The sequence below is a fragment of the Pseudopodoces humilis genome, chromosome 2 (genome assembly GCF_049639895.1).
Source record: "Pseudopodoces humilis isolate 2021_Gansu_Grassland_sample_001 chromosome 2, ASM4963989v1, whole genome shotgun sequence".
NCBI lineage: Eukaryota > Metazoa > Chordata > Aves > Passeriformes > Paridae > Pseudopodoces > Pseudopodoces humilis.
The window spans coordinates 85,085,110-85,371,988 of record NC_142201.1 but is presented as its reverse complement, the minus strand read 5'-3'; the positions used below and the strand labels follow the sequence as shown (position 1 = coordinate 85,371,988).

General features: G+C 44.5%; 5 protein-coding genes across 10 annotated transcripts; 4 read left to right on the top strand and 1 right to left on the bottom strand.

Moving 5' to 3' along the window:
- The first annotated feature begins 16,176 nt into the window (after nt 1-16,176).
- Nucleotides 16,177-69,668, top strand: ACER3 (alkaline ceramidase 3). The gene is made up of 11 exons (XM_005531005.3): nt 16,177-16,363; nt 35,338-35,448; nt 42,342-42,394; nt 46,515-46,567; nt 48,693-48,774; nt 49,904-49,939; nt 55,997-56,055; nt 59,392-59,493; nt 61,871-61,975; nt 63,480-63,525; nt 64,030-69,668. The coding sequence occupies exons 1-11, from the start codon at nt 16,261-16,263 to the stop codon at nt 64,081-64,083; spliced, it is 804 nt and encodes a 267-aa protein (XP_005531062.2). The 5' UTR covers nt 16,177-16,260; the 3' UTR covers nt 64,084-69,668.
- Nucleotides 69,669-84,758: 15,090 nt separating this feature from the next.
- CAPN5 (calpain 5) lies at nt 84,759-136,453 on the top strand. Its single transcript, XM_005531004.3, has 13 exons — nt 84,759-84,866; nt 100,283-100,459; nt 116,496-116,627; nt 124,531-124,739; nt 125,166-125,358; nt 125,917-126,110; nt 126,680-126,757; nt 127,309-127,504; nt 128,594-128,716; nt 129,398-129,594; nt 130,033-130,154; nt 132,711-132,847; nt 133,168-136,453. The coding sequence occupies exons 2-13, from the start codon at nt 100,298-100,300 to the stop codon at nt 133,348-133,350; spliced, it is 1,926 nt and encodes a 641-aa protein (XP_005531061.1). The 5' UTR covers nt 84,759-84,866; nt 100,283-100,297; the 3' UTR covers nt 133,351-136,453.
- On the top strand, nt 119,295-119,812 carry OMP (olfactory marker protein). The gene has a single exon (XM_005531003.3). It carries the CDS (start codon nt 119,333-119,335, stop codon nt 119,810-119,812), a length of 480 nt encoding a protein of 159 aa, XP_005531060.3. The 5' UTR covers nt 119,295-119,332.
- A 3,515-nt stretch (nt 136,454-139,968) lies between the features above and the next one.
- Nucleotides 139,969-241,394, top strand: MYO7A (myosin VIIA). 6 transcript variants are annotated; one of them, XM_088051943.1, is made up of 51 exons: nt 139,969-140,043; nt 158,039-158,096; nt 179,402-179,515; nt 180,536-180,688; nt 183,622-183,639; nt 186,431-186,615; nt 188,028-188,149; nt 189,932-190,074; nt 190,176-190,289; nt 191,089-191,242; nt 191,910-191,986; nt 193,232-193,351; nt 194,562-194,704; nt 195,076-195,286; nt 195,777-195,912; nt 196,321-196,427; nt 199,820-199,876; nt 204,951-205,088; nt 207,164-207,322; nt 207,671-207,763; nt 209,115-209,209; nt 210,335-210,419; nt 211,287-211,505; nt 211,655-211,762; nt 212,313-212,522; nt 213,071-213,274; nt 214,077-214,253; nt 215,890-216,147; nt 217,197-217,324; nt 217,830-217,956; nt 221,324-221,443; nt 222,153-222,326; nt 223,496-223,723; nt 224,143-224,313; nt 225,307-225,424; nt 225,705-225,831; nt 225,946-226,115; nt 226,211-226,401; nt 226,954-227,078; nt 227,807-227,964; nt 228,455-228,608; nt 228,723-228,878; nt 229,243-229,348; nt 232,376-232,489; nt 233,552-233,639; nt 234,417-234,523; nt 234,723-234,908; nt 237,029-237,145; nt 237,619-237,702; nt 238,232-238,351; nt 239,066-241,394. In XM_088051943.1, exons 2-51 carry the CDS (start codon nt 158,079-158,081, stop codon nt 239,153-239,155), a joined length of 6,777 nt encoding a protein of 2,258 aa, XP_087908069.1. In that variant the 5' UTR covers nt 139,969-140,043; nt 158,039-158,078; the 3' UTR covers nt 239,156-241,394. The 6 variants fall into 6 exon arrangements, with proteins under 6 accessions (XP_087908069.1, XP_087908070.1, XP_087908067.1 ...); XM_088051944.1 differs by lacking the exons at nt 139,969-140,043; nt 158,039-158,096 and adding an exon at nt 175,777-176,332 and having other exon boundaries at nt 215,890-215,979; XM_088051941.1 differs by lacking the exons at nt 139,969-140,043; nt 158,039-158,096 and adding an exon at nt 175,777-176,332.
- A 1,118-nt stretch (nt 241,395-242,512) lies between these two features.
- Nucleotides 242,513-279,371, bottom strand: GDPD4 (glycerophosphodiester phosphodiesterase domain containing 4). Its single transcript, XM_005531001.2, has 16 exons — nt 279,281-279,371; nt 264,131-264,339; nt 263,401-263,504; nt 262,547-262,640; nt 257,569-257,628; nt 255,733-255,831; nt 254,161-254,254; nt 252,477-252,622; nt 251,905-251,987; nt 250,878-251,028; nt 249,970-250,194; nt 248,990-249,147; nt 246,702-246,849; nt 245,518-245,600; nt 243,987-244,072; nt 242,513-243,517 (listed from the first exon to the last, which is right to left on the bottom strand). Exons 2-16 carry the CDS (start codon nt 264,311-264,313, stop codon nt 243,486-243,488), a joined length of 1,746 nt encoding a protein of 581 aa, XP_005531058.1. The 5' UTR covers nt 264,314-264,339; nt 279,281-279,371; the 3' UTR covers nt 242,513-243,485.
- Nucleotides 279,372-286,879: the final 7,508 nt, after the last annotated feature.

Here is a 286,879-nt window from a genome sequence, read left to right as displayed (position 1 = left end):
CCACTGCTGTGAGGTTATCCACAGGGAGTGTTGACAACTATCTCATTACTAGTGTATTTCTCCCTTTTCAATCAAATTGCTTGTTTCTTACCCTAGCCTCTTCCCAAAAGCAAAGGTGCAGGATTGCCACAATCGCAGGGCTTCCTAAACACCATTTTCAGCATCTTATTCCTCACACAATGGACAGCACAGCTGTCGTGGGAGCTGTCATCTCCAGGATGGGACTCAGGAATGAGACTCATATTAACCTGAAATTGTTCACAGCAATTTTCTGGAGTGAAAGGATGTCAGGTCTAGGTCTAGTCACAAAGCCAAACTCCAGCTTGGGCAATTACATCCTGCTAACTTAAAGTCCCTCTTACAGTTTCAGCAGGACATGAGTCTTCTTTGAAATACTCTGCTGTGGTTTATCTCAGAGAGAGATGCATTTTGGTGGGGAAGGTGATTTCTGTAGATCTGGCCATCAAAACCAGTTTTGAGTTTTGGAGCAAATACTATAATGTCTGTTTTTTCTCAGGTGAGCAACAACAGCCTAGTTTCCAGCAAGGAAGGGTTTTTACTGAAATGGGAGCTTGGAGCAACAAATAATTCAGGTATTCATAGTAACTACTGAAGAGGAAGCTCAAAGTGGGTAGATTTGGATTGGATACAAAGAAGAAATTATTTACTGTGAGGGTGGTGAGGCAGTGGCACAGGTTGCCCAGAGAAGTTTGTGGATGCTCCATCCCTGGGAGTGCACAAGGTCAGGTTGGATGGGACTCTGTGGTCTAGTTGGCAGGATGGTGTCCCTGCCAATGGCAGAAGGGTTGAAATTAGATGATATTTAAGTTCCCTTCCAGACCAAACCACTCTATGAATCTATGATTCTAAGCTTCAAGGTCACAATATTTACTGTATGACCCAAGCAGCCATGCCTCAGGCACTGCAGGCAAACCTTCACCTCTTGCTGTCACTTCCCCACAAACCATCACCATGAAGCAGCACAGATTTAAAGGTTCTACATAGCTTTTGTGCCAAGTCATCAAGTACTTGCATGCTCTGGTTTCTACCACCTTTATATTTACTCCATAATTAAACAAGCAAGGGACATAAATAGCTGACAGCTTAAAAGCACCATCTTATACTCTTTTCCTTGCTTTGTAAACACCGGCCCTCTCACATAAACTACAGAGCACAGCTCTAACTCGCTCTCCCCAGCACTGCTGTTTTTTGCCTGAGTCCAGGGTATATTGTAATCAGCTGAAATGCTTTTATTTTTTGCCTTGAAATTTGTCTTTTTAAGTCAAAAAAAGTGGCTTTTCCCATCCTGAGGATTGCTGGTACATCTTTGAGCTGGAACAGAGTCTCATCAGAGCACTGTGCTCAGGTCAAGGCAGTACAAGAACTCTTATTCTAATATGATGTGAGCCACAAATTTTTATGAGGAAGTTTGAGGAAAGAGCTAGTTGACCTTCTCCAGAACAGATCAGCTCTGATGAAAGAAGTTAGTATGTTTCTCTTAGCTTGGACATCCCCCTGCCAAGGAAAATTTCTGCTGATACAAAAGGCCCTGGGGGATGGAGGGATGGATGGATGGATGGAGCTGAAAGATATCAAAATGAACATCTAACTTTGAAACTTTGTCTTGAGCATGTGGCTCTACAGAAGATTCAAGGTGCAGCGCCTAGAGTGGGAAAGCCCTGACTAACTAGGTGCTCATGCCAAGGTGCCCCCGCCCAGTGATATAGGGCAGAAAAGCTAAATTTGGGGTCTTTGAGCACCATCTGCTGGCAGTTTCCCCAAGAAGGAGCTGGGGCGGGATCCGAGATTTCACCATGGCCAGGTCTGGGAGCAGCAACAGACTGCTGAAAGAGTCCCAAGGTCTCCTTTGAGCCTCCATGGGAGAATGGAACAAGGGATTTCAGGATTTAGATATCTAAATTAGGTGTCTACACGTGCTGTGTTGGCCTTTAGGTGCTTCATAGCAGCTCATTCTCCACAGGGCATTCTCAGCCATTACCTCAACCATCTTTTCACTCCTTTGTTACCTTTCCATGCATGTTTCACCTGTATCTTATTTTTAAAATCGCAACCCCACAGGCCATAGTGACCTTGAACAGCAGTTTGGCTCTTAAGTCCTGAAATAGTCTCCTTTGGGGCAGATCAGATAGGAGAGATCTGTATAGGGCATTGTTGGCTGCTGGACCCCATCTTGTCCCCAGTTGTGCATCTCACCTGTTCCACCATACCTCCAGGACAAGGTACTGCAACACTTTACAGCTGAGATGTATGGTCAAAATTTGGCTCTCTGTAAAGTCATAGAATCATAGAATCATGGAATATCCTGAGTTGAAAGGAAACCACGAGGATCATCAAGTCCAACTCTTGGCCATATACAGGACAACCCCAAGATCACAGCATGTGCCTGAGAGCATTAAGCAAATGCTTCTTGAACTCTGTCAGGCTTGGAGCCATGACCACTTTCCTGGGGAGCCTGTTCAGTGCCCAACCACCCTCTGGGTAAAGAACCTTTTCCCGATATCCAACCTAAACCTCCCCTAACATAACTTGATGCCATTCCCTTTGGTCCCATCACTGGTCACAAGAGAGGTCTGTGGAACTAGAAAGGATATCTTTGTCCATGGGGACTAGTACCATCCTTTCTTTCATAAATCCTTTCCTTGAGCCTATAATTTAGACGGGGACACAACATTGGAGCATTTCTCATATTCATGCAGAAAACAGTGTATTGCTGGAAGGAGGTAAACAATCTGCATATACTAGCAGAGCAGAAGTGACTGAGATGACAGTCAGAGATATGTAAATGGAATATTGATTTTTATGTGCTGCAAATAGCAAAAGGCAGTTGTCTCTTGATACACCTGGATTAATGAAGCGCAGCATTTGGCACTGCAAGTGTTGCTGCCACAAAGCAGAAGATTGGGACCATAGTCTCTCGGACTTAGAGACAAAGCAGGCTGAAGGAGTTAAATGCCTGCAGTCCCATAGAAAGCTGTCTGTGAGGCATTCATCAAATATGAGTCACCAAGTCAACCTCTATTGAGCCTTTCACTGTTTTCAGTTGTCTTTGTGCTACCATCAGTCTAACACTGTGGGAAGGTGAGGAAGCAGTGCTGGAATTGGGGTGAGTCCCAACTGTTGGGATTGTTCAATACAGGGGATTCTTAGCCTGAAGCTTTAAGCACATTTCTAACTAGCTTAGCTTGGGAAAAAAAAAAAAAATCCATTTCAGGGAAAAGAAAAAGGAAGAAAAGCTGCAAGTAGTTTATTGACCTGAAACCAGAAAGGGATAATGAAGAGCAGGAGGAATGCAGGCTGGAAACCACGACCTCATAAGGGAATCACAAAATCACAAAAAATGACTGGGGTTGGAAGGGACGTTTGGAGTCCAATTTTGCTGCTGAAGCACCCAAGAAAAGAAAGCTCTAGAGATGCAGAAGACATCTCAGGATGTGGAAGATGCCCTGAGATGCAGAAGATGCCAGGATTCAAAGCCTGATGTCTGAGATGAACCAGCCCTACTCTAACCTATTCATGCTGCAGGATCCTCCTGCAATATGGATAAGATACTTGGAGTTCTGGCATTGAAACAAAAACCCCATACAATAGGAACTTATTTTCCCAGGTGCCAAGCAACAGGATATGAGTAAATGGTCTCAAGTTGTGCCAGGAGAAGTTTAGATTCAATATCAAGAACAATTTCTTAAGGGAAGGGGTTGTCAAACATTAGAACAGGCTGCCCTGGGATGTGGTGGAGTTGGTATCCCTGAAGGGATTTAAAAGACGTGTGGATGTGGCACTTAGACACATTGTTTAGTGCTGGGTAAACAGTTGGACTAGATGATCTTAGAGGTATTTTCCAATGTTAAAGATCCTATAGAAATAAAGATCTCCTGTAGCAGCTCCTTGTAAGCAACAGCACATGCAGCAAAAGCAGGAAATTGCAGGGCATTGTTCTTAGACAGCCACATGGCACAGAAGAGAAGCTAGTCCTAACTACATTTTTAAGAACTTTATGCAGGAACTAGTGCCCCTACAAAGAAGGACAAAGATACAGGTGAGCAGATGGAATTTGCAGCACTGGATTAGCAGTTGGAATTGATGACCTTAAGGGTCTTTCACAACCGTAAGCTTTCTATGATTATATGATTTGAGACCTCTTTTCAGGCAGCAAGCACAGCTTAGAAACTGCTTCAGGCTTGGAGCCAGACCTGCTGAGCATTGCTAAAAATTAATGCAATCATAGGACAGGTATGAAATAGAGGGTAGGGGTGTGATGCACAATTGCACCTCTTCAGTTGTTGCAGTGCTGTCCCACCTTTGAAAAAGGTCTGTTCATTTGGAGCTATGAGAAACCTAGTCTAATGGAAGGTGCTCCTGTCCATGGCTGGAGGGTTGGAATAAGATGATCTTTAAGGTCAATTTGAACTCAAACCATTCTGCATTCTATGATTTAGGAGCACATTATCTTTTTGAAGGGGCCATTGCAAACTGCAAGATAATCTATTTTTTTATCTTCTCTGAACCTCTAGAGAATAAATCTTGCATCCCAGATTGCTGAAACAGGAGGTTTCCTGCCTGCTGGCAGCAATCTCTTCCCCCTCTCTCTCAATCTCATGACCAGTCTCTCTGGGATAAGTCAGTCCCGCTAAGAAAATCCCCAGACTCTGCTTCCTTGAGTCCTGCTTGGTCATATAGATGAACTCTAAGTTCCAACCTCCTCCTGCTCAGTTGAGGGCAAACCCAACTGTCCATGAGCTGAGGCAAAAATTAAAACCAGGTTTTACACCACAGTTTTGCCTTACCCTGCCTCCCTGTAACCAAGGTTCCTCTCTGCACTTTCGAATTAGGAGGTATGTCAGGCTTGTGGAACCAAGCCCAAACTTTCCTGAGAAAACACACCAGAGTCAAAGGCATGTTTTTAAAATAAATAGCAAAGCTGACAAGCAAGGGCGATGGAAGACGGAACCGGCATTGCTAGAAGCTGGTAGGAGTAAACCAAGAGGGGTTCTGCATGGCAGTTTCACACAGGACTCAGCCTCCTGCCAACAATATCTGGGGAATATTGCTCAACAACCGAAAGAATGAGCATTGAGCCTTGGGAAGGGAAGAAATTAGATGTGTCTGTCCTGGCCAGTCCAATAACATGAGGACTAATAATAGAGTGGGAGAAACAAGTGTAGAGTGAGGGTTAAAAAAAAAATACAAGGAGAAACAGGGCAAGAGAAAAGCAAATCAGAGTTATAAAAAGAGACAGAGAAGGGAATTTTATTCATGAGCTTTCCAAACACATTTGCCATTATCGCAGGCATGAGAATATTATTCTGCTGCTGTCAGGGGACATGTGATGGGGCTCCAGCCATCAGAAAATCACTGCCAGCTGTCAGAGGGCCAAGCCATTAAGGGCCATGGGCCAACACCAATCACGCTGTCAAGAAATACACTTGCTTGTCAAGGGATTAGCAGTCTGGCCTCCAAAGCCTTCAGAGAGCAATGGCTTCAAAACTGGAGACAATCATGTGAATAGTGCAGTCCCTGACAATGGAAGCAGTGGGTAGAAGTGCTCCTTTTAAATACAGGAGTAAGGAGTAAAGGAGAAAGGTGTTCAGCTGTTTCTGGTTCGCACTGGTACATAAGGAGCTCTGGGTAGCAGAGAGCATCTTTGATTTGACAGCATTAAGAAAAAACAATTCAATTCATCCAGAAGCACTGTTTAGCCTTTGATCAAATGGGCTGATGCACAACAATGACCTCTGAGTGCACTGCAGCTTTCTTTGGGAAGACTGGCATGAGAGACCAGAAAATCTTTGCTGGAATCTCGCTGAATTTTATTCTTCTTTCATTCAAGCGTCAGCACTACTCTAACTTATAACAGTTGCACCTCTTTGTGAACAAGGCACCTGGTTTGGGTAGCAAAACTGATGCAGACAATTCAGCCTCCACCCTTGTTCAGCAACAGTCCCAGAGAAAGGCCAGTCTTAGACCAGCAGGGCTTATTCTGTGGGTGCTTTTCTTATTTTACAGGTGATGAGACTAGACTTGGCTTTTGAAGTCTAGCCTGCAAAGAAGTCACTGTATCCATTTCCCTGAGACAGTCACACTCATGGTTCTACCAGGAAGCTACAAAGCTATATTCATATAGATCACAGAAATCACACAGTGTTCATGGAGGGTGTGCTATGGTTTGTATTAAGCACATTGGGTCAAGTTTAAACCATACATAAACATTGCCTAACTTTTAAGTCACACCTACTGTGGTATTTTAACTCAACCACTGAGTGATTCAGACTGTCCAGAGCTGCCATGCTCAGCAGTCAGTGCAAGAAGTTGCCTGAGACAGGAATTCAGTATTACATCATATCGACTTACCATTGTGGTCATAATGTTTTAACACAGGCAGAATTCAGTATATGATTCATGCCCATGATGTAACTTCATATGTTATAATCAGGTAATTCCTATAGCAATTAAATTATGTCACACTTCTGGATGAAACTTTTCAGAAAAGTGTCCCATGATGGACTCACTCTCTCCTGAAGTTTTGATGTGATACGCCTATGAATTTTGGTGTGTCATAGAATCAAAAAATCGTTTACATTGGAAAAGACCTCAAAGATCATTGAGTCCAACCTTTGACCAAACATCAACATATCCACTAAACCATAGATCTATGTGCCATATCCTGTGGTCTCTTGAACACTCAAGAAACTCAGCCATGTACCCTGGGCAGCCCATTCCAATGCTTTACAGCCCTTTCAGTGAATAAATTCTTCCTGATGTCCAAAATTAACCTCCCCTAGCACAGCTTAAGGCTATGCCCTCTTGTCCTGTCATAGCTGCCTGGGAGAAAGGACTGACCCCCACCTGGCTACAACCTCTTTCAGGTAGTTGTAGGGAGCATAAGGTCTTCCCTGAATCTCCTTTTCTCCAGCCTGGACACTCCCAGCTCCCTCGCCACTCCTCACATAACTCACTCTCTAGATCAAAGGTTCATTGCCCTTCTCTGGACACATTCCAGCACCTCAGTGTCTTGTCCTGAGAGGTTCAGGATTGAATGCAGGATCTGAGGTACTTTTACAAGTAAAAGGGGACAATCACTGCCCTGCTCCTGCTGGCCACACTATTTCTGATACAGTCCAAGATGCCATTGGTCTTCTTGGCCATGCGGGCACGTGGTGGGTCATGCTCGGTCAGCTGGTTGTCAAACAGCACCTGCAAGTCCTTTCTCACTGGGCAGTTTTTCAGCCACTCTGCCCCCAGCATTGCTGGGGGTTTTTGTAATCCAGGGGTTGGACTTAGCACTTGGCCTGGATCCGTGGATCCAGCCTGTCCAGATCCCTCTGCAGAGCCCTCCTGCCCTCCAGCAGATCTACACTCCCACCCAACTTGTTGTCATCTGTGATCTTAACTGAGGTTGTCCTTGATCCCCTCATCCAGAACATCAATAAAGGCATTAAAGAGGACTCTCCCCAAACCTTTCCCTTAAGTCATTTGGAGTCTCTTCTGCTCCCTGTCCCTATCTACCAGGTCAGGGGGCCAGCTGTCCCAGAGATAATTTGCCTTACGGTTAAAGACTGAGGTGAAGAAGGTACTCGGTACCTCAGCCTTACCCTCATTCTTGGTGACAATGTCCCTCCCTGCATCCAATAAAGAATGGACATTTTCATTGGCCCTCCTTTTGTTGTCAATGTGTTTATAAAAGCACTTTTTATTATCTTTCACAGCAGTGGCCAGATTGAATTCCAGCTGAGCTTTCGCTTTTCTAATTTTCTTTCTACATGACCTAATGGCATTCTTGTACTCTGCCTGAGTAGCCTGCCCCTTCTTCCAAAGGTCATAAACTCTCTTTTTTTCCCAGAGTTCCAGTGAAAGCTTCCTGTTCAGTCAGGCTAGTCTTCTTCCTCAGATTAGACTGGATATTAGGAAAAATTTCTTCACCAAAATGATTGTCAAGCTTTGGAACAGGCTTGGCAATCACAGGGAAGTGATGGAGCCACCATCCCCAGAAGGATTTAAAAGACATATAGATGTGGCACTTAGGGACACAGCTTATTGGTGGGCTAGGCAGTACTGAGTTAGTGGTTGGGTTTGGTGATCTTAACAGGTCTTTTCTTCCCTAAATCATTCTGTGATTCTATGATTCACTTCTGTGACATCAGCTCCACTTCTTGGTAGCTGATGCCACAATAATGTAGGGTCCTTGGTAGAAAAGCCCCATAAAATTTCTTTTTTCCCTGTCTAGTAATGAGCTGTCCTACTGAAGCAGCTCATCAACAATTTACTGTGGAAATGGAAGGACACAAGTCACCCCAGAAGAAAGTGAGAAGTGGAAATGTATTATTGTATTTCTTTGTGTTTCATTTTATCCCCTTTTAGTTCATAGGTCTGGAAAATCCAAGCTATGCTAATAAAGTAAATTTGAATTGTCTGAGCAGCCTCTTTTTTCAACAACTTGTTAAAGAAAAGAGTTTGGTGGAGGTGTAAGTTGATTAGCTCACTGGTAATTAACTGATATCCAGAAAAGTAACAAAGGATTTTGTCAAATAAATAATAACTTGATTTTTCCTTTCCTCCTCCTCCTTCCTGCACTAAATGAAAGAAATATAACACTACATGAGCAGAATGCACTTCATTTCCAGGCTAAATAGAAAAATTTGCATATGCTTGGGGTAAATATGCCATTTTCCTAGAGATCAAGGAAAAGAATAGCAGCTGCCTTCCCCACTGTTGGTGCAATACAACTGAAGATATTTCAAATTTTTAATTTTTTTTAACATTTGACATTTTAATATATGTGCATCTGATTACCACTGAGACTCTGCTTGTTCCTAGTGGTTTTCTCCTTTTGTACCTGAGATTTTTTCAAGTAGCAACATGAGGAAATTGCTTTTGCTGTCCATGAGACCAAGTGACAAGCAGCACACAATTGGATGGACAGGGTTTATAGAGTATGATAAATCACCTTCTATGTTCAGACACTAACTGATTCATTACACAAAATACAGGTGATGAATGGTTTACGGGTGCTTTCTTACTTATACTGAAAGTTTTAAGAAAAGGGGAGATACTGGCAACATCTAGTTATTCCAAATCCATTCCTACTGCTGGTTTAGGATTAAAAAATTCCAGCCCTTCTCCCTCACAGACCAGATTAGCCTGTCTTCCAGCCATTTTCTTGCTTTCTGACAACATCTAGTTATTCCAAATCCATTCCTACTGCTGGTTTAGGATTAAAAAATTCCAGCCCTTCTCCCTCACAGACCAGATTAGCCTGTCTTCCAGCCATTTTCTTGCTTTCTGACAACATTTTTCCTTCTAAGTAACATTTTTCCTTTTAAGTAACCCTTATATCATTGGGACTTCCATTCCTGCAGTAGGTGGTTATTGAACTGTCCTTGACCAATCTCCAGCTGATCACAAGAAAGCTGGGCTTTTTATAGGGGCATGCAGTGATAGGATAAGGGGAGATGGTTTTAAACTGGAAAAGAGTAGGCTTAAATTAATAGTAAGAAGAAATTCTTTAATATGTGGGTGCTGAGGCACTGGAACAGGTTCCCCAGAGAAGCTGTGGATGTCCTATCCCTGGAAGTGTTCAAGGCCAGTATAGAGGGGCTTTGAGAAACTTAATCTAGTGGAAGGTGACCCTGTCTCCTAAGGCAGGGGTGCTGGAAAAATATGATCTTTAAGGTCCTTCCAACCATTCTATGATCATACAGTCAAATTGGTATGACTGGGAAGGACAGATACACACCAGGAGTTCACACTTGAAATCAATGGTACCAGAAACTTTAGCAGGATGAATGTAGATGGGAGAAGGCCTCAGCTTGAAGAACCTTGGCAGGACAGGTTAGCAAACTGAAGCTGACACCCCAAAGCTTGCTACTGATGGCTGCTGGCCTGCACAAGGTAGCCGCTATCAGCAGGAAATTCCTGCCTAATCCACCCAATGGCTTTGAACACTGTCAAATCACATAAAACATGAACATCCTAACATCTTTCCTGCAAGGCTGAAAACATGTTTGTTGGAAAACAACTCTCTTACCTCTGCACCACAGCAATATGATACTATCTATGTACAGATTCTTAACTGCAAGCTGCCCGTGCCTTCCCTTCTCTTCCCCAAAAGGAGCTGCAAGCTGCAAGACAGAATTAGTGATGTGTTCTCCTCCACACTCCTTCTTGCCTCCATTCATGTGAAGGGAGCTAGGATAGGAACAAAAAGAGAGGAGCACTGCTCCTGTTCTCACCACCCAAAAAGTGCTACTGTCATTTTGTATCCCAAATGGACTCAGTGCTGCCTGTTCAAGCACCGTAGAGAGCCATGTTTCATGGCTCTTGTCCTCCAGGATATCTCTCCTCCCAGATTTCAAACAGGGAATTTATAATTTGTCCTAAGGACAGGCCACTCCAATGAATGGTATAATACACAAAAGTAACAGGCTGTCCAGGGAAGTGGTGTAATAACCATCTCTGGAAAGTGTTCAAAAAAACCTGTGGATGTGGTGCTGGGGGACATGGTTTAGTGGTGAGCATGGTGGTGGTAGATTAACAGTTGGACTCAGCAATCTTAGAAGTTTTTTCCAGTCTTAATGATTCCATAATTCTATGATTCAAAGTGAGATTACTTTCTTTAAATGCCTCAATTCCAGATAGCTGAGGTCAAATCAAGACCAAGAGCCAATTAGGTATGCACCTTCCATGGATGATGTGAGTACAGAAAACCTAACAGGAGCTTCATTGACCTCAAACCAAAGCAGAGTTATTTTTCAGAAGAGAGTAAGGACCTGGGATTCATGACCTTACCTAACGTCATCTAGCCAAAAAAGCCAGACATCGAAGCTTAATTCCATTCATAAAATCATTGACATTTAATGCCCTTGGAGACAAAGCACCTGAGCACCATATGGGATAGAACACTCTATGTAGAGAAATTCCAGTGATCTCAGGGCATCCTGCCTGGTCTTCAGCTGTTGCTCTGCAAGAACCTCCAACGACACAAGATGCCAGCATGTAAGAAAGTGAACTAAGCCTGTAAAGCAGGATTCAAACCGAAATTAACACACTTAAATATTGTTAAAACTTTGTGTGAGTCTGTTCATTTGAGATCTGTGTATGTAAACTAGCAGGCAGGAAAAGACAGCTTGCTATGTTTTTTCCTAAAGAGAAAGCTGTTTACAAGTGTAAACAATGAACTGTTATGGCATTTGCTTTTGCTGTTTTAAAGCACTAGAAGAATTCTAAAGCACAAAGGCAAACCAATTCCCAGACTCTTTTGAGAATCAATGAAATTGAGGCACATGCCATTTATGCTCTTGAAAAGTCTCCTTCCCTTGAGATTTCCATTTGATATTTCAGCTTAAACCAGTGTACCTTTACCACAGACATTTTGCAGCTGGTAAGGGCTCTGATTCACAAATAAGGGTGATTTAAGCTCTGATAACTGGAAAAGAGCTCTCCTTCCACAATTCTCCCTGTGTCAAGTGCTTCTCCCTTGGGAATGGATGAACAGCAGGTTTATCTCTTCCCTTACCAATTTCAATACTGAAAATTAGTGCAAAGAGACATGAATTTTACTTCATACTAGTACAATGGGTTGAAAGCTGCAGGTGCTTGGAGACACCTACGCAGGCTGTGGGCTTGCAGAGCAGTAACCACCAGGTGCAGAAAAGCTTCAGCTTAATCCACTGCTACAAGAAAGCAAACATCGTCCTTTTGGTAAAATAGGACCTGCTTTGGATCAGCTTTTGATTTTAAAGGGTTTGGGATACATCTTGCTAGACCTGAGCAGACAGGCTTTGCTGAAAAAGGGTGGAGAAGAGAAAATACCTCCCTAATATCTGCTTTGAGGATCGGTTGTAGGACTGAACCATCCTCTGCATGAGGGTATGTTCTGTCCCTGGCAAGTCACACCTCCTTCCCTAAATATCTGCACTCAGGAGCCCCTGTTTCCATCAATCCTTTACAACACTATTCAGGTGGTTGTATTCTTATCTGAGCCCATCAGTGCTGAGTCCTCACAGCATCCACAGAGCTGCAATCCGTGATGCTATCATTCACCACTGCAATCAGTTGCCAAAATGCAACAATAGCCTTGAGAATATGACTAAGAACAGCCATATCACACTGGGGAAATTATGAATATTTATATGGCTCTAGGACATGAGTTCCCTTGATGATAATTTACAAATGCCTGACTCCATTTACCTCCAGCACAGGCATTTCTGTTTTACCTAGCAACGAGCAGGCAATCAGATCTGTTCAAGTCCCTTAAAGTTTCTTGGATCAGATCCTTCCTCATGTCAGGAAACAACTTCTCATTTTCACTCATTCAGGTGCCAATAATTTTCCATTATATTACTCCAGGTGTAATTACCATCATCTCAGCACCAGTGCCCATAAAGAGCCCTCAAACTGCAGGGCACATTACAAAGAGTCTGATTCAACCTCTTATAATCCTACTTTTAGCATCTTACTTATGCTCTTTGCATATAAATCAATGGGATGAATTACATGTTGCACATGATTGGGCTTGCATAATCTAGAGGTGTTGATGCCCTTTTCCTGTAACCAGTATAGACTAGGCAATTCAGAAAGCTGCCAATAATGACATTTGGAGCTGCAGTATTTAGAAACCACCCTTATCATGTAAGACTTTAGAGCTGAGAGTCACAACTTAGGATTCCATACCTAAGATGGTGCAAATGCTGTGCCCCAATACAAAAGGGCCTTAGAACAGGGACAAGTTCATAAGATGCTTAGAGGGCTGGAGAGAGTTGGGATTGTTCAGGCTGGAGAAGGCTCCAGGAAGATTATTGCTCCTTCCAGTACCTAAAGGGGCTCCAAGAGAGCTGAAGAGGGACTTTCGACAGGGCAAGGAGTCTTAGGACAAAGCAAAATGGTTTTGAACTGGAAGAAGGCAGACTCACATTAGATACTAGGAAGAAATTCTTTCATGTTTGGGTGGTGAGACACTGGAACTGGTTAAACTGTGGATGTCCATCCCTGAAACTGTTCTAGACTTTGAGCAACTTGGTGAGGGTGCTATGGTGATGGTGGGGTGTTGGAACTAGAGGATCCTTAAGATCCCTTCCTACCCAAACCATACAGGGATAGTTACCTGTAAAATTTGAACAGGCAATATGTAGGACAAAATTCAGTTTTATTTTTGTGACTGATATCCTTATTTTCACATTAGGAGAACCAAGCAGTGAAAACATCTTCAAGATTTTATATCAATTTTATCTTCCCCTTTGCACACATACACTGATGAGAGGGAATAAGTATAATCTTCCCCAACATAAGTCTCCATAACGAGTTCTAAACAATCTGCTTATTAGGTCTCATTTTATGCAGAAATAAAACAACCAGCAGTACAAGCCATGATAAAGTGTTTGCACAGAGCAGAGATAAAAGTCTTCCTCGGGTGTCATTCCCTGAATTTACTTGATCACAAGGAGCTGAACACACGCCATTTTTGAACAACAGTCCTTTCCCATAGCCCAGCAAAATTCTGCTGGATCCATACACTAAAGTGACAGGACATATCCCTCTAGTGGTGTAAACCGACATGATTCAATTACCCACTGATCAGTTAAGCCATAAGGTTTCAAGCCAACATTAAATTGTATGGAAATAGGATCCTTTGGCACAGGCAACCTGAGGCAACAGGAAACCACTCCATCAGCATGACAAGCACACTTTTAGTAATATTGAAAATAAGTATTTCAGTAGCTTTGTTTGGTTTTTGCTGTTTCAGAAGCAAGATGTTCCCTCCATAGGTTGTACAGATCAGACAAAGAAAACCCAACACCTGGACAAAGGTAGGTTTGATCCTTTAATCAGATAGACCACATTTAGATGCAAAGATGCAGAGAACTTCAGGCTATCACATTATATCCAGTGTAGTAATGGACAGAACTAGGCATAGCTCAAGGTTACAGAGGAAAAGTACTGATTTTAATACTCATTCTTGTAACACCTGAAGCAGTCAAAGTTGGTTTTGTGGAGTAAAATTTACCTCTACAAAACATTTTCAGGGGAAAAAAACACATTTATTATAATAGTTTGTGGCTGCCTCTTCAATACTTTCCTTCTGACTGAAGGATTTGTCAGAGTTCAAAAGCAGAGAACTAAGCCACAGAACAGGTCGGAAGTAAATGCATATTGTGATGGAGGATACCCCAGAAACGTGCCAAATAAAAATTCCCTAAAGACTGAAATTAAGGCCTAGCCATGAACTTTTCTTGTATTTCTGCAGAAATCAGAATGGATGACAACCTACCTTATTGGTATCTACCACAAAAAACACTTTGTTACCAGTTTTAAACCTAGTTTCATGTCTGACTTCTTTTTCTAGCTTGGTGGCAAATCTTCTCATGGCCAGCATGCACATGATGAGAAAAGAGCACCAATATTTTTAATTATTTATTTAAAGCCAACTTGCCTACATTTTTCCACATTTTTCCATTTTTGCTCCTGGTGAGTAAATATTTTTTCTTTACTTTTTAACTATTAGTTAATATTTAAAATAGTTCATAGTTCTCTCCTTAGTTTCTGAACTGCAATTTCAAATGTTTTAATTATTTTTCTGTCAAGAACCTCTAATCTTAAAATGGTTTATCATGAGAACAAAAATCAGAGCCCTACAAACTTCCTTATTATATAAACTAAACCTGCAAAAGTCTGAAAAGCTAAAGTGCATCAAGCAGGCCAGAATCCTCCTGATTGTTTACAGCCAGTTTTATGTATCTTTATCAGTCTGGTACTCTTCCAAACCCCAATCCTGAAAGTCTAAATCTGTGGGAGTAATCTAGGTCTGAAAAATATAGGAAGACAGGTCTGCATATAAAAATCTACAGGGATTTTGATGATGTTTTGACAATTTAGTTGTATTGTCATTGCCATCACTAAAATAAATTTTATTTTAGTGCTTTACACCATGATAAAGAGTAGCAATATATGTTAGATACATTTCTACCTGATGCTGAAAGCAATTATATACAAACTGAACTTCAGAAGGCAAGATAGTCTTCATGATAGATGTATACATTCTGAAACAGCAGTATTTACAGTAGGAAAGGTCTTTGTTTAAACTGGCATTTCTTAGCCTACAGAAGGAAAGTTGAGAAGAAATAAGATGTGGAAAAAGAAGTCTGTGTGTTTATATGCAGGTATAATAAATTCTGCCAGCCAGCAAGGTATAAGCACTGTGTGCAGCCCCCAAGGTCTGCCCAAAGCTTCTCCTCAAGTCTTTGGATTCCCTTTTGAAACACAAAACACACACAGTATTATCAGACCTTTACTGGTACACTTTATTCTTTTCCCTTGTGTCTCAAGGCTTTCCATTTTTAGATCATACTTGCCTCTGGATACCAACTCTGCTTGAGAAGCACTTTGCATATTATGGGTGTAAGTATAGTACGCATAGTAAGCATTGAGGAAACTAAATAAGGCATCAGAGGAGAGGAAAACCCCCATTTAGCAGGAAGTGCTATAAAAAAACCTCCTTCCTTCTCCCAGCCCACGAGTATGAGGAACACTTGCCTCTTCATTGCCTTCAGGAAGAAATTCTTCAATGCGAAGGTGGTGAGACACTGGCACAGGCTGCCCAGAGAAGCTGTGGACGCCCCATCCCTGGCGGTGTTCGAGGCCAGGCTGGATGGGGCTTTGAGCAACCTGGTCTAGTGGAAGGTGTCCCTGCCCATGGCAGGGGGTTGGAACTGGATGGTCCTTAAGTCCCTTACAACCCAAATCATTCTACGATGCTGTGAAGCTGTTTTTCAACAACACGAAGGCAGCACGCTGTCTCGCTCGCCTGACAAACCCTCCACGACGTCTCTAGGGAAAACCGGAGTGGAAAGCTGAGGGAAGGAGAAACCTCCTCACTGCCCGCAGACCGGCTTGTAAAGCGGGTGAGGAGAGCGCCGTGATGTTCACGTCCCGCCTCACCCTCATAGGAGCGCCGCGCGGGTTCCCTGATAGCCAAGCACGCCCCGCGCTGGTGTTGCCCCACAGACGTTCCCCATATCCACATATTTTCACCACAAGATTTTTCACCACAAGACGTTTCGCCACCCCCCTTCGCTCCGTCCGACAGGCCGCAGCCCGTCCCCATGGCGACGGCGGCTCCGCCCCGCCGGGCGGGCCCAGCGCCGGCCCCGCCCGCTCTCCCGCCGCTGCCGCTGCGCTCCGGGCCCGGCGCCCTTCTCCCTCCGCTGCCCCCGTGCCCTGGCTCCGCTCTAGCCTGGAGCGGCCGCCGCGATGGCTCCGGCCGCCGACCGGGAGGGTTACTGGGGTCCGCCGACCTCCACCCTGGAGTGGTGCGAGGAGAACTACGCTGTCTCCTACTACGTCGCCGAGTTCTGTGAGTGGCCTCTCCGGCCCCGGTCCCTGCCCCGGCCCCGGGGGCCGCGTCCCACCGCCGCCTCCTTCTCCCTTTCCGCAGCCCTTCGTGCTCTCTCCCCGCGGCGGGGGAATCCCTCCTTCTCCTTGTCCCCTCTTTCCGGAGGAGTGACTGTGCCGTTGCCCCTCAGCCAACCCTGGTGGGTGGAAATGGGTGTCTTCTACCTCGTTCCCCCAAAAATCCGAGTCGGGAGCACGGGGAGGTGTAGCCCCTCTCTCCCCAGCGCGTTGTTTGGGCCCCCGTCCCAAGCGTGTCCCTTCGGCCTGTGTCCATAGGGATGGCAGGGCTGGAGCGGGGGTGCCGCGGGCCTGCGGGGGTGGCTGGCATGGGGTGGCCCGTGAGGTGGGTCCTGGGGGTTATCACGGGAGCTGGAGTGGTTGTGTGGTACCACAGGCATGGGTGAGGAGAGGGGTTTTCGCTGGAGTCGTGCTTGGGGCGCCACGCCGTGAAGCCGCACGGGTCTGCTGCTTCGCTCCCCTTGAGGTGGAACCATCTGCCCAGCCTGGGCTGTCAAACCAAATGAAACCGATCAGGGAGAGAAAAGGTCTCTTCCTATGCAAGATACGTCTTCACACAGGGAGGACACCTTCCCCCAGGTGGTCTTTGGGGCCTCATGATGACCATCATCAATCGGGTGGCTCTGCTGCAGGTGGTGGGAGTTCAGCGAGGCTTGAAGAGTCGCTCTGTTGCACGTGGCTATCTTTTGGGATAGCTCAGAGCCCTGCAAGAAAGCAGACCAGTGGTTTGACCTCGAAACTCTGTTATGCAGAAACAGTCAGGATTTAACATGTTTTAGGGAAAGAAAGAAGGAGTTTCAACTACGGCATCATTCATCAGATGCTTGAGAAAGGAGTGTCTTGCAAGTGATAAAAGATCAAGCCCTATATGTCACTGAGGTTTTCTGGAAAAACTAAATATTTTGTATCCTGAGCAGTGACTTTAAAGGGTGTAGTAGTTATAATTATGTGCTGCTGCCTGGCAGACGCCTTGTACTACAAGAAACTTTCACACGTATAAGGTAGGTAGCTGCCTTTGGAGTGTTAGAGCCCTGGGTGCTAAAGTGACCAGGCTCACCTACCCTGAAGTGATTGAAGTGGGCTATCTGTAGAGGCCTTTCACATAGCTGGGATGCTTCAGCAGCAGTTTGGAAGAGCTTGGCATGCAGGAGACGGAGGGTTCTGGGTATACATGCCAGGCTGTGACTTCTGGTTGCAAACACTGACATGGGTGAGGATCCAAAATGAATAATTGTGAAAGAGGCATCAGAGTGTAGGAATAGGAAGGAGAACAGGATCTGAAATGAACAATGGCAGCATAAGCAGCTTAGGAGCTCAGAGGAAAAAGGAAGTTGGTGTGTAGATTTATGGCTGAGAAGAGGCAGGTTGGCTGAAAAGGAAACAAAATTAAATACTCTTTAAAGGGGACAGAGTTAAAAGTTTAAATAGAATGAGACTTTTGCAGAGTGTGTATTTTTGTGCTTTCCTTGTGAGATAATTCTCATAGGGAAGAGGAAGTTCTATTGCTTCACTAATGTAAAAATAAATTTGGCTAGCATGTAAATTTTTAAAATAATCCCTGCATTGTTGGCCTTGTTAAGTGATACTTTTTGTCTACTTTTGGATTATTCAGGAGAAGGAAGATGAGGATAAGAGTAATGGGAGGCAGAAAGACTTGTGTTCTGAAGAAAAAGGGAGTAATTATACAAGGTCTGGTCCCTCCTTATGATTTTGGTGTTTGGGACCACGGTTTGTTGGTCTGTCAATTGCACTGAAAAAAACTGTATATAGGGGCTGTGCTGTAAGATAAAGCATTTAAATGGTCTAAGTGTAAAATGCAAAACAGTAAGTAAGCCTGCTGTGGTGTATGGATAGCTTAACAGCAGCTAATTTCAGTCCAGATGCCAAGATGGGTTAGATTTTCTTCAGCAGTGGTTCTGTAACAGTGTTTTCAGGGTCTGAGGCAGTAAGTGTTGTGGGGATATTATTTGAAGTTTTACCTTACAGAAGAGTGAAAATCAGTTTATCACTTGGTATCACTCAGGTAAAGCTGATTGTATGTAAATTTTTTGCATTAAGTGTTTGTTATTAATAATTTATAAGAAACTTTGGAGGCCCAAAAATCGAAGAATACTGGCAGGTCAAAAGCCAGTAGGTTGCAGGCTGAGGAACCAAACAGAAAGCTTGTTGTGCAAATTTCTTTTTTGTGCAGTTTAGCATTTGGTTTTAACATGCTACTTTTAGTACAAAATTGCTACATTGTGTTCTAAAAGCCCACATGCAGTTCCTTGCCATTTGCTCCTTAAAGAACTAGTGTAAATTACGACATTTTATCAATTGTATGTAGTGAGAGATGTTGAAGGGAAGATGGTGGTGTAGCTCTTCATACTTGCATTCCCTTGATGTATCCCAAACACAATGTCATGTATTCAAAAGTTCACTTTTTTTTATAATGAAAATATTTTTTCTTGCCTTTCTGAGTCTGCATCTAGTCAGTTTTTCTCCCCTGTGGAGGTGGATGACTAACTGCTCTACATCCGTCTGTAGAATATTAAACCAATTGAAATGGTAAACCAGTTGAAAAGAATTGTTTTGTGAGCTTAACTCTATTAAGCCTTAAAATGAGTCTTACATCCCTCACTGATCAAACCTATTGTATGGTGTAGTAATTCCTTTTTCAGGATTTCTCACTGATTGACTCCTATGTGCTGAAGGGCAAGTAGTAGACATGTTGGGGTTTTTTTTCCTCCTTTTAAGCTAAACCTTTCTAGGTCCCAGTGCTTGAAAGCTGAATTACCCAAGCTTTGTACACTTGATTGAGAAAAATAGTAAAAGATAAACCCACCATCTTCCCACATAAGCAAATAGAAAAAGAGCAAATATAAATTCTGGTTTTTAGCACTTACCATTCAAATGTTACAGCTTACTCTAATTTTAGCAGGGTTGGTGTTTTGGGCCAGTTTAGGCCACATAACATTGAGTTTTAGAGGTCTGTTTTGACATGAATGTGTATGACAGGAGCCTTACCCTTCTTGCATTCAGTCATCCCTGTAAGAAGAGTTTCTCTTTTAGAATATAAATGAATATAACTAATCTTCACATATCCACTTTGTTGAAAGCATGTAGAGTATACCAATTCAAACAAATACTTTAGATTCAAAGGAGCCCTGTGTGGTACATGAGGGTTTATCATTCAGTCAGGAAAATTGTGGGGGAGAATTTGTTGTTTTTATCAACAGAATGTTGTGTTCCAGTTTGGATCAAACTTGAGTCATGTTTCCAGTTATGCTGCTTTGAGCTAACATTGTCCACAAGTAATACGCATCATCTACAGCATGACTGTTTTAGAGATAGTATATCCTTATGCTGGCATTTACAGCAGCAGGCATCTAGAATATTGCTTCAGGCTTTTCAAGGAATTGGTGAAATTGTTTCTTTCTCGGCTTCTGGTCTTGTCTTAGCATGTTCTGATATCTTTGTATAAGAAAATATTTATCATTATTATTATTATTATTATTATTATTATTATTTTTATTATTTTTATTATTTTTATTATCATTACCAGAGTTAAATCCATTAGTTTTTGTTTTCATTAGAGATCTGGTAAGTGACTTCTTGTAACTGGGAATTCCTTATGGGACTCTTGTTTAGGTAAAAATCCCACCCATGTAATGAGAATCTGCCCATGTATCTGGCTATTTTTGTTCCATTTCCTTAAAGCCCTCTGATTTTTGCCTCAGACAAGAGATTGAGATAAGATTATTGTTACTTGTCTTGTTCAGTGTAAAATATCTCATTATCTCTCATCTTGGATGGTAGAGAGTGCTGTCCAAGCATTCTCTACATTGTGAACTGTGACACAGAAATACTGTTGTTTCTTTTTAGGCATTGCTTGAAAGGACAGCTGCCAAAGATGCACAGATCCCTATTTTCTGTGGGGATCATTACTTTAAAGCATAAAAACTTGCAAAATTTACTTAAACTTAGAATAATATCATTAATGTTGAATTTGTACTGCCACGTATGGATTGTCACTTGTTCCTCGTGGGTGTCCTGTTGCATTTTGCCTTTTTTTGCCAGAGGCTTTGGAAAGCAGCCAGAGACTGTTGGGCTAGGTACTCTCTATGTGAGAGTAAGAAAACTAAAATAAAGCCAACTGTCTGCCTCCAAGAACTCTGCAGTTCTTTCAGTGATAAAGTGGCAGATGAAGGAAACATCAAGTTTAATTGGGTGTGATCAGCCCAACTGCCTGCCTGGCTGAGATGGAGCGATTTAAAGATGACATGACACAGATGAGTTCTAAAGAGTGGTTTAACAGAAAAAAAGTCACAGACCTGTAGACTTGAAGACTGAAAGGGATTTGAGTGAGTAAATTTAATGACCTCATTGGAGAAAACCACATCACAACTTTCCTCTGGAAATTTATCTGGCTTCTTGAGGGAGCGCCCTCAACTTAGGGGACACTGCAAGCAAAAAGGTAAAGGAAGCATTAAACTAATTGATGGTGAGTGTAAAGTCAAGTGGAGTGTGCAGAACAGTGCTCAGCTGTGTGGTGCATTTTAGGATGAGCACTTCTAGCTTGCTTTTTGTGCTGCAGACAAAAAGAAGTTGAAAGAGGGGTTCCCTTCTCCAAAGAGTAATATAGCAGAAGCAAAATCATAAGCCAGATGGTCTCTTCTGTCATGTTTTTTTTTATTTCTTTCTGTTTGATTTTGAATGAGTGGCAAATACTGTTGCATTAATTTATTTCTTTTCCTAGGCTGTAAAAGTACTTCTTGGCTTAAGTCTAAAGATAGTCTTGTAACACTGTTTTGATGCATTTTGCGTCACTAATGATTTATATATTATTTTTAATTCTTCCTTGCTTTTTATCTTCCATTCATGATGCAACTATACCTTTTATCTCTTGACAGTTCAATTTTCAGTTTCCCCACCAACCTTCATTGAAAGATGGGGTCGAAGGCCCTGGGAAAGTTGATTTCTCCAATCATCAGTTCTTATTTATCCATTATGTTATGGATATGCTTAAAACCTGGCAGATGCTGTGCTAATGGACCACGTGTTTTTATCTACTGATATGTGTGTAGTTATTAAGAGACAATAAAATTCTTAAATATGGATTAACAAAGCATATGATTACTCTATAATTAGTGCTTCATATTCAGTACTTGTACAGCTGGCAGTTGGACATCTGCCACTCCAAATGAGCAGTGACATTTGTACAATTTAATTTTTCTTATGTGCAAACTGAGGCAGACAGGTCTATGAACTGCATGATATGAACTTATATATATTTTTATATAATAGAATATATAGAATATATATTTGTAGCTAGAAATCGGAAGATTAATGTAAAATAAATTATTATAGAGGAACACTGCTGACTTTTAAGTTACTTCTAATGAGCTTTTAGTCAAAGATTAAAAGCTGTCATAATTGAAAGACAAAAAGTCTTCAGTCAGGGTTTGTTGTGTCTTGTGTGTGTGAAACTGCTATTTATATAATGCATTTTCTATATTTGCTGGTGCCTTTCACAGATAAGTGGCAATGATTTTTTTTTTTTAAAGAAAGAAGAAAGATTTAATTATCGATGCAGAGATGCTCAAAGGAAGTCTGGGAATTGTCTCCAGTCCCAACAGCTCAGCAGCGTATTGTTGTTTTATCTCACAATACGTGTGAGTGTTCACACCCTTGGCTGTTTCTTTGACAACCTCAAGAGGATCATGGAAAAGTTAGTGGCTCATGAAAGGTTAATAAAATGCAAAGAGTTCTTTTAATTCAAAATGTGTATCAAAACATGATATTATAATGCTAGAAGAGAGCCCACTTGCAAGTGGTTATCAGGGCAAAGCTGATACCTTAGATTGCCTTCTAGCTGGGGGGCTCTTTGCACTTGCCTCTTTAACTACACTCATTCTTCTGTCCATTAGCAGAGAAGCTGAGCTGCTGCATGAATTAAAGGTGCTTCGTTATTCTGTCTTTGAGAAAGTACTGTGAAGAGCAAAAGAATGTGTCTGGAAGAAAGAAATTCTAGAGAAGGCTGCAATAGAAAAAAACCCAGAGCGACACTGCTTCAGTGTCAATCATTTACCATTAATTGATCTCAATATGCCCGTATAGAGAAGCTCAGGGTAGAGGCTTAGTGATTTTGCTGGGTACTGTTTAGACATAAGGTTTCAGGTACAGACCCTTTGTACTTTAAAATGCAATTAAAAATTTTCAGAGTTTTTGTGCTAGCTCAAAAAAATAGAGTGTCTAACCATGATATTTTTTTTCTGTTTCTAAAAATTAATTTCCTTGAAGAAATATGTTGCATGTGCACTGTGACCAGTGACTGTAAAACTGATATTTCTAAATGATTACTGCAGTCAGCATCTCCAGGATCATTATCTCCTTTACAGTCAGGTCCATCATCCTCTGGCAGAGTACGTACTTCAATTTGTCTGGAGTTCGGAAGGCAGAAGTTGTTTGCTCTGACAATCTCAGTGGAGAGATTGCACCCTTTGTGTCACTTCCTCGGCCAAACAAGATTTCTCTTCAGTTCTTTGCCTCTCCACCAACTGGTGACTCAACCTGCCCTGCACATTGCAGCACTTTCCTGAAGGAAATTCCAAACTTTATTTCAAAATTGAGATTAATGTCCAGCAGCGTGTCTATTTCCCAGCTGTGCCCTGGGGCTTCAGTTTCTTATTTTGGTTTTGCATTGTTCCTTTGGACATGTTTTCTGAATGCAGTGTCCTTGGAGTGACCCTGAAATGGTGCGTGCAGAGTGTGTGTCTCTTAAAGGATCTCTGGCTGGTTTTGGGAACAGGGAGGTATTTTCCCTTAGCCAAGTCCAGGTAATATTGCAGTTCTTCTCTCTAATCAGAGAAACTGGAGAAGGGGACAAGAGTGTGGGCTGATTAAGCTGGGCAAGGTTCAGGATGTTAGTTTGAGGCTTGACTTTTATATTTGAAAAAAAGATTTAGACTTCCTCAGGCAGGAAAGGAGACAAGCAGAATTAGGAAAGACATGGTGTTAGGGGTGACCTGAATATCTGTATGAATTTTGTATGAATTTTGTAGGTATTCCAGCTAGTAGGGTTTCAGGGTATCAACTCAATGGTCATGACATTACCCTAGAAGCTCTTGATTTATACAGTACTTTAATTAGCTCATTATTTGCAGTAAGATAATGATGCCACTACTCTAGGCTGGATTTTTAGTGATTGCCAATTCCAGTTGGATAAGGATTTGCATTTGAACAAGAACCAGCATCTGGGAAACAGGTGCAGTATTAGCTCAAGGAAGTACCTTAGAGCACTGAGCATTAAAATTAGTCTGGACACTTTCAATCTTCGGACAGAGATATTTCTGTATTAACCTGATGAACAAATGACATCTCTTTCTTCATTTTACCTGGTCAACACCATTTGTTTGTTCAGGCAAAGACCTGCTTCCTGACTGAAAAGCATTCTATTGTGGTCCCTTCAAATGGGTATTTTAAGCTTCATTGAGGAAACCCAAGGACAACTGAAAAATTACTTGTATGTCTTTGAGAAAGAGGGTCTGTAAATCTGGCTTGCCTTGAAGTCAAATGTGTCTTCTGCAACAGGAAGCTAAAATGACTGATGAACTGATTTTGTAGTCACAAGAGAGGAGTTTAAATTTCTTCTAGGTAAAATGAGTGTTTCTTCTACAAGTACTTATCCTTTCTTGCACAGCAAACGTTTGCATGTTTGTGTGAGTCTCATTACAGATTTGATTGTTCTTGGAGGGAGTTTGTAGTGTTGCTCTCCTGCCAGAGACTTCCAGGTCTGGTGCTGACCCCAGACTGCAGCAGCCAAGCTACTCTGGGGATTATTGCATGCAACTGCAGCATGTATTTCTACTGATATCTCTGCATTCCTTCCACAGGATACAGATGTTATTTATTTTTTTAGATTTTAAATCTTATAGACTTAAAAAAAACCCCACAAATGTATAAATTCAGAGTTGCTCCAGGTAATATTTTGTTCGTGAATGGAAACTGATGTCTTTTTTTTTTTTTTTCCTTTCTTTTTTGCCAAGTATTTTTCACAGTTGTGAAAATGATCTGTATAAGCAGAAAGAATAAACTATACACAGTGTGCTGACCACAGTGTTTGAGTAAACTGCCTGGAAAACCAGAGAAAACTTTTTGCTTTATTTTTTTCAATTTAGTAGCAAAAATGTAGAAAAAAGGTTGGCAACACACTTCTGTTCATACCAGCTTAATGCTATCTCCATAAGCTGCTGCTAGCAGCAGCAGTGTGGAAGTTCAGGGCTTTCTTTAGATGTAGCAGAGTAAAAACCAGAGGATCATTGATGGTTTGTGCTACTGGAGAACGCAGTGTCTCTCTAAGAATCGGTTCAATTGAATTGTGTCAATGCCTTGTAAAGCAGCAGAGAAATGCACTGTGGTAGTGAAATCATACAGCAGATGTTGTTTTCATTCACTTAAACAAACTGCTATGCCTTTGTGATCTGTGATACCACAGTTGCTTTTCACTCAGAGTTTTGGTAGCTGTTAAATCTTTCAAGACCCAAGTTTTATAATCCTGAAAGGCTCCTCAGAATACATTCTTCTGCACAATGCATAACATCACTGCAGTACTGAAATTCTGAAACTCTTGAATCTATCAGAATTTCATTTTTCATGTCCTTTTTTTCCCCCTCTATTCTGGCCTGCAGAGAAATACTGTAAAGCAATTTCCATTTCTTAAACACATTTCCTTCCAAGCTCTTCCATGCTGATTTCCACTTGACTTTTGGTTTTTTTTTTTTCCTACTATTGTCTCAAGCATTTCCTCTGAAAGATCTCCTCTGCCAACCTTTGGGCCACCCCTTGTGTTGGGAACATGGTTAATTTGTATATGGTTTTCAACTATTTTGTATCTTACTAAGCAAGACAGATTTATGCCCAAATTCCTGCCACCTACCTTATGAACTATTATTGTGCAGGTACTATATTCATTTACATTTATAACAAAAGGATAGTGTTTAGAGCTTGAACCTTCAATATATTTTGTATCTCTTCCTTTAGTTGATTAGACTGTGAGATACTTTACATATTGAGTTTGATATTACTTTCTCTGTGGAAAAGCTCCGTTTTCCCTCCAGATAAATAGCTTTTGCCAAGGTTAATATATGGTTGCCAGTCTTTTCATTTTTCAAGCACAAACAAGAGCATTATCTTGAAATGACAATTGGACAGTGACCAAAGAATACAATTGGAGTTAGTTATAGACTAGGAGTGACAACCTTTGAGTCTTGCATTATTGAATTAATTGGGTGCTGTTGAAAGTTCTTGCTGGAGGTTATTATATTAACTGGAAAAGGTTATGAAGACTTTGGAGAAATGAAGTACCTATGTAAAACAGATAAAGTTAGATACTTAGGAGTGAAGATGATGACTCTGGGTCATTTTTGTGATCAGTTGCCTGTCATCACATGTTCCAGGTAGCCTTAAGGTTTTTCATTTAAAACAGCCCTGGAAAAAAAAAAAAAAAAAAAAAAAAAGAGATGGTTATTTGCAGAGGGTGAATGTCACCAATCAGTATTTGAGTGTCTGCTGTGTGTCTGAATCAGGCTGTGATTACTGACCAGTTTCATTATCCTCATGTGTTCTACAGTTGTCACGTAGTATCTCACCTTTAATTTCCTGCCATCCAAGACAGGCAAAGTAGGAGAGGCTTTAATTGTTTTGGATACCCAGGGGAAATCCATATTGATAGTAAGAAAGGAATGAAAGTGAGAGGATTTGGATTTTGAAGATGGGCTACTCAAGCTAAAGCTACAAATACCCGGACATTATTCTGTGCTGCTCACCATTCAGTGAGCATGTTGAGCTCCTCCCCTAAGGCTCAGCTCTCCTGTGTCACTGGGTAGTGCCTGGTCTTACCAGAGCCTCTGGGCTGATACCCACAGCTTCCATGGGTATCAAGTTGTTTTTTTCATTATAGTGAGGACTGACAGATGCTGGGTTGGATGTACTTGGTAGCTCAAAGTTATCAGCTGCTAAAAGCTGTGCTTTTGGATTTGGACAGACCCTTAGACTGAGAGGAGTTGGTGCAGACACTGAACAGGAAGCCAGGATGCTGACACCAGCATAGGAGAAGAATGGCTGGAAGGAGTTAAGAATGATGAAAATTAAACGGATGATCAGTGCAATATATTGGCTGCTGCTTAGTTTTAGCCTGGGATGAACATTAATCTCCATGTCTGTTATTTCCTTCCAGTCCTATATCATCAACCTGCCTTAAAATAACATTCAAAATAAGTTTTATTTTGTTTTCCAGTAAAGGATATAAAATAAGCAAATCTGCCCTTCAGCAGCAAGCTTATTGCATGTAATATTCTAACTTTACATCATCTCAGCCTAATCTCTTTAGACTTTGATTGTATTTTCCAGATGTAAGCACTTGTTTTTAGTGAGCTTTCTAGATTGGTATTTCAAATGATCTGCCTATGTCAACTGTTTTTACTTTAAATTTGCTTTCAAAATCCTTTCAGGTGTACTTCAAAGTAATTGGTGTGCTCGCTATCATCTTAGATTCATGTTTATTAGGGAAATTATGCTTTCTTTTCCATGTGGTTTCCCATACCCTAGGAAAGCAATATTAAAATATGACAGGATGGCATAGCAGCTGGCTGTAATGCAAGTTTATTCCTTGCAGTCTGGTTGATTGTGAATTTCTTGGATTGAGAATAAAATGTCCTGTAAAGAAGGTGTGCACTATCATATTTCTCTAAATTGCTTCCTGCAGTCTCAAAAAAATGGCCACAAATAGATTCTAACATCTTTATTATTACATTTCTAAATACTGTTATTTTTCATGTAATGGTACGTTCAAAATGCAAAAGCCATTTATTACTGTTCCACGATGCCCTACACTTGTGACAGGTATTGGTGTGATAAACATACAATTACAGTAAGATAATAGGCTTCAAAAGAGACACAGTACTTGGCTTTTTAATTGAGGTGTTGTAGCGATCTTTATTCTGGCCAATCACCTCAGAATATTTTCATTGGAATTGCTTTCATAATTATCTATTAAACTTCACAGCTGGTCCTCCACAGTTTTAATCTGCCCTTTTAATGCTTTCTAGGGAAGAGCAGTTCATGCTGATCTCAGTCTTCACTCATGAAAGGTTTTGAGACAGATTCCTCTAAAAAAATAAAAATTAAAAAAAAATATCAGTGCAAGTTCTGGGCTTTTAGGCACTTTTTCTTCACTTGTGATAACCTTTAAGAATTCCAGGAGGAGAAGTTCATTATGCTAAACATGAGAATTAGTAACAGAAACATTGTTTCTGGAAAAGTACCCAGCTCCTACTGTGGCTGTACTTTCTGCTTTGAAGCTTTACTTATGAGAAGTGGTGTGGTGAACTCATTAATTTTTATTGTGGCAGCTAAGGATGGTCAAGTGGCTAGAGGAGCACTTTGGTGTCCTGAATTCAGTCGTATGCAGGTTTCTTTGTGACTCAGGCAGCTTTATCCAGCCTGTCTTGCAGGGATATTGAGCCAGAAGACTGGGGTTGCTTAGATCCTCCAGTAAAGGAGACTAAATAGGTGACCAGTGTGTTTTAGATTTGAGGGGAAAGACCAAAAAATTCTTTGGCCCCTCAATAAATGTTTTAAATTTAAATTTGCACTATAAGCATAAATGTATTTCTGGGATTGCAAGGGTACTGTCAAGTGGAGCTTTAATTTGTCTAATTTGTTAAGTATTAGCTTTGTCTCATTTCTCTCATTTATTTTTAGTATAATTTACATAAGAAGCAAGGTCAGTGTTAGTATAGTATTCTGTTAGGTTGTAGTTTTTGAAACGCCTTCACTATACAGTAGCAAAGCAGTTTGTAGAGATGGGGGTAAGGAAAAGGATAGCTTAATTGTGACCTAGGGCAATTCAGAAGCAGTTTATAATAAGGGCTTTTGTAGGACGTGCATACCAAAGAGGCTTGTGCATAAGAAAATACACCCACACTTTACAGGTTTGAACTGAGCTTACTTGTGTGTGTTTTGTTAGTCAGCAGTGTCGAGCGCTTTCTCTTCTAAATAGCTTTTGATTGTTTTGAAGAACACTAGTGTAACATAAAATAGTGTAATCAGACTGAAACCATCTAAAAGTATTAGCTGGACTAGTATGATGAATGCCAAGGGAAGGAATTCTGCAGCTGGAATATAAAGTGTAAAACCATAAATCAGAATGTATCACTTCACACAGCATGTTGGAACCACTTATAAATGTGCACTGGAATAAAAATCAAATTGTGTTGTTAATAATTAATTTTTTTTTTCTAAAATTGTCTCTTTAACCCTCCCCAATCCAATATATCACTGAAATGGTTTATTTCTTCAGAAGGATATCCTGGAGAAATGGAGGCCTGACAAGGGAGAAGCAGCCTAGGTCTAGAAGCCCTGTCCTGCATGCTGACTTTAAACACTTAAACCTTCCAGCTGGCCAGCTCTGCAGCAGCAATGTTGCCTTCAGTTTTTTTGGCCTTGTCCCAGCACTTGGACTTACTGGAAGCAGCTCTGCTGCTGCTGGGTCTGAAACATGTGCAACTGGAACGTGGTGTGCTCACACCACTGGTATGCATCTGAGTTGGTGCTGGCCTTGGGAAGGAGCCTGTGTTCCCACCTCATTTGCCACCTTTCTTCACCCTCAGTGCATTGCTTTCTTTATGTATCTTGCAGTGTGTTGTCCATTCTGTTTGAAACTCTTCCAGGATTCATGTTTCTTTTGGGAGATGTTGCTTCTGCCAAATCCTAGATTTCTAGGTGTTTTACTGAAACTTCCCTTTTCCTTGGTTCAGCCTGTTATTGCTCATCAGAATGCTCTTCTTTAGTAATGCAAATAATATTTCTTTTCAATCCTTCCCCCGTGTAAATCCTTTGGATTCCACATTACTTTCTTGTAGCTTCTGCCTGGCTGAGATTTAGGTAGCTGTTCTTTTCCTTTGTAGGTCTTCCTTTTCCTTTGTAGTATGCTTAGTTGTGTCTACTTCCTCCCTCTCATTTGTGCCTTACAGTATTTCTCATAATAGTATGAAAACTTATACACAGAGCTAGATTAATGCAGCATTCCTTTGTAATGTACTTCATTACATTTTTCTGCGCTGTTTTATCTGTCTTTTAATTTTATAATTCCTGTGATCTATGCGAACTTTCTATACAGATTTCTGATATTATTTTAAATACCTAGGAAGATCTAGAAGTCTCAGTAAAGATCTATTGATTTGAGTTGTTATTTATGTGTACTCATTTTTATAGTTCCTCAAGAGGCTTTTATACACAGCTTTTACAGTTAAGTAATTCCTTTGGTATTTGTGTCCTTCAGTATTTTTCCTATTTTGTTATTAGAAGTGTGGTGGCCACTACAAGTTGCAGCTGAATTGCAGAAGTTATAACTTCAATTAATGTCCCAGTAAACAAAATCAAGATTAGCTTAGTATTTGGAAAGGAGAATTACACAATGTAAGACATGGATCTTTTAACTTAAAAATAAACACCCCACACTCACATTTTTTTATTTTTCTTTTATAATTTTATTTTTTAAGTCAGCATTGGTCCTGTGTTCCAGCCTGCAGTAACACTGTGTTGTATTTCACTGAGTGACAGGAAGTTTTTATTGATCCTTCATGCACATTAGCAGCTAGGGATTCCAATAATTACATACTGGCAAAATTCCTTTTGGGATGACTTGGTTTTCTCCCCTTGAGGTCCTTCTGAAATATCAAATGGAAACAGGAGTTTTCATTTCCTAACACTCTGAAGTGCAGTTATTGTAGACTTTGAAGTGGAATATATGAAAACTGGCTGGTGGAAGTGAAAATCTAATTGCTGCTCTGCCCTCCTGGTGATAAGCCGTAAGCAAAAACAGCGCGAGGTTGAAGGTAGTGGCTAAACCAGATGATTCTGTGTAGTTGGCTGTTCTCAACAAGAGAGCATATGTAATGGTAGTTGGTTGTGCTCTCAAATGTGCCTGAATTGCACTGCTTTGCAATTTCTTGCAACTCAGTAAACTCTCTAATAATGAGCTGTAGTTTGCACCAGAACTGTGTGAGATGATTCCAGAAACAAAAGCCATGAAATAGAGCTCCTTATATCTGAAAGCAGATAGAAAGATGAATCAAGTTCTACATGATGCCATCTGACAGGCTTTGTTTTTTATAATTATTTTTAATTTCTTCCTGCAGTGATGGAAAAAGAAAGCTGCATGATCCAGGAATTGACTGTGCAGAGCACCATAATATGCAGACAATGAAATGGATGTTTTTAGCCTCAAAACTTTTTTTGTTTACTTGTGTGTTTTACTTAAAGGGATACTTTGACTCTATTACAACTTAGGAAAGTGGCTTCTATTTTCTAAAATATGTATGTTTCTCCTGTTTCACATTGGGATGCAAAAATCTTACTATAATGAAAAATCTGACAGCTGAAAAATCTCACTGTGGTGAATGTTGTGTTTGCTAGTCCTGATATTAAATGAGCTCTTTATATATAGTAAATTTTTTAAACAGCAAGTGTTTTCTTCTTTCCTCTCTGAGGGTAACATTTATTTCTATTGGTTTTGAGTCTTGTAAAAGCCATAAGACCGTGAAAAGTCTTCATTTGTTTGACGGAGAAAGCAAGAACATTTTAAAATTTGGAAAGATCCTTGTGCTTGTTAGATCTTGCTGTCATTCTGTGTACAAACATAGGAGAAAGCCTCTCTTAACACAGGATAAATAACACTGTTCACTTTGTCAGGAGCTGAACATGATAATTTTAGCTTCTTTTTATGATAGCACTTTTCCTTCCTCACTGAAAACAATATCTTAATTCTAACTTCGTGTTTTTCCTTATCTTTTTGCATCCTGTTTATTATTCCTTTATGACCATGTTATTTTATAACTCATTTACAAGTTTACTTTTTTGTCTCTTTTGACTCTTTATCCAAATTTATTGTAACAATTTATTTCTAGTGTGGAATATTTGGAAAAATGGAAATTTTATGGAAGGTACTTCCGATTTTTGTCCTTCCCAACTGTGTGTACAATGCCTGTGCAACAGTAAGCTGTACATTGTACCTGTGTTTGCCTGTAGAAACTGTTTCCCTTTTAAGTTATTTTTCTTCATATTTGTGATCAGCCTTTGTGTACAGGTCTTTGTGTGTTAATGATAGTACGCATTTTTTAGGATCTGAAGATGACTGTGAATGTACGTGCATTAGAAAAACACTTGTCCGATTCTGCTGCTGTGTTTGTAGAACGGGAAGCAGATGTGGTTTAACACTCATACAGTTCTTCTTCCTACAGACAGAAGCTTGTTAAAAAGATGTTTTGCATAAATTTGATTTTGGTCTGGTACCTTATGGTGTTCTCTCAATGAATAAAACATTACTTTGAAACAATGGTTTGCATTAAAACAGTCTTGAAAGACTTGTGCAGTCAGTCACATTGTCACAATTAGACATTAATTTATCCCTGTACCTAGTACCATGTATAATCTTTGTGGATGTGGTCTGGTTTAGCACTCCAATACGCTACTACATCGTGTAATCTGATTGTGGAGCTTCCTGAGCTCCACCCAGAAAGCAGGTTCATCGTGCTGCTCATTTCTGTTGGGAAGCAGTTGTAAATATTTCCTCTCTAATGGGAAGCTTTCCTCTTTATTCTAGCCTGCATTTATTTAGGGTTAGTTTATATCTATTTAGTCATTGTCAGTATTATCCTTCAGTTCAAACAGCTCCCTTTTGTCTTTGGCATTGACCCACAAAGTCTTTACAGAGCACAGTTTTGTTCTATCCAGCCATTGTTTTGATCAGTGAGCTGAGCAATTTTTGTCCCTTCTGAAACTGTAGGCTCCCATTCATTACTCCTATCTGAGTGGAGCTTCTCTGCACCTGATGAGTTTTCTCTTTTGTTCTATCAATAACTAGAGAACAGTGTATTCTACTGTTGACTTGCATGAAGACATAACTATTTTCACTGTCTCTACTGGAAATAAATTTAAGCAGTTTGGTGCATACAGTGATGGTTTGTGGTCAGTTACCATGCAGTCTAAATTCACTTTTCTGCCTCTTCAATTAGATGAATTCTATATATGGAATAAGGATTCATATTCACATTGAAAGGTGTGTTTGTGGCCATCATATTTAATCCTATTCTTGTCATTTCAATCTGAAAGTTCATTAATTTCTCCCTCAGATAATGTGGCTTGCCTTTCTGTTGATGGACATGTTGAAGATAAAATGTTGAGAAGCAGTCTCTGGACACTAAAGAAAAATTAAGTCACTCCCTGGTCCAGTATTCAAGGAATCCAGTAGTGAAATATAAGAATGCAGTACAGAGTTAAGCCCAGGTCTATCCATGTGCATTCATCAGATTGCTGATGTACCCTATTTCTTATAGGCGTAAGCAATAATTTCTTCTTTAATTATTTTACGTATCTTCTGCCCCTTGCCTTAGTTGCAATTTCTCCATTCTCTGGTTTTCCCATGGTGTTCTGATGCATTATGTTCCCCCAATTTTAAAAAAAGGAAATTTAGTGAAAAAAGATGAGTTTTTTTTTTTTTTGTTGACAGTTTGTTTTCCCATTTTCAACTTCCATATTTATTTCCTTCAAAACTTGTTTCACATCCTTGTTTGTTAAATGACTTTAGAGTTATGGGTCCACATTGTGCCTCCTTTTTCTTCTTTCTTGATATTCTTTGTTAATCTCTGTGCATATCCAACTGCCATTTTTTGATGGAATTAGTAAAAATCCCTTTTAATGAATTTATAAGCTATTCTGTGTGAGGGTAATCCTGTAAAGACTAGCTAGACTTCTATGAAATATGTATTCCTGGGGACCTTGGGTTTGGAAGAGGCCTTGGAGTTTTTGTTCTTGAAAAAAGTAATTTTGCTAGCAGCATGCCAGAGGACTTTATTGTTCCCTTGCCCCCATTTCCCCTTTTAGAAAAATGTACACAACTTTCAATAAGTATGTTTGCAGATAGGCTTGCCTAATCCATGCTGCAAATGTTCTGAAAAATACGGGCCAAAAAGTGCAGAAAAGGAGTGGCAGGAATGTACAGCTAGATTAGGTCTATGGTATTTCCTCTCTCAGCAAGATGGTCCCAGATTAAATGCTCGTAAATTTTCAATAATTTAACGTAATTATAGCTTTACAGGAAGTGTTGAAACCTTCCCTTTCCTACAGGAGAATCTGTTTTCTGCATTCTTACAACCATCTGAAGTTTGTTATCCTACTGCAACTCTCTTCCACAGTCCTGTGCCTTCCCAATTGTGGATAAACATCATGGTATTTCTTTTGTTTGGCAGTTTCATATTTGAATTTTTGCCAGGCTTTTGACAGTTTCATAGCTAAGTGACCTTGAACAGTGACATTTATATAATGTCTACTGACTTCTCTTGAAAATGGTTGAGCACTGCTTTAGAAAGCAGAAGTTTCACTATCCAGACTATGTAACCTTTATTCTACTTCTCAAGGTTCAGTGACGTGTTTGCATGATTTACAGGAGGACATGGCAATGGTCAGCGTGTCACACAACAGCATTTGAGTGAATTTCTTCCAAATGTGGTCTCTGTTGAAAGGGAATCGCTACCCATTGCAACACTGTAGGAATGTGGTAAAAGGATAATGATTACATGAAGAATTTAAACATGAAAAAGGCCTTTATATTTGTATAAACTTGTATATCCTTGCAGAAGGTTTTTTTGTTTTCAGCTGGGCTTCTTTTACATGGAGAAACTTCAGAGCTGACTAGAAGAGTGAGGTCTCTGGCACATCTGATTTGACTGTTATTACTTGGTGAAATTCATGCTTGGGCACGATATGATGTTAAATCAGTAAGGAAGTGATTTAAAGAAGTTCTGATAAAAATCAGATGAGATCTTTAACTGGTTGAGAAGACTTTCTCAAAGTGACATTTGTATCTACTTTGTGAGAATATGAAAGAGCTACCTTGTTCAAGGGAGCTAGGTACACTTCTGCTACATGCGTTCTGAAATAACCTTTTTCCCATTTGAGTATGAATTTTCTTTAAAACTGTGAGGTATGGATTTTTGTTTTTAGAGGTGCTGCAATGCCTTACGGTTATATGAACATAGTTAGGTATGTTTTGCTTTTCTTTTGGATGGATCTTGGCAAGTAGGATTCCTGAAAAATATCTGCTAGAATTAGGGGTCTGATCCAGAAAGGACCTGCTCACTCTTGTTCTTTGTTCTATAATGTGAAATGCTGGGATTTGTTGCTGAATAAAAAATGCAGAAATGGGCAGGGGGTTTGGTGTCTTCATAGCCTCATAAATTGTATATTTCATTTGGATATTTGCAAATTAGATTTCAGTTTTATATATATTTAACTGATGGTGTGTGAAAATGTGCAGTTTACTCTATATAAGCCTTTTTTAACAGATTTGCTCATTTTCCCAAATTGTATGGCATTTAATTCCCATAACATAACCTCTGTTCTCAAAATAATGATTTGTGGTTCTAAAAAGCTGAATCTGCATCCCTTCTGTTGAGAGATGCACCATTTCCTTTTGTTTCACTTAAACTTTGCAGGATTTCATTGCACTTTTGCTTAGGTCAGCACAGTTTGGAAAAGAAAAACAAACCAAATCAAAATCACTGTGTGAGAGCTGGGCTCTTGGCTTTTATTGCTTTCTCTGGTCTCTGCAACACATGTCATTTCTTTGCATTGGGTAGAATGTAGGATAGAGTCCCAGAAGGTTTTGTGCTGGAAGGGACCATCTAGTTCCAAGCCCCTTGCTGGGGGCAGGGACACCTTCCATTAGACCAGGGATGGAGAGCAGTGGTGTCTTGCTGAGTCACTTTCTGAACCAAAACTGTTGAACCTGTCTCTAATGAGTGAATGTAATTTTGTTAGATTTAGTTAAAGTGCATAATACCCAATTCTAAATCTCTGCTTTATGTTTCTGTCCTACAGGGAACACAGTGAGTAACCTGATTTTCATTCTACCTCCAATCTATGGTGCGATTCAGACCTATAAAGATGGCCTTGAAAAACGGTATTTAGCTGCATATTTGTGTCTTACAGGTATGTGTAAAACTTAATTTGCTCTTTCATTATAAAGAGGGCTCAGATATGCAATGGAAAATATATCTAAATATTAATAAACCCAGTAGTTAAATCCAAATACTATGTGTGTGGCAAGTAGACCTCAATTTGCTACACTTGTTAATGTTTACAGAAAATTTAATCTGTTGCAGGAACATGAAAATAGAATTCACTAAATAATTTTATCAGATTTTAAAGTGATCCTTTTCTGGCTTTGGGTCCTGCTAAGTGTATCTTAGTTTGCTCTGTACTTTTCTGATGATTTACTGAAGGTGTCTTGTGTATTCTACTTATAAACAGTTTCACACTATATTAATATTTTTCTGACATTTGTGTGGGAAAGTAATATAAGAAGTGGCCAAGGTGTAGAGGGAAGTGGAAAGGCATTCTTTAATGACTTTGAATTTGTTTCCAGTTCCTCTTTGGCATATATCACCCAGCCATCATGTCTGGGAAGTTTTGCAAGAATGGAAGAGCAGTATAATATTCATGTCTAGATCAACTCAAGGGAAGTCTGTCCACTCTAAAATAACATTCAGAAAAGAACCAACTTCCTTTTAAATGTTAATTGTGTGACTAGAAGTTTTGTTCCTTATAAGAAAAGATGTTTGAAGATGGTTCAGATTTGGCACTTGGGTCTCAAAACTAGATTTCATAGAATTTCTGAGTTTCACAGGATTTCTGGGTTTGTTATAGCTCCTGTCTCTATGGAGATTTTTCCCAGTCTTTGGAGTGGTAAGGGATTGATAAATGTTACTTTTAAGAATGGCATGTTATGTATTTAGGTGGATGTTGTTGAAAAACACATGCCCATATGTTAAATGTATCCTTGATACCAGTTAGACTGTAACATAGACAAGCTGCAAATTCACAAGTTTTCAGTTATATCAGCTTTGCTGATATATGCACTGCTTTGCATATTGTCTGAGCACTTTCTAATTAGCCATCTGTAAATTTTCTATGGTTTCAAATAATTACTAATTTCTGTCTCAGTATGAGACAGAATTCTTAAAGGTCAGGGTTTACTTTTAAAAATATATAGTAAGAAATGCTGTGTAAATGTTTGGTGAAGTTAGGTGTTCTTGAATCAGTGTCCCATACTGCCATTCTTTTTAAACTATGGAAAGGAACCCCTTAAAACTCAGTTTGAAACTGTCTTCACCATGATTTGTAACTACCTCTGTCAGAGACAGTTTATGATGGACAGTGTGCTGCTATCTGTCCAGAATGTCAGGCTGTCACACCAGATGAGCATTTCTCATATCCCATTAAATGTTTAAAATAGTAAAAAAAACCCCAAAAAAACTAAAAAACCCTGTCTTTGATCACAGTAAATATCTTGGACTTCAGTTTTTCCTCTCTCCACTGTTGCTTGAAGGGGAGCTCAGCCTGCATTTAGACAGCAGTGCTGGAAGGCAGTGCTGAGTTCCATCTAGGCCCTGCTCATCTGTGACTGAGTTGGCTTTGATTCATGTCTGAAGTGATAAATGGCTTGATTTTTATCACGTGTTGGAACCTAACATTAAAGGTCTCGTCCAAAAGCATTTCCCTTCTGCTTTGTATCTGCTTCAGTATCTGTAACCCTGTTTTACAGCAGGTGAAAGATGTAAAGAAGTGTGGAAGACTTTATAGTTTTTCAGTGAAAAATAGGAACAAGATGATTTGGAATCACAAACCGCTTAACATTTGCTCTACTACAGAATAAAAGCAGTGAATGAGAACATAAAAAGAATTTTAAATATGGTTGATATGTGTCAGGAATATTGGCATTCTCTCTGTGCGTGTGACTGAAGAAGAAGCATACTGGAGATAGATTAAGTGTATAGAAAATTCTTTCTGTAAGAAAGTACGAGATAGAATTCTTTCCATCATATGAATTTTATTTATTAACAGGTTTCACTCTATTTATGTAATTTGTAACAAATAAATGCAGACTTAATCTTTGAAAAGATAGTGACTTTAACACAAACTTGTGATTTCACTTGAGGCAGTATGCTTCATTAAAGCAGAGCTTCTAACTGAGAGTTGTTTTGTCAAAGTAGAAATTCTTTAACAATTCTGCTGTGAAGATGGGGGTGGAAGGGAGGGCACTTCAGTTAGGTTTGAACAATTTTGAATAGTTACTGAGATTTTACAAGATACTGAAAGACAGCTGTCAAAGCCAACATTAAATTAAATCTGCTAGCATTTGAGAACATAAGAGGTGTTGTTTCTAGACATTATTTTGATCCAAATCAGCTGTTTCTTTTACGTGCTTCCAGACATTTAACTGATTGTCAGTTCCTTTGTGTTTTACAATTCTGTGTTCGGTGCTTGACTTTTATACCCACAATTTCTTTGGTTGACATTTATTTCATTTTTGAAGTAAATGCATTTTGAATTATGGAAGCTCTGTTTGTTTCACATACATGGTAAGATCTTGCCAGCGCAAGGGGTATTTCTAAATAATTGTTCAAATAAATTTCTTGCTCATTCTGGTGCCAAGACTGAGTTACACTTTTCAGCAAGGCCTTTGAGATACAGCTCACTGTTCTCAGCCCTTTTTTCTGCTGCCTTTCAACATAAAGTGCATGTTCTCAATTAACTCAGTAGGAACTAGATATGATTTTTAAGCTGTAGAGAACCATTTAATCTACATATAAATTATGAAGAATAATCTTAAGCCGTTATTTCAGTATGTTGCATCACTTGAAGTAGGTCGAACAAATCATTGGACCATTACTACCTCAAAGAATAAGCAGCTGGTTTTGAGTAATTCCTTATGATTCTGGGGTATTGTATCAGGTTCTATACATGCCAGGTCCTCATCTCCTGCATCCTGGGGAACTGTGATTCCAAAATGGTTCATATTCTAGAAGGATCATGAGTTTTAAAAAATTGTGTCTGTGTATATATATATATATATATGTAACTTCTGGACCTAAGGAAATAAGAAAGCATGCAATGCAGTAATGTTTGTTAGATACTTCAGTTGAAATTTGGAAGGATTGTTCTGATTGTATTTCTTTGGCCTGTTTAATACAGCTCAGTCATTCAAGCAGTACCAAAATGGAGGAAAGAAAAAAGGTGCAAATTTTTTTCTATATTAAGCATAGCCATAAGAACTCTTAATTACTAAATTTAATTTCCAGTGAAACTCTGTGTCATGTATTAGAATATTTTCAGTGAGAGTTAATTCCTCTTACCTAACACCTGTAGAGAAGCTCCCAGGGCCGTGTCAGTGCTGGTAAATCAGCTGTGGTTGGGAACATTCCTGTGTGCTGAAGCCAAGCAGCGTGGATCAGCCCGTGTCTGTTCATCTTAGCCTCCCAAACACGGTGACCGCATACAGACACCCTGCTGGGCTGTTCCTGGAAGCTGCTTGGGAAATGCTCTTTGGAACAGGCCTGATTCATACCACAGACTGTTCCAACAACTCACTAGTGCAGACACTTGTACTGCAATGTCTGGGAATAGTACCAGCCAAGCAGGTGTTTAATTGTAGAGCTGTACCTCTGGAGTAACCAGAGTTTCTCCTGTCTCATGCTGTGGAGGGGAGCCATTACAACACAAAATAAATTAAAAATAGTTAATTTAATTCTACTTTTTCATCTTGTTTCATTCTCTAACTTTTAATGATGCAGTGTGTTGTTGTTTATCTTTAATTAAGTTCAATCATTGTAAAAAAATAAAATGGAATTCAGCTCCAGATTTAAATACCTAAACATATGTGTCTACCTGTGCAAAGGGTTCTGTCTGCCAGTGCAGTCAGTAAAGCCAGGAGAACCATTTGACTTGTTCCAAAATACCTGTTTAGCCAGCTGCATTACTCTTTATAATGACATTATCTGAGTGGAAGCTTCGAAACCTAGTTCATGTGTAGATACCTAAATAAAGATATCTGAAATCCTAATAAACTACTTTTTAAGTGAAGGACTTGGGCTCATAATGAGAATTTTGAGTGCTGATGGATAGCTACATCAAATTGAATTATCACTGATTATGTGATACTTCTGATGCTTCCTAAAACTGTTGAAAAAAATCACTCTAGGTTTCAAATCCTGAAGGTTTATAGGGTTCATATATAGAGCTGGATCTTTTGTATAATATTAGATTATTTCTAGCCATAGGTATTTCCCTTAAGTTTTTTGACAGTACATGTATGAAGTAAAGTTTGTAGATGCATTGTTTTTATATCATAGTAACATCACTGTTTTATCTACTGGCAGTAACCACATAGGGTGTTTGCTGCAGTACAGAAAGAGACCCTGTTATTCTATACAGAATAGCAACCCTGACTTTGCATTTCTAGTCTTCTGAAGTGCCATTTTGATCTCATAATATTGTGACTTAATGTGCATTCCGTACTTAGTGCATAATTTATATATATATATATATCCCCTGTAACTTGGCAGGTTCATTGATGTAAAAATGCCAAGTGACTTGCAGTATTTATGAAAAGTGAGTTACAGTAGTTAGAGAGGAAGTGGTACTTACCGCTTCTGATGGTGTTAAAGTTTCCTAACCAATGTGCGGCTTTTACTGAGTTAAGCTCCTTTGCTAAAGGAAACACCTAAAATATGAAAACTGTAACCCCCACTTACAAGGTAAGGAGCAAATTTATTGTTCTGTGTGTTAGTGGCTGTATGGGAGAGTTTCTTCTCCTGAAATCTTGTGTCATTGCAGTGATCATGATCGCTCATATTTTGAAAAGTTCAAAGCTGGCAGAATGTCTCGTTGCAGATGGTTTTTATGAAGTAAATATTTCTTAGAAATGTCTCGAGCCTGGAACCATATGATGTGTCCCTGTAAGCTGTTCTTCCAGAAACCTATTTTATATAGATAAATATTATAGATAAAATATTGTTCTAGAATGCATAGTAAAATTTCATAATCAGAGAAACTCTAGATATGATTATTACACAAAAGCGAGAGGCGTTATTTTAACTGTAGAAATTAACTATAGTCATGGGATTAATGCTTGAAACACTAATATCTGCAGCATTCTTGATTTTTTCAGACTGAAGAAGAAAAATTAATCTAAAAATAATTGCTTCTTATCATACAGGAGGACGGGAATGAATTTGGTTGCTGATTGTTGAGATCTATTAACCCAAACAACATTAACAAAAACAAACAAGAAAACTCCAACAACATATTTTGTTAATTTAAAATTTGTTGAAATTTCTTATGCAATGATTTTGCCATACTTGGAAATGACATTTGTTACAAATTGTAAGTTTGTATTCTGTGACAGCCAGGATAATGGATGGCACTGTTTTAATGATGATCTTAATGCATTTTTTCCTCCAGAATGAACAGTTTTCGTCATGTGGTCTGTATACATAGAAAAATAGCTATGAGAGTTCCTCATTAGGAAGGTGAAAGCAGTTTTTGCTTATTGCTTGGAAAGATTTTTCAGAAGCAAACCAACGTAATCAGAGTTTACAAAAGTGCATGTGGTTGTTTATTTTCTGGTATGAGTTGTGCTTAATTTTCCCAGAGAAATAATGACATTGAACTGTTTGATAATATATTTTGAAATGTTGCTGTATTACATTTTTTTTTTTCAGTAAAGCTACATGCTTAGGTATTTAATTTCATTGAGTAAGTGTAATAATCACAGTTCTAGTTATTAACTAAGGAAGCATCTCTAGACATGTCTCTTGACTGTCTTGGCAATCCTTTACAGAGTGCACAGAGATAGAATTCTTGTTTATGCATCAGTGAAACTTGACTGGTGTGTGTAAGCAAGGTGATACTCTAGCCACAAAATATGGCAGCACTGCTCAGTGATCAAGGCTTGAGTGCAAATTACTTGGCTTTCTCTGAAACAACAGTCAGAGGTAAAACAATTTCTTAAAGAAAGACAAGACATCACATTACTGTACTTGTTCTTGCAAAATAAAACTGAGCTGGTGCTTAATGAGAGTGTTTTACTGATAATATTTCAAAGTAATGAATGATGCATTAAATACTGTACCAGCTTTGCTCTAAACAGAGAAATCTAACTTCCAAGAAGCATTATTCATGCCTGACTGAAAAAACTGTATAGGCAAAGCATGTCTTATAAAGTAACTTCAGAAGTAAATTCAAAATGTGTAAAGAAAGTATTTCAAATAAATACAATTAATTTCTTAGGAACTCATCTTTCTATTGATAAGGCCCAGAAATGGTAATCTCATTTCACAAAATGAGTCCTATGTGGGATTGGTTTGTTTACCTTGAGTTTCTAATTCTGAGTTCTAGCAGCAATTCACTTCTGCTTTTGAATCACATAATTGTCTTGAGTTGGAAGGGAGCCACAAGAATCATCAAGTCTAGCTCTTAAATGAACAGCCCCTGTGGGTATCAAACCTCAGACCTTAGTGTTATTAGCTCTATATTTTATGGAGACAAGAGAAAGCTTTTAGTAAAACACATGTTTTAAAACTGGACAGTAAGCAGAAATATTGAGAGTCTTCCAGAAGTACTAGTTATTGAATGATGCTTTGCCTTATAGAAGAGTTGGAACACAGAAATCTTAATTTACTTAAAATTAAAAAAAATAAATAAATAAAAGGAAAAAGACAAATAGATACATAACACTCCATTCTTTCTGGTTCCCTCTGCTCCTTTACTCTTCGAGATTACACCCAGTTAATAGGACACAGTATTGTGAGGGAGTAAAGAGGGCACTCACACCTCAAGCCCTGTAAATTCAGGGATTTAATTGGTGACTAATATATAAAGTAGAAGGCTGTGAAAAACTAGGGGTTTGTCCCTGCAGTGAAATGCTGATGTTATAATTGCTTTTTCACTGTTGAAGCATGCATTTCGTGCATTTAAGTTAATGTACCTGAAAATTTTACATGCATACTATTATGCTGATAATAGTTCTGGTTTGTTTTCAGCTGTGGGATTGGGATCTTGGTGCTTCCACATGACCCTGAAGTATGAAATGCAGGTGAGTACTGATAAGTAGCTGTGAATCATTTTCTCACTGTGTGTATCTCACTGTGTACAGTCAATTTGCCATTTCTTGGCTAGATGAAATTTGTATAAAATGAGTTAATCTACCTTAAGTACCATTGTACATGGCTCCTGCTCACAACAAGGCAGTAATGCAGGTCTTGTTTCAATAGGTATTTTTGACTGATTATATACAGAAATATATATTTACATCTACAATAAGAACTGTCATCAATTGCTTATGTTGGTAGAGGACACTTTATCCTTTGGGAAATCATGTTACTTTTTTACACAAGATGTTATTTTAAAATACCTACAGCTTTGGCATAATAGCTAGCAGTATAAACTAGAGTTATTGCTACCTATTGTAACTTTCCTTATCTTTGTTTCTATTTATCTAGATGCACCTGTAGCATTAATACTGAAATCAGTATCTTCTGAGTAGCAGTAATTGAGTCATCGTCTCTCTTATTTTTGAGTAGACAGCATTCTAGAACAAGTCACAGGATATAAGGATTGTCCTGGTATTTCTTGTTTTCTAAAGTGACACAAGAATTCTTGTCCTGCTGTCCTCTGCAAAGATTAAGGAAATGCATCTTTGAATTAAAATCAGGATGAAGTGGGATTTTGTTCAAAATGAAGAAACCTATATTTAAAAGTCTGTGTTCCCACCACAGCCAATGGAAATACAGTTAAATCAGTGAAGTGGACAGAGGTAGTTGGCTGGGCTGAATCATTCTCCAGACTCCACTGGCAAGCTTTGCTCAAAAGAGATTTGTTTGTCTAAACAGAGATGTTTAGTATTATTTTGGACCTTGTGAGTGTTCTCTCAAGCCTTCAGCTCCCATCTCACAAAGGTTGGGTTTTCTTAGACTCCCATCACATCTGCCAGTCTTGGATGGGTGTATTGGTGGTGACAGAGCATCTCAGGTGGCATTAAGCAGCTATGCTCTGGCAGCTGAATTGAGTCCTGCATTTTTGCTGATCACAGTGGGACCTACATATTGCTGATTGCTTGATGTTTGCCTCCATAGTGCTCTGATTTGTGTCTCTGGCATATGGTGGAGACTGGCAGCTTCCACAAAGCATACCACTGTCACCATGCAAGAATATTTGGTGCTTTTCTTGGCATGAAAAAAGTGGTTTGTAGAGCCATTTCACCACTCCCTCCCAAGTTAGGGTGCTATTTCCCTGTATTTGGTAGTGAAACTGCCTTGATTTTCCACCTTTTTCATATTACTTCCCTCAGCTCCTTGTTCCTATCATGGCCAATATTTCAAATCCTCTTTCTCACACTGATGCAGAGGTGAGAAAGGGCACCCTGAAATCACAATCATTTAGATGATCCATATGTTAAACCTTTTATGAAGGGGGAGATTGTCGTTGTTTGTTTTGTTTTGGGTAGAGGTTTGGTTTTTTTTGGGTGTTTGTTTTGGTTGGGGTTATTTTGCAGTTGTTACTGGAAGTTGTATGTGTGTGTGTAGAGGCTTTATTTTAATCTAAGTCACTTTGCTGCTGCTTGCCCAATAGTTCTTGTGTTGCATCAGAACAACTAAGGGGCCTATGAACTGTGGTAAGTAAAGTGGTGCAGAAGCAGATGAGAGGGAAGCAGGAATGTCTTACATCATCTTGTCAACTGATGTAAAAGGCTTTGTGTGCGGCAGAGAAAGTACATTTATTTTGGCAGCCAATCCACAAGTGGTCCATAATTATTCCAATTGTTTGTTTACTGATCACCATGGAGGAAACAGTTCAACCAGTAAATAAACTTTTCTCATTCACTTTCTCTTGTTATGTTTCCAAATCAGCATAGCTGTTCAAGGAGACTTTCTTTTTTTATGTTTGTTTTGCAATCTTAATACTGTAAATGATAGATTCAATTTGCTTAATTAAGAAAAATGTGAAAGCTTCTGTTCTTGAAAGCAGTTGTTAGAATACTTCTGCAGAGATCACTCCTTTTCTGTTATTTTTATGGGAATCTGCTTGATTGGATTCTTGAGGACTGCACAAAATGCTTATTTAGCCAGTGAAATCAGCTCCCTAAGTTTCATTCTTTCCATGGTTCTTCATTGTCCAGGCATGCCTTTGACAGTACTCCTAGAAGCATTAATTCCTTTAGATACAGAAGTCATTGTCTTCTGCATGCAAATTCTAGTTAAGATCTTTTGAGAGGCTCTTTGTTGCTACTGTAATGTCCCTGAGATGCTGCCAGCATATGAACTTAAGAGTGTAATCACCTGTCCAAATCTGGAAAATTTTCATGTATTGTATTTCTTGTTCCCCCTGCCTTATTCTTTTATGAGGTGTTAAATGACTCACACTCTTTAACAGCCACATGAATTAATCCTGTGGCTAATTCCTACCAGACTTGGAAAAGCACATCTCTGAATTTTTAGAATACTATTACTGTAAAGCTGAATTCAGCTATTGTTTCTGTTTTGTCCCCTCTAAGGCATCACAGCAAAGATTAACTACTGTGATAGCAAGGTGCCACCAAACATTCATGATACCTTCAGCTGCTACCAATGCTCCTGATACTGTCTTAGTGCTGCCTGTTTTGGTCCCTGACCCTGTAATGCACAGGTCTGGCATTTGAACCTTGCTCTGCAAGATTGGTTGTGTGCTGGCTCAGCACCTGGACCTGGCTTCCCATAAGCCAGAGCAGTCTGATCTCCTCACTGAAGAGAGGCAGTGGCAGCGTGGGGGCAGAAGCAACATCTGCCCTATCAGTGGAAGCTGGGCAGCAGAACTGTTCAGCGCTCTTGTGAAACAGTTCCTGAGCTTTGTATAACCAAAATCACCATGAGCTAGTACTTCACACTCAAGATAATACATCTCTCTTCTTTCATAAAGAATTCGATCCACTTTTTTTTCTTTTTTTCACAATAGGAAATTTTAAAGCTAAAATGGAGGTTTTGACAGTGCAGTTAGAAAACTATCCCAAACTGAGCAGAATCAGGCTGTCTTTATAAAAGGGTTTGAGTGAGCTGCTTACTGCTCTTAACAATCTCATTGTTTAGAATAACATTGTTATGAGCTTAAGTACCCTGTAGCAGTAGTAGGAAAGCAATTTCTTTACAGGCACAGCCATCAAGAACTTTGAGTGATGATTGAAAAAGGTCATAATCTTTTTTGCATCTAGTTCTTGTTTTTCTTAGAAGTCAAGCTCTAAAAGTTCTAAAAGCCCTTACTATTAATGTTTGCCTAACGTATTAGAAATCAGGAGCTGTGGATCTTCATTGATCCATTTGTATCCTTTTTCACTTCCATGATTTTCAGTCCTTCCTTAATAGGAAGGTAAGTTTAAGTGTATATTTATAAGCAGAAATTCATGAAAGTTCTTTGATGAGAAGTTCTACAAGAAAATGATGCTATGATTCTTTTTCCTGCTAATGTTAAATGACAATTTTGAGTGTACCTGCTATTGAGAAATCAACTCTCTTGTGATTACAACTTTAATTCCATTCTATTAAGGTGGCAAGTTCCTGGAGAAGTAACTGTTTTAGCTGAAACACACCATTCTTCTCCCAAAGTATAAAAGTTATTTGAGATAATAAAACCTTATGTGCAGCCATAATTTCTGGGAGAAAACGCCAACAAAACAGCCCACAAGAACCCCACATCAAATAAACAAAAAACCGTGTCTCTGAATTAAAACAATGTAAGAAATTTCTAAAATTAGGAAGTAAACGTGCAAGCGTATTGCTCATCCGAATGGGCTAAAATTGTAATTTATGCTATGGAAAAATTACATCTCAATTTCTCTGTCAAGTAAGAACATGCTACTGACTGTAAGGCCATAGATGGGATGGTCTTCTTCAGCCTGGCTTTACAGAACTAATTCCTACAAATATCTTAAGAGGCATGAGCAGCAAAAAAGTCAAGATTCTTTGAAGGTGTGGGTGTTTATGAAAGATAATATTCAAAAGATTCAGAGTAATATGATTTTTAATGCAGCTGAACAGGGTTTGACAGTGTTAGAGTACAGTCAAGAAGATGGATATCCAAATGACTTAAAAACTCTGTTTACTTAAGACTTACTTCTCCTTAATTAACTTAGACAAGCTTGTGAGTTAAAAGTAGCTTTTATGTTATGATGTCTTTGCTTTTTACAGCTGTTGGATGAACTGCCAATGATATACAGTTGTTGTGTGTTTGTCTACTGCCTGTAAGTACTTGTTAATTTTTTTCCTTGAATATTTATGAAATGTTAACTTTTGAAATGTAGAGTCTCTGAAGCAAAATTTAGCATATATGGAGAGAACACTTCTACTCCTTTCAGTGAGATCTGTTTTTGTAGAGCATTATGATATTAGAGTACCAGGCTGGCTTTAATCCTAGTTTTTCTACTTTAGATATATTTTACCAATGGGTTTTTTTTTCAGTAGGGGAAAAAACTCATTAAAGCCTTAGTGTAGTATACAATCAGAGCTCAGTGCTACTTCTGTAAAAACAGCAGACATAATAAAATCAGCTTCAGTAAAGCCTACAAAATTAGCAACATTATAATTTATTGGAGCTGGATTTCTATGATGTATTCTGGCTCAAAATGCAAATTTCATATTTATGGCTAAACCTGCTTTTCACTCATCTGGAAAATTAAGGGGACAAGATTTTACGAGGATTTGAATACATATTTTGGGGAGAGTGTCTTAGAACATGCATGACAGCTTAATGTGATGCCAGAATATGTTCTCCCATTTAATTTTGGGAGCAATGTAGCATTTGATAATGTAAAGATGTAAATAATGTAAAGATACCCTAAGTTGGCTTTTTCTTGCCTGTTGCTGCAAGGTCTGGATTGAATATGGTTTGTTCTGTCACTTGGCAAATGCAAATGATAAATCAACTTGTTGCAGACAAAAAGAGAAAAAAATATATTTTTGCTTTTGAGCATATCAAATATTCAGCTGTTGAAAATTGTGATGTCTTGGTGAAGATTACTGGTAGCTTGCAATGGAGATGGGATGCTTTAGGACTAAACCCTTGTCTATGGAAATTGCCCTCAGTTTGTGATTCATATGTTAGTGTGATTTGTACAAACTCAGGACCAGAATCATAATGCCTCTTTTAGCAGAAATATTTCCATTGTAGCTCCCTATCTCCTTGAAATTGCCTTTGCATTTGTCTGATTTGAATGCGATTGGAAAAAAGGATGAGAAATGGCTATAAAAAAATCTGATTTTTTTTTTTTTTAGTGTAGTCATTACTTTATTATCTTCAAAAGCACTGAAGTCTGTTACTGCATTTATAGCTCCAGTAAGATTCTGTGTATGTATGTCTGGTAGCAATTAAAATGCTCAAAAAAATGAGCTAATGTCATATAGGAGGCCTTTAATAATTGTTTTGGTTTGCTTGAAGGTAGGTTGCAGGTGGTTGTGCACAGGACATTCCCTTATACATCATTCAGTCCTGGTGATTCTCAAGCTGTGTAATTACTTCAGCAAGCCATTTTGCAAAGTAGCACATTAGTGCTGCCTTTAGACTTTTTGTTTCCCAAATGTATTTTTATTTTATTTCCTTTTATCAATTCATGATGGTGTCTGTTTCTCCAAGTTTATAAACAAAGGAACTAGACAGATGTAACTTGGAATTATATAGACAGCTTCCTTCAGCACTGACGATAATGGGCTTCTCAAAATTCATTTTGCTGGGTTTTTTTGACCTTTTTTCTGATGAAGATATAGTCTGGGATGTGTGTGTATTTCCATCACAACTGAGACTGAGACATTGTGAAGGTAATTTTAATTGGTTGTTTTACATACTGGGAGCAGTCAGGTGGTTTTACCTTCCACTTCTACTGGTACCCAATCTAGCAAATTTACTGCACTGCAACTGTAGTGAAGCTGTTAACAACCTACATTTTAACATATCTGAGTTAACCGTTTTGTAAGGCAAAAAATTACTGTTTGCTCAGTAATGTTTTTGACAGCTGTGTCGCATTTTAAACTAATTTCTAATTTGCCATCCATTATCACCCTGTAAGCACCTTCTACAAACACTTTTACTTCAGAAACTCTTTTCTTAGAGTGGGTTACTTCTTGGCATATGCTTGAGCTTATTAGTGTTAGGGTTTTTTTGCCTTTGATTTTTAAAAAAGCATTTATTGGTAAGAGCATGATTTTTTTTTCTTAAAATAATACATCTTTTTGGAAGGAGTTAGAATTTCTGGAGGGGCCTAAGACTAGTTTGGATCAATTTTCTCACACATTTTTTAATATTATACCTTGGAAATTGCATCCATTATATAGTAAGTGATGAATGTTATCTCTCTCCTTTATCCTCTCTTCCAGGTATGAATGTTTCAAGTACAAGAATACAGTCAATTATGCACTGCTTTTCTTGTTAATAACATACAGCATCGTAGTCAGCATAGTAAGTAACTTTTTCTAATATGGCATTTTCACCCTTAGTTTGGCAGTTTTTCTGAAAGTTGGAGGAATGTTATAGAGGCAATACTAAATCTCTGTCACTTCCAGTCAAGAAAGACAAATTATTCTTTTGTTGGGAAAATTATGTTGCTGGCCAGAGAAACCTAAAACCTTTCTATCTAAACCACTGTACAGAATAAATAAGGAGGAAAAGCAATAATCCAGTTGCTAGAATAGGAATGTGAGAAAAACAGTTGCCATTAACTTGAGACCTTGGATAAGCTGTGTTTCTCACCTTCTTTCACTTTAATTCATCTGTAGAAATAAGAATCATTCTGTTTGACTGCAAAAAAGTGAACTGTGATACCCAGTCCAGGATCCAGACTGGTGTTTTAAAACAGGCAGAATAAGAGAAGAACTTAGCTGTTAGTTCAAATGCTTCTAATTTTTTTGTGTCATGGCTAACTTGTCTCCCTTTGTCAGTGGAGTGCTCATTCTTTATTAATAAATTCAGTTTCATTCTGGCTGTCAACCACAGATGGAATTTCCTATGTAATTTTTATTGATAACCATTTCTTTAAAAATTAAAGTATTATTATAAGTCATCTTCAGCTGCCAAAATACTTGCCTCTTCTCTTCTGCTTCTCCTAAAATTTTTTATGTTTGTGGCACATTATGTCTAAGGTCTAGTGCCCTTCCCTTTTCAAGAACATAAATTAGCTGTATTACTAATAGGAAGAGCTACTAGCTTTTTGTAAAATTAATTGAAACATTACACTGTTGTCAAAAACAATAATAGCAAATCAAAATTAAGTATGTTTTCTTCTTGCAGTGCGTATCAAGAACATCTGGTAACTTCAGTATCTTAATTGTTTTTGTATGTGTTCAACTCTACTAAACTAGAAGCCTTATGTTAGATGTTAATGTTTCTATTTGTGCTTCTTAGTTTAAAATAATTCCACAGTTAAAACCTCAGGTTTTGCCAGAGGAAACTTGAAATATATGATCAACTTTAATGGTGCATGGATAGGCACTCATGGCTTGATTCTAGCAGGAGAAGGCTTGGCAATATTTAGATGAATAATATTATGATGGTTCTGTTGCAAATTATTTCTCTTTTTTAATCGTTCCAGGTTTACCTAGATTTGAAAGAGCCTGTATTCCATCAGGTAAATCTTGCTCTGTTGGAAGAGCTAGTTTTGGTTTTTAACTATGCTATTTCAGTGGTATGTGTTACAGTATTTTACTGCTAGAAGAAAGATGGAAGAGAAGCACAATTTGCCATTTGTTTTTTCTTTAAGCAGTATTGCTGCCTGTCATGTCACCATCCTCTTACTTAGTGACCTGAAAAACTAGATTGCTTAATGTGTGTTGTGTTTTAGCTTTTGACCTAATATTTCCTATGGTTTTCATCTGTGGCAAGGGTAATGAGGTGACCCTGAGGTGTGAGAGAGGAACAGCTAAATAAGTCTTTTTCTGCTGCTTTCCATTAGCAGCTGCTTTGAAACTATGACCTTACATCATAAGATGTCTTGATTGACTTAGCACCACATTCTTCTCTCTGCTTTAACATATTAGTTTGAGTTTTTTAACTACTCAGCTTTACTTTGTGGAAATTCAAGGTGAGTTTAAGCACAGAATGCCTTCTAGGGTTTTGTACCAGACTGCTTTGTCCAGACTTAATGGCATATTTGGTACAGGCTCCTTTTGTAGCAGTATTAATATGCATCCCCTGCCTGTGGGGATAGGACCTGTATCACTTACCTCTTCACAGGAGGTTAGGAAACGATGCTCATTTCTGTATGGGTAGTTTTCCCTCATTTGTGTTTTTTTTATTAGGGATAACAGCTGAAAAATTGCCAAGCAAAAAGCACTGAGCTCTTTGCAAGATGGAGCTTTAAAGCTTTGCTTTTTGAAATTGGTAGTGCCACTGCTTGTCAAAATATGCCTGCTGCATCAGCAGTTGTAAAAATGATACGTGGCTCTTGTTGGTGGATTAGTGAAGTGCTGATCAAGAGAATAAATTTTCAGCTGCTCCAAATAATCTCCCCTAGAAACATGAATTGTTACCCTACCTGTAGATAGAAGAGAAAATTGCAGTATGGGATCTTTTGGTGATATTAATTAAATCCTTTATTTTTTTTCCCTCTACTTACATTTCCAGCAGAAAGGTACTGACTGGGACGAAAGTGACAATTTCTGGTGCTTTTACTGAGCTGGTCTTAATGGGTTTTGGATGAAGTGACTTAGAGTAGTTTTATTAACAACAGTGGCAAAATCTACTATTTATAATGAACTTTTATCTCTTTAATCAATTATTTTCCCAAGCTGCATTTATTGGAATAAATACATTGCAGCTTCACTATAGTCCATTTTGATGCATTGGCATAGGTATTGCCCCATATCACAAAAACTAACACAATAGATATTATAACTTTTTGGGAAAGAGGGAAACCTTAAACTGTTGTCCCATGCCTTTAATTTTCTGCATCTGTTTTCTCTTAGGTTCAGAATATGAATTCCCTGTTATAATTTATACATGAGGAATCGATGTAGAAAATATTTGGATCCCATAAAAGTATTGGACTTTTTACAATTCTTTCCAAATTGATTTTTATGGAGAACATACAGTTATGGCCGAATTCCAAATGCTCAAGTACTGTAGTCATTTATTCACAGTCTTTGCCAAATATGTTGTAAATCCTGAGGAAATATTTCCCTGGTTGCACAGCTAAGTAAGGTTATTTTCTTAATACTTGTACATTATTTTAGAGTGCATAAAAAATTAAATAATTTCTGTAAGCATTTTCAAACTGAGTGGTTCACTTAGACTTGAAGTAAAATTAAATATGTTCATGCAATCATAGTTTAAATCACAGTCTTTCTAACTGGGTTAGAAAGCAGCATCAGGAGATAAAGCAGCATTTGGTACCTCCAGGTGTTTGTCTGTGATCATTTTGTCAGCCTTGCAAAAAGAGGAAGAACTAAAAGGATAACTTTGTTGTTCATTGTTTTGGTCTGGATTGTGGGGTTTTTTTTTTTCATCTGGAAGGAGGCCAGTAAGAATGAAAAAAGGATCCTATTACATTTAGCAACCAGGATCCCAGGCATCATTTTTACCTAAGTTACTTTCTACTTGTCTTTCCAATTTAGGCTCATAAATTGCCAGCTGCCAGCAGGGCACAGAGGTGATTTCAGTTTGTTGTCCATAGCACAGTGGCAGCAGAGACCAACTTTTTTTTTCTGCATCCATATATTAAGGGAGATTTTTAAGGTTTTTATTGCTTTAACTGTTGGAAGCATGATATGCATGTTTTGGTAAGTTGGAGGCAGCACATCATTTGAAGGAAAAAAACAATTCCTGCTTGACAGCTGACCTAGTATTTTTTGCCACCTCATCAATTAAATGAAATATATTAATAGTCTTTACAGCCATATATTTTCTTGTTTATATTTAAATCTCTTAAACTAGAGCACTATTAATCCTAGTTTTCAAGGTGCTAAACAACCCTATGTCCCAGCTGCCTGGTTGTTTTTAAGCCAGTATCATTGTGACAGAAAACAGCTGTGCCTCTCCTCTCTTTTCCATCTGGCACACAAACTTATTTTCTGATGTGAATCTGATTGGGGAAGTCAACAGGTTGAAACTCTACTTGGAATTAATTTTAAATCAGATTAGTTGTTCATCCCTGTTTACTACATGTATACAGAGAAAGGGGCAGGGGAAGAATGGCTGCTAGTGTGAAGTGATCCACAGAAATACAGAGACAGCCCTGGAAGTAGAGGCAGTTACTCTGGAAGTTAAACTTTCAACTCAAGTCTTACCAGTAGCCTTCTTCCTAATATGATGAGGCCTAGAAAGCTGTCACTACACAGCAACGTGTTCCTTCCTGATGTCTGCTTGCGGCATACCACATCTGATCACTTGTCATGATCAAAAACCTTGTTCAGCTAGTGAGCCAAATTATGTGAATAGTGAAATAGTTCTAAAACCCTGTTTTATTTGTGTAGTCATCTGCTATGACAGTTTGAGGCAAATTTTAGCAAACAAATAATTAAAAGGTTAATGGAAAAATATACTAAATAGCTGTTTCTTCTATGTTAAGAAATTTTATGTAAAAAATAGGCATTCTAGAGTATTCTTGTGGTGTCCCATGAGAAACCAAGCCAGCTGATGAAGCACATCAGTAGGAGAGTTGCAAATAGGGTAAGGTAGTGACTAGTGAAAAATGACTAAAGGAGATTATGAAAAAGCCTGAATTTTCTTGGAATCAGTAGGCGGACTGTTTTGTTTGGTTGGTTTCCTTTTTAACAACCTGTAGCAGGAAAAAGAAGAGTGTACTGCTGGTATTTGTGATGATACAAAGTTCGGGAGGAGATGAACAGATAACTGGGAGACCCTGAGGATGAGGAGTGATTTGAAATGGAAGAGATGTACTGATGGACAAATACAAACTATTCTTGTTCTAAACTGTTCACAGATCACCAAAGGAGTGCAGGGAGTGCCTGCATGTGATACCTAACAAAGTTTTACCTTGATAAAAATAGTAAAGCCATGGATGGTAAAGGGCATAAAGTAAGCACTGCTGCCTGACATCTGAACTAAGTTGTGCAGCTTGGTGTGTAGCCCTCTAGTAAGAAACAGCTGAGGGAGGTGTGCAGCTACAGTCTCTGTATATCACAGCAGCACCTCCTGGGTGCTCACCTTCAGTGAGGAGGATTGGAGCATACAGAGCAGAACAGTTTGTTGTTCCAGTCTTTTACAGGCTTTTAAACACAAATGTGTTTTACTGCTAGCAACCTGTTTGGGTGGGGAAGCGGAAAAGGCAAGAAATTGAAGTGTCAGCTATGGGCATATTTTTCTTCAGTCACTGCAAGGTTCTTTTTTTTTTTTTTTTTTCCTTCCTCCATTAGTACTGTCCTCTTCTGCAAGCCATTAACTCACTAGGAAATACCAAGCCGAAAACTCTGCAAAGGAAGCTTTTCCTAGCTTTTGCTCTTTCCTGCTTTTAGCAACTGCTGAAAAAGGTAGCATTTTACCTGGGCTTTAGGCTGCCTGTAACATCTGTTTCTCTAGGCATAGTCTGACACTATTGAACTCCTTGTTCAAACAATCCAAAAGCAATATGAGTACAAGCATAAGGGTGGTCATAACCCCTAATGTGTATGACAGAAATTGTTCTTAATGGATAGTTTTTTCCCATATCTCTACTGCAAAGGAGTATTTTAGCAATGGAAATTTTAAGAAGGAGCAAAGAAAGAGAGATCGGCAAATCAAACTGTAATTTGCATTCTGGAGGAGCCTTTCTATGAGTATCTTCCTCTGTACCATCTCTCTCTTAGAATAAATTGCTGTATTTGATTAGAAAAAAATGAAAAGGACTATTTCAAATGAGGCAAATAATGTATTTATGTGGTTAGATCTTTTTAGGCAAAATGTCAGCAATGAAGGATTGTACCAGCAGGCAGCAGCTAGCACACCTGAGCACTCCCCTTCCTACCCTTAGCTTGGGACTGATAAGCACGTAAGCTGTGTCTAGCGGGTTTTATTGGTTTTCTTTTTTTTCCTGGTTTACTTGCTGCACCCCAAAAAGGGGACTGGAATTAACTAACAGCTTTGTATAAATTACAAGCCAGAACCAATTAGCCTTTCAAATAGTTTTGCTTTGTTTAGCTCTACAGAGCAGAACACACAGTAGTAGTAATTTATTTACTGAAGTTCTTTAATCTTGTTCTGAATGCAAATGAAGAGCTGCTGTGCTGACTGACTTTGAATAGTCAGTATTGGAGCTTACTTTTACCTGTTGTCAAACATAAAGGCTCTGTTATCTGTCTTGTTCTGTATACGTGCACTGATAATACAGTGTGTGGTACTAACCTCATCCTTAAAGCTAAAAGGAGTTTGCAAATTTGCCTTTATGGATTTTTGGAAGGTGTGTTTTACTTTGCATTATTACAGTAACCTATTTTATGTGAGATGACTAGACATACTTACAGGTTAGTAGGATCTGAACGCCCCAGTTACAGCAGAGTGAGAGGCAGTCCCTGTCTCAAAGAAAGTCAGAAAGAAGGAGAGGGGTATAAGAAGGAAAATAGAACATGGTAAGGACACAGATTTGTCTGTGAGGTGTAGCACCTTTTAAAAATAGACAGCAAAGGTTTATAATTTTTCTGTTTCGTGTAAAACAAAGGCAGAATTAGGTAGTAGAATTAGATAGTAGCTAAGTAGAAGCAAAATAGGAGAGTTAAGTCAATGAACAAGGAAGAAAAAGATACTAGAAGGCTTGTGAGCCACTGGAAAGAGGCAAAAAAAGCAAGGCACAGCTGCTTGGAACAAACTGCCTTTTGACAGGAGGAAACCAGTGTTCTGAATAAAAAAAATACAGAAAGTAATTGAACGTCACCAGTGTCTAAAAATCCTTCCTGCTGCAGTGACTTCTGCATCACTCTTGGGCATAACTGGCCACATTTTTTCCTCTTCTTTAAGATCTGTACATCTTGGAGGTGGTGTTACATGGATTTTAAGTTTGTGAATAAAAGAAGGAGAGTGATTTGAAGATCACGAGGCAAAAAATAAATTATTACTTTGACTTTTTTAAGTCAGGTGATTGCATTCAAATTCATCAAGCCTACAGTGAGTCAGATTTTGCTCATGGATCTTTTCAGCGTGTGCAGCCTTCCCACTATATAATTAGATTGAATCCAAACAATCTGTAATAGTTGTTTGAAATGCTTCCTGGAAAGTTTATCCCCTTAGTGATGCTCAGTGTGGGAATAGTGCACAGTCTATTCAGGTGTTTGCTTTCAGGAAAACATTAATCAAATAGAAGTACTGCTTTCAAAAACAGCTTTAGCTGATGCTTGTACAATCCTGGGCTAAAATGCACAGAAAGAGAAGAGATAATAGGAGTTAGTTACTGGTTTTGATTTCAGGATGCTTTCTGAGTGCCATCTAGTGTTTGCTTTCCGATTTAGAATGGTGGAACGTTGGTTTTACAAAACTGGCTTTTTCCTGTAATTGTATAAAGGACATGCTTTATAATCATACTTTTATTTGAAACTTGAACAGACAGCTTTCTGGAGATGAAGTTAGAAGGAATGCTATTTTCCTTAGACTTAAAAATAAAAACAAAAAAAAAGAGAGGCTGCAAAAAATTTTTACTCCTGTAGTATTTTACAAGGTCTCTTGAACCCAACTGCTGAATTTTCTCTCTTTTTATTTTCAGATCATGTATGGAACACTAGTTTCCATCATAGTCCTAAGATCTGTTTATATAGTATTATGGTAAGTAGCCATTTAATTAATTAATTTAATTCATTAATAAAGCATTGTAAGTTACAACATAGCATTTGCAGCTGTTTTATTTTGGTGGGCTTAACATGAGAAATTGGCAATGGGAGAATTTCTTAAACTAGGTACATAATGTTAGCTCCTGGGCTCCCCTGGGTTGAAAGAGAATGACTCATCATCATGCATTTTTTTGAAGCCACTGAGATAACATTAAACTAAACTGAGATTTCTACACTTATGATCATTGTTTACTGTCAGGTGTTCTGCTGGTGGCTTCAGCTGTTAGCCTGGGATTTAAACAGAAATTGAGTTTGTCTTCATATTGCTGGGTAGTGTGAAATCTGTTGCTAATATCCAAACTCTAATGATAATTTTGGGAGAGTGGTAAGACTGCAAAGTGAAACCATCACTTAATAATTTCCTTTTCTCTTCCCTGCTCAAGTATTTAAAACATATTAACACACAATAGTTTTTCTTAGAGTTTTAATTGGATAAAGTTAGGCATAATGTTATGGAAATTGAAATTAAAATTGTAACAAACAAAAGGTATTAAACATGCTAGGAGACACTGAGAGAAGCATTAGAATCATCAGAGCACAGACTTGGTAGGTAAAAGGGAGGAAAATGGAATTTAATCAGTATTGGAGTAAACATGTATCTTTAGCTCTCAGGGGCTCAGTTGGTTGCCCATTTTTGTCTATCCACTGTGAATATTTGGTGTTCCAATGCATTTGGGGATTGCTTCTGAAAATTACTTATTTCTTTCTTCTGTCATCATTTTAAATGTGCTTTTTGTTAAACTTTGTTTCAAGTTCCACGTGTGTCTGTTCAGGAACACAAGGAAGAATTTAACAAAATGTGAATTCAGAGTATTATAGAATCCTCAAATATTCTGAGTTGGAAGAGACCCACAAGGATCAAGTACATTCATTGAATCGACTTCCAATTGCCATTTCAGTTCACCCGGTTTGGCTTTCCCCAAGAAATTCTCACAGGCCAAATGCAAGCATTCACAGACTTTTTTATTAAGCAAGAAGAACTTAAAACTGATAGTGTGTTGCAGCTTTAGAAACAATCATCAATTTAAAGGCACTTTTCAAACCTGTGGACTGGAAATTTTAATCCTCGCCTAGAGATCTTAAGTGATACTACATTAATTGACCTCCAAGGGGAACTAAATTGAATCAAATTGAAGTAATTTTAATTTTGTTCTTATTCAAAGATTTAGAACAGTTCTAGTCTTTTACATTAAATTTATTTTTTTCTGTGTAGACAAACTCTTGGGCCTGCTATTTTTCTACTACTGCAAATTCCACAAAGTTATGCATTCTCATTATTTCTGAAGCATTTCATGGTCTTCTGTCTTTATCAATAGCATTACCACCTTCCATCCCATAGTATCATTCATTGTTTTGCTCCACCAAAGTCTGTCTCTGAAGTTCCACCTACTTTTTGCTTCGGTTTTGGAGGCTTGAAATGTATATTCTTAATTAGCTTGATCACTTCATTGCAACAGTACCCTACAAAGACTTATTTCCCCCGTTGGTGTTATTATGCAAACTGGGTAGAAATTTGGGATGGGGAGAGAAGTAGGTTTAAAGTGCTTCTAAATATTAACTAAACTACTACTAATTTTAAATTAGTTCTGCTAGAGAAGCTCTGCCAACCTGAAGGTACCCTCTCTTTTCTCTAAAATTCATCCCCAAGCACACTTAGGTTTACCTTCTCTGCACTGCTAGAACATATTCCTGTGTTTCCATGAGTAGTGCTAGCACTTGGCCAAGCCACTTCCAGCTTACACACTGACCTTGATTTCTGCTTGTTTTTTTCTTACTTCACTTCCTATCACTCATATTTCTTAGTGTGGCCTTGAAGTCACTCTGAGATTAGAGTGAAAATCCCAAAGAACAGCATGTTATTCTTTCCAGGCTACTACTTCATCCTGTCCTCTCACCAGTTGTTCCTCCTTCCTGTTCCCACCCCACTCTTCATCTCTTTCTTAGAAATGCTTTCTTCCCAAGATTACAACTGGGCAAATGTTATTCTCTGTTCACAAAGCATGTTCCCTGTAAATAAGTGATGCCAGTTGTTTCCTTCACAAAACGCCACTGTTTATTCCTCAACAATTCCAGCTATAATTACCTAATTACCAGCATGTTTAATATACCATTTAGTGCTCTGTGATATCATGGTCTTGCTTATGTCTCTGGAGCACTGAGGGGGTAATATTACAGTGCAGTCTTTGCCATGTACTGCATGGTGCTCCAAGCATTTACTAGACTAAACAAATAATAATTTTGCTAGTTTATATCGGCAGTGGATTTGTGAATATGTACAGCTTTTATCTGGTTAGAGCTTCCTCCACAGGGCAAGCTACCTGTTGTGTTTTGCACATTTTGGTTCCCAGTGCTCACAGCTCTGAAATGTGCTATAACACACACAGTGGAGGAAAAAGGAGCTCAGGAATGTGTTTTAATGCAGAATCTCAACTGTGGGTTCATAATACTTAAAAACAGCTTGAACAGTATTTCATGGTAGCCTTTCACAGCTGGATTTGGGTTTCCTTTTGCACTTGCCTTATTAATGGAAAAGGAGCCTTCCATGTAGGAAGTTTAGATTTTCAAGGTCCAACTTGAATGTAGATAGGGAAAGTAAATTTATTAGTGATGCACTTTCTTGCATTTGATTCTTCAGTGTTTTCCATATCTTAAATAAGACTTCTTTTCTCCCCAAATTAAATAGATATTTTTCTATTCGCAATAGTATTCAATTCAAAGATGATCATAAAAGTGCTGGAGTTTAATACCATTCATTTGGTTAGTGGTCATGGTGGTCTATATTCACAAAAGAATAATTTTGAAAGACCATATTTATACAAATTCCCTAGTATAGGGATATCATCTCTTGCCAAAGACCCTCTTCTTTTGGTAAAGAGTCCTAGTTGGTAGCAGGGCTTTTTTTTTTTTTTTTAATGAAAGAATATACATGGGACTGAGGAATTAGTACCTTTTAACCAAAGTTAGTTTTCCCACTTTTTAGTTTTGTTCTAGGAGTGTGAAATTAGGAAAACAATTATTATTATTATAGAAGTAAAAGAACAGTCCTGGAGAACATGAGATCAGGAGAGGGGGGCAGTAAAATACAATATTTAAACAGATGTAATTTGAAGTTGGTATTTTTTTATTTTGGGGCAAAAACCAAATTGATAAAGAATTCTATTTACGTATAACAGCATTTCTGTATGTTACACATATTTAGTGTAGTATATACTAGTATGTTATTGTATCTTAAAGCATTCTGAACTAAACTTTGCATTATTTCTCTCTCTAGGGTATACCCATGGCTTAGAGGTCTAGGCTATACATCTTTAACTGTATTTTTAATGGGATTTTTTCTCTGGAATGTGGACAACATTTTCTGTGATAAATTGAGGTGAGCTTTTTCACTTGTCTGGATAGCTCTTAATAGCCTTTAAGTATAAAGACTGGATTGTTTCTGAGGTGCATATTCAAGTCCATCTCAATGTCTGTATGGTTTGTTGCCTAAAAAACATCCATGAGATTTTATGCAGATTGCTCATGACTAGAGTCAGCACTCAACCTGGGGCTTTTAAACTCTCTTTAACCTCAAATTAAATTGTGAGGAAATAATGTCACTGAAGTAAATTTAAGGATCTGTGACTACTACTCACACTTGATTTCATCTGAATGTGTTTTTATCCTGCTTGTTTGGGTTTTTTTGGGTTTCTGCAATTGCCATTTCCCAAGGAAATATCAAAGACAGTAATTATGCATGTTAAAGAAGACATGCAGAACTACTGCTACCACTGTTCAAGAAATATCTATTACAATAACCATGTTATCAATAAACAGCAGTTAGCTGCAATTCCCGTGTTGCTCAGCAAGCTGGAGGAGGTGGAAAGGTTAATTCCAGCACCCAGAAAGATACATTTTTGACAATCTGAAACACAGTTATGCCACAGAGTCTGTGTTGTACAGATTGTCCTAGTAGGCTGGTTTGTCAGAGCCAAATAACAGTGTGCTGTAAAGAAGTCTAAAGTTTTCCATCCCTTCTGGCTCTGCAGTCCCTGTCCTAGGTTGAGCCAACTGAAAGTTATTTCCAACAGAGTATTCTTGAAACTTTTTTTAAATTAATATAATACATGATCTTCATCCCAAGGAGTGCTTGATACAAATGAGATAGATGGGATAGAGTAGTTATTGGCAGCACAAATGGCTGGGTTTACAGTTACTTTGCAAATGTTGGCATCAGGGTTGATTTTTACAGCTGCCTCACATCACTGGTGAGATCAAAACCCCCAGTTCACCAAACCTGCTGAGCTGCTGTGTGTCCATGGGGCTTTTGAACTGGTTCCTAGACCCAAAAATGACACCAGCTGCTGAGGCATTTTTTTCCATCCTCATTTCATAAGGACAAAAAAAGGTTAGTGTCTTTCCTGTAATACTTGTTTGGTCATGGTGCTGGAAAAAAAAAAAAAAGTGCTTGTTTACTAGCTTTAATCAGACATCTGCAGAGTCTTGGATTTCTCCAGGAGGTATTATAATTTGAACCTTTGGAGAAAATACATTTCAATTCCTTGAAATTTTTATTCTCTGAAGGTCTAACTTGTGAATCATCCACCTACCTTCTCTGTTTAAAGTTCAAAACTGAGTTTTGATTCAGGGGGTTTTGTTCCATTTTTCATTAAATCTGCAGCTTATTTAAAAAAAAAAAAAAAAAAATCTGTAGCACTCAGTTTCTCTGGTTTTAACCACACAATTGAATTTCAGCTTTCAAATTTCCTACCATCCAAAGGCTTGGAAGTTGTGCTGGGCTGCCAGTCTGCATGTTCCACTGTGTCATTGCTGGGCTGACTCAATTGAAGCTCTGTGCTAATATTTGTGACTCAGGAGCTTTGGACCAAGCACTGTAATATCAAGCAGTAAGGACATATTCCAGGAGCTGCAGATTTTCCTTCCTTAACACATGCAATCATTGTTTTCCATTTTTTGTTTTGACAAGTGAAATTAAAGTGCAAATGAAAAGAACAGCAGATGCAAACAGTTCCTCCACCATCCACCAAGATAGGCATTATCTGCAGAAGCCTAGTGAACAGGAGAAATGTAGTAGGAGCAATGTAGTTTCTTCTCTTTATTTCTTTATCTCCATCCCTTAGCCCCTTCCCAAGTTGCTCACACCCCATAACTACAAATTACAAAGCGTGTTGGTGGAGTATTTCAGATCCTCTGCTTTAATTACGTCCTCACTAAACACCCATTTTGTCCCTGTTTTAGAGTCTAACAGAGAGGCAAGTTGAACTTCCATGGACCTGCAGAATGGGTGGTGTGATTGCCAGATTTAAAGTGATGATGTCTGATAAATTTCATTTTTTCTCTTGGACTTAAACTCAGCATTTCATCCTATGGACAGTAGTTCACAGCGTTTTGGGGAGGAGAATAGTAGAATTCATTTGGGACTGTGGGATGCCATAAATATATTCCCTGAAGTTTGAGTCCAGAAGTAATAGATCACTCATCATATGAAGAAATGTCTGTTTTCCTTAAATGTGTAAGAAAGTCAGTTTGTAAGAAAGTCAGTATCTCTCTGTACTGGCAGTGTGAAGTATAACTGCTGCTCCTCACCTGCTGTGAAAGGTGAGGAGGTGTCACCTGACTCCTGGAACCCTCACCTGTCAAGCACATGCCTGAGATATGGAAACAATAACATGTGATCTGACAATCCAACTTGGTGCTTTAAGACTGCTTAGCTGGGCAAAGATATTCCATTGCATGGTATTTCTTTCTTTCAGAGCATTACGAGAGAAGATGCCTCCCGTGGTGGGAGCTGTGACACAATTTCATGCATGGTGGCATATTCTCACAGGCCTTGGTTCTTACCTTCATATCCTGCTAAGGTAAGAAATGTTTCCTAAACTGGATGTTCACAGATCTCTTACGAGTTTTCTGAGGTTCAGATGTACTTCAGAATGTTGTACCATCCTGAAGAGCAGGAAAATGATTTATTAAACTGCTGCGCAGTTTTCTTTTCTCTTTGTAACTATTCTAAAAACTCTAATCTATATTCTTCAAAATGTAGTCACTAGTCTTTAAATAGCCGTAGTTCTTCAAAATAATTAATTCAGAAATGTGGACCCAGTGGCAGTTAAACCAAAACTATTTGACAGTATATTAATTTCAGAATGTAAGCCATTAATACCTGTCTGTTCTTGAGAAGCAGTCCTGAAGTACTTAAACATGTTTAAATTTAGGAACTTAACAAATCCTTTGATAGGCACTGTCACTCCTGAAAACCAGCAGGCATCCTGCTGTAGTGCAGAAGGGTGATGGCTGAAGTAATTGTAGTGGATCTGTTCCCAAAAGGGCAGGGTATTAGTTTGAGGAAGAGACTTAAACAAGAATGTAATTTAGCAAGTCTGGAGCCAGCAGATTTTTGTCTCATTTTTGCTCTGTACCACCATCTAGTGGAACCAGAGGCAAGAATAGAATATAACCTGAAATCTGTGAAGGATTTCTGCAGTTTGTTTGTCATCTAATGAAATAATATTTTATCACTCAGCCCATAACAAAGAGAATGCCTTTTTTACATATACATCCTATGTAGTCGAGAAAACTTGGTTACATACATAATTTTTCTACATCTAACATGGTATTCACCTTTTTTTCAGATGTTAAAATACCTAATAAAAGGAACATGCAAGGAAAATAAGTACATTTCCATTAGGTGATCTAATAGCTTATAGTTACATTTATGTATATATATATATGCAAACATATTTACCTACACATATGTAAATGTGTATATATACATACATACATTATTGAATGTTTCAAGATATATGGAAAACAGTTGCTTCATTTTGGTTTACAGGTTATCTTCCCCCCTAAAGAGCTTGCAGGAATCAAGCATAGGCAAGGTTTTTTCCACATACCACAAAGTGGTGTTACCACTTAAAAAAAACTGAGGTCATTCACAGGAAAAGATCTACTGAGAGGAGAAAGTGTCTAAGAACAAAAATAACATATAGAATCAAGCTATGCTGTTTTTTCCCCCCATTTAACATCTGCTATATTTTGTGGTACCCTGATTTAATTTCATCCTTCTAAAATTACAGGCTCCAGCCCCTATTTAATTTATTAATTTTTTTTCCCCTCTCAGGGTTTCCTTTTTTCTCCTCACATAGGTGATAGGGTAAATTATTTTGCTGATCAGTCTACTACAGGGGGACTTACTGTAAGTTAACATCTCCTATATTGACTGAATTTAGGCAGAATGGGTAGCTCTGTAATCACAGAAGCAATTATTTTCTAGCTGGAAGATAAAACTGGGATCAGGACATCCTTATTTTATATGCTGTCTTATACTTGAAATTTTAAGCATGCTTTTTTCCTTCTCCTCAGTTTATATACAAGGACACTTTTCCTGAAACACAGGCCAAAGGTGAAGGTAAGCAAGCAGTATTTTGTGTTTATTAATGCACATTTGGTATGTCTTCTGCTTTCAACTTTTGGTGGGGCTCAATAATTATGCCTGTTAGGATACTGTCTGACTTCTGCTTACATCCCAAGAAATTCAGTTGAAATTTTTGTAGAATCACAGAATGGTTTGGGTTGGAAGAGACCTCAATGATTATCTAGTTTCAGCCCCCCCCGCCACATGAAGGGACACCTTCCACTAGACCAGGTTACTCAGAGCCCCCAGGTTATTCCAACCTGGCCTTGAACATTTCCAGGGGTGGAACATCTTCTCTGGGCAACCTGTGCCAGTGCCTCACCACCATCAAAATAATGAATTTCTTCTTAATATCCAATCTGAACTTACTCTCTTTTGTTTTAAAGCCATTCCTCTTTCATCCTATCATTAGATTATGTTTAATAGTGTTTGGTTTCTGTTCCAAGAAATATAATATTCCAAGGAATCCTTCCCCTATTCCTATTTTTCTTTTGACAGTTTGTTTTTGGAATATGGCCTGTTCTTCTTGTGGAGCCACCCAAGAACCTTTGACTGAGCCCCGGCAGCCACACACGATCACCTGGCCTGGCTGAATAAAGCATTTCAACAGTTACTCTGGCTGAAGTGTCAAAATTATGGATCAATCCAAGAACCATTGCTATTAAAGGACTTCTCTGTGCTACGAGTCCAGGAACAGAGCAAAGAGCTGGCACACTAGGGAAATAGCACTTAGTACAGCTTTATTCTAAGTTGTTAAAACAAAGATTAAGACACAAAGGTTTTATGTATATATTGTATAGCGGATGATATTGATGTAATATTTCGTGCTGGTCACAGAAAACTAACCATTTTTGAAGTGGATTGCATATGTTTTTTCATTCAGGTTTTGCTCTTTCTGTGGTATAAACTAATACTAGTAACTGAATGACAAAACCAGGCCATTGATGGCCAGGCTAAGCATTTGTGTGGCCTATAGTGAACTGAATGCTTAACCCAAACTACTATAACCTTGCACTTTTATACAATTAATGAAGTATGTAATGGTTGATTTAGGCCTTTATTCTACCTTGCTTTTCCAGAGCCTCCTTTGCAATTTATATTTTAAGCAAAATGGTTGGGATACCTGTGCCATTTGGTTAATTTTGTACCAAGCTTCCGTTTTCTCTTTAGTCCAACTGAGAGATTCATCATGGAGGATGTTCCAAAGTGTGACCAGCAGAAGACACTGAAATGGTGAAGCCTTATAGGTGTTCCTTCTTGTGTCTGGAAACCCAATTCCTAATTTGTTTCACCAGTGTTTCATCACAAAACTGTACAGTGGCTGTAGAAACATAAGAAACACTCTTTTTCATTTTTTTGTAATTGTTATTTACATACCTTCCTTTTCTATCCCTTTCTTTAACTTCCCATTTCCCATTCACACAATGGAATCAAATGATTGACAGACACCTTAGATGTGCTCCAGTTCAGCTTTGAATTAATCTTTCTCTTATTTTACAAGTCTTAAATATGGGTCTGACTTTCAGAAGCATCTTCTTATTCAGAAACTTTGAAGTAGGAGTAAAGAACAAGACTGAGGTTGAGGATATCCCCAAATACAGTGGCAGTGCTTTGCTTGCTTTTAATCTATCACGTGCTTGGTCTGTGAGAAAGCTGACCACCTTTTAAAACCAAATTTAGGGGATTAATGGGGGAGACAAACCCTGTTTTCTGCAATTTTTATAATACCCAGCTGATGAAAGTTAATAAGTAAATGTAAAGAAAACATTAAACTAACACAGTTTCTCAAAATATACCTCATATGAAGGCTGTGGTTTTGACGCTCTTGATTTTGGGGCAACTAACAGAGGCTATCTCTGTGCCTACTTGCTGCCATTCTATGCAATTTTTGTCTGCTTTTGATGCTCTGAGGGATTTATCCTTCTTGCCATGAAGAAAAAAAGGGCAACGTTCAGACTGATCCAAAATCCCATTCTGTGTTGATTTACAAAGTGCTCACAGCAGCAAAGCATGGTAATGTAGCTGTAAACCTGTCTCCCAGGTTTCAGAATCCTGACTATTGAACAATCAGTGCTGACTAAAATAGTCTCCTCCCTTTAAGGTATTTTTCTCTGTTGCAGTTTCTCTGCATCTTTCACATCCATCAGTAACTCTCCTACTGATGTGAACCTCCAAATAAAAATGTGGCTTCTGTTATGTGGTGAACCTGGACCTTGAGATCAAATAATCCAAACTCTGGGCTGGAAAAAGATATTTAACCTTGAAGTGAGTTCAATGAGTTTTAAGCATGTGCTGATAGCAATGCATTTCAACCTGTACACCCCTATAAAGACACCTGAAGGGTAATTTTAGAACAGCTTTGGTATCAGTAGGCTCCAGTTCCATAGACAAGGTCAGCATCCGTATTGGGAAATTTGAGTGTTCTTCAGACTGAAAGAAATTAGCAGAACTAACAGAGAGCTAGTAAAAAGCTGTTATGGATCAGGTCTCTTTAATTATCCAGAAGGCATATTTTTTGTAAAGAGATTTGAGAACTGTTTCAAAAATGTAGCTTGAAAATAAGTGCCTGCCTGTTCACCTCCAGGCTTTCTCAAGCATTTTTCTGCACACTGTATCCCATTTTCTTATTTAGTATGTTTTCATGTGTTCATAAGTTTTAAGAGAAGCAGTGCAGCAGCAAGACATATCAACAGTCACTTGTTACATCTGCTAGGTATGATATTATTTTTGTGGCTATGAAAAAAACTTTTATTTTAGTGACCTTAGTTTTGTTACTGAAGGATCTGGGGGCTCTGTTTATTTTAGCAATTGCAAGAACCAGAGTGTCTTGAAAAGCCACTTTCTTATTGATCAGGCATCTCTACAATGGTAGATTTTAAAGAAATTGGTTGATTCATCTACACATTTGGAACTAGGAAGTATATGATGGGGGGATTTCAGAACTTGTTGAATTGTCAGGATTTAAAAAAAAAAAGTTGGAAAAGCTTATATATTAATTTTATACTGCTGTTTTTCATTCATGTATTGTTTGTCATTGATGTTTTTTTCTTTTAAAAAAAAAATGCAAATTGGCTTCTTCCTACATTCCAAATGACCAAAAACATGCACACCTCTACCACCTTGCCAGCAGCCTTTCTTTCATCAGGTTATATTAGACCCTGAAGAATGTAATTTACCTGTGTATCCTTCTCCGCATAAATAATCTAAAATCATGGGTGCTTTGGTTTGACTGCCTTACTGATCTTGTGAGTGATATTGAAAATGACAAGCCAGTTTTAACTGGGTATCACTGAAATTCAGACTGCCTTTTCTAGTGCCTGGAAAGAAGTACATTCCTGTAATGTGTTAAATGTCTATTAATTGCTTTTAATTTATATCACTTGTGTGACAATGTTGCTTAGAGCAGTATATCCCACATTTTTCTTGCCCTACATCTTAGCAAGTCATGTGGGATCCTATTTTTTGAGTAGGATTCAGACAGCAGCTACTTTAAAGAGAATTATGGAAGTAGCAGGTGTCGTTTGATATGAATTCTACAGGATATGTTTGACAGACTTGATAGCAATGAACTCTTCTATTCCTTATATCTATGAAGAACCAGGAAATCTGCCACCATACAACCATCAATTTGACACAGGTGAGCAGCAAGAGTAGCTCTGCAGTCTGTGAGCTGAAAAATTCTTTCTTGGAAATAAGAGGAAAAACTTCAAAATTATTCTCACAGTACAGATCAAACTCATATCTTATTCTGGGAATTTAGATTTTTTTGGATACAGCTCAAGGCATGCATTCTCCAGAACTGAAAATGTGAGGAGGAATCTCATCCATGTTTTGAAGGCCATGTTGTTGGCTAGCAGTATTAGTTATCTTCAGACTTCATCATAATGGTTTTTCTGTTAACACAGGGCTGATGTGCTGCCTGTGAGTGTTTAAAAACTCCCCCCTAGTCAGAGTTGGAATATGCAGTGTTACCATTTGCCAGTCTACCTCTGTCATGTATTGTACCATACCTGTGCCCTTAATTACATTTGCCTGAATGTGTGCACATCAGAGCAGCTTTAGACCCTGCAGCCCCTGGGATTGGCAAGTGTTGTATTGATTCGTGGCTGACTCTGTTCTCTCCTTGTAAACATCCTCACTTGTTTGGTGTCTGTCACTTACAGCTTGTGCTCAGTCTGCCGCTCATCTTTGTGTAAGTCTGGCTGCTTTAGAGAGATTCGAGTAGGAGGACTTCAGACAGGTGGAGTGAAATCTTTTGGGAGCGATGTAGTGGAAAATACTGCTCTGTGATTAGTTTTCATTCTCTTTTAATCCTGTCCTGTGCTGTCTTGCTTGGATAAAGCTGAATTGTATGATTTGAAATACAGCCGATTCTTTTGGCCATCATGGATTTGCTTCTAACACCTCATTTCAAGCAGCTGAATGTCTTTTTCAGCAAGCACCTCCACATGAATCTCAGCAACAGAAAACCCTCCCAATACCATCAGTGTTTCTCACAGTCACTATCACCTTGTTTAATCTGCATTCAAGAATGTCAGTAATACCATTTTTAAAACCTGTTTCTCTCTGTGGATATATTACACATTTTAATAGCAGGTAGTGAAACAATTCAGTACAGCACTGCTCAGTCAGAGGAGCTGTAATGGAGCAGCACTGCTGTTTTCTTTAGTAGACATCAGAATTTGGGAACACATCCATTTTGGGGGAATGTGTGCCCCCTAATTTAGATTAATGTATTCAGGTAAAACTTTCAGTTTACTTTAAACCCCATCTGCACTTTATAAGTAGGCAGTCAGAGGCTTTAACTGCAAAGTGCTCTTTGGTTGTGAGACTTTATCATGAAGAGGGATAAATGATGGAGTCTTTATTACACATGAGCAGAGCAAAGCCAGAAGGAGATTAAGAAATCTTACGCAAAAAGAGAATAACAAAAGATTAAGCACAGAATCCTGTAGTATTACGTCAACCACCCTCCTGGTATCTGCACTTTAGATACTTGAATGTTTTGCTATTTATACATTTAACTTTCCATGTTGACTCTGCTCTCTTCATCACAGAAGTTATGTAGTTTCTGTTACATTCAGTTCATTGTAGATGACTTAGGGGCTGTTTTATGAGGATGGAGCATGACACAGATTGTTTTGTACATGAATGAATATATTTCTGACCTTTCTGGAATGTCCTCTGCCAACTTTGAGAGTCTGTAACCTAAAGACAAAGAACATCCTGTGTAACTATTAAAATTGGTTTTGGGTTTCTTTGTTCAGTTTCTCACGCACAACTGCCTGCAGCTGCCAAGTGCCTGATCTCGTTGTTGCAAGGCTTTTCTGAGAGCTGGGGCTGTGGTTTCTTCTGAGTTTTGTAAGACAAAGTCTTTGGTAGGTGAATGGCAACTTTTGTTTAAAATTCTCCTTCTGCAGAAATCATAGCGCCATTTTTAGTGGCTTTCCAGTTAGTTATCCAATACATGTCTGCCTCTGACTGAAACTTGAGCCTGACTACCTACCTTCCTGATGCTGTTGCATCTTTCCAGGCTTTGAAAGCTGGGTGAGGGATTTAGCAGTACAGGAGGTGTTAATTTTGTGTTGTGTAGTTCAGTGGCGGGCAGTGTGAGGGCGCAGCAGTCAAGCAAGCACTTTATGTGGAGCGCCCTTATTGGAGCTCCCAGCCAGATACTTTAAACAGGGCTGGGGACAGAGGGATTTGTATGTACAGTTTGAGAAACAGGTTTGATGTCTGAACCTCTTACTTTACTGCAGAACTCTCACATTTTACTTGTTGAAATTGTTTTGGTTAGACTAAGTATGTAATTGTAGATTTAAGAACCCAGTTCAGAGTTCATGTGAGACCCTAAACCAGTGCCTACAATTATTTTTTTTTACATATATGACACAAATTTAATCTGCCTGATGTTTAAGAGCAGATTGTTAAGATTTTTAAAAATGCAAAGATAAAGGGTCTTTTGCTTATTTGTCCACAGGAATAGCTATAAGCACAATTTTAGATTCCTCCTTCTGTCCCCTAAGCTCTAGAACATATATATGTTTCTCCAAAGACAGTGCTGAATAAAATGGCTCATAACATGTTATGTACCAAAATGTTTTCTACATTAAAGCTGTGGAAGAACTTTGTTTGTATATACTGTTGCTCCGTGGATTTTGGAAGAGAGGGTTTCAGGCAGCATAAGCAGTTGTTACTCCTTCGACTGAAGAGAAACAAATTTTTCTCTTGGTTTTCCAAATTGATGTTGACTGTTTCATGTTTATTGTTGATCTCAGCTTAATTCACCAATGATGTTACAGTCTGATCAAACACCATCTGTCCACCTGGAGTGGACATGAAATCTCCTGTTCATGAGGTGACCAAACTTTCTAACATGGACACTATGAGTTCCAATATGTGGGTTTCTCTTCCTGAAGTTCAACGCATTGTTGCAGATAGGTAACACTGTGACAGATGAGTAGCAGTTGACTTGTAGAACACAGCTACATTAAGAAAAATGTTTATTGACAATTTTGATACACTGAGCTGACTACTCCTACCAAACCAGCTGGTAACTAACATTAGGCTTATATGTATCAGCATATCTTGTTTTCCAAAGCATAGTAGCTTTGAAATATTTAATATGTTTCATTTGTTATTCATGCTGCAGTCAAGCACTAATTTGTGTCTTTATAGTACAAACTATTAAAGAATTTTGTTTTAAATACAACCTTTTCCAGGTGGTTCTTGGCTTATTATGTGTTGCACAAGGCTGGCTGGTTCATCTGGATGCTGTTCAGTAGATGAACATCTTGGGTTGTACATCTTGGCTGGTGGTGTGCAAGTGGAACAGCAGGATTTGTGTGTCCTGCATGGACGGGGAAGCTGCCTGCAGCCAAGAGCCTCCGTGACAGCTCCCCAGTCATTCTGCCTTGTGCTGTGGGGCCCTCTGAGCACTGGGCCTTGCTTGGAGGTGTAGTGTTGACTGTAAATACTGCAGGATCATCTTCCATCCAAAGGCCTTTCCCAGCACACACCAGTTAGGAGGGACTGCAGGTGGGTGACGTGGGTGGGAGAGGAAAAGGCAGGAGTTAGGTGAATGTGCAGGGAGCCCCAGAACATGCAATTTGCACACCCTTTGCTTCAGCCTTTTCCTGTTCCTTTCAGTGAGAGACGAGGATAGTCACTGCAGGGCAGAACCTTTCCAGGCACGAATTGTGGACAAACAGGGACTAATCCAGCAAGCCTCATCACACACCAGCAGACAGTCTGGTAATGACCATAAGGTGTTTTCCTCACTTCCAGCTGCTCTTCCAGGTGCTCAGAGATCCCATTTTCTCCTGCTTATCTCTCTCAAAGCTGTGTCTCTGCAGGGAGAACCTGGAGTCAACTACTCAGGGGCCAAGCCACAGGGCAGCAAACCTCAGAGCCAGTGGTGTAAATGGCTGGGACAAGCTGTGCCACCTCCCCTCAGTGGTACTGCATACAGAGGCACATCCAGACTCCACAGACAAGCGTTGCCAGAACTCTGGGACTGGGTGAAATCCAGCTTTGCATATTGAGCTTGTGGCTCGTCTAGAACTGAGTAATACTTTAAAATTTCCCTGGGGATAAAAACATTGTGGTTCTGCCAAAGCCCTCCTCCCAAACAAAAAATTGAATTTTGAGCTTGATGATTCCCTTTCAAGACTGCAAATTGCAGCTTTATTAATTTCTCTCTTTCCCCTACTTCAACTCCCCCCTTGTTTGGTTGGTTTGTTTGTTTTTTTATTTTTTTTATTCAGCCCGTTGAAAGGCTAAAAGTGAAGGTCTATACTTGCACCACTTAAATTCCAGTGGCCCTAAACATAGATTTGGCTGTTCATGGTGCTGTATGGAGAGAGTTGCAGCCAGTTAGCAGAGGAGCTGACTATCCAGCCTGGATATTTGTTGCTAAGTTCATGGAGATGGACAAGACAACAGAGTCACTAATGAAGCTGTGGGTCACTTTTGAGGGCTCTGTTGGGTCTCCATGGGGACATGGACAATGGTTGTGCTGGCACGGGAGAGAATCAACAGAAGGACAAGGACAAATGTCTGCATTCAAACTCAGTCACCCAAGAGGAGATAATGTGATGAACTCAAGAAGAGGTCCCTTCCACCCTCAGCAAGAACAGAGCTGGGATGATGTCCTCATTCACCTTTTGTATGTGAGGTACATAAATATACTCTGTACTTGCCAAGACAGAACTAAGGTGTGAAGCACTGTGTGCGATGGATAAAACATCCCAACCTACAAGCAGGAACCTTGTGGATTTACTTTAGACCTATTTTACAATCACTATAGTAAATTTAGCATCCTGGCTCCTAAACTCCTTTCCAAAGTTACCCCCAAGCTGGATATCTCACCTTGCTCACATGCAACACCCAAGGCTCTCAGTGCATAACACTTTCCAGCTGCTACAGCAATACAAATAGCCACTAAGAACATCCAACCTCATTAATCACCTTCCCTCAGACTAACTTTACAATTAGCATGCAAGAGGCACACACCAACTTAATGAAATTAGCAGTAATTAGTGGCCCTGACACACACATAGAGCCAGCACAGGGACCAGCTGGAGTGTGGGGTGTGCAGGTCCTGTGGACCTCGTGCCCACGGCACAGCACCCAGCAACACCTTGGGGCATCGAGGGTGCTGACTCTGATCTCTCATCCTGGAGATCAGGTAGGTGAATGCTAATCAACAGCAGCTTGCATGATCCCACAGAAATGGAATTAAGCAAGTTACTCTGCTGATGTAAACTGATGTCAAACCCCTAATATTTATAGGCTGGCCAAGGATCAGAGCTGCAGTGATTTATGTGGATGTCTAACTTAGCTCTGCTTTTTCCTCATAGCTGGTGTGTTGACTCAGTGCCGAACAGCGGAACGAAGTACATTTGTTAAAATATTGCAGTATTGTAGAAGCCTGGGGACAAATCCAACTTCTCAGGTAGAAGTGATGAACAGAACAACCAGATCCCCTCTGCAGCCAGGCAAACGTGTCCAGGCACTTGTGAGTCATTGCTTCACAGGGTTTTATTGCTTAACAGGGTTTTGTTCATTTAGAGTCCTCTGAGGGTTGATTTGTTTGGATTTTTTTTTATTTGTTTGGGATATTTTCTTTAATCATCTCATTTTTAACATCCCACCTCATCTGAAATGAAAGCAAGATTAAGTGCTAGTTACAAAATGAAAAACAACAACAAACCTGCAAGCCACAGCATGAAAACAGAGCTGCTACAGAAAGGATATTTTTATACAGGTTATCTGAAAAGCAAACAAACTCCAGCTGTTTTCTTTCTGCTGACATTAATTAAAGCAGGAGGGCTGATTAACGCTGTGGACTTGTTTCTGCTGAAAATCTCTCTGCCACATCCCCCTGGATTTGACAGTTCACTATCAATTTGCTTTGCAACCGAGGCACTCATGCACATCCCTCCAGAGTGGTTGTGGCTCTTCAGTAACGCCCAGGACATCTGATACTAAGTGGCTTTGTCCATATGCTCACATCATGTGGTGTTCATGTTCAGGATGGAGTAAAAAGCCTTTTTCTCATGCCATGAGCTGTGTTACATCCCAGCAGATCCCTTCCTCTCCAGTAAGCATCACAGGGCACATCAGCAGCCCCTTGTCAGGTTTCTACAACCATGAGAGCAACAACCCCAGGTCAAACTCATGATGATCAGGCTTTAGGGGAAATCAATGTTTAAACATATTAAGGGCAGAACCCTAAATCAAAATAAAAACCTGGCCATTCTTGCCTTAATTAGATTCAACACTGCTGAACACAGTGCTGGAGGCAATTACCTCCAGCAAGGGTGGTGATTTTTATCTGGAGTGGAAACATTCCCATGTAGGGAGGCTGGAGGTAAAGAACATCTCTTTACAACCTCTGATTTCAAATGAAACCCTGGTGTTATTCTGCCTGAATCCATGCCCAGCTTGGCTGTCTCTGCTTAGAGAGCCATATTTTAATTGTATATATATATATTGTCTGATAATACCAATATATGAGAAGGCAGCTTGAAGCTTCAAGCTCCCTAAGCTTGAAGTTGGAAGTCAGCAAATTAGAGAGAGCAGGAAGAGTCTTGTTTTATTCATTAAGGTGTGACAGTAGTTTAAAGTCTCATACATGGATCCTGGAAAGGAACATACATTGTATGAGCTGTGAAGGAATGGTTCATGTCCATGTGAAGACTAAAACTCTACTGCTCTTGCAGTAAATACGTTTTTCCTTGGCTTGGCGAATGAGAAGTGACTGATGTCATTCCTGCAATCACTTACACTCACCCAGATATGAGGCTGTGGGACGTCTCCTGATAGAGACCTCAGGCTGACAACACTAATCTGCGGGTGTGACTGGAGCAATGCCTCTTCAATTAAGGTGCCCAGAGGAAGGGACAAGGGCTGAAGTATCTCACTGGCCAACTCACCCAGAGTGGCAGTCCCAGATCACCAAGGTCAAAACTGGCACACAGACACACTGTGGCAGTGGGAGCTGTACCAAAAGCACAGGGGTGTTTGTGCCTGAGACTTACCCTGTTTCCCTCTGGGGAGTGAGATGAGCCAGTGAGGGCTGGCATGATGCTCCATCCCTACAGCTGCCTTGCCCTAGCACAGCTCAACTCCTTTGAAATCTCTGGTGACAGGGATCCTACAGCCTCCCCTGCCTGCCCACTCCAAAGCTAGGCTTGGAAAGTATTCCCCAATAGCTCAATTAGATACAAGCCTTGTCCATCCTTTGGGTTTTTTACCTTGTAAGAAGCTGAATGTGAAGAGGAATTTCTTCTTCCTTTTTTTCTCTAAATTACTGATGTCACTAAACTGGATTTTTTTTTTTTTTCTCAGTCTTCAGAGTTGAAACAGAAACTTTTGAAACACTTTTTCCTCTATCTCTTTTTTGCTTTAATGTCTTTTTGGCAAAGGCATCTAACAGTGAAAAGGCATTCAATGGCTGTGTGTATCATCAGCCATTAAAACACCATATGCAAAGATGAAGTAATCTGGATGCTTTGAGATGGATATATATCCTTGGGCAGTAAGATTTCCCAGCCTCATACATGGTGATTGGTCTTCCTGTGCTATATGACTACTGCTGGGTCTGTTTTTTCTCTCTTTTTCCCTTTTAAAATACAGAGATGTGCGTGTGAGACAGTGTCGTCCCCCAAGGAAACCTTTGAGCAAGATCAGGGGCTCTCAAAAGATGCAACACCTGGGTCACGCATCCCAAACCCTTCCCACCGACCCCATGCAGCAGAAATTATCTCCTTCCACAGCCCAGACTCCCTGAGGTCCACTATAAGCATTGTGGCAAGTCCTGGGCATTTAGGTTGCAAACACTTGCCTAGGTGAAACAAGAGCCTCCATTGAGAATTAAAGGTAAAGCTAATAATTTTGTCTTTGCTCTTCCTCACCAAACACTTCACAGAATTGTTTGCTAATTAACACAACTGGAAAGTAAGAAAAATGAGCTGAGTTACTGAAAAATAAGGAGGATTTCAGATTGTAAGGAGGACTGCTGGCTGTTGTCTCCAATTGCTAGCCTGTATATTAATTATTTTTCTGCTGATTCAGAGGGAAGATAGCCAAGCTGTGAATCAGCCCTACCTCTTCTTGGAACACCTATCATTTCCCTAGATCTCCTCTCCAAATCCCAGCCAGGTCTGGCAGTGCTTTGTAAATGAGATCAGTAATTGCAGCACAAAACATAGAGTTGCAGACTCAGGAGAGAATTGAGTAACTCTGCTTTCTTCCACATTGCAAGGAAAATGCTAACTGTGAGCTGGATATTATTTTCTCCAGAAGATGGATTGATATTTACTTTTTTGCAGGATCAGAGGGCTCCTGATTTCTTTGCCATTGCATTCGACAGACTGTGCAACACCGACTCCTTTAAAAAAAAAACACTGAGAATCCAAAACATAAAAAAAGACCAAATTCCCAGCTCCTGACCACTGTCCAGCAGCCAAGACATGCACCCTTGTGTGAGTGAAAGTAGATATGACACAGATTTAATGAGGCAACCACTTCTTGGCAGCACCATAGCTCTCCTCAAAAACTGTACTGTTATTCGTTTACTTGACTGATGCAGTGGTGTTGTGAAAAAAAAAATGGGAGAAAGCTATTTGGTAGCCAAGTAAATAAGGTTTGAAAAAAAACAGAAACAAAACCCATAGCTAAATCAACAGGGTTTGCTGAAGTTTAGGCAGGCCTTGGACATATCATAGTTTTGGGGGTTGTGGAGAAGCATTTCTGGGAACTCTCTGAAAACTTAGGGTGCCTTGTCACCATGTCTGCAATGCCTGAGGCTCCACTGGTGATACAGAGCACCTAAAATTAGAATCACAGAATGGTTTGGCTGTAAGGGACCTTCAAGATCATCTAGTTCCAACCTTGCTGCCATGGGCAGGGACACCTCCCATTACAGCAGGCTGCTCAGAGGCCCGTCCAACCTGGCCTTGAACACTTCCAGGGATGGGATATCCACTGCTTCTCTGGGCAAATATTATTATCACATTCTCCTCAAGACTGAAACATTCTCATTCTATAAAACTTTGTAAAAGAGGGAAATCAATGTATATAAGATGCCATTGGTTTAATTAGCATCCAGATTACTTGTGTGTGAGGGGACTGTCTGCTGGTAAGCACCAGTCTCATCAGCTGTGCTGGATAATTGCTGCTTTTCCCAGTGCATTTTAAAAAAGCATATCCGGAGCTTTTAAAATTATGCTTGAGTTCGTTTCTCAGACTGGCAGCAATGAAAAACTACTGGTGTCAAAGACCTCTGAAAAAAGTACATTTGGGAACATCTCCTTCTCCTACACAGTCTTTTTGGCTACAGTACAGTATTTTTCCCCTAAAACATAAAGCTTGGAGGAGAGGAAGCGGCAGAAGTCAATCACCAGACACTGCAAGAAGTGAGGATGATTTCTGAGCAAACGTTGAGTACCCAAATCAAGGCTCTTGTGAACTCCCAAACACAGCATCTCAGTTACAGTTCAGGGCTTAGATGAGGATGTTAAGAAGTGCCTTGCTTCTGGGGTATTCACAAAGAATTACACCACCATTGTTTTTCCCCCCACAGCCTATCTTTCCAGCCTGTCTGTACTGCAGCAAATAAATCTTGACTTGCTGGTGGTTTTATGACCGCCTTGTGTTTGAGGCTCAGCCCAGATGAAACTGAGGTGTGGAGGTGACCTCTCCAATTAATACCCAAGCAATTTCCCCTGAGCTCTGTAATCAGAGACACCTGGGAGCAGATTTTGGAGTTGGTTTCCTCCCCAGCTGCAGGAGTCAGCACAAGTGCTAGAGTTGACTGCACACTGATGTTAGGTCAAGGTTAGGCTGATAAACAATACAGAGAAGGAAGTAGCATACAAGCCTCCAGGACATGTCCTAGAGATGTTCCTTGCTGAACAAGAAAAGGTGGTGGAATGGAAGTATCTGCCTTGGAAGTGGTGGGTGCCAAGGTGTCACAGGTGTCAAGTTCCCATGGGGTGATAGTGATGAAAACATGAGGGCATGGTTCCTGGTGCAGGGGAAAAAGGGGCTGTTGGAGAACATGGCCACTGTGGCAAAGTATCCTCAGCCCCTCCAAAATATCCATTTCCTTGAGGAGCAGTGGGTGTGAGTGGCCAATCCGTGGGTCCTGGAGTATGTTGGAGGCAGCTTGATGCCTTAAGTTTCAGCTTTCATATTTTTCAGATTCTGTGCTGCCTAGGTGTGTAGTTTTGAGCTTCATACTAAGTGCCAGTGAGCTCTCTTCACAGAGTAGGCAGACAAAACAATTCCTTTTCCAGCTTGGTACCAAGGACAATCATTACAAGTTTCAGGTGCCAATGCATAAACAATGGTGGATTTCAGAGAGAAAACAAGAAAGATGGGATTTCATAACCTGAAGCTGTGATTGGACAATTAACCCAAATATGCAGATGGACCAAAACTTATAAAAATGTGAGACCTCATGACCAGCCTTCCATTTTGTGACCATTTTAGGTCCATCCTGGGTGTAGCCCTGGCCAGGCTTTTGTACTGCCCAAGGGGCAGATAATATAATAATATAATCTAATATAATCTAATCTAATTAATATCATATATATTTGTATTTATGCTTATGCTTTAAGGCCTTTCAATAAATACTTACTTTATTCTTAACTCTCTCTAGCCTCTGTTCTAGGTCAGCCTTCTCAAGGCATCAAGCTCAGTAAGAAATATATTGCACAAAATTAATAAATTCCTGGGAAAATTTGCCCTTTCAGATCCACTGGCTACTCATCTTACTGTCTTGTCTTGTCTTGCAAGGAATCATCTGAGTCATATTTGTCTTCTTCTGGGAGCTTTGCTCTACATTAGTGGTAGCAAGGACTTGGTCAAGGTGTTCCCATGAGGTCCAACATTTGCCTGCCCCTCCTCCCCAGGTGTGGCCACTCCAAAAGCCAAGGAGGGCAGTTCAAAAGTAACATCTGAGGATCACCGCCTGGAAGGACAAAGTCTTCTGCCACAGGAACCAGGCAGTGCTTTGATGTATCTACACCTTATAAATGGGCAATATTGTTAGGCAACTGGGAAACAAGGAGAAACTCAAAACACAGCAGGGTTTTCCAAAATTTCCTTAGGAAAAGCAAATTCTGCCTTTCTGTGAGTCCTTCAGAAACAAGCCACTGGTTTTGCACAGAAAACATGTCTGGTAGGACAGGGAAGTTTTATCAAGCAAAACTAGGTCTCGGTTGTATCAGTGTAAATCTGAAGTAATTCAAGTGATCCCAGGGATGATTAAGGCTTGTGAAGCCAAGATCTTATTTGATCTTATATCACAGCAAGGTACTTTTTTACAAAAAGAGTTTTGTGGAAGAGCCTTGATATGCAGCTCTTCCTTGCCCAACTCAGGAGCTGCTGGAATATGGAGTTTCCATGTCTCTCTGCTGGGAGCTGAAGGCAGAGATGGGAGCAGGAGAAAAAAGACTTCCTTTTCTTTTTTCTTTCTTTTTTTTTTTTTTTTTAAGAATAAGATCAGCAGGCAAATTGCCTGAAAAATGCTTGTCAGGACTGTTTGGTGTCAGCATTTGTTAGGGTGGCTTCTGACCTGTCATAAACAAAGAGAAGTTGAGAGGACAGCAGTGCCATTTGCTCCTTTCATTCCTCTCCACTCTAGGGAATGTAGAATTGCTGGCAACCTGCTTGTTTTCCAAACAGTCTTGCTTCTCATTGTGGAAAAGCCTGTGTAAAAACCAAGGTCATTGACTGAACTCCTGTAATGCTGTCTGCTCTCAGGCAGAGCTGCACTCCTGCCAAAGCAGCTGAGCCCTGGTCCCCTCCAGCAGGGTGGTCATAGCTGAACGATGACCAAAGCCCTGGAGGATTTGTGGCCAGGAATTGTAAAATGGTTTGTGTTGGCAGGGAACTAAATGGCCATTTAGTTCCAAACCCCCTGCCATGGACAGAACACTTGCCACTAGACCAGGCTGCTCCAGACCCTCAACCAGCCTGGCTTTGAACACTTCCAGGGATAGGGCAGCCTCAGCTTCTCTGGGCAACCTGTGCCAGTGCCTCAACATCCTCACAGGAATGAATTTCTTGCTAATATCTAAACCTTCCCTGTCACTATGAAGCCATTTCCCCTTGCCCTATCACTCCATGCCCTTGTCAAATTTCCCTCTCCAGCTGTCTTGTAGCTGCTTTAGGCACTGGAAGGTGCTCTAAGGTCCCCCTGGAGCCTTTTCTTCTCCAGGCTGAACAACCCTTACTCTCTCAGCCTGTCTCTGTAACAGAGGTCCTACCCATCCCTGGGTACATTCAAGGGCAGGTTGGATGGGGCTTGGAGCAACCTGGTCTAGCAAAAGATGTTCCTGTCAATGGCAGGAGGGCTGTTATTAGGTGATCTTTAAGGTCCCTTCCAACCCAAACCATTCTGTGGTTCTGTGAGAACTCACGTAGGAGACCAGAGTAAGAAAGTTGTTAGATTAAGTCCAGCTCTCTTCTGATTATGCAGTGCTGAGCAAAAGGCTGCTTACATGGCCATGGGACTGGGGACCTCAGCCCCATTTCCCATGCTTGTGTCACCTGGTGTCACCCCTACGGAGAAGGATTCAAGGAGGATTCAGGATAGAGAAGACTAAATGCTTAAGCAGCCAGGTGCTGCCAGAGCTTGGTTTGTGATACCTGAGTTATCTTCTACAGATACAATCCCAGATAACCTTTCCTCTGCTGATTTACCTTGCTAGATTTTCAGGGAAAGGCCAATCTCAGCATCTCTCAGGGCCACAGCTCCCACCCTGATCTCAGGCGCAGCATCAACCCTCTCCTCCAGTACAAACCCCACTGCCATGATTTCATCCCTCTAATCAAGGAGCTTCTTGCTGTTTGCCTTCCGTGTTGCTTTACTAGCAGACAGCCCATTAGAGAGCTGCTTGATTTGTCACTGTGCAGAAGTGAGAGCTGATAAAGACAATTAATTAATGGTATGGATTTCCCAGCAGAGCTCTCAATTAGCTTGAGCTGTTTGCCAACCGGCCGGGGTGCAGATCACAGTGCATGTGCACCCCGAACCATGCCGGGTGTATTCAGGGAGGCAGAGGGTGGGTTCCATCAGGCCTTATGGTTTCCACCTTGCATTGTATGCAGAAACTGGGGGAAAAGGGGTCTCTTCACGATGAACAGTTACAATACAGATCTTTGGGTAGAGATGTCATTGCTGCTTGTCATTGCTCATAAAGACTAGGCTGCCGTGTCCATGCTGCTCTCCTGGGGATGGTCATGTAACAAACTGCAAAGTGAGGATCTTCTGGCTGCCAGAGACCTCAGGTTATTCCTACCCAGTAGGAATACCCAGCTGAATTTCCTACTTAAACTGGTCATAGACTTACTTGAGTTGGAAAAGTGCTCTAAGGTCATTGAGCCCAGCCACTAACTCAGCATTGCCAGTCCACCACTAAATCATGTCCCTGGCAGTGCATGGCAGCGGAGAATGGAAAGGGAGGAGAGGCCTGACCCTAGGCAGTCTTAAATTAGGAGGGAAAGGGTATTACAAGGTCTCATAGTAGCAAGAAGATGCTGATGAAGTTCAAATGGGAAATGAAATACAAGTATTAGCAGAACAGATATGCAGCTTCTGAACTGTCTGCCAAGAGAGGTGGCAAAATCTCAGGCCTGTCTGCATGAATGACCAGAGTTATCCCCAAGTATCTCAGGTGCCCTCTGAGACCTGCCCCCTGCTAAGCACCTCCCCAGCCTCTGGCAAAGGTTTTTGTAGAAAGAGCATTGCTGAGTTCAGCCCTGAGACAGGCTTTGAAAGGAGAAAGTCCCGCAGCCATGCTTTGTGGGGCTCCACAGGGTCTTGCTGTACATCACAACATTGCCTTTCAATAGCCTCAGCTTCTCCATCCTGGTCAAGGGCAGCAATTTAGCTTCTCATCCAAGAGCTGCTTCGGCTAAAAATACGAAGAGTTGCTACAGTTTGTCTTTTGGTTACAACTGCTGGTCCTTTGGTCACTATGACCCCCATAAATGAAAGAGCTAATTAATGCCCATCTCCTCCCTCTGGTGATTGACTATGACCTTGAGTGACCTTGCTGAATTTAACTTTCTCAACCAGCTATTTTCGACAGCGAATAATTTAACATCCTTGTGACCCCAGCCTTGCGTCTCTCCTGCCAACTGGCTCTGCAGTTTAAATGAACAGCAATAAATAAATACATATCTGCAGAGGGACCTAAATGACTCCCATTACTGGAGCATCTGAAGGCCTGCTTAAATAAATCAAGTGAGTAGGAGATTATGCTGCAATCATGTGGAGAGGGAAAGGAGAGAATACATTACTGGTATTCCAGAGCCTGCAACTCAGGGGTGAAAAACTTTGCAGAATTCAGAACAATGAGGTTTAATTCAAGTGCAGGTGGACAACCAGAGGCTCATTTTGTCAAAGAGGAGCAGCAGATTGCAATCTGCTGGGATCACCAGTGCTCAGAACTCCCACCAGGCAGCTCCTGCCTTGGGGATGGGGCTGTTGGAGGCTGCTCCCTGTATATCCATGGCATGAAAGTGAGGATGCAGGCACTAACCACCCACCTGCAGTCATCCTCTCACTTTTCTCACCCAAACATGCCCTCGGGAGGGGAAAGCTGGCCTTGTAGGAGCTGGGATGGCAGGACTGAGCAGTTCTTCAACTCCCACTACTTTGGGCAGGTAGACACTTTTAACCATCCTGGCATTAAATCTCACCTTGGGGATCCCCTGCATGAGAAGGAATAACAAATATTCCTGGGAGGAAGGAAAACCCCTCTAAGTCATCTGCTTTGCAATCCCAGAGTGAACAATTATATTCTATTTGTTGGAGGAATCACTGGCTGCAGCTTTCCTCATCCACTTTGCCATTTACCTTATTCCTACTTATTTTTGGGGCCTGGTTTTAAAACATTGTTGTTTCTTCCTTTCCCCTGCCCAGCCTTCATGTCAGCCCTGTCAGTGTGGCTTCATTTGCATGACACTGAGGAGACGTGAAGTGTTGTTATAAATCGTATTTACATAATTTTCCTTCCCCCACTGAGGCTAAAATCAAAAATGCAGCTAAATTAATCTGGAAGATCTGGGCCTGCTACGAGTGCAGGCTGGGGCTCCACATCCCTGTGGGGCAAAGGAATGTCTGGGGACCCACTTGCTGCTTAAATGTGGTGGAAGAGCTTTTCCCTAATGTTTTCCAGCTTTTCCCTAGCGCTCCAGCCTGCTAACAAAATGAAAGCCAGGCTCCTGCTGTTGATTTGTCTCAAGGGTGAGTCCTTTTTCTCTTCTTATTTTTCCTCTTTTTAATCCTTTCATCCAGTTCTGCACAGCATCACTCATCACCCCTGTGGGTGACAAACTCCACCCTGTGTCCCTCTGTCCCCAGCAGTGAGATCCTCCCCCTCAGTAGCTTTGGGGTCAAATTGGTGAAACAGCTCAGGAAATTACTTTTTATTAAAGCAAGACCACAGTGGCTAACTGGGTAAGAGGTGCCTCTGCTGGTGAGAGGAAGGATGGATGATCATATTAATTAATTCATATCGATGGAATGTCTCTCAATTAAAACACATCACAAACCAAAAGAGGCTCTATGCTCTCCCTGCCCTCCCAGGGGGCAGCAGCAGCACCATCCATCCCTGCCCTACTCTGCCTGGCAGCTGGCTTTAAGGCTGCTAAGGGGATTCTGGGGTTGGAGAACTTTTTGGGGTCTACTCTTCCCCCTTAAAAATCTTCAGAGACTGAGGGTTTGTCTTTTATTTTGGTCTTTGCCTTTTGCTGCTGGAGTTTCCCACCGTGGAGGGGTGATGGTTCAGCACTGCACATGGACAGGCTTGAGACCTTAATATAGCAGGGGTTAGGGTTATTTTCTTGGGTGATTTTGATGAGGGGAGAGAAAAGAGGTGTATGAAACACCTGGTTTTGAGCAGCCCTGAGATCTGTGGACGAGAGGGGAAAACAAGCAAAGAGAAGGAAAATGTTAAAAAACAGCTTTTGCTGCCAAACAAAGCCTTAGTGGAACTACAGATTTTTGGCTTTCCTATTCATTTAACTAATAAATGAATTAAAATAATTGTAGCACAAATATTGCATGAATTGGATAAGTAATGAAGTTACAAAACTAACAGGAAAATACCTTAACATGGAAAGTTCAGGAGGGTTTCAGATAATGAGAAACTGGAAGAAAGGGCTGGTCCTAGAGGAGGTGAATCACTCATGTGATTCCTGGTGACCACGTACAGCTGCAGGTGACACCTCGATGGGAACAGAAGCCTGTGCCAGGCCAATGCTGCTCTGGGCACAGCCTCCTTTCTAATTTTATCACCAAAATTTCACTGCATTACCGCTAATGTGGCAAGCAGATGTCCTCAAGCATTCACGCTGTCGCTGGCAGGCAGCAGCTAACCCTCAGCCCTGCTTTTTGTTGTTCAGAAGAGTCTGATCACCCATGATTTTAAATGTGAGAAGTTTATTCTTGTAGCTTCCAAATGTTTTCTTTAATTGTTCTTCCCATGCCATCTATTTTTGGCTGAAATTATGATCAACCATGAACACTACCAATTAAACTTGTGTGTCAAGTCAGCACATCGGATCAGAGCTGCCCTGACAGAGAGTCTGTAAAACCTCACTGGTTCCTTCCCACTGGTGGGGATGAGTGCTTTTGTGTGGCTCTTGTTTGGAATTCCCCTCTTAAATGTCTTTTTGTAAGCTGGGACAGCTTTCCACCAGTCTGGACACCTTGGCCCCATCACCAGCCCCGTTGTGCCTGTTGCACATCGACCTCCATGGATGCAGGTGGGCCAAGTGCATGCCCAGCCTTTGATCCCCCCCTTCCCAGTGCCTCAGCTCCCCTCTTACAAAAGAGAAAAGGGGATTCACTTTGGTCTTGGGCCAGAAAACACATCTCCTCAACCTCTGTGATCATGCCCTGTGCTATTCCTTACAGGGGATGTGCCCTTTGCACTCAAATCCTGCAACCTTTGAAGACTCTTCCCTGCACTCTCCATGGGTTACATCCCAACACCTCCCAGCTCCCTGGTGTCTAGGTGGCCCAGCTGGTGGTGGTGCATGGTGCTCCAGTTCCCAGTGCCAGGGGAAGGTCCCAGGCAGTGACAGTGGGACCTCGTCCTATTATTCAGTGCTAGGGCAATGCTGGGCCAAGTGCCAGTGCTTGGAAGGTCCCAGTGGCTAGCACCAGTGTCCAGGGATGTGGGTGCCGGTCCCAGATTCAGTTCCCAGCTGGTGCTGCTGGTGTCAGGGCAGCCCCATTTCCCCATTCCTGTTCCCTACCCAGATCGGTGCCAGGTGATGGGTCCATTTTCTGGGTGATCCCAGGTCTTGGTGCCCGGGCACGTTGGACCTGGATCCCGGTTCCCAGCAGGGCTCCCAGTACACCAGACTGGTCCCCAGCTCCTGGACCAGCGCCAGCTGGCACCGTTCCCATTTCCCACTACCGGCTGGTGCCGGTCCCCATTCCCAGTGGAGACCACAGCTCCCAGCAGTGGGGAGTGCCGGTTTCCGGCGCCGGTTCCCGTTCCTTGTGAGAGCTCCCGGTGCCGGCTCGCTGTCCAGTCCCCGATCCCATTTCCGATCTCAGTGCCGGTTCCCATTCCCGCTCCTCGCTGCCGGTGCCATTCGCGGCAGCAGAGGCCGGTTCCGCCGCGCGTCCCGGCAGCCGGTGCCGGTTCGGTGCCGGTTCGGACCCGGCGCGGTGCCGGGCGCAGGCGCGCTCCCGGCCCGCCCGTCGGGGCGGTGCTTGCGGGAGGCGAAGCGCTGCGGGCAGCGGCGCGCCCGGAGCGGCGGCACCGGCACCGGGCAGCGGCACCAGCCCCGGGCAGGTAAGGCGAGCCCCGGCCCCGGGAGAGGGTGGCTTCGTCCCTGCAGCCCCGCCGCTGCTCCCTCCGCGGGGGGACGGCTCCGCGCCCCGCCCGGGGGTCCCGCCGCGTCCTCGGGGGATGCTCGGCGGCACCTGTGGCTTTGGGGACCGGGTGGCGGCTGCATGCCGGGGTGAGGGGCTGCGTGTGTTTGTATGTGAGCGCGGAGGTGCGTCAAGGGTTCCTGGGGAGAAAAAGCCCGAAGAAGGCACCCTCCTCCTCCTCCTCCTCCTCCCCTGCGCGGAGCACGCTGCTGCCCTTGCCTTCAGCAAGCGCTGCTGTGAGCGCTGCTGCTTGGGGGTGCTGGAAGTCGGGGTACTCGGCGTGGTGCGTAGGAAAGTTGCATCCCGGGTGGTTAAAACCCCGCAGCTGGCCCCCGGTTCAGCTTGTGGAGCCAGGCTGGACAGAAACTTTAAGCACCGAGGCCTCGGCGCTGGCTAGAGAGCAGGATTTCTGCGCTGAGAAAAAATCCTGAGGTTTCAGTATTGTTCTTTGTTCCGTTTTTCTTTTTTTTTTTTTGGGACAAACGCAGGGGCTTTTAGAAAGTCTCCTGGAAAGTTAAGGCGAGAGAGAGCTCCTGCTCTAAAGAAGGGCTAATTTGCTGCTGGGCTGCAGGAGACTGATGGCTTTTGGGGTTTTTAAGCAGAGCTTGAATCTGTACTTCCAAAATCCCATCCTGTTCTCCCTTCCCTGAAAAATGTTATTTTGAGCTTAAGACACCAGCTTGGTGCTTTCTAGCAGAGGGTGTCCCATTGGCTATGGCTCTGGTCTTCTATCCCTCACCTCCCACACTGGTAGCTGCAGGTGAGCGTGGGCTGCACGCCTGGCTCTGTAGATCCACCCTGTGTCACGCTTGGGTATATTACCAGTTATTTATCCCCAGTTACCATTTCTGCCTGGGTGCTGTGGTGGGGAGCGCAGCCACGGCAAATGGAGCTGGAAGCAGAGCAGCGAGCTCAGTGTGTCACGGAGAATGCTCTTAAATCCTCAGCTGCTTGTCTTCTGCATCCAGCAAGGACCATGCTGCAGGCTGTCCCCAGGGCACCTCTTATCTCCATCCCATCTCGTATCTTTGAGGATCCTCCTGCCAGGGTCAGCCTGGGTTCCAAGCGTGCTGAACCGGTGTTATACTGGCGGGAAGGCAGTGTGGGGTCCCTGGAGCTGCATCTCTCACCCCTGGCTCTGTACATGGGTAGTGGGTAGCCCAAAGTGCAGGGAAGCTGGCTGGCAGTGGATTGAGGAGGAACAAATCTTGGGATACAGGTGAGAGCAGGTATCAGCTGTTGGCAGCATCCTTGGGGCAGCAAGGACTGGGACAGAGGAAAAGCAGCAGAGTCAGGCATGGATGGAGGTGCAGAGCCTCATCCAAGTGCTCACCACTTAGCTCCTGCTCGGTGCAACATATTGCTACAGGCACATGTGTCCTGGTGGGATCTATTTCCCCTAACCTTCCCAGGAACATCAGCTGCCTCCTACTTATTTGAGCAATTCTTTCATATGAATCACCTGGGGCTCAGCTCCATCCCATGACCCAGGGTTGTAAAACCCAAGAGGGGAGTGAGGGATGCTCTTTCAGAAACCCTTTCTCTACCCTTAGGAGTGGGATGTGAGGTCTAAGCCCCTCCTGCAATGGGTGTGTGTGCACAGGTGCTGCTGTGTGCAAGGGGGCTGGCTCGCTCAGTGGCTGGTGCTTGCCAGCAGCCATGTGCCAGAACTGGTTGGGAAAAACTTTCTACTTGGCACCAGAATTAAGGATCAAGTCAAAAAGGAAAAGTGAGCGAAAGGAAAAGCAGGTTTTGAGGAAGCCAGCAGGACTTGCTCTAGCAGGCCCTGCTCAGAGTAGAAGTCAAGTGCCTTTGTCACGTTGTTAGGACACCACGGTGACACGCAGAAGGAATAATGCCATCTGAAAAGCAGTGACACATGAAATAGGGGCAAAGTGACATGACCAAGGCACTCAGGAGGTTTGTGGCAGACTCGAGTCCACCCTGCTCCCTGCCATCAGCACCCCAGTCCTTGTGTAAAATGACTCAGATGTGGCTTTGATATGGCCACAAGCCCAGGAAAATCCCTGCCCAGCTGCTGTGCCCACCATGAATGGCATTTTCTGTTCAAGGAAGCTTTCAGCTGGTGATGGACAGCTACCGTGGGTATTCTCAAGCCTCTGAGGTGGAGGGAGATAGAAACCCAGAACTATTACTGAAGAGGACTGACCTGTAGCTGTGCTCTCATTTTTAGGGAAAGGAGATGCTCTGGGTCTCCTTTACCTGGATGTACGAGCAGTTTACATGGTGCATATGGGAGTTTGTCAGTGGAGAGGATTTCTGCAGAGGGGGGCTGGGGGAGATGACAGAGGGCACTGCTGGACAGATTAAGCCCACGCAGCAGAGCTTAAATCTGCTTAAAGCCTTTAAGGGAGGATCTGAGCTCATTCTCATTTTTCATGCCGAGATTCGCCTGCGATACCAAGCTGAGAGGTGGATGAGGTGCTCAGCCAGAGGGGACCACCTGAGCTCGAGGAGGGGCTCCAGGCTGTGGGGATGTCCCCTAAGTTGTATACCAGCTTGTGCAGTGGGGCACACTATGTCTGGGCTTTGTGCCGTGTTCAGGGATTGAATCATACTGGGGTAGCTGAGGCTGGGGGTTCAGGGCTGTTTTGGTCCTGGATGCCCCTGGGAGCATTGCAAAAAGGCAAAGGGAAATAGGCAGAGGGTGTTTGTGGGACATGGGTACGGAAGAGTTAACGTGGGAGGACCAGGCTCTTCGATCTGGTGCTTGAGAGGGATTAACTCAGCCTGGAGCAGGTGCAGGGAAAAGGGCTCTGAAGCTGCTCAGAGGGATGGAGAGCTATTATACGAGGCTATAAAAGCCCAGCGAAACAAAGGCAGAGAGGGGATGTGCTTGCTGACTCCAAATACATCCGAGGGGTGAGCTCCAGGCAGGCAGAAGAGCGATTTAAACTGGGGGCAGTGTTGGTGCTGGGGTGTGAATTCATTCAGTTTAGCTTAGGAGGCTTATCTAGAGGCTCTGCAACTGTGCAACATCAGAGGAGAGTGGGAGAGTGTGAATTAGAGCACATCACCTCTCTTGCAAGGTGCTTGGCTGTGATATAAGGAGGTCTTAGCATTTGTCAGTGTAGGAGGCCGGGACCCTGTGGTCCAGACAGCCTGTCTTGTTGTCTCCTTTGGGAAGGGCTGTGTTAGCCAAGCAGGTCTCACCATCTTCCTGATGGGGGACCAGAGCAGACCAGCCATGTAGCAGATGAAGCCCAGCTGAGATAATTTTTTGTCTTTGATTATGCCTCAAAAAAATGAATCCATCTCTCCCTTTCCTGCATGGATTAATAACAAAGCATCCATGCTATAAAGAAGGCTTTGGCTCTGATCCCAAGAGGAGATTTAGACAGCATTCGTGCTGGGGTATGATGATACGAAGAACGGGTGCATCCTCTAAATCTGCTCACGCTTGTGCATTAATTATTGGATATTTTTGGCTGTCCAGAGATGCCAAGATTCTTCTCCTAATGCTTTCTCCAAGCAGGGCAGCATCAGGTTAATATAGAGAGAAGGAGAAGGATGCAGCTGTGCCTTGAAGGCTGGGATCAGGCGCTCTCTCTCTCTCTCCTCACTAATCTCCAGAGGTGTCAAGTCCTTTCTCTGCAGATGTCCAGAGGTGATGCCCCTTCCAGAGAAGCCTCCTCAGCCCACACAGAGGTGTTTGCTGTCCTGTACTCGTGCTGGGGTGGTGCAGGGCACACTTGGGCACCATTTATTTACTTATGTCTCCATGCCTTCGCCTTCACTGCTCTTCTGAGGGGCTGTGGGGCACAAAGCCTTGACAGTGGGCTTGTGCTGTCCTGCTCCGGGCCAGACAGTGCTCCTGCATCTCTCAGCCCCGAGGGCAGTGTCATGGGTGGGGAATGGGGGGCAGTGATTACTCTGGCTCTGCTCACTTCCAGTTGATTACCCAGGGAGAAAGGGTCAGGCTCTTGGCACTGCAGAAAATGGACACAGATCCAGTGGCTTCATGAAAGCTATGTTTTTCACCAGTCAAGCATCTGTCTGGAAGCATTAACCCTTTACCTGCTCTCAGCTCTCCCTTTCACACCATGGAGACTTTTCATCTGTACCTTATTCCTCCTAAATTGGCTTATACTGTAGGAGGCACCCCTTTGACAGAGGGGTGACTTCTTTAGGTCGTGGAGGGAAATAGGAATAGTTGCCATTGAGTTTTTCACCTGCTCTGGGAGCAAATCCTTTCTGCTCCACGCTCTGTGGCCAAGGAGACTTCACAGTTTTTGCTTTTCTGCTCGATGCATTGGTTTTTCAGCCAATATTGCAGATCCTCATGCTTTGGGTATCTTCCTGGACTGGAGATGTGACAGATGATACCCCTGCAAAGCCGTGCTGGGAGCCCGCGGGGTTTGCAGCATCTAGGTCAGAGACTGGCTCCTTTGGGCCTGGTCCAGCCCTTCAGAGGGGCTGGACTGAACTCCTCAGCCCCTGCCTGCAGCTTTTATGTCCCAATTCAATAACACTTTGATGCATTTTGCCTTAAAATACTCCTCTGGCAGAGAAGAGATCTCCCCGCCCCTTGGCTTGCCCTTGTGCGGGAAGAACCAGTTTTAGTCCTTCCACCATCCATCTGAACATCAGCTCTGCTCTGTCCTGTGACTTCCATCCATTGGCAACAAAGGTTAAAGGGAGAGGGGACTATAAAGCATCCCAACCACCTTAAGTCTGCCCCATGCTGGGAGGCTGGAAACCTTAATGGGAAGCTCTGAAATGATTTGTGGGAGAGGGGTCCTTCTCCATACCATGCAGGGTAAGTCTCAGCTTATCGTGGCCCCCAGCAGAAGACAGATGTCTTGGAAAGGCACCAGAAGAGGCCATGAGGACAGTCAGAGGGCTGGACCACCTCCATCCACTGTGAAAACAGGCTGAGGGAATTGGAATTATTCAGCCTGGAGGAGAGAAGGCTTCAAGGAGACCTTAGAGCACATTCTAGAACATAAAGGGGCTGCAGAAGAGCTGAGACTTTTCAAGGGCATGGAGAGATAGGACAAGGGGGAATGGCTTCAAAGTGGCAGAGGGTGGGTTTAGATTAGATGGTAGGAAGAAATTCTTTCCTGTGAGGGCGGTGAGGCACTGGCACAGGCTGCTCATAAAAGCTTTGGGTGCCCCATCCCTGGCAGTGTTCAAGGCCAGGTTGGATGGGGCTTTGAGCAACCTGGTCTACTGAAAGATGTTTTGTGGCAGAGGGGTTGGAACTAGATAATTTTAAGGTCTTTTCCAACCCAAACCTTTCTATGGTTCTGTGATTCTATGACATTTTCTCCTTGCCTAGCTGCAGCTCATCCTTACATGAGGAAGACTGCAGCCCTAGTTGATTCCTTTGAGGTTTATCTTGGAACCTGGACATAGGTTGCAGCAGACCAGGGCAGGGCCATGCTTTTACCGTCAGGATTCTACACAGAATTAGCTGCAGCATGACAGGCAGGTCTCTGAGCTCCAGGTGAAAAGGGCAAAGCTCCAGCTCTGCTCCTGCATTACCTTCCCTTAAACCATGATGCACTGTTTTTTTGTGGCTGTTGCTGGAGTGGTTTTGCTACATCTCCAAATAATCCATACAGTGATTTCTCTGGGTGGCAAAAGGCATGCCTCCCTTGCCGTGAGCACCCTCCGTCCCAGTTTTCATCACATTTCCGCTGGTTTGAGCTCCCCTGACTGCAAGCTGCAGGATGCGTGGTGCCTCTGATTGACTCCATTCCTTCACAGCCCCTCCTGGGCTGTTCCACCATTTCCTCCAGTCCTTTATAGAGATGAAGGATGCATGTCTGTTTGTCTCTCAGGGTTTGGGGTTCATTTGTTTTATTTTTTCTAAGGCACACCCTAGTAATCAGAAGCTTCCTATGAAATATTTGCAGGCTCCTTGCTCCCAAATCCTTGAAGAGCTGGTTCTACCAGTCGTCTGAGCATTTGTAAATACTGTGAGGATTGCTTAGGGGTGATTAAGGGAGGTGATTTCTCTGCTGAGCAAAGGGAAGCCTTGATTTGATAAAAGCTGCAGACTCTACTTTTTCAGAGCCAGACCACCACAGCTGCATGAGTGCAGGATGGGGATGGTGGCTGCTGGCTGCTTGCCCAGCAAGTGTTGCCTTTGGATCCTGGCAGGTCTTCATGCAGGAGAGTGGTGATTTATTGCATCTAACACGGGGCTGTGTCAGCTTTCTGTCCCCTGCAGGGGAGTGAAACTCCCACTTGTGTCACTGGGTACATCTCATACCTACTCTGCAACTCACTGCTCCAGCTCAGAGCTGCTGCCACATGAGAGTGTCTAAAGAGACACAGAGCAAGGACTTGTGGCAGGGTAATGTCTGGGGAAGGAGGAGAGGGCTCAATCCTGATCCCAGAGTGCTGTGCTCAGCCCACATTCTCCTGCCTGCTGCTCAGTGTGGGTTAGGCACATGCTCTGAGCTACCTCCTGAAGACAAGCCAGGCCATGCAGAGAATCCAGGCAGGCATCAGAGCGGTGATAGGCATTCTTGTTTGGGTGAGAGCAGGGTGATGGGTCTGGCTGCCAACCATGGTAGCAGGAGCAAGCACCAGTCACGCTGGGCTGCAGCAAAGCAAAAGGTCTTCATAAGAGGAGGAATCCCCACTGAAAAGTGAGAGGTTGTATGTGTCCATGGCAGAAGGTGTTGGACTTTTTGTGGCCTTTAAGATCCCTTCTCACCCAAACCATTCCCTTACTCTGTGATCTGGGACACTGAGTGGAGAAAACATGCAGCACTCAGCATTGTGACCTGTATCCATCTCCCTGGAGGAGGAGGAAAGCTAATGTCCAGTCCCTGCTTGGGGAAAGCAGCAGCCTTTTGCTCCAAGGGTTGTATGGCAAACTCTTACTTCTGTTTTACTTCTGTGTTTAGAGAAGGCCAGCACTGCTGAAATGAAGGAATAATGGTGGTGGGAAGCTGGCTGGAGGTTGGAGGAGTTGCTGCATCCAAGGCGGAAACAGCTTGAAGAGCTCAAATTAAGGCAGTGGGAACTTGTGTTCAGACCTTTCAGCTTGTAAGAACTGAGTGGATCCAGTAATAAAGATTTCTGATAAATCTCAGATTTGAGGTGGTCCAGTCTGCCTAAGAGAGGTCTGTTCAAAAGCACTATCAGTTGCTGCAAGCCTTTAAATACGACTTTTGTGCTCATGATGCTTTAGAATAGTCACAGAAAGAAAAATTCGTTTAAGACAGAGGGAAACGGAGGTAAAATTAAATTTTAAAATAGCAGATCTTGCTGGGCAATCCTGAAAGTTTTACAGACAATAAGAATGTTCTTATCAGTCAGTACCCAGATGTGGTCTGATATTTGCTGTTGTGGCTTTGGGATTTATAGGATATGGGTTTCGGGAAGTGACTGGCAAGGGGGTTGAGGGACTATCAAAAGAGAAAACTGAACAAGGAGGAGCCAAGTCAGAAGTGGATCAGAGTGTTTTATTCAGGTTTTATTCAAAGAAAAAAATCCTAAAATTGTTTATTAGCAAAAGTTGGGAATCTTGGCAGAGGTGTGAGGCCTGACCTGAGGCCAGCAGCCGTCGGGCTGGGGCAGGGCCTGTGGTGTGGAGCCTGCTGTCAGAAGCAGTGGGGTGCCCCCATCAGCTGGAGTTGCAGGAGATGATCGTGTCCTGCTTGAAGCAGAGCAGGTCAAGGAATACATTTCTGCAATGGCCTCTCTCAAGAGGAGACCTGAAGGACTTGATTGTACCTCCAGGCCTCAGTTAGGACAGAGTTTTGGGCTCTGTCTGCAGCAAGGGGTGAAGGTGATGGAGAGAGAAGAAACCCATTGCCTTGGGGATGGTGTTGTTATAGAATCACAGAATGGTTTGGGTAGGGAGGGTCCTTGAAGGCCATCTCATTCCAGCACTCTGCCATCAGCAGGGACACGTCCCACTAGACCAACTTGCTCAAATCCCCATCCATCCTCGCCATGAACACTTCCAGACAGAGCATGTTGTGATCAGGGCTGAAGCTGCAGGAAAGGTGCTCTGGATCAGCCAGAAGGACAAACATCACAGCTAGGCTGGGAGGGATGATCTTGAAGGGTCCAGCTGTCTCTCCTCACTCTCCTACGGAGTAGCTGCAGCCCCGTTATCTCTTCTGCTCCTCCCGAATGCGTCTCTGTGCATCGTTTGAAGTTCAATTGCTTTAATCATCCCAGAGGCTGCGGAAGCTATTGAAGGCAGAGCATTTGCATGGAGACGTGCTGCATTTTATCTGCACTAATGATGAGTTTTCTGAATGAATTTTCCAGTTCCTCAACCTCTTAAATAAGCACCTCTGTGACCTGTAATGCCCAAGAGAAAGGCTCACATGGGTACACCAAGCAATACCTTGTGACTCTTCTGCCCTTCCCTCTGTCCACCTCATAAAGGTACAGGCCTGCCCTTAGACCATAATATTTTAGCCCACCTAGCAAGAAAACCAGTGTGAGCATATTGATGTGGCACAAGGCTTCCAGTGGAGTCAGTGTGACAGGGTTTGAAAGGAGCTGGTATAGCTGTTCAATTAAAAACACTGAATAAATTATAAAAATACATTCTCAGTCCAATCCTGCAAAGATAACTCCCTCTCCCTCTCCCTCTCCCTCTCCCTCTCCCTCTCCCTCTCCCTCTCCCTCTCCCTCTCCCCCTCCCTCTCCCTCTCCCTCTCCCTCTCCCCTCTCCCTCTCCCTCTCCCTCTCCCTCTCCCTCTCCCTCTCCCTCTCCCTCTCCCTCTCCCTCTCCCTCTCCCTCTCCCTCTCCCTCTCCTCTGCCATGTGGCTGGATGGCCATAGGTGCAGGTAGTTCAGTTCTGTATGTGTGAGTCTGCTCTTCCTAGGTTGTATTTTTCCAGTGCCTGAAAACCTGCTCTGCATGAGCAGTGTCATGTGCTGAGGAAGGTTCCTGCCTTCTCCCGCACAAAGGTGTTTTTTTGGAGGCTGCACCGGCTGCTGAGTGAGCCTGGGAGTGCTTTGGTGTTGCTGGCACTCTGTGCTGCTCCTTACAATTATTAACCAGGGTCACGGTGTGCTGATGCACGAGGGGTTAGTGAAGTCATGGCTGTCTCCAGGGACTTGGCATCGGCAAAGCCCATTAATTCACCTTTTGTTACTTGTCCTGCAACTCCTGCTGATCTCCAAGGGTTATTAACCCTGCTGTGGCCTGGGAAACAAGCCCAACACATTGCTGGTGTTTCACACAATCAGTGATGCTGGAAGAGGGCCCAAACAGCACGTGGAAGGTACCCAAAACTTAGCTTCTGTGTTCTCCCCACACAGTGAGTGGATTGGGGTGAGCTGGACCCTGAGTGCTGAATATATTCATCAGGTCTCTGCTTTCCCTAGAGCAAGGCTGGCTGGCTGGTGGTATGTTACTGCCTTGCTCTTCACACTGCTTTTGGGTCTGTACTTCTGCCACCACCTTTTGCTGTTGTTCCATCCCTCTCCCTGCTATTCCTGCATCCCTCCAGCCTCCTGCATTTTCTGATCCAGTGGGAGATGCTGCCACTAGCTTTGCTTTGAGCTTGTTACTCCTTCTGTGTCAGGATGCCTTTAGACATGTATCCTGGTCCCATCTGATCTTAGAGTCTGTGCTGGGGGAAGGGCCAGTCTGGCTGGTGCCACAAGCTCGACTTGTGTACAAAGCTCTGGCCAGGCAGAGCTGGAGCCAGCACGGGGTTATGAGAGTGTTCTCAGAGTGGGGCTGCCTTTTCTTCTGCAGCTCCAACATCTGACTGTGTTTGCAAATGGTGACTCATAGCTGCAAGGAATGAGGAACTCCCAGTGAAAGGCCTCTGTCCCAGTGTGAGTCATCCAAGCAGAAAGGGAGCTCCTGGTCAGCACACCCCGCTGGCTTCCAAAGGAGATGGGCATTCAAGGATGCCCAGACCTTCCTGTTAACCCTGGCCTTCCATGGAAGAAAATATCCTAATCCTGCACATACATACATACATGCAGACCTGCTGGCTGGCTACATCTCTCCCTGTGCTGTCATCTTGCTGTTAAGCAATAAAGGAGTAATGTTCTGGTGGAAAAAAATCCAGAGGAAATAAAGCAAGAATGATAAAAATCACTGTGCATTGCCGGAAACAGCCTCCAAATGTGGCATCTTATCTCCAGTTGATTTTGTGCAGATGCTGACAGCCAGGCGTGTTCTGGTGATATGGAGTCACTTGCAGTAGCTTTCTGCCAGGATGTGTGACCCCACCCTTTCCCTGGCCTGGGTGCAAATACGCTTTTTAATGGGAGATTGATCTCGATTCATACAACTGTAGAATGGTTTGGGTTGGAAGTACCTTAAAGACCTTCTCATTCCAACCGCCTGCCATGGGCAGGGACACCTTCCACTAGACCAGGTTGCTCCAAGCCCCATCCAGCCTGGCCTTGAACGCTTCCAGGGATGGGATATGCACAGCTTCTCTGGGCAACTTCTGCCAGTGTCTCACCTCCCTCACAAGAAAGGTTTTCTTCCTGATATCAAATCTAAACCTGCTCCCTTTCAGTTTAAAGCCATTCCAGATCGTCCTATCACTACATGCCCTTGTCAAAAGGACATTTTTTTTTAGTTTATTTTCAGTAATAGCCAGCTGTTAGACAGCAACTTCCTTTGCAGGTCTTGGAGTGCTTTGCAGAAGGGAGCAGGATCTCTGCAGAGGAAGAGTGATGCTTTTTCTTGCTCCATGGAGGAGGAGGATTCATCAGGGAGCATTTGCTGTACTTGTATGTTTGCAAAAAGCTAGAGGGCTTACTCACTTAAAACAAACAGCCCTCAGCCCCATCAGGATGTTTTTTGGGGCTAAATCCACTGCACTGAATTTCTGAGGGGGAGCAGCTAGTCCCTGTGGTTGCTCATGCAAGATTAACCCTCAGGCTGAAAGATGCCATGTTAAGGTGTCCTGGTTTGGATGCCATCTGTGCTGTAGAAAATCACTGATTAAAATCGGAGCTTGATATAAACATAATTAAGAGTAAAAATTATTATTTCTCCTTTAGCCTAGGCAAAGCTTTTAGCTCTTAAATGAGAACAGATATATGACCTGATGAAGAAAAGAGATAAAGGCCAGAAGGGGATGTTCAGTGCTGTGTTCTTCAACAGTCTTGTTTCAGCAAGTAACCACTGTAAATGTTCAGTAATTTGCATTTTGGCTAAAGCAGCAGCTCTGTAAAGATGTCCAACTGTGCTCAAAAACATCTGGACACAAGCTATCTGTAACTTCCCATGGGAATTAGCTTCCCTGGTTAACCGCAGTCAATTTGAGAAGAAATGATGTCTTGTTTTCTAATTTCCATCAGTGCGGTTTCAGCTTCCCCTCCTCATGGACATTGCTAATGCAGGATGCTGCACTGTGCTTCTGGCTCTGGGCTGTGCCATTTGGGGTCCAAAGCAAAGCTATGGTGAATGCACAGCTGGGAGTGGGAAAGGGCTTTGGGAATGGCACAGGTTGCCCACAGGAGCTCTATGAGGAGGGTTGGAACTAAAGGATCTTGAAGGTACCTTCCAACCCAAACCATTCTATGACTAAGATGACTTGAGGCTTTTTTCTTCATGGTTGACATAGAGTTGTTGGCCAAGAGGTGTGGAGTGCTTGTCTTGTGTTCAGTGTAAACAGTGAGTAACAATTCAACTCCTTCTTCCCTGGGTCCTGAAGAAGCAGTGTGTAAAGCTCTCCTTGCATCGACAGCGTTTCCTCTGCTTAGCTGGGCTTTTGTGTTGGTAGGTGGTGAAAGAATAACCCTGGTACTGCCACGTGTCTGTCAATAGAAACACCCAAGGACTGTGTTTAATTATTTAAATAACATATTTAGAAAAAGCCTGCCTGCTGTTCTGAGCACCCCACTGCTGAGCCCCGTAACATTGCACCTGGTTGAGGAGTGCGCAATCACATGCCTGGTTCCTGCTCCGTCTTCTTGGCCGATCCTGTGCTTTTGCAATGTGATATCAAAGCCCTCTCCTGTCTAGTGGGAACAGAGCTGAAGGGCAGCAGATCCTGTGCTTTAGAACAAAGTGTTTTGTCTGACCTGGAGGCAGACTGCTGTAGGATCTACAAGCAAGGAGGCTTTGCTCCTGGCCAGGCTGCAGCCTTACGATAACGCAAGCTTGGTGAGCCCATGCCAGCCACCTGGGAAGCCTCTGAGCTGGAAGTCAAGGAGAGAAAGATGTTTGGAGGGGAGGAAGGAAGAGCCTTTCAGCAGGTATTTGGTCCTGGCCAACGCAAACGCTTTCAATCCTTCTCCCTACTGCAGTTCTTAGAGCTGTGTCTCTTACCAGCTGGCAGGAGCTGGAGCACCTGGATGATGCTGGAGGTGAAAAGGGGAGCCCACAACACCCCTGAGTCATAAGTCTGGCTCAGTCTTCCAGCAAAGTAGTTTCTTGTTTAACTCCTTCGTGGCAGGACTGAGGTTGGGATCAGACCACTGTTTGTAAAAATTCATGCTGAGAGTGGTGAGTGCAGATTCCCCTCCCTGCCCACATGCAAACAAATGCATATGCAATGATATATAAAAATAATATGTAGGGTTGTTACTTCAAATCAGGCATGAAAACATCCAGTTCCTGTGCTCCTGGAGCATCTGAGCTTGGTCCAAGAAGGCAAAGAGTAATTAGACAGCCTTTGGGCATTTTAATGTGGCAGAGGTGAAGTTCAGCCTGGTAAGCATGAAATGCTGCAAATTAGAGAGAGTAATGAATTTTAACACTGCCCTAAGAACATTCCCTCTGCCCCTTCCTTTTAATTATTTTGCAAGGTGTTTTTTTTTTTTTAATTTGTTTATTTTTCTGAATGATCCTGAACAGTATCCCTTCCCCTTCTGCTTGCCATTTCCTTTGCAACTCAAATCCATCTACACACTGTCATGTGAGAGTAGCCCTGCAGCGAGGACAGATGGCTGGCAAGGTGACAGCCACTGTAGGGTGGGATAGCAGGGCAAAAATTCAGGAGAATTTGGCCATCAGAAAGGCTGGAACTCCTTGGCTGAGATGACTGCGGTCCCGTTCTCACCGGGATGGACATTGCCCAGGGTGCCTTGTGAAAGTCAGTGTTGCAGGCATCATTGGAAAGCACAGCTCCAAGCTGCAGGGTGTAGCAGTAATTTTATGAATGAGCAGCCAAGTGCCAGCCCTTGGCCACAGTACAGGCTGCAGAGCAGCACCCAGCATCTCCTACGTTACACCCAAAACTCCTGCCTTTAACTTGAGCATGGCTTTTAGAAAGGCACCAGACCTCCCTCCTCCCCTCCTTTCCAGACTCCCTTTCTAATCTTGCTGGTTCTTTCTGCACAGCTTCCTGTGGAAATGTCCTTTCGTGTCTCAGCCCAGTTCATGCACCAGTCCAAGCAATTAATCTTGCATATCAGCTAACAGCATCTCCCTCCTCTCTCAGCCCAGTGTATTCCTGCAGAAGGCAGTTGCCAGCCATCCCTTCCCAGCACTGCTGCTTTCCCTGTGTAGCAGTGAGTGTTACCACTGTGAAAGTCTTGGCCTGATTGTCACTCAAAAGGAGCTTGTTCAGTGCCGGGGTGTCCTCATTACCTCCCTGGGTACATCTCCCTTATTTTTCACCACCTTCCTCTGCTGGACATCTGAAGGCTAGTGCCTTCCCTGGCCCTCATAGCAGGGTGGATTGGAGTACTGGGTGCATCCCCTGGCTGCTCAATGAGGCTGTCAGCCTTTCCAAAAGGAGTAAATTTGGTGAATTACTTGGGGGTTTATATCAGGCTATTTATTTTTAAGGCTTTTTTGAGGGCAGGTGAAGCACTTGGGCCTCTTTGTAGCATCTGGTACTGACAGGAGGGAGAAAATCCCCAGGAGCTGCTTTCACAACTCCTCCTCAGTAGCACAGACCTGTGGAGCAGTCAGCAAGGGGATTATTTTGGGTTCACTTAAGCACTGAGTGATGAGCACTTGTGCTGCTAATCAAGCTGATAAATGTTGTCAATTAAAACCTGTGCTTTGCTATTCAGCTTTCCATAAGTGAAGTGTTTTTGTCTCTCCCAGAGGAGAGAAGGCTGGCTGGGTGAGCAATGCTCCTGGAGCATCAGAATGGGCATTAGTTTAGCTCTCAGACACCTACTTTACTTCAGCTAATCCTAGTGGTTCATTAACAAGGGAAGTGACAATGCTACTTAAATTGATGCCAACCATAAGTGATCATATAATCCTTGGGATTTTGGATGTTTACAAATTAGCTGCTTCCAGTCAGGCATTATTGCAATTTCATTATTCCACCACGTTTTATGATACCACAACAAGCATGTGGTTTCTATATGTCTCACTAGGAGGGATGAGAGGTCAGCATGCTGGAAGCATCCACACACTCGATGGGGCACCCTTAGTTTTACCATGCTGGAGACCAAAGCTGGGATTATGTCACTTAGGGATGTGCTTTAGTGGTGGACTTGGAAGGGTTGGGTTAGTGATTGGCACAGGTGATCTCAGAGGTCTTTTCCAACCTGAATGATTCCATGCTTCCATGGTTATGTGTCACACATGTTCCCATTTCTTCAGGAATCTACACTAGATGTTTCCAGACTGAGGTCACTAATGAAGTTTTTGAAAAAGAACATCCCATTTTGGGGAGAGATAAGGATTGAACGTGGCTGTTATAAATAAATACAGAGAAACTTTAGGGAAGGAGTTTTGAAAAAAGTCTGTGATTAGGCACTGGGGAATTATGCAGAGCATCCCTTTTCCTTGTGCCTAAGCAAAGGGGTTGGTACCCAGTGACCAAAAGGCAGGGGTGATGGAGCAGTGACGGAGAGGTGCTGATCTCTCTCTGGGAGGCATTTGACCAATGGTTTCCTGCTGTTGTCTGGATTGTTAAATTCACATCTCTGCCCTGGAAGCAAGACACTTGTCAGGAAAGAATAATTAATCCAGAAACATGTGGTGCTCTGCCAGGAGACCTTTTTTTTTAATTAAAACCTGATCTGATAAAGTCTGCTGAGAAATTGGCGTCTCTGACAAAATCATGAAATGCACACGATTTTGTGAGCTGAGGCTCTGTGGTAGGGGTGCTGTGGGTAGGGCTCAGCCCTAAACTCATCTTGCAGGGGATGTCTTTTCCTCCTTTGCCTCTGAGGGCTGTGTTTTTCCCAAACGAGTTACAAATTTGTTAAGAAGAAGGACACCAGTTATTATCTACTACTATGCCTGGTTTGGTGTTGTTTGGCCAGCTTGGGGGGGGTAAATGGGAGTCCCAGCCCCAGGGGATCAACAGGGTGCACTCAAGCTCTGAGGTGGTTGTCTTCAGCCACGGTGTCTTGGTGCTGCCACTCAGATGCTGCAGAGGAGGACTGGGTGTCGCTGGCCAGACCGTGCCCCGTCTCATTCCTGCTCTGCCTGTCCTCCAGAGCCGGTGGGGAAGGATGTTTTCCTCAGTGAAGCCGTACGAGAACCAGCGCTACGCCTCTCTGAAGAAGGAGTGCCAGCGGCGGAAGCAGCTCTTCGAGGATCCGCTTTTCCCTGCCAACGACGACTCGCTCTTCTACAAGTCAAGGATCCAGGGCATCCAGTGGAAGCGACCCAAAGTAAGTGCACCCATCCCTTTGCCCCTCAGCACTGCTTTCTACCATCTCTGCTCTCAGGCCTTCCTGAAAATGCACAGTGCACCCTTCACCAAGGCTGTCAACATCTCCTCTCCCCAACAGCATTATTTACCCAGACCTGATATTATGAGCTTCTAGGGTGCCAGGAACCCCCGCTGCACTCAGGTCCAGGCTCTTCTGCATCCAGTCAGGTCCAAGAGCAAAGGAGGCTTTTCTGTCACTCAGTTTCCCCATGCATAAACCAGAGAGATGGTTTGCAGCTGGCTTGGTATTGTGTACTCCTGTAAGGCTGGTGGGTCCAGCAGGGCAGACTGTTATCTCTGAATCACAGAATGGTCTGAGTTGGAAGGAAGGGACCTTAAAGATCTGGTTCCAACCCTCCTGCCAAGGGCAGGGGCACCTTCCACTAGAATATTCTTGGTGTTCAAGTGGTGTTGGTCCATTTGGAAAGGGAAAACAAGTTTTGGGTAGGTGAGGTGGTTTGGGGATCTTTGGGGAAGAGGGTGGTCATACCTATCCTTCCTCTTCTGTGCAAAAACCTCTGCCTCTTCTCTGTGCTGCTGTGTCTGTCACGAAGGCAGGTTGTGGGAGGCTGGGGATAACATTGCCTGTTGCCAGTCCTTCTGCTGCCCTCAGTGCCAGCCCAAGGACATCAGGACCTGAGGGCAGGCACTATGGAGGATTTGTATGTCTTGTTATGGCTGTCTGCTTGGAGTTGACCATGACAGCAGTGCTCTCACTGCCATGGATCACAGGGAGTCCCAGGTAGCAGCGATAATTGTGGCTGGGGAGCAGCAGTGTCCCAGCATCTCACACACCTGGGTTTCCTTCCTTCCCTATGGGGAGCAGCAGCCCTCTCTACCCAGCCTGTGCTTTTCCACACGTGGCTTGGTGGCATTTTGAGTGTTGTAGTGTTGCCCGAGCTGCCGTCATCGTCTTCGCCCCCACTGACAGCCCAGAAAATCAGCTGGCCTTCCACGAGACAGTGCTGCGTCTGTCTGGGCAAGGGCAGTCTGGAGGGGGTGGACAAAAGGATTTGTGTGAAGGGAGAGATGGAGCTGAACTGACTCTTGTTGTGTGGCCAGAGGGGCTGAGCCCCTAGCATCCCACTGGGCTCCTTGTGGGAGGATGCCTCGCTTCCCTCTGCTCTGCCTTTGTGTCTTCCACCCCAGCTCTGCCTGGACACTGGATTTGTGCAAAGCCCTGTGTGTGTTTTAGTTTATTCCCTTTGTCTACTGGAAGGAAAAGAGGCTTTGTGCACAGCTGCCTTCTGAAGACAGTGCCCACCATGGTTTGGTCTCACTCTGGGGGCAAACATGAACACACCTTGCACATGCCATTTATAGAGCAGACAGGTGATAGCTGAGACTTTCTAAACAACCTTCTCTGGGACTAAAAGGTAGGGATGTATTTGAGACCCCCTGGCTGGTTTGCAGTCAGGTCTCACACATTACTTCAGCCATATGTCTAGAGATGGAGGGTTGGATCCCTTTGTAGAGGGACAAAGATTGCTTGTGTTCTGCTGGACATCTCGGAGCTTTTCTCCATCTGCTTTTCTGGCTTTCATCTCACTTGCAGCCCTCGGTGTTCAGGCAGGTATTATCCTCTTGCTGTCTTGCTCTTTAGAGCATGAGGTCTTTCTAAGAAAGCTTTCTGAACCTCACCTGCAAGGTGTCATGCTCACCTAGTCCAAACCTATCCCTGCTGAAGCACAGAGTGAATTCAAACTTTTTTCCAGCCACCCAGCTCTGCATTTTCGTAGGATCAGAGAACTGTTTGGCTAGGAGGGGATCCTTAAAACAGTTAGCATAGGATGTTGAACCAGGGCTCTTTCTGACATGGGCTGTCAGTGGGAATGGAGGCTGGAAGTGGGTCCCATGTGCCAGCAAGGTCCTGTGGCTTAATAGAGGTGGTCCTTGTTTTGCTGCCTCTGCACCAGATAAAGGGAACTTTGCCAGCAGTTTGGGTGCCAGAAGGAGTGCATGCTGAGCAGTAGCAGACTCATGATGCCACTGTCTGGTAGGATTGCTTGATCAGACCTACTCAGCTGCCTTGACCACAAAATCACCATTAAAAAAAGAATCTGAGCTTACACCTGCCCTGTTTGCTGCTGAAGTTTCGAGAAACCTCTTTCTCAAAAGCATTTCTTTGTGTTCTTTCTCTCAGTTCTTAATTTCAGAAAAAGTAACTAAATTTCATAGGGAGAATTGCTTTGTGCCAGCAGACAATGCAAAATGATATTTTTAGTTGCTGGACCTGATTCTGCCTGAATTCTTACTGGTCTTCTGAGGGAGAGAGTCGAGGGAAAATCCCAGCATCTTCTGTAAGAAAGCAATCACTATCAGCTTTTCCAAGTTAATGCAGGATTCAGTAGAGTTGAAAAAGTCCATGAAGTTTAAATCAACTGTTCTGCTTGTGTGCTATTGAATGGCACGGTGCAGTTATTAAACCACAGCATCTTGTTTCTATTACAACCAGCAAATCTTCTTTTAAGCAATCCCAGTTAAACCTCATTCAGGAAAAAGCAAGTAGTGATACTCCCAGCTTTTGGCAGATGCTGTTTTGGGGATTTCCTTACCAAGAAATAGAGTCCCCAGTCCCAGGGATGCTGTCTGCAGGGAAGGGATGTTGTGTACACACTTTCATCTCTCAGGGCTATGGTCATGGGTTGTTTTGGAGCGTTCCAGCTAAAACTGTGATAAAACATAAGAGCTCATCATGTCTCTAGCTTTGCAGTGAGAACAGAGTGGGTGGAGAACGGAAATAAAAGCTGTCCACTGTTAAAAACAACCACTTGCTTTCTCAGAAAAGTTGTCACTTGTGATCTGTGGAAAGAAATCAGACATAGGAGATAAATTCTGCCCTGAGAAGCTGTAGCTGCCCTATGCCTGGAAGTGTTCAAGGCCAGGCTAGATGGGCTTTGAGCAATGTGGTCTAATGGAAGGTGTCTCTGGCCACACCAGGGCGATCAAAACTAGGTGATCTTAAAGGTCCTTCCCAACCCAAACTGTTCTGTGATTTTTCAGGTAGAGCACTTGCATGTGAAAAGTAACCATAGTGAACTCACTGGGTTGCTGGGAATGTGCTTTGGCAGAGGCAGGATCTTCTTTCTATATATTTCCATTGTGCTAGTGTGGACCTAACAGTCTATCCCCCTGTGCACCTCTGCCTTCCCAATTATTCTTCCAGCATCCTCTCTGTTCCTCCATACACTCCCAAAGCTTGAGGCTGCTTTGGCAAAAAAACCCAACAAAACAACAGAACCCCCAATCTCTGCAGTGCTTTCGCTTTTGCTTGAGGCTTTTCTGGGCAGAGGGGAAAAGGAGAGGCTGATCAACAGCTCTGGTCCCTTCCCTGGTCAGGTTGTTTTGCTTCAACTTCCTCCTGCATCCGGCACTGCAGCCTTTCCTGGAATGGGCTCAGCCTTATTATTTCCAGCAGAGTGTCCTCCCTCCCTCCCTGCTTTCCTTGGCCTCCAGCCCTGCTCTGGATGCCAGATCTTTGCAGAGGGAGCAGCTGTTTGAGCCCTCTAATCGTGTTTTGGCTCCGGTGGTTGTTTGCTGGACGCCTTTGTGATGCAGCCCAGCGAAGCCAGAAAGCCAATTACTGGAGTGCTTCAGAGGGTGGGAAACCACAGCATCAGCCTGAGCAGGGAAGGGGGTCCTGAAGAGCCCCCTTTAGTGAATCCACTTAAAAACAAAGCTGGCTGCTCATTGCCTAGCCAAAGTAGATTTTGGAGATCACTCAGGCAACATCAGCGGTTCCTTTTGGCAGCAGCACTCAGCTGTTGCATTAGAAATTAAAACAGAACTTTTAAGCTTAGCCCGAATCCCAACACCTTGCTTGAAACTTCTTTCCCTTCTGCTCTGTATGCTGCTGTGCACAGGAGAGGGAGATCTGTATCCAGACAAGTAGTACCACTCCCAGTGGAAATCTCAGCCTGATCCTCAAGCTCTGAGTTCTGCCCTCCCCTTTTGGGACAGGAATGCTGGCAGTGCACCTTGGAAGTGGGAGGTTTGGTCTGTGCATTGGGTGAGCTGGTCTGGATGTTTGGGAGGTGGGTAAATAAGAAGGGGTGGCACAAAGATGAGTAGAAGGGGATGGATGAGGTGCAGGATGGATGGCAAAAATAAGGGGAGATTTGTGGCATCTGCTGTGTTTGTTGATCCCCTGTGGGAAAAAACGATGATGATCTAAGGTAGAAGAGACTCATCTACCATGGGGGAAAAGAGTTCATCTCCTCTAATCATCACTGTCCCAAGCTCTCTTCTTGGGTACAGAGTGCTCCCAGTGATGCCACAGGATTGCTACAGGTTTTGATTAGGGTCTGTCTTTAATACCTCTGGGCCTTCTTACCCAGGGCTTGTTTTCTCTATGCAGCAAGAGGGCCACTTGGTTCAGGTTCAGCCCACCAAGCTATGATCTGCTGCTGGGATGGGTCACCATCCAGGACAAATTTGGGCACCACGGCACCTGTGGGAAGCCAGTGAAGCCTGGTGAGAGGCTTACATCATGCACAGGTGTGATGTTGAACTATATGAGCTGCATGCTCTGGTCCTTCAGCTCTTCCCAGGGAGCAAGGTTGAGCTTGGAGATGTTTTTTTCCTCCCTGTTCTGGGAGGCAGGTGGGCTGCTGTGTGCTGAGTGTATTCCTGCCCACAGCAGGAATTGCAGGAGCAATTCACAGTCATCCCTAAGATGCTGAGTGGCTGAGACATGAGATCCCAAAGACACTGGGAAGGGCCCAGGTGGGATCTCTGTGCTGAGCTGTGCCAGATGTGCTGTAACAGGGAGCTGTGACAAAGACAAGGATTTCCAAGTCAGCTGTTGTCACAGTGACTGTGTGGCTCGAGGTGATGTGTGGCTGTTGTTGAACCTGAGCTGCATGTGAGTTGAAGCCTTGATGGTTGCAACCACCAGAGAAACTTCCTGGATGAAGTCTGCCCTCCCAGTCTTCAGAGGATAGAGTTTTTCCCTCCATGCCTCTTTCTCAGTATTTTTATCTCTCTCCAGCATTTACTTGCAAGTATCTGAATTATCTCTGCAGGAATTAATTGTCAGGGGAGATTGTCCCTGATTAAAGAGCATAAAGGTAGATTCTTGCTAAATGGGAATCTTATTTTGTCTGGATGAAGGCAATGTCATTTGGAGGGGAAAGCCTGAGAGAGTAGCTGGGGGGAAGAGAGACAGACCAGGTGTTTTGGGAAAGGTTGTGGAAGCAGGAGATCTTAGGGCACTAGGATTGTGGTATTTTCAGCCCTACTGTGGCACTGGTGAGAGATGCTCTCAGTCACAGACCTGAGGTTTTTTTCCAGACCGACAAGAGAAACCTTGTTTTAGACACCAAGAAAACAGGATTTTTCAATAGCCATTCCCTGCCTTCCTGGTATGTATCCACTGTGACTTGTGCATGGGGTTTTTGTCCATTTACAGAATCATAAAGTGGTTTGGGTTGGGAAGGGTCCTAAAGATCCTCTGGTTCCTTAGGCAGGGACATCTTCCACTAGACCAGGGTGCTCAGAGCCCCATCCAGCCTGGCCTTTGAACACTTCCAGTGATGGGGCATCCACAGCTTCTCTGGACAACCTGGTCCAGTGTCTCAGAGGGAAGAATTTCTTCCTAATATCCAATCTAAATCTACCCTATTTCACCTTAAAGCCATTCTCCCTTGTCCTGTGATGCAGGATACATTATGTCCATTGTCTCCTGAACTGGATGCTGTTGTCTTTGGAGGAGGTGTTGCAGGATGGGAGAGCATCTCTTAGCTCCACTTTTCTGCACCTTATTAAGTACTTAGCTCTTCTCTCTTGCTGAGTGAGGATTATACAATCAATCCCCTTGGGGTTTCCTGGAAGGGGAAAGGAGTCAATGCACTAATTCACTAAAAGCAGGACCAGCACTTCCCTGCCCACAAGCTTCTGCATTAAAAGGTCTTTTCCCCAGTGTGTAGTGCAGGCTGGGAAGCTGGCAAAAACACAAGAGTGAGGATAATGGTGAAGACAGAGGTTAGGTTCTTGTAGTTCTTTACTCTCCAGAGCTCACCAAGAGTTTAGCAGGGAGGCATTCCAATGGCAATTGGGTGCAAAAAAACTTCTGGTGTCCTACGTGGAAGCGTTTCTTGCAGAAAGACTCAAATACTAACTTCTGTGCTCCAGGGGTGTCTTTACTGAGCTTCTTGCAGTCTTGTCCTGTCTCTCTTACTTTTGGTCTCACCCAGAGAATGCTTGGGGTTGCTGTTGACGCTGGGGCTCCTCTGTGCTGCTGGATCGACTGAAGGATCGTCTCCTCTGAACAAACTCAACAGACTCTGTCTGGGGTCCATCATAGGGATTAAAATCCTTCTAGACCTTTGCATTTCTCAGCTTAAGAATTTATGAGCCACTCGCCTGTTAATTTATCTGCTGTTTTCAGTAAAACTGGAGCTGATTGCCAGTCTGGCTGTTCCTTGCCAGGAAAGGATTTGGTCATCATTTAATGCAATCTCTGAATTGACCTTGTTTTTACATTTTTAAGCCATTCGTAGGCTACCCCATCCCTCAAGGATGAACAAGAGATTCATTGTTATTATTTGTACTTACTTTAAAAGGTCTCTACTCCCATTAGATGCGATGCTGACCCTGGCTGCATTCCAGCAGGTCTCGCCAGATCCTCCCAGGGCCGTGGCCTCATGGTGCCAGGCAAACACACTCTCCTCCTTAGCCCCAAGTGAGGACTGGAATTGATAAGCTGCTTGGCACTAGTGCAGCCTTTGATAAAAATTTCCAGCCAGTCTTCTCTGTCCTCATCATCAGAAGGACACGGCCTTAAAAGCAAAAGTGACGGCAAAATCCCTGGATTAGATTCATTGCGTGCTTCTTAGTGCCGCTGCGTGTTGGTCACAAGAAATCATTGTATTGGTAATGAGGAAGAGCAGAACAATAGCAGAGAAAGGAGTCCTGGGCATCTGCTGCCTCTGAGCTACATGGGAGGGAATGTGCAAATCCTCCCAGACTGGGCTCTGGGGTCCTGGGGGGGCACATTCGACCTGCGGAGCAATTACAGAGCTGCTTATCGTAGAACCACAGACTGGTTTGGTTTCAAGATCACCCAGCTCCAACCACCCTGCCATGGGAGAGACACCTCCCACTAGATGTGTTTCTCAGTGTTAAGGAAACTTCCCTGTCCAACCATCCAGGAGCTGCTCTGGCAGGTCACACTCCCACCACTTGAGCTGGGTTGTAGCGGGCAGCTCCAGGGAGACACTGGCTGCCCCGCTTGACTCCCTACACTCACAGACCAGCTTTCCTTACCGTGACCCCAGCTTTCCCACAACAGAGTCTCAGACATCTGGTTCATTAAAATTACTTCATCTTGCTGCAGTGATAGAAAAATGGCCCGAGCTGGTGCCTCTGAGGAGGGACCCCAAAAAAGGAAACCTGAGGTATTTATCCTCTCACAGTCCAAGCATGGGGAAGCCTGGAGGGTCTCCCAGTGTCCAGTCATGGATGGGACACAGGTGCCCTTTGTTCTTTGGTCAGCAGTTCACAGCCTCTTGTCTCAGGCTTGGGCTCTCTCTCCCCAGAGCTCAAACTGCAGCTGCTCACTGAGATACCTGCACTGAATGCGTTCCTCACCACTCAAAGCCCTCTCCAACGTGTCCTGGGGATGGGACATCCACAGCTTGTCTGGGAAACCTGTGCCAGTGCCTCAACACAGGAAAGGATTTATTTCTGTTATCTAACTTAAACCTGATTTTATTCACTTTAAAGCCATTCAAGCCATTCCTCCTTGTCCTGTTATTTCACGCACTTGTGAAAAGTCCCTATCCAGCTCTTGGAGCTTCTTTAGGCACTGGAAGAAGCTCTAAGGTCTCCTTGGATTCTTCTTGTCTGCAAACTGCACACTTTTTCAGCCTGTCTTCCTAGCAGAGCTGCTTCAGCCTCCAAGTATCTTTGTGGTCTCCTCTGGACTTGCTCCAGCAAGAAAGGTCCATGTCCTCTTATGGTGGGGGTCCCAGAGCTGGATGCACACTCTGAATCAGCCAAGGCTTTTAATCTTGGGTCAAGCTGGGAGTTTCTGCACTGCCTGTGAGCTCTAATCTTTGAGCCCTCAGAGAGGATAGGATTTGGGGGTGATTTGCCTGCGGTGATTTGCCTGTGTTAAGGGCAGGCATTCCTGCTGGAGCAAGTGTCTTTCACTGAAGCCCTTGAAAAGACTTGATCAGGCATGGTGCTGCCTCTTGCAGAAGGAAAATAAAATATGAAGAATGTGAGTGTGTGAGTTTGTGAGTGTGTGTTAGTGGAAATATAAAACAACACTTCTTTGATATTTCTGGATCTTTGTGAAGAAACCACTGCTCAGTGATGCTTTCCTCCCAGTCCCCATCCAAGAAGGAAAAGGATGAACAAACCATCTTAATGGAGAGTGGTCATGGATGGTTAAATTTTGACTGTGGTCTGATGCAAATGCAACAACTGACAGTTACATAAGAATTAATGTCCCTTCTCCCAGTTAGCAGAAGCTCATGACTCCACATCTCTAGAGGGTGGCTCTCTCATAAAATAGGATTCTGTTTGTAAAGCTACACCCAGTGTATGAATAACCAGAATAGGCGTGGGCTGAAAGTAGTTTCTTTAAATGGCTTAAACTCATGATAACCTCATTTTTCATCATCATTGCATAGTCAGGGATTAATTTAGATTGTGGTGAGGTCAAGTCCGGTTTTTGAATGGAGGTGCTATGAATGGGACACAATCTCAAACCAAAAGGGTATTTCCTTGCCCTGGGACAAGGAAATGGAGAGAGTATGGCTCAAGGGGGTGTGGGAGGCGCCCCACAGAAAAGCAGTTCAGAGATTTTGATCTGAGATCCACACAATTGAGTGTGGATGTAGTTTTCAGCTTCCAGTTCTTCTTTTCTCATCAATAACTTGACTCTTAGGTTAATTAAAAGCAAACAAACAAACTGTGCACAATTTATATTTCTTAATACTCTTTTAGAAGATTGGTTTTCAGTGGGATACAGGATTTGGCATTCAGGCAGGGCAGCTGCTGAATTGGAGGCATAAACTGTGGCTGAGCTCGTGGCCACATCAGCTTGTTCCAGGTTTTCACATTAGCTCTGTGAAGAATGGCTGGGTGTGGACCATTCCTCCTGAAATACTATGGTTTTTCACAACAGGATGTACTTGGACAGGCTCCTCCTTTTCCACCAGCATGGCCCCACCTCTGCATCCTCCAGGGTGGGGACTGATGGCCCAAAAGTGGTGCAAGATGTGGAGCATCCTCATCCTGCCTGTGGTCTGTGGTCCCTCACTTGTATGAGGTCACTGCATGATCCTCCAGGTTTGGGGCTTGATGCACAGAGTTTCAAGCCAAAGCAGTTCCTCTGCTTGAGGTTAAACCCTACAGCTAAAAGTGTTGGAGCAACTGAGAGCATGGTGTGCCTGCCATGTGAGAGGACAGACTTGGGAGTGTGGGTGTATTTTAAGCTCACAATACTGCCAAACCAGGGTTGGTTCACCCTGCAAGTCCTTCCCAAGGGAAGCTGGTCAAATGAGATCTGTAGAAGAGCTCAAGACTGGGATATGATGGGTGGGGGAAGCTGGGCAAAGGTGGCCAGCAGCACTGTGCTGAGTCACATGTGTATCTGTCAGAGGGTGTTAAACTGCCTTGGGAGCTTATTTTTTAGCTCTTCCTCCACCTCTCTTGTGTAGCTCCCTAGAGCCCATGCTTACATGGACCAGGATTTAGGGAAGGAGATCCAGGTGGAGCCATCTGAGAGCTGCATTTGCTCGGTGTACTCTCCACAGCTGAAGACTGTAGTTGTGTGCACCTGTAAGGGTCCAGCTGGCTCAGGGGATGCAGCATGAAAGGGAGCCAGGTGACATCATTTCTGTGAAGGAAGGATGGTTCCCCTGGTGACTGGGCTGTGCTGGGACTGGAAACCCAGAGAGACCACTTCTGCCTCTCGATGGGGTGACCTGTGGCACATCATCTCACTGCTCTGAGCATCCCATCCCCCAGTTTGTCAGTGAGCCATGTGAAGACTTTCCTGCTTTGGCAGGGACTTCTGCAGACCTCAGGGCTATTGGTATCCAGGGAGTATTTTATTTTCTTAGTGGCTTTGCCACCAGACAAAAGCACTTGCTGTGGGAGAGATGGCCTGGGGAGGGCTAAGTCTGGATGTGTGGTGATGCTGAAAGCCAGGCTGTGCCAGCCTCTGCATCAGTCTTGGCTGGCTAGAGACTGATGAAGTCCTGGGTAGAGTAGTGGTGAGGCTTCCCAAGAGTGCATCCCTGGAAAGGGCATGTGGGAGGAATGACAGGTCTGGGGTCTCTGTACTTTTGTGTTATTCTCCTTCCAATCCCTCTCCATCTGCTCCTGGGAAAGTGCAGTACTCTCACAGCCATCTCGCCACCTCTCATTTCTTTATCCTTTTTTGTACTTTAGATATCTGGAAGGTAAAACTGCAGAGGGGCCTGTCAAGGTCCTGCAAATTGACCTTTAGAACTTGTTTGCCTCTGTCCCTGCTCCTCCTGTTGCCAAAACAAACACTGCCCTCACTCTTCCGGGTGCCAGAACAAGCGCCACTGCATGATGCTGTGGTACACAAACTGAGTTGAGGAGTTTGTGGGGAGCGTGTTTTTTGGATGCCTCCCTTCACAAGCAAGTGCTGTGTGCTGTGGGTGGAGTGTCCAGTGCCCTCTGCATGGTGTGAGAGCTGATAACAATACAAATGTGTACACACTGAGGTGCTGAGAGTGGATTAGCATTAGGGATGCCTGGCTGAGGCACTACAAACCCCCACAAACAGTTCTGTAGGGTGTAGATATTCCCAATCAAGCCTTCCCTTCCATGTGTGTGAAGCTGATCTGCCGAGTAGGTATTTTTTAGTAGAGCCTGTAGTGACAGGACAAGAGATAATGGTTTTAAATGAAAAAGGATGAATTAAAAGTTGATATAACAGCACAATTTTTTATAGTAAGGGTGGTGAGACACTGGCACAGGTTGCCCAGTGAAGCTGTGGCTGCCACGTCCCTGAAACTCTTCAAGGCCAGGTTGGACGGGGTTTGAGCAACCTGATCTAGTGGAAGGTGTCCCTGCCCATGGTGGGGGGTTGGAGAGAGATGATCTTTAAGGTCCCTTCCAACACAAACCACTCCATGATTCTGTGATCCTATATTAATGCATCTGAAAGCACAGATCCCTGGTATTCTAAATTCACCCCATTTCCCTTTCCTCTGTTACCCTGGTGCAAATTTTATTAATTCCCCTTTCTGCAAAATCTCATCCCAGTTGCAAGTACCTGCAGCAGGGCAGCACAGGGACCTTTGTGTCTGCTGTGTCACTGCTGCTCACCATTCTTGAGTTCCTCTTGCTCTCTTGTCTGTGTGAGTGACATTTAAGACAGGATCCTTTCGGTTCCCAGTTGCCCAGAAGGGAGGGGAGGAAGCACAGCCATGCTAATGGATTATTTTGCTGATTTTGCAAGTCTGACTGAAGGCATTGTTCTGAAACAGCTAGGCTCTGCAATGAAATTAGACTAGTCTGTTCCTTACAAAATCTTGTTAGCAAAAAATGGTCCTGGCATGCAGCAGATGTTGTCTCCCTTGGTTATTCTTCCTCCTGATGTAGCTTTTTCCCTCCCCACATCTGGTTTGACATGATCCAGATACCAGTGAATCTAAATCTCAGAAACATGTACCGAGAAACATTGATGGTAAAACAGTCATCAATTATAAAGCAAATTAGAGACTGATTTTCTCCTTACAGCCCTGGGTGGAATTGGACAGGCTGGAGAAGGTGAGGAAGATATTTTCTGCTTTAAATACATTTGTAAGAAAATTGTGTGCATTTTGGGAAGGTGTCCCAAAAGAGAAAGCAGAGGGAAAGACAGCATGCTTTTGAGTGGGAAGCAAAAAAGTACAAGGTAATTCCTCTGATTTGGTCTCTTTTTCTTTTTCTTTTTTTTTTCCTTAATGAACTTCAAAAACCCAAAGCCAGCAGGAGCAAACTGTCCTAATCTGGGCTCTCCTAAGCCAGGCCTCTGCAATCAGCCCCTCATCAGCGGGGACCTGCTCTGGTTCTGATTTCCACCTCTGTCCCACATCCATTGGAGGATGGAGGATATGAATCACCAGAACTTTGAATCACTGTTTTGGCCCACTCTGTGTTATCAGTCTGAATCTTTCCACAGAGCCATCCACACAGGCTTTCTCTGAATTGTGTTTTGTTGCCTGGAGCTCAGCAGGCATTTCAGCAGACAATTTTAGGGAGGGCCGATCATTTTTGATTGTGCTTAGGGTCCTTGGAATCTCCTGAAGTGAAGATGAACAAAGAACATGTGGGTGCAGCACTTGGGAACATGATCTAGGGATGAACATGGAAATTGGATTAATGGTTGGATTTGGTGATCTTAAGGGCTTTTCCAGCCTCAATGATTCTGTGATTCTTGAGATCCTCTGAGACAGGTTCTCGTTGGGGGTGAAGAGACATATGTGACTCCCTTGGCCAGGATAGAGCTAAGAACCACACATTAAAGCCATAGCTTCCCTGCAGCTGTAGCTTTTGGCTTCCCCTCCCTGTTCTCCATCTGTGTCCAGACTAGGAGGAACCAGGAACAATGAAGGATGGGATGGACTTCCTGTCTGCTGAAGCCTCAAGTGTCAAGAGGCAGTTTGGGCTGTTTCTGTGGTGGCGGAAGCCTGAACCCGGGAGGGCCCAGGGTGTGTGTGGGTGTAGATGTTGGTGTGCTGCCCTCCTCTCTCAGGGTCGTGAGGGTGGGACAGTGATGTGGTGTTTGCCGCCTGGATAAATGGTATTGCTCACCTGGATTCTGTCTGCTGCATGGTAGGGAGGGGAGGAAACCAAGGTCATGACCTTCTCTGATCAGGGCATCTCTGCTCCTCTCCTCCCTTTGCACTCACAAATCCCAGGGCCTGTAATTCCATCTGGCTGCAGAACAAGCTCCTTATCACTTCCAGCTTTTCCTTCACAGGAAAAGGAGCACTAAATGTTCCAAAGCTTTTCTTGGCTTTTTGACCTAGTTTCCACTGGTATCTTGTTCATCAGCCACCTCTGCACGTGGGCATGGTGCTTCATGGCCCCGAGGGTGCTTTGCATCACACACCAGGGCCCCACTGTGCTCCTTGCAGTCCTGAGGCATTGCAGCCTGGCTGAAGCAGTGCCTTGGTCCTTGGCTCCCACCTCAGTACAGCCAGAGAATACAGGCAATGCCATCCCAGTGGACTGAGGCCACACAGTCTAGACCAGGTACAAAACATATGAGTGGAAACTCAGTAGCTTCAATAGGGACTGAAGAATCCAAGTAATTTAATATTGGTAAGCTCCAGTCTAAGGAATATGGCAAACCTTCCCAGGGGGCTTTGCTGGGGAAACTGACCCATGGAGGAGACTCATCCCAGTAGAATCAGTTCCACAGCATTAGGGCAAGGAGGCAATGCTGCCTTCCCCTTTACAAGGATTTTATATTAAGAAAAATTTCTTCACTGAAAGGGTGCTCAAGCATTGGAACAGACTGCTCAGTGAAGAGGTGGAATCACCATCCCCAGAAATATTGAAGAAAAGCGTAGATGTGGTGCTGAGAGACATGGTTTAGTGGTGGACTTGGCAGTGCTGGGTTAATGGCTGGATTCCATGATCTTACAGGTCTTCTTGATGATTCTGTGATTCTTCACTCTGGAGAAGAGAAGGCTCAGGGGAATCTTAACAATGTCCATGAATACCAGATAGGCAGGAATGAAGGAGACACAGCCAGACTTCTCAGCGGTGCCCAGTGACAGTACAAGAGACAGTGTGTGCAAACTGAACATCAGGAAATTCCAAATAAGCATGAGAAAAGACTTTATACTGTGAGGGTGGTCCAAAAACTGGCACAGGCTTCCCAGAGAGGTTGCAAAGTCTCCATTCCTGGAAATATTCATAACCTGACTGAACACAGTCCTGAGCAACCTGCTGTAGCTGACCCTGCTTTGATTAGGGGGCGTGGACTGGATGATATCCAGAAATTCCTTATTGCCACCTTGATTTGGTGATTTTGAGACCACTGGGACTAGGCTCAGTCCCAGGGCTTGAGCATGGTGTGTGGGCCTTCTGCAGGGAAGCGTGGTAGCCCCGCTCTGCACTTCAGGGCAGACCTTACTGCGGCTTCTCAGTACTTGAAAGGGGCTTATAAGAAGGATGGGGACAAACTTTTTACCAGGGCCTGTTGCCATAGGACTAGGAGTAGTGGTTTTAAACTGAAGGAGGGTTGATTTAGACTACCTGTAAGAAAGAAGTTTTTGAAAATGAAGGTGGTCAGACGCTGGCACAGCTAGCCCAGAGAGGTGATCGATGTTCCAGCCCCAGGAAACATTCAAGGTCAGGGTGGACTGGGCTCTGAGCAACCTGATCCAGCTGATGATCTCCCCACTTACTGCAGGGACTTGGACTAGATGGCTTTTAAAAGCTCCCTTCCAACCTAATCCATTTTGTGGCTCTGTGTTTCTCATGATTTCGTGTTCTCACCTGTCTGTGTATATCAAGCAACCCCTTTATTGTAATCTGCAGATCCCCCCAAGGGCAGAAGGGGCAGCTGTGGTCCTCAGATGGGATAAAGAAGGGGGGGGTCTCTGCTCCCCAGAGCAGGATCACAAAGAGCTGATCCTACAGACACCCCCACCAGCAGACACATCCCCACTGCTGGGGCTTCCCTGCTGCTATGAAAGAGGAGCTGAACCCCACTGCTCTTCTCCCATCCCTGTATGCACTCAGCAGTGCTGAGGCACAGGTGGCTCCTGCCTTTCCAGGTGTCAGCCTGCCTCCCCCTAGCGCTCATCCCAACATCCTGCAGAACCAGCATTAGGGGACTAGTCCTTTTCCTTGGGCCTGATCCTGGCCCAAGTTTGTGTCAGGTTAATTTTGATGTATTTGGTGCTGGCTGGGCCAGGTGGGAATAGCGGGAAGTGCTTATGGTTCCTTTTCCTCCCTGTGATGGAGCCCTAGGCAACCTAATCTAATGGGTGGGGTCTCTGCCAAGAGTGCAGGGTTTTGAAACTAGATGATCTTTACAGTCCCTTCCTACCCAAACCCTTCCAGGAATCTATGGGTAGAGGCAATACAAGTCCTCATATGCAAAGTCGGGGTGAGGGGGCATGTTCTTCTGGGTACAAACAGCCTGAAAAACTGTGAGGTGCGGGGGAAGGATAATCTGCTTTTCCTTTTTCCTCTTCAAATTAAGTGTAATAACAAAGGGGAAAGGTTCTTTCAGCTCCTTGTCTGTCCCATCTGCTCCCAGGCTCCAGCTGGATGTGAACTTACCAACTGAATTGAGCAGGAGAAGATACATTTTTAAAAAAGCAGTGTGTCACCTGAAGCTTGCTCAACACCCTCTGTTATTTAAGTGCTTCCTTGGCCAGGCTCTAAGTGGGAGTGAGAAACAAGGGGGACAGCCTGGCAGGAGCCAGGCAGAGAAAAGCTGATGATCTTGGTACATGGATGGAGGGATGAGCTTACCTCCCAGCTGCCTCCTACCCAAATTTCTCCATTCATGGTGTCTATGCACAATCCACCACCCTGGTTTTAGTGGCAGAATGAGTATTTAATCCTTCTGGCCCAACTACTAAATTTTTGCTTCACTGAATTTTTTTTATCTGCTGTGCTATGATCTGGAAGAGCAGATCCCTCACCCTTTGTAAAACAGTTGTGGAGTAGAGGCATCTGAAAGAGGAGACTTAGAAGGGCTGTAATGGTGTGAAAGCATGCTATTTTTGACAGGGATAATTATAACAAAGCTGCACTGGTGCTGGGACAGAATAGGGAGTAGGTCTTGTGATGCTGCTCATGTCCTGGTGGGAGCAGAAGGCATGACAGGGTCCTTCTGCCACCAGTGTGATGAGCAAGGCCAGCAGAAAGCTGCAGGTCAGGTTTACATGGATCTGAGGAAGAGAGGAAGTGACTTTCCTTTGCCAAGAAGCCCTGCTCCTGTGTTCCCTGTCTGCTCACTGACCCAGTGTGTCTGTTCTTCTCCTGTCCCACAGGAAATCTGCAATGATCCACGTCTCTTTGTGGATGGGATCAGCTCCCATGACTTACACCAGGGCCAGGTCGGGAACTGCTGGTTCGTGGCTGCCTGCTCCTCCCTGGCATCCCGGGAGTCTCTGTGGCAGAAGGTAAGTGTTTCTCCATGCTAGGGGAGAGCCTGTCAACACCTTGGCTTTGTGTTGTGTTTGTCCAGGTCAAAAACTGGTTCTCAGGGATGCCTCATGTCCTGAAAAGCTGATAATGAGCAAAAAGACTCCCTTAAAAGACTGTCTTGCAAAGGGCATTAGTCATCATGACTGCAGTCACCACACTCCAGCCAAATCCCTGGCCAGTTTCTCCTTAGCCAAGTGGATCAAATCCCATCCTGTTTTTCAGATCCCGAATTTCAGATCCCTTTGAATTCCAAAATAATCTAAAAATTAACAAGAAGAATCAGGATGCTCAGCTGCAGCATTTGGCCCCGTTTCCCTAGTCCCCATGGTTTCCCTTCTCTTTTGCCATTTACTATGTTCCCACCTTGGCAGTCAGACACCAGTGCTGGGACAGGTAGGTTGATTTCAGGGTGTTAGCATCTCTCCCAAGTCCCTGCTTGCCCAAAGCATCCGTCCCTGGCATGTCCCATGGCTGGATGGCACCATGTAGCAGTGCTCCTTCAAGTGTGGGGTCCAAAGGGAATGTGCTGTGGGCCAGAAAGCCTCCAAGGAGCTGCACCAGAGTGAGGGGCTGCAGACCTGGGGAGCAAGCAGAGAGGTACAGGGGGAAGGAGGTGCTCAGTGCCACATCCTTGGGCAGTCTGTGCCCATCTCCACCATGGCCTCAGCTGTGCAAGATGTCAGCCCTGTGAAAACCAAGGCAGGGGGACTTCAGACTCTGTTGCAGCTTTGCATCATCACAGGGCAAGAGACCAACAAGTGAGCAACTTTTCCCAGACTTTACTGTAAAAGGCAGCCAGTGTGTGCAGGCAGCACCACCAGCTTCACCCACAACCTCCTACAGCCACAGGCCTGAGACAGTTTCCTCCACACCACAGCTTTACATCTGCTCTGTGTGCTGTGGTTCTTCCAGTCTCTGCTTCCTGTGGTGAGCATGAACACCAAGCTCAGGGATTTCTTGCAGCATCCCCACTTTTTGTTAAAATCAAAGTTTTTCTTGATTGAATAGGATAGATGGTGTTGCCCTCTAGATAAGCAATAAAGCTTCCTGCCATGGCTGCTGTGGTGACTGCTGTGGCTCTCATTACAAGGGTGACATGGGGTTGTTTAGCTTGTTCCTCACCATCAGCATCCCCCAAGGGTGAGTGGGCAAGTTGTCATTCTTCTTCAACATTCACTTCCAGCTCTGCCCTGGGAAATGCCAACCAAACAGAGGCTGGGTCCCTTTGGACACTTCATTATTTTAGTTTGCCAGGCATTGCTTTTCCTCCCATGGCAATTTGGCTATGGGTGTTTGTGACTTCTCATTTTCCATTGATTTAACTCTCAGAGGCTTTCTTTTACCTGCCCCTGTTGGATCTTTATTTATCAATAATGGGACGGGGCTGCAGGTAGGCACTCCTTGAGCTTTTTATTCAGTGTTAGCTTTATCGGTACAAGGTGAGACACAAAAGATGTTGAAAGCTCATGCTATGACAACAACAGCCAAATTTTCTTGGTTGCAATGCCTTTTTGAAAACTTTCTGGCTAATAGCATAATGTTAAAAGCTTGTAAGTGTTTGCTTATGATCTGGCTCTGTAACACTCTTTCTATGACCCTTCAGACATGTCTAATTTTTATTAAAAGAAATTAATACATTAAAATGGAGGGCAAAACCATGCCAGGATGCTGTTGCTGACTTGCTGCTGCAGGAGCAGTGTGGAGTCTGACTCCTGCCAGCTGTTCCATCCAGAAAAGGGCACAATGGTCATGTTAGTTTGCTACTCCTTGACTTAGAGTCAGTTTGTCCCTTGGGACCCTCATGTCCTTTTCTGGATGGCACAGCCTGATGAAGGCCACCAAAATAGTCAGGAGGAAAGTGGGTTTGTGCATCCAGGAGGAGAGAAGGTAGAAGGGGAGCTCATTGCTGTGTGCAGCTACTTAACCGTAGAATCATAGAATGGTTTTACTTGGAAGGAGCCTTTAAAGATCATCTAGTTCCATTCCTCCTGCCATGGGCAGAAACGTCTGCCACTGGACCTTGTTGCTCAGAGCCCCATCCAGCCTGGGTAGGGGAGTGTGGACAAGATGGAGCCCGGCTCTTGCAGGGATGCACAGAAGACAAAGGACAGCAGCACAAGCTGCAGCTTATCTTCAGCATGAGCCCAGTCAGACACTGGAACAGGGCCCAGAGAGGCTGTGGGACCTCTGTCCATGGAGATACTCAAAGATGGACTGGATGAAGCCCAGATAAATATGATTTAACTCTGAAGTAAGTCCTGCTTTGAGCAGTAGGTTGGACCAGACTCCTAGAGAGTCTCATTCCAGCCTGAATTAGCCATGAGCCTACACCCAGAGAAAGACACTGCCACTCATCCCTGCCAAGGTGGCATCCCTGGCTTTGTTTTGGGATAATGAGCCATGGTTGCAAGGGAAGTTGCCAGGGAGGCTGACATCAGACATCCCTTCCCTATAGAGTACCGTGCACAGCAGCACCAACAGTTCTGAATCTGCAAATGAGTCGGGAGGGCACTCAGGGGAAGCCCCAGAGGTGTTTTGCGTCACTGGCCCAGGTTGCCTAGCACTGCTGGGACTGCGGAGAGGGGACACCAGCTCCAGGGGCCTGTCTGATCTTTCCCCCTGCGTGTCCTGCTAGAGAGCCACACACTGCTGAGGACGGAGCAGAGGAGCAGCCAAGGTGATGGCAGCTGAGGCAGGGATGCTTGCGCTGCCCTTCACCTGCGACGAGCAGCTCACCCAGCGCATGCGGCTGCGGTTCCAGAGCCTGCAGCAAAACAACGCGAGGCCCCAGGATGGCGAGAAGCTGCTGCGTCCCAATGAGCACATCTACCGAGTGGATTTCATCCAGCAGCACAAACTGCGCTTCCTCCGCTGGGATGTGCAGCTGGAGAGACCTGGGAAGGTCATGGTGACTGGCACCTCCCAGCACTGGACCCCTGATCTCACCCACCTGATGAACCGGCAGCTGCTGGAGCCGGTGGGCATCTTCTGGAAGAGGCTGGGGGCCGAGGAGGTGGAGTGCAATGAGGCAGACGCCCAGGAATTTGGGGAGCGGATAGCAGAATTAGCCCAGATCCGCAAGGTGATGTATTTTCTGCTCACTTTCACCGGTGGCCTCGAACCAGCTCAGCTGAAAGGCTCCATTGTTTTTAAAGCTTGATCCCCTCTTGCTCAGCTTTTCTGAGCAAAGCTCCAGCTACGCTTCTTTCAGTTCAGTTCTTCGTTCCATTTTTACATCTGGTTTTTTGTGCTTTTTTTTTTTAATGAGTGACAGCACTGTGGTAAAGCAGAGAACAGCTCAGTGCTTCTGGAGCCCCTCAGCCCTCTGAAATATTCCCCAGATGTGCTGCCCTCTGTCTAAATGATGGGGAGAAGGGGACCATGAACTTGCCGCTGGATTTGCCCGGAGTATAAGACTGCGTGCTTGTAAATTCATCAGTGATTCACACAGGGTCTTACTGGCTTGGAAATACAAGGCTGCCCTAAGTCCTCTCACTGTAGCAACTGCACACCAAAAACCCACTGGAAAAATAAGTAATTGCCATACCGGAAAACAGCAGGGACCCCTGGAGGGAGCCCTGCTTTCCAGTTTCCATCCTAGCCGTTAAAAAGGGAGGGCTTGTTTGTGATGGAGTTCCTCTCCTTGCAAGGTGCTGAGTGCTTGCAGGCTCTGGTGACTTGTGCTGCTGCTGCTTGGAGTCTCTGAAGAGCAGTCCCGTGGAGAATCCACCTTGCCGTGAAGCTGAAGTACAAACACTTGGACTCGCTGTATCCTGCAGATACTGTAAACCCACTGGACTAATGGGGAGCTTGGGCCAGCCTTTTCTGACCACTGCCACCGTTTCTTGCTGGGGGGAGGGTGGAATTTGTTGGTCCAAGATGGGTTGGAGCTGGTGTGTGTGTTTTGGCAGAGCCAGCAGCTCAGAGCAGCCTGGGCCAGCAGTGAGTCCTCTGCAGCAGAGCTAAGTTGTGCTTTGTTCTGTCCTTAAAGCACACATGAAAATATTTACTCTGAAGTGTCTATAGAGAGTCTTGAGGCTGCAGAGCACTTTGCAAGCCACAGAGCAGGACCCTGCTGCTTCTATCCATAAAAAAAGCAGTGTCTCCTGCCCTGTAAAACACAGGGAAGGGTGTCTGGGTGACCATGGGAGCAGAGGGGAATGGTGCATTTCTAAGTATTGGAACAGGAGAGAGTTTTGTGCCCAGTTTGCCCCATGACTGCAAGTAAACTGTTACATTTGGATGTTTTCTCTTCCTCCACCAAAAAGTTGAGAGTACTTCACTGAAGCTTTTTGAGACACACAGATAGAAAAGTCCCTTGAAAGAGCTAAGTATTATTACAGTTGGTTCTTTGCTCAGATTGCACTCAAATTTGTGTGAATACTCCTCGAGGTGCAACCTGACACCTTCCCAGAATGAGTAAGGAGAAAGCAGTGATGGGAAAGCCAGGGCAAGGTGACTTTGTACCTGGGGCCTGTGGACTTAGGCAGACCAGACCCAAAAAGGGTTCAACCTCTTCTCCAAAACGTCCAGAGATGCAGACCCTATGCCTTCCCCAGCCCAGCAATAGAGTATAAAATTATATGCACAAGTTATGTCAGGCAGAGAGGAGAAAGAAGGCAGAAGATCAGATACTGGCTGGAGAGGTGGTGGGAGCTGTGAGACTTGCCCAAAACCAAAGCCCAGCAACCACCAAATCCTACAGCCATGCCCGAGAACTTGAAGTCTTTATTTAGATCCCAAGGAGTGCTGGACTCAGTGAGTAGAGAGAAAAGTGCATGCATCCCTGCTTGACCAAACACACCTCTAGGGTCCTAGCAGACTTCGCTGTAGAAGACCCCTCTTTGTACATCTCAGAGCAGAGTTCCTGAGTACAAACTGCTTTAGACCAAATAACAGGAGCCACTGGCAACATCCAGAGGGGTTTTTGCATGCTAAGTCTCACAATATGTCATTGCTATGTTGCTAGGGTAGAGCTCTTGCTGCAGATATCTCACTGGCTATTGGTGTACCACAGTAAATAAAAGCCTAGACAATGGGTTCCCCTAAAGGACTGAGGCTGTTTGTGTCTTCTTCATGCTCCCTTTGGAAGCTGCCCTAGTCCTGCATGCAGTAAAGCTCCAAATTTCAACTCAATATTGGTATTCTTGAGCCCCTTTTAACTTCCTGTAAAATTTAAGATGGACATTTAATTTATTCTCTCTTGGTGTAAAAGTCTTCATGGAGTATTGAGTGGGTCTTTTGTGGTCAAGAGCATCTTGAAGCTGGGCATAGAAGGGGAAGTGATTCTCAGGTGGATCCTTGTTTCCTTCAGAACTTAGGAGGGAGGTGAGGGGACCAGTGTGATCTCTCTCTGCTGCAGGGAAGATGAACCTCTTTTTACTAGTCACTGAAACTATCCCTACACAGTTCCAGCATCCCATGAAGACTTTGAGATACTCCACCCTGTCCCATCTCCCAGGGGAATTCCATCCCAGTTTGTACCACAGTTCAGATTGGTACAGCTGCATGCCTCTCTCCTTATCCTGAACTGGCAAGTTCCCAGCGGAAGGCTTGGAGAACTTGGCATGTACCAATTTCTCCTTCTTATCAGGGACGTTTTCTCCAGGACCACAGATACCTTTTCTCTTAATTAGCCACTCTTAAGAAAATTGAAAAAAGCCCTAAATAAGTTTAGGGAGGTGAACCTGGCATTTCTGTGCTCCCAATTTACCTGTCTCTGAACCCTTTCACAGTAAATTTTTCACACTAAATGGTGTTGCAGCTCCAGATTTTTTGAGTCCCTAAGGAAAAAACAGCACATCTGGGTGAAGGAGAAGAACGAGAAGAGCATGGTTTCCACTGCCCCAGTGTCACACAGCCGAGTCCAGGACTTGTTTGGATCCTGAGATGGGTGGTCCATGGAATATTCTCCAGCAGGAAGCACCTGTGGAGATCAGACTCCTCTCATTTCCTTGTGGGTCAGTGTAGAAATATGACCACTCCTTGCTCCTGGACCCTTCTCTGGATGAAAGCTGACCATTTTTGCTGCCTTCAGTGGTGGAGGGTGCTCCCAGAGCTGTCCCCAGGTGAAGAACTGGAGGAGGATTGTGGGGACCTGTGTGTCTCACCACCAGTGACAGTAGGAGCAAGTCTCAGACCCAGCCAGCTGGAAGCTGTCACTACCGGCTCTGGCTGACGAGCTGCCTCTTCTAATCAATGCTGGGATCATTTCTAAGCCCACATTAATAGCGAGTTGATTATCAGGATGGTCCTCTAAGACAATTCATTAGGATGAGCTCCAGTCAGGAGGGAATCAATGGGCACTGATGGAGGGCTGGCTGACCTTTCCTGGCAGTCTCCAGAGAGGACTCTGGGACATAGCTGTTAGCACTTCTATAAAACACCAAACCCTCCAAATGTGGCTCTTTTTCATGGCTTTGTCTGCTCTGCTTCTATTGATCCAGATGACTCAAGAGTGCCTAAGAGTGCCTGTGAGCTTGCAGGGCTGATGGCATCATTAATATTTCAGTGTACGAGCAATAAGAGCCCTGGGCTGGATCATTGCTGGTAGCTAAGGAGTCAGGGGGTTCTTCAGAGGGAATTCTCTCTGCACATTTCCTGCTTTGTGACAGTAGGCAAAAAAAAAACCAAAACCAAAACCCAGCTCTGTCAGCTGGACAATGGCCCAAAGCATAGTACAGGTGGTTTCACCATGTCCTGTGACTTCTTGAAGAGGCTCTTTCCAAGCAATGTAGTTGTGTCCTCTCCTATCCCACCCCAAAACACTCAGCTTTCCACAGGAAAGTGATTATTTGGTGTATTGGAACATAATGCATGCCTGCATGGACACCTTGGGGGTTTTCTATCACTGAGCTCATGATCCTTTGGGAGCAGGTAAGTGAGTAGCAGGGGTGTGGCCAGGCAGTCACATTACTGCTGCTGTGTGAGTCGGAACTTGTCAGCCAGCAACTGCAGTAACTACATGTGGCCTCACAGCCTGCCCTGGCCATGCGGTAAAACCACATTGCCTCCAGCCTCAACAAATCTAAACTGTGCTGGGGTAGTTCCTTGCTGTGTGCCTCTGTGTCCTGGCTCTGGGTGAATTTTCTATCCAAAGCGGAGCTGGTGGTGCCTGCAGCCATGACAGGCTGTGCATTTTGGCAGTTCCCCTTTGCCTGTGCCTGTCCTGCTGGCAGTGACACCAAACCTGTGCCTCCCCAGAGGCTTCTCAGCAGCCTCTCAGCTGTGCTATGGTTTCTTTCAATTCAGACCTTTTCCATCTTTCATCTAATCACCTCCCTGTGCTTGCCTGAGTGAATGTGGTAGCTCCTGACAGGGAAGAATGGTGACCTTGAGGGAATGGGGATCCTTGCTTTTCCCACTTTTAGTAGGTTCATGCAGAGTATCTGCTGCCTGTTCATTGGCACCAGGTAGAGAAATACCACACTTGCTCTTGGGCTAGTCAGGGCACACCAGAACCAAGTAGGAGAATCAAAGAAGGTGCCCTTTTTCAGTGGTACCCTACTGACACTAAAAAAAAACAAACCCATGGTCATAAAAATAACAATCCCTGGTTAGACAAAGAACTCATCTGCTCCAATAGCCTGTCTACAGAAGTAGATGGCAGCAGATGTCCAGGGTAGGGTTATAAGAAAGAGGAGAAAGGTCTTTAACTCCACCTTCCAAGGGACAGTGAAGTCTAAGGTACTCCAGTACATGTTAATCTAGTCTGCATTGGCAGAACCAGGCCCAAAATCTGGCTCCAGCAGACTGTAAGGAAGTCCATCCCCCTCACAGTCTTCCTTGTCTTTGATATTGTCTGCATTAATTCCAGGATGAGAGTCAATCCTGGGAAAAAAATAACTAATTTGAACTTATGTGCCTCTTCTTTTGCAGGTCATCCCAGACTGGAAGGAGCAGGAGTGGAACCCTGAGAAACCTGAGAGCTATGTAGGGATCTTCCACTTCCAGTTCTGGCGTTTTGGTCAGTGGCTGGATGTGGTGATTGATGACCGCCTGCCCACACTCCACAATCAGCTCATCTACTGCCACTCCAACTCCAGGAATGAGTTCTGGTGTGCCTTGGTGGAGAAAGCTTATGCCAAGTGGGTACCCAGGCAGTTATAGGATAAAGTGGGACCTTGGGCACTTTGTTTTTCCCCTCTGTTCATTCACCAGCTGGTTTGCAGCAGTGGAAACAACATATTTCCTGCAGAAGAGTAGTACATAACTAAAACAGAAAAACACAAAGATAAAACCCTACACTAGCCCTAATTTACCCTCAAAGCAAAATACCCTTCAATGTTTCTTTAAATTACACCTATTCTAGAGATTTCAGGTTCCTTTGACTTTGGTCCTATGACAGCAAGAGTGCAACAAGGAATGTGGGTCCTATTTTTTCACCCTAATTTGCTGTCCTCTCTCACTTGAAGTTCAACTACACATCTCCATTCTTGAGGCTGCCCAAGAATCGCCCTCGACCCCTTAAAAGGTCAGGCTGGTGTTGTGCCATCACTGTCACCCTCTTTCAGGTTGTCAGGCTGTTACGAGGCCCTGGATGGAGGCAACACAGCTGATGCCCTGGTGGATTTCACCGGTGGGGTCTCTGAACCTATTGACCTGACCGAAGGGGACTACATTGCCGATGAAGCCAAGCGAAACCTCCTCTTTGAGCGCGTGTTGAAGGTGCACAACAGGGGAGGCCTCATCAGCTGCTCCATCAAGGTAAGCAACATTACCAGTGTGGTCACCATCCCATGGGAATTGGTGCTTTAGGATGCAGTTGTCTTACACAGTCATAAACTTCTAAATTAGATGAGATAAATTGTGGCCAAGGGTTCTGACTTCTTGATGATGGCAAAAGGAGTGAATGCTGAGTGTCAACCCTCTTTATTTCTTGTTGCTATGTCCAAGAGTGCAGATTCATCCCAGCACCCTTTAAATGCTATGAGGGGATCCACTCCAGAGAAAGGTGTTTTGGTGTCTGCACCTGGGTATCTTTATAAATGTTAGTTGCCAAACCTCCCAGTATAACCATTAGGATGAGCTTTATTGGCTGCCAGTATGGGAGCTCAGAGACTTCATGAAGCATGTGAAGAAAAGGCGGGATCCAGCACATAAAATGGCATCTGAGACTTGCCAGCTGGCTCTCTCCCTGACTGTTGATGCTCTTCTTTTCTGCTTAAAGAAACCTGCAGGGAAATCTGAGTTGCTTTCTTTCCCAGCCCCTGCAGAGGTGGTCATGTCCCCCTGGTCTGAGCACTGTCTGTGTCCCCCTGCCAGGCCACATCAGCAGCTGACATGGAGGCTCGCCTGGCCTGCGGACTGGTGAAGGGCCACGCGTACGCGGTGACGGACGTGCGGAAGGTCCGTCTGGGCCATGGCCTTCTATCTTTCTTCAAGTCAGAGAAGCTGGACATGATCCGCATGCGCAACCCGTGGGGCGAGCGGGAGTGGAACGGCCCTTGGAGTGACACGTGAGTTGAAACAGCTTGTTTCAGTGGGAACTTCTTCCCTGTGAGGGTGGTGAGGGACTGGCACAGTTCCTCAGAGAAGCTGTGGATGCCCTATCCCTGGAAGTGTTCAAGGTGAAGTTGGATGGGGCTCTGAGCGACCTGGTCTAGTGGAAGGTTCCCCTACTCATAGCAGGGGAGTTAGAATGAGATTATATTTAAGGTCCTTTCCAACCCAGACCATTCTGTGATTCTGTAATTCCATGTTCATTCATACTGGTGAGGGATGATCATAGGTCACCTTTGTGCTCACAGTCTTATTCCAGCAAAATGAGCACCCAACACAACCAGCCTCTGCCACCACCGACTGCTGTGATGGCTGTGGATGAGATGAGATGAGGCACCAAAGGCTGGTGCAACCAGAGCCTTTTTGACCAGAGTCAATTTTGTTGTCTTTATGGATAGGGCTGTGATTGTACTGGCCAAACAAAACCTTGCCAGACTGGATTCAATTGCACTGGTCAGGAGGGAAGTTGAAGTTCCAAGCCGTGTGTCTCTTACCTCTGAGTAATGATGCTGTTCTCTTCCCACAGCTCTGAGGAGTGGCAGAAAGTGAGTAAAAGTGAGAGAGAGAAGATGGGAATGACAGTGGAAGATGATGGAGAGTTCTGGTGAGTCCCTCCTGGGTTTGTCACCACAGGCACATTATCCTCCCACCCCATGGAGCATGTACATTTTCTCCATGTGTACAGCTTTCCAGAGAAAACAGGCTTCCAAGCCATAGGATCTCTAGTGAAGTTACCTCCTTTAGCCCATGGGTGTTAGCTTTCGATGGCCATGACTCTGGAGTTGCAAGGTGTGCTCTGCATCACTTGGGGGCCAAACCATTTCACCAGGGTACTTGAGAACATGTCATAAATGTGCTGAACTTCACAGCCTCACCAGGAATATTTCAGTACATTTACCCTTGTGTGGAGAAAGGGGCACTTGTGCTGCTTCTCCCTCTCCAAAACACAGAGATCTTTTTAAACTCAATAAGTATTTACTGCAGGCATAGAGAAAGGTATCTCCATCTCTTTTGTAGATATTTGCTGAACAACTTTTGTTATTCATCAGCCACCAGAGACAACCCACACTTTAACAGGTGATTAAGAAAATCCCTGCAGTGTACCTTTGCAGGGAGAGAAGCAGCATAACCCAGTTCTGCCCTTTTCTGACTCAGGATGACCTTTGAAGATTTCTGCAAATACTTCACGGACATCATCAAGTGCCGTCTGATCAACACCTCCTACCTGAGCATCCACAAGACCTGGGAGGAGGCAGTGCTACACGGGGCATGGACCAGAAGCAGTGACCCCTTGAAAAACCGCTCCGGAGGCTGCATCAACCACAAGGACACTTTTCTGCAGAACCCTCAAGTGAGTAATGGAGCAGAGGGCCTTCTGGAGCCTTCACGTGTGCTTTCAAGTGTTTAACTCTTCTACAGGGACCTAGAAGGCTGAAGTGGCTACCAGACCTCTAATAGATTATTTGAGCTTATGGCAATACTCTGGCACAAGATGACCAGCATCGAGGCCAACTCTATTAACATTATCCCTCTTATCAAGGAGACTGCATTCAAGTGCTTAGTGTAGAGCATCTTGGAACGAGGAAAAAACAAGCTGTGCCACAGGGTAGAATTGTTGATTGGTTCCAGTCAAACAGGGCCAGGAGTCATTTCCAACAGTCTGGACATCTGAATGACCGGATTCCAGTTTTTCTGCCCAAACTTTGATGCTGTTAAATTTACCAGGACAGGTGTAGCCCATAGAGCTATTTCCTTCTAGCTTGAAGTTCATCTCCTGGAACAAACTTTTTTAGAGAAAAGGAGTTTTGGGGGACCTTATGGTTCTCTGCAACGCCCTGAAAGGAGATCATATCCAGGTGGGAGTTGTCTCTTCTCCCAGGTAGCAAGTGGTAGGACAAGAGAAAAAACCCTCAGGTTGTGCCAGGGAAGGTTTAGATTGAACATTAGGGAAAACAACTTTACTGGAAGGGTGAAGACATTAGGAGGGGCTGCCCAGAGCAGTGGTACAGTCACCATTTCTGAAGGCATTCAAAAGGCGTGTGGATGTGGCCCTTGGGGACATGGTTTAGCAGGGGACTTGACAGTGCTAGGTTAAGGGTTGGACTGGATGATCTTAGAGGTCTTTTCTAACATAAATGATTCTACAGTTGTCTTGTCCTGCTCTGAACTGGGATTCTCACAATCACAACCCAGGTCCTTTTGAGTCTTTCATCTAACAAGCAATTGAAGGATGGCTTGGTCCATTGCAGGAGTTGTCATCAAGGATGTGGTAGACTTGTTTCCAGCTTCCAGCTCTCTATTAGCCTTTTGAAGCCAGGCTGTCCCTGCATGGAGGTGGATTGGGAGAAGCTGATGTTAGATCGGCCATATCCATCCCCACCCAAGCCCAGGGATCCTGTATTAATAAATATTTTCCTTACCTTCCTTTCTTTGCTTCTAGTACGTGTTTGATGTGAAGAAGGCAGAAGATGAAGTGCTGATCTCCATCCAGCAGAAGCCCAAAAGAACCAGCCGCAAAGAGGGCAAAGGAGAGAACTTGGCCATAGGCTTTGATATCCATAAGGTAGGCTGGGGTTCCTGCATGTTGGCCTGAATGCCACTGTAAATTTGTTGGTTGTGGAGTAGTACATCAGTCCTGCATGGCCATATTGTTCATTTAAGCATTATCTGGGTGCTTCTGGGGTGCCTCCAGCACAGCCTGCCCTCCTCAAGAGAGGAAGAGGGATATCAAAGGGGACAGCATGGACAGTAGGTTGCCCAGAAAAACTGTGGATGCCCCATCCCAAGAAATCTTCACGGCCAGGCTGGATATGGCTTTGAGTAACCTGTTCTAGTGGGAGGTGTCCCTGCCAATGACAGGGGATTGAAACCAGATAATCTTGAAGTTCCCTTCCAACTGGAACCATTCTATGATTCCGTGCAGTTCTTGCTAAAAGCAATGATTAGTCTTTTCTCTCCAAATGTTGAAATCTGTTAGACTAATCCTTATGTGTTGTTTTCTGGGTCTGCAGTGTTAAGCTGGGATGCAAGAGACGTGTCCCTGAGTCAAGAGTTGGGAAAGATACAAACACACTTCTTTTCCACCCAGCACAGTTGGGACTGTTTTGTTGGTTCTCTTAACTCCAGGTGTCCTGGCACTGTGGACTCAACTCTTGCAGTCTTTCCCCCCCTGCCCCCTGGTGGATACCACTACCTTTTCAGCCAGTGACAATCCACTGACCATCCCACTGTGGTCTCTGCCCAGGTGGAGTTGAATAGGAACTACCGGATGCACACCCTGCAGCAGAAGGTGGCCAGCTCCATCTACATCAACTCCCGCAGCGTCTTCCTGAGGACAGACCTGAAGGAAGGCCGCTATGTCATCATCCCCACCACTTTTGACCCTGGTCATGAAGGCGAGTTCCTTCTCAGGATTTTCACAGACGTGCCTTCAGATTGCCGGTAAGGAGCACGAGCAGGGATGGGGAGGAATTGGCTCTTTGGAGACAGCCCTTTTGATTTGTGGTTTTCCTGAGTGGTCATAGCCTTGCCTGCAGCTGCTCTTTGGCTTTCTGTTAAGGGTGGCCAGGAGACAGGACATCTTTACAGGTCTCCCCACAGACATGCAGAGAAGCTCCCACTCTGCTCCTAAGCATAACATGGGAGAGCATCCCAAACCCAGGTTGAGGAGCTTGGAGTGGGGAACAGAGTCTGACAGTGGACAGTGCATAGTCACAAAATCACAGAATATTCTGAGTTGGAAGGGATCCACAAGGATCATCCGAAGATGATTGAGTCCAGCTCTTAAAGGAATTGCCTGTACAGCTCCTCATCATGCCAGAGCAAACTCCTTGGGATAAGACTGGGCACCTCTCAAAGGCCACGTGTTTTTCCTTGCAGAGAGCTGACACTGGATGAGCCACCACACACCTGCTGGAGTGGGATGTGTGGCTACCCACAAGTAGTATCCCAGATCCATGTCCTTGCTGCAGCTGGGCTCAAGAATCAGGACTCCCAAGGAGGTACTGGTCTTTCCCTGCCTGTTGTCTGGCCCTGGAGGAGTTGGGAGGTGGTTTATGAAGTGGGACACAGCTGGAATTTATATCCTCAGATATATCTGCTTCGGACATCAAAGGAAGAGAAAGTCTATGGACAACTAAACTCACTTCTTGCAGTGGACATGATCTAGGAGCTGTTATATTTAGGCTGTTATCTGAGACCCTCCCAAAAGTTTCCCAAAGCCCTTAGCAGAGGTCCTGTAACAACTCAAGCTTTCCTCCCAGGTATGAGTAGCTGTAAAAGTCAGGAATTGCATTTAAAACTTCTTTGTAAGAAGGACAGAGAAAGAGCCTGATGTGCAGTATTCATCACTGGAGGCTGGATAAATGTCTTATCAGCAGAGGGTATGCCAGATGTAGCTCATGTGGATGATGTGGATCTAGATCAATTCTGACATCCATCACTTTTCCTGCATGGAAGACAGCAGCAGGACCTGAGGGCAAGAGCCCCATGTTCTGTCTGCCTCTGGACCAAGAAGCCCAGTGGTAGTGATGGCTTGTGCTAGGAGATTGCTGAAGTTGGGATGAAAGGTCTAGAGGTGGCAATTAGAGAAGCAAATGTCTTTCCATCATGGAAATAGGAAATCTCCCCCATTTCCTGAGTCAAGGGTGTGTGGTATTTGTGGAAAGATTTAGCCAGGCGCTTTCACTTTCAAGCTGAATTTTAAATAAAGAAATTGAAAAATTAAAAAATCTAAATAAAATCCAATTAAAATTACAGGGTTTTTTTCCACCCAATAATTATTATCAGGGCTATATCCCTAAAAGTAACAGGCGGGATCTTTTCCAAGCAAAGAATGTGCTAATCTATTCAAATGTGCTTATTTATCACATGCCACAGAGGGAGTCCTTATACCCTATCTGGTGTTTGGGCAGGGAATTTAACCCCTAGACAAGTGTTTTTTTCTTGTGTTATTCACAACAGGTCAATGCACCTGCAGCAATGTAGGAAAATCTGTAGCCAAAGGTCTCTGAACTGTTCACAGAAAGAAGGAGGTTTATCTTTCCTTCAGACAAGAAGACATGTGGATTCTGGAGTCATAAAACACAGAAACTCCTTGGGAATTGCTTTCTTCCAGCTGTTTTCCAGCTGTTCAGCTCCCACCACCATCAGTGAGCTTGGTGTTTTCCAGTGCAGGGGCATCTCTCATGCATCCCAGGCCAGGCTTTATATACTAATTTGGAAATAGTGATTTACAGATAGGAATTTGGCTCTGGCTGATGGAATCTGAGGATTTATTGGGACATCCCAAAAGACAAGGTAATTTGGAAAAACAGCTGTGCAATCCAGCAGCTGTGTCTCACCAGGGGAGCCAGGTCCTTGCAAACAGAAAGCTAGCAAAGAGGTGGTCTGGCAAGCCCTGGCCCTCATAAGGGGCTTGTTTATTCATCATTTCCACTGGACAATAAAACTCATCCAACTGGTCTGTGTTTCCATCATAGCCACTAAAGGTCATGGTAAGAAAATGCATTCTGGCAGTTAAATTTCCATAGCAATAGCTCTTTCTCTACTGAAATTCCCAAAACAAGCACTTGTTTGGCAAGATGAAAGTATTCACTAAGGAGGGACTCTTCTCTTTTCCTGGAAGCTCAGGTCCCCTCCAGCTGTGGGCTGGTTGTATGTGAACTTGGTAATTTTATCCTCCATCTAGTGTTTCCTTGTGTGAGCCTCTTTCTCTTCTCCATGGTTTTATTTCTGCCTGCCTCTAGGAGAGCAAATGCTGAAAGGAGGGTTGAGTAGGATGATGTCCTCCATGGAACATGTACTGCAATGGTCAGAAGGGTTTGGGGTGATGAAGGAGTGTTCCTGTAGAATATGGAGACTAGAGAGGCAGCCCTTTCCTAGAATCATAGAATTGTTTCAGTTGGAAAAGCCTTCTAAGATCATCGAGTCCAACCCTTAACTCAACACTGCAAAGTCCACCATTAAATCATGTTCCCAAGTGCCACATCTACACACCTTTTAATTTCCTCCAGGGATGGTGACTGTGCCACTGCCCTGGACAGCCTGTTCCAGTGCTTGATAACCCTTTAGATTAATTAGTTTTTCCTAATATCCAGTCTAAACCTGCCATGGTGCAATTTGAGGCCCTTTCTTCTCGTCCTGTTGCTTGTTTCCTGGGAGAAGGGACTAACCCCTACCTCATTACATCCTCCATTCAGGGAGTTGTAGAGAGTGACAGGGTCCCCCCAAGCCTTCTTTCCTCCAGGCTGACCCTCCCCAGCTCATTCAGCCTGCTCCTTAACATATTTGTGCTCCATCCAGACCCTTCCCCAGCTTCCTAGCAGTCCCTGAGCACCTGCTGCCCAGAAACAACGTCACCTAATAGAATTAAACCTGAGCCAAACAGCTGAGCTCCATGGACGTCATCTGGGGTGTGACAAACCCTTTGGCAGATATCCATCTCCTCTGGTGGGCTATGGAGGCCAAATACTGCATGACGCCCCTGGAAAAGAACTCTAAGGAATTACAGCTCTAAGAAGCTACAACAAACTAAAAATTCCCTTTTCTCTCCTCAGGAGCTGACCCTTACGTGATCATCAAGTGCGAAGGACAAAAGGTTCGTTCTCCAGTGAAGAAGAACACAGTATCACCAGAATTCGATGTGAAAGGGCTCTTCTACCGCAAGAAGCCAGGACAGCCCATCATTGTTCAGGTACCTGGCAGGCAAGCAGTGGGCTGAGGGATGAAGACCTTATCTCACTTGGACTCCCTGCCCTCTCCTCACACTGTCCACAGCAGATCTGTTCCCCAGGCTGAGCATCACTGGTTAATGCAGCTCAACCTCTCACCACCACAGTGACACCTGGTAAAGGCACGTCCTTCACCCCTCTCACCACCAGAGTGACACCCCCAGACCTCACCACCTCCCTGGCTCCAGCTCAGGGCATGTCCCCAGTGACCCCTTCGCTCTAGTTCATGAAGGTTGGCTGCATCCCTGAAGGAGCTGCCCTCATCCCTGTTTTTTTTCCACAGATCTGGAACCACAACTTGATAAGTGATGAGTTCTTGGGCCAAGTGGTGCTCACGGGGGATCCCAGCGACCGTCAGTCGGTGCACACACTGCACCTCCAGGACAAGGGGAACAGGCGGTCAAACGACCTCCCTGGAACCATTGCTGTGATGCTGCTCAGCAGTAACATCCTCACTAATGTCTGAGTACTCAAGGATGACTCTTCTGGTGCCACATATGTGAATATGAACATGCACACATACATAAATATATACAGAGCCTACCTACCATCTGCAAAGTGTATATGAGCCATGCATGCATTCCACTCCAAGGAGCCAATTTTGTGTTTTCAATGTTAAAAAATGGTGCCTTTTTTGGGGAACCGCAATGATCCTTCTGCTGGCGTCCTCTGCAGCCCCCCTGGCTGCCACGTGCGCTGTGGGACCGCTGTGAGCACGCTGTGTGTCCTGACAGCCAGAGCACGATGCCCTGGGGCTGTTTGTTTACACAGGCTGGCACACACACGTGCCACCACGCACACATGTGGCTACCACGGTCCCACCAGCTGCTTCAGCGCATCTGCAGTGTGTCTGCTTGGGTTAAGAGTAGTGTGCATGGAGTTGTCTCCCTTGAAATTGCCATGTAATCGCTTATCTGTGGAGGCACCACAGCAAAGGAGAAGAGGAAAAACAGATCAGGGCCTGTTGGATGTTTTTTGGGTATGGGTCTGCATGCTGCAACTGCAAGGAAATGCCCAAATCCACAGGGGCAACGAGACCAAAGGCTCCATCATTTTGTGGACAAGCTTTCTCCACCCAGGTCTTGCTCAGCCCCATGCAACTCTGAAAAACAGGAAGATGTCAACAGCTGTGGTGGGATAATTGTTCTCTGGGGTTGAGTTTCTGAATCAGTCTGGACCTGGCTCCTGTGGGTGCCTCCTGAACTGCCGTGGTGCCTCCTGTCTGTGTCTCCATGCCGTCCCCATCCCAAGAGCTCACCCCAGGAGCTGGGGTGGATTGTCTGCTGGAGCAGCTCAGTATTTAGGTAAGAGAAGATTTGTTCCTCAGAAGGCCAAAATGTCAAGTTCAAGGAACGAGGAGCTTCGCTCCATGGGCTCCATCTGTACTGCTGCCTACAGTGCATCATTTCTCAGTGCCTCGCTTTCTCAAATTCTTTTTAAAAATAGTGGGATTTTAGCTTGTACTAGAGGAGCACTGCTCCCAGTGCAGCCTGAAAATGCTGGGAATTTTTAATTCATACCAGTGTCCATCTCTCACCTTTAATTTCCAGTCTCCTGTCATGGAGGATGAGTTGCACAGTCCTAGAGCCAGTCTCACAAGCACAACCCAAATGCATCCTTGGGGACGTATGTGTCTAGGGCTATGGTCTGCCCCTAATTTCCATGAAAACTGGGTTAATCTTCCTTATTCCACTGGGTGGCAGAATCTGGCTTCTTATAAACCATCTGAGATAAACCAAACAACAACCCGTTGTCTGGCCTTCCAGCAGCTGGCTGGGACAAGTTTCAAACCGTTTTTTTTCTCCTGTTGTTTGGGTTTTTTTATTCATGTGCCTTTAAAGTGGTGCAAGTTAAGGGATTTTTCTGTCAGATTTTCTAAGAAAATATTTTGCAGTCACCTGCATGCAAGTGGAAATTAATACACATGATAAAATCTTCAAATCTTGGTAAATTTTGACCTGAGCGGAGTCCTTTTCCTGCAACAAAAGGGAACAGGAAAGCCTTCTTTTACTATAGCAAAGGGTTTCTGCTTGTCCTACTAAATATCTTTGTTGGTCCTGCAAGTCTGTTTGGGCTTTTTTAAAGGTAAAGGTCTGCTAAGTCTGAAACATGGTAAAGTGTTCCCCAGAGTACCTGCTAGCTCAGTGCTTGGTGCAACCAGAAGCAGACAGTGCAACTGCATTGATTTTTCCAGGCTGCTTTTCCTATTTCCTCATCTTCACAGTCCTGCAGTTATGAGTTTGCTTTTTTACCAAATTTGCTTGTGTTCTTAGGTCTCATTTCTCAGGACTTAAAGCAGCGGTCCTCATGATGCTCTTTCCAGATCTCAAGTATTCCTGGCTTGCACTGAGCACCCCCCAACTCCAGGTGCCATCACTGGGACCAAATTTGGTTCAGTGTCTTGCAGAATTGACTTAAATGCTCCTAGTTAGGTAAAGCAACTTTTTGATCCCAAGGCCAAAGCAAATCCTTGAATTTAGGAAGATCAATTCAGATACAATTTTATCCTAATTTGGTTTATGAGACTTATCACTGAAAATAAATGGAAGCAGGATTGTGGGGCTAGAAGGTATAATTTGGGTCTTAGGAGAAGATCTTACAGGCTTATGTTCGGAGTGATATGTGAGAGGGATGCCCAAAGATACCTCACCTGGCAGGGGGATGAGCTATTTGGCATCACAGGAATGTGACAGGAGCTTTGCACCGTCATCAGCAGATGGTGGTGTCCAGACTGCCTGCATTAGCCTTGTTTTCTCGGGAAATCAGGCTGTGGATAGCATCAGCACAGGAGAGACATTTGTCCAGGAGTGCTCTGTCATGTGCCAAATGGCTCCGTGATCCCCCAAGGAGCAGTGCCAAAGCTCATCAAGGAGTTGTGGTGCCCTGGTACCCATGGGCTGCCTCCTTCCTCCCTACAGAGAATCAAGCCATAAAGAGAGGAATGGCAGCTTTTTAATAGCTTCTTAAAAAAAAATAAAATAAATCACTCTATTTCAGGACCAAATTGTCTTAATATCAGTAATATTTGTCCTTTTTTTTAAAGTAAAAAAGAAAGTTTTGGAAAAGCCTGAGCAGAAGCCTTCTTCCCCTACATTTCCCATGGAAGAACAAAAATTGCCTTTTTTACTCTTCTTTTTCTCTTATTTGTAGAGCAGATGAGGAAGGGGAATTATTGAAATGCCATTCCTATTGTTGATGTCTTTTCTCTTTGAATGAAGTAAACAGAAATATTCAGGGGGGTTGGGGATTTTTTAAATTTTTTTTTTCAGAGGAGGGCAGGTCTGAAAAGCATTTTCCAGTCCCTCATGAGTGGGGTAGGACATGTGTCTGATTTATTTCACATTTCTTTTGTTAATCATTTCAATGGTTGCAAGCAGCCTGGCATTACACTCTGTGGAACCCATTTCTTTTTGACATCTGCCTGTTAAAACAGGCTGTGACTCGTCTTCATCTCCAAAGGCAGTGATGTGTTGTGCTGCACAAGATCAGAGAGTGGTCCAAACAGAAAGCCAACATTGTACAGCTGTAAACCTCCTATAAATAAATAAATTGTGTATATTTTATTCAGACTCCTTGCTTTTGAATTGCTGTGTTCTTCCAGAATGCTTTTGATGGGCACAAGGTGGCTCTGCAGGGCCTTTTGAATTTGCTCGTCTCACCAAATTCCATTCAAATTCTTTTCTCTGTAGACTTTGAGACTGAGGCAAGGTGATCTGCATGAGTCTTTCACACAAGGTTATACTCACATTCACTAGGAAAATCCACGGTGGGAATGAGTAACCTCCTCTGACCATAAACCTTTGTATCCTATGCCCCAGACTCACCACAGTGCAGGGAGCTTGTTTTTGTGAGCTTCACTTGACTTGGAAAAGATCTCTGTAGATTGCTGAAAAAAAAGGAGTGAGTGGGGGGGAAGAGTTTATGGGCAAAGTAGAAGTAGGAATTGGATTTTGGGTGGCTTTCCCTCAGAAAACAAACCTGCACAATGGACATGGGGAGCGTTTGAAGAGCCTGGCTCTGCCCTTGGGGATCTCTAGTCTTGCTGCTGTAGCACACAGACCCAAAGCTTTGGCACTGGGATCTTGCTTCCATCTCAGCTTCCCTCCACCAGCTGCCTGTGCTCAAAGGCTTCGCAGCATGAAGGATCTGTGTGCTCCTGCAGGCCACCTTTAAGAGCCTGGAGCACACACCTGGAAAAAGCCCCTTTATTGTGGAGTGGAGGTGTCTTCCCAGACTCCAGCTTCTGGGATCATCCTCTGGGACAAGATGTGTTTCCAAATAATACCTAGAGAATGAGCATCCTACTCCTCTGCCTCCATCACTGAAACAGCTTGTAAGAACCTTTCTTAGGGGGAAACCTCACAAACACCTCAGTCCCCCAAACATCCTGATCCTCTCCTGGAGGATATCCTGAGCAGTAGACCTGGCTGGGCACTTATGGGGCTGTGATACTTGATGCTGGCCACAGCACAGGAGCTCTAGTGTAGACCAGGTAGCTTTACTGAGGCTGGCTTTGTGCACATTCTGAAAAAAAGGTCTGTGCAAGCCTGGATAAGCCACAGACCATCATGTAGGCACGGAGGTTGTGCTTTCCCTCCATCATCCCACCAACATCCACACCTCCCTCTGGGGCAGTGGGATTAAAAGTGTAGCTTGCTTTGCAGCTCTGCCCATGTCTGCCAGTGGTGCAGCACACCAGCATGGAGTTAGGCATGCTGGAATTGGTGTGGGACCTCAGCATGTCAGTGGGGAGATGTGCATGTTTGGAAACTAGCAGCGAGTAATAAGAGTAGCGCACAGCTCCAGGCACAATCCAGCCCAGGTTCACCAAGGGTCCTGCAGCATCTCCTCATCCCTCCAGCATGGTCATTTGCCAGGGATTTCTGCTCAGAACATTAGTTTCATATAGTTTCATATTAGTTTCCATAGGGGACTTTTTTAAAGGGCTTTTTGTAAGGGCATGTTTTGATAGAACAAGCAGGGAATGGCTTTAAAGTGAATGAGGATGAGGTTAGATGAACTATCTGGAGGAAATTCTTTACTGAGAGCCTGGTGAGGCACTGGCACAGGTTGCCCAGAGAAGCTGTGAATGATGTCGCAGCCCTGGCAGTGTTGAAGGCCAGGCTGGATGGAGCTCTGAGCAACCTGGTCTAGTGGCAAGTGTCCCTGCCCATGGCAGGGGGCTGGAACTAGATGATCTTTAAGGTCCCTTCCAACCCAGATCAGTCTGTGATTCTATGGTTCTATGATTCTATGATAAATTGGCAGTTCAGGGTCTACCTTTGACCTGAAAGAGCATCTTCATGGAGGAACATGTCTGTCCTACTGAAAGTTGGTGCTGAAGTATTTCTTCTCGCACTTGTATCCCTTGTAGCCATGATCTTCCCACCTTAAGCCTGTATACATTCCCCACCATATAAGCCTCCTGCCACTCAAAAGGATGAGGGATTTCCAGCAGGAAGGGCTGCAGAGCTGGAAGGGCCTTCAGCAATGAGTTGAGTTCATTGCTTGTCCCTCAGAAGTGTTCAGGTGCTGCCGCACACTCGGCCAATAGCCCAGGTTCATTCCCAGGGATTGGCCATTGGAGTCTGGAGTCTGTTCTGTCTGAAAGCTCCTTGCACTCTCCAAATCCCCCCTCCAAATCCAGTGGTGCACTCAGGAAGTATGTCCAGCCCTGTGCTCCTGGCAGAGCCCCACTGCTGCCTTTCCACACATGTATATGGGTCCTGTTCGGCACAAGGCAAGGCTGCCCAAGCTTTTCCAAGCACATTGGATACAGCCCAGAGCAAAGCCCAGACACAGACAGAATCTGCCCTCAAATCCACACCAACTACATTGACAAAGTGAGGAAGGCTTCAGTGACGCTGGGCTGTGGACTGTGCTGTGGCTTCTACATTTTGAGCAGAGTTCCTGGTTAGCTTTGAAGCAAGGAGGCTCCTTTTTAGTGCTCCTTACTTCTGCAGTATCACCAAAAAACCACATTCACTTGGGTCCCCAGGAGGTTTTCCAGCACTGTCATTCCAAAGTGGAGCTTAGAAACAACTTTTATGATAACACTGCAAATATAAAGGTGTGTTTTGCACCTTTCACTGGCTAAAATGACAAGCTTTATACCTAAGTTAGGAACTTCAGTGGTGCTTCGTAGCACAATTAAAATCCAACCCCACCTTTCTCAGCAGGAAGGAAAAAAGACACTAGCCCAGATTTGGGCAGGGAGTCACCAGGTCAGAGTTAAGCTTCAAGGCAAAACCTCAGCTCTGAGTTTCCTGGTCCTCAAGTGTTTTCCCGTCCCAGTTTTCACATTTACAAGTGCACAAGGCTGGTGCATTCAAACAAGGATGCCTGTCAGCTCCTGGGCTCACCCCACAGGACCTCAGTACTGTCCCTTGCACAGCCCAGAGACCTGTTTGCAAGGGGCAGGAGGACCTTTCCAGCCACACTTTTTGCTAGGCATCCATCAGGGCTCTGCTCAATGAGGACCTGAAACTGCAGCAAAACTCATAGCATGGGTGCCATGAAAACATTTTACATGAGCAGACAGTGATAGGAAAAGGGGGAATGGTTTTAAACTTAAATAAGGGAGATTAAGATTAGATATTAGGAATAACTTTTTTGCTGTGAGCATGGTGAAGCACTGGAACAGGTTGGTTGCCCAAAGAAGCTGTGGATGACCATCCCTGGAATTGTTAAAGGGCAGGTTAGATGGGGCTTTGAGCAACCTGGTCTAGTGTAAGGTGTCCCTGCCCACGTCAGGGGGGTTGAACCTAGGTGATATTTCAGGTCCCTGCCAACCCAGGCCATTCTATGATTTTATGATACCACATTGATTTAATGTGATTTAATTTAACCACATACGATTTAATGATATCCGTGGCGGACTCCAGGGCTGCAGGAGGACGTCTCTTTGGAGAGCGGGGATGCTGCGGGAGCGCGGCGCTTGCGGCTCCCGCGATGGAGGTACCCCCACACCCCCAGACGCACTGACACCCCCTCACCACACCCACACCCACAGCGGGGGCTGGCTGTAGCCCGGCTCCTCCCCCGCTAAGAGGCTCAGCCAGGGCAGGCGCTGCCCTCGCTCGGTGCTGGAGGCAGCGCGGCTCCGCTCCGCGCACCGGTGCCCCGTCCCCGCCGCCGTCCCTGGCCATGCCCCGCTAAGGTAAGGCGGAGCGGGGGGCAGGCGGCACCCGGGGGAGCCAGGCGGGGGCTGGGGATGCTGCGGGTGGGGTGCAGCGGGGATGCGGTGGGATGAGGAGGGGCGCGGTGAGGTGCGATGGGTGGGATGGATAGATGGATGGATAGATGGATGGATGAATGAATGGGGGTGCCCCGCCGGGGCTGCGGGCAGCGAGTCGGATCAAACCTGGGCAAGAGGCTGGGCTCGATGGGAGGGGGGAGGCGACACGACCTCAGACCTGCCAGCAGTGCCCAGCAGCCCCGAGCCAGCTCGGCTCCTGCAGCATGGATTAGCCGCTCGGTAATTTCTAGCTGCTGCTTAATTTGGCTGGGGTCACCTAGCAGTGAGCTGGAGCGAAGGGTGGAGGGCATTGCCCTCCTGTGCTGTGGTGTGCAGCCCTCCACGCCTTTTCTCCCAGCCCTTTCACATTCAGGGATACCTCCGGACGTGCTTAAACGTGGGGAGAGGCTTTGGGGGATGTCCCTGCAACGTGGATCCACTGGCAGTGCCACGAGACCCCCCCAGGTGTCCTTCCAGTCCACTTCACCCTCTCCCTGCTTTCACGCACTTCCAAACACATATTTAGGTGGATAAAGCACAACCTGTGCTCAGGCAGGTGCTGCTCTTCACAAGTTTTCCCCGGCTGCAGCACAGCACGGATTGTGCCCAGGCTGGTTTTGGGGGGTGTCTCCTGGCTCACACCGATGCTGTTAAGCAGCACCCAGGATCTCCCAGGCTATTTAAATTATTAGGACCATCCCTGGGAAGGGACTGAGGCTTGATATGGGATATTCCCACAAAGCAGTTTCCATTTTGCTGCCTGGTTTGGGAGTATGATGTTTTGTACGTGGGCTGTGCTGGACCAGCTGAGCACAGCACCAAAATAAAATCCCAGGATTTCCTAGGATATTTACAATTATATTATCATAAGGAAAATGGGACAGTGGAACTGACATATCTTGGTCTCTCTGGAAAGACTGGGGTGTGTGGTGGAGGACATGTCATGTAGACAAAATGGAAGGGGAGTTTGAAAGGCAACACACCGGTGGGTCTGAGATTGCCTGGTTGCCCCTTGCTGTTAAGTCTCCCCTGCAGAAGGAGGTGGCAGAAGCTAGAGATGATTTTCTCACGGCTGTGGTGTTGGTATGAGTGCTTCTCTCCATAGTTGGGCAAAAGGATGTCCAAGAGCCAACCTTGTGGGGTTAACCTATGCCTTACATAAAGATGGAAAACACATGATAGTTGCAAGCTGACTCCTCACCCATCCTCCACTGTCAGATGTTATGAGTCTTACTCTTCCCATGAGGTGAGGGACTGCAAGGTCCCAAGACCGGTAGTGTGAAGGTATGGAATGGATTTGCAGCTTTGACTGAGCTTTGCCAAAGCTTTAGTCAAAACCTTCCTCCCTGTGAGACCCTGTGAAGTCCCCTCCCTACCCTGTGCCTAAACTGTCCCAAGAAAGCCAAAGAGAGACAAAAAAGAGCAAAAGAAAATCCAGGACAGCACTTCTGTTCATTGATGGTGAAAATTTTTTCACCTGTGGCTTTGCAATCTCTGAGCCCTTACAATTCCCAAATATGTGTATCTAAATTGTGTTTAACTTTGTGGTGGTGGCCTGGTGACAAACTGTCCTTCTCTCCTGACCTGTTTGAAAGAGCTGATGTTGTGTAAAACTAAGAGGTAGGTCCAAAGTCTCCTTTTGGGCTTTTTGGGGTGAGACTGGAGTAACTTCATGAAGCTACAGGATCTCCTGACAGACAGTGGCATTTATGAGATCTGAATCCTGGCCAGGGATGACCGTCTTTTCAAGGCAATATTATTTCTAACTCATTTCCCCTCCTCAGAGCAGCCAATTCATCTCACTAGCTATGAAGTTTCCCCGAGCTGAGGGCTGCTGTACAGTGTTTCTGTCTTACGCTTGCTAACTTGTGACTTCGCAATCCTTGGGTTGCCATGGAAAGGATTATGCTGTGATTAATGAAGGCATTGTCAGCTAATAGTTTTTTTCAAAGCCTTTCCTGGAGCTGCAGAGAACAGCTTCCAAGCCTGGCAGAAAGGGGCTGACAGGATAGGTGGCTGCAGGCACTCAGTCCTGGACACATTTTTGGTTGTCCACATCAAGACCATGCTGGCTCCAATCATAGTCACATCAGCTCTGCTTTTGAGGGTGAGAGGAAAGCCAGGGGGGTTTATTGTGTTCTTGGAGCAGAGCCAGTGCTTTTTTCTCCCAAAGCAGAGTGGGACAAGTGTCACTGTACCAAGGGTTTGGCAGGATGTGGAGACAGCGTGTAAGACAGTTTTGCGCTGTGAAACCCTCCTCTCTGCTAGGCACTGTCCAAGGAGAACCGATATGGGATGACCCTATGTGTTTGTGACTTTCTGGTCCCCCAGTAAAGTGCTAGGTACAGCCAGAGAGCTTATCAGGACAGCACTGCCCCAGCAGTGTCCGTGTTTATTCTGTCTGTCCAACCCCAGGTAGACCCTCCCAATCCCTGCTGTGCCTGGAGCTGTGCACAGAGCCCCTGCTCTGAACTGTAGGAACACAATGGTTGGAAAAGCCCTCTAAGATCATAAAGTCCAACCCTCAAGCCAGCACTGCTAAGCCCACCACTAAACTGTGTCTCCAAGTGCCACATCTACACATCTTTTAAATACCTCTAGGGATGATGACTCCACTACTTCCCTGGGCAGCCTGCTCCAGTGCTTGACCACCCTTTCTGCAAAGAAAGTTGTCCAATATGCAGCTCTCGTAGTCAGACACTAGTGGAGAGCAGTGTGTAGTTGTGCCCAGCTGTACAAAGGGAGTGCAAAATGTGAAAATCCATTGAAAAACAGGCATTTGAATGAAAATAGAAAAGTTAGAAATCCCTAGCCATAAATCTCTGGGGACCCCTCCATTTCTTGGCATTGTTAGACAAGTTCCTCCCCCAGACCTGCCCAGCCTGAGCAGCTAGGTAGCAGCTACTACCTCAGGCCAGCTGGCATTAAAAACCAGTGCTTGGTCCCATTGTCAGCCTCAGAGCAGTCACAGAAAAATCATTGAGCTCTTCTTAGACTGCAGTCCCAGCAAATGCCTTTCCCAGGCTGTTGGTTCAGCTGCTGCCATCCCCTTTCCTGCATTTAACCTGGTGTAAGGACACAGCATTTACCCGGGGTGCAGATGACCTGAACACAGTTTCACATGTATGAAAGGAGTTAAAACTGACACTGTAAGGTTGGCTGTAGACTGAGAGGTGCCTAGGGGGGAGGTTGGCACTGCTGTTGTTGCTGCACAACTAGTCTGGTCTCCACCTTTATGAGTGTGGCGGAAGGAGGACTTGCAAGAGGATATGCCTGATGTTACATGGAGTGTTGGGAGAATGGAGCCTCTGTGAATCCTGGTCTTGTCCTCTCTCCCCATCTGACACTGGCTTGTACAGTGGGAGCTGTGCTTGGAAGGGGCTTCGCCCTGTCAGACAAAGCCACTCTCTTAAGCTGTTCCTAATTTTGGAAATGGGAAGATAAATCGGGGATCGTGGTAGCTGTCAACATCTCCATGTAAATGTAAAGTCTTTACATCTTCCCACTGTTACAGAATCATGGAATGGTTTGGGCTGAAAGGGACTTTAAGGATTAACTCATTCATAGAGCCCACCTTGCCGTGGGAAGGGATACCTTCTACTAGGCCAGGTTGCTCAAAGTCCCATCCAACCTGGCCTTGATCATGAGACGTAATCTTGTAAGGCTTGCGGGTTGTAGCTGGGAAACTCCTTCCACCTGAGCAGAACTCACCTGCACAAAACACCAGGGCACAGGGAAAAGATGCTGTGGGCTGTGCTAGACTGAGACCAGGACCCACATATTGGGACCAAGTCCTTCTGTGTTTCTCCTCATATCTGCCGTTGTCCAGAGAGCACATTCCACTCCTCTGATGATTCATCTCATTTCAAGTCATCTAAAACAAAAAGTGGTTGCACTGGGGAGAATTCTGAGAAAGAAATAATGGTCAGAGGTCTGGATCACCTTCCTCAGGAGGAATGATTGTTTAGACCAAGGCTCCAAGCTGAGAAAAGATGGGAAGAAGGTATCTTATAGATCCTGGAAGATCATGTTTGCATGATGATTGCAAAAGAAAGATTTTCCTGAATTTTCCTTTGAAATACAAAAAATTAGGGAGCATCAAATAAAGCTTATAGAGACCAGGCTCAAATATAAAAAGAGTTTTCACAATCTGGCATCTTGGGTGCTCCTTATGGCAGAACCCTGTGGATTCTCAAAGGATGGGGTTAAAAAAAAACATTTGGATGAGTTTAATTTTAAAAAAGCCTCTAAGAACTATAAAGCATATATATGAAAGGAAAAAGAAAACTACCCCTTTTGGCTCTAGGGGTTCTTGAGCTGCAAATGATAAGTTTCTGGACGAATATCACAGAGAATTACCACTACATCTGCTTTTATCCTGCTTCTTAGGCATCCTCTGTCAGGGAAATATAGTATCTGGGGAGCCCACAGGCTGGATCCAGTGTGGGCTATTTTATGTGGAGCTCAACTCACTAAAAAGTTGTTCATGCCCAGAGATCCTTCTTCACTGAGTTCTTCTGAGATATCAGCCTCACTGCACTTCTTAGTTGTCTTGGAGTAGATAAAGTGTCAGCTCATCATTCTAGTGCAAATGCCATGTGTCATGTGGGTCGAGGGAAATCAACAAAACCTGTTCTTTTTCCATTGAAAATATTTTTATTGCAGCAGATACAAGGAGGAGCTTTGTGGGATTTCTTGCAGATTCTGTATCAGATTTCCTGAAAGCCATTAAGGAATTGCCACAAAGATACTGATCATCTGGATCTCTGCTAGAAGAGCTGGGGTTTGTGTGTGGATTCCTGTGATTTCCAGAGCTGACACATGCTTTTGTTGGGGTGAGGTTTGCTTCATAAGTCAGTTGTCCATGTGCCTGGTGTGTATTTGTGCACAGGAGTTTGAATTCATGCCAGCAGTAGAGGCTGGGAGAAGAAAATGCTTTGCCTCTTGGTGGCATCAAGTTGCCAGCCAAGGCAAAGCTCCTGCTGAGCTCAGTGGTCTCAAACAGCTTCACAGTAGCAGTGGGGCTGGAAGGGAAGTGGGAGCACCCACAAACCACACCACCTCTCATCACCAGAGGTAGGGTCCTCTTCCCTGGCTGAGGCTGGGGGGACAGGCAGACCCCCTGCACTGGGACAGAGGAGCCCAGCATGTGTGTGCTGTGGGGAGGAGGAAGGAGCCCTGCGAGCCCAGCTAGAGTGCATCAGAGTGCTGCCTCCCACGTCTGAGCCTTTGGGTGTTTTCCAGCATCAGTGGAGGTTGCTGTTACGTTATGATACCCCAGCTATTCCTGTCCTGCTTCCTCTCATCCCTCGGATTTTCTGGATCAGTGCCATCAAGGCCAGCAGATTTACTCTGGGCTGACATGAACTCCAGAAACCACACACATACACACTGGGTTTGTCTCTACAGCCCACACAAGGTTTTGGTGTGGAGAAACAAAGGAGTGGCCATTTCATCTGTCCATTTCTGTGTAAGAGCCTTCATCAAGTCAAGTCTACTGAAAGTCTGCATGAGCTCTCCATGGCTGGAAAAAGACTTCTAAGATCTTTGCTAAGTGATGAAGTAAATCAGGACTGCAGTTGATCCAGGTTAATTGTACCAATACAAATTAGGGCGGTGGGTAACAGAAAGGGAAAGCTGTTAGGGCAGCCTTACTGCTCTTAGAAAAAACCCTCCAGATCCCCCCCAATGCCCTGTTATGTCTGTTTTTCTCCCAGGGCAGACTACTCTCCAGAGCAGCAAACCAGGTCCTGTCCTCCCAGCCCTGAGCTCAGCAGTCAGGGAAGACATTAAGCAAGCAGGGCTGGAACTACAGTCAAGCTTTTCAGATGCAGCTGTGATGTTGACCTCAGCCAGGGAAATGAGAGTTGTCTCCAGAAACCACTGATTTCTTAAGTGTAGCTAAGAGCAAATGACAACCATCAACAGCCACCCCTTTCTTTGTGTGTGCGTATCTCAAAGTACTGCAAAGAAGGGCAGGAACAGAGCAGCTTGTAAATGCTGGAATAATTTAAGGACCTGATTAAAGCTGGCTTTCTCATCTAGGCTGATTTCCATAGGAAGCAAGGCTTGTGTGGCCACTCTGCCTGTCCCTTTAGGTGTGTCACCTAATCATGGTAGTTTGATGGTCAAGTTCACTTCAAATTTGAGCTGTAACAAGGAAACAAAGTTCCTAGACATTTCATGAAAAGACACAGTGAGCATGGGAGAAATCTGGTGCCTTGCAGCATGATGCCAGTGCCTGTTGGACACCTGAGGTGGGGTGAGAAAGCTATTATGGATGCCCCACCTGCAGGAAAGTCTTCTTAGGAGGGTCTATGCCCTACTGACCATCTAGAAATCTTATTATTTGGAATTTTGTCGTTGTAAATGAGGGTTTTGTTGGCACTGCTCCTCACAGATGAAATTCTATCTATTTCTGGCTCTGCTGTTTGCCAGGTGGGAACTTGGCATGGAGCAAAGCCACTTTACTTCCTGGAGACTGCAGTCCTTTTGTCCATCCAGGCTGTTTCAGGATGCAATGACTTTTATGCCTATGCAACACCTAGCATATAAAATTATAGAATGGTTTGGGTTGAAAAGGATCTTGTAGATTATCTCATTCCATCCCCGATACCATGGGGACAGGACACCTTCCACTAAACCAGGTTGCTCAGACCCTCATCCAACCTGGCCTTGAACACTCCCAGGGATGGGGCATCCACAGCTTCTCTGGGCAACCTGTGCCAGGGTCTCACAACCCTCACAGTATAATGATTCCTCCTAATATCTAATCCAAACCTACCTATCTGTGTGCCCTTTAGTCTAACTCTGCTTTGACCTGTACAAGTGACTTTAGCTCAGCCAGATGATGCCCTTTAGAGCAGAGTATCCCATGCCCTGAATAACACCCAGCAAGGAGAGCAGCAGATCAGCAGCAAACAGCCCCTGTGACTCAGAATCCCCAGCTGAAAAATTAATATAACTTTTTGCATGTGCAGCCAATGAGTCAGGGAGTGCCTGTCCCCCTCTCATCCAGACTATTACAGGGCTGATGTCTCCCAGCACTGCCTGATTCTGCCCTGAGGGGTGTGATGGTGATTGCACAAAAGGCACCCTTGAAAGGGCAGAGCAGAGTCTCCACTTAATTTTACAGTCCCTTTCCAAGCAAAACAACCTCATGAGTCAGCAGGAATCTCAGCAGAATAAACAGGATTGGTATCTTATTATTTGAACCCACTTAATCCTAACAGCCCTTGCATTTGGAGGCTGACCCCAGCCTCTTGAAGGGCCACCCTGAATTTCCCTAGGACCGTGAAAAATAAGAGGATAGTGTTAGGGCAGGCAGAAGGAGGATTTCAGTAAAAATCCCACCAAAGGGGTTACTGCTGAGACAAAAGCCCTCACAGGATTACAACAGCTTGCAAAAGTCCTGCTCTAGCCAGCATTAGTAGCACCAAAAGGAGAGTGCCAAGGCCAGATCATTAGGGACCAACAAGAGTAGAGGTGAGACAGCTACTTATTATGCCAATTTAAGGATAGAGAAGAGTAGAGGAGCTGCCTTTATTAAAGACATTCTGTTCTGAAGTCATAGGCACAGACCTGGGTGCCCTGGTTCTACTGCACAACCTTGGGAAAAGTGACGTCCTCCCTCCATGCCTCAGTTTGCCTCTGTGTGAAATGAGGATAGTGCTAGCCCCTTCTCCCTAAATAGGCTGGGATTCAAGAAGGAATAACACAGGATAATATCTTGCTAGAGTTGTAACTAAAACAGTGACTGCAGTGACTTTTAGAGAACATTTCTATAGGAAAAAAAACAGAAGTGGGTTAGTAATTAATTTACTGAGCTGAGTTAAATTCAGTAAATTACCTCTGCCATACACTATCTGGGTGGTGGAGGGTCTTCTAGAGACTGTTGTAAAATGGAGCACCTTTCCTTAGATTTCTGGTTCCCAAGCCTTTGCAACAGGCTGCCCTGTTTTCTGCCCACAGATAAGCTGTGGATGCCCTATCCCTGTTGGATGGCTCTTTGAGCAACCTGATCTAGTGGAAATTCTCCCTGCCCGTAGCAGAGGTGTTGGAACAAGATAATGTTTAAGATCCTTCACAACCCAAGTCTCTCTAGGATTCTATGACCTTTACAGAGTTGTTTTCAGATAACAGAGTTTTTGTAGGTGCCTGAGCAATAGAGCCAAAGGGTTACACCTGCATCTAATGTCTGTGGTTCCACTGCAGGGCTGGCAGAGCATGAGTGCCTCAGAAGGTTGCAGCCTCCCAAAGCTGGCCCAAAACAGGATGCACCACGGATCCTGTGGTACATTCCTCCCAAATCCAAGCATTCAGGGTAAAACACGTCAGGCTGAAGTCAACCACCACATGTGTGTGTATCGTTTGCTCTATAAACAGCAGGGATTTACCAGCCCATGAAGGGGCAGACCCATGGTGACCCCACTGGCACTTGCTGGCCTGCTCAGTCCAGGCTAGTTGGGCTTCTCTGAATCACAGATAGGCAGGTCCTGAGCTCTGGTCTTGGTACAGTGCTGTCCAGACATGCCAGTTTGCTCAGGACAAGCAAGAGGGCTTCCAGTACAGCCCAGCCCTACTGCAAGGAGAATCTTGAGAGCATGTTCAAGTCTCAGATCACCCTCAGTTTTAAACAAAGGCTTTACTCCTAACTAGTTCCTGTCATGTGCTGGGCGCTGTGTGTAGGGGCAAGACTTGGGAGTTCATGTACAGGTAGAGAGGAGATGAAAACAGTTGCAAACACCATTCAGCCAACCTGCAAGTGCAGCATTTTTCCTAGATCAGCTCAGCCTGCTGCGTCTGGATTATGCTGAAATTACACCTGACCTCCTTGCAAAATGATACTTTATTTGATTAATTACTGTGGTGGTTGAAAAACGCTCAATCGCCGGCAGAGCTTGGTGCACAAAAGGAAATTGCCCTCCTCGGGAGGCTGTGCTGAGTGCTCTGCAGAGAGTCGGGATCAGATGCCACCGTGGTCCATTGTTCTGCTTGGGCTATGTGAAAGCACAGTGAGGGAGAAAAGGTCAGGTCTTTTGTTTGGCTCCTCTGCCTGCTGGACTTTTCGAGGAGATTGAATGCAGGGCAAATCTATTGAACTTCCTGCTGAAGGCTTAAAAAATTGATGCCTGTTTCCTGACCACTCTCAGATGAACAGAGGCTACTACATATAGATTCTTTGGCTTTCCAGAGTGGGGAGTTTTCTGTGATTTCTTGCTTTAATGAAACATTTTGGCTTGGACTCATCCAGTTGAGGTGTCTCTTTCCATGGCACTACTACCAAAACCCTCCAAATAGAGGTTTGGGGATCAAACCCTCAGAGTCAGCTAAGTGGTCTTTTTTTCATATTCACAGCTGCTCAGGGATGGGAGAAAGGAGGTGACATAAAAATGAAACCAGTCACCTCAGGTTTCTTCTGTAGTCTGTGAGATAAATAATCCTGATGGATGGAATGAATTGGACCTTGGAAGCACTGGTGTGTCCCCATAGTCATGGAGGTGATCTTAGAGAATCATAGAAATGTTCAGGTTGGAAAAGATCTCTAAGATCATCAGTTCCAAAGATTAACCCAGCACTGCCACGTTCACCACTAAGCCACGTCCCTAAATGCTCTATCCACGTGCCTTCTGAACACTTCTAGGGATGGCAATTCCACAGTACCCTGGGCAGCCTGTTCCAATGCTTGAAAACCCTTTCAATGAAAAAAAATTCCTAATATTCAATTTAAACCTCCCCTGGCACAACTCGAGGCCATTTCCTCTTGTCCTGTTGCTTGTTACTAGGAAGAAGTGACCGACCCCACACCTGGCTGCAGCCTCCTTTCAGGGAGCTGTAGGGGGAGAGAAGGTCACCCCTGAGCCTCCTTTTCTTCAGCCTAAATAGCACCAGCTCCTTTGGCTGCTCCTTATCAGACTTGTGCTCCAGACCCTTCACCCTTCTAATTTTTGTTGGCTTGATCAAACCCAGTGTCTGCATATAAACAGCTCAATCCCATTCTGGGTGTCAGATGGGACTTGGAGCATGAAAAGGTTGAGAACCACAGAGACACCCAAACGACAGCGCTGTCACGGGAGAGGGAATGATGGATGCTGATGTGAGGCATAAAGCCACAACAGAGAGATACACTAATGGGCTCCCATTCTAGGATTTGCATGCTTCTGTCTTACTCCATGGTCCTCAGGCTTGTGTGGATAAACACAGTGACAGGTATTTGCTCCCAGCTCTCCTGTGATGGGTGGCATGGGCAGGAGGAGGCAAGGAAATGTTCAGGCATCGCTTTGCACCATCCCTAGGTGGTGAGTGCATCACAAAGCAGGCTCTTGGCTTTGTGGAAACCTTTGCTTCTGTCTTGAGCTCTGCTTAAAATCACATCCTGAGGTCCACAGTGTTTTGGGGTTAGTTTTTTGAGTTAGCTAGTATATCACCTTTTGAGACATGGTGTCAACTCAGACTGTTGCATTCTTGCACAGAGTAACAGAATCAGTTCAGCTGGAAAAACCTGTGAGATAATCAAGTCCAACCTGTGACCAAACACCACCATGGCAGTAGACCATGGCACTGAGTGCCACATCCAGTCTTTCCTTAAACACCTTCGGGGATGGTGACTCCACCACCTCCCAGCCCATTCCAATGTCTAATCACCCTTTCTGTGAAGAAATTCTTCCTGATATCCAACTTGAACCTTCCCTGACACAGCTTAAGACTATGTCCCCTTGTCCTGTTGCTGGTTGCCTGAGAGAAGAAACTGACGCCCACCTGGCTACATCTGAGGTAGTCCTAGAGGATAGCTCAGAATGCACCCCCAACATAGCTAAACACACAGGGAGTGTCAGCCTCTTTGGGGAACTATCTATATTGTCCTCACCTGAAATATGAAAGAGTTTAACTCTGTTAGGAGATTGGTAGTGACAAAGCAGAGGATCAAATGGACTGCAGAGGTCCATGAAGACACTCCAAGGACTGGAGCACCTCTCCTATGAAGACAGGCTGAGAGGAGAGATTTGGGGTTGTTCAGTCTGGAGAACAGAAGGTTCTTGGGAGATGTTAGAGCCCTTTCCAGTAATGAAAGGGGCTGCAAGAGAGCTGGAGAGGGACTTTGGACAAGGGAATGTAGTGCTAGGACAAGGGGGAATGGCTTTAAGCTGAAGGAGACTTTATTTAGAATAAATATAAGAGAGAAATTTCTTCTGATGAGAATGGTAAGGCACTGGAACAGGCTGCCCAGAGAAGTGATCAGTGCCCCATTGCTGGAAGTATTAGAGGTCAAGTTGGATGGAGCTTTTAGCAACCTGATCTACTGGAAGGTGTCTTTGCCTGTGGCAAGGGTTTTGGACCAGATGACCTTTAGAGATCCCTTCCAACTCAAACTATTTAATGATTCTAAAAAAGCGCTGAGACCTTGCATCTGGAGAGCAGTCTCCATCTTCCTTTTACTGACCAGTGCAGTGCTTTGCAAAAGCAAACAGTATGGCACAGCCTGGAGCTGTCATCACAGGCTGTGATTAGTGCTGCAGCTCTTGGTGGAGGGAGGCACAGAGGATCACATTCCTTTCCTTTGCTGCCTTTTCAAACCCTTCACAGTCTCAGCAGAGATCACCACCTCAGCTTTTCATGGCGCCACATCTCACGGCTTGTGGAAATCAGCAGTTTCAAACAAAGTCATTTTATCTCAATCATCTGATACTGCTGGGGATCTGGTTGTTGAGATTTTTTTAGCTCAATCAAAAAAAAACAACATTGCTTGCCTTTTAACTGGTCCACAGTCAGCCTGACCAATGAGGAGAGCTCAGCACATGGTTTATAAGTGCTTGGTTTTCAGAGAGAAGCAATATTTTTCATATTGTTCATATCTACCCAAGGTCTGTTGAAAATCATACCCTATTTTTGGGTACTGAAATCTTTGGCTGGAAACTCTACCTTCTGCACAGCCCCTGACACTCATTTGTCGCTCATGTTGTGTAGATGACACCCTGTTTATTGGTGGTTTCAGTTACGAGCATCATTTCCCCGGGTTTCAGTTGCACTTGCAGAATGACAGACTGCAGTCTGCATTAGCACTGCACTTTCTTCCTGGAGCTACTTTTATGGGAAAGAAAAAACAAACCCTAACGTACAGAAATGCAAAGTATCTGTGTATGTAATGCAGCAATGCTCCTCCTGTGCTGGGCTGCTTTATTACAGAAAGCCACCTTGGTACCTGTGTTCTTTTCATCCTGTAGTTATTTGGCTACTTGATTAGCAGGTTCTCTGTGTTCTTTTGTGTGGAAAAGGTTGTTTTTACTCCAGGTAGCTGGGATTTTATGGGTTTGGAGGTTCCAGATCTTTAGGATGACCATAGCATCACATTGTTGTGAAACACAAAAAAACCAACCAAACAAAGCCCCACCACAATAACAAACTACCAGGTCTTCCCTGCAAACAGCATCCACCCACGAGAAGGAGAAGCCTGACAGGAGTACCCTCAAATCTAATTAGCACCTAATCCTGTGCCTTTCATCACTGTAAGGCTGACTGTTGCAGAAATAGCGAGAGAAAAAGCTGCACATTTCCTGAAAGAGCCCTGTCAGGCTGTTGTTTAGTTGCACAGTTTTGCACACCAAGGAGCCCTTCTGAGGATCCAGGGCTTCCCAATGGCTCTTTACCCACCCTGCTATCAGGTTTACCTTTACATGTCAGCTTGCAGCTCTGCTTGAAGTGGTCTTTTTACCTCACTTGTCTGGAAAGCTGGATCTGCAGCTGACAGGGAGGTAATTATTTATGCCAAAATACGCCTCTTGTTCAAGTAGATGTTCCTCTCCTGAGACCAGCATTCACTGGATATCTGGTAATCACTCAAGTTCTGATCCAAAAGCTGTAGGAAAGGCTTTTCTTGACCTTCAGTGAATTTGGGTCAAAGCTTTTCTAGGAAGACGGGCTCTGTGCTGATGATGGTGCAGGCAAAGCCCGCAGGCAGGCTGTGTCATGGATGCACCGCTCACATGAGCAATGGTAATTCCAATGTTTTCTGCAGCTTATTGCTATTGTGACCTGCCTTGCTGAGGTGAGAGCTTCCTCGCATTCCTCACGTCATTTGTCAGCATGACCTCAAGCTGATCCGTCTGTGCGGAGGCGGCAATTAAGGCATAAATAAGGGAACTTTCTCAGCACCGGTGGCAGGCAACATATGGCCAGGTGGTGCTTGCCGTGTCCCCACATCCCTGCCACGAGAGACTTGTACTGTTTGCTTACTTGCAAAAGCTCAGGGTATGCTGTCCTGTGTGTAAAACAAACAGTGAACACTCTGTGTGAATTCCCATTGCTATTTATTGCACTCCAGGCAATACCATTGTTTCCTGTGGGAATGTGTCTTTTCTCCACATTAAAGGAGATAATGGGTAAGAAAACCAGAAGGCTGGACTTTTCTTTTCTGGAGGAGGTAGAAATGACCATTTCTTCTTGCAAGGATGAAGATATTTTTGCACCACAGGAAGGGAAGGTGTAAGTGAATGGCTACTACTGTAACATTTCAACCCAAAGTTTAGATGGGAGAAATGTGGGAGATCATAGAGTCATGGAATGGGTTGGGTTGTAAAGGACCTTAAAGATCATATATATTCAACCCCTTTGCCATGGGAGGGGACACCTTCCACTAGACCAGGCAAAATCCTCCATGTGGGCCCATCTATCATCTATGTGCTCAGTTGTAGTTGGTCAGTTGTGACTGCCTCAAGTGAGAAGCTGAAGGCAAATACAGAGGATGAGAAGATACTTAAATATTTTTTAACATTAAGAATTGTTTGAGCTGGAGTACATTACCTAGAGAAGTAGTAGATTGTCTCTGTTGAGAGCTTGTTTGTTGATCAAGCTCGCAGGAAAGATTCCTGTTAAGGAGAAGATGGATGGCTGCCATATTAAGACTGATACCTTCAGACCTGAAAGCCCTTCTTCCCATTCAGGGCTCTAGGAAGAGTGCAGAAATACAAACTGTTGTGCCAGCTTCCAGATGGACAAAGACTAGGAGGAACAGTGTGTAGTGACATTGCCTTCCTCCTTTCTGCTCGCTGTCACCCACAGCCAGTGGTCAGATTCCCAAAGACTGGCGGGGTTTGTCAGCTTAACCGCATTCAAGAGCCATTGTTTTCCTTCCTGATTGTAATCCTGGTTTTGCTAAGGACAAAGGTGCTTGTCTCTGAGTGTGTAGGTCTGACCTTTTTATTCACCATTTCTCAGATAAACAGTAAAATACACTGGAAAATCCTTAATCCTTCTCAGATCCCTTGTAGGAGGGCAGGAGGTGAAAGCGGTAGTGTGCAGAGAGCACTGCCGTGTTAAATCTCTTTGCTTAGCTAAGGTGACACATGTTTCTGCCAGGCAAGTGAAGTGGACACAAGCTGAATGAAATTTTTTACCGTTTGGAGTGCACAAGGTATTCTCCAAAAGACAGGCTCTACACCAAGATAGGTATGGTTGGGGACAGACATTGAATTTGAAGGCACATACCCCATAAATTACTTTTTTTTTTTTTTCACTTCATTTGCATTCAGGAAAATCATTTAGGGTGCAGGACTTCAGGAGAAAGGAATAGATTTTACATTTAGAGTGAAATACCTGAATTTCTTCTGACCAATGCTTTATGAGCATGTGCTCTGGAGGATTAGCACTGCAGAGTGATCCCCCAGGAAGTATGGCCAGTCATGTGGTTGGACTCCGGTCCTGAAGTGCCAACAAGGGGCACAGAAGTGCCAGTTAAAGAGATTAGAGTAGCAACCCCCTTCTTTGCAATTGCAGGATAATGGCTTTGTCCAGGTTCCTCAGACTTTCTTCCTCCAGAGTCGAACTCCATCAGGTTCCTTTTGTATGAGGATCTCTTCAGAAACAGTAAATCCATGGTGGAGATCACGGTGGTGCAGACCTCATACTGAAGTACTCCTTGGCTTCTGTTGACCACAGCTTGCAAGCAAATGGCATCCAGATGTAGTTTGAACCCCTTTCCCCTCACCCCACTGCCTCCCCCAGGTGCTGAGTTCAGATGATGCTCAACCAGTGATAGCCAAAGAGCTGCAAAATGAACTGTATTTACCAAAAATACACTTTCCAGAGGGTTGTCTCTGTGCCCTTGTGTTACATATGAGTGATTTGGGAGAGGTGCTGGCTATGTTTTGCTTAGCCCAGCTCATTTCCCAGACCATCTGTAGAGCTCCTCACAGGATTGGGATTGAAGTGCCCTACACTCACCTGCCAGCAAGGGTCAGAGGGTCCAGATGGCTGTTTTGTTCCACCAGGGCCCTCATGAATTAGTAGGCAGCTGATCTCTCTGGTGCTCGGACGAGCCCAATCCTTCTTATTGATCCCTGTGGGAAGAGCAGGCATGGGGGTCTGCTGCCTCCCCTCTGGGGTGTTCCCTGCTGAACAAGCCGTGGGGAAAGCTGTTGTTTGAGCTCACTGTTGTGTACGACCTCTCTTGCCAAGACATCACGAAGGGACTGGCAGCGCGCTGAACAAAATGAAGCGTGGTGGCTTGGACTGATGCTAAACCTTCAGAAAATAAAAATAACCCACAAAAGATTCTGGGCACCGAAGTCCTGTTTAAAACCAGTCTGGATTGGGCACATAAATATTCTTCCAAACCTGGCACAAGTTTTGGAAGAGTATTCAGCATCACCACAAGCCAGGCTGAGCAGGATGCCCACGCACCAGGTAGTTCTATTGCTGGGAACCCAGATAACCATGGAAAAGTGCTTTGCTTTGGCAGCCACAGGACAAAAACTGAAGGAGCAGTTCTGAGACATGGACTTGTGCCTTTAGCCCAGCCTGTTGGAATAGATGTCCCATGCACAGTTTTTGCAATGTGGACACCCAGTGGGGCCAGCTCACCCAGGTCACTTGGCTAATTAGCATAAGATTTATGCCTGGGATACTTAGGAGCTCCCTTATTGGGCGAGGTCTCTGTTTTTCAGAGCCGAAAAGGGAGAAAATGAATTACTGGATGACTTGTCCACAGCAGATGTCCTTCAGCCAGGGAACTCCTATCCAACTATCCACCCTAGTGTCCAGCACTGACCCCATGATCATCACATACAGACCTCTGAAGAACCTCCCCCAGTGCCTGCTGTGAGCCAGGCTAAGATTTCATTTACTGTTCCCAATGGAACACTCTTCAGCATCCCTAGGCAGTCTGCCTCAGGGCTTGCTACTTGGCAGGGTTTGAAAGTTATTTTCAATCTGTGTGAATTAAAGAGAAGAGTAATAATTTAATGTGCTACAGAGAAGGTTCAATCTTAGAATTAGGAAAAGTGCCTGACAGCCTTTCAGATCCTGAGTGTGCATGATTTTCCACCACTCATCTACCTTCTAGGAAAAGCAAAATTAATTCATTAAATATGGCCTCTGGCCAAAGTTTGCCTAGTGAACGGTGATGCCCTGGCTACTCTTGGGACACCAATTCCTTTCCTAGGCAATGCAGGGGGTTTGTGAATCATGTAGATGGTTTTAGCAGATGGATGTTTTCATTAAGGTGGTTGAAGGCACTTGGATGGCAGAAGCCTACAAATTTCAGTGGGGTAGTTTCCTACTTCATATATGCGGTCTGTGAAAATGTAGAGGTGGTGCAGGCAGCCTGGTGGGGTAAAGGGATTCTGTTGAGCCTTTACAGTCTCTGGAGAGAGATAAATCCTTTCTAGCTAGGACGGGAGCAGCTCTGTTTCCCACTGCACCTGAGAGCCTACCGAAATTTCAGCCAGCAGGATCAACACCAAAGGCCAAATCCTACCTTGCTGAATGGGATGCAAGCAGTTGCTGCTGGTGGGGAAGAGACATCACTTTCCTGGCCATGAGGAAAGTGTGTGGGAACACTGCCATGGGATATTATTGTACCTTTTTTTGCGAGACTGAGTCTGTCTCTTTGGGACATCCCAGCTGGAGAGGATTGTGGGGAGGGTAGAAAGACTTTGCTTGCCCATCCCTCTGAGAAATGTTTGCTTTTTAGTGGGGGGAGCATAAAAATGAAAGTGATGGCTAAAACTTGAAACACAATATTTAGGTTTTTATGATGAGTCCAGATTATTTTGCCACTGTGAAAGGAAATATCTTGTGTTCTGCAAGATTATCCTTCATCAGTCTTCAATTTCCAGTGTCCTGTGGGAATCATGTCTCTGAGACTGAGTGCCTTTTCCCCTGCTTTTTAAGGCATGAGTACTTTTACTATGCTGGAAAATGTTCCACACCATAAATACAACTACTATTGATTGCCATATAGCAAAGATGACTCTGAGATTAAAAGCTGCAGAAATTCAATTCTTTGAAAGCACTTTTCATTCATACAAACTCAGCATATTTAATTTTGGGAGCCATGAAATGGCAGCAGAGCAGCAAGAACATGGGACTTTCCCATGCAAATCCCACAAAGATACAATTTGCACAAAAGCTGGAGCAGAGAGTGGAACTACGCCATCCAGTCCAGGTCTTAGTTTCAGGATGTGTTAGGAGACTTGATATTTTCTTTCCTCTCTTGAAAGCAGTTTGGGTAAAAAGATGAAAATCCATCCAGCCTTGTGATGCATTAAGGACTGCACTCCCCATCTCCATCTGCTTTAGTTCATGCCACAGGATCCAAAGACACATGTAATAAATCAGTATCAGTGTGTTTGCTGGGCTAATCCTTGGATAACTTTCTAGGACTCAGTTTACAAAATATTACTTGCATAAGTGACCTCCAGTCCCAGTCTCATTCACCATGGTGCCAGCATTAATCTGGATGTGTTTAGAGGATTGTCTCTCACTGTCTGGAATTAATATTATGAAAGCATTGGGAGTTTCAGTGGTACTAGCTCTCTTCCGCACCTGGGGCAGTGGAAATGCTGTAGGGTTGGGACAGTTCCTGAGCTGGGTCTCTTGAGTCAGAGGGAGAGTCATTAATTGCTGACTTATTTTGATTTAGGTCCATTCCTGGTGATTGCTGATGTGTTTATACAGGAACCATGGTCATTCTACGACAGGTAAGTGAATCATTCCTGTCCTCAGCTTCTCTAGTTTTACTCCACTACCACAGGCACTAATTAAAATACTTTTTTGGAGGGGAAGGGTCAAGTCAGGTTATTTTTGTCCTGTCTTATTTCCCTAAAAGGAGTGTTACAAGATGCAGAGATACTCATTAGCCTTAATCCTTGATTGGCTTAGAGGAAATCATTGCTCTATGTGTGTAGTCCAGATTAACCTCACACCATGTTCCACTTCTATTTTCTCATCTGGGATGGCCCAAAAGCTGCACATGAATCCTGGACATGCAGAAGAGTAAAACAACTTACTGCCTGACTTAAAATAGGATCTGGTCAAAAATTGATTTTCAATTTCCACCAACAATTCCGCTTAGGTTGTGTAAAAATGGAATCTTTTTGCACATTTAAAAGAAGTTGAGGGATGGAGCACCTCTGATATGAAGACAGTTTGAGAGAGTTGGGATTGAGAAGAAGAAGGAGAAGGCTCCAGAGAGACCTTATATCACCTTGCAGTACCTAAAGGGAGCTTGTAAAAAAGGAGAGCAACTTTTACATTGGCCTGTAGTGATGGGACAAGGAAAGTGCTTTTAAACTAAGAGAGGACAGGTTTAGATGGGATATTAGGAAGAAATTCTTTCCTGTGAGAGTGGAGAGGCACTGGCACAGGTTTCCCAGAGAAGCTGCCCCATCCCTGGAAGTGTTCAAAGGAAGGTTGGATGGGGCTTTGAGCAAACTGGTCTAGTGGAAGGTGTCCCTGCCCACAGCAGGGGGTTTGGAACAAGAAGATCCTTAAAGTCCCTTCAGATCCATTCTAAGATTCTATCAGTTGAAGAATTAAGTTGTGTAGCAAGTCTCATGTAGATTCTGCAATAATTTAAGGCTTCATATTTAGTGTTTACCCTTTGTCTAGGTATAACATGTCTCACTCTCAGCTTCTCATTGCCGTGTCTCACCTGGGGAGGACTGCCAGTCCCACCAGGGGACTGCAGAGACTCAAGTGTATTTGTCAACACAGTCAAGCATTGATGCAATGGAGCACATCTACCCAACAATTCTGATTGAATTCTGTGTCTTGCTTGGTAAATCTGCTTTTGTCCAGCAGAAAGCACTGGAGCTTTGAAGGCACTCACATAGCTTCAATTTACAGCAGTAACACAAACAGCTGAGGATAGCTTTGAGTGGAAGGAATGCCAGAGTTCTTGTGGAGCAACTGAGATGCTTTTTATAGCGTTTCCCTAACCTGCCGGAACCTGAGCCCAACAAAAAGAGGCTGCACTTTGGTAGGGGTGTGTGGAAGCTCAGTCCTCCTTACAAAGGCTCCAAGATATCGACCCTGTGCACAAATTGCCTGATGCAGTTTGTGATGCTAAGGAAAATGGGCGTGGAAATTAAAACTAATTAGGCTAAAAAAATAGCAATTGAGAAATACCTTGTAAAAACTCCATCTAGGATGGTATCACTCCAGGCTGCCTGTCATGTCTCTCTCTGGGTGTTACCCCTCTGTGGTTCAGCTACTGGATTATAGTCTTCTGTACCAGTCTGAATTCACCTTTGCAGAGCCTTAATCAAATTGAGCACCTTCCTAGTTATCTAAAAACAGAGTGTCCTGTCTAGGCAAGGCTGCAGCGTGCTCCTGAATAATTCTGGGCACTCTCTCTGTGGGTTCAGATGCCAAGCAGTTGCTCACAAATATCAGAGAAATGGGTTTGTGTTGAATTTGTTGCTTACTGCAAACATCTCTGCAGCATGGATAAGATGAGAAAATTATGAATAATACTGAATAATTCATTAACAATGAATTAAGGTTACCCAGATGTTAGCAGGGATCATCCCTTTCTGAAGTCACTTTATACCAGTTTGTCCCATAAGAAACACTTTGCTCTCTGTTGCCCTGAAGACTGCTGTTCAGGTGATGCTTAATTGCATATAGCAGCAATATTCCTATTTTGCTTCCTTCAGTTTTGGTGTAAGATTTTGGAAATGCATCTATGTTGTTCATGACCTGTATTACTTTCCAAGGAGCTTTCTCTCTGTCTTTTTTTTTTTTTTTTTTCTCATTCTTGAATGTGCACAGCATGCTTACAGTCCTGCCATCCTACCCCTTTTTCCCTGAAAACTTTATCCAACAAGGTCAAACAAAACCCCAAATCATGACCTGGGATAGATAAGCACAGAACATTTGGCCCTTACTGCTTGGTTTCCACCCAGCTATTAATCCAGGAATTTTGAAGATGAGTCTGTGACATTGCTTTCCTTCCATTCTCCCATCAGAGCAATTCATACCAGTGTCTCCCTTGGGGAGAACTGAGCACCAAGGCCAGCACACAGCTCCAACGAGGAGGAGAAAGCACACAGAGCTTTCTGCCTGCCCTGTGTCTTCCACCCAGTAGCCCAAAAGAAAAGCCAATATTGTTCCCCAGCAGGGGCCTGCAGGGAGCCAAACTTATCAGCTTTAGTTGCTAGCAAATTACTAGTGGCAAGTAATGCACAAAGAAAGGGAATGCACAAAGAAAGGGACGATGGAAAACGAGGGCTTCCTGAATTCCTGCCTTGGCAGCCTGACAAGTTTGTTTGGCTCCACAGCACAGCAGCAGCTCGTTCATGCACGTTCTGTCTGCGGCTTAAAGTAGAGACATTTTTGGAGCTGGAGTGGAGACAGGGAGGGTGTGGTGGTTCTCCCCACAGCCTGGCCAGGCAGAGGGCTTTCCTGGTGGAAAATGGCTACAGATTGCTGCTTGCTGCATGGCTCTTTTTGTCAGATCCACCTTCTCGCTCTTGTAGTCAACCCTCAGATAACCCAGTCTTAAATCCAGAGTGCTACAAATTTTCTGTTGTTGAGCCAGCCCAATAGAAATCAAACCCGCTTATCTGCTGGGGAATAAAACATGCTGCAAAATCTAAGTATTTTGTGGAGTACTGAATTCAGCATCAGGAGTTAGACTAGATGATCCTTATGCGTCCCTTCCAACCCAGGATATTCTGTGATCCTGCAAATCTCATCCATTAAGCTAGACTTTTCAGATTATTGTATCTGTGTTACCGTAGTCGCCTGACTATGTCCAGACCACATGAAGAGCATCGCTGCTGCTGGAGGTTTTTCCCATTCTCAGTGTGTTGGAGTCTGGGATACAGAGTGTGTGCCCTTGTTTCTGATACTTAGTTATAAGATCTAGAAAAACATTGAATTTCATATAATATGAAATTCATGAGCATGTTTTTCTGATGATACATGAAAACAAATGTTAAAGTTAGATGAAAAAACTAAAAGTGTAAGTGTGTAGATTAGAAAGTTTTTTAAATCACTGGGTGAAAAAGTAGTTTAGAGAACAGGAGACAAGATGGAGGATTTAGGGTGTTGTCTCTTGTCCTTCTTTCTTCTTCATGTTGTTCTCCTAGGGGTTTTTGGGTAGTAGTAGGTGATTGGGTAGAAAATGCCGCAGTGCATCACAGAGGTGATGGGTCATTGGGTCATTAAGAAAAATAATATACGTGTCTATTGTTAAATGGGTAAAAATAGGTATAAAGATAAAAGAACTGCGTATTTCGGGGCCATTTTGTGCATCAGACACGAAGTGTGCCACAAGGCCTTGTTTGTACCATCAGAAGAAAGAAATGTGCCAAATTGCAAAGATTAACCTTGTAACCAGCCTGGAGAGACCTGTTAAGTTTTGTGACCACCTGGTAATAAACACAAGAAACAAGATTCTAACGAGCTCGGGAGTTTTCTTCGAATAATAAGGACTGAGATAAGTGGGACTCCCCATGAGGGAGGTTCCCAGAGGAATTCAGCCCAAAGGAGGCTGAGAGACTAGGGAAAAATTATATCCACAGAGAATTCAGCCCAAAGGAGGCAAGGAGAGAGAAATTACACAGTGTCCCCCCAATCTGTTCCTGCAGTTATAGGGAGAAAAGTGGAAATAAGAGTTAAAAAAAACAGTGGAGACCTAATCCAAGCAGATAAAGGAAAACAAAGTTCAGCCAGATATTAAGGTCCTGAGGGGTCAAGCACAGTGGATGCCTCACACTAAAAAGTTCTTTTTAGTTCAACAGCAAAACAAGGAAGTTGTTGCAACAATTTTGAAACTTTGCAGGAGCCAAGGCTTGGTCATAGACTTCATCTCTGCTCTCCTGGCTTGGCAGACCTGTTGGGGAGGTGACTCTTGGGGGCAATGCCAAAATCTCAGTTTTCTTGCTCCTATCTGCTCTGCAATTCCTGTGACACCTCTGGCATTTCTTTGAATGTAAAGTCTGAAGCTTCAGCTTTAAACCCCACAAGGCCTACATCAACAAGATGATCCTTGATGTCTTTGTGTTTCTGGTTTTTGAGGATATTTGTGGCTTCCTGCTCTCATGTCAGGAATGGCCTTTAGATAAAATTGTCCTTTCTCCTTCTTGTCATTTCTCAGTGTTTGTATACAGAGCTATAGTTTACCTCCATACCCTTGGAATTGACCAAAATTGTACAAAACCTTCTCCCCGCCCCCACCTTTTAAAACAAGCTCTGCAGTCCTCCTGTGATGGCAGCAGCCCTTTCTCCACTATTCCAACTTAATTTCTTCTTGTTAAGATCAGAATTGCACATTGCAATGCAGGCAAAGGGGATTTGTGCAGTTTGTAAATGAGCGGAAATAAATGTTGTGACTGCCAGTGTTTACAGAGTTTCTGTTTGATGCTCCTGGAGATCTTTTTCTGTGCTGTGGGTAAGAATAGCAGACACCAGGTTTTGAAATCTTTGACAGACATCTTTCACTTGGGCTCTGTGAGCAGCAGCTTTACCTGGAGCTGACATAAACTGTTTTGAGCACACCTTCAGCTTTGCCCAGTGATTCATTGTGCTGTATATTTTGCTAGCAAGGAGGAAGAGGCAGGGCGGGAAAACAAGAGTATTGTAGGTCTGCTTGGGGCTCATCTGTAATCATGTTATTATAAAAAGCAAAGTGTAACTCTGCTGTTTGGATTCTCTTTCTCATAAACACTGAATAATTTAAGCCTTCTCCCATTTATGCCTTGTATCTGTCTGATCTATGACTCTGAGGCTTCCCTGGATAGCTGTAACGCAGCAGTGAAAAGTCCAGCACAAGCCAACCAAAGGGCACATTTGCATATAGATTGAAACATGAATCGTTGGGAGCCATTCATTAGTTGCAGTGCTCAAGACATTTGGCATTTTAACAGCTCTTTGCATCAAATCCTTTCCATCACGTTTATGGGACAATTAAAGTGCTGGGGTTGCTGCGTGCAGAAAATGAAGCTGCAGGCAAAGGAGATGTTCTTGCAGGGCTATGGCTGTGGAATATAAATTGTGTGATGTCAAATAAAGGTAGAGCAAGCAATCTCAGCCCTGGTGTGGAGATACGTTCTGAGAGAGCCTGTCTGAAATGTACTCATTCCTGCTTCTTGGTACCTCAGGCTAACCCCCAGGATCCATCTTCCCTGGAATGTATGCACTGAAACCTTCACCTGTTTGAATTCAAGACACAGAAGGCTTGGAGTGAGGGTTGCTGTATGTGTAGCTGAGTTTAGTATTGCTTTTTTAAGAGACAGTAACAAAATACCCAGCCAACAGGACATTCATTTGAGGGTATAGGAAACTTCAATGGATTCAATAACAAATTTTACCTCAATCTCGGGTACATGTTTCACCAGGGAGAGCTCTTGCAGAACAGCTTATATATCATCTTGTCTTGCTTGATGGTAGCTTCTCCATGAATGTTAGAGCCCTTAAAGATGCGTTTAACTTGCTGAAACCTGTCATCTGGAGCAAGAAGAGAGGAATTCAGCTCCTCAAACTGTCTCTTAAACCCTCCAACTCATCATAGCCTCAAGTTGTGCCGGGGAGTTGAGATTGGATATTAGGAAAAATTTCCTCACCATAAGGATGGTCAGGTATTGGAACAGGCTACACACAGGGCAGTGTTGGAGTCATCATCCCTGCAGAGATTTAAAAGATGTGGCACCTGGGGACGTGGTTTAGAGTGTTAGGGTAATGGTTGGAGATGATGATCTTAAGGGTCCTGTCCAACGTAAATGCAGCTTAGGATCATTCTATGATTCTATAACATGATCCTGAAGAAGTCTCACTGTATTTACGTGATTTTTGTAAAAAAACCATAAAATCTGTCATGAATCTTGGACCTCACCTGGCCACTCTGCACCAGCTGGTGGAGCTGAGGGCTGCCAGCCCATCTATCAACCCCTTTTTCAGGAGTGAGGTTTGGGGAGGGACATCAGAAATCTTTCACTCTCATCCACCCCACATCTTATCCTGCTGCTATAATAACATCACAAGTGTTGATTTCCCTTAGTCAACCAGCTGTGGAGCCTCTGATTACTGTTTGTATTGGGAGGAAGCATCTTCATCCCAGCTGTGCAAGCAGCAGAACAAAGGAGCTCCCATCCCCATCCCCATCCCCATCCCCATCCCCATCCCCATCCATCATACCTACCTGTCTGCCATCCACTCTGTCTCAGATGTGTGAGACAGCTGTTATCTGGACCACCTTGTCCACATTTTCACCAAAATCATATGATTCACGTGTACTTTTAAAAATCTTTTACATAAGTTATGATGGTTTTTTTCCTGTTATTTTTACTCAGGCCAGTTCTCAGGTCTGGGATAAGTTGGGACTGAGAATTGGAGGGATTTGAGTCTAAGGTAGACATTGAAGCCAACATGTCTGCTGTAAGTAGTGTTTGTGATGTGACATCCTCAGTGGGGTGTGGGACCATGTTTGTTGTCTTCTCCTTGTACAAAAGGCTGTGCAGCAGGCTGGTGCCTCTCCCTGTCAGAGGTGACCTTCCTCTTCATCAAATTCCTCCTGCAAGATTGGAAAACATTTGACAGCAAGGCATTAAAAAGGGAACCCTCAACATTTCATGGATTTGGCGTTACAGACACTTCTGTGGAATGACTCTGGTGTACATCAGTGAAAGATTTGGCTTTTACGGTGTAAAATTCATTCCCTTTTCAAGACACAGCATCATTTGCTAGCACAGAGTAGACTTGACAGCAATTTTCCTAAAGAAACTCAGTTAGCTCTGGCTTTTGCAATCAGGTTCAAGAGGCTGAGAACATCTCCTGGGATCCTGGGGAAGAAAAGTAATAACAAACCTTTTCAAATAGCACAAATTGAAAAATGTCATTTATTTCTTGGGAGAAAGTTGTGGTGGGGGTATAGAGAATATCTGTCAGGATGTAATTTCCTGGTCAATAAATACAGTAGTTCCATTGAAATTAAAAGCTGAATTTGGAGACAGAATTCCAATAAGAACATCAAAATTATACTCTCCATGTCAGACTTCAGAAAAATGTGTTTTCCCCTAAAAGCTTTGTTTATATGTTTTTCCTGTTGCATTACAGGTTTTGGTGAAATGGAAATCTCTATGGAAAATGTATAATGAGAATTTTTGAAGAGTAAATATATTTTCAGTTGTTTCATAAATGTAGCCAACATAGTCAGATAATTTAAATGTTTGTTTGAGTATAAGGAGACTTCTGAAAAAGAATTCAAGATCTATTTAAGAACAAAGAAAATTCAGTAGTGGGAGTGAAATAACCTGAGATAGGCCAGTGAGCCAGCTGCCACTTTAGATACTCTACTGGAGCTTTTGACAGTGGGAGAATGAGATGAGTAAGTGTGGACTGAGACTTGGGAATTTGTATTCTGATACTTTAGCATTTCCATTTTGCAACTCCTGGATATATTTACAGATACTGCTCCAGTGGTCAGCTCGGGCAGGGGTTGTGCATCAGTGTTGCAGGGCAAGGGCATTGCCCTTTCTCTGTTGGCCACACCCATATGGATAAGTTTTACAAACATGGGAAGGTGATATGATGGTGGATCGGTCCTCTTCTTCTCTGCCTCACAAATCAGCCCTCTCTGGGAGGTGGCACTGGCAAAGGAAACATCCTCCTTTCTTGCACTGGGCGAAGGTCAATCTTAAAAGTTGACAAGGATTTCATCCTCTGTAAGGCAGTTTTTGTGAAAGGAGAAAACTTCACCAGTTTTTACATTTCAAACTTCACTTTACATTACAAACTTCACCAGTAATTTACATTTACCAATGTAAGTTATAAGGACTTCTGTTCCTGAACAGAAACTGTTATAAAATTCTTAAGATAGTTACAGTGGGCTGAAGTTGGCAATATATATAAAATGTTCAGATTTGTTCAGACTCAGGTCTGTCCCACTTGGCATTCTGTATCCAAAATGACTGTTGCTGAAAAGCGAGGGACTAGTAAGCATACACTGTTATTTCCCCAAAATATTTTCCTATCCTTCAGCTAATTCCTGGCTTTCACATCTGACTTTTCAGCTTGGTTATTTCCCAAGCCAGATGTGACTTATTTAGTTAGCAGTCCCTAATGTATATCCTTTCCAAGCACTTGTACAATGTCCTTACTTCTCATCTACTTCCATGGCTATTTTCTGGATCTACCCACCACTGAGTTTGATATCCCCTTAATTTTGGACCGGAGGAGTATTTTAAGGAAGTATCTCATCCGTCCTGTCCTGCTCTGCCCTAGGCAACGTCATGGGCCACTGGAGAAAGCAAGATGCTACCTGCCATAGATGGTCCTTTGGTGTGCCTTGACCTTGCACACCCATTTGCATGTCCCGCCTGAGGCAATCCCATGTGCATCCTGATAGTATTGCTCCCTCCCAGCTCTTCTACCAAGAAGCAGATGTCCTCCATCCTTTCCTCAGAGACACTTTAGCAGAACCCAGAAGAAGAAGAGGCTGGTTTGTCCTGCATGCTGAAGAAAGAACCAAATTATGCTTGGTTTTAAGGTTAGGAAAAGCACCTGTCTGGGACAGTGATTTGCCCACCGTGACTCAGAGGCCTTTTGTGCAGCCCGCACAATTTATGTGCATCCCCTACCGCCCAGCCAGGCGTTTTATTGCCAGCACCATTGCTGGCAAATGACTCTTAAGGTCACACACCACATTTTCATGATCTACAAATCACTTTGAGAGGGCATTTTACTGCCCCTTTACCCCATAAAATTGCTAGGTTCGGTGTGAGACAAACAGACAGCCTTTCCAATTACATAGACACTGGAAGTTAAACAACATTTGCATCCAGCAAAATGCAGTGGGGGCATTAACTATATTTCCATGCTGATACTGTCAGCTAATTCCTGAAACATAGGCTTAATTAATATATCTATATGATAATACTCTTGGCAGTCTCAAAATTAAAGTGGTATGACAATTACTGAGTTTCTCAAAGCAAGTATAAAATTGATGAGTATTACTCACATGAATTAATTTCCCTTCACATGATTTGGGTTTGGACATGAGTACCCATTAGCTGCCAGTTTCTGAACAATCTCCATGCCATGCTAGGCTCCCTGAAAACCCCCCAACCTAACCAAAATTTTGGTTCCAGGAATAACATTTAACAAAACTTATTTGTAATTCAGCCCTTCTCAAAATGGGTTTTGGTGGCCATATCCCCCTTTCACAGCATATGCAGAATGGACTGTCCATGTAATGAAATATCCATGAGAAATATAAGAAGTACAGAAACTACAGGAATTATTTGCTGTGTCAAAATGCTGAGCTTATTTCTTTTATGGTTTTGTTCTTCTAGCTACTAGAGTTCAGGATGTCCATGTGAAAGTCTTAGCCCACTGGCAATCTTACCAGCCACCATTCCTTAAAAATTTCTTGTAAGAAATAGGTCCAACTTCCTTTACCAAGCTGTGACTATTGCTTTGTTTGCAGTGGCTGGGGATTATTTGGTGGGATTTGGATTTTGAAACATGTTTCTGGATTCATGTGTGTAAAAAGGACTGATGTCTGGTTCATGGTCACTTTCTGAAGGCCAGATCTCTTCAGTGTGTGCCCAACAAGCTCTAAACCATTAGTGGTAAAGCTGTCCCAAGCTCGCAGTTTGAAGGCATCCACAGTGCACATCTGTGCATGTCCTGATCCAACAAATCAACTGTCTTGGCTGAGTCTGGCAACTGGAGGTGTGATTTGAACAGTGATGGTTGTTCCAATCTCTGTCATCTTGTTTGCAGCTTAAAAACTCCACCTCTGTTTGGAGCCTCTAGGGTTTGTCTTCCTGAACTTGGCAACTGGTCCCTTCAGACCCTTAACAACTAGGTTGTCCTCTGCGGTCTCTGCATTATTCCAGAGCCTTCTGGAATTTCATATCCTATTAGCATCAAAGTTTAATTAAAACCCATGGAGAAATTATCAGAAAGAAGTCTCCTGATGCATTTGGTAGTTCCAAAGAGTTACAGCAGATGGGGCTGGTATTGTGCTGCGCAGCTCTGTGGCTGGTTCACCTCCTCCCTCAGAGGGACCCACCACCAGCACTTGGATAAGATTTTCCAACACTGTAGGCAGAGGGATTGAAGAATCCAGGCAAGTGGTTGCAATTAGCAGCCTGCTGTGAGTTTCCTTTCCAAGGTGACCTTGTATGGAGGCAACTCGAGTCTTCAAAACAAAGCAAGTAGTGAAATACGGATACTTTTTCTGGGTTTTGATAAGTACTCACAGGGTTCTTTGGGTTTCTATTTCATTATGAAAAAAGAGCCATGTGCTTCACAGTCTCAAGGCTTGCTTCATAGAATCATAGTATCATAGATTGGTTTGGCTTGGAAGGGACCCCAAAGATGATCTCATTACAATCCCCTGCCATGGACAGGGACACCTTCCACTGGATCAGGTTGCTCAAAGCCCCACCCAACCAGGCCTTCAACACTTCTGGGTTTGGGACTGCCACACCTTCACTGGGTAACCTCTTCCAGTGCCTCACCACCCTCACTGTCAAGAATGTTTTCCTGATATACCTAATCTAAACCTAATCTAAACCTAATCTAAACCCAGGTTTTTTACATGTTGGAGTGTCTTTTCTCCTTTTGGAGGGATGCTACTTGTATTGCAGCATTTCTGCACCTTTGTTGCTGGCACCTAAGGAATGAAGACCAGTATTGAGATGTTTTGAATTGCTTCAAAAGCATTGCCAGCATGGTTTGGTTGTTTTCAGCTATGCCTTCTCCTGCCATCCTTTCCTCTCCAGGAATGGCTTTCAGGGGCTGGCTTTGCAAACATACCCCTGAAACAGTCAGCTTCTCCCTTCAGCAGTCATCTCATAAATTCCCTCGGGATGCTACTGTCTGAGGTGCAAACTAACCTCCCACCAGAACCCCTCATTCTCCTCAGCAGTCATCACAACCCCCAGTGGGTAAGCATAGATGGTGTGCAAAAAGGACAGACCTGCTCAGATCTGGTGTAGCAATGAAAGAAAAGTGGCATTACTCCCCTTTCATTCAATATTTCCAAAGATCAGGTATTCTGTTTAAGCAGTAGAGTTTGTCTAGACAGATCAGTGTGACTTTGGCTAATGCAGACCCTTAGTGCAGACACATTTCTTCTGGGAAAATTGCATTTACACAAGTATAGACTACTACTGTGTAGGAAAATAATATATTTGCAGTATGATTAAGCACTTCTTTGTACTAAGTCTACATCTTTGTTTATGTAAGCATTGCTGTGCAGATTCCAATAGTCCCACGTCTATTTGGTACACAGGAACTAATTGCAGACTGGGTCTCAGTGAGGTGGTGAAAAGGCAGGGAGGAGAAAAGGAGAGTGTGAACTAAAGAAATTCAGCAGAAAGCATCTTCCCACAGCATGGAAGATAAAGGTAAAACCCTGAAAGACAATTTGACAGGTTGCATGTGAAAAGTAAAATGTATTTTATCGCAGATGATGGAAAAACATTCTTTGTTTCCAAAGGAATGAAATCAGCCAAAACAATGAAATTCATATGGTTGTTTTTAGGCTTCTTTGAACAGCCTGCATGACCCAGGATTAGAAACATCCCTTCCAATTTACATTTCTCTGTATCATCATATTTTTTTATTATTTTTCCCCTTAATCAGTACTGTACAATGTAATTCTAACTGTCTATTCTGTGAATCATTATGATCTTGAAAAGGCTGTATGCCTCAGAGGCAGAACAGCGTTTTGTAGACATACCTATTTACCTCCATCTGTTACATAGTTCTGTAGCTCTCCTGCTCAACCGCTGGGATTCTGCTTTCGTGAATCACATCAAACCATTCTCCTCCTTCATCCAGGGAATAAAGCTCATCCATGAATGTGGTGGAGCCCCCATCAGCTCTGCTCAGTGATGCCACAGAAGGTACCTCACGGGCAGCAGCTCCACTCCCCCGGCCATCCCGCCAGCTCTGTGTTCTTGCTGCTCTCCCTGCTCCTGCACCGGGGCTTTGCTTTTTGCCTGGGGAGTCAGTTCAGGGACTAAACCAGCAAAACACTTTGCAGAAACACATGAAAATGTTGCTGCTGGGTTAATGCCCTGAGCTGGTCTGCTGGGGATCAAATCAAAGGAAAAAAAATCACAGATTCTTTAAAGCGATCTAGTTCAGAGTCCCTGCAATGAGCACAGACATCTTAAACTGAATCAGGTTGCACAGAGCCCTCTCCAACCTGATCTTCTTCCTAACATCTAATCTAAATCTCTTTTCTTTTAGTTTAAAACCGTTACCCCCTTTTCCTGCTAAAAAGTTTGTCCCCAGCTTTCTTATAGCCTAAATCAACCCTACTTCAACTTGAAGCCATTCCCCCTTGTCATATCACTACGTACCCTTGTAAAAAGTCAGTTTCCAGCTTTCTCCTGGATATTCTTTAGGTACTGTAGAGGCTCTAAGGTCTTCCTGGAACCTTCTCTTCTCCAGACTGGACACCCCAGCTCTTTAAGTTTGTCTCCATAGCAGAAGTTCTCCAGCCTTCTGAGCATTGTCATGGCCCCCTTATGCTTAGAGAAGGAGATGGCATTCTCTTAGTACCATCTTCCTAAAACTTGATTAATTTATATAAAAATACCCAAAGTATTTAATTCTTGATGGGTAAGGGCAAAGAGTTTCCATCATGCCTGCTATTGGAAAGTAAGGAAGATTTAGCTGCACCCTTGGTTCTCTGGGAGCATGGGTTTGACTGTTCATGGCAGATTTAGAGAGGATCTGAAAGTTCCCAGAGTGGTACCCAGCAACCTCTTACTCCTAGGACCTGAAGAAATATGTCTTGGTCAAACAGTACCGAATTATGTGCTCCCATCCTAAAGTGCTTCCCTTCTGATTCCTCCTGTTTTTGTTTTCCCTCAATCCAGTTTTCCAGATTTGTACTTCTTATGATTGCTCTGTTGCCTTCATTTGGATTTCTTCCATTTGCATTTAGGACAGGACCCGGCCATGGGGCCAAAAGGCTCAGTCTTCATTTCCTGTTCCACTTCTGCATCTTAGCAGATTTTTCAATCACATCCCAAGCAGCATCCATCAGCTTTTTGTATGAGACCTGATAGGCAGGGCTCTGGCACGGCTTTTGGGTGGGTGACACCCGAGGACAGCCTAATCTGCTTGTAGCATCAAGGGATTGCCGGATTCTCCACCCGTGACAGTAATGCCATAGGAGTCACGGATTAAATCTTCTATCTCTGTGTTTGTCTGCATACTTAAACTCCTCTCCTGAGCCAAGAGGTCCCAAACAGTCAACAACAAGTTCCTTGCCAAAAGCCAGGGAAGAGGTCAAGCATCACTGGGACCTGAGCCTCATTACACCACACTAAGTTGCACCCTGCTAAATCCAACTAAATCCATCATTTTTGCTCCCAGAGCCTTTGACTGTCCCTCAGCACCAAATGGGAAAATGTTGGGATGAGTGCCACATTTGTGAGAGGTTTTTTTTCAGTCCTGTCAGTATCGGAGTTACAGGGTGAATAAGCAGTGCATCAATTATTGAATTATTTAACAACTTCTCTAGTATCTCTCCCCTTGCTTCAGGAAGCCTTTGTGAGTAGCTCATTACCTGGGCTGACAGCTGGTGCCTGATGTGCTACAAGAAATTGTGAATGGAATCTTCTTTGAAACAGGAAAATTATTAGTGTTACCAGCTTCCAGCATGCACGCTTCTCCTCTACGTTATCTTTTGTTATCAAGCAGAAATGCAAGCTTTTTCTTCCTTTTCTACCTCTTCCTGATGATAATGGCAAATGCACAACTAGAGATGAGTGCAAAGCATAGCAATGAGCAGTCCTGATTCTCCCTTGGGTTGCACAGCTGTGAATCCAGGAGGAGCTCCATTAAACTGAGCAGGGTACACCTGTGTAATTGAGAGCTGAACTGAATCAGACAGGTGAAATCTAGAGGTGATGATGTGTGTTTTTAGTAAAGCAGAGACATGCTACTGCCTGAAGGATGCAGGTAGCTGCTGCAAGTCCTAACTGGCATAATCAGCTGCAGTGCACCAGTACATTTGGATTTCAGTCTGCTCTCTAAATCATACTGAAATTTGGAGCTGGGGGAATACCCTATGTTTGCACTGGTGTAATGTTCACTAGTGATTTTTCTTTCTCCAAAGATGAGCAGGAAGGGAGTAAAGGATTCAGCTCTGGAAACCTGGATATATGATTGTGTCTGTTTCAATAAGAAAAAACAACAAACAACTGCAGAAACACACGAACAGGTTGGTTTGACAACATCACTTGTGAGAGGTATGACCCACAGATAACATTTGGCCCACACAGTCATTCTGCAGGGTGTCATCTTTCTTATTTTAGAAAAGCAAGTTTTGGAGCTGTGGGGAGTAACTGCTGGCCTGAGTCCTTAGAAAGCCTCTGCTAACCACTGATTTTTCCATATCGTTCAGCAATTTATCTGAGAATCAGCCCTTAGGGATTTTCAGTATCCATGCAATGGGTACGGGCTACCTTAGCTAGCCTTGTAGTTTTGTAGCTCCAAACTGTCCTCTTCACACTCTCCTTTAGATCAGCATCATCTCACCTAATTTAATTACCTGCTTTGGTGACCATAGAAGTGCCTTTTTTTTCCCCCCTTGAATGTAGACTAGGCTAAGCTAGGATATTTCGTTTGAAAGGGATGATATCTAGCAAAAGTCTGGATGTCTTGCTGAGAGGTGGACGCTGGGTTAGTTGAGCTGTACCTGACCTTTTGTCACTGAGTAACTTGGCTTTTCAGTGCTAGCTCCAAAAGAATTGATTCAAGAACACTTCTTCAGCCCTGTTAGTGTCTGATGCATTTTCTTAGGGACTGAAAAGCAGTCTGGGACAAAGAAACCCAAGGTTTCATTAAATTAGGTGTTTCATCTGCTGTGAGGGTGCTTCCTGCAGGTGGAATTTCCCTTCTTGATCCAGCAGTAAAGTCCATGCCACTGCAATAGCACTTAATGGGAGCTCAGGCCTCAGCAGCAGCATAAACATATTGCCCGTGTCACATCAATTCTTTAGGATAAACATTTAGCCCTTACTATGAATATACAAAGCGTGTCACAGCAGGACCTTGATCTCAGCTGTGCCTGCTGCTGCAGAGGTGTAGTAAATCATCAGATGAGGGTCCAGCATGGCTCTTCTGGCTCATACTTCTGTCTCTGCAGGGAAGGATCTAATGTTACCCCAGGGAGCTGTAATCTAAACCGGATGGCATTGCTGACAGGCTGCCAGCCAGCTAAAGGTTTCTTTTCCTCAACTGTAGCTGTCCCCTTATTGTAGTAAGTGTGTTTATTTGTTCCCCACATAAGGCATAGCACATTCCCTCAGAAGAAGCAGGCTGATAGGAGGCTTAGTGCTGTTGCTCTGCCTCTTGATGCATAGAGAAGGGAGGCTGGTTTCCAAGCTGGGTCATCCCTTCCAAGGAATGGGGTTTCCCGTTTCCAGGAGGCAGCACGCTCGGGTCATTCAGGCAGACCTCACTGCAAATGCCAGGGGTCTCTGGCTGACACGTGTGACTCTGCCTAAGTGTCTCCAGAAAATCTGCTGCTAGCAGAGGAGCAATGCAAAAAATAATGTGTGAAATTACAGATCTTCAGCAGCCCCAGTGCCAGGACAAAAATAAGCATACTCATATAATAGGACTGGAGAGGCAGGATTCAGCCCACTAGGGTCGCATCTGTCCTTTGGATCCCATTCCAAGGACAGCCTAGGGCAAATCATTGCAGTCCTCTGCTCCTTAGCTTACTCTTGGGCAGCACACCGGGACACACAGCCTCAGAAATTTGGTACAGGGTATGGCTGAGCAAGGATGGTATTGTCTGCTTCAGTGCAAGGTGAGATAAATGCTCCAGCTGCTCTCTTGGATCTGCTGCTCCTACCCTGCTCCAGTTTCTGTGGCACAGCAGTGAAGAGAGGTGTGCTGGTGAATAAGGAGCCTCTGTAGGACCCCACTCAAACCCAAAGAGCCCCTTCTGTGGGTCCCTTTATATACATTTAATCAGTCTTCCCTTCCACGTGGATCCTCTCCGTTTTTTAGCTTTGATTTGACATCTATCTTCTGCTTTTTAGGGGAGCAAAACTGCAGTCATTTACAGTGCTGTGTGTTCAGGGCATGCTGGAGGTAGACATCTCCCTTGGGATTGCTACATTCACTCTGCCCCCTTCTCCCTGCATTACTATCATGCCTCATGTACATTTTTACTTGCTTCATTGGTGGAAGTACATCTAATTAATCTTCACCTAGCTTCTTATCCATGAGACGTGATCTCTTCCCTGCACAGCTACAAGAGCTATACACCTTATTGTTCCTGGGCTTTAAACCTTCAATGTTCCAGCTTAAACCTTCAATGTTTGTTGCCTGCCCTTTGGGCAAGGGTTGTCTCACTGTTGTCACTGCTGCTCACAGATGAGAAGAACTAGCTCATTCTGAGTTTATTGTACCCATCATCTGCTGTTGACCTTGGAGACTGTTCCCCATGAAGGGTGCCTTGAAAGCCTTCCTTTGTCTAGAAAGTTTACCTTCAAGCATATAAAATCACAGAATCATTAAGGTTGGAAAAGACCTCTAAGATCATCAAATCCAACCATTAACCTAATGCTGCCAGGCCTACCAATAAACCACGTCCCTGTGCCCTGTTCTTCATGGACAAATGGATTTGAAATCCCATGGAATCAAGGCATCAGTAGAGCTTTTCATTAAAAGTGATAAATGAGAATGTCTTAGCAGCTGCATTCTTTTATCTGGTCGTGCATTGCTCTGGTCTTTATAAACAGCACTGCTTTAGATTCAAAATTTTAATGGATGAAATTTGGGCTGAGCTATAGTGGTCTGAAATTCTCCAAATGACCCAGAAAAGCCTTTCTTAGATGAAAGTGAGAAATTTCAAGTGTATCTAGCATAGGACAAGAAAAAAGCAAATCTGAGGTGACTGTAAAATGCCTTGTGCTCTTCTGGTTTGGCCAGTGGTCCTGATTAGTCTCTACTGGAACCGACCTCCCTATAGACAAGGAGTGGTTGCAGAAATGTGTCCATGGAGCTGGCAGGTGTAGAGTCAGTGCAACCTCATTGTCTCGGTGGGCCTTGTATTGAGCCCGTTTCCATCCACAGCACAGGCTCTCCTCTCACCTATAGGCACGGAGGCCGTGCTGTGCTGAACACCTTCCACTCAATTATTTAAAATTCAGTTGCTATGGATCTACTCAAGGCGATCAGTTTAAAGAAAATGCAGATGGCCTCTGGTTTTGAGTTCCCACTGCGCTTTGGTTAATTTGGTATGTAAAGGTATTAGGTTAATTAAATGCCATGTGTTGCATGGGGACTGACTGCATTTGTGGATTAATAAGTATCCCAGAGTGTTCTGTGCTGAAAGTCCTCAAGCTGGCAGATGGTTATTTCACTAAGAAAGGAAGGTAACAGAGAGAAGTCCTGGGGAAATGAAGAGGTTTCCTGTTAATCCTGCAGTTGTTTTTCCAGACTGGGTAGTTGCAGTGTCCTTCAGGTCCTTGACTGAGTAGAAGCCCTTGCTGGAGAGACTGGAAGAATTTAAGTGAAGAGAAGCAAAGTTGTACATTTTGCTTTGAGATTCTCACAGGGCTGGTCATATACAGTGAGCGTGTCAGCTGGCCAGGGGAGGACCATGGCTGGTGCGTGGAAATTTTCCTGCTAGGAGAAGATCTTAACCAAGAGCTATATTGTGAATCAGGTCAGAGGGTGTCCTGTGAGCAGCAGGTATGGTCGCGCCGCAGGTCTAGAGCAAACCAGCCACCGTGTTCGGGCATTCATGGTGGAATACAGGTAGAAAGCAGGAGACAGGGGCAAATACCACCGCAAAGTTTCGGAGATGTTGAAGAAGAAGAAAGTCGTTTTCATGCAGCCATGCCCTGAGGTGGTGGAAGATCAGGAGAGAGACCAGGGCAGATGGACACTACTTCGCAATGTCAACCAGGTCCTGAAGCCCACGACCATGTTAGCGGTAAGATAGGGGGTCCCAAGCCCTGAGCATGGCTGGAAGCTTTCAGGCTGCTTTGAAATCTCTCTTGCTGTTGATGGGATCCTTGCACTGCTTACACCAGCTTCTCTGACCTTCCTCCTTTGTCCCCCCGCCAAGCACTGTATCTCCCCTGCAGTGCAACCTTCTTGCTCTTCCCATTTGGAAGCTCCTCCTAAAGATCCTCTTTGTAAATTGTGTGGATCTGTGTGTGGTGTGTCCTCCTTTTGCACCACTGTTTGGTTGTCACTGCCCCCAGTTTGTGAGGGTCTGCCCCAGAGCAGTTTGGAAGATTTTTCTCGTTTGGGAGGGTACTAAAACCCACTGGCTGCATTGAAGAGGAAGAGGTGGACCATGTTAAAACTGTAAAGGGTCTGGTGGTATTCTCACTTCTCCAGTACTCTGTCATGTATTTTGGGAAATAAACTGCTCCAGTGTAGGCATGAGGCAGGTTATGCAACTCACAAGCCACAGCTGGTAAATGCATGAATCACCCCGATTTGCCCTGAAATCTCCAATATATCTGCTGGGTTTGGGGCTGATTTGAAGGTCATTGCTTCAGCAGAAGGAATGTAACAGACTTCCATGGGGTTTATATGGAATTGATTAAAGTCAGAAAAGGAAATAGGTCGGCACTCTTAATAAGTGATGTTATTTTATACCCCCCCCCAACCTTCCTGAGCTTACCAGCTTAGCCCATCCCATAAGACTTTTTTCACCAGTATTAAGAACTGCACTTTAAGGAGTTTAAAAAGAGCAGTTTGAGGGGACAAGCATTCTGTGCATTAGGCAAACAAAGCACAGAAGCTGTCTTAGTGGTAGCAGAATATCAATTTACCTTGGGGAGGGCAGACTTCCTTTTATCTCAGCTGTGAGGTAACACACCATATGAAGCAGACTGCTTTTACCGCTATTCAATATTAGAGTGTGTTTTTTTAAAAAAAAGCAGCATTACAATTCTTGGATTTTTGATCAAAAGCAATTTTTACAGAGCTGCTAAGATGTTGGAAAGGTTTTCTGCTGAGCAGGAGCTGAGCAACCCGGCTCATCTCTTGCTGACACCTTGATCAGGTTACCCACCGTGTGCATGAATTTACCCAGTGGTGCAGAGAGGATAGCAGTGCTGAACATTCTGAAATGCTTTGAGAGTCTTGGATCAAAGGAGCTAGAAAATAAATATTAATATAAATGGATTTATAACATATCTGCTCCTGACACTGCCTTCATTAGCTGTGATTTTTTTGCCTTTTCAGCTGATTTATGAGATGTGAGGATAAGACAGTTAAGGAGAAAAATACATTATTATATTTTTATGAGCTGGATAAAGATACTTAGAGCTGTAGCTCAGTCCTCTGAGGAAATTAAAACCTAAACTAAGGACTGGATCCTGAGTTGCATGAAAGCAGAATGACTTTGTTGATATCCTAGTGTAAGCCTGGCAAGCAGCTGCCAAGGGTAGAGTCTGCCACAAAATGGTTGGGAATTCCTGGTGTGTAGTTTCTCCATGTGTGGATCCCTGAATAACCTTACATTCTGCTGGTACTCACAGGCTTGTGTCTCTTGGAAGTCTTAGTGAATGATGACTTGGATGGTGATGGCTCCAGCTTATACACCCCAGCACAGAGATGAATATTGTTTAGCAGCCTATTGGGCCAAACCAAATCTACAAATATGCTCTGTCCACAGAAATGGTTGATAGTGGATACTCAGGAAAGGGGTGATATCAGAGCACATGCAAAGTGATACATCCTGGTTTTCCCTTCTCCCTCTCCCAGCAGTTTTTCAGGACTTCAAAAGGGAGATAACTGTATTTGCATCATGCTTAATAGGTACAAGTGGAGCTGGTCCCCGAGAATGTGGTGTTAGCTGGGGCTGCTAGTCTACAGCATTAATCTCAGCTGCGTGAATGAAAGCACAGCTGACAACTAAATTGCTCCCAATTTTAATATCTTTTCACCTTGAGAATAGGGGTGGGACACAAATCTGCTTTGTTCCAGTGTGGGTCCTGCTTGGGGCTTTAGTTTGTGGTTATTTTGGAGTTTGCTTTTGTATTGAGGAAAACAGCTTCTTTAAAAGCTTCTTTGCATTTGAGTAATTTAATATCCACAGAGCTGATGAGAGCAGATAGTCCCTGCACAGCAGGACTGACAAAGGCGTATAGGATCAGTAGTGACATGAAGTGAGTGGATAGGGGTCAACTGCTTTCTGTGTCTTTCAAAATGAAAACACAGAGGTCTGAAATGAAACAGGTAAAACACTAGAAACATGTGAAAGGACACAGCCTTTTGGGATTATGGATGCTAAAACTTTGCACAGCTTCCAGTCTCAAATGAAAGTGCTCACAGCAGATAAAATCTACTGAAAAGTATTAAATACAAACAGCCCACCATTGCTGTAGCTAGAAGAACTCCTGAAGAAGAACATATATCTGCCTCTCTGTTTATGTTCTTAACCCATCTTTAGTTATTCCCTTTTCAGCAGTCCCCAATGAATATTTGATAGTGGTTATCTGCAAGTAAGAAAGGTACCACAAGCCCCCAGATAAGGCTTAGCAGAGCTCAAAACAATCTCCTATATGTCACTTCTTAGGTTTGTATATTACACAGGGAAAAACCTCCACCTGGGTGGGTTTTTCTGCCTCTATCACTGTTCTGTGACCACTCTGTTGGCAACAACCACTCATGAGCTTGAGAAGCAGAGGGTTAGGGCAGTAGGACAGCAGAGAGTTAGGTCCATACGCTGTATGGACCATGCCCTGCTTCTGGCACCTTGCAGGGGATTTCATAGAGTCATGGAATCACTAAGGTTGGAAAAGACTTCTGAGATCTTCAAGTCCAGCCATTAACCCAGCACCAGCGTGTTCACCACTAAACCACATCCCCAAGCAAAACATCTGCTTTCCTGAGCCTCTGTGTAAAGGGGTGGTTTGTGGTTTGCGAGGGAAGTCATTTGACTTGTGTTAATGACTTGGGTACAAAACATCAACAACTCATATCCCAAGGGATGCTGAACTCCCTGCAGCACTGAGTATAACTATGCTGTCTTTGCTTCCAGGGGGATTATGTGTGGATGGACCTCAAAACTGGGCGGGAATTCGACGTCCCCATTGGAGCGGTGGTTAAACTGTGTGATTCTGGACAGATCCAGGTCGTGGATGATGAAGGCAATGTATGTACAAAGGCTTGTGATGTCCCTTCTTCAACTCTATGGCTTTGCTAGGCCAGGGATCCCAGGGCCATGAAAATCAACTTTGTTATGGACTTCCTGTATGTCCTTGGGAATTAACTGTGCCATAGTTTTCTATTTGTAAAGGCAAGACAATGTTGTGTCCCTGTTTTTGTAGCTGTACTGGGAGTGCAAAATTAGAACCTCCTTGAGAACAATGATAGCAGAAGTCCCCAAAAGACATTTAGGTAGCTATTTGAGCACACCCTCCTCAACCTGAAGTTCCAGTTGTTATCCAGTCCTTCCTTACCTCCTACCAATACCTGATGTGCCCAAACACTGGTTCTCCTTCAATTTCCCTCCCATATTTTTGTTCAGTGGTGGCTATTTTAGAGTAAGGTCTGTATCAAGGTGCTTCTCTATGCTGCTTTTTTTTTTTTCCTTGCTGAGGCAATTGTAAATGCTCTCACTCCCCGCAAGGGTAATAGAGGTTTGGTTTGGCAGGGTCCTTGTGGGCAATTTGTAGTGGCTTTTGAAGCCCTTAGAAGTGGTGAGTCTAAATAACACTGCCAATAAAAGTATGACTTTGTCACCCCTGTCCATACATTTCTCTTTTTCTAAATCTACTTCTCTCTGCTCAAGAGTATTTTGTGGCAGAGGGTTAAGCAGTGATGTGAAAATGCAGTTGTGAAGGGGAAGACAAATTTTCTATTTGTTATAAACTCCCCTGATGTGCTAGGTGACCATATTGCCCTGGAGGAGGTTCCTGCCAGGATGGCTTGTGTCTCCTGTCTCTTGTTGCTCCAATAAAACTCCAGTAAAAAGATGTTTTCCTTCTTCTGTTACAAATCTTTCAAATTCATCACTGCCTTGCCCCAGGAATAGAAGCTGTGGCAGATGTGCTGATGATCTCTTGTGTATGTTCTTCTGTCTGGTCCTTGTCTTTGGGGTGGGCTGTTTGTATCTTCCATCCTAGTAGTCTCTCATTTGACTTACTTTTCTGTGGCCTTGCTCTTTTCCCAGGAGCACTGGATTTCCCCACAGAATGCCAGCCACATCAAACCCATGCACCCCACCTCCATCCACGGAGTGGAGGACATGATCCGCCTAGGGGACCTGAACGAGGCGGGAATTCTCAGGAACCTGCTGATCCGTTATCGGGAGCACCTCATCTATGTGAGTGTCCACCTCACCTCCACCCCCTGCTCTCCTTAGCCCTGGGGAACCCCTGTGGGTGGGAACCCTGATTCAACTGAGCTGTTGCTGTTGGACACAAAATGAGTCACACAGACGCAGTTCGAGGTGTGGTGAAGGAAAGAGCAAACTTTATTTTTCCTTTCAGTATTTATAAGTTTCTGACCACAACCAGGGATTGGATAGTCAGGTTAACACTTTCCCAATGACACTGGCCGTGAGAGACGTCCATCAAAAGGCGCATCTTTAATGGAATGTATAAACACCTGTGTTTATAATTACTTTCCTGGGAAAGTGGCTAGAACATGTACAAAAACAGTATCGATGGCCTGATTCTCAGGGCGACACTGAGCATCTGCGTTTCTACCTTCACCTTGTCCCAGGTTGTGAAGGGCTTCTGACTTTGGAGGATATTGCAGAGCTTCTAGATACCCCAGTGAAAGACCCCATGAGTTAGGTGATGGGAAAAGTCCACACCACCTTGCTGTCCCACCCCTGTAGAAGTTTTGGGCATGTGCATTAGCTTTCTGCACACAGAATAACCAGTTCAGCCCAGGCCGTGAGCATGATATCGTCATCCTAAAGCAAAAACTTCTGTAGAGTTGTAAACTACATGCTGAATGTGACCCTTCTGCCCTCTCCCTCTGAACTATTAACTTGTTTAACCCAGAGGGGTGAAGACAACCACTGCTGGAGGAGGAGGGGGTGGAGAAAGGATAGAGAGGGGCATGTATGAAATAACTGGGAACAAAGAAGTGAGTAACTCCCAGAACACCTCTAAAACCTTCCCAGTCTGTGTTCATGACTTATTAGTCCTGGGTTTCCTGGGATCCTGGCAGTTGATCTCTGAGGACATCAGTGTCCTTCCTAAGGTCAGCTCAGTCATGTCCTGCTGTGGCTTTGAAGGCCTTGGCAAAGCCTCCTGGTCATCTAATTTTTAAAAGGCTCTAGAGACTACTAGATTTTCAGGCCGGAGGGAATTGCAAGACAGACAGACTTCACAGATAATATAAGCTAACAGAGTATGGATGGGATTTTATCTATCAAGTCTGTTTGTTCATCACTGCTTGATGTGCAGTGCTTTTTGGTAGGATATTTTTGGATTAGGGCTGGGCAGTGATGGAGAAGACACCACTCTGCTTCACAGGCTGTAAATACGATAGTTCCTTGCCCCCTTTCTGGGACATATCTATCTCTTCTTTCAGAGATGAAGTCCAATCCTGGAGGAAGGGGACATGGGTGCTGAAAAGGCACCCATAAGTCCCCAAAGCTTGGAGGAGAATAGAGACCTCCAAATGCATCTCTCACTCAGACATTTTATTTGTTGTGCATGATGCCGAAGTCCCCCGTATTGTCAGTTTAGACAAAAAGAGTACAACCAGAAAACTATTCCCATGTTAGATGAACTGGATTTCTCCCCTTATGATTAAAATTTCTCGCCATTTATAATGATACACTAGCAAGTTAACAGCCCAGATTCATACTTGAGGTGGTGTTTCCACCATGGTACCCATGGCAGTCACCAGAGGAGTGAATAGAGCCAACAGAGACAAAATTGCCTTTCAGCTATGCAAACAGAACTGCCTCTCAGATGCTTTAAAGTTGACTGGAGCTTGGATATCATAGAGGAGTTTATGTTGAAAGAAAATTTTAGGCTGGGTGTCTACAGTCCAACCTCTCCCAGCTCCGAGCACATCCGTCGTCAAGGTTAGGTGCATTACTCATGTGGATAACTGAATTCAAGCAAGCTGAATGCCACTCAAGAAGTACTGATGGCCAATAATTTGTAGCTGATTGGCTCATTCAAGGAACTTGTGTTTACCCATTGAGCATTGCCCTTTTTTCCCTTGCTTGTGGGCACCCTGTGGTGGCACAAAGTGGATTCCTGCTGCTCTCTCTGGGAAAGTTTGGGTCGGGTTGGTTATTTTGTCAGTGGTGTCCGTGTGTCTCTTTTGGGGTGTCTGTGCTACCCAGAAAGTGCCTTTGCCTCTCCAAGTGACCAAAGGTCCTCAGATACAATTCCCTGTGTGCAGTATCGGATTGCCTGTGAATACACCAAGCTCCTTCCTGAAAGCTCTATCTTTGAGCTCCCTTGTCAAGCTATTCACAGGCATCCAGGAAGATTAGGAGCACAAACAAGCACTGGGCAAAGTGTCATCCTAATAAGGGCTGATGCAAAGGGCATCTTTTGGCCTGGAGGTAAGTATGGGTGGTGATTTGGCCTGAAGTGACACAATAACCACATCAGTTTCTCTGCAAGTTCTTCTGGTCCGATGGTGACAGTGCAGTGCATCCTACAGAGTTCCTGCCTAAGGGATGGCCACATCCCACAAAGACATTTGCATCACAGAGGTTCCAGGTTACCGTGTCTTGATTGCTCCACACCACTAATGGCTTTAGAGTGCCAGCCCAAGAACTGGGCACAGCACAGCAATTAGTGCAATCTCGAAATCAGAATGACACTCTCAAAATGACAGAGAGTACATAGCTTGATAGAGAGGTATGCAAACCACTTCTGTCTACAGGTGTGTAGTTGGAGGCTCAGGAGCCCAACCTTAGATTAAGGTTGCACTTAAGTAGTTAAGAATGATGCCACTAGGAGGAGTGGATTTGTGTCAGATGTGGTAAATATTGATGACAGTTTTGCAAAGCCAAGGTACCATATGGATGCCATGTGTGCAGGGGACACCCAGTCTGCTGAGGTGCTTTTCTCTGTGGTATAATTAGCCCTGTCTTAAAGATAGTGAAGTTTCACTGCTTGAAAGGATTTCTGAGCCTGCTGTGTAAATGATTGCTTTTCCATTGGGACTTCGGTTCCTCTTGTTTCCTTGTGTCCTTAGCTTTGTGGAGGATGTGGTTCTGCTCTAATAAAATATAATTTCCCTTTTTCTTCTCCCTCACATTTTACTCATAAGACAAACTGCGGCGGGAGGGTAAGTATGACTCTTGGCAATGTCATTTGCAATTGCTGCCATGCCTTCCACTGGATCACTTTTTCTGTTCACCATTGTGGCCTTCTCATTTACTTCACACCACCATTGCTGCTGCTTTGTAAATGCACTGAGAGCAACCATCTTCTCTGTGCAGAGCTTGACCCACATGGTGAAGTTGTGACAACTTCCCAGAGCTGGAAAGTCCCCAACCTGTGAATGTGGTTAAAGCTTTAAGCTTCTCAGTAATGGCCTTAACTTGAAGGGAAGAAATGTCTGCAGCAAAATATGAAAATCTTCAACAACGGCTTCTTTCCCTTAGTTTTGCTTGCATACAGCAAGACAAAATATGTTGAGTACAAAGAGAGTCAGTCTGGTGGGGAGTTTGGACTTGTGAGTAAGGTTAAATCTCTTTATCTGAAGATGAAACCAGTGCCTGCTGCTGCTCTCTAAGGGCTGCCAAAATGCAGTAATGTTTGGTAGAGCTTTAACCCCATAACAATCCAGATGAAGTCAGCCATGGTGTTCTGGGTAGCAAGGGAAGCAGGCTCAGAAAGGATTTGTTTGGGGCTAATTAAAATGTAGGTCATGCAGGCAGTAATGAATTTGCTGTGAGATGTGGTTCCTGTGGTCAGCTACAGCAGAGTCCCTGCTCTCAGTGGAGCTTTATTTTTCCAACAGAAAAGGGCTTTGACATCACCCAGCAATAGAAACCAGTGTGTTACTATTTCCTTGGACGTGCCCTTTGGCCCCTCGTCAACAGAGTGAACAAAGTTTTGCCTTCTGTCAGCTGTGAGAATTGGGAAAATTGTGATTATTTATCAACTAGGAATGACCTATGAAAACAAGCAATAGTACAACAGTTCATGCTGACAAAGTGTTTTGTAGATCACAAGGGAAGGGTCAGTGAGAGCATCCAGAAAACATTCCCAATGGTTAACACCTTTAAAAGCCTCTCTGTTTACATTTCTGGCAGGGCAGACCAGAGTGGCTGAAATGGAGGGATTTCAGAAGCCTCTGAAAGGAGTTAGGGTTTTGTTTTTTTTAAAGAGGCTCAAAGAAAGTGAGAAATGTCCCTAAAATTAACCTGGAATAAATAAAGAGGGAAAGAATTTTTCAAATATCTTAGATAGGACTCAAAGGAGTCTTCATTAGGGATCTTGATGTCATAATCCCATTTAGAAATTGAGCTTCCTCCTTCTCTGAGCACTGAGGTTTCCTGTTCTGTTCCCTTTGAAGGCTTCTCAGAGACGTCTCTACTCCCTTTTTCAATACCTTCTTTTTCTAAAATCAAGTCTACATGATTTCACAGCCAATTTCTACCCTTTGGACTTAGGACAATATTGTTCTGGAGCTCAAAGAGCTTTTTTCCCTTACTGACACATAATCCCCTGTTACAGAGAAGAGTAGGGTGTTCTTTCCCAATTACCACTGCAAAGTCAAACCTCGCAAGGGATTAAAATGAAAGTTGCTCTCTTGTGTTGGCTATGAGACTAGAAGGTGAGGAACCCCTAATGGCTTTCATCATCCCTACTATGGGACACAATTGCCACCTACTGGCTGCCTTCCGGAGGCCCAGACTGGTGGCAAGTTTTGTGTAGATGGTGGCAAATTATTTCTTCTCCCCAACGACCATCCTTGGCTGTGGCACTTTGCTGCTTTGTGCCAAAGCCTTACTGGGTTTAGGCCATGCAGATGAAAACCCATAAGGACTATATGAATGTTGAAATTACTTGTTTTGTTTCCTGAAAAAATATATGCAGTAGTGAGGGAACTTTCACAGCTTTTTCTACCCAGGAAAGAAAGGTGAGATTAATTTCGTAACTTCAGTTGCTAAAAATTAACCTAGAGAAAGTGACTTGAATTCTTTGAAGTCACAGAGTGAAAGTAGCCTTCATCTCACGCCCCTTGGCTAACCCAAGGTGGAGGCCTGTTGGCTCACCTGCTCTGGACACTGACTTTTAGACAGATGAAACAGGGCAAGGAGATCCTTATTCTCTACCTTGAGCTTGGGATGTGGCCAAACCTCCTCCTCCACTACATCTGAGCAACATAACAAAGTTCATGAGTACTTTGATGAGAGGCTTGAGAGAAACAGCTTTTGGAAGGGCAAAAATGAAAGAGCAAGATGCTACAGAGGAGTTTGCTACCCAAGGCCCAGGAGAGCTGGACCAAAGGCCAAAGTTTCAGAGATAGATGAGAAGGAATATGTCAGGACTTTGTGGGCAATACCCATCTGCACAGGACAAGGTTTAAACTGAAGTATGGAGAGATTTGGCTAGGCAGAGAGGGTAGCGAAGAATGCATTGCAGAGAGAAGCTTAGCAGCTGCTGTGGATTGATGAAATCAGGTTAGATAGTCATCTGAAGGAATGGTTTGGATCCAGCTGGTCCTGCTGTGAGATATGGGAATGGTTGTCAGGTTTCTTTCATCTATGGTTTCTCATAGTACGTGCAGTGCAGTAGATGTGTATGCATGTATGCTGGCTCTGGTGATAATTTTGCAAACATGAGCTTCTCTTAAGACTCTGAATCTTAACTGAGAGCATACAAAATATGAATTAAGGTTTGAAACCATGCTGTGCATAAGCAAGGCTGAATATGAACTGATTTAGGTATTTTGGGACTTCTGTTCCCATTTTACTCCCTGCAAGCATCCCTGACTTGAGCATCATCTTTCATCCAGCTTTTAAAAAGCCTTGATTTTTCTGGCCTCCATCCACATCCCATGCAAGCTGCAAAGTCTCTCAGCTACACCTCACTGTCCCCATAACCTTCATGTGCTTCTCCTCCAGACATATACAGGTTCAATACTGGTGGCAGTAAACCCCTACCAGCTCCTACCCATCTACTCACCGGAGCAGATACGCCTCTACACCAACAAAAAGATTGGTGAGATGCCACCACACATCTTCGCCATTGCTGACAACTGCTACTTCAACATGCAGCGCAACAACAAGGACCAGTGTTGTATCATAAGGTGAGTTGCTGAGTTTCCAAGTGGGCCAAATCCTGAAGGCAGGTGCTGAGCAGATGCAACATGCTTGATTTGGAACAGCTTATCAGATAGAATCAGACACTGAATGACTGATTAGATCTTCCATCTACATATTCCTGGTGCAGAGGTGGTCTCTGTTCTCTGTCACTGTTCCTAGCAAAGGTGCTTTATCAATACTTTAGTATTTACCCTTACAACCCAATAGATCTCATGTTTCTTTTTAACCCCCACTTTTAAATTAAAGCTCAATACTCCTACAGACATCAAAACTGCAAACATTGATACTTTCTCACAAGGAAGGGCCAGGGACAGGCTTGGTCATTCAGACTCCTGAACGGTGTCTCCATGCATGCTCTGCTCTGGACCGATCAACCTTGGGTATCAAGAAGTGCCTGGTCACTATTATGGGTATAGTTCCCTCCAGTATCTGTCCCAAATGGTTGTATCAGCCCTCCAACATGATCCTATAAATTCTGAACCCACAATCCTTTTCGTTTGAGGCACCCTTTTCCCCAAGGCATGCCTACCCTAAGTTTCATTGAATAAAAAACTGTAACTCTGGAACATCCCATGTGCAGTATTTCAGATACATGAGTCTGAAAAGGCCATTCAGGAAGGCTTATTTTCCTGGTCTAAAAAAGCATCATGTGGGGCCCATGGGAGAGTTAATGCAGTGTGGCAGTGGCCTGAAAAGTGAAACAGTTTGCCCATGAGGCCAGAGCTGGATACTCAATGTCAGAAAGGTCTGTTTTGGTCACTTATTTTGGCTACCCCATGTATCAGACGCACCATAGACTCACCCAAATATTTCTGCTCAGCCCCTCACAAGATAACTGAGGTTATCTTTCAGTGAAAAGTTTGAGGAGTAACTTTGGTTTTCCTGCCCCATAAGCTTCTCCTCTCCCACCTGCTCCTTGTTAGAAAAAGCCTAGGAGACCTGTGGAAGTCCTTGCTGTTAAAGGGCTGTATTTCACAGTCTACTCAAGACTGGTGATGAAGATGTCCCATGGGAACATGGGACAGCTAGATCCTGGACCACAGGGTCATGGTCTGGTGATCATACCTGGAAAAGCACTGACTGAAAGTACTTCATGACCCTCTTAGTGCTGATTGAATGACAACATTTGCTGGGGATACTGAAACTCAAGCAACAGCTTGGGCCAAACGGAACACAGAGCAAATCTGGATCTTGGCTGGAAGCTGTCTGGTACCATCCCCTACCATTTGTCCCAGAACCGGTCCTTGGGATGGTGGAAACCCATCCTTAGTGGTCTCATCCTGCCTACGCTAACAGCAGAGACACAGAGACAGAAGTTCCTTTGGAGACAGAGGGAGGGACATTGGCAGGGAGGCAGCATGGCTTTCACTAACCTCCACTCCTGTTGTCTTTGCAGTGGAGAATCCGGAGCAGGGAAGACAGAAAGTACAAAACTGATTCTGCAATTCCTGGCAGCAATCAGTGGTCAGCACTCCTGGATTGAGCAGCAGGTCCTGGAGGCAAACCCCATCTTGGAAGGTGAGGCCTCAGATAATAAAGAATTATTTTGCTGGAAAAAATAAAAAACAAATTCAGGAACCATAAAATATAACCAAATGTAAATCACTTATGTCACACTTCGGGTTTCCAAAAAAGTGACAAAACTTTCTTAAGTACACCTGTACTAAACACAGATTCTTGCCATCTGAATTTATTTTTCACAAGACTAATATTCTCTGATTTGAGCTGTTAGAACCTGTTTTCCTCTCATATTTTTGACAACTATTGTTGAAAGCAAAGCATTTCAGCTGACCTGAATTTTTTTTTCAACTGTTTTGTTACTTAAAAACTGGGAAAAAAAGTGGTTTTCTACTTAAAACAGTACTTTTGTTCCCCCAAAAAAATCTGTACAAAACCCTGAATCTTACCTAATTCTGTGTGTAGGGTGTAAAAGTGCTGATTAATACTTTTTTGTGCATCTGATGTTCAATCAAAGCTCTTTTGAAAAATCTCACCACCTCTTCCAGTGCTGGACTGCATGCAGAGCATCAATATCCCCTCAGTGCTGCATTCAGCTAACTAATTATTTGCTTTTTTTTTGGCCATAGGTGCAAAAATCCTATTCTTATTCTTTGATGGTTCCATAAAACATCAGTTTAATAGGACCTCAGCTTCCCAGCACCTTGTGCTGGCTGTATACAATAGCAAATCCCACCTTTTCCTTCCAAGATCAGTGAATGGCAGCAGAATGCAGAAGAAGAAATAGAGGAGTCCAGGAAAGAACCAGATAATGAGACTCAGCTTGTGGCCTTAATAGGTTCATTGGCAAGCTGTTACTGTGATCAACCCCACTATTTTAATTGGATATCTGTAAATTAAATAGGTTATCTGACCCTCTTGACCCAACATGATGCTAGATATGCCTTTCATGCTTGTGCAGAAAAATCACATTTTCCTTAAAGAATAACCTTGGGGTTGTTCTCTAATGATGGAGGTTTGATCAGCCTAGTCTAGTGGGAAGTATCCTTGCCCTTGGCAGAGGGGTTGGAACTAGATGATCTTGAAGGTCCCTTCCAACCCAAACCATTCTATGATTTTTATATCCACTGCTTGGTAAATAACCCTCTAGGAATCAACAGAAATGTGACAAGCAGGCAGGACACTATTGAATATGCATTTAGTCCCTGCTGAGATTCAGGAAAGAGAGGCTCTGTAATTCAAGCACATGCCCATCACCTGCCAGAAATCCTGGAGCAGAAACTGCAGGGTGTGCTGGCTTAGGGCACTCATTCAGACCGAAAAGAGGATGGACATGGGTACCTTTCTCTGCACAGTCTGTTTGCAGGGAGAAGTCTCCTGCTGAAGGTTGGCTAAGTTGTCTGTATTTCCCTTTTGGATGTATTTTCCCTTTACTTTCCTTCTCAGTCCTCAAATCATTCACCAGCATCTCTGTCATTTTCTGCACAGTGTCACCTTTCACACTGCTGCCACTCTTGCTCAACTCTCTTCTATTTCATCAGCTGCTGCCAAAGTCCTGCTGCCCTAGCCCTTCTTCTTGGATAAGGTGACCCCATTCCCAAGCTTTCTCCTCTGTGCTCTCTCTGTATTTCCAAGGACAGTCATCCAATATACATCTTGTTTTCCTCTGGAAACAAGAGGAAAATCACACTGAGAGGAAATTGATCCAGCCAAACTTAAGGGAAGGCTTTGGGGCTGCTTTTAACCCTCTCAGCTTCACTCTTTTGACTTTTTCCTCCCATGACACCATATCCATCATCCTCCCTACATCAGATCCTCTCTAACTCACCGTAATTCTTGCAGCTTTCGGGAACGCGAAGACCATCCGTAATGACAATTCCAGCAGATTTGGGAAGTACATCGATATCCACTTCAACAAAAGGGGAGCCATAGAGGGGGCAAAGATTGAGCAGTACCTGCTGGAGAAGTCCCGGGTGTGCAGGCAGGTAAGGTGATACACCTGCAAGGCGCGGGAGCTGGCGCTCAGGCAGCTAGACTTTGCTGTGCTGTTCTCCTCGCAGAGCTGACACTTTCTCTTCTCCTGCAGGCCCAGGATGAGAGGAATTACCACGTGTTCTACTGCATGCTGAGAGGAATGACCATGGAGCAGAAGAAGAAGCTGGGTCTCGGGAAAGCCACAGACTATAACTACCTAGCGATGGTGAGAGAGCAGTGAAACAGGTTTGGTGGTGAAAGGTTCTTAGCAAGAGAGAAGGAAAAAAGAGGTCCTTCTGCAGCCAAGAGCTGCTTTGCTGGTTGTGACGTTCCTGAGCCTTAGCCACAAGGTTTGATGGATCTCTTTGTCTCACCACCACAAGGCTCATAGTCTTAGTGGAAATCCTTAATCCCTGTGTCTAGACCAGGCTGTTTCCACACTTTCTGTGAAGTAGGACGCAAGCTTGGATGGGATGTTGTATGGTGCCCATGCCACGTGTTTGGAAGTAACCAGGGTGTTAGATAAGACCTGCTGCTCTTGAGGCAGAGGTATAATAGAGTGCTTGTCTGGATGGCAGGCTTTCAGCAGAATATGGGGCTGAGCTGTGTGTGCTCCAGGTGTCTGACAGAACCAGCAATCTCCACCCCACTCCCTATATACCAGTGTTGATATCCAGAGGAGCTGATAGAAGCAGGTGTAATTAAGGCTGGTGGGTCATCAACAAGGCTGGGACCCAGCTTTCTAACTGGATCAGTGGGAGCCTCTAGCTCTCTATCCCCATCTTAGAGAGCTTCTTCTCTTCTGCTGATAGGAGTCAGACACAGGGTACTGGGGGACGACAGAGTAAGTGTAGGTGACAAGGCTGAGCACTGAATCATAGATCATGACAAAGGGCAGAGCCAGATCCACAAGTTCAGCATCCCTTAAACAAAACATTGCTGGGGGAAGCCCTGATAGCTGAAGGTTACACCCCAGTGTTCCCTGGCTTTGCCCCATGCAGTGTGTGCCCTGTTTGCCTCCCCAGGGTAACTGCACGACCTGTGATGGCAGAGATGATAGCAAGGAGTACGCCAATATCCGCTCCGCTATGAAGGTCCTCATGTTCACCGACACCGAGAACTGGGAGATCTCCAAGCTGCTGGCTGCCATCCTGCACATGGGCAACCTGCAGTATGAAGGTAAAAGGACAAAATACAGGGACATGGTCCAGTGCACTGCTGCGCTTTATTCTGCATGCTGACAGGGAGCTAAGCTTAGAGATGGAGGACTGCATCCAGAACATCTGCCATGGTGCCATGCCAGGGACTCAGGTGTTTTTTGTGGCATTTGTAAGGACAAGGAGTAAGGAATAATTCCACCTGCCCACAGCAGGGCTGCCAGGCTGCAGTGTGCTCAATGACATTCATATTTTCTGAGTGTTGTGAGGTTGAATATGGCCACAGGCCATTCAGTAGACTCAGATTTTACAAAGAGAGACTAATGGAGTGTTTGACAGGTGCCTGCCAACTGTGATTGGATACACCTTTGTAAATGTACCAAACTCAGCTGTAAGAAATGACACAGTGATTTAAAAAGCCTCTTTGGAAGAGAGAAGCCTAAAGCACTTAGATGCTAGAAACATTTCTACATTCTTTACTGTCTGGTCTGGCAGAGCAGAGTACAGGTCCTTTGCAGCCAGCAGCAGGACTCCAGCAGATGCGTGAAGTTTTCTCTTCCTTCCGATGGCCAGATTTTGCCAGGACATCACACAGAGGCAATGGAGAACGACCCTTTCCCTCACCCTATCCACTTTCTACAGAGACATGTCCCTTGCTGATGGCTTTCCCTCTGTTTTTCTTTCCCCAGCTCGGACCTATGACAACCTGGATGCCTGCGAGGTTGTTCAGTCAGCATCGCTCATCACCGCAGCAACATTGCTAGAGGTGAGTGGCCCTGCAGTGCTGCTGTTCCCTTTCTGATTCGATCCCAGGTTTTTAGCATTGTGGCAAAGCTTCATCTGAGCCAGCCTCTCCTTGCACCACCAGCTCTAGGAGGCTGAAGAGGTGTGGGTGAGCCATATTGTGTCCTGCATTGGGAGCATGAAGGTGAATGTCTCCATCTGGGCTGAGTAGCCAGAGGAGGCTACAAAGATCCTCAGAGGGCTGGAGCATCGCTTCTATAGAGACAGGATGAGAGATTTGGGCTGTTTCAGTCTGGAGAAGAGAAGTCTCTGAGGACAGCTTAGAGCCTGTTTCAGTACCTAGAGGGGCTATAAGTGAGCTGGAGGAGGGACTTTTGACAAGGGCATGGAATGATAGGACAAGGGGGAATGACTTCAAACTGAAAGAGGACAGGTTTAAATTAGATATTAAGAAATTCATCACTGAGGGTGGTGAGGCACTGGAGCAGGTGGCCCAGGGATTTTGCATCTGCTCCACTTGTGGGAATGTTCTAGGCCAGGTGTGATGGGACTTTGAGAAACCCGGTCTAGCAGAAACTCTTCCTGTTGGGGAGTTGAAACTATATGATCTTTAAAGATGCCTTCAACCCAAATTGTCCTATGATTACATGATCAGAATATCTGAATTCCCCTTCATACCAGCAGATAGAAACAGACCCTCTGGTGGCACATCAGAGGGCACTGGTGGCATGTCCTAGAAAGGGCATACAAAATACCTCAGTCCCTGAGGCAGGGTGTTCCCTCACTGATATAAAGTCTGTAATGGTACTTGAGACCAACGTCATATACACCCTGTGTATCTGAAGTGAGGTGAGATGGCTCTCACTTAAACCATCCATGCAGTGACTGGAGCATTCTTCAGTGGCCTTCTCAAGAGCTAACAGGGATCCCTCAGGGCATCTCATCTCCATAGGCACTGCTGGTCCCAGAGTGTGATCCACAGCTCTCTGCCCACTTAGGGAGTGGACATTTCCCTGAAGAAGTGTAACAAGGGGTCAAGGTGATGCAAAGCTTTAACCCATGCTGGTAGCATACAGCTTTGCAGGTTTTGCTTTGCTTTCTCATCCTGTCTTCCCACACCTCATTAACATCTCATGCTAAGTCACAAGAACACCTTCCAGATTAAAATACAGTAGAAAAATGTTAGTTTTTCTCTCTGAAAATGCCTGTGTCTTCATTTGAGGTACCTCCCCTGTACAGCAGCTGTGTTTGGTGTTGTCTCTGTCAGGTTGAGCCTCAGGACGTGATGAACTGCCTTACCAGCCGGACTATAATCACAAGGGGTGAGACTGTCTCCACCCCTCTCAGCATGGAACAAGCGCTGGATGTGAGAGATGCTTTTGTAAAGGTAAGTCTTAGGGCATTTCCTTATGCCTTCTGTTGAAAAGCTGAAGAAATCTGCCCCTTCTGAGACTGGAGCATCCACTTCACAGGGAAAGGGTCTCGCTTGGTGCCCGTATGAGCTCAGATCAGCGAATGCCCTTGAAACCATGTTCTAATCGGGATGTACAAAGAGTTGAGATGGAAGGAGTCTAGGTAACCTGCTCTGCAAGGGATTTGCAGTCTGGGCTGGAGATTGTCTGTACTCAAGGGGACCTGCAGAAGGACCCAGCATTCTGAAATTACTGTACCTCAGCTGCAGGAAAGATCCTCCACTGCTGTAAATCACTGCAACTCTACCAACACCTCTAGCACCCACACCTGAATTTTAGGATTTGGGAGCATAAGCAGCAGTAAATACAGCTGAGCAACACAGGGCCAGGGATAGAGCAGTCCAGAAAGCATCAGAGCACTTAGAGCATCTTGAGGCTTTGGAGTGATGAAGGTTGATGGGCTGGGTGTGCATCACTGCTGTGCTGTTTGCAGCCCCATGTAAAATTGCGAGACAAGCATTATTGGCATGCTTTGGCCAAGTTGAGTCCTCATTTTATCTGTGGGGAATTGGTAGATCAAGCTGGTTTGATAGCTAACTAGCCTGCAAATCCTAGCAGTGTCTTCTCTAGTGGTGAGGGGCCTTTGAATTGGGCTCCCCTCTTGGTCACACTGGTGTAGCTTATAAAATAAAAGATAGTAACAGTTTAAAACATGAAGTTCTGGAATTACTGAAGCAGCAACATCTGTGTCATTAGGTCATCAGACTGTTCAGCCAGTGCTGCAGTGTTTCAGTGAGCACCTTGTTCAAGTGAGCAAGATGTTCTTGCAGCATAACATGGCTCTGCTCTGCTGATCTAGAGAGAAATGTGTGGAAATCAAGGAAGGGACTATCTGGCTTCACAGCAAGCCCATAGATCCAAAATTTATCACTATGCAAATTTGGGTTTTTTCTCTCAGTTGTCTTTTAGCTAGGCTTTCAGGTCTGTTTTCCTTGACCTACATAATGGTTCTTGAAGCTTTAAACCATGCCAAGGCACAAACATTGGTGAGCACGTCCTCAGGGACTGTCTGGTTGCTGGCCATGCTCTAGGAGATCCCATGCCATCAAGGCTGAAGTGGTGACACAGCCTAGCAGGACAAACTGCTGAACTGTCTCAGTGAGCTCCGTCTTTGGGATGTTGCAGGGAATTTATGGGCGACTTTTTGTGTGGATCGTGGAGAAGATCAATGCTGCAATTTACAGACCTCCTTCCCAGGAACTCAAAAGTATCAGGAGATCCATTGGCCTTCTTGACATCTTTGGCTTTGAGAACTTCACTGTGAACAGGTATGGAGCCTGCAAAAGGAGAACCAGGTCTTAATCCTCCTTCACAAGCCCAAGCTCAAGGTCTTGCAGTCCTTTCACCTCTCCTGAAGTGAACTGGACTGGGTTGGACCAAGCTTTTTTCTATATGAGAAATTATCAGAGCTAATCAATTGCAGCAGACAGTGGAGTCCCTAAACTGATTTAGACCACACACATAACATTGTTTTGTGAGAAAATCTGATATTCTGAACCAATAAGGCAATTCTAAGCCAAGAGCAGCCTTACTGAGTGGTTGACAAGGTCTGAGAGTATTGCTCCAAGCATGAAGAGAAATGTAGAGAAATTAACCAGGGTGGATCTAAAGTGGCCTTTTCTTGACCTTCCCTCCACAGTTTTGAGCAGCTTTGCATTAACTTTGCGAATGAAAACCTGCAACAGTTCTTTGTGCGCCACGTCTTCAAGCTAGAGCAAGAGGAGTACAACCTGGAGAACATCAACTGGCAGCACATCGAGTTCACTGATAACCAGGATGCCTTGGACATGATTGCCATCAAGCCTATGAACATCATCTCCCTCATTGACGAGGAGAGCAAGTTCCCCAAGGTATGTTTTGGGCTCAGCCTTGCTGCCAGTGACTCTCCTGATTTTATCCCCTTTGCACTCACATGCTGGCACCCTGTGAGAGATCTGCTCAGCCCCAAGCACACATTCACCTGTGGCCTGCCTATTTATAGTTTTTATTGTTCTCTTAAATTTTCTTCCATCAGTGTCACAGCCATACTATAACAAGAGTTTCTGATGGGAAAATATGCCTGCAAGAGGCTCAAAAACATCTACTGGCAAAGTTTAAGAGAAAATAAATAAATAAATAAATATACTCTTTTTGGACCATTATTTTGAATACAGCACTACATACCAGTAATATTTAATACATTTCCTAAATTTCTGCTCTTGACATATCTTCTCCAACATATCACTTCTCAGCTTAAATGCACATCATTACCAAGACAGGAAAGAAATGTGCTATTGACTGGAAAATTATTTCAATGGGAATAGCCTTGGTTAAATGTCAGATCTTTTCATACATGTACAGGGTACAGATGCCACCATGTTACACAAGCTGAACTCCCAGCACAAGCTTAACACCAACTATATTCCTCCGAAGAATAACTACGAAACCCAGTTTGGCATTAACCATTTTGCTGGAATTGTTTACTACGAAACAAAAGGTATGGGGCAGCTCCTAGGGCACTGCAGGGGGAGAGGGGATGTTCATGGGCAGAGAAGCTGCTGCTGTGAAGAGCAGGGCAGGATGGTAGTCCACAGTAGTGTCAATGTATTCCTTTTCTGGTTGCAATGACTTGACCCTCCAACTGTGCCCACGGGCTGCAGGGTTTGGTGCTGTTTCATTTGTGTGTGCCTGTGACAGCATGGCAGTGCTTTGCACCACTGCATCTTTAATCCAGTGAAAGATGTGCCTCCATCTTCCTTCTCATGGTCCTTCTCTGTCTGCCTGCTCATTACTCCCATTACCTCACAAGAGCATCCATTAATCCAAAAACCCAGAAGCTGCTTGCAGCTCACGTGCTGACCATATTGCACTGTGTCATCTTTGTGTTGTCCCATTATTTCTCTAGGTTTCTTGGAGAAAAACAGGGACACGCTGCATGGAGACATCATTCAGCTGGTGCATTCCTCAAAAAACAAATTCATCAAGCAGATCTTCCAAGCAGATGTGGCAATGGTAATGCAGGCGGGAGAAGATCTTTATTCACGAGGAGGGGTGTTTCTGGAAGGGGTGGAAGATTTGCAGTCATATTGCTGTCATGATCTTTGGGGTGTTTCAAACCTGTTAGTGAGAGTCAGCCATCAGGAAGTGTTAATGCCGTATCATGGGTGCATCCACACTCACGCCCCCAGTTCACTGCATTTGGTTCATCAGATATTATTATTTCACTTTGATTGCCCCTCTGAATTGCTTAGGGATTGGAACAATCAGGTTTGTGATTGTAGAAATCTGAGAGAAAAGTAACTGTGCCTTCCAGTTAGGTCATCCAGATGTGTGTATAATAGAATGAGAAGTAAACTAACAAGAGGGCAGTTTTAGATTAGGTGTTAGGAAGAAATTCTTACCTGTGAGAGTGGTGAGATACAGGCACAGGTTTCCCAGAGAAGCTGTGGATGCCCCATCCCTGGAAGTGTTCAAGTGTTCAAGCAATCTGGTCTACTGAGAGGTGTCCCTACCTATGGCAGGAGGGTTGGAACAACATGACCTTAAAGGTGCCTTCAAACCCAAACCTTTCTATGAGTCCAGGTAAAAGCTAAATACTTTTCGACCTGAGTAGAACAAAATGACAATCTCTTTTGTCCTTAAGCACTGTAGCAGGACTTGAAGTGAACAGTTGTGTTTTACTGTTACAACAGCAGAGAGAGGAAACACCAGTTATGAAAGCTGAACTTCAAAATCCTACTCCTCCAGGACGTTTTGTGCTTACTCCATGCTCAGTGTGAGAGAAGACTGTGTACCTTGAAGTTTCAGAGAAAGGCAGAGTTATTGCTTTAACCCTTTCCACCTCATGTGAGCATTTATTACTGGAATACCAGCTTAAATGCTGAATTAGTGACCATTTCACCTTTAATAACACAAATGCATGATATTTTCTTCAGGAAGTTGAACATCTAAATCTCTCTACTTAGCCCTGCTCCCAAAATTAAAGTAGAAAGTGTTTTAAAATATCAGTCTTGCAGAATCTGAAGGTCTATACAGATCACTCACTATGGCCAAATCCCCCAATCTTTCCCAAGGCAAAAACCATGGGACTGCAGAGGGTGTGGGGATAACATTTTTCAAAACAAACAATTTTTTTGGCAGAGGCCCATTTGCAAATGCCAGCCAATGCCACTGATGGACAAAGGGACTTAGGGACTTTCAGGAGTGCCAAGTTGTAAGTGCTGAATTCCTTTACTTTCCAAGGGAAAGAAATATTTTCATTCCCAAGACGTTTCTTCGAATGTGCTATGTGCTGTTTTGCAAGCTCTGTTCATAACCTTTAACCATTCAGTTTTGCTCCTGCTGAAATTAATGATCATTATCCTTTTGACTTCATTAGGAATAAGAGAACATTTATCAATTACTAATTAAGCTACCAATTGGCATGACCCTCTTGTTGGGTTCAGAGCTATCCTCAGAAGTGGATACTCCTGTTGAAGTGGACACTAACTCCCTTAGCATCAGTGCTGCTGCTTACTTTGCTTTTTATTGCTTGTTCCTCGCTGCTTTTTATTTTTGGTGTAAGCTTTGCAGTTGACCTTGGAAGTGATTTCTTTCTTCTTTGGGCAGAGCAGAGATGCACTCTGGGGCATCAGTGGAAGGGTTTACACAGTCACACAAGCTTTCTCACATGGATCCCTACCAAAGCATCTTTAAAAGATGCTGGAAGTATGTAATAGCAAAGTTGAGATGTCTGCCTGGATGTTGTCTAGGATCTGAGAACTGAAACCTTTGAAAGCATCAGAATCCTTTTTTTTTTTTTGTAACATAAACCATTCAGGATTTTTTATAGTTTCACTAGACATCTTCAAAATCTGTCCCAAGTGGTAGTCTCTGCGCTTTGATACTTTAATGATGTCTGGTTTTCTTTTTGGAATGAGAGATTTTTAGCTTGACATCATGGAACTGTAAGAAGAGCCAACACTGTGTAGCAGCTCCCCTAGTCATGCACAGTGTCACTGAGAACCTGGAGAACACTAATTCCCTGAACACCACCACGGAACAGTTCTCAGACAAGCAAGATCCAGCATGGGGCTGAGATGCTTTTGCCATTGCTCTCCTCCAATGTTCAGTAATGTTTTCAGCCCCTTTCTTAGGACATGTGCCCCAAAACAAGGAGCAAGTGAGCCTGGGTCATGGAAACTGACTGCATATAGCAAAAAACTGTGTTGAAGTGTCCTTGGAATGTCATGGAACTGTGCATGCCTTCCCCAAGCTTCAGTGAGGCAATCTGTGGAAGAACTTTCCAGAGACACTCAGGCTTGGTCAATCAAATACAACATCTTCTCTTAAAAAGAAACAAGTGACTGCTCTGCTAGGGGCTAAATCAAATCATGAGGCATTTTTCTCAGCACCTTCCAAACTTTGGTCCTCAGGAGATTATTGATGAGTTTGTAGGATTTTGTGAGTCAGTTAAAAGTCCACATCTGCTTTACATTGTCTTTTAAATGGGGTCCTTATATTCCAGAAACTTGAGAAAGCCACAGATCAGAAAGATTTGAAAACCGGTTGAGATTGTATATTTGAACATTGTAATAACTGTTTGGTCCCTGAAAGACCTAATATTTGTACACAGTGAAACCTGTGTGGTGAACTGGGTATTTCTGGAACAAATGGGGCTGGAAAGTCTCATTTATTCACGGTCATCACAGAGAAGGTTTATCTGCATGTGTTTGCTGAACAGGAACATTGCTTTGAGTGGTGCCAGGTGAAATTATGGATTGAGTGGGAGGTGTACACTGTTCCTCTGAGAAATCAGCTGGTATGGTCTGGCAGCACTGCTTGCTCAAGGAACAGGTAGAAGGAGCAGTGGAGGATGGAACCCTGCAAAGTGAAAAACAAATGGGAAACTAGGGGGGAGAGGGGGGCTTTCCCCATGGGAAACATTTACATTCTATGAAAAATACCTGACTTTTGAGATTAAAATTAGGAAGGGAGGGATTTCTTTAGAATTTTTGTGTTTTGTCCCAGCACATTCCCAACCACTGTATATTGAAAGCAGAGATGTGTGAAGAAGAAGAGTGGGAATGGCTGAAATTGGATGGATAAAGAGTGAGGTTAAAAAATGTACAAAGTTTGTTTCCAAGAGGCAAGAGCTGAACACTGGCAGCTCCCTCAGATTCAGAGAAGTGAACATCAAGACAAAGGAGAAAAGCCAGGAGAGGTTTAGACCAAAATCTAAGAATTAAGAATTAATGCATTTTGTTCATGAGATTAATGCATTTTGTTCATGAGATATATAACAGCTGGACTTCCAAGACTGAAAATGTCAGGCTCCCATTTCAGTTATTCCTTCTTTTCACTGTTTGCTCTTCTCTGTCTCTGTTTTGTGTTTTGTTTTGTTTTTTTACCTGTGCTTCGTGTAGTTTCTCTGTGGCTATGCATCCAGCACATTTGGCCAGTCGCCCACACCCACACCAAAGGTAAATTGAATACATGAGTTCCTCTGTTGTATACTCACCTCTCCTTGGCAAGGATTGTGCTTTACTCCTGTTGATTTATTCCTCTTCCTGCACTATCTATAGAGGATCCATTCCAAGTGACCAATGTGTTGGAGAGCATTTTTACAGCTTGTTGAATAGGTACAGGTGTATGACTGTGTCACTTAATTCTAGGGCTGAACTCAGACAAACTTTGTAATGATGCAAATTTGGTTTGGATGAAATCAGAACCAGGCTCAGCTGAAGTTTTGCAGATTTTTTTCGTGATATTTTCTGCTGAAGTTTTGCAGATTTTTTCCCTGATATTTGAATAATTTTAAATAACTTCAGGTGGATCAACTTCAGGTGGTAATTTTAAATAACTTCTTGTTTACTGTGGTGCCACCATTGGCTTCAATGGGACATCCTTCCTCCAAACAACTGCAAATCTGACCCTGTTTTGCAGTTTTTGAAGCAAGACAGCTCACATGCAAAGAGAGACCCCCTGAATTGCATTTCTGGGTTGTTTGGAAATGCTGTAATTTTTGGAGGTGGAGGGTTAGTTCTTGTTCAGGGGGACCTCAGATCCAAGCCTTCAGAGACAAGATAATATGAAATTTTGCCATGTTCATCAAAACAGGCTTCTGGCACCTCCTTTACATCTTTTCTGTTGCATCTCATCTGCTGACTGGTTCTGATAACTTCCCAAAACTTGCTTGCTAGTTATTTGGCCATAAGGTAGCATATTGTGTGCTAAAGGTTTTATGATATAAGCTTTGTGACTCTGCTCACATTTCCACAGCCCCTTGATAACCAGAGGATTAGCCTGCTTTTCAAAATTCAGCTCTCTGCATGGGGCTGAATTTCATCCCTTTTTACTTCTGCGGTATCTTGGATGTTTGGATTTGGAATTCCAATGAGGAGGATCTGACCCAAAATGACCAAAAGCCATTAATTTCAGAGGTGGACTCCTTCCCCTCCATATCATGGTTAAAACTGTTTCAATTGGAACATATCCATATTGTGCCTTGCTCTAGAGTTGTAGAAAAAATAATAGTCTTTCCTGAGTTAGGATATGAGAGAGATGAAGAGGGATTTTGACAAGGGCCTTGAGTGATAGGACAAGGGGAATGGCTTTAAACTGAAAGGGAAAATGTTTAGTTGAGGTATTAGGAAAAAATTCTTTCCTGTGAGGGTGGTGAGACACTGGCAGAGGTTGCCCAGAGAAGCTGTGGATGTCCCATCCCTGACAGTGTTCAAGTCCAGGTTGGATGGGGCTCTGAGCAACCTGGTCTAGTGGAAGGTGTCCCTGCCCATGGCAGTGGTGTTGGAACTAAACAAACTTTAAGATCCGTTCCAACCCAAACCATTAATAATTCTGTGATTCTATGAATTAAATCCAGGGGAAAAACGTGCAAAATCTATCAGAAATGTTTAGAGCAGCTTTTTCCTTTGAAGATGTCAACAGGTGATACAGGGAAATGGGAGTTTTGTTGTTCTCATAGTTGATCTTATAATTAAACTTCATGTTTTGTAGGTTTTCTAATGAATAATAATTGTTCATATTTGTTAGACACTGAGGTAAAGGTGGAGCAACCAAGATAAAAATGATTTTTTCACATATACATATATATGTGCATGTCAATAAGCTTGTAGTTCAAAATAGTGATACTTGGCACTGTATGTAGCCCATAGCAATTTTACATTGGAAGGCACTTTTCAGACTGCACAGCCTTTAATAGCAATAGTTCACTATATGACACTGCAGAATGAGGTGGCCTCAGCTTTCAGTGGTCACCTGAAGGCCACCCCAGTGACATTTCATATAAAAATATAACAAAGAAAAAGCATCATTTTTCCCAGAAACTGCAAGTCACATTAGCATGGCCCAATTTAGTGACTTTATAATCCTAAAGAGATGGGAGGATGGTCCTTTGTCCAGAACCTTTCCTCAAAGTATTGCTGTTGACACATGCTTTACCCTCCTTCCCTAGCTTTCCTCATGTATTTCATCCTTCTGCATTTCCACTGAAGCAGGCTGTCTCCTGATGGTATTTCTGGTGCACCAGCAGCCTTGTCCTTCAAGGAAAAGGTGCAGAGGGACAGAAGAAACCTCTACCATTTCTGTCTCAGTGACATTTCTCCTTGTAGTTGCCATTCTCCTTGCCTTTTTTCTCATAGTTTCTGCAAACAGCCATGTATGTGTTTGCACTTCCAAAGTTCAGACTGGCTTGAGATGGCACAAAGAAGCACAATTGAAGCATGTCTGGGTGTCATGCTGGTCTGTACGTAATTCTAAAATCTCTTATTTTTCTTGTGTTTCTCTTCTGTTTTTTGAGTTTTTTCCTCCTTTGATGTTGAGTATGGGCTGCGTGCTCCAGTCTGGGGTACAGCACCTGCGAATCCTGCTCATCCTTCCCCATGCACATAGGTCTCATCCTCCCTTCTACTGGGCTTTGTATGGACACAAGTGAAGAGGTAGTCTGAGTCCCAGAGATGTTACAGTCTCAGAGTTTGAAGGCTAGGAAGTGTCTGGCCATGGAAAAGCAGAATGTATCAGCCCTTTCTCCATCAGGCTATGGGGACTGGGTCTGGTTTTAGCTTAAAAAATGCTTCTCCTCTGCAGTAAATCCTGTACTTTCAATGCTTTGCTAGGCTGTGTTGAGAGGCTGCTCCACTCTGGTTTTGTTGGGTTGTTTTGTTTAAGTAAGGGGAGAGATGTGATTCTCTCCAAGCTGGGTGTTGAGGTGAGGCAGATGGAACCAGTTACTCGAATGGTGTCACCCATCCCTGAAGGATGAAGCTGATGTAAAGCACTTGTCAGAGTATTTACTATGTATCTAAGAGCCCAAAAAGTGCCCATAGGGATGGTGCCAACCATTGAGAGAGGTCTGTGCAGAAATGTCAGGTCCTGAAATGTCATCCCTGAATGGGATGATGTGATCTTGACAGGGGGAGCCCAGACCACTCTGACTATTTGGACAGGAAGACAAGCTGCTCTCTGGTCACTGTCCCTTCCTTCCAACCCCTCCCAGCAAAAAGCTCTCAGATGTAAGGATGGAGATGGCAACCCTGCTTTTTGCCAGATCTGGATGCATGCAGGAAAGAAATGCAAGGCACCAGCAAGCTGGACAGGCATTTCTTGCTGTCTGGGAGCAAACCACTCCCTTGTAGACCATCATACAAAGTTTTACTCCCTTTCTAACACCATGGCTTAAAATAATCTCTCCCAGCAAAGTCCAAACTGACTAAAATTTGGCTAACATGCAATTGTTTCCAACTGCTAGCCCTGCTCCTGCATGTGTTGCTGCTTCTAACCCCTGTGGCTATCCTTCCGCATCTCACAGCAGTGACCTCGTGTGCATAATTAGCAATGTGATAAGAAAACATTCATCAAAGCCTTTCAAACCAGTATTCTTGCTGAAACAGCCTTCTCAGAAAGTCTGCGACAAAATATGAGCATCAGACTCTACGGTGCTCTGCAGGTAGCAGATGTACCCATTAACTATTCTAGATTTGTTACCAGTTTGTCTTTCTGGGAAGGATAGCCCCCCATGCTTCTCTTTTCAAGCAGGCCAGGTTTTTGTGGTGCTTGCATGAGATGGGTTTCCGCTTGTTGGAATTCCATGATGACTTTGTGTTTGTCTTGATTGGGTTTGTCTCAACATCACATCCAACCTGAGCTGTGTAAACTCCCTGTTGGTGACAAAGGGGTTGGACTAGAGGGAACTTTTAATCCCTTCCAATCCAAACTATTTGGTGATTCTGTGGAATTCCTCAGTTTTGGGAGGTGGGAATGTTGAAGATTATTAGTGCTATGTGATGAAGTATGTGTAAATATTTTAGCAAAAGTAGAAATAAACACAGGAACAAAAATATGCAAATAAACACTGCAAAACATGGCAGCAAGGCCAGAACAGATGAGGATTTTGTGACTCCACAGGTGGCTTGACCACCCACAAATAAGAGGATGTTTGGAGGAAAAATGCATTAAAATCCTGCTGGAACTCTCCCTTTGAGGAATTCTCTGGCCATCCAGTCATGTCACGGGTCATTTTACATGATCACCCCGTTTTTAATTAAGAGGGAGTTGCCTCCTGGTACCCAACTCTTCCTCCAACCCTCCAGCATTACCTGCTGCCCCACAAAGGCTCCCTGAACACCAGACCCCACTGGACACACAGCACCACTGTGACTGATGTGTAATGAGCTCAGGTAATAGTGGCTGGCACATGAAATGAGCTAAGAACTTCATTTGGAGGTGGTTTAACAAGGTTTTCCTAGAGCAGGGAAAAGGGACTATTAAGGGAAACATACACATTCTCATTTAGAAACACTTGCCCCAACATAGAGATTGGGTTATTAATTTGACCAGGGGAGCTGAACCAAGAAAAATACTCTAAATCATCCTGATTCCCCCTAAATACTCACCTCATTTAGTCTAGTTAATATTCTTTTCCAAAAGCAACTTGAATCTGTGGTAGTTCAGGCTGAGGAATCTCAGCAGAAGTGTTGTAGAGTCACCCTTCAGCAAGCATTCTCCTGGGTTAGTTTTTACCCTAAATGGGTCTCTGGTTCTTGTTCCATGGAGCAGGAGGAGCCTTGCCTGACAGCAGGAGCTGTGACAGAGGGTTTGGTGTGCCCATGCTGCAATGCATGGGAAGAGGGAAGCCCACACTGCTCCTGAGAGCATCCCTGGGCAGGTGCATTGCCCCAGCCTGTAATACAGAGAATTCTGATGGCCCAGAAGAGGCTGTTTGCTCTTATGGGCAGATCTTCCTCATGGTGCCGCACAGGGAAGATGTTTTACAGTCACACATGGAGGTTCAAGCAGGAGAAATTAAATCATGGCACTTTTCCTGCCTACATAGGACCATATGGAGTAGGCTGCTGGAGCCTGGCTGTTGCAAGTTCAGGGGCCCTGCCCTTCCCATCTTCTGCCACAGCTTTCAGCCACCTCTGGCCCCACTCCCTGCTCCAGACCAGGCTGTTGCAGGAGGTTCCTGGGGATGCAGCCAGAGGGGAAAGGCAGTGTTATCCTTTCATTTCCTGAGTGCACTGTGCTGCGGTTTTTCAGGGAGCAGAGACGAGGAAGCGCTCGCCTACACTCAGCAGCCAGTTCAAGCGCTCCCTGGAGCTGTTGATGAGGACTCTCAGCGTGTGCCAGCCCTTCTTTGTCCGCTGCATCAAGCCCAATGAGTACAAGAAGCCCATGGTAAGTCCTGCTTTTCTCTCCTGGCTGCTTTTTGTACTGGACTGCCTGTGGGGTCGTTCTGCCCTAGAGCTACTGATAAAACTCCTTTGGGTATCACTGGAGTCAGGATTAACCCTGCACACTTAGAAAACCAATCCACAGCCTGCTGTACAAGCAACAGAGTCACAAAAGGGTTGGCAAAATCAGGCATTTGCTTTGCAGTCCTACAGCACCCCAAAACTTTTTGCAGGGTGTAGCTCCTGACCCTGCCTTTCTTCCCAAGGACGACCTCAAGGAATTCCTCCTGCAGCCCTTTATCCTATAGGAAATGCCTCTCCGTTTTCACAGGGGGTAGGCTCCTTCCTGACAGAGACTTCAACTGAGCCATGGGTTTAGTTCTGTGGCAGAGTTCAGTGCTTTCTAAAAATCATCTTCCCGTGGGTGTTTTCCTGAAAATCTTTGCTCCCAGTGGATCTCCCTCATTTTAAATCCTTTGATCCTTTGATCCTTTCTACTGCCTTTTTATTTTCTTCACCGATTACAAAAGCACGGTTCTAAAAGCAGAGGGGAAAAAAGAGGCAAAATAGCACAGAGGAGATGTGAGAGGAGTTATCTTGCTCCAGTTCAGAGGGATTTGCTTCAAAAGCAATGAGCACTATGGGAGCAAACTTTTATGAGTAAATGACAAAGAAGGACATGGCTCTCAATCCCCCTGACCTGCTCATGGAAGAGACTGAGCTTTGCAGCAGAAGGCAGGTGATAAGGTGGGTGCTGCATGCCCTCATCCCTCTCCCCACACCTTGAAGGCACAGGCACCGATGCTGTGAGCAATCACTGTTTCTTGCTCACCACAGTTAAAAGTGATACTGCTTGGAAAGGAAGAGCTTTATTTAGTAAATAATCTAGCCAGACCTGGAGCTTTATCTAAGGTCAGTGTCTGTTAGCATAGCTCAGCTGAGTGCAAAAAAGCATAAAATACTGAATTTCGGAACAGTTGTGTACAAGCAGTGTTTGTTTGAAACTTATTTTTGCTGTTCAGTGAACCTAATATGATGCAGGGCAAAAGGTTTGGTAGGTCTCTCAGATCATTTCACTGTGCTCTTATTCTGGTTTTGGTGAGAGTAAAAAGGCACCTATTAGCCTGTTAATGGAATATCTTGGGTAAATATTTAACAGTATGTCTGATCCGTGATTATCATGAGAGCAGAGATTAGAACAAGATCTTTTTGAACATAGGTAATGTTGAGAAATAGATGTACATCCTGAACTAACGTTAGCAAATTATTCTAAATGCCCTGACTCTGAGCTGTTTTTACACCTGAATGTTTGGAATTCAGTTTGGTATTTTGTGTCCTGCATAGGAAGTCTGTATTTCATCAGGTCCTGCAAGTGCTAAGCCAGAAGTCTCTGTTCAACCTATCTGTCTACAAAACTTTCAGTGGGACAGGAAAACAGTTTCAAGTTTGAAAGAATTAGACAAAGAGAAATTAATCTCCCCTTTAAAGAACTGAGTGGGTGAGCTAACACTGAATCAGAGACTGCAGTGTGATATGAAATGCGATTTCTTTCCAAATTTAACTTTAGCCTTGGTTTAATAATCCAAAGGAAAAGAAATCCCAGATAAAGTTGCACAGAGCTGTGCAGGGAGACTGCAAAAGAGAACATAGTCTGAGAGATCATTTTCTCTCCCTGCCTTTGAAGGAAAACCTACTGATAGTGATAGGAAATGGGATAGCGGAAGTGACAGGTCAGTGGAAAGTCCTGACTGTTTGTTACTTTATGTTATTCTAAAACTTTTACTTCCTTCTGAAATGTGCTTTAGGGAGGAAAAAAATTGTTTGTACTGGGACGCTGGCTGGAGCTCTCTGTGTCTGTACATCATCCCATGCTGCCGCTCCTGAGTATTGTTCTGGTTAGTCCAAGAGAAAGGCGTGGGATGAATTTAGATAACAAAACCATACAGAGAAAATTAAAACCATCTCCAGCAGTCTGTGCCTCATCAGACCCAAGTGGAGGAGTGCATAGTTGTCCATAAGTACAATGAAGTAGCCCTAAAAGATTTGCAATCAAGCCCCTGTGTTCTGTAACCTCCCTAGCTGTTTGATCGGGAGCTGTGTGTCCGTCAGCTGAGGTACTCGGGGATGATGGAGACCATCCGCATCCGCCGGGCTGGATACCCCATCCGCTACACCTTCGTGGAGTTTGTGGACCGGTACCGGGTGCTCATGCCTGGGGTGAAGCCAGCGTACAAGCAGGTGAGAATCCTCTCTCACAGGTAACGAGTGCTCTCTGTTGGGCAATCTCCAGAGATATTTATGGGGTGTGCCTACTCTCCAAAATCAATTATGCAACATTTGATCCCCAGGTGTCACAGCGGCGCTCTGGGCTTTCCAAGTGAGGGAAAAATAGTTACAAGGCTGGCAGGGATAGGTAGCCATATTCAGCCTGTCCATCTCACTCATCTTAAACAAAATGACAATGAAGCTATAAGGACCTCATTAGCAGAAAACTGCAGGGTTTGGGACCAGAATAGGTTTACACTGGGCTTGGGAAAAGCGATGGGTGAGTCTGGTCCTGGTGAATCTCAACCCCTTTTCTGTCAGGGTGACCTGCGTGGGACATGCCAGCGCATTGCTGAAGCAGTGCTGGGGAAGGATGATGACTGGCAGATTGGCAAAACAAAGATATTTCTAAAGGTGGGTGGTTCTTCACATTCCCCCTGCCATCTTGGATCCTTGCCTCTGGAAGCATGTCCTACCATTTCTTTTCCATCACAAGACATGACCCTTTTCCGTGGTCTCTGGACTGGCATGTCAGTGGGTAGAACCTGGCTTAAGGCAGAACATTTGTGGCCAGTTTAGGAGCAGCAGGCAGGAGGAAGTCCTGATGCAGTGCCAGCACTGATGCATTCACAAATCCAAACCGACACAAAAGTGGTCACATCCAGTGCTCAGCCTTTTCCCTCCTGGACCAGGTGGTTCAGCTTCCTCTCCTGGCTTCACCCAAAAGGCACAGCAGCAGGAGGGATGCCCATGCAGGGCCCTGCAGAGAGGGGGACATGAGCACAACAGGCTCATTTTGCTTCCTGCGCATCCTTGTGCAAACCAAGGTGTGCCTACAGTCTCCTTTTCTGCATCAGTCCAGCTGACACAGATCAGTTTAACACTGCAGGTTCCCTGCAGCCCCATACACACTCACCTTTCCTTACAAACCCATTTCTGTGATGTTCTGGGAAAGTGAGGCTTCTTTTGAGCAAAAACCACAATGATAAACCCTGACTGCTTATACCTAAACTCAACCCCAAATCCCACTTCCAGCACAAAAACCCTCATCTCTTCCCCAGAACTTGTTCTCACTAGTTGCTCTTTCCAGAGCCTGTTATCAAGATTTCACAGCTGTCAGGACAGGAAACAGAGAAACTGGGAGGCCCCAAGGGGCCACAGGAGGTCGAGCAAAGCAGGAAACATGTGGAACTGCCTCTGCTGCACCCAGTGCGGCATGGCTCAGCTTGCCATGACTGGGAAAGAAAGCTGAATCACACAAAACATTGGAGGAACCAGAATAAAGCTTGGATTGGTGCATCTGAAAGCCTCAGGGCAAAGGAAATTCAGTGTTTTGAGGAGCTTTTTTTTTCCCTTAGATTAGGGAGGCATTGCGGTCTTGGCTGGAAGAAGTGATGGGCCCCGGGCTGCCTGGAGTTTGGTTGCAAACCTCTCCAGTGCTCATAGGAGCTGCTTCCATGGCCGAGAGCACTAGGAGGGAGCTCTGCAGGGAAGGGCAATGTAATTTAGTTGTTTTCAGACTGTGAAGTATTGCAGTTGCAGCTTCTGAATGCTCTGTTTCATTTGGGAATGAAGACTATGGATGACTAGGCTTTATGTTAGGACTTCCCCAGTGAGCACGTGAGGTAATACTTGGGATGTAAAATGACCCAAGAGTTTCTTTTGAACAACTATCCTGAAGAAGGGTCTTGTACCACCCACTCTGACCACATAGCAGGCAGAGGGAGAGCTTGAGACATTGATGCTGTGTTTCTTCCTCCCACAGGACCACCATGACATGCTGCTGGAGATTGAGAGAGACAAGGCCATCACGGACAAAGTCATCCTCATCCAGAAGGTGGTTCGTGGGTATAAAGACAGGTAAGTATGAACCCCGTGGCCAAATGGCCTATGTGGGATGCTTTATCCAGCAAGTGTCTCCTGAAGGCTGCCTGACTCCTTTGGTGCCCAGATCACCAGAGGAGACCCTTGATGTGTTAGCACTCAGGTGCAGCAAGTACTGGAGGAAAACAGAGGAGGAAGCAGGAGGATAACTGTGTTATCTGCCTCAAACCTGGACAGAATAGGACCTTCAGTCCCTGTTCAGTGCCATCTTCAGAGGATGTGGTGTTTGCTATGACAGTGCAGCAGTGGACTCCGAGCCAGCTGAAGGCAGCACTGAGACTCCAATCTATGTAGAACCCCACAAGACTACAGAGGGAACGCTGGGTCACCTACTGCTACTAAAATTGCTCTCCCCAAGGCCCAAGGGGTTCAGAACTCTTCCCTTTGCAGCCCTCTTTCCAGAGATGGGAAGAGGCAGCTCATGGCACCATTGTGGATGAAGAGGGGGAGCGACAGCCAAGGACAAGCTTCACCTATGGAGGAGGGACAGTTCTTGGGGTTTTATGCTCTTTGACTGTTCAAGCCATGGCTGTGACTCAGGTTGTGCTTTGCAGAAAGGGCACATGCTAAATAACTCATCAATCTTTCACTCACTGATCATAGCGAGACCCCCCACAAGGCCTCCCAACACAAGTATCTCTATGTTGTCTGCAGGTAGAATCAGATCAGGCTGACAACTGGAGGAGCAGGTAGGGATAGCAGCGTGGTGTTAGTGAGGTTTGCTCCCAAAATCATTAGGGTGGGATTCAATCCACTTTCAGGTGCTAGAACGAAATAGGAAGGACACATAGAGAAGAGATTTTAGGTGTGAGAAGAGGATGCAGGGCTGAGGGAAGGAGGGAACTATTCCTAGCATCTCCTGTTCTTCCCATTCCCATATCCCAGTGTGGCATAATCTCCCTGCAGAGACCCCTCAGAGAGAGTGCCTACAGATGTTTTTATGAATGCAAGGAGTGCTAGGGAAGGAGATATTTTCAAGCCAAAAATGAAGTGTTTATTCCACCTGGACACTTGGGTTCAAATGTCCAAGAGATGAGGCTCAAGAGATGGTGATAACTTGTGGCCAAACAACAGAGGCAAATGATTGAAATGCTTTTCCAGGTCCAATTTCCTGAAAGTGAGAAATTCAGTCCTGATGATTCAGAGATACTGGCGTGGACATAACTGCAGGAAGAACTATGGTGCTGTAAGTAAAGGGGTGTTTCCTCACACTTCTGCCTTCCTGCCTCTTTCACCTGGGACATACATAAGAGTCTTCTGGTTCAAAATGTTCCACTGAATGTCAGAAGTGGTGAGGTTTGCTTTTATCATTTGGAGCGATGAATGGAAGTTTGCTCTTTTGCTTTGTCATCTCATTGAAGAGACCACCCTAGCTGTTCTTTCCCCTGTGACTTATATGTCCATTGCACCAACTGGTCATATGGGGTTTTGCAAGTCTTCCCCTAGTTTCCAGATGACTGAAAACTCAAGAACAGCTTCCTCCAAAAAATGGACTCCATCTCCATGTGCAGCCATATTTGGGTTTCTCACCATCCCAGTCCATAGTCCTCTTCTCTCCCTCTTCCAGCTGGTTTTGACCCAACAGGACGGTCTTTTGGAAAGTATGTTAAGGTCTAAAGTATCTCAATATAATCTTTCAAGCCTGCAACTTGATAAAAACAGCCACTTCCAGGCTGGCTAGGATGCTCCCCCCTGCTGTCAAACAGCATCTTGACTGTCAACCAGGAGTTTTGCAGATGCTGGACCTCTGTAGGAGCAACCCTCATGGCTTGTGGCTACCTTGGGATGGCCAATCAGACATCCAGAGGCCTCTCAAAGGCTCAGTGGGGAAGAAGCTGTTTGTCCTTCCTGGGCTTTGGATCAATGCAGCAGCCAGAGGGTTTAATTTCTCAGCCCTCTTGGAGAACCTCCCTCCAGAAGGTTTGCTGTCATGGGGTCTGATTTCAGTGTCTCTTATTTACAGCTGTGCGAGCAGGAAGTTAGCAGTGAAAATCTGCTTACGGTAGGTGAGCCTCTGGCTGTCAGGGTGGCTTCATCCTACTCCCTCTTGCAGATGCGGATTGGCTTCCTGAGGCTGCAGGCCCTGTACCGATCCCGCAAGCTTCACAAGCAGTACCACATGGCTCGCCGGCGGATCATCGAGTTCCAGGCGCGATGCCGGGGCTACCTGGTCCGTAGGGCTTTCCGCCACCGCCTCTGGGCTGTCCTCACCGTCCAGGCCTACGCCCGGGGCATGATCGCCCGAAGGCTCTACAAGCGCCTCCGGGGGGAAGTAAGTACCGTGGAGGAGAAATGGAGATGAGGAGAGGGGAGAAATACAGGCTTCTGCATCACGTGCTCTTGGGATCCATTTTTAAAGGAAAAAGAATCCGAAAATAATTAGATGCCTATTCAGAAAGATCCTTCTGTTTATTCCCACAGTATTATCGACGCCTGGAAGCAGAGAAGCTTCGGCTGGCAGAAGAGGAACGACTTCGAAAGGAGATGAGTGCCAAGAAAGCCAAAGAAGAAGCAGAAAAGAAGCACCAAGTACATGGGGACTGATCTCTTTCTGGGGTTCTGTCTGTTCTCCAGGAACTAGTTTTGCTCCTTTGAGGGGCAATGACAAAAATATCTAAGGGGTTTCTGCCCTGCTTGAGTGCTTTTTATTTAATTCTCTAAAGTACTCTGTGCTCTATTAGTTTGAATCTGCTCCAGAATTTCTGATTTGCTGCACAGGAATGCCAGAGATTATAGTTATTATTCACTTTTGTTATTGTATAAAGGGGGAACTGGGACACTCTGTGTGTGTGTGTGGACTTGCAGGGCTGCTGTATAAAAGAAAAAAATGAGGTCAATGAGAGTTTCTGTGCATGGACCGACACCCCTACAGGCACTAAGGAATTGAGAAAATGCATTGCTTTGTCCTTCTGCAGTTGGAAAACTGAGACATGACCATGTCACTGATTTGCTCCAAGTTATGATACGGGTGTAGTGCCCTAAGCACCAGGCAGTCTGCCTCCCTAAATCCAGGCCATGTGGAATTTACTGCCAGCTTTTTGGAAGGAGCAGTTCAGTCATTGCACTTCTTCTTTTGCAGGTACGCCTGGCCCAGCTGGCACGGGAAGATGCAGAGAGAGAAGTAAAGGAGAAGGAGGAAGCACGTCGGAAGAAAGAGCTCTTAGAGAAAATGGAGAAAGCTCGCAATGAGCCAGTGAATGACTCAGAAATGGTGGACAAAATGTTTGGATTCCTGGGGACAACCTCCTCCCTTCCTGGCCAGGAGGGACAGGCACCCAATGGCTTCGAGGTACTGGAGATGTACAGGAGCCTGGCTATCACATGACTTGTGTTAGCAAAACATTAATAGATGAAGAAAGAGTACAGTAATAAAAAAGTGTGTCTCTGAAGGCTTCCTTCAAGGCCAGGCTGTCCTATGTGGACCCAGAGGGTTACTGTGGCTAGAGATGGGCAGGCAGCCTGGCAGCTTTCCCTGGGACTACCAAATGGTGGAGAGCAGTATCACTAAAAGGTCATCAAGGACTTGTGGCCTTTGAGATCTTTCCTTTTAGGTTCATCACAGCTCATGGCATTTAGCTCTTAGATATCCTTTCCCCATGCTATGAGTGGGGCCATCCTCATTGCTTCTTCTGCTGCTCTGGGGACATTCCTGGGCACAGGCATGTCCTTTGGAGCTTGGGCTTTGCATGGGCTCTGGAGCTATAGTCCATGTTTTTCTTCCAGCTGACTTTTCCTTTTGGGATGGAAGTCAGACTGGCAGAAGAGTCAAGCCCAAAGGGAAATGGTAGTTTGATATCCAAAACCACACAGGGTGTCTGACATGTCCTTCCACAACAGGACCTTGAGCAAGTCCAGAAGGAGCTGGAGGAAGAGGACTTGGATGCAGCATTGCCTCTCCCTGAGGAGGAGGAAGAAGACCTCTCAGAGTACAAATTTGCCAAGTTTGCAGCCACGTATTTCCAGGGCACAACAACACACACGTACATTCGCCGGCCCCTCAAGCAGCCTCTCTTGTACCATGAGGATGAAGGAGACCAGTTGGTGAGGCCTGGGATGAAAAACCTTGAGCAGGGCTGGGTGGGTTGGAGCAAGCCTGGGTAAGCCTCCAGCCAAACGGCACCAGGAGTTTCCATTTTGGGATACACTCATCTGCTGCATGTGTCCATGGCCACTGTCCCACCAGTATGCTTTGAGTAATTATTAGAGGAATATTAGAGGGATGGAACATTAGAGAGGAGAGTCCATCTCTGTACTTTGATATTTGTGTTAAGAAAGCGAGGTGTTCTGGGTTCATGGCATGGGCAATGGAAACTGTTGCTTCAGTACCACTTGTAAAGCTTCTAGGGGGCTGGAAAAGTTGCTTCTTACCTTGTTGTACACACCAGTGCAGAGCTAGAAGAGAAGAACTGCTTGTCCCATAGCCAGCAGTACAAGGGCAGAAATGGATGGAACCTGCATGGCCATAATGCGTATTACATTATCCATGAACTTGCCTTCACTGTGGTTCTTCTTCCCCTCTGCAGTGGGTTAGGAGTTGCCAACCTGCCCCTTGGTAAGTTTGGCATCTCCTGTCAAGAAGCAAACCCCTTGTAGGGTTCACAAACACATTCATGGTGGCACCAACACAGAGCCTGAATGTGTGGTCCCAGCCAGCAGCCTGCCCATCATTCAGAGAGGATGTGTGCTGCAGGCATAACTGTTACATGTGGCACAGGGAAGTATTTTACCTCCTGCAGGTGTACAGAGAGACCATGGTGAGGATCCTGATGGACTCAGCATGGCTCTACCACTCTCTCCACTACTCTGGTGTGATCTAATGGGGTGTAATTTTCCTTTCAAATAGGCGGCACTTGCTGTATGGATCACTATCCTGCGTTTCATGGGAGACCTCCCTGAGCCGAAATATCACACAGCCATGAGTGATGGTGGTGAGAAGATACCAGTAATGACAAAAATATATGAGACTCTTGGGAAAAAGACCTATAAGAAAGAACTGCAGGCTCTGCAGGGAGAAGGAGAGGTAACTGCTGCATCTAAAACAGATATTATTGTTATTAGGTGTTGGATATTGAAATGTGTTGGAAAGAAACAACTTGTGAGGTTTGCTTCAGGCAATCAGTTTGTTGATTTTATTTGAGCTTATGCTACGAAGGGAGAATTGCCTGTAATTCTGTCCCTTCCTTACAGGGAGAACTGACTGTCCCATAGCTGAATGTTCCCCAGTGAAGGAAGTGCCCTGATATCTCTCACAGGACTTTGATCTCTCTCCTCTACCCTGCAGGGCTAAAGTACAGGGGGAGAATGCAATGTCCTAAGTTTCTTATTTGGGGATTTCCTTTTGATCTGCCCTGAGTCAGAAGAGACTAAATTAAAAATATGCCCTTAATCTTGAAGCAGGAAGTAATTAGTTACCATGAGATTAAGCTGTCAAAATAAAAATTTAAAAAAAAATCCCTATTGCATCCTTCTGGATGTCACTGGAGGACTTCATCTTAGTATCCTTACCAGGCAAAACACTATTCCGGATAAATCAATGTCCAAGTGCTGCTACATTTCATCTTTGGCAATTGCTTTATTCAATAGGATAAGATATAATCTGCTATTGGCATCTTCTGGATGCCACTATTTAATTTTCAAGAAGTTTTCTTGACAAATCTCTACAGTATTTGCAGAGGTAAATTAACAGATCTCCTTGTTCTTAGAAATGACGATATCATACTTCTAGTGAATCACCTGACGAGAGTAGCCACAGGATCATAATTCTGTAAAAATATGCACCAAGAAACACCTTGCATTCCTTCTACCCATAATTTCTTGCTTGTTTATTACAAAAAGGCATATTTTGAGTAACTGAGATATCAGGTAGTACAGCAGGAAATGTAAACTGTCCTTTTTTCTCTGTGGTTACATCATCTCTTTACAGTACAAACAGATGCCTGAGTGAAATGATACACAAATCCAGGTTTACGGTACCAGCTCATATTTTTAATGGATATAAACCGTCACAGCCACAGGACTCAAAGTGTCGACTGGGTGTGAAATCATGGTCTCTTCAAAGCTGTATATAATGGGTGGAGGTTAACTGGGTACAGAAGTTTGCTATAAAAGTAGAAAGAGAGCAAGTAATTTGATGATATTTTAGTCAGTGCCTGAAACTATCCCACATCAAAGGTGTTTTTCTGGAAAACCTGATAGGGCACAGGGCTGGTTAAAAGTTAGGCTACCACAGTGGGTAATTACCTGTCCATGAATCCCTGGCTAGATGACTTCCAGCTAAAAACCACTGTGTAAGTGGCTTGTCTCAGAGAGTGGTCTTGCTCATCACATTTCCACTGTCATACAGCAGAACTGGGTGGACCTGGGCTAAGCACAAATCAGCCATGTATTCAACATGAGTTTTTCATATGTTCCAAATATATAATTTTGATCTGAGGGACACTTAATGATTAGAGAGTATCTATGAAATTCAGAGCCAGCCCTGGGTTATGAAGGGGCACAGGAATATGGGTCCAGACTTCTGGTTCCCTCCAGCCTCTGAAACATCTCACTCTCTGCTCAGGATTAATGGTCTTTTGCAGGAGCCCAGGAGAGGCAGAGAGACCACTTGTTCATCATTTGCATCTCACCACTTTGCATCCACCTCTCTTGCTTTGCAGAGTACTCACATTGATGGGCACAAGAAGAACAGTGTGCGGCACAAACTGGTCTCCTTAACACTCAAGAAGAAATCCAAACTGACGGAGGAGGTGAGGGGAGACGCTTGGCCGCCTGGCAGCACAAGTGCCGTTGGATTGTCTGCAGCCCTCTCTGACTCTCTTCTGCTTTTCCCTAGACAACATAGAACCAGCCCTCCTCTGGGTTTGGCGCTACCTGTCTCTCTGCCTGAAAGATTTAAGGAGTGTTTAAGGGGAAAGGTTGGCTTCCCGTGTCTCCTTGAGTCATTCTGCACCTCGCGCCGGCCTCCCCTCGGCTCCTGTTCTCCATCCATCCAGCACCTTCCCTCCCCTCTTTCACAGCCTTCCATCCAGCTGCTGATACCTCTCACCACTCTGTGATGGTCTGATTCTTATCCCTGCTTCTAGTTTCCTGCCCTCTACCATAGGTAGCAGAGGTGGGGTCTCCAATGGCACTCACCCATTCCTCTGCTCTGCTGCAGTGCCAGGGACAAAACTCCCCATGGGAGCAGTTATCCCAAGCTGAGAGCTTTTGAGAAATGCCATCTCAAAAGAGTGAGGAATGATAAATCTTTCAGATGGGGGTGATGGAAACAATTCATAGACTTCCCATTTCCAGAGCAGGCACCATCTTACCTGGCTATAGCTACTTGAGAGCATGAAGATTGCTCTGTGAGATACTCCCTTAGGGGTCAGCGGGGAGAAACAGGGCCAAATCCAGCTCACCCTGACTGGCTCTGAAGATGCTCTAGAAATGTCATCTCTCTAAATGGAGATGGGGTTAGTGAGCTGCTAGGCAGACAAATGCCATCCTTGTTTTCACAAACAGCACCATGCTTATGCATTTTCAGCTGCATCATTAGCATGCGGAATGGGTCCATTTTGCCAGTGAAAACACTGATGATTATTTTAATATGATTAAGTTAAAGGGACAGGTCCTCCTTGGAAATAAGATGGGTTTATTCCAAAGACCCTTGGTGGCCCTCTCCCAGCAGCAGGACCAGCTCAGAGCTGGAATCCAAGGGCAGTGCCATTGTAGAAACCCTGGGGAAGAACCAAGCAGGTGGAAGTGTGACTAGACAGGACCATTTTTAATTTCACGCATAAGTGATTAAAGCAAACACAGTCAAACCCTCCCATTGCTGTTAAAATCCTAGACGGAAGAACTCCTGAGAGCTCTCCTCACTGGTGGAGGAGTCCTTCTGGGGGAGCACCACACACCTGGGATGGGGGTGGGGGGGACAGAGTAACTAGCTGTCCTGAAAGAGACCAATATGTCTGGTTGGCAGGTGACAAAGAGACTTCACGATGGTGAGTCTACGCTGCAGGGTAATAGCATGCTCGAAGACCGACCCACTTCCAACCTGGAGAAGCTCCATTTCATTATTGGTAATGGCATCCTCAGGCCAGCCTTAAGGTTAGAAATCAAAACAAAGGCATGAACATGCCATTCTTGCCATTCCTTCTTCCTTGAGCTTTTCTTGAGCTATTCAAACAAGTTTGATATTATCTGCAGCTTTACAAAGCTCTCGTTACATAATTTTTATGGTTGTGTCGTATAATGCAGGCTGGGCTGGGTCATGTTCCTTACTGTCCATATCAGTAGAAAGACTGTGCAAAGGGATTCAAACATTTCTGAAAGTCACTGGATTATTTTTTTAGATGCCTACTCTTGTTCCTCACTGCTCTGTTTTCCATTTGACCATTGTATCTCTTTTGTTTGTGTGAATATTTTTAATGGTCTTCTAATGAAAAATGCAAAATCTTTTCAACTGCTAAATGAAACATTCAAAAATTGGAAAGGCCAGTTCCACATCTGATTTAGCCAATTTATGTGTTTATGTTTATTAATGGGAATTAATGTTAAATAGTTCTTTTTTTATTGTTTAACTTCTAATTATTTTTTTTTATTCCTGTTGTAGGGATGAAATCTACTGTCAAATCTGCAAGCAGCTGACTCAGAACCCATCCAAAAGCAGCCATGCTAGGGGTTGGATCCTGATGTCCCTTTGTGTGGGATGTTTTGCTCCTTCTGAGAAGTTTGTGAAGGTAAATTGTAGATGACATTTGTCTAACAAATTATCTACCGGTACATTTTATTTTCCACTCATGGGACCAGCTTTTCTCTTGGGTTTCACAGTAGAGGGAATCCCAGTCTTTGCCAGAAATGAAGATGACAGAGTTCCTAAGAAAATTGTTCATGATCCCAAGTTCAATGTCTAATGCCAATGAGATGAGTCACCCCTGAGGAGTGACTGTCTCTTTCCTGTGACTCTAAAGGTAATGTAGACATCCAAATTAGATGATGTCTCCTGCATATAGATATGTCAAGACATGATTAAGTGACTTCCAGTAGGAAATTTGTTTGTGGGAGGCTGCAAATGGAATTTACACGACCAGAATAGTCCACATTTCTCCTCTATTTCTTATATGTAAAGGTCTGTGCATTTAGCATCTACTGGCTTTGACAGTATGACCTCAGGCCATCTACTCTACCAAAAGTGGCAAAGAATGGAACACAGCCAATTATAAATATGAATTTATACTAAAAAAAATGCACACAGAAAGGGAAGGATTTAATTTACGTGGATGTACATTTGCAAAGGTGCTCTCTGAATGCTGCTATGTTCCCCATCATGTGTCATATTGAAAACATCCAATTCCAAACAGCCACATGAGATGACATCTCATGTAACCATCTTCAGCAGCACTGTGGATCAGCAGGATTGAAGTCAGTGGGAGATGCCAAGGGGCTGACACTTTTGAAATTCAGGTTGTTCTTAAGTATTTTCTTTTTCTCTTTTCTGGGCAAAGTTCTGTTCTAGATTTGAACAGTCTGCTTTCCAAATGAGTTGTAGAGTCATGGAATTGTTTGGGTTGGAAAAGATGTCTAAGATCAAGTCTGACCACTGCCAAACCTACCAGTAAAGCATGTCCACAGGTGCCATACCTGCATTTTTTTCAGCACTTCCAGGGATGGTGATTCCACTACTTCCCTGGACAATTTGTTCCAGTGCCTGACTGGAAATAAAGATGTTCCATTAATTTCCATAGATATCAGATTAGGTACTGGGTGTTCAGCACTGAAAGAGCTGAGGCCAGGAATAGAAATGCTTCCTTCATCCCCAGACCTTGTCAGTGTGAAATATAATAAAGAAGATAAATCACTGGCAAAGTCACAGAAAATTAAATTATGTGTGGAAATGAGATCTGAGAAGTATGGTGCAGGAAGTTGTGTTGGTTTAAATCTTTAATAACAGAAGATTACTTTAGGGTAGTGAAGCACTTGTCAGAAATAATTTGTAAGTAGTTCTGGAGACTCAGACATAGAATCAGACAATCCCAGGATCATAGAATCATAGAGGCATAGAATGGTTTGGGTTGGAAGGGATCTTTATTAGTCATCTAATTCAACCCTGCTGCCAGGAGGGCGTTCCTTCTGGTTCCTAGACCAGATTTCTCACAGTCCCATTCAGCCTGGCCTTGAATGTTTCCAGGGATGAGGCAGACACAATTTTTCTGGGCAACCTGTTCCAGTCTCTTACCCCACCCTTATAGGAAAGAATTTATTCCTTATGCCAAATCTAAACCTGCCCTCTTTTGGTTTAAAGCAACTTCCCTTTGTCCTGTCATTCTATGCCCTTATCATAAAGTCCCTCTCCAGCTCTCTTGTAGCCCCTCTAAGGTCCAGAAGGTGCTCTAACATCTCCCTGGAGTCTTCCCTTCTCCAGGCTGAACATTCCCAGCTCTCTCAGCCTGTCTCCATAGCAGAGGTGCTCCAACCCTCAAGTGTCTTAGCAGCCTCCTCTGGGCTTGCTCCAACAGCTCAGCATCTTTCCTGTGTTGGGGCCCCAGAGCTGGATGCAGTGGGATCCCAGTGGGATCTGGTTAGGGCAGAGCAGGGGGGCAGAATCTCCTCCCTCGCCCTGCTGCCCACACTGCTGGTGATGCAGGCCAGGACATGTTGGGTGCACACTGTGAGTGCACACTGGTGGGTCATGCTGAGCTTCTTATCCATGGATACACTCAAGTCCTCTTTCCCAGGATTAGTCTCAATCCATTCTCTGGCCAGCTTGTGTTTGGGATTGCCCCAGCCCAGGTGCAGGAAATTGCTTTTGTCCTTGTTGAATTTCCTGTGGTTCATGCAGGCCCAACTCTTAACCATGTCCAAGTGCCTCTGGATGGCATCCATTTCCTTTTATGATTCTGTCATTCAAAAGTATCAATTAGAACTCAACATTATAAGAAGGATTTCACTGATAATGAAGCAGGTCTTCAATATGTATTCCTGCTCCCAAATATTCAAGTTGTGCTTTGGATCCCATTAGACACCTTTATCGCATCATATGTTAAACATGGGCCAAGACACATTAGCACTCCTGTTCCTTGCACCTTTCTTTCAACCAACAGCAGGCCTGGGTGGGAAGGTTCAGTCACAGGGAGGTAGGAATGTGAAAAAATAAGTAATTGCATAGTTCATTATTAGCAATAGCATAATTAAAACTACACTTTTACATTGCATCAACTGCTTACTATCATTTGCAGAAGATCTCATCCCTATAACCTGCTTGTATCACGTAGGTACTTCATAATGTCTCTCTAAGTTATGATTGACAGAGATATCTGTCTCTCTAGCCATGGTATTTGTGGCTGACAGTGTTATAAAGCAGTCTGTGTTTCTGAAGGAATAACTGTGTGCTATCATTCAGAGAACTCTTTATCTTAATATAAAGTCTCTCAGAAAAATTCAATTTACAGATTTATTAGTCTTAGCTAACATTTTGGCCAAGATGGTGGTGTAATATTTTTAAGTGTGTTTGCTTTCATATTGTGGAAATCACTGGATTTAATTTTCTCTACAATAATGTTGTATTTTTAACATGTACTGAAGTGCTTCAAATTCTGGTTTAGGCCAAAATGCAATTTAAAATCTGACTAAGGAGATATCTGTTTAATGTCACTGTGAAAGATGTTTTGTGCCATCAGTTAAATGTTCTGAATGGCATTCACTTACAATTCCCCTGAATCATTACTTAGACATCTTTTTCATTCACTCCCATCTTTTTGGCCAGCACTCAATAATATTTTATAACGCATCTTTAAAATATAAAGATAGAAATCACTGGGCAGCAATAGCAGAAACAGAAAAGCTGCTTCTCTGGCTTCAGTCAAAGGTCTGTCTAGTCTGGTATCTTGTCTCCTCTGAGGCCAGAAATGCACAGTAGAAGAACTAGGCAGGGGTGCAGACTGTCCTACTCCCTCTCAGCTCCCAGCAGTGTGATGTAGGAACATCTGAGCCTGAGTGGTATCACTGTCATTAGTCACAGAGGGCTTTTCTCCAGTAAAACGTTACTTTTTGCAAATGCTCGGCCTCTTAAGCCAAAGGTCTGAACAATGTGTTCCCTGCTGCCAACAGTATTTAAGGAACTTTATCAACGGAGGCCCCCCAGGTTATGCTCCCTATTGTGAAGAGAGGCTGAGGCGGACGTTTGCCAATGGGACAAGGACACAGCCACCCAGCTGGCTGGAGCTGCAGGTATGAGCCCCTCCATTGCCTCCCCTGGGAACTGGGGCTCAGGGCTTAAGCCTTTCACTGTCACAAGAGCCACATCTCTGTCAGGACAGAATGTGGGACAACAAAGTGCCTATTTCTGTCAAGAATTTTCACAAAATTCCAACATATTGCATTCCCCGTACATCCTGGATTTGCTTCAGGGTGTGTTGAAGATCAATCCTTTTGGCTGCATCAGTATTTGTAAATTAAATGTGTGCTGTTGGCATTGAGGCCAGCTGGCACAGAGCAAGCCCCTGTGTGTTCAAAGGAACTGTCTTCCAGATGAAGGTGGCTGCAGGCAAACTGCCTCCTGTGAGTGGTCCCTGGGACTTGTTTGGGGATAATTATAGCTGGAACAGGTAGTTTGTGCAACAATTTCTCATTTTCTAAACTGATTTGCAGCATATACAGTTGTGCTCCAGTGTCCATGAGCATTTCCAAGCATGCTTGTGTTTTCTGGATTAGGCATCTTGATGACTGAATATATTAAATAAAATATCTGTGGCTTCCACATGCTTCCAGTGGCTGACTGCACATTATCCTGTTGATAAATATGGTGTTGTCGCACTGAGAAGCAGCCAGTCAGTGGGATCAGGAGTTAGTAAGTGGTTACCAGAGTAGGGTAAAGAGTATGCAGGTAAGTAGTATTGAAATACACGTAACATTATAAAGTTTGACTTTAATCCTTTAGGCGACCAAGTCCAAGAAACCGATCATGCTGCCTGTCACATTTATGGATGGGACAACAAAGACACTGTTGACAGATTCTGCAACAACTGCTAAAGAGCTCTGTAATTCTTTGGCTGACAAAATCAGCCTGAAGGACCGATTTGGCTTTTCACTCTACATTGCACTTTTTGACAAGGTATATGTTAAGTCCTGTTCCTGAATAGTTCTGGGAAAGAAGGGGGAGGTTCTCCTTGCTGTCACATAACTTCCAGAAGGCAGAGGGATTATTTCTAGAGTACAAGTGTCAGCATGGTTTTCACAAAAAGAGTAGTGAAACTCTGAAGCTGGGTTGTAGAAAAATGTCTCTCCTTGGAGATATTCAGAATTTAACAGGAAAATGCACAGAGAAACCCATTCAAAGATGCACCCGTTCTGACCAGTGTGGTGGACCAGAAACCTTCAGAAATTCCTTTCCTTCTGTACATGTGTGTGATGCTATTCTCTTACTCTTAGTTAAGCTTATTAGAAATGAATTTCCAGTAAAACATCCTAGCTGGATTTTTATGCAAGGGAGCCAATTAAATTTAATTGGAAAGCTAACAGTTTAAATTAAGCTTCCAAAATGAGCTAAAATCCAGACTGCTATGCCTGCATTGGCATTTAACCTGGTTTATTTAACCTTAAAACATATCTTTTTCAGAAATTCTGTTAAAATAAAGGTGAGCGTAAATGAGAGGGGTAAAGCTTCATCAGGTGAGACAACAGCTGCAAGTCAATGAAACTCAAGTATTCCAAGAGCTGCTGTGTAAGAGGATGAAGTATATTCGCACCTACATTGTAGCCACCTCTGCCTCTGGGTGAAGAAAATAGTCTATACTCTGATTTCTTCATCTTTTTTGATGAGGCATTCAGCAAGGGATGCTAGGTCTGAGGAGATATAGTGCTTTGGGGACTTCACAGCAGACCCCAATGAGAAGACAGGTACATTTCTCTAAAGGATAGACTATTTTATTCTGGGTTTTTTTGACGCTTAGCTAGGTTGGATCCAAGCCCATGACTTTGAAACAGTGTTTTTCAAAGCACAGTATGAATCAACAGTAGTTTAAAATGGGACCATTGGCTTTGCTGATTCATGTTGATGCTCTCCTTTCAGTCTGGATGAGAAACTGGAGCTCAAAATGGAATGGCTCACCCAGCCATGCTGCAGAACTTGGCTGGCTCGATGACATAGAACCATTGATTATTCTGATTATTTTGACTATTTGGATTATAAAGGTAGTCTGAGTGACTCAAAAATAGATCTCTCTACCTAAAAAGGCCTGCATTTGGTCAGATGAATGCCACATTTCTCTCTGCCCTGCCTAGGTGTCCTCGTTGGGGAGTGGCAATGACCATGTGATGGATGCTGTGTCCCAGTGCGAGCAGTACGCCAAGGAGCAGGGAGCGCAGGAGCGCAACGCACCGTGGCGGCTCTTCTTCAGGAAGGAGATCTTCACGCCCTGGCACAACCCCAGTGAGGACAATGTGGCCACCAATCTCATCTACCAACAGATTGTGCGAGGGGTGAAGTTTGGGGAGTATAGGTGTGACAAGGTATGTGACCTCAGCAGCTCCCAGTCTGGTCTGACAAGTGTCTTTGGGATAGTGAAATAGGTTACAAGGGAGATGATAAATATTCCTCCCTGGACACCCATTAGCTTGGGCATTGTGGTATTCACATGGAAAACAGGAGCTATAGCAATCACATCCTCCTGACTGGGCTTGGATGCTTCCACGTGCTGCATGACCACTCTTAACAATGACTATGTTAAGGCTTAATCATAGCTTTTAGTGGTCAAAGTCCTGAACTTTACATGTGCAAAAAACTGCAAAAGGTGAAGTTCTGCCAAAATGAAGCATCCCCACACAATTCTGTAGTACACCCAGCCTCCACAACAGGCTCGTTGAGTGGTGGAGGATGGATGTTGTGATGACTTGCTGACAGCATCAGTTTGGTTTGTTGGCTCCCACAGGAAGAAGATCTGGCAGAACTGGCTTCCCAGCAGTACTACGTGGACTATGGATCAGAGATGGTACTGGAAAGGCTGCTAAATCTAATTCCATCCTACATTCCAGACAGAGAGATCACAGCTTCAAAAACAGTGGAAAAATGGGCTCAGCTCATTATAGCTGCACATAAAAAGGTGGGACAATAGATCACCTGTCGAGGACCACATCATGCTTCAATAGCTTCATGTGCTTTTTAAACATATGTCAGACATCATAGCTCAACTCTTAGCCTGGTCTGAAGCTAAAATAATGAGAAAGGGCAGGGCTTGTACTAACCATATTCAGCTTTACCACTGGTTGTTATGCAAGATCTGACAGAAGACATCCTGTAAAGATTTACTGTGAGATGCAGAACGCCATCTCTGGGGTGGCATTCCTGTTACACGAGATTGTGGTGTCACCAGTTGTATTACAGAGGTGGTTTGTGTCTCTGGGTAATGTCAGGAATTTATTATGCTGAGCTTTGTATAAAACCTTCCTGACTTCAATTAGAACATTTGTGATGCTCTCACACTGCAACGCTTTCCATAAGTCATTACCCAGTACTCATGACACCATGAGGGGTGAAGTTCCTGGTATGAGGATGGGCATTCATGTAACATCAGGAGCCAGCTTCAGATTAGAACCCCTACTATATAAACATCTCCAAGTGCATTAGGAGTCTCACCTCAACTGTCAGTGGAGACACAGAGATTCACTTGGATCTTACACATCCCCTGTCAGTCTGTCAGCTTTGTACAGAAGTGTCAGGTGTCTAAGGATGCCCTAAATAAGGGGCTTAAGGGCTGATGAGTGTCAGCTTCCAGCTAAAGGAATGTCAAGCTGAAAAGTAAACACTTACTTTAGGGAAACCCACAGTTAGCTGAGACAAGCCTTACAGAGACTGGTCACTCCAGATACTTGCCCAGCCTTCTCCAAGTCAAATTATTCCATAAAGTGGGAACTGAAGGCCAGGACTTTGCCCAAACTGTCACTTGTTCCTGTAGTAGTTTGGCCCTTAGTCACACTGAGACTTCCATTAATATTTGTTCCAAGATTTTCAGATTACATGGAATGATTTTCCTTGCTCTTTTCCTGGATATAACTGTGTTTTGCTTCATGTTGGTTGTGGTTTGCTTTTTCTGTAGGGAATTTATACTCAGAAGAGGGCGGACCCAAAAAAGGTCAAGGAAGAAGTGGTGGATTTTGCACGTTTCAAGTGGCCTTTGCTGTTTTCTCGGTTTTATGAAGCCTTCAAATTCTCAGGTGAGTCAGGAGAGCACATCCTCAGGGCACAAGATGCTCTAAAGCAAAAGGAAGGAGAGATGGGGATTCCACAGACAAGAAGGGAACCATCTAGCTGGTCTTTCTTGGATGCATTACTTTTTGCTGCATCCTGATTAGCAATGGCTCAGGCTATAGGTCTGCCACTATTTCTCACCCTTTAAAAAACACAGAGCTTTTTGATCATTGCATCCTCCTTTGGAATGTTTTCTGTATCCTAACACCTTTCATCAGCTGATTGAATGTCTTATCTTCAACCCAGGACCAAGTCTGCCTAAAAATGATGTGATTGTAGCTGTCAACTGGACAGGGGTGTACTTTGTGGATGAACAGGAGCAGGTTCTCTTAGAGCTCTCTTTCCCAGAGATCACAGCTGTGTCAAGCAGCAGGTAAGGAGGAATAGGCTTGGCTGACAATCTTACCATAGAACAGTTCTTTTCCAGGCTTTGCCTCTGGATGTCATTATGTTTCATGTTTATGTCTCCTATAAAAATATATCCCAGAGGAGGAAAGCTGCAAGGACAGAGCTTCACCCTGGCCACCATTAAAGGTGATGAATACACTTTCACCTCCAACAATGCAGAGGATATCCGGGACCTGGTGGTGACCTTCCTTGAAGGACTAAGGAAACGATCCAAGTATGTGGTCACTCTCCAAGACAACCCAAATCCAGGCAAGTAAATAGCCCAGCTCACTGGTAAACATATAGATAGATTTAATGTTCCTGAGGAATCTGGAAAAAAAACAATTCAAACCAATTTTTTGCAGTGGGAGAGGAATCTGGGTTCCTCAGCTTCCTTAAAGGAGACCTGATAGTTCTGGACCAGGACACGGGAGAACAAGTGATGAACTCGGGTTGGGCTAATGGGTTCAATGAACGGACCAAGCAGAGAGGGGATTTCCCAACTGATTCCGTCTATGTCTTGCCTACAGTCACCATGCCTCCACTGGAGATCGTGGTAAGTAATCTTACGGAATTACACAACTCGGTACAACATCCAGGGAGGTTGAAGCCTTCGTGAAGTGCTTAGATCTGGCCAGAGTCTCCCTGGACATAAGGCAGAAACCAAAGTGGATGAGACAGGTGACAAGTTGTCCAAGGCAAAAGTGATCTCAGCCTTTCTTCTGATCTTGGCACTCAGGACACCACAAACTTGTGACTTGGAATATCCATATATTTTGCTAAACCCTTCCTGCTGGCCTGATTGCTTAAAGATGTATTTATGGTTGGAGGGAACTGCTACACTCACATATGGATCTGTGGGTTCCCGAGCACATTATCTTCCTTAGGAAATGATCCACACTGTGGAAATACCTGTTATTCCTTGCATTAGTGACTGAGAATGACACAGAGAAGTGAAAACTGTACAGTTCTAACTGACTGTTAATGGGGATTGATGGATTATTTTCATTTCCACTGTTCTTGTTTTATATCTGCTTCCTCTCTTTGAATACATCAGATATATTTTATTTCAAATATACCAGATAACAGAGAGCTTTTCATCCCATAGGCCCTGGTCACAATGACCCCTGACCAACGACAAGATGTTATCAGAACCTCTCAGATGGCAGTTTCAGACAGTGAAGAAAGAGTAAAGCCATACACCTTGGAGGAATTTTCCTATGATTACTTTAGGTGATTTTTTTTTAAACCATTCTCAAAAATTATAGGAATCCCTCTGCAGGTAACGTGGAAATCAGGAAAATTTTGCTACCGGAAAAGACTCTGAATACCCCATTGTGTGACTTTGTACAACTGCAACCTCTGGTTTAGGTCATGGCATTTGAACTGCAGTTTTTCCACAGACAAGGTTTTATAAAGGATTTCTTCTCAGCAGTGGTGTAGCAATTTGAAATTTAATATTATATGGGAGGATGTGCTTAGGCTATATAGGCATTTTCATCTCATCTCCAAAAATTTAAATGTGCACCACTGGTGAATGCAGCTGACCAACGCTCCCACTTTTGTTTGGATGGGCTGGCAATCCAAACAGGCTGATCAGTTCCTCTGAGATGTCTTCCCCTTGTCAGGCTTATACTGCTAGGTGATATTCTTTCATTGTGGCTGCCCTGACCATTCATTGCCATCATCCTTCCCATGGTTAGAAGCGTTTTGGGATAGGATGAGTGTGGTGTCATTACTGGGGTAGGGTCTATAAGAGATTCTTCTGAGCCATAGGAAAGTGCAAGTGGTTCTCTTTGAGCAGAACTGGAGCTGGATACATGCTAAATTGTGATGTACCGTTTGGTGTAAGAGCTCTTTTTCCGGGTGCTGTGAGCAACTGTCCTAGGTGAAACATTGGCTGTAAGCTGTTCCTATTATCTCTGTAATCTCTCCACCTCTTGCTTTGCATTTGCCACCAGGCCACCTCCAAAACACACCCTCAGCCGGGTGATGATCACCAAGAGCCGTGGCAAGGACAAGCTGTGGTGTTACACCCGTGAGCCCATCAAACAGCCACTGCTGAAGAAGATCCTGGGCAGCGAGGAGCTGTCCCAAGAAGCCTGTATGGCCTTTATTGATATCCTTCCTCTGCTTGGGAGTGCCCTTTGGCAACAAGTCTGACAGGCAAAGGGCTGACCAGGCTTTTTAGGGCTCCAAGCAAAGCCCAAAGAAATATTTGTGGTCCCTCTTAAGGGCTGTGGGACCATGTCACAGGCTTGGAGATGGGTCTGCGCCACAAATCTGTACTTTAACATCCTTGAAATCTGAGGTGTGTCCACTTAATCAGTGAGGATTCAGGGAGCAGTTATTGAGTCCTGCTGGTCCACATTCACTAGTGCTATTCTGTCTTGGTTCAGCTGACTCTGCCAGGCGCACCTGCTATGGATGCCCTAAAGCCCTAATCAATGTGCAGACCAGTCCACATGGCCTTGGGGACAGAGTTTGATGCCTGAATATCCCTTTGCAGCCATTTCCGTAGTCATGTGTAGCATGTCTTTAACACCATCATCAACAGAGGGGCTTCACCAAATATCCCAGTTAGCTCATCCTTGACTCCTACCTCCCACCTGTGCTGAAATATATGGGTGACTACCCATCCAAAAGGACCCGCTCAGTCAATGAGCTGACAGACCAAATATTTGAAGGTGCCTTGAAAGCTGAACCCCTAAAAGATGAAATCTACTGCCAGACCCTCAAGCAGCTCACGGACAACCACATCAAGTAAGAGCTGTTTGTTCCCCTTGGCCCAAATGCATTATACTGTGTTGGGCAAAGCAGATCTGAAGTGTTTATGCCACAAATAATTTTCTTCCTCCTGTGTCTCTTCTTGTGCAGATACAGTGAAGAGAAAGGCTGGGAGCTGCTGTGGTTGTGTACAGGCCTTTTCCCCCCAAGTAACATCCTCCTGCCCCACGTCCAGAGGTTCCTGCAATCCCGGAAACATCACCCCTTGGCAGCAGACTGCATCCAGAGACTCCAGAAAGCCCTACGGTATGGCACTGAAAGACCTCCCAGCCCTGGCTGTACCACAACATCCAAACATGCGTGAAAAAATACAACTGGGAGATATTTTGGTGACTGGGGGCACAGTGAAAGCTCACAGCCTCTGTCTCTGTTCCACCAAACTGATTGAAATGGACAATGGGTTGCTGATAAGCAATGCAGAAAAACAGAAATTAATCAATTTCATCCATGTCCATTTAAGTCACTTTCTTCTTTTTAGAAGGAAAATAAATCTTAATATTAAGAAAGTAGCTGAAGTTACTCAAAAAGAGTATGCATTAAAAAGGGAAGATTTAAACAAAGGATTCTTGCTATGATGATGCTGTGATACTTGCCACCTCCTGTTTTTCAGGAATGGATCCAGAAAATACCCGCCCCATCTAGTAGAAGTGGAAGCCATTCAACACAAAACTACCCAAATTTTCCACAAGGTTTACTTCCCTGATGACACCGATGAGGTAAATGGGGGAGAAGGAAATGCTTTTCTGTTGGGATGGCTGTCAATTTGCTTATTAAAATCTCAGAGGAGGCTAATACTGGTTCTGATTTAGAAAAGCTCAGCCTTTCCAGAAGCCTCTGGGCCAAAGCATTACAAGAAGAATCCATCCTTTTCTACTCAGATTTGTTGCAAGTTGTGTTTTTCAAGATATGGGTGCTTTGCCGGTGTTCACTAGAGGCTTTAGAGTTTGACTGCAGAAAGAGGTAAACTGGATAGGTTCATCCATTCACTCAGAGTAGCTCACAGGCCTTGGCTCTCAGTTATTTGGAGCCTAAACCAACAGATATTGTCCACCCAACAATACCCAGAGGGGGGTACCATGAGGGCCCCCCCCGGGAACTGGGCAGACTATTGCAGCACTGGCAAGTGGGTGACTGAGATTAACCCTTCTGACCTGAGATGACACAGAAATCATACCTGCACTCAGAAAGCTCTCACTAAGCATCTGATATGCTGATAAGGCAGCTAGTCATATTGCTGCCAGAGCAGATAGGCATGTTCTTGCAGATGCTGCTGTCTCACCTACTGATTAGTCTTCCTATGAGGCTCACATCTCTCTCTTCCCTCATACCCTTGGGTACAACTAAATTTCCCTGTTTCCAAGTGGGTTTATTTGTAAAACAGTCCACACCCATGGAAAGAAAAGGATGATTCCTCTGCAGCAGCAGTGAGTGCCCTTGTTTATCTGTAATGGAGTGTTGAGAAAATTCTTAGGGTTTCTCATCATTTTATTTTTTCTTATGTGACCAGCAATGAGCATGACACTACTTCATACACATGCATCTGTGTGAGAGCCAGTAGAAGGAAGCAGTGGGGACATCTACACTTGGATGCATTTACTGTGATCCATTTGGCAATGGAAGTCACTAGGTGGACTGGCAGAGTAGCATCATTCCAGTACAACATGCATCTGGCACTGAAGTGCTGCTGAGCATTAGCAGCACTGAACCCCAGATCAGACTCTTGTGGGATGTGGAACATGGTGGTTCAGCTGTGCATGTGGTGGTCAGAAGCTTAAGTTCCTTAAACTGCTATGAGCTGAATCTCTTTCAGTGGGTAGAGCAAAACTGAGGTGTAGTTGTTTCAGAAACTGGGCAGAAACACCAATTAAGTGTAGTGGTTTCAGTGCTGGCCAAATGCCAGTTCACCCACTAACATTATTTACTCATTTCCTGCTGTGAGATAGGGATTAGGAGGAGGGCAAAACAGGCTCAAACCTTTAAAGGGTATAAATAAAAGCTTTATTAACAGAATTAAATGAAAAATAATAAGAAAATTAGAATAAACCTTCAGAACACTTCTCCTTCCCCCACACCCTCTTTTCTTTCCCACTGACAACATAAAGAGACAAAAACTGGGACTTTCAGTCAGTTTACCACCCCTAAAATAGTCTTTCTTCAGTTCACTTAGGGAGAGGAGTCTCTCTTGCCATGCCATGAAGACCTCTCCAGAAGAAACAGTTCTCTTGTGGCTTCAATATCACAGCAAACTGGCCACTTGGGAAAGGAAAATCTGCTCACAATGTGAAAGTCCCTCCCATCTCTTGCAGCTTTCCCAAAGCTGCATTCATGGGCCATGTCAGCTTATTGGGGTGCTACTTTAAGGATGAGCTGTTCTAGACTAAAAACAAAAAATTATTTTCATCCATCTCTGGCAACAGCGGTTTTTTTCTTCTATTCCTGAGGCAAAGTTTTTCAACTCTCATCTCTCTCTGTTCAAGCTTCTCATTGGATTACGGCTACTGTAACATCTGCTTATTTCAACACTGGTGCTCCTACTCCCAGCTGTGGTTAGAACGCTGCACCACCCAATGCATTCCATGAATAACAGGGAAAAAAAAAAGTCAGGCTGCTGGCACCATCCCTGCATACAGGGTGCTGGAAACAAAAAAACTGCTGCCACTCCTTTTGTCCTTCTGTCCACAGCATAGTTGGCTAAAAGTGGCTAATCGAAGTCCATTACCAATCATGCTGAGATAGCTGCAGCTGCATGGTGCCGCCGCGGTCACACCGATTTTGGCTGTGTAGTCCCGGCCACATGGCCACTCCCAGATCGGGATGCTGGTGGCCATTCCTGGCCCCAGCTGCTCTTGGCCTCGGGGCCATCCTCAGCACAGACCACATGGCCACTCCCAGCACTGGTCCCAGAGTAAACAAAGTTCATTTGCAAGCCATGCCAAAATAGCCACGGCCATGTGGCACTGCCCTGGCTGCACAGCGCTGGCCTGACCAGTTTCCTTTCAAAGGTCAGACCAAAGAGAGCTTCCCATGGGCTAGCCCATCCTTAAATGTGTTTTCATAGAGACATATTCAGCCCTTGTAAATGGTTTGATCTTCCAAACTAGGCAGCTGATTGGCTCTTCTAGGTCCCCACAGGGAACCAGCCCCACAGCTGAAAACTGGACTTTCTTAAACCATGACGTGAGGCAATGTAAATGCTGAGCACAGCTCAAAAGGTAGAACCAGAATTGGGATGTGCATACAAATGGGACAGACCTTTAAACATCCTATCCTTTAGATATTCATCCAACAGGAATTATTTTTCCTCTAGTCAGCTATCTAGAAACCAAGCATCTGGCTTAGACCTGGTCTAAGCCAGGCATCTAACTTCCTCATCGTCACTGGAGAGACAGTTGGGACAAATCAGCCTGGAGGTCTCTCACTCTCTCTTTCCCACCCCTCTTTCCTCAAACAAATAGTTCTGACACTTCACTGTTACATCAGAAAAATCTCTTGCATTGCCTGGGGAGCTCCCGATAAACCACAGGATATTAATACAGCATCACAAAGTACAATAGTACAGCAGTAGCATGACAGAGCTTCTGCAATATCCCTTCTGATGCCCAGAGCCCCAGTCCTCAATGTCACTGATTTCACTGGTGGTGGGCATCTAAACCCCTCTGTGTGTGTGTACCTGGAGTTCCTCAAAGAGAGCAAAAAGGGAAATTAATCCTTAGACAGAAGTGGTGATCTTCCTCTCTTTGTAGGCATTTGAGGTGGAATCCAGCACAAAAGCCAAGGACTTCTGCCAGAACATTTCCAACAGGCTTCTCCTGAAGTCCTCTGAGGGCTTCAGCCTCTTCGTCAAAATCTCTGACAAGGTGAGTGACCCACCCAGAGGCTGAAGTACCTGGGACAACCCACTTGCCAGTGGGTACACATGGGTGGAGCCAGAGCCGTGTGGTGAGAAGCATTTCCCTACAAGCTGTGTGGCATGTCTAAGTCAGATCTGACCTGATACAGGTGAGGTTTGCAGTCCTATAGCCCTGCCTTACAGCAGTCACCCCAAAGGATTTAAAGCACAGACAGGCAAAGCCCTCCTAGCCTGTTGCTGAATTGGGTTTATAAGAAAGGACCAAGTAAGAAAAATGCGTAGCTTAGAGCTGCCTCTGGCAACTGGGAGAAATCTATGGAGATATCATCAGGAAAGGAAAGGAAGTGTTGTGGTGAAGCAGGTTGCAATAAGGAGTAATGGGTGAAATTAGAGACAGAGCCCAAAGCAAGGTGCTGTCATTGGCTTTCTCACATCAGCAGTTTATAACACATGAGGGTAAGAAGTACAGAGCAGTGAGCAACAACTGCAGGAGATGGGCTGGGCAGTGGCCAACCCTGCCTGTGGAGTCTTGCCACTAGTTTGGGGCACCAAAATATAAGAAGGAAATAAAGCTGTTAGAGAGGCTGTGGCGATGGTGGAGGTCCTTGAGGGGGAAGCTATGTGATGAGCAGCTGAGGTCACTTGGTTTGTTCAGCCTGAAGGACTGAGAGGAGACCTCATTGCAGTCTGCAACTTCCTCATGAGAGGAAGAGGAGGGGAAGACATTGCTCTCTCCTCTAGGTTGACCAATGATGACGCTCAAGGGAATGGCATGAAGCTGTGTCAGGGGACATGTAGGCTGGATACTAGGAAACGGATCTTCACATAAAGGGTTGTTTGGCACTGGACCAGACTCCCCAGGGAGGTGGTCGTGGCACCAAGCCTGACAGATTTCAAGGAGCTTTTGTACAATGCTGTTAAGCACATGCTGTGATTCTTAAAGATATCCTGTGCAGGGCCAGAAGATGAGCTTTGATGACCTTGCTGGGTCCCTTCCAGCTCAGGATATTCTGTGATCCTATTGTATGACTTGCTCAGCCATCATGACTATCTACTCTGTCCCTGCCAGGTCATCAGTGTGCCAGAGGGAGATTTCTTCTTTGACTTTGTGAGACACCTGACAGACTGGATAAAGAAAGCAAGACCAGCAAAAGATGGTAATGATAACTTTTTTCCAGTCTGGGTCACACTCAACCTTCCTACAGCCCTCCAGCCATTTGAAACAAGATTGACCACATAGTCTGCCACAAGTATTGGAACAGGCTGTACACAAAAGTGGTGGAATCACTGTCCTCTAGTGTTCAAAAAAATGTAGATGTGGTGCTTAGGGACATGGTATGGTGCTCCTGGCAGTGTTAGGTTAATGGTTGGACTCGGAGATCTTTTCCAGCCTCAGTGATTCTGTGATCTGTCAGGCCACACTTGTGGGGGCGGTACTCTCTGCACCATCCCTGGGGTCATCACCTAGGAGGTGGTCCATCCAGGAGCAGCAAAACCTCTGTTCCAAGGCTAGTCCTGGCCCCTGTGAGAAGCACCTGCTGGAGGGCATCTCTCCAGGAAGTGCCTGCAGGAAGGTTTCAGTGGTGGGATTGATCTCACCTCACTGACCACATCCAAAGTGAAATTGGCTGCAGCTCTGCTGAATTTACCAGTGGCTGCAAGACACAGGTGCCTCCAGGGTAGAACTCTGTCCTGTGTTAGACATGGGTACTATCAATGAAGTACAGTTGTGCAAGTGAACCTAGACACTTTTTACAATTTATTAAAGGTTTGCATGGCAGTGATGTTGTTTGTTCTGCAAAGTCAGAACCCATTTGGCCTTGTGAATGCCTTGTCCCTGCAAGCTGTGATGGCACATGGGCACTGCTGGATGCAGACACCGATTGCCAGCTGGTTCTCACACCATCACTCTTATGTTTACATCATTCACACAGGTATAGTGCCTTCCCTCACCTACCAAGTGTTCTTCATGAAAAAACTGTGGACCAACACAACGCCTGGAAAAGACTCGATGGCAGACTCAATCTTCCACTATTACCAGGTGTGCCGGGACTCTGCAGTAGCAGTGGAGACTTGGGAGGGATTAGGAATAGGTTGCAAAGACTTGTCCATCTGCAGATGTTCTCAGGGAATAGCCTCTTAGCCAGGGGCTGGATACCTCCACAAACTCCATTTAACATCTGAGGGTGAAGGTCCGTGCACATCCTCTCTATCTTTCTGTTGTTCTTTCCTCCATACAGGAGTTACCAAAGTACCTGCGTGGCTACCACAAGTGCTCACGGGAAGAGGTTCTGCAGCTGGCAGCTCTCATCTACCGGGTCAAGTTTGAGGATGACAAGTCCTATTTCCCCAGCATCCCCAAACTCCTGAAGGAGCTGGTGCCTCAGGACCTCATCCGGCAGCTCTCTCCAGATGACTGGAAAAGGGTAAACCAACAGCTTGATTCATATACCAGGCCTGGCTGGGAGAAGCCCAGTCTCTCAGGTGGCTTGTCTGACATTCAGTGTTGAAGCTGGACTGCCAGAATCAGTGACACCTGGTCCTTCTTGGGCCTTACCAGAGCTTCAGCTTCCCTGGCACCACTAAGAGGAGAAATTGTACATGCATGTTCACATACACATGCCTTGCCTTGGGTTTTCTTTATCCTGAGACTGTGGCTGTAGTGGTGGATGCAAAGCCAGATGGAAACATGCTAAGAGATGGTCTCGTGAAGAGGTGGTCTGTCATTTAATGCAGACTACTGAGTAAGGGGGAATTCTTTCTGCTTTACACAGGGAGAGCTGTGGCACAGGTGAAAACAGGTCTAGCCTTAAAATATTAGAGGTGTCTCACTGTCAGAAATAGTCTAAGTCCTTTCTGTTTCCTATCTGATATCAGCATCTCTGAGTTGAAGATCTCTCCGTCTCTTCTGCTGCATAAATTGGATAATCAAAATTTATAATCCCTTTAATGGAGTCACCAGCTCAGGTTATCTAGAAAGGACCTACCTTGGTTCCAGGTCCTGCTCTGGTGATCAGACAGCACTTTTTTGACCTGTGTCATGGTTTTAAAGCAGTAACTAAAAAAATTACTTATTTATTGCTGTAAGATATGGATTAGAACAAGAGCAAAACAGGCTTAAAACTTAAAAGGAATAAAGAAAGTTTATTAACAAACTACTAGAATAAAAACACCAGAATAAACTTCCAGAATACTCTTTTATCCTCCACTACTTGACCATTCTTTGGTACGCGTGACAACATAGAGACAAAAACTTTAGAACTCTGGTGGTTAAAACAGTCCCAATTCCTGCTACAGTCTTTTCATCAGTCTTTGTAGAGAACCAGAAGTCTTCTTCTGCTAATCTATGGAGTTTCTCACGAGAAAACTATTTCTGTTGTAGTTTTCTATTTTTCTGATGTCAGCTGCCCAGAAATCTGTCATCAGTTCACTCCTCCCATTTCACATCACTCTGAGGTGTGTATGGGCCATGAGTCTAGGGATGTCATTTTAAGGATGAGTTATTCAAAGGCAAAAGTCTTCTTCATCTGTCTCTGTGAGCTTTCCTGGAAAACAGTTTTCTCATTGCCCCCAAGGCTTCAAATCTTCGCTCAACTCTGTTCCAGCAACTCACTGTATCACAATTACTCTCTCTTTTGCTCAAAATCCACACTTTGAACACTCTATTCCTCCCAATATACTCTGTCATGAATTTAAGGAGTCTTTTCAAGCTACTATTGTCCATCTCCATAGCTTTAACAGAAAGATATTTTCAGCTTATAAAGCATCTCCTTATTCTCTCCCCCATCTAAAACTTAACTCTTTTCTCACTGTTTTTGGTGGTTCTATGATGTCTTCTTTATGTTGATTGTCTCTTTCTTTCTCTGTCTCTGGGAAAAAGGAGTAATCTGTATATTTTTTCCAGGTAGTAAAAGAATTAAAGTCTTAGAAAAGCTGCAAGAGTTCATGGTGTCAGGTTTCAGTCCAGCAGCAGAGACTGAAAACTAAACCAGGCTGCCAGCTCTGCTTTTCTTCCCTCCGCCCACTCTGCGGCCTTGTCCAGCCTGGAGGGGGGGAGGAGGCCGAGACAGAGCCTGTTACCTTGTCAGTAGCCGGAAACACAAAGAGAACAAGAGTGCTCTGACTTTACATCTTAAGGAGGTGTTCACAGGTTGAATTCGCTTTTTAATGGTCAAAACTGCTGTCAATTCTTAGAAATGACTGATAATTGGTGAGGAGGAAAAACTCCCATCAGCCACCAGCACCTTCAACTTCCTTAGCTCTTAAAACCACATTAAAAGTAAAGCCACCCCATGACAACCTGTTATTGGAATAGAGGCTAGAACCAAACATCAAGGTCAGGTTGGACAGCACCCAGAGCAACCTGCTCTAGGGGAAGGCAGCCCTGTCCACTGCAGGAGAGTTGGACTAGATGATCTTTCAAAGGTCCCTTCCAACCCAAACTCTTCTATGAGTCTATCATTGTGGAACTGATGCTCCCTCCCTGCAAATGTCCCTGGTGCCAGGTACTGCAAACCCTCCATCTCTGTTGTGTTCTCTGTTGCAGTCCATTGTGGCATACTACAACAAACACGCGGGCAAAACAAGAGAAGAAGCCAAGCTTGCCTTTCTAAAGATTATCTTCAAGTGGCCTACATTTGGATCAGCATTCTTTGAAGTGAAGGTACCTGCCCTGGGGGTTCTCTGGCAGCTTTTAGCCAAGATCAGGAGCCCTGTACCACAGAGGGGTTCCACATCTGAACCAGGCTGGGACAATCCCAATGAAACAGGGAAAATGTAATAGTCTTCATCAGTAAAGGGAAAATTCACTTGTTCGTTGCTGCCCTGCCTCTTTACACAGGCAGAAGAATTGTAGAGCTTCAGCATATCTCAGTCTTTGGGGCTGCTCCCACAGCTGAGCTGCTGAACACACAAGAGCTTTTCTCTTTTTTGCCAAGGCAAAGGGGAACCTGTGGTTTTCCAAGGGATGTGTCTCTATCCACCACAAACCAAATCCAGACCACCCACCATGGCACTGGGGTTCCATCAAGGACAGTAGAAGCCAGTGCTGTCAGGAGAAGACAGGGAGAGAGGAAATAGGAAGGGGTCTGATTGTGCTTGACACATCCCCTAATCAGTTTGTGTCGTTTCCAACAGCAAACTACAGAGCCAAATTATCCAGAAATCCTTCTAATTGCCATCAATAAGCATGGAGTCAGCCTCATTGATCCCAAAACCAAGGTAAGCAAAACTAACTTGGCTATTCACCAGATGGTCCTGAGCCCAGTCCCCAAGCCCTCACAGAGGATATCCCAAAGAGCATGTTGTCCAGTACTTAGTGAGTTCCCTTTAAGCCACATTAGAAAGGCTGGATAGACAGAAAATTTTCTGGAGACAGAAATTCACTGTTGCACAGAGCCAGCCCAGACTCTTTCAACAAAATATGGATTGGGAACATCAACTATTAGGACCCTGTACCTGGAGGTTGCACACACTCCTTCCTTAATCCTTTAACATGCAATAGGACAGGAGCTGGACTAGATGAGATCTTACTTCCATCACCTGCATGGTCATTCTAGTGTAGGAGTCCTTCACAAGCTCTGGAGGATCTGGAGTCTTGATCTCACTGCCATTCCCATGAGTCTCATCACAGTAGACATCCTCGGCCTGCTGTGATGGAAAGTGAACGGGGTCATGAGAAATGTCCACAGCCCCTTGTGGAAGTTGAAGCTCTCTTGCATGTTGAGTGTCAGTTTTGTGTTCCCACCAGGATATTCTCATCACTCACCCCTTCACCAAGATCTCCAACTGGAGTAGTGGCAACACATATTTCCACATAACCATTGGCAACTTGGTGAGAGGAAGCAAGCTGCTTTGTGAGACCTCCCTGGTAAGAAGCGTTAAAGATTAGACCAAATCCTGACTTCAGCCGCAAATTGTGTCTCAGGGATTCTCTGGGCTGAAAGTGGTCTCTCAGAAGAGCCGCTGATAACGGGTTTTTTCTTCTGATTTTCCCACGGCGCTGCTCAATGAATCAGGGCTCTCACATGGTCCATCATCCAACAAACAAGCAAGCCTAAGATGCTTGGGATATTGCTGTGTCAGGAGCATGGGAGGCTGCTCCCTATCACTGGACTGAAAAACACATTAAAGCTGATATGGACCCAAGGGGTACTCTTGATCCCTTTAACCAATATCATTTATCCAGATTGTCCCTAGTAACAATCACAGCAATAAACCTCCTAGATTCTCTTAAACCCAAAGCGCAAAGGATGAAAGTTCCTTCTGGATTAATTGTTGCTCATCTGAGGCATTCAGTATTTTGTTGGGCATTTGAAAATTTATGTCCTATCCAAAGCTCCCTATGTCCTTAGCCTCAGCAACATCCTGGGACAGGGACTTCCTCTGTCTCAATGTTGCAATTTATCTTTGGATGCTGTTCCTCATGGTGGTGGCATTTCACCCAAGGAGAACAGTGGAATAGGTCAAAATGTACCTGAAAATTTAAAAGTCGAGAACTGGCAGCCAGTGTGTTCAGGAGGCACAAGCCAGAGACTGTAAAGTGTGCTCTAGAGTCTGGTAACATCTTCTCTCTCCTCCTCAGGGGTACAAGATGGATGATCTTTTGACCTCGTACATCAGCCAGATGCTAACAGCCATGAGCAAACAGAGGAGTGCAAAGGGCAGCAAGTGAACTGCAGGAAGCCACTGGCACATAGTCATGGGGCTAATTCACCAGCTGAGGGCTGTGGGATACCCATGCAGCTGGGCAAGAACCTTTGCCTCCCAGATGTGGAAGATGAGCCGAACACCATCAGGGAGTTCACTGGACTCTGACCTTGAGGGCTCCAATCCCACCTCCCCTTCCAGTGAAGATGACTATCTCTGACCTCCTCACCCTGCATCCCAACTCAATCCTACACCTCAAAGATTTCCAGGGAACATCACTGCTCTCAGACAGTGACCAATGCAAAAACACTCCAGCAAGAGGTCTGCCTGAACCCATTGTTTGGCATCACAAAGGCTCTTGGAAGAGGATTTGTGTGTGTGTGTGTGTGTGTGTGTGTGTGCGCGCGCGTGGCTTGCTTTGTTTTCATTTGTTAGCTTTTTTTTCCTTAAATATGAGAGCTGTTAGGATGCTAACAGGTTTTTGGTGAAGTTCTGGGAATTTCAGGTTTGAAGAGGAATAAGCAAGCCCTGATCCATACTGGAAAGATGTCAAATGAACACTGCAGGGCTTGGTTTTTTTGTCATTACAAAAGAATACACTATGTTCTTAAGATGTACAGAAAGAAAAAACAGGCTGGGAGGAGCACATTTTAACTAGGAATCAGAATAAACAAACTACTGATCTAACAGGCTAGAGTACTAAAGTGCTATCCGTGCAATGCTGGAAATATTTAAAGAACAAATTTTAAAGTTTTGTTTCTTCTTCTATTTATTTTTTAAAATATTAAAAAGGAAAAAAAAAAATCCTGTATTTCGTGCCGGTATCTGGATGCTGACTTGGGGCTGAGGGCAACCTGCAGAACAATCCCTTGCCCAGGGATTTCCCATGAGAACAAAGAGCCATGACTGCCAGAGGCTGAGTAAGGCACATCTTTCCCAACCTAAGGACTCAGCTGGAAGCGAAGCTTGGAAAATGAATTATCTCCTTTTGCTTCCTGTGTCCAGAAAAATTAACCTTGGGAGGAGGACTTTTACTGCAAACTTCAATATGGATATAGGGGTTTTGAACACCCTATGCTTGGAAGACTGAAGCCAAGCTTATACTGGGTTGCAATTCAAACATGAACTTGGCCATCGGGTTTGTACCAGCTGATTTTCTTGTGCTTTGTGTGTTTCTGTATAAAGCAGCTCTTCATGAGTCCTAGCTGGACCTGAACCACTCACAGCAAGGGCAGACCCTTGATTTTGGTGGGCTTTTCTCCGTCTTTGATTGGCTGTACTCATCTGCTGGCTGTTTGTCTCATCTGCCACCCAATGCCACACAGTGCGGACAAGCCTACTTTGGAGCAGAGATGGGACCTGCTGGCAGAGGAGGCTGAAACCATATTGTGTCTGGGAGGGAAGCCTGGGGGTGCCTTTCCAAAATCCAGGCTTCAAAGGAACACATGGCTGGGTGTGGGGTATCAAGAGAGGGGACAGTTGTCCACCAAGCTCTGGTGTTTGTGTAACCAACACTGAGTGGATCTCAGTAGATGTTGAGGCCTCTCTTGGTCCTGTGCATTGGGCTGGGTTTGACTGCTTTTGTAGAAGTCCATGTTGTGGGGTGTCACGTGCTGCTCTGTTAAGCTCAGCTGGGCTCCAATCTCCAACACCATGGTGTGCCAGGCAGAACTGGCAGCGCTGCCTACCAGATCTTGAGGCCTGTGACATTCAAGTGGGATGCAGCAGTGACTTATGATTTTGGTTGCTCCATCAAAGTGAATGAGATGCTGCACGGAGCCATCCACCAGCCAGACAGGGCTGCTAGGAGATCCCCTTCCTCCATCATCCCCTACCCAAAGCACTCTGGCGATGGGAGCATGGTTACACCAACCAAGGCTGTATTGGGGGCTGCCTTCTCACCATCCATCTCTGACATTTCTCTCCTTTCCCCAGCTGCCATGATCCAGTGGTCCCAGGGATCCCACCTGTCCTTAGACACATGCCTATCATCACCACACCATCACTGCTTTTTCTGAGTCTCCAGCCATCCCTGCCACCCATTGCATGCTCAGCAGATGATGCAGCACAGCAGTGTTTTCCAGAGCTGTCCTGGGTCATCTTTCCCCTTCCACCACCCTCATCCCTCCACTTACAGCTCTGTTGGCATCCCATGCACCCCATAATTTTGGGCAGGACTGGGACTCTGTGTGTTTGTACCTGTGTGTCTTATGTATTAGCATCTGCTGGCCTCTTTGTATTCACACCAAGCAATGTAACGTGAAAAAAACATATGTCCAAGTGAAATAATCCAATTAAAAAGCATCAAGTGGCTTGTGGGAGGCTGTTCTGCACTGTGCAGTTGTGGTGCCATCTCCAGGGGAAAGGGTGGGATCAGGGATCCCAGGTTCTTGTTGTGGACAAGATTTCTCCTTGCACTGTGCAATTCCTGAGGAGAGCATCCAGCAAGGGGGAACAAATCATCAGTATTTCCAAACTGAAAATCAATTTACATCTTTTCTTTTGGGATAAAAAACAGTGAAGTCTGGGAGTCTCCAATGCTTGTCCTCTATGACAAGGGCTGAATCTTCCAGTCAGTTTTGAGCTTAATCACTGCAGGCAGGAAGTGTTGGATGAAAAGCTTGTGTGTGGGAGTCAGATGACCAGTCATCTGCTTAACGAGGTTGCCAGACCTTGCTAGCTGTGAAGCAATGAAAATAGTAGTTGAGATGTGACAGAGTGTAAGGCATTCAAGGGAACCACAGGTCTAACTGGCCAGGCTCTCCGTAGGGAAGGCTTCTGAGGATGGGGAGGGTGAGTAAAGGGAGTTACCAGTGCATACTGGCCAAGCAGCAGCTGGATACATGGATCAGAGAGCACTGAGGTGGCTTTCCCCAATGCATATTAAAGGCAGCAGTTGGGGAACTACAGCCAAACCCCTCACTTGAACACCAAGGCACAGGCTGAGGAGCCCATGGTGCACACCATGCTTAACCCACACACTCCCCACCTCCTAGTTTTGCTGCTCACATACCCTACGTGGTGTCCATGAAAAGTTATGAACCACCTATGTATGCAAGGCATGGGGAGGGGAATTTAACACCATCCACTCCCCATATTTCATAGATCTGGAGGTGCTCTACAACAATTCATCAGTCCTTTAACTTTTTTCCAAAGGAGAATCTTAATTTTTTGCATTTCTAGCCTCCAAAATACTGCAAAATTGCAGCTTGGGAAGGTTTAGATGTTTCTCAGCACAGATAACTCTGAAACTTCATGCTGCCCTCTCACTTGTGATCACTTCATTTAACAAAAGGCTATATGTATGTCTATAGTCTGGATCAAGTAAAGACTACTGTATTCTTTCCCTTTCCCAGTTTGCTGAAATAAGAACAAAACAGGATAGGTGAGATAAAATGTATTTAAAACATCACTTGCAATTTACAAAAAACATATTCTTATTATCTCTTCAAGTAGAAAGATATGGCTTAAACCTGAGAGATGTTTACATCTCCCTTACAGAGAATAGGCCCCCTCCCCACTGTGTGCCAGCAGCCACTGGGAGAAATGAAAATTGCAATGAATCCCAGGCTGTAGAAAAGGTGTACAGACTTTTCCAAGGAAAAAGCAAATACCTGGTGGGACCAATTCACACACAGCTCCATCCTTCTGAAGAAAAGTGGTTGTTACTGGTCATAGTCCCAGTAGCTACATGGCCAAGACACCTAAAAAGTCCTTCAGCCCCCACGGCAATGACATGCCCTCACTCACAGATAGGGGGAGGAGATTAGCCTGTTGGGCTATGGCAGGGCAAGAGCGGAGAAAGGGAAAACCAAAGATGCCCCTGCCTCTGTTATAGAAAGGTACCGATTGTAATGACCCAGCCAGCAGCACCTGACCATTGTGTGCTCTTGGGGATGGAGGACACCTGCAAGGGGGGAGGGCAGGAGGTAGTGTGTGGAGAAGAGGCTGGTCTGATAGGAGAAATCTGGGCACCTGAGAATGAGGAGGGCTGGAGGATGCTCAGATGTTCACAGCATGTGTGGAAACAGGGCTTACGCACAGCAGGAATGATAACCCAGTGGGATGCCCGTGGTCCCGAGTAAATGGGGGGAATGGCGCCCATGTGCTTGCTGCATCTCACCACAAGACACAGATTCTTCATGGCTACACCTCCATCTGTGCTCTCCTACACCCCAAGGATCCCTGGCAGGCATGGGAATATGAGAAAAGCTGTAGGAGAGGAAGGTTGGTGCCCATCTCCAGCAGGGCCATGAAGGCAAATGGCTCCTCCTCACCAGGTAGATCTGAGCCCCCACCAGCTGGTCTCCCTGGCCTCCTTGAGACAGCAGGTCCATGTCCCCTCTCTGCCCATGTCAGGCCAGGACAGCAGGCATGTCGCTGAGCTCTGGAAAAGGAGACACACAGTGAGCTACCAAACATCTGCATCTGTTCTGACAGCCACTGTGAGCAAACAGAACCTGTTTGAAAATGCATGCAGCCCAGGTTGGGCCATTTTGTCTGGATGATAGCTCCATGGGTGCAGAAATGTGGTGCATGAGAGGGTTCTCAGCCAGTCCCACCCTGCCTGGCAGAACCAAGAGTGCTCCGTGCCTCCAGAGTCTCTTTTCACAGTACTGCAGAGTAATGAGTATTGGAGGGGACACCTGGAGGTGTCTGCCCCAGCCTTTGCTAGAAGCAGGGCCAATTGGATTGAGCTGCTATGGGGTCTGGGGCTGAGGTAACCCAGAGTGCATCCTTCCTCATAACCTTCCTTATAAGTACGGACACGCATCACCAGCCCACCCATCAGGATCTCGGTACTCCCACAGAGACCACCCTGAGCAGGATGCAGCTGCTCTCCTTGCCCTGCTCACCTGTCTTGAATTTGTTGTAGGTGCCACCACTCTCTATCATTGGGTTACTGTCCTGGGCACAGCAGGAGAAGTTCTTCTCTCGCCACCTGCATGGGCCAGAGAAAGTGGGTCAGAGGCCACTGCCTGCTGTGGTGTTCCTCATGGCCCTCTGCTGCCTTGGACAGCTTTTACCTACTTTGTGAGGGCAGGTAGTTTGGGATTTTCTCAGGTCCTTACTGAGAGAGGTGCATGACTGATGTCTAAGCATCCACACTTCATGTGTGCAACAGCATTTTGAAGGCAACTTTCTGACTAAGCCCTGTTTTCTAAGCAAGATTTAAGAGCTCTAAAGCCTCCAAAATGTTTACAGACACTATTCTAAAGCAGACAGGAAAATTTAAAAAATGTCATTTTGGTGGGCTCATAAATCTGACAAGACCACACAGGGCACTGAGACACAGCTAATGGCCCTTTGGTCCCAGGAGGGCTGGGGATGCCCTTGCTTCAAGGTCAGTCCAGAGGAGTCTGTTGTTTGGTTGGACCAGAAGCATCCACAGGACCCTGGGAAATGCACACAACATGAACATGATCCCGGAGGAGTTGGGCATGGCAAGGTCTGATAGTGGTGGTGATGTTTTACAGGGGTGATTCTGTACCACCCTGAAACCTGCAGTCTTGAAGACAAGGGGAAAGCAGGACCTGAGGAGAGCAGAGCATGGTAAGAGGGAAAGGAAAAGAAGGAACCGCCTTGCCTTGGGGAAAGCCTGGATGCCCAGCAAAAATGCCTGTACAGCTGCTAATTCATCACTGTCAAAGTGCTACTAATTAATTTTTTCACCATCCCAGAGCAATATTAGCACTCCAACCTTTTCCTGTACCAAAGCAAGTCACAGTTAGCAGCAGTCCAGAGTGCTCACCCAGGGGCTTCCCAAAATTTCTGCACAGGCATGTTCCTCATATAACTGTGGCAGAGCAGAACATCCAGCAGCCAAACACAAGCAGCTGCGGTGTGCCCATTCTGTGAACCCCAGATTTCCCAATAATCTTTGACAGAGTGAAAGGAAACAAAATGTGGTGTCTGTGACATGGTCAGAGTCTGTGACATGGTCAGACACTTTTGTGTCAGAGGATGGATTTCCTGTGGGGCTCTGGTATGTGCAGAGAGACATGGGGTGCTCTAATATTAACATTGAGAACTTTCCTATCAGTCCAGTGAAACACTCTCAAATAGTAATAATAAAAACTCTGTTCCTTTCTCAGCCCACCAGCTTTGATAATTGGTATATGTTGCTACTATAAATCCGCCTGTTCTCCACTGAATCCTGAGAGTAGACAATGCCTGAGCTGCCAAAATGGAAAGGGAAAATGAGAGCAAGCAGGAGAAACAGGGAGGTTTTGGGGGACTTTCAGGGCCTTCTTCCCTTTACAGAAGAGAAAGCTAATGTTCTCAAGAGTAGTTTTAACCCTTCAAGTCACCTGAAAGCATTCCCTCCTTCCCTCCACCTGGAGCAAAAGGTCAGGTTAGGATGGCCCTTAACAACTTGGTAGTTACCAGTGCAGAGCAAAGATGAGTGAGATGAGGAATGCAGAGGTCAGATCTGTCAGGATCCACATGATGTTGTACTGCTGTGGAGTCTGTAAGAAAACAACAGAGGTTGTGTCTACCACCAAGGACCACAAGATTTGCAAAAAAAGTTACTCAAACACTTTCTCCCTGATTGAACATGGCTGTTCAGCTGCCTGGTTTGCATCTGCAGTAACATCCCTTGGGTGTTTAAAGCATTTGGTGGCATCTCAAATTGGCCACTCACCACTGGGTCCTGGTGCAAAATCATTCTCCTTCATAAAAGCAAGTCTGTTGTGTAGCCAAGAAGATTTTACCTTATCACAGTGAATGCCACAGAGACCTCTTGTTAGTAAGGCAGGTCTTGCACTTCTCAGCTTTACCCCAAATATAACATCAACTGGTGGTATCTCATTTCCTCTGGCAAAACTGCCCTTTACTGAACACCACAGAGAGCCTGGGGTGGCTTCCACTTCAAGTCTGAGAGCATCTGAAGATTTATCCTTCTACTGGACCTCCACCCAAACTTAGAATGGACTGAAACAGTGCAGTTCTCTGGAGGGGAGCATTGTAAAATTTAATTCAAGACTATGAAGACAACTGGTTAAAGTGCTTGAAGAGATTCTGGTGGGACCAATGCCTCAGGTGCTTCTTGGTTCTACAGGTTGTCCAAGGCAGAATAATAAATAGAGAAATTATGTGAAAATTCCTTCCAGAAAGAAGGCTTATATCTGTGGTTGTTTCCCTTGGACTTGCGGAACAAGACGAAGTTTGACAAGGGCAGTGGGACTCCCTGGGAAAAGAGAAACTTCTGACATCAGTAAGGTGCTTGAAAAGCTTAGAACTGGAAATCCTCATGCATCAGCTTGTGTCCCCAAAGGCCCTTCCTTTCTTCCTGCACAAGACTTCTTTTCCCTTATCTCAGAGCCTAAGGTGATAATCCAAACAAATAGGGTGCTTCATCCTGAGCCAGGAGAAGAGAGAAGGGTACGGTAATACCTGTAGTGGCTTTAAGGTTCCCAGTAAGGCAGGTTTGAACTCAGGTCCTTCTTATGCAGAGGATCCTTAAAGGATGTTTTATCCATGTGTGAACTGGACCATCATCTCCAAAGGTAATCATGAACATCCTAACCCTATTTCTCATCCCTGAGACAGAGAAGACTTCCACTTACCATGAGGAAGAGTGGCTGGCTGAGATCCTTCAACAAGTGGACGGCATTGGTGGTCACAGAGTGTGCCCCAGAGCACCATGCCAGGGAATAGAGCCATGGCTCGTTGACCACATAGAAGTTGGTGGTGATGTTTGCCTCAGCATATTTCCTTTAAAAGACCAAAAGGCAACAACCTTCATTGAGCAAGGAGATTAGTACTTCCTTCGGGCTTACTCAAGGAGATTCGGGAAGATCATGGGAAATGGTTGTAATCTTCTGTAGGAAGTGCTTACTTTAGGACCTAGATAAGGAACATAAAGGAAAGCCAACCAGCCAATAATTAATCATTAACAATTTGTCAATACAGAATAGCTGAACAGCTGGAAACAAATGCAGATAAAATGCCCAAAAGGTCAAAACCTTTCTAATCCTTCTGCCATATGAATCAATGTAACAACGAGTTTATAAAGGAGGCTGTAGGCTACAGCAACTGAAATATTCTGCTCTACCATTCTTTCAGCATGGAAGATCTTCAAGCAATAGAGCAAGAAGAAATGGATCCAAACTTCACCAGGGAAGGTTTAGATTGGATATTAGGAAAAATTTCTTAATGGAAAGGGTTATCAAGCTTTGGAATTGACTGCCCAGGGAAGTGCTGAATTCATCATCTCTGGAGGTATTTAAAACATTTAGAGGGGGGGACATGGTTTAGTGGTGGGTTTGGCAGTGCTGGGATTGATGGTCTTGATCTTAGAGATCATTTAAATCTAAACTGTTCATGTTATTCTATAACCTCCCCACACTGAGTTCCAAACCACCACAGAATCAAAGAATAGCCTGAGTTTGAAGGGACACAGAAGGCCACAGGGTCCAACTTTTCAGTTAATGGCTCATGTAGGGATTGAACCCCTAATGCTGGTGTTGGTTAGAGCACCTGAGTTGGTTAGACCAGCTGAGCTAATCCTTGAAGCTGGCCACCCAAGTTTGTTATGGTCACTCCATTAACACATAATTTCTCAAGTTATTATAAACTTTATATTGAAACTTAATATGAAGTAAGTTTATTCTTTATATAAAGGTAAAGTAATGTATCATCAATATCAACATTTAGAAATCTACCTAGGACCTGTCCAAGATTTGCCCAAATGGATCTGCCTATGATTTTTTTATAGCCTTTCAGGCTGGAGAAAAGAAGGCTATGAGGAGACCTTAGAAAACCTTCCCGTACTGAGATGGGCTACAAGAGAGATGGACAGAGACTTTTTAAAAGGGCATTGAGTGGCAGGACAAGAGGAAATGGCCTTAAGCTGAAGGAGGGAAGGTTTAGGTCAGACATTAGGAAAAAATTCTTAACTTTGAGGGTAGTTGAGACACTGGCACAGATTGCTCAGAGAGTTTTTGGACTCCCCATCCCTAGAAGTCTTCAAGGCCAGGCTATGGGGCTGTGAGAAATCATATCCAGTGGGAGCTTCCCTGCCCCTGGCAGGGAGGTTGTAACTAGATGGTGCTGAATGTCCCTTACATCTCAAACTATTCTGTGATTTTATGATTCTATGATTTCACATCCTGTGACAATTATAATTGAGAAAATATGAACATTAATCTTGTCCAAAGGATTAACGTTTTTCCTTTCCTTTTAATTTCAACTAGACTTCAATGGTTTTGTGCATTGGAAAGAGCAAAAAATCCTATTTACAGAAGGAGAGCTGGACAGGTAATGCTGGGGGGTTTTTGGTTGTTTTTTGGGTTATTTTGCCATGTCAGAGTAGCATTTTGGGAACTCCTGCAATGAGTGTGGAGCCTTTCATCATAGAAATGACATTTTCAGTGTGTCACATGCAACAGAGTACTGGTAGTAACAGATAGGAAATGATGTCTCCAAAACACTGGTTACAAGAGGGTGACAGTCCCTCACAACAGCACTGGTGTTTGTTGGAAGAGCCATGGGAGGTTAAATAGTTGTTCATTCTCCTTGATTCAGTGGTGGTGGGACTGGGGATGGCACAAATAAAAAGACAAGAAATCAGGATACAGCTGTGTTGTTCTTACCAGGATATCCTCAGATCCTTGTCAATATGGAATTGAGGACAACCAGATTTAATTACATGTGCCACCTCTTAATGAACAGGAGGAGTGATCTGCAGTCTGTCACTCCTAAAATACATCAGGGATGGCTACTTGATCTGAACGACCTATTCTCAAAATGTTATAGTCTCTGGAACTGGTCACTGGAGGGAGACATTGCCCCATGCATGAGGCAAATGTAGTCCAGATGCACCCCAAAGATTGTACCTGGGGCTGAAACCTACCGGATATCTTCACTGGACATGTCAGTGTAGACCAGATTGAGCTTGACAATATTGTGCTTTATTAGGTCTTCTATTGGTGCCTTTCTGCCCATTGTGTGCTGAAACCCAGGAGCAACAGATTGAACAAAGGACCTCACTCCATTATGCAGCCACAGGACCTGCAGGTGACAAGAGGAACCAGTGAATTCTCAGCAGAAAAATTCATGATCCTAATATGCACCACTGTTCACACAAGCCCAGTAAAGATAACATCTTGAGGGGCTTAACCCAGCCTGTCAGATGGTGTTTCTCCCAATGATCAAATAATATTCAGATGCTTAGAACTTCAGAATATTCAGATGGTTAGGACTTGTAAGTCACTTTTATCAAGAAATAAGTATCCATTGTTCCTTGCTTATCCTCTGGAAATCAGTGAGTACGTTTCACACAGCCCAACAAAAGATGCAGTGTTGAAAATGAATGAAAAGCTTTAGTTTATGGAAAAGGCAACCAAAAATATTCTGTTCTACCATTCTTCCAGCATGGAAGAAAAGATCTTCAGCAGATACAGATCAGCATAACTCCCCAGACATCAATGAGTACATAACATGATTCCCATGAGTTTAGCATTCATCCACTGCCAGGGTGAGGAAGGCAATAAAGATTCACAATTTATTTTAATTTAAGCCAGGAATTTTTATGCAATGTATAAAACAAGCATGGGTAGCAGGAAATAGACTGACAATTATATTTATAAAGGGGTGCTGTTTAAGGGCTAAGGCATCAGCTGTATATAGACTGCCTTTTTTCCTTTGCTGCTGAAAGATTACACCATTGTGAACCTTCTGAGGAACTAGTATTAGGAATATACTCCAAATGATGCCTTTTAAATCAAGTGAAATGCTGTGGACCAATTTTATGCAGGTGAAATCATGCAGAGTATGTCCCAAAGTCCCAATGAGGAGAGCAAGAAAAAGGGATATGGAGTGAGACCACCCTACCAGATGGCGTTTAATCTTTGACTCCTTGAGGATGACGTCCAGGATTTTGCGGACCCACAAGTTTCTGTAAGGATGTTTCTCTGGAGGGCGGTAGAGATCAAATATCACAAGTTTATTGTGACTGTCTGCGAGGCGCAAAAAACCACTTAGCGTGTAAATGGACTGATTCATTGCCTCTTTTTGATCTGCCTTTGACAGCGAGCCCATCCCTAAAAATGGTTTGTTCTAGAAATAAACAGGTATAAAGAAAAAAAGAAAATAAATCAGGCAGTTTGCTCTGGGAGCCAGCTGCATCTCTAAGAGGGAAATAGTTTGATGTCAGTCTTCAACAGGTGGGGATATTTTCTTTTTCTTATTTCCTCTACATAAGAAATGGGGGAAGTTAATCCAGGCTGTGAGGACATTGCTTCTAGGACCTTAATTGCATAGTTCAAAGCTATCTCTGCTGTGCTTCTCTGTCCCACCTTGTTAGTTCTGAATGTTATAAATAGCACATTGCACAAGTAGTTCTTTTGTCCTTCCCGCAGGCCATGAGCTCTGCTGCTGCCATGAAAAGGTGACACAAGAACACCCACCAGCCAATTGTTACAGGTCTTCTTAACCTGAAGGCAGACTGAACAAAGTAAAGAGACCCAAACTGAAGGATTTACACTGACTTATTTGAGTTTCGACTCAACTAGCAGTTCCTTTGCTAACACTGATGATGTTAAATAATAGACAGTTTGTGTCTCTTTTACATCTAGTTGGTGATAGCCATGAAATCACAGAAAAGCTTGGATTGGAAGAGACCTTTAAAGCTCATTTAGTCCATGACCCTGGCAATAAACAGGGATGTGTCCTACTGGATCAGGTTGCCTAGAGTCCAGTCCAACTGACCTTGAATGCTTCTAGCCCTTTATGATGCTTACCTTAAGGAACCACGTTCCAGCATTCAATTTCTGCAGGGCATCCCAGGAGAATGACGAAGCAGCTTTGTCAGTGTCATTAGGGTAGACTTCTTGGATATTAGTTGTCCTTCTCAAGGTGTCATCATGCATGAGGAAAGGAACCCCATCATAGCTGCCAGAGAGCAAGAGTTCAGGTCACCTGGGGAGCAGGTTCATTCACAGGATGAACAGAATCAAGCCAGGTCAGAACATGTGGGCCACAGAGAATGCAGAAGTACAGCCTTCCTTAGTGCAGAGAGTGCAATATGGACGAACGCTGAGGCTCAAGACACCAGGTTATTTCCAGCTTTAATACTTCTAGAGGATCTCCATAAGTCATGCTTCTCTGTACCCCAGTTTCCCTAAGGGCAATGTGAAGGAGATGACCTTTTCGCCTGTCAACTCCCTCAAAAATTATTAGTAACTTATTGTTGGAATCTCTTTTTGCTGCTGACATCAAAGTTTTTCTGTGGCTTCCAGAGAACTGAATTCTGAATTGATAGTGATGGAAACACAAAATTTTCTTTTATAGAAATGTCTAGTTTAGTAGAAAATCTAAATGTTAGTGTTTTTCTTATTCAATGCCTGGAAACAGTTCATCCTGCACAGAATGTTAGAATATTAGCATTTCACGGCAATGGGTTCACCAAAGGCAATTAAAGATTTAATAATTAGGGAAATGTCACAAATCCGAACACAATTTTCTGTTGGTTTGTAGACTGATATAACCCTCACTGTGACCTGGAAGTCAGACTAGAGTAGGGACTTGTTTTTATACTCTGCCAAGCATTTAAAACACACTGTAGAAATAATGATTGTTAAATCAATAGCTGCAGCTTATTGACTTGCCTGACAGCAACCATACCCTACAGCCCCTGACATCACATGACAGGGGAGGGACCCTGTCCCAGCCATCAGTAAAGCCCAGTGGCTTGGAGCTGCATGTCTCCAAAGACAGCTCTTAGAAGAAGCAGCACATATTCTGTGAGATGTGATGTTTTGCCCTCACCTTATTGCGACATCTGTTTCAAGACCATCCCCACCATGCTCAATCGTCTTCAGAAATGACATCTCAGTGTTTTCTGGCGCCAGCTGAACAAAAAGGCACATGAGCAGATAATTTTCAAACACACTCTGGAGGACTCTGCAAACACTTTCTGCCTCTTTGCAGCATCTGTTTTTTATTAAGGGAGCATCGTTATATTGTTAAAGCCTATTGTTTTTTTCTTCCACTTTAGCCAAACCCATCATGTAGAAGAATAACAGAATCATAGAATGGTTTGGGTTGGAAGGGACCTTTAAGATCACCCTGTTCCAATCACCCTGTCAGGGCAGAGACATCCTTCACTAGTCCAGGTTGCTCAGGGCCCCCTTCAGCCTTGTCTTGTCCCTCAGGAACAGTGTTTTCCTTGTAAGCAAACCCATGAAGCGATGCCTTTGGCAAGCAGTCCCAATGACTAGAAATGTCTCCCACCTCACACTGATTTCATGGGGGAAAAACAAAGAAACAACAGAAGACAATGATGAAAGTAGCAACACACAGAATGAAGAAATTACATAAAATAACCTCTTCAGACCTACCATTGGTGCTCCACGGTGTCCAATGAGGGCTGGCTTTGGTCCAAGTGTTCCCATCTCTCTGATGCAAGGAGAATACATCCCCAGAGGTATCAAGAAAAGAAAGAGAAGGATAGCCAGGTATGGACCAACAATTATCACCTGAGTAACTGAAAGAATTTGAAGGAGGAAGGCTGGAGTTAATCCACATCGTAACATATGAGTCTGCCTTGCCACTTTTAATATAGTCCTCTAGCTAAGTAGCTTTTTGGTTTTGTCCCATCCCTTTTTCCTTTCCTTCTCCTAATTTTCACTTTCTCTCCGAATAATGCAACCCAGGAAAACATATTGGTCAAAGCAAGGATGCAAGCTGTCTAAGTCAGGACTGCAGGTTTTATGCTTTAATTACATCTCACTATGCATGACAGCAAGATATGGCTTTATTTCTTATTTTGTTTAGACACGGTGCAATGAAATCACCTCCATATGTAGAAAAACAATCCTCAACAGTAGGATGTTAACTTTCTCTTACTCAGATGAGAACAAGCACTATTTTCAAGTTTCATTCACAATAAAGAAGAGGAGGTACCTCTCCTTCAACTATGTTGCATCTCTTTACTTGGAATACTTCCCTGGTTCATTCGGATAGTTGCTAGTGACCTTCAGTGTGACCTAGATAATCCTACAGACCCTGAGAGCATGAATATTGTACCTAGAAACTTGCCAAATCATTATCTATGGTCTTCTCTGGAGTCTGTTGAGACATTACCCAAGAGCCCCCAGAGTCCTTCTCCTCAGGGACCAAAACAGTTCTGAGAAATGAGCACCTGTGCACCACCACCTCTTTCCTGAGTGGGTACCACCGTCCCTCTGTGCCAGTGGCTCGGAAGGAATTTGGGCTTATGCTAAAACGATGATGTACTAAGCTAGGAGTACCTCAAGCATGGTGGTACACAGCCTAGGGTCCCTGTGTATTCTCCCTCAACCTCACCAGCTGCAGTTCAACAAGAAAAGCCTCGGACGGGGAAACAAAATGCTTTCACCAGTCCATTTTGTCTGTGATTTTTATTGCAAACCAGTATCTGAAGATGGCTGTCAGGAAGGTAATTTTGGCTCTATGGAGAGACAATGAGAGAAAAACAGACACTCCCAGACAGGTTTTTCTGCAGTTGTTCCTGGCATCTGGCTTTATCCTTATGACATTTGGTCATTCTTGCTAGTAGTAGGCAGGAACTTCCCATGAGATAACACTAGGAACTGGTCAAAAAGATCTTTTCCCTTTCTCAGCTGATCTCTCCTAAGATGTGGTTTGTCTGACTGGACTGGAGATCCCTTCTGTACACAGAAAGCAAAAATCACCCAAGGGAGCTGCCACTGGCTGCTTTCTCCTGCAGAGGGCTAAACAAATTTTCACTCATGACTCAGAACATGGGTGCTTCTGCTCTGTCTCCTCTGTCTCAATGCCCACCACTGCCTCAGTATAGGGCAAAAGAGTGCAAGGTAACATGCAAACCAGTGACACACTGGGACAGCAACAGGGCAGTGCACAGCCCAAGCCCAGGCCTACTAATTTCCCTGTGAGATGCAGAATTTGAAAGTCTTCTCCAGCTGGAGTGCAGGTGTGGGTGGAAAGGGGTCTGCATGCTTCTTTTCCCATGCTCGTGTATATCTTTTATCATACAGGAAGCAGGAACCAGAGCTGCCGTACCTTTCTTATCTGCTCTGATGGCATGAAGAGCCACAGGCCAGGCAAGAAGGACCATGACGGCAATTGCCCCTATGTGGAGATAAGGAGCTGTGACCTGGCAAAGAGAAGAAAAGGATTTTAGTCAAAGGATGAACTGTGGAGACAGATGGAAACAATCCCCATCAGAGCTACAGCCTTTACGCCTGGATGGGCTCCTGAACTAGAAACCAGTCCATCATCTTCTCATGCTCATCAGAGCCCCGTGGTGAATATTCCAGCTAGAACTGACAGTTACTAAAGTATGTGCTAGGGAAAAAACCCAACTCTCCAGATGCAAGCCTTTCCTATTTCTTAGTCCTGATGCTCAATTCTCTAAGCTGTAAGGGTTGAAGAAAGCAGCAGTCACAGAAGTTACTGCATGTGACACTGTCTGCCCCAGACACTTGATACCAACATCTCCTGAGCAGAACCAGGATTCAGCTGTGCAAGCAGAGGTGCCACCTGAGATGTCCAGAATATCTGAGATGGATTTGCAGGGCTAATGGACAAGACACAGTACCTACAAGAGATTCATGTCCTTTGGGAACAGCAACAGGAGGCCATCTCAAAGGGCATGGTCACCTGAAATAAACAGCACATATAGGGAACCCAAAGGCTTTTGTCTCTCTTTCTCCTCGTCCACATCCCCTGGTGTCTGTCACAGGGAGGAGAAGCCAATGGTTTCTCATGCCAGTACATAACCCAGTGGTTAGCAAATTGTGGAACAGGAATGTGCAATTAACCACACCCTACAACACCATGTCTTCAATTCCTCTGCCAGTCCACTTACATTGCTCTCCCAGCCTTCACAAGCACTAAGACACATAGGGGAGAGGAAATAGGCCCAAATAGCACAGAATCATTGAACTGTGGAGTGGTTTGGATCCTGTAAAGCAGCTGTGTAGTGAAAGGCTACATGCCTCTTCCTTCCCAATAAAAGTGGGGACCTGAATGCTCACACAATGAACAGCACAGGACAGCTCTTGCCTCCACCTTCAGAGCTGGTGAGAGTTGAGGAGATCAGCAACCATGAACTCTGACCTCCTGCATCCAGCATTTTGTCTCACTGACACCAGTGTTCTCCACCTGCTCCCCAAAAACTCAGTGTGCTCATGCCCTCAAGAGATTAAACTCTTCTGAGCCACAAAAGACTGAAACTTTCATGTACCAGCAGATTTGAATGAGGGATGAGGGAGAAAGTTCTTGCCGTGGAAAACCTACCAACCTAAGGGGTGAGTTACCTGTCCTGGACAGCTGAAACTTAACAGAACACCTACATTTTTGGGAAGAATGAAAAAAAAGGGTTGCAACTTTCTGTATCTTTCCAAACTGAGATGTGTTACATCACATAGCTTGAAACTCAACCTCAGGCCTTGGCTTCCTTTCCCCCAACAGGAAATGTTAAATAATAATAATAAAAGTTTACTCAGAGCATGGCCTGCTAACAAAAAAACATGTGGAAAACATCCACCATATGGAGTATCTTCTGCCAATTGTCACAAAATACTTCTATAAACAAGCTGCTCTTTCAAATAGACCCCCAACCCCTCTTACCTGGAATGACAGGCGGACAGTTTTCCGGTGATCTCGCCAGAGTATAGATAATGCAAAGAGTGCTGAGATAGAGAAGCCAAGGACAAGAAAAGTACCAATCTGGGGACACAAAGACATAAATCAGCTTCAGCATTTCTGCATAGGGTATGCCATCCATCTAAGTCACAGCTAATTTAAGCAGCTTGAAAAGTTTTTTCAGATGCATGAGATGGACTGTGCCAGGTCAGAGACAGAGAGATACAATCAGACTAAAACCAAATCCACAGTGCTATCAGTATGGCAGGACTGATTTCAGGAGCTGGGTACTCAACTAAGTTCTCAGGATTCTGTCTGTAATCAGTGGAGAAAAGAGGAATTTCAGAGGTGATCCATTCCTGCTTGCATTATGATGGAATCTCTCTCTATTGATATAGACGGAGCTTAGGTGATCAGCTTATATTGAATCCCTAACTTGCAGATGGAATTCATCACTTCTAAACTCAGAAGTGACAAATTCCACCCTAAAGTGATAACAATACAGCTTCCTTGTTCTGTGAGCTGCCTTGTAACAGTCTTCAGCAAAAATAATGCCTCCCATAATAAAGAGATGAGAGTTCACTTTTTAACCAAAAAGGTGAGGCAGTGTCTCAGTCAATTCTTCACCTTCTTGTTTGATTTGGTACCAGCACTGTGGTAATGGCAAACACTTCTTGGTATATCATCTTTCTGCTGACAACTAAAGGAAATTGTGCCAAGGCCCTAACCACTCTTCAGGGGATCTTCTACAGATCAATACTTTAATAATCTATTCTTAATCTCTTGCACCCAATGATGTCTCTTTTTTACTTTTTTTTTCTTTTTTTTTTTCTTCTTTTTAATTTTTTTGTTTGGTTGGTTTTTTTTACACATTATTCTACAACTTTCTGGTTCTTCTGGAACCCATTTTTCTATAGTAAAGATCATTCAGTTTCCATTACTTAAATGAAGAAACACAGGATCAAGCATCTGCATGTTCAGCTCTTTCCTCCTACTGCAGCCTTTGTAATCACATTGCATTGTGTCCTAAACTGCATTGGATAGAGAAGCATTTTCAAATGTTTCACATAGACTCAAAAACTACTTAAGAGTATTCTAATACAATTTTACAACAACTCTCTGATAATTTGTTTCTGCATCTTCAAAACTCCAAAACACATTTCCCAAACCATAGAATTAAGAACTATAGAACTGTTTGGGTTGAAAGGGACTTTAAAGGTCATCCCTGCCATGGGCAGGGGTGCCACATACTGGATGAAGTTGCTCAGGGCCCCATCCAGCCTGGCCTTGGCCACTCCCAGGGAACCATCCAAAGACCAAAAGGCATAAAGCACCAGGATGCCTCGGAAAAGCCATATTTCTCTCCTGCAGAGAGAGCAGACACTTTTTACACTGTTGCTGGGGTCTGCTCCAGAAAATCATGCAGTGCTTCTCATGAAAACTTTGCTTTTGACTTCATGTTACCATATGTAGATATGTCAAATATAGACATCTTCACCTGAATGAGTCACTGCAGGCACCTTTTAGAGTCATTGGAGAAAAAAGGTTCTTTGAGTGTGATTCATCTCATCTTAATTTAGAGGCCCATGACCAGCTGGATGAATTGCACTGAAGAGGATTCATTTCCCTCCACTGAGTGCAAAAGGAGTTTGAGTGATCAGCTCAGGTGGAGATATCATTTTCATGGGTATCTCAGTCTCGTAAGATTAATCTCTTTCCTCTCTTCCTTCTCTCCCATAGTCTAAGAGGTTTCCTGTGCAAAGAAACAGCACAGACTCCATTAGAAGCATAGAGTTACCAGAAAGCCCTGACTCTTCCTACCTTGTGACTCCAGTGCAGGTACAGCTGCTGGCCTTCTGCAAGCAAACACATTGCGAGGACCTGCGAAATCAAGAAGAGATTGTATGCATTCTGGTGGAACGAGGTGATGCATGCCAGTGAGGCACTTCTGGAATTATTTTTGCATTGGCAAGTTACTTTCCACTAGGTCTTGAACTCCAACAAGCCAAGAATGAAGTAAGTCAGTCCACAGCTCTCATGCAGAGCTTCTTCACATAATTCTATACCTAAGTAACCAGTGAGTCTGGAGATGAATTTCACCCGAAAAAGAACTTTGCTGCTGTGAAAATACACAGATCTATGCTCACGAGTCTAAATGTCTAAATGCCAGGGGAAACTTCCTAACCACGGTAAAGGATCATTTTGGGATCAGCATCATCAGGTATCAGGGCTTAGAGAAAAGTATCTGTTAGTAGACTTCAGTGCTCCACTGAGGAGGATCATTTATGATGCAAATCTCTCAAGATTGTAGGATAATTGGATTATATGAAAACAAGATATATAGATTTGGGGGAAGAAGATCTTCTTTTCTGCAGCTCAACAGCATGTGAAATTAAGTTTCCTATCTATCTACAAACACACTCTCTTTCTAGGATCATGCTGATTTGAAGCAAGATATAAGGCCAAGTTGGGTAGGGCTTTGAGCAACATGGTCTAGTGGCAGACATTCCTGTCCATGGCAGAGGGGTGGGAATTAGATAACCTTGAAGGTCCCTTCCAACACAAACCATTTTACGGTTCTATGATAAACTCAGCAGTGAATACAAGTGCTTCCTCACATGTTGAATTCCTTTAATGGAATAAATGCCCCCAGTATGACATGATGAGTAACATGGGAGCCAGTTGAGAGAGAACTGAAATACTTCTAAAGATTTTAAATCAGCTCCATCTAAATAAGCTAATTCAGGGTGAAAAAATGAGAGCAAAAAGCCACTCTAGTCTTTTGCTGCAAGTGATGTTATGCAAAGACTTGGTCCTTGTGTACAGTAAAGTCAAGCATTTAGAACATTCTGAGCCAGAAGGATCGACAAGGAACATCAAAGTCCATCTTCTGACCCTGTGCAAAATTACACCAAAAATCATACCATGTTCATGAAAGCATAGTCCAAATACTTCTTGAACTCACGGCACTCAGACAGAGTTGGTCCTGTGACTACTTCCCTGGGGAGCCTGTTTCAGTGCCCAACTATCCTCTGGGTGAAAAATCTTCTCCCAATTTCTAACCTAAATCTTCACTAATACAGTTTTATTCCTTTGTGTCTTCTCATTGGTCTGTCTACTCCAAATTGCTTCCACACACTTTCTGGAATTGTCTAACATAAGTACAGAGGCATGAGGGCTTAGGTGACCAGTATATTTCTGACTAATACGGCCAAGGTTAAAGGTCCCTCTTGCCAATCCCATCATCTCCCAGAATTTTACAACCTCCAACTCTTGCATTCTTCTATTATATTAAATGAGGTGTGGAAGTGTCTCCCCTCCACCATTTACCTGCAAAGTGGTGATTAAGGGATGCTTCCCAGTGGCAAGAGAAATGGATTCACTGCAATGAGAATTTAATTTCTGTCTCCCTATTTCTGAATGGCTGCATTGACCACGAGGTTATGCTGCAAAGGGTGGACAGCAGACACATAACTCCACTCTACTTCAGCATGGAAACAACCTTGTAATCATCTCAATACTACCTGGTGAGCTGTGGGCAGGCTCTGAACCTACACTACAAGGACATGCAGGTAGGCACTTAGACATTTGGTTCACCTGAAACATCTGCTCACTTAGATGTTCACAGCAGCTGGATTCAGATCCTTATGTTCATTCATTTTATGGCAAAAACTCGCAACTTGTCTGGTACCCCAGTCTCTTAGGGATGGAGTTTTGAGGTCACATTTTGGATTTCAGTGTCAATGTACTATTTTGAGTCCTCTCTATGAGTCATCTATGAATGAAGAGGCCACATAGCATCTGAACCTCTTTACTTTGTACAGTCACAACCCTTAGAAAAAACATGGTTGAACTGCAGAGAGGCAAATGTTGGGGTTTGAAAGACTAAACAAGAAAAGATTTTTCTTCTCCACTGAGCATAAACAGTTCTGTAATTAGACCCCTCAGTTTAACCTTTTAGCCCTAATAGGGGTGAGAAAATTGTCTTGGGGAGTAATTGAACAACCGAATTAATTGAAATTGATTGTGTGAAAAAATGACAATGATGCATGTGGACGGAGAGCGTGGTTGTCAGACAGCTAGCGCTTTCTTGTGCAGCATTTTCTTCAGCTACTTGTGGCTGGTGGGCAGAAGTCTGTATACTTCACTGGGTCACAATAAGGTCATGGAAGCAAGCTTGCAGGTTCCAGCTGGGTGCCACCATTAAGAAAGAGGGTATGGTGTTCACAAGCAAAATCAGACCAGCCACCGGCTGATATAAAATCTTTCTGGTCCAACAAGGGCATCAGAGTGTTCAGTTTTCTGAAGTGACGGGCTGCTCATGCAGAAAACATCAGCTAGGTGAAGGTACTCTCCATCCAACACTGTTCAACCAGAACTTGGAATGTAATTCATCATGGCAGAAACCTATTTGGCCATCAGTTGTCTGAAATGTATCAGAGCAACCCACCTATTGTATAATGCCCACACTGAATATCTTATTTAGATGTGGAAGGGCTGAGTTACTCTTACCAGCCCATGAGGCTCCCAGTGTTTTGCTGGGTGGTCCATCAAAGCCTTCCATGAAAGGGCAGCTCTGTAAACAGTGGTGGAGGGGCAGATTCAGAGTCCTCCTCTGAAAGAGCCCTGCTAGGGTGAGCTTTGCCCAGCCATGGTTGCTACAACACCCTTCGTGTTTTGAGATTGCAGGAGCGTAAGTGGTGGCAGTGATAACTTTCCTTGCTCCCCTTTCCCTCAAGACCTAGTAACATTTAAGTAGCAGTCTCATGCCCCCAGCACCCACTGTTCAGCATGGATGCATGCAGTAGCCTTGCTGCAAAGGACATGGTGGCATGGTGATGCAATCAAACAGGACAAGTGTCCTCAGAGATACCCATCAGCTTTGGTTGGGTCACTTAACAGCTTCATAAAAGCAAGAAACAAATGCACCTTCACTACAGGGACTGTTCCCAGAGCAGAGGAACCTCTGGAGTGTTTCTCCTGTTGTCTGACACCATCCAGACTACTTGCATTCTTTCAGGTTTATCCATGCTCACCCTTTTGAGGAAGGTAAATGTTGTTAGCCTCATTAGACAGAACTGAGAGGCTTGGGAGGAAGATGTAGCTGCATAATAAAGAGTGAGACCAGGGCTGAACTAAACCAGATAGGGCACCAATTCCACCTCATATCTTCCATCTTCCTTTCTGGCTTTACTTTGCCCATCACCTGCCCTGATAGCTTGCAGTCACCATGTTCATGGTGACGAAAAACCTGAAAATACTCTAAGAAAGTCCACTGCTTAGGCACTGACTGACACTTGGATCTAGACAGAGCATGACCGAGCTGACACATCAACCCCAGGAGTCTTCAGGCTCCTTAAGCCCAGGAAATCCTGGTTTCTATCATGGGCAATGGTGAGTTAGTCTGATCCTGAGGTTGACTCCAGATCCACAGCCTGCTGAGGCACCATCTCAGATGTATCCATGTCATATGGACAAAGCTCTGAGTTGCCCAAAGTAGTACTGTAACCACCAAACTAGAGTCCCTGGGAAAGACAGGTAGGCTTTGCTGAATAATAGTCCATGAGCCCTAGAGCCACCATGGTGTCACAAAATCCTTGTAATTAATTATATTTGTTTGTTCCTTTCAGAGCTCAGTCAGTCCACATCTCTTATGATGCTCTTGATTGCTGTGGGCATGAACAAGCGCCTGTCCTATTTATCACTTTGGGGTTTTTACTGCTAGTACTGGAATAAAAGTACTGTTTATTTGTACTACATCAAGAAAAAAGGACCCCAGAAACCAATTGTGTTAGGTACTGCACGGACAGAGACAAAAGAGGTTTCCTGTTGTGAGCAATTTACAGACTGACTGTATGATGACACATCAGGGAATGGGTAAGAACAGCAGGAATGGATAATAAAAGCTGGTTGTCTTGGTCACAGAGGTGAGACAAAGCCATAACCTCACCTTCAGCACCTGATATGTCCAAATGAAAGTCAGAGCAGGCATGGGACTGATGTGGACTCCAGTGCCTGGAGTCAAAGTGAATTCTTGTCCTATAGTTCTGGATGAAGAAAGTGGAAAAACAGGTGCAAATCTGTTTTTATTTGAGAGCTTTCTTATGAGGGAAAGATCAGAGAAGAAGAACGAGTAAGTAAAATTTTTAGGAAAATTTTGGGGTTGGTATGTTTCCCTAGCTACAGCAGACACCATATTAAAAAATTTCACAGGATTTAGAAAAGGGAAGATTTCAGGAATCTCTTTCAGCATAAACTTCAGCAGCATTTTGTGACCACACTTATAGCTTCTACCTGCGGAAAATCCTCCTGCAAAGCAGAGTGAGTCAAGTGATAAAGTTCTGTTTTCCTTCCTCTAGTAAACCTTTTTATCCAGGATTAGAAGAATAACTCAGCTGTGGTGACATATCACCACTGCTACATGACTCAGAGCCCCATATTTCCCTGCTGCCAAAGCAACAATTTTTAGTTCCCCCTAAATCTAAATCCAGGCACTGCTGGGTCAGCTTTCCATGGGTTCAAGGAGGAATTGTACACATTTATCAAAGGGAAGTCATTGAAAGAAATCACAGAAACGGCATCTGGCTCAGAGACCCCTGAGCTGAAACTGGCCATTTGCAGGTGGATAGGGGGGGAAAGTACTGTAAACACTCATTGTGCTCCAGATCATCTCCCGACTTTCACTGTCTAAGGATCATATGGAGGACTAGACTGAGCTTTGGCCTGACACATAAAGCCACCCCTATGTTTACCTTTCAGGGCTACAAACCAAGGTCAGCTTACAAGGAGCATTGCTTACCAGTAACAGTGAGATGTATGCGAACAAGACTGCAGCCACAATCAGGATAACAAGAGACCAGAGAAACCAGAAGCCCAGGTTCCCATAGTTATACCTAAAAATAAACCAATAAAATACTGTAAGAATGCTTTTGGTTAGCACATGGACTAGAGAGGACCAACAGCCCTGTTCCTTGAAATTCTGAAATTTTCTAAGCAATAAAACAAAGAAAGGGGGAGGAATAGCCTATGCTGTAACATGCAAAAGTGATTAAGAGCCTCCTTCCCAAAGTCCCTGATTGCATTAACCATCAGACTAAAACACATTATTATACTTTTCCTTCTCATAATATTTCAGCAGCTTTAATTTAATTTTAGAGGCTAGATTTGCATAACTGTTGCCTATGTACTACAGAAGGAAAAGATGTGCATAAATCCCTGACAATTTTTTCTTACTTTTGAATCTGGGAACATGGAATTCTCTTTTAGTGGTGCTGGTGCAATGCCTCTGATTCCAGCCACTACATTTCTTCACGTGGAATGGGGGAGAAAGGGAAGGGGGAAAAGAAGGACTCAGAAAAGGAAAGAGTTATTTAGCCCCTTCCATTAACATTTTTTATGACAATGATTCTCCCCTTCTCCTAAATTCACACTTACACCTAAAAATTGTACCCAAGCAAAGGCAGAGTCTCAGCACCTCCAGACTCACTGGACATTCAATTTGGATGCTGTAACCAAGAGTTTAAAGTGCCAAACCTTTGCTTCATGACTAAAGTGCCCTGCTGCACCACAGCTGCTCTGGAGGGTGCTCATCCCTTTCCAGTCATCCTAGTGACCTGCCAAACGGGTAGGAGAGGAGGAAAAAATGTGACTTACCAGTCAAAGCTGTTGTAGTCATTTTTACCTTCACCCCATGTGTACAGAAAGACCAGAGAAAAGCAGAAAGCTGCAACGAGCAATGCGAAGAACATGCATTCCCGCTGGAGAGGGAGAGGAAGGACAAGCAGTCAGAGCTATGGCCAGCCCAGAGCAATCAAAGCAAATGGCAGCTACTTTTAGGCTGTCCCTAAAAATATGTACCTTGGTGTTGAAATTCTAACTGAAGTAAATATGGAGAGGGATTCCCATCCCGCCCTTGTAACCAGGAAAATGGCATCAAAAGCATACTTTCCACTACTTGTTCTCAGGGAAAACTCATGACTTCCCAAATTAATAGGAATGAGATTTTAACCACCTCACATGAGAGGAAATTGCAATGTAGAGCAGCCTTCCTTGCAATTCTTACTGTCCACTCAACCTTAATGTTACTTCTTTAATTTGATTCTATGTCTTTGAGACGTTTCACTGGCCAGCAGAGGTTGCTGCAAAATCCACATTTATTAGCTGTGTGATGGCACAGACAAATTTAGCCTGCCACAGAAGCAGCAATTCATCAAGCATTTAGAGCAAAATCTATCAGCCTAACAGATCCCACTGGGCTCCAAATGATATTGGGCTGGGATTCCATGACATCAACCCCTTGTCTACTTAGGCTGCCCTGCCCCAGTACAAAAATCCAAGTCCTCTTGGATTTCTTCTTCTCCAAGCTGATTTTGAGCTCATTTACCATGTTGCAGCAGCATTTCCCAGGCTCGGTCCTTTCGCGCTGGTACCGCTTCCACCGGCAGCTGTAGAAACCAGCCAGACACGAGATGAAGGGCTGGTGCTCATACCTCTGCAGCAAGCGCCGACGGACCACCTTCAGCTTCCCAAACCTGAGCCTCTTGAGGCTGGTGGGACTGGCCTCCATCTGAGTGGCTTTATCTCATCTTCCCCCTAAAACAAGAATGCAAGTTTTATGGGGAGACTGTTGGGTAAGCTTTCCATATTTGAAAAAGAAGAGAAAGTTTTCCCAAGCAGATGCTGAGACCAGCACAAAGTGATGCTGAGGACATCCCATCTAATTTTATATACTAAAGTGAGATGGCCAGCTGAGAAAGATGGTCACTGCAAGTCCTCTTAGCAGTCAGTGGTGCTCCTGGTTGTAACTTAGGCAGTCTGAATCACCTTTGACGCTACCTCTGCCTCCTTTTGGCTATACAGGGAGTTCTGGGAAATGAATTCATTAAGCACATTTCAAATTATGTCATATGAACCTGAATCTAGGATTAGCTATGGGAATTATTTAGCAACACTGTGACCTATTTGAAACATGCTATCAGTTTAACTAGCTCATGTAGAAAAGGCACTAAGCCCCACCAGGTACACAGCTCTCTTATCCTAGCAAAACTGCAGCACTGCAGAGACTGATCCCTTAAGAAATAATTATTACCTGGCTGAAACAACCTTACTTGAAGCAGATTTTCAGGTGTAGAAAGACCAGCCGCAAAGATGTATATGTGGGAGATCTATTCATAATTATAATTAAAAACAAAGTACTTGGTGGTAAATTTCAACCAGTGTGGTTACAATAAAGCAAATAGCACAGGGACTAGTGGTAGTTGAAGGGTGGTTCACCCAGCAGGGCACTACCAAGACTTCAAGGAAAGATTTAGGAAAACAGTTTTGTGTGGGCATGTAAAGAAACCTCATTATACAGCTCTTCTTTGGAGACGAGTAAGTCAGAGACATTTTTCTGTTGTGTTAAAAGTGCCATCACACCCTTGAGTCCACATCAACCATGTTCAGATCCTGGAATATCTGCTGCAAAATCCCTTAGGACTCAAGATTTCCCTGATTTTCTTAGATGCAATAACAATAATTTAAGAGGCAGAATAAACAGTTTGCTGCACTATACACATGGATGAAATGCACATATAAAGGGTTTGTGTTTGGAAAGAACTCAGATCCCAGTGTGACTGTGGATAAAATCTGTGCATAAATCCCTGCAGACTGACACATCCAAATAACTAACCAGTTTGCAGAAAGCACAAATAAATCACAGACATCAGATGCAAGTTGACAGAAAAGACACTCCCCTCATCATCTTTCCAAATGCCACAGCCTATTGGCAGATGGAGTGCGAGAGGATGGAAAGGAAACAACAGAGGGGTTCAGTTTGGACCAATACTAATTATGCAGTGCTAAGAATGTCATGCCCTGAATGCCCAAGACAGATGTGCCTATCCATCCAGGACAGTCATAGGGAACCACACACACTTGGATGTGTGGGGTCACACACACTTGTGGTGAGGTCAAGCCATCCCCAGCAGCTCAGCAGTACCAGATCCTGGCACCAGAGAGTCACCCTTAGTAAAAAATTGATGCTAATCTCATGTAGCAAGATGGTGATTCTGCTCTAGAATTCCCAGAGCACAGCTGGGGGGATGTGGCACAGATGACAACTGATCCAGCTGGTTTCATCAGCTGGCCTAAAGTACACCTGGCATAAACCCAGAAATTACCAAGTTACAACAGCTTCTGAATATATTTGAACCTTCAGAGTTCTTACCAGAAGGTTGCCACATGCTATGGGACTGCAATATTTGTTACCTTCTACAAGGATCCCCAAGATATGAGTCCTTGTATCACCAAAGCACAGTGTCCATTCTTGTTCAGCCCTTCTCCTTCAGCAACAGGAATTCAGGACACTTGACCAAAGCCATTAGTTTTGTTCTCAAAGGGCCATGAGGTTTGTTCTCACATTCCCAGGTGTGGGTACAAGGCTCACACACCAATATTTGTCTTTGAGCACACAAGATTTGACAGGAAAACAGATTATGGAGGTCCTGAAACACTGTCATATCATCTGTATGGCTACAGCAGCATGCCAGGTGTTAAACTAGGTGTTAGTTTACCCATCATGAAATTGTCAGTGATGGAGATTCCACCATCTCTCAGGACAGGCTGAACAAGCCCTAACTCACTTTATAATTAAAACTTGTTTTTTTGTTTTTTTGTTTTTCCCAGTGTCTTGTCCCCTGTATTACAGTTAAGGACATTACTTCGTGTCTTGTTTATTGGATATAGTGAACAGCTTAAACTCTTCCTCTGTTAGGTACTACAAGTACTCACGTATAGAGGTCTCCTCTAAAACATTCTCTGGCCTCAGCCATCCCAGCTTTCTAGTCTTTCCTTGTAGTTCATGTTTCCTTCTCCTCAGAGTATCCTTGTTTGGAGTGCACAGTCACCTGCTATTTGGGATTTCTGTGGCATTTCCCATGGGTTTTGGCACACAATAGCCACAGTCTGTCCAGGTTCCACCTGTTCACCCATAGCACAGGCTACTTGATACCTGCAGCATCCAGTTTCTCTCATGTATCAAACATCATCTGGCCTTGAGCTTCTGAATGCTTAAATAATTCACCCTGAACTCACCCCCATCAGAAAGGGAAAGGTGTTTTCAGCTTCATCACACAATGACAGAATTGTTTGGATTGGAAGGAATCTTAAAGATCATTCCACTATCCCAGGTTGCTCAGAGTCCCATCCAATCTGGCCCTGAACACTTCCAGGGATGTGGCATCCAAAACTTCCCTGGGAAATATCAGAGCTTCATCTATGCATCAGAGTACCTATGACACCACTATAATTAAAAATTTCATGACCTCCTGCCTTAGTCTTTCCAATCAAGTCACCTCTCCAAGCCCATGAGTTATTGGGAAAGGGACACTTCATTGCAGAGGAGGAATGAGGGAGAGACAAACACAACCTGCTGTCCACAACCCCCTCCACCAGCCTCTGTGTCTCCCAAGAACATCAGGCTGGCCAAAAAAGAGCAAAATGCCTTTCGCTCTGGCATCCCCTGAATCCCCATTGACCCAGCTGTCCAAGCAGTATCACTATGGCAATAACACCTTTCAGTATCAAGAGACTCAAAATTCATAATTTGTCCCCTGCTTTGGGCTCTAGCGTCTGCTGGCATCCATCTGTCCCTCTTTTCCTATCCTCTCCCTTTTTTCTTTCCAGAGACCTTTTCCCTCCTCTCCCAGCCCCCAACAGACAAAGCTGTCTGATTCAGCTGCTCCTTTGAAGCCAGCAGAAGGCCAAAGAATCCTAAATGGCAATAAACTCGGACTGAAATTTTATTTTGTCAAGTACAGAGGACAAATGTTCTCTAGTCTATCTCCACTCAAGTAGATGGGAGACCCTATTTTACTTTCCAATACCTAAAGAGGTTACTATTGAGCTGGAGTGGAGCTTTTGACAAGGGCATGGAGTAACACATCAAGAGGAAATGGCTTCAGACTGAGAGGTAGGTTGAGATTAGATCATAGGAAGAAATAGTGGTGAGCTCTTGTGCAAAAGCAGAAACCATCCTGACAATTCCCAGACCACGATTTGATCCAAGGTTTCTGCTCCCTCTGGGCATACAGGGCTCACCCAGCAAATGGGAGCCTTTGAGCAGCTCTGCCCCACAGCTTCAGGGACTGCTGGGTCTCTGCTGAGCAATGAAGCACAAGGCATGCTCAAGGCACTAGACAAAAGGTGATGCTTGCGTGGAGATGCAAAGGAAATAATTGACAGGGAGAGGGAAGCCCAAGGACAACTAACCAAATCTGAGGCTGCTTTACTCTTAAGGCAGCAACTCCTAAGAAGAGCCCACCTCCCTCTACAGCTCCCCAGGATTCATGTATTGCTATGCATTTACACCGTGCTGCTGCTGGTGTCAGCAAACAGTCCAGTGGCAACTCCAAGTCCAGGAAAAATCCTGGACTTAGATGTGCCAGGTCCCACGTGAGAATGAAGAAAACAAAGGCAGACACAAGGACAATCAGAAGGGTGCTTCTCAGCTAAAATGTACTCATATCTCCAGGCACTCCACTGTTCTCTTTATATGCGTCCTTCCAAACAGGCATCACTCTTCCCCTTTTACCTCTGCATATTTCCATTTCTGCCCTCAGGTTCATCTCCATGTTCTCAAGTAATTGTGTTCCATTTAACACAAGCTCCCTCCTTACCACTCAGCCACCCTTCAGGTTCTCCATGACCCTCCATCCCTTGGCTTCATCCTTCGTAGTTTCATCTGTGGTAACCAATTACCAGTCTGCTGCCACAGCTGGGACAAGGCAATTTGAAGCCATAAAAACATTATAACTCCCAAGGTCTGGCAGAATCTGCAGCGCCTCATACCTCATCAAACACTGATATAATTGAATTCACAAGCATCTGATCCTAAGAAAGATAATATTCCAGTAACTGTGCCCAACAACCACCTAAGGGGCAAACAACACCGAAACAAATGGCAGATGCAGAAGCCAAAAAAACAGTTCAGTCCTTGGCAGGACTTAGCAAAAGGCTTCACAGTCCTTGCATCTAGATTTGAAGCACAGTTCTCTTAAAATGCAGAGATCGTCTGCAATTCCTGCCCATCTTTACCAAGCAAAGTTAAATGGATAGAGAAGGGAAACAGCAAACTTGCATCCATTCACTGGGAAAGCCACGGGAGCAAAGAGCAAGCAGGTAAACACGCATCAGTAGGATGGCAAAGTTTAGGACTTGTTAACAAGCGAGGCATGAAAGCAGTAACATATGTTTTTCTGCTCCATACACCCCCAGGGACTTCAGGTTTTTCCTTGGCAAACAGAGACTTTGCTCGCAGATAAGAGTCCCCATAATCGCAGGCAGTCAGGCAGGGCTGCTGCTTTCCCACTGCTTGGCAGAGAGTGAGGAAAAGCATGGGAAATAGCCTGGGGGGATGAGAGAGAAAAGAGAAGGAGGGAAAAATCAGGAAACATATTCAGCCACACAGCCTGAACGCTGAAAGCACTGAAAAGAAGAAGCTGCTTGAGAGGCCAGCGCACAAGCAAGGATTAAAAACGTGTGTGTGTTTGGGTGCTGGGGCTGGAGCATTCACCTTCCAAGGGGCAAAGGTACGGCAGCCAAATCTGCCATTGCCCTGTAGCTTTTTCCTTTGGGGTCTCTTGAGCATTTCTTTCCTTTCCCCTGCATCGAGGTTATCTCCCACACCGTACCTAACAGCGCAAGGGTGTGCAAGGCAGGGTCGGCGAGGCACAGCCTGGGGGTGAGGGTCAGGCCAGGCTGTCCAAGGGGAAACACGCGAGCGACAAGCAGCGAGCAGCCCGGAGCCCCCGCAGCAGCTGGAGCTGACGGCGGCGGAGCGGGAGGAGAGGAGCGGGAGGAGAGGAGCGGGAGGAGAGGAGCGGGAGGAGAGGAGCGGGAGGAGAGGAGCGGGAGGAGAGGAGCGGGAGAGGAGCGGGAGGAGAGGAGCGGGAGGAGAGGAGCGGGAGGAGAGGAGCGGGAGGAGAGGAGCGGGAGGAGAGGAGCGGGAGAGGAGCGGGAGGAGAGGAACGGGAGGAGAGGAGAGGGAGGAGAGGAGCGGGAGAGGAGCGGGCGGGGCCGGGAGCACCGCGGCGGTTTCAAACCGGCCCGGGCAGCGCGAGCGGCGAACGGGGAGCGGCGCGGGGATTGCGCGGGGATTGCGCGGGGATTGCGCGGGGGTTCTCTCGCAGGCAGCGATTGTCCCAGCGGTTGTTCCAGTGGCTGTCCCAGTTGCTGTCCCAGCCGCTGTCCCAGTGGTTGGCGCAGGGAGGGCGCTGAGGCGCTCCAGCACAGGCAGCAGAGTCAGCTGCCACAGAAGCTTCGAGATGAGACGACCAAGAGGGGAGCTCACCTCTAAGTGTCTGCCGGGAGGGTGACAAGAGGATGGAGCCAGACACAAGGACAAGAAATTGGTGCACAGGAAGCTCCACCCTAAACACGAGGAAGAACTTCTTTACTGTACAGGTGACCAAGCACCGGAACAGGCTGCCCAGAAAGGTTGTGGTGTCTCCCATTGGAGATACTCAAGAACCACCCAATCCTGTGTGATGTGCTCTAGGGTGACCCTGCTTGAGCCATGAGGTTGGACCAAATGGCCCACTGGGGTCCCTTCCAGCCTGACCCATTTTGATTCCATGATTTTTTGATTCCGATTCTGAGGTTGCAGGCTCTTTCCGGATCTTACAAATACATTTTCCAGTTCACTGCAAGAAGAGAATTGGGGGAAAAAAATAACGTGGGCAACAGGAGTCATGTGAGGGTGTGGTGGTTTGGAGATGGTCATTTCCCAGCCCCTGAGCATGGCCAGCTTCTCCTAAGAATCTTGATGGTGTAGAAAGGCAGCAGGAAGGAACCCACTCTGCCCATCCCACTGTTTCCAAGGGGTTTGGAGAGAAAGTGAAACCCATGCCAGGACTAAGAGATTCCTTGAACCTGAGCTGAGTCTCTCTAGCATCTGCAGCTCTTTAGCCTGGAGATTCCTGCCACCACTCTTTAGGGCATCACTTCCTGGCCTTTCCCCTGGGATTTTTCCACAGCATCACACCAACAGAAGCAAAGGAATAAAACCTCCTGGCAAGCTGCTGGTTGATCACCATCACCATGAGATGCACACTAGCCAGAAAAAGCCAACAAAGAGCATCCCTTAAACCTGCATTTCTACCCTACAGTCTGCCCAAGGCTCTTGACCACAGTCTAGGATCCCTTTTATTTGACTATCATCTGCCTTCAGTTTCTTTTCAGGAAACGAATGAGGCGTAACCCAGGAAATGAAAAAAAGATCAAATAAAATAAGGATAGTTGCAACCTCCCTGTGATGAAGAATACAATCTATATCCTCTCCCTGGCAGATGCTAATTATAATTTATCACTACAACCTTCAGCAGTTTCTTGATAAGCTCTGGTCTGGGGTCTCAGGGAGTGGTACCTGGACAAACACGTGCCAGGCATGTCTTGTGCATTGCTTATCTGTTGGCTTCTGAGGTGGAAGAACACAGCCATTAGCAAAAAGAAACAACAGGACTTAACATAGGAAACAACCAACAGATGTGGATGTAGAAGGGGTTAACAAGGAATTACAGCTCCTGTGACAGCAGGGACAACACTTCTCCATTCCATTTTCTGTAGTACACCTCTAACAGGCAGTGGCTGTGGCTTCCAAAGGCATGGAGGGATTTCTACCAAGGTTCATGCCCTACCTTTTGGAACATCCCACCATATTTTGAACAGACAAATAGAAACAAGCTCACTTCAAACAAATACTGCCAAAATCCTGTATCTATTACACAGGGACTTACCCCATCACAGAGGACATCCAGCAGGAGCTGTGCTGGGAGTGGGTGGTGTGCCCTGCTCAGCCATAGTTGCCTCAGTGAATACACTCTTTAAGGCAAGATCTTCTCAGACAACCAATCAATTTTGTAGGGTCAATTTGAGAAGCCCTTGAGCAGCCCCCATGGCTAAGAATGAGTGGTATGGGTTTGGAAACACTGCTGCAGCCCCAAATTTCTAAACATACCCCTACATGGTAAAGCAAGCCTCACTCCAAGGTGAGATCTATTCACCTTGAAACAAAACCTGGCATCAGCCATGAGAATTTAGCATACAAAAGGCATCTTAATCCCTGGTTTTATCCCACAGTGATCACCACAGGAAATAAAGCTGTAAAGTTGAAACCCATTTTGGCACAAGTCACATTTTTCCTCTCCCAAAATCCTTCCCCAGGACTGTTTAGTCTCTATTTCTTCAAGGTACCTCTCTCAAGCGTCTCACATGATCAGAGGACTGCAGCACCTCTCCTGTGAAGACAAGCTGAGAGAGTTACTGACTTTAAACTGAAAGAGGGTAGCTTTAGATTAGATATAAAAAAGAAATTCCTCACTGTTAGGGTGGTGAGGTACATGTTTCTCAGAGAACCTGTGGCTGCTCCATCCCTGGAAGTGTCCACGGCCAAGTTGGATGGAGCCCTGAGCAACCTGGGTAGAGGAAGGTGTCCCTGCCCATGGCAGGGGGTTTGGAAGGGGATGACCTTAAGTTTTCTTTCAACCAAAAGCATTTTATGATTCTATGTTTGGAGCATGTTTGTCCTCAGTGTCCAGTCCCCATGGATGGCTCATTATGCACAACCACTTGCAGAAACCTTGTTTAATCATACTTACCATCATTAGAAATCACAGCTGCTTTTCTTCATTTTCAAAGCACTTTTCAGGCTACATTAACAAATGTATGCCCAGGAAATTATTGGCCAAGTCTCAGAGCATTTACAATGGGTTTTATAAAAATGCTTTCAGCTTCACGTGGAAACAAGCAAAGGGAAATCATGATGTTTGTAAAAGGGTCTCAAAGTGCTACAATAGATTTTCCCTCTCTCCTCCAAGGAGCAAAATGAGTGTTTTGAATAAAGCTGAATAGCTGCTTAAAAAAAATAAAAAAAGAAAAAAGAAAAAGAAAAAGAGGTGAAGAAAGATTTTTTACAAATGCCATGTCTTTGGCTGGACTCAGGCATAATCTGATCCAAGTGTTCTTGGGTACATGGGCACTTTTCCAGCATTGCAGAAATGAGCATGACTGACAGGTATCTTTGGCTCTGTTGGTGCCAGACCCTTCAGCAGAGCCTTTCCTCTGTTTCTGACCCTGATCAGCCTTCATATACCCCATATATAACCCATTCTCTTGGGTTATGCAGCACCTCTTATCTCTTGGTTCCCACCCCAAAAAGACAGAGCCCTTTGGGGAAGCTGACACCCCTGCCCCTCGGCAATACAGGTAAGCAGAGGCAGAAACTAGCCCCAAAAGGGATCAGGAACAGCTGCCTTCCATCTGTGATCACACAGGGACCTTCCATCCTCCAGCCAGATGCTGGTCCCAGGTGGCAGCAGCAAGGTGGTGACACCACATCTGGGTGTCACTTTGTTCACCCAAAAAGGGAATCAGGAGCATATCTGAGGTTATACATCCCCAGGTCAAGCCTGAAAATGAAGACTCAACCAGTTTGGGGTGAGATGCTGCTCCCCACACTTCAGTGTGGTCAACAGGAGAAGGGAAGAGTTTTGTTCCCTGTGCTTGTGGTCATGCAGTGTCACTGGCAGCAATGTGTGCAGTCGTTCTCAGCTAAGCCCCGTGCAGCATGGGGGCACAGCCCCGGGCTCTGCCCCTGGGTGGCCCACAGCTTTCTAAGAAGTCACTCTCCCACCATTGAAAAGCCACTGTGGGGAGGCAAAAAGTGCTTCCACGCCTCAAAGCCTGCCTGGGCGGGAGGAGGAGGAATAAATCCCTTGGGAAAAAAAAAATAAAAAAAGAGCTCAGAAAGGAGGGAAATATTTCTTTGAAGATATAAATCCTACTTTGTGCATTTCAGCATGCCCTGGCTTGGGTCCCTCTCTGCTCCTGGGAATGCCTAAGTGGCTCTTTGTGCCCTGCTGTTAAGGGGAGACGAGGAGATTGGGATGTAGTGTGGGGGACCCTCTCTGGCACCACAGCCCCACCAAGGGCTGCGCATTGCCCCAAGCATCATCTCCAGGGGAAGACTTTGTCCCTGAGCACAAGAGAGGAGAAGAAAAGAGGTTTCCAGACCACATATCTCTCTGCTCAGCAGCTCTGCAGAGTGCTATTCAGCCTGGACAAAGACAGGGGCCCTGGAGAGTCCCTGTGCTGAAGACCCCAGCACTGGCCCTCTCCCGGGCTGTAGTGTTAAAGTTCAGGCCTTGGAGCAAAACACCCTGCAAGGAGGGGAGGAAAAGGATGTTTTCCATGTTACCAGACAGACCTTTATCAATTTAGTTATTGACAGTATCGAAATGCATGAGGGCTAGCCAGCTTTTGTACCATAAGAATGTGCTGCTGCTGTTCTCAGAGAAAAATCCTTTTCAGCTAATTAAACACTACCACAGTTCTGCATAAGCCAACTCAGAAAATTCTGAACGCATTTCAGAGCAACAGGATATTCTGACACACAAATCCCCATACCTAACCTCCACCTACAGAGGCAGCAGAGCCATCACCCAGAGCCTCAGTTTCCCAGTTCAGGGTTGTGCCAACAGTGCCACAAGATCAGCAGGTGAGGATTGTATGGCTCATTTGATTTTCATCCATCTGCTGGTGTGAGACATGGAGTTTACTTAGCAAAACAAGAAGATTAGCACAGATAACCCATGGGCAGAGCCTTGATGCACGTCCTCAGGGCCAAGGACACATTGAACAGTCAGATCTACTGGATCAGCACTCAGCAGCACTCACATCCCAGCATCCTGGAGGAAATGAGTGATTTCTTTAACTGAGAGCTTGGGGTGGGTGTTTTCATTTTTCCCTTGGTCTTCCTGAAGGGCTGGTTAGAATCGTAGAATCATTAGGATTGGAAAGACCTCTAACATCAAGTCCAACCATTAACCCAACACTGTCAAGCCTACCAATTAAATCATGACCCCAAATGCCACATATACACATTTTTTCCAGGTGACTCCACCACTTTCCTGACCAATCTGTTCCAATACTTGAGCACCCCTTCAGTGAAAAAATGTTTCCTTATATCTAATCTAAACCTCACATGGCTGAGGCCATTTTCTCTCACCTTGTTACCTAGGAGAAGAGAGAGATGCCCACCTGGCTACAGCCTCCTTTCAGGTGGTTGTAGAGAGTGTTAAGGTGCCCCCTCAGTCTGATTTTCTTGAGGCTGAACATTCCCAGCTCCCTCAGCTGCTCCTCATCAGACTTGTGCTCCATCTCCTCCATGTTTGAATGGTCACCCTGAGCACCCAGAACAGCCAGCAAAGAAAAATGGGCACAACTCAGCTTCTGCAAGGGCAGATGTCTAAATAGGCCAGATGAATGGCCTCACACACATCCAGAGTGCCAGGGCACGAGCCCAGCCCAAAACGAAAGCACATTCATCACTTAAACCCAGCAAACCGTGCCAGTTCACCTTCAAGGAACTTCTGCGTGCTGGCACGGCGAGGACAAGGCCACAACTGCCAGGGGATTGTCATCCTGTAGCCATTCAAAGGGGGACAGCCAGAGAAATTCTGCATGTGGGGTGACATGAAGCAGTCACAGGGACCACAGGTGGGCCCGTGGGTAGGACCACATGTAAGGCACCAACAGGCTGATTGAGGGCAGGGGTGCTTAACCCTACAGAGCCTCATTCTCACAGAAGGGTCAAAAACTCACGCCCATCTCCCCAGACAGCATTTACCATGAATTGCAAAGGAATATAGAACAGGCCCAGCCCAGTAGCAGGCTGCCAACCGGCAGCAGGGAGGGAGGGAAGGAAGAGGTCACAGCAGCAAAGCACTAAGATGAAGGCTGGAAAATCTGGGGGATGGAGAAGATAAAAGAGTTGGCGTCATTCACCTGCATTTCTTGCAAGGATTGGGTTGTGCTCAACGAAAAACTTCTTAAAAGCTTTGCAGGGAAAGAGAGCACTTAGGACAGAGGCACCATGACCCCACAGAACCTTTCTGACAGCTTTGAGGCATGAATCAATTAAAACAATCACAGAGCAAAGGTTAATCAGTAGCAAGTACATCTTAAGAAATAAGTAGTCTTTTAAAAAGCAACTGCTTTTGCCAATTCCCCCCTCCCCTTTTTCTAAAGTGTCTTTCATTTCTCCAGCTCTGGAGACCTTCCAAAGTAAGGTCAGTGATTAAGAGCCGCTGCCGAAAGGACCAGACTGAGTCGGTGGCGGCAGCCGGGGCTGCCGGAGCAGAGAGGACCAGACCCATAATTGTCACTGAGGCTCAGTGCTGCAAAAGTGTCTCAGGGATTGAAAACCTTCCAGGGCCTTCCAGCCTAATTGGAGCAGATGGAAGCTGGAGAAGCAAGGAATTGCTCACAGTTGCATTGGAGAACAGAGGAAGAGAAGCAGGAGAGCAAGGCAGGGACTGACTCTAAAGGATTTCTGCACAAACAGTGAGACTCCAACAGGCCTACAGTGATGCTTCGAGCTGGCTCCTGGCCTGTGCCCTGATTGCAGATATGTGCTTCTTTCCTCTTGCACCCAACACTGGAGCTGACAAACAGTCCCCCCAGGCAGCAGCCACAGCCTCATTCACACACGTACTCATTCCCCCAGCCCTGCTCTCTTTCCCTACCTGCTGCTATTCTCGTGCTCCCTGCTGCTATTATAGCACACCACCATCACAGCCAATCTCTTATCCTGTCACCTTTCCTTGCAAGTGTTGATGAAAGAAAAGAGCTGGCACACTGTGGTGGCCCCAAGAGCTTCCCTTGGCACTAGACCTTCCAAGGATGAGTCCCAGGACAGGGCTTCTCATCTCTGTCCTGCTACAGCATCTTGTGCACTCACACATAGGCTACAACTGCTCAGCCACCAGAGAGGATCCAGGCCACGAGCATGGAGAGCCATCCTGACCCTGACAACAGGTTTTCATCGTGCTTAACACAACATCTTCCCTGGAGACACCACTAAGACTGGCAAGGCAAACAATAACAGGAAAAAAGGATCAATATGAGACCAGGACACAGGCATGTTCATAAAATCAATGTATCACAGAATGGCTGGCATTGAAAGCGACCTTCAGGATCAGCTGGTTCCAACCCTCTGCCATGGGCAGGGACATCTTACTGTTCAAGCTTCTGAAGTATCACTGTTTCTACTTCCCTCCTCTTTTCCCAGAGAGAGCAAGAAGTACACCAAATGCCAGTGTCCTGCTGGTGGGGAGAATAACAGGGAACATGACTAAAGATACCCTCTGTTTACTGGGATTTTATAAAATTCCAAGCCCTCAGCAACCAAAAAGCAGCCAGCTTTGAATGCTGCTGGGAGAGCAGCACATGCCCAGCACATGCAGAAGAGGATGATGACAAGGTGCTGAAGAGAGGAGCACCTGCAGGCTGGTTGCTCAGCTCCCTCACACCATGTGTCTATAGCTGGAGCAGAGGGTGCAATGTGGAGCCAAGCCTGAGCACCCTCAGGACTCATCCTGCCATGAAGGTGCAGCCCAGGGTGCATCCCCAGGGTGCACCACAGGTTGTGTCTCTACCCACACCAGCTCTTTTCCTTCCTTTCAGTAAGATCCGTAACATAAAGGATCTTCTCCCAACTTTTTATGCTATCTGCTCACCTAAAATGTAGCCCTTTGTTTGCTGCACAGCACAGAGGTCTCTGGGGCAGTTCTACAGGCCAACAAATAGCAGGTCACTCCAGGAGGAGGTACAGACCTCTTCCTGCAAGATATCCGGAGACAAGGAGTCAGGTTTGGACCAAAGCCAGGCTGTTGCTGCACATGTGCATTCTGTTGCAGTCTACAAGGAATGACCACTGCAGAGCTCCCTGCAGCCTGTCCCCCATGCAAAGCCACCGAGCTGGGGCTTTGCCAATGGGTTCAGCTCCACGCTGGAGCACGTGTGTCTCAGCTGGTAAGTGGTATCTTCTGAAGGTGTCTACACACAACCAGAAAGGGTTGCCTGAAGGAGAGCCTCTGGGTTTGCAAAAAAAAGGTCACACTGTCAAAGGGCCACAAACTTCTAGAGAAAAAGAACAAACAAATAAACAAACTTTCTCTTTTATTTTAGCTGATACTTTATCACACTAAGCAGAACTGCATGGTAACAACTTGCACAGAGGTACATTGTGAGCTGCAGGCATTCTCACAACAAAGCTGACACAACTAAATGCGAAGAACTGTGTTCCCATCACCAGAAATGGTACATAGAGATACCGTTTGCACACCTCCTTGGTCCAATGTCATGGCATAAGGAAGTCCCAGGACTGGTCATGAGAACAAGTTTTGTGTTTGTATCCTCTGCAAGGATTTCAAATTGTCCTGAAAATCTTGCGCATCTTTTAGATACTTCAATAAAAAAGTTATAAAGGAAGCAACAGCTTTGTCTCCTTTTACATTCAGAACAATTTTTAATTAAAATCCAGCTGGTCTCATGGTACATTATGCCTTTTCTTGTTGTTAAATACAGCTTAAAATCCTTAAGCACCTGTAGGAAATTATTTCTGTTCTCTCTTGTCCTTCCACCTGGTATCGTCTCTCAGAACTTGTCAGAGGAGATGCTACACTGTGAGGTTGGGATTCCCAGAGGAAGTGTAGAAGTGAAGAGAAGGTGATGTACACCGTGGGCTGGACCTCCAGCTAATCAAAGTTTGCACTTTGCAACTTAAAGTTGTCCCAGTGCCGATCCCCAGGTTCACATCTGCTGAGTGCCTGATACTGAATTAAAATGCACTCTTTCCTAGAAGCAAAAATTCCCATTTCATTGTTAATTGTGGTTATGCCTACAAAGAATGTGGAAGCATTCGAACAACAACAGCAGGGTCAACTAAAGCCAGGGTCAAATCCTGCTTCAGCTGCAAACCAAGCTGCTCTCCAAACAGTTGCCCATCACAGCTCCCAGGATGACTGCAGCATCAGGGCAGATGGTGGATTGTAGCGTTGCTTCCAGCCTTTCTAACCAAGTTGTGATTATTTACAGCTGTTCCCAGATGTTACCCTTTCACGGGTTATTTGTTCCTGAGTCAACCACCCCGTTCACACACTAGGCAAGCTCAGGGGAAGAAAGAGAGAGGCTCCTTTCTCCCTTTTACTATGGAAACAGCCCTTTATCCCAAGGATTGCAAATGCTCAGCCGCCGTTTCCCTCCCACCACTGCCCCAGCTACAGCGACCCCAGGAGCCGCCCGCCGCTCCCGTCTCATCCCGGCTCCCGTTTATCCGCCCAACAGGTCACATCCAACTCACCCGGCACGGACCCCGGCTGAAGCAGGACTGCTGAGCACCTTCTCCTCGCCAGAAAACTACCAGAAAGCCCCCTGCTCACAAATCACCCCCTTCCCTCCCCTTTCCATATCGTTTCTCCCTGTTCTCCGGCTCTCTGGGCTTCGTTTCTCTCGTCAGCCCAGGCGGGAGCCGGGTCAACCGCCCGCTGTCGCATCCCAACCAACACACTCAAAAATCCACAGATAACAATGGAAAAGTGAAAAAAACCCTCTCCACTCCGGTGCTAACTTTCAAGGCAAGCAGGGAAGAGCAGGCAGGGGTGAAGTCCAGCAGGCAGGAGCATCTTGGAGAGTGAGGAAGGAGGAGGTAACTCACCGCGCCGTGACGCACATGGAAGGATTTATTTTTGCTCTCCTCTGTACTTGGGTGGCTGTGTCCTCTGCTTGTGACACTCCGGGAATTAGAGAGGAGAATGGTGGCACCGCTGTGTGACACCCGGTATTAGAGAGGCTGCTGGAGCCGTCCCTCCCACGGGAGGAGGGGCCATGAGCGGCTGAATAAATTCAGTCCCCAAGGCTAGAAAAATTAAAATCTCATCATGGGACGCAGACAGCTGCTCATGGCATGGCTCTGGGAGACACCCGGGACTTGAGGACGAACCTAGGATTGATTCATTTATCCCTTGCCCACCCAGAACAGGGAAGGTTGGTGTTCGCATCCCGCCTTGGCAGAATTAAGCTTCCAAAGGATGGGGTTTGAGGAAATGTCCCAAAGGAGATTTGGAAAACATGTGTCATCGTTGACCCTCGGAATCAAAACTCCTGAACCTCCTCCATGAAAATATTTTCCACGGCTGTAAGCCCCAGGCAGGAATCCACTGCACCAGATTTCTGAGCAACCCTGGATGCAAAACTGCTTATTTTACTTGGGTTTTTGCATGGTTTTGGACTCTAATATCTAAATCCTATTAGAGTTATAACTTCCTTCGAAGGGGGAGAGGGCACAGGTCTGTACAACAAAAGCAGGTTGGATTTTGTAACCTCAAATGCACCCTGGGCTTTCAGGGAGACAAAATCCCATAATAAAGTTTCTCAGGATAGGAAGCTGCATAACCTCATGCAGCTCCTCCTTCTCTATAAAAGCTCCTCACTGCATTAGAAGCTAAATAAACATCCCATCCAGCCCTGGAGGGCTCTCTGAAACACCATTGGTGCAGTTTTTCCATCCCTGTAGTTTCTCACATTGGAATTTTAATTGTTAGAAGACAGATCTGGGGGTCCCTCAAAAGCAAAATCAGCAAACTGCCCTTGAAAACAAAGAGAGCAAGAACAGGCAGAAAGGATGGTCCAGCAGTTTTTGTGCAGTTCACATTACAAAGACAAACTTTTCCTCAGAAGATGTAGAGCTATAGATGTGACAGCCTGCTTCACTCTGAAACTTAACGATGAGCAGAAGGCATAGAAGAGTTCCACTTTAAAACAGTCTTGCTAATCCTTACTTAGCACTTGGTCCTAAAATAACATCACTCTTCCTGTGGAATTGGGAGAACTGGAGTTAAATAAATGCAGGAACCACAAGACATGAAGGTAGAAGCAGCTGGTTCTATTGCTGGTGTTTCTCCTGCTAACACCTAGCTGTCAGGAGTAAAAATGCATGGGACTGTGTGTGAGCTTCTAGAAAAATTAGTTGCTTTATGGCCTAATTCCTGGAAATCTGATAAATAGGGCAGGAAAGGGTGAGATTAAGAAGACTGGTAGCACTAATGAGATTTAGGAAGAAGCAGCTTTTCCAGGTACCCTGCAGTTTTAATCTCCTGAGTTCATCCACTCAGGATTTTCTCCTTATGTATTTGGGCTGTGTTGAGCCCAGCTTCGTCACGGGGCCACACTGAGGTCCTGAAGGTCCATGGCCAGGGGAAGCATGGCATGGTGGTGGCCTGGAAGGCTTAAGGAGCAGTGGAGAGCACAGAGAGCCAGGACACTTTGCTCTGCCGTTGAAGACGGTGGTAGGGTCAGCAACTCCCCAAAATAAGTTCTGAAGGACCTTCACCATCATCCATCCCTGTTCAGGCTGCTGTTCTTCCATCTGCTGCATCCTCACGGTGTGGATGAACCCAGGGGTTACATGAAGATAAAGGGACAGGACTGAGCAACATCATCAGCCCAAAAAAAGCTCCTTCAGTGGAGGTAAGAGCCTGAAAAATGAAAAAGCTTATGAAAAGCACTACCATAGTCTTATCTCCTAACAAGCATTTTTTGTTAGGATATTTTTATTATATTTTTATCTCCAAATATATCTGTTCTTTGCCCTGAAATATCAGTATGGTTTTGCTTTCTTTTGGGTATGGAGATGCAAAGCATTCAGCATCAGTTTGCTCTGTTAACACCTGGCAAGACTGATCAGCTGGGCAGATGCTGCTCTGGCTTCAGTATCTTCAGCTCAGAGTTCACCAGCTTATCTCAAGCACAAAATCCTCACCCAGTGTTCCAGTCAATGTCCTAGACCTGCCAAAAACCGGGAATAAAGGCAAGTAAGGATCTGCTGGAGCCCTGCCACCAGCAAGTCCAGCCTTGGAGATTATGAGTCCGTGAAGGAAATGCCTGCAAGGGACTGGTGCTGTACAAACCCTCTCCAAGGGGAAAGCAGGGCAGGTCAACCTTGAACCCAGCGAGTTTTGCCTCTGTTTGTGTCAGGAAGATAAACCCAGAGCAAAAGTGCCACAAACAAGGAGTAGGGATGGTGTCCCTGCCCAGCTGCCAGCCACATCATGGAGCATTCTGCTGGGAAATACGTAGGTATTTCCTATGGAGGAGGATTCTCCTACCCTAAGTCCTCCCCACCCTGGGACATTTGTCCTCTCACAACACACTGCCTTGGCAGCATGAGAGGCCAATGTGTGTCCCCATCATGTCCCCATCCCACGCAGCACACTTGCCCAAGGAACAGCTGAACTTTCAGAGCAGGGACTCATGCAGGCAGCAATGTCCCCACAAGATTTATCATAGAAATGGCACAGTTCACAGCAGTTCCAGGAATGATAAGGGAGGTGGGGGGAGAGAGAAGTGACCTGAACTGATCCAGGGGAGCTCAGCATCTGCTTTTTTCAACAAGTGGTATCTCACTAAAAATCAGAAATGTCAGTCCCTGGAGCCACACAGGATGGGCTGAGGGGTAAGAAAGCAACCCTGGCCAGCTCCATGCCCCACCACAAGAGACCAGAAACTCCTCCAGCCCCTCAATGCACAGCATGTCTAAGTATAAAGATGTCCACAGCTTCACATCAAGCCTCAGAGGATGAGACTGCAAGGGAAGGGGCAGGCTGGGAGGTCCTCTTGCCATCTCCCAGCCTAAAGCCTTTGACACACAGCTCTGACACACAAAAAACAGGGAGAGCATCAGCTCTCCCTGAAGTGTTGGTATGGGGAGACTCAGGGTAAAGTAGAGGCATGGTGAAAATGGGGAGCAGCAGGTTTTGCAGGCCTCCATGGAAACCTGGGCCTGGCCCTGCTCCTGCATCTCAAGACACATCCTTCACTAACACTCCTCAGGTTGCTTGGGCTGATCAGAGCTGTTTTTAAACACACTTGCTCCCAAGAAATGCTGCTGTCCCTTCCCAAAGACAGGAGCAGCTGTGGATAATGGTGCAAAGTGCAACCAGTTTCTTCTGGCGTGTGCAACCCACCAGACACAAAATGTACACCAAGAGTCAAAATATAAACTCAAAAAATCACCTCATGCATGCCAAATTGCCAGGCAAGTCCTCCCAAGTCCTGGGGCTCTATGAGGGACTCTGAGCATCATTCCTGGGAAAGCCACATCCCTCGGGTGGGCAGGAGGGGACACCAGGCTGATACATCAATGGCTGAGTGTGGGGAGCCAGCCCCCCAGCAGACATACAGGCTGTGTTGAGTGGATGGAGGGACCTTTTACATCATCCTCAAGGCAGCTGGGGGGACAAACTCTGCCTCTGACAGCTGTTGCTGCAGCAGCTCCACTGCCTGCTCTCCCACAGCAGGACTGGCTGCTGCTGGAGCTGGTAGAGTCTCGTCTAAAGGGAGAAGGGACAGTCCTCACTCTTCTTTCATAGTTTGTGACTGTCCTTTAAGAAATGGCACTTTGTCCATTCCTAGCAGAAATCAGGGGATTGTAGCTTCAGGTACCCTGAGAGGCCAAGGGACTTCCAGAGGGGAAAATCATTCAAGGACCGAGTAAGAGGTGTGATAAAACACCCCTTGGCCAAGTTTTTCTGTGTCCAAGATATGTAATGTGGCAAATGGTGAGGGAGAATCATGACAGATTTCAGGAGTGAAGCACTTCAGAGTTTTTTTTCTTGAGCACACAGGCAGCTGTTCTGTGCTGCCTCCTGCTCCTTTTTGGTCTGAACCTGGAGGTCTGTGTTAGCCCCTGCCCTGATGGTTCCTCCCTCCAGAGTGATGGGGACACCCTGCTGCTCCTGAGTGGGGATGTTGCAGCAAGATCCTTCACTATCCCAGGGTAATAAACCACCTTTCAGGGAACTGAGCAGCCAAAGAGTTTAGTGGGGATTCAGAGTTGCTGTCCCATTTTGCACTAGCAAAGATGTTTCCCACCACTCAGGCTCTTAAAATTGTGCTGTACACCATGTCTCCCAGCCTGGGCCACGGTGCTCATGCTGCAGCTTTGTCACCAAAGAGCATCTCAGGTAACACTTGTCATCACCAGGGTAGGTCCAAGAGAGCTCGGGTGCTTCTTATCCTTCTCATGGTGGATGGCACGGGCAAGGAGACACAAGCTGGCCAGTGGGACCCACCATCAATGAGACCTCCCTTGCCCAGCACCAGTGGTGGCATTGCCTAAAGCTCCCACACCCACTCAGGACCACCCAACCCACTCTCCCTGTGCAACGGGAGACCTGAACTGGTTGGTGCCTGCTCTGGGGACACCACCATCTTTCTGTGCCCCAGCATGACCACTGACCTCTTGCTGGTCCTTCCTGGGTTGGGACCTACCTGGTGGATTCCTCATGGTGCAGAAGAGATGGGACAATTTACAGTGTCCCTGGGCTGGGCTGTTCCCAAAGCCTGGGGGGCTTCAGAGTGACAACAATACACGAAGGCCTTAAGGTAGAGGTGGGGGTTAGAGGCTGATGTGTTTAGAAAATGTGAGGAATAGAAAAAAGCAGCAGATTCTTCCCATCTAGGGACTCACTGTTCATGCAGCCACGAGGCTGGGGAATGAAAAGGAGTGGGACTGAGAGAGCAGTTTGACCCCCAGTTCAGTGCCCCCCTGTGCCAATCAAGACTCACTCACCTGTCCACCTTTGAGCATTTCAACTTTCCACTGTTGAGAAAAGAGAGGACTCTACCTGCCCACTGCCCTCCAGGGCGCGATCCGGGCTCACCTGAGCCCTGGACACCACTACAGCTGCACACATGGACAGCACAACCGTGACCTTGACTGCCAGAAGAGATCTTAGCCCCAGATTTATGCAGGCTAGTGGTTTTAGGGCACAAGGTGTGGGATGAGGGATGAGCTGGGGCTCACTTCACCCCTGACTGCATTCACAGGGGAGGAGCCTCTGCCCAGCAGCCTCTCTCAACCCTGCCAGCCACTGTGGGACAGTGCCCCTTCTCCTTTACCAGGCTTAACCAGTCTGCCAGAGCAGACCTGGCCAAGCATGAAGTCCCACCACACCTGGGAGAAGCACAAGGGTGTCAGTGAGCATTAGGGACCCATGCTGGGATGGGAGCAGAGGGCTCACATATAACCCATGGCCTGGGGGAACACATTTGCCTTACAAGGCTGCTCAACTTATAAATGTGAGAGGAGCCAAGCTGGAGGTGGGGTGATCACAAGGGAACAGACATAGCGGGACACCAGGTTCCATGTCAGGGTGATCTCCTTATCCACACCCGTGTGCCCCGGCTGCCTTCAGCATGCACCCTCCAAAAGAAACACAAAAAGTTCCTTTTTACCTTGCTCGTAGAAAAAGAACATGAAAGGAAAAGACTCTTCGGTGCAGCTACCGGGAGAGGGCATCACAGCCCCAGGAATGAGGAAGGATTAAGCAAGCCTGGCCAGCTCCCTGCTTACCGTGTTCAAGCTACAGATCCTCTTCAAAGATGAGCTTGAGAACCAAAACTTGGAAGCCACCTGGGTGCTGATAGAAAATGAGGGACCGAGTCAAAGCATCCTCTGCACAGGGAGCTGCAGTGCTCCTGCAGATGTGATAAAGAACCTCCTCTCTGTTGCACCTGCCAGTGTATTGCTTCTCTACCACTTATACCCTCATTTCATTCCTAAATAAACTAATATCGTGCAGTTACACAGAGGATAACTGCTCCCACTAGGACTTAGCTGCCAGTTTGCTGTGTCTGGCTCAGACCCGAAGTTGTGTTTTCCCCAAAGCTTTTTGCTGTCTTTCCTCCTCTGCTCGCCCTCCATAGATCAGCTGATCATCGTCACCTTGTGTCCATCTCCAGAATTATTTATCTGACCCCCCAACTATTAAGCTATGAACTAAGCCTTCAATAATTATTTCCTTTTAAATTTGATTATTAATTTACCTTCAAGGAAAGCTGCCTTGGGCTCTGAGGAGTCCTCAGACAAGTTATACTTCACTGAAATCAACATCAACCATTTTTTAAAGCCTTGCCATCATTCATTGTCCAACATCTCCCATCCCCATCCACTGCTGGGCAACACAACTAAGCTTATTTCAAGGGAAGAAGCTTCCAAGACAGAAATTTGTCCCCAGAAATCATAGATAATGGCATCTAGCTAGAATACACTATGCCTCCTTTATGGGGAAGGGGGTAGAGCCACCAGACACGAATCCAGTAGTATTTATAGGGGCATTTTGGGGGGATTTACATGATCAAAGTTTGCCTGGTACGCTGCTTTGTGAAGTTTTGGAGGAAGAGTTTCAGTTCAGCCTGGAGAACAGAAGACTCTGTGGAAGACTTTAGAGCACCTTCTGGTACCTAAAGGGGCTGTAAGAGAGCCAGAGAGGGACTTTGGTCAAGGGCATGGAATGACAGGACAATGGGAAATGGCTTCAAAATGAGAGAAGTTTTAGATTGAATATTAGGATGAAATTCTTCACTGTGAGGGTGGTGAGGCACTGGCAGAGGTTGTCCAGAGAAGCTGTGGATGTTCCATTCTGGAAGTGTTCTAGGCCAAGTTGGATGGGGTTCTGGGTAACCTGGTCTAGTGGAAGGTGTCCCTGCCCAAGGCAGGGGGTTGGAACCAGAGGATCTTTTAGGTCATTCCAACCCAAGCCATTCTACGATTCTGTGAAGGGGAGGTGGTGTTGGTGCAGTCAGATTTCTTTTCTCTAATGGAACAAGGACATCCAACACAGGATGCTACCACATCACGGCAAAGAGAATTACCTCAAATCCCTGCCAGTTCAGCTGCAGCGTTTCTCTTGCTCAAACGATGGGGCCCTCATCTTTGTAAAACATAACTCAATGGGTATCTCCTCTGGCTTTCCTGATGGAAAGAATCTTCAGCTCCAGCATCTCTTCTAGGCAGAGGGGATTTTATGGAGTAACATTGATTTCCTTATTCTGGTTGGTCAAGTCCCCCATTCAAGGTGTTCCGTTTTCTCTCAGTGACTTCGCTAAAACCCATCTCAGCACCTAGCTGACTCACAGGAGCTTGCCAGAGCTTCTCACTGCTCCTCACACCCACATTCCACAGGTGCTCAGAAAGTCCTCTCAGCACCGGGTTGGGCTTCTCAGACTTCAGAGTAAAACGCCCTTGTCAGATGATACCCAGGCAGTATGATGAACTCCTGCTCTTGTCATCAGCCTTATCATACCAATCCTGAAAGAAAAAGTGATTCTGGGATAGTGGGTGCACATACTCATCTTAAACCCACCCCTGATTTCCTCCTCCAGAGCCTCAGACACCAAACTTTATCTGCAGAGAAAACAACCATCCAAGCTTCCTTCTCTTCTTCAAGCTGTGGTCTAGATCCTGCTTCCAGCC

What these genes read in the sequence shown, in the direction of transcription:
- ACER3 (XM_005531005.3), top strand. Translation starts at nt 16,261, where the DNA reads ATGGCTCCGGCCGCCGACCGGGAGGGTTACTGGGGTCCGCCGACCTCC. An exon ending in CCCTGAAGTATGAAATGCAG is followed by an intron (nt 42,395 to 46,514) that starts GTGAGTACTGAT and finishes TGCTTTTTACAG; the next exon opens with CTGTTGGATGAACTGCCAAT. An exon ending in TGTGTGTTTGTCTACTGCCT is followed by an intron (nt 46,568 to 48,692) that starts GTAAGTACTTGT and finishes CCTCTCTTCCAG; the next exon opens with GTATGAATGTTTCAAGTACA.
- MYO7A (XM_088051941.1), top strand. Translation starts at nt 176,201, where the DNA reads ATGTTGAAGAAGAAGAAAGTCGTTTTCATGCAGCCATGCCCTGAGGTG. An exon ending in TCCAAGCAGATGTGGCAATG is followed by an intron (nt 196,428 to 199,819) that starts GTAATGCAGGCG and finishes TGCTTCGTGTAG; the next exon opens with TTTCTCTGTGGCTATGCATC. An exon ending in CCAAGACAACCCAAATCCAG is followed by an intron (nt 226,116 to 226,210) that starts GCAAGTAAATAG and finishes AATTTTTTGCAG; the next exon opens with TGGGAGAGGAATCTGGGTTC.
- OMP (XM_005531003.3), top strand. Translation starts at nt 119,333, where the DNA reads ATGGCAGCTGAGGCAGGGATGCTTGCGCTGCCCTTCACCTGCGACGAG.
- GDPD4 (XM_005531001.2), bottom strand. Translation starts at nt 264,313, where the DNA reads ATGGAGGCCAGTCCCACCAGCCTCAAGAGGCTCAGGTTTGGGAAGCTG. An exon ending in CTGTCCGCCTGTCATTCCAG is followed by an intron (nt 254,255 to 255,732) that starts GTAAGAGGGGTT and finishes TCTCTTTGCCAG; the next exon opens with GTCACAGCTCCTTATCTCCA. An exon ending in GAAACAGATGTCGCAATAAG is followed by an intron (nt 251,029 to 251,904) that starts GTGAGGGCAAAA and finishes GCTCTCTGGCAG; the next exon opens with CTATGATGGGGTTCCTTTCC.
- CAPN5 (XM_005531004.3), top strand. Translation starts at nt 100,298, where the DNA reads ATGTTTTCCTCAGTGAAGCCGTACGAGAACCAGCGCTACGCCTCTCTG. An exon ending in TCATCAGCTGCTCCATCAAG is followed by an intron (nt 125,359 to 125,916) that starts GTAAGCAACATT and finishes TCCCCCTGCCAG; the next exon opens with GCCACATCAGCAGCTGACAT. An exon ending in CTTTTCTGCAGAACCCTCAA is followed by an intron (nt 127,505 to 128,593) that starts GTGAGTAATGGA and finishes CTTTGCTTCTAG; the next exon opens with TACGTGTTTGATGTGAAGAA.